Source organism: Lagenorhynchus albirostris, chromosome 9 (genome assembly GCF_949774975.1).
Source record: "Lagenorhynchus albirostris chromosome 9, mLagAlb1.1, whole genome shotgun sequence".
NCBI classification, from domain to species: Eukaryota; Metazoa; Chordata; class Mammalia; order Artiodactyla; family Delphinidae; genus Lagenorhynchus; species Lagenorhynchus albirostris.
The window spans coordinates 6,298,298-6,578,889 of NC_083103.1; the positions used below are offsets into that span (position 1 = coordinate 6,298,298).

At 49.6% G+C, this 280,592-nt stretch overlaps 13 protein-coding genes and 1 long non-coding RNA gene across 33 annotated transcripts in view; 6 read left to right on the forward strand and 8 right to left on the reverse strand.

The window, feature by feature from the left end:
* The first annotated feature begins 3,793 nt into the window (after positions 1-3,793).
* On the forward strand, positions 3,794-6,364 carry CD248 (CD248 molecule). The gene has a single exon (XM_060157593.1). It carries the CDS (start codon positions 3,794-3,796, stop codon positions 6,086-6,088), a length of 2,295 nt encoding a protein of 764 aa, XP_060013576.1. The 3' UTR covers positions 6,089-6,364.
* Positions 6,365-22,955: 16,591 nt separating this feature from the next.
* Positions 22,956-26,826, reverse strand: TMEM151A (transmembrane protein 151A). The gene is made up of 2 exons (XM_060157594.1): positions 26,749-26,826; positions 22,956-24,525 (listed from the first exon to the last, which is right to left on the reverse strand). Exons 1-2 carry the CDS (start codon positions 26,824-26,826, stop codon positions 23,194-23,196), a joined length of 1,410 nt encoding a protein of 469 aa, XP_060013577.1. The 3' UTR covers positions 22,956-23,193.
* A 2,531-nt stretch (positions 26,827-29,357) lies between these two features.
* Positions 29,358-33,491, forward strand: YIF1A (Yip1 interacting factor homolog A, membrane trafficking protein). Of its 4 annotated transcripts, XM_060158553.1 has the most exons (8): positions 29,362-29,562; positions 30,255-30,466; positions 30,631-30,735; positions 30,872-30,950; positions 32,273-32,330; positions 32,501-32,656; positions 33,102-33,195; positions 33,289-33,491. In XM_060158553.1, the coding sequence occupies exons 1-8, from the start codon at positions 29,532-29,534 to the stop codon at positions 33,433-33,435; spliced, it is 882 nt and encodes a 293-aa protein (XP_060014536.1). In that variant the 5' UTR covers positions 29,362-29,531; the 3' UTR covers positions 33,436-33,491. The 4 variants fall into 4 exon arrangements, with proteins under 4 accessions (XP_060014538.1, XP_060014536.1, XP_060014537.1 ...); XM_060158555.1 differs by lacking the exon at positions 32,501-32,656 and having other exon boundaries at positions 29,358-29,562; XM_060158552.1 differs by lacking the exon at positions 29,362-29,562 and having other exon boundaries at positions 29,582-30,466.
* Positions 33,492-33,966: 475 nt separating this feature from the next.
* CNIH2 (cornichon family AMPA receptor auxiliary protein 2) lies at positions 33,967-39,105 on the reverse strand. The gene is made up of 5 exons (XM_060157595.1): positions 35,781-39,105; positions 35,307-35,354; positions 34,959-35,071; positions 34,714-34,857; positions 33,967-34,519 (listed from the first exon to the last, which is right to left on the reverse strand). Exons 1-5 carry the CDS (start codon positions 35,919-35,921, stop codon positions 34,492-34,494), a joined length of 474 nt encoding a protein of 157 aa, XP_060013578.1. The 5' UTR covers positions 35,922-39,105; the 3' UTR covers positions 33,967-34,491.
* Positions 39,106-40,700: 1,595 nt separating this feature from the next.
* RAB1B (RAB1B, member RAS oncogene family) lies at positions 40,701-48,019 on the reverse strand. Its single transcript, XM_060158556.1, has 6 exons — positions 47,890-48,019; positions 46,176-46,248; positions 45,788-45,883; positions 45,579-45,674; positions 42,267-42,398; positions 40,701-42,174 (listed from the first exon to the last, which is right to left on the reverse strand). The coding sequence occupies exons 1-6, from the start codon at positions 47,901-47,903 to the stop codon at positions 41,980-41,982; spliced, it is 606 nt and encodes a 201-aa protein (XP_060014539.1). The 5' UTR covers positions 47,904-48,019; the 3' UTR covers positions 40,701-41,979.
* Positions 48,020-48,704: 685 nt separating this feature from the next.
* Positions 48,705-58,354, reverse strand: KLC2 (kinesin light chain 2). 7 transcript variants are annotated; one of them, XM_060158560.1, is made up of 16 exons: positions 58,283-58,354; positions 57,178-57,452; positions 54,613-54,843; positions 54,402-54,471; positions 53,525-53,747; positions 52,785-52,872; positions 52,593-52,694; positions 52,322-52,495; positions 52,132-52,231; positions 51,438-51,487; positions 51,263-51,330; positions 50,719-50,827; positions 50,457-50,615; positions 50,258-50,382; positions 49,982-50,039; positions 48,705-49,678 (listed from the first exon to the last, which is right to left on the reverse strand). In XM_060158560.1, the coding sequence occupies exons 2-16, from the start codon at positions 57,403-57,405 to the stop codon at positions 49,595-49,597; spliced, it is 1,869 nt and encodes a 622-aa protein (XP_060014543.1). In that variant the 5' UTR covers positions 57,406-57,452; positions 58,283-58,354; the 3' UTR covers positions 48,705-49,594. The 7 variants fall into 7 exon arrangements, with proteins under 7 accessions (XP_060014543.1, XP_060014542.1, XP_060014544.1 ...); XM_060158559.1 differs by lacking the exon at positions 58,283-58,354 and adding an exon at positions 58,135-58,239; XM_060158561.1 differs by lacking the exon at positions 58,283-58,354 and adding an exon at positions 58,139-58,233.
* An 11,821-nt stretch (positions 58,355-70,175) lies between these two features.
* On the reverse strand, positions 70,176-211,653 carry PACS1 (phosphofurin acidic cluster sorting protein 1). Of its 7 annotated transcripts, none has more exons than XM_060158566.1 (24): positions 211,099-211,653; positions 108,673-108,760; positions 97,504-97,593; positions 96,241-96,366; positions 93,697-93,841; positions 93,368-93,459; positions 93,193-93,273; positions 90,602-90,661; positions 89,648-89,808; positions 89,193-89,286; positions 84,620-84,700; positions 82,878-82,993; positions 82,604-82,739; positions 81,199-81,303; positions 80,390-80,496; positions 79,564-79,718; positions 79,318-79,428; positions 78,586-78,688; positions 78,131-78,173; positions 75,910-75,952; positions 75,523-75,658; positions 73,092-73,318; positions 71,781-71,900; positions 70,176-71,668 (listed from the first exon to the last, which is right to left on the reverse strand). In XM_060158566.1, the coding sequence occupies exons 1-24, from the start codon at positions 211,443-211,445 to the stop codon at positions 71,553-71,555; spliced, it is 2,883 nt and encodes a 960-aa protein (XP_060014549.1). In that variant the 5' UTR covers positions 211,446-211,653; the 3' UTR covers positions 70,176-71,552. The 7 variants fall into 7 exon arrangements, 6 of the variants coding, with proteins under 6 accessions (XP_060014549.1, XP_060014550.1, XP_060014555.1 ...); XM_060158567.1 differs by lacking the exon at positions 211,099-211,653 and adding an exon at positions 108,851-108,879; XM_060158572.1 differs by lacking the exons at positions 108,673-108,760; positions 211,099-211,653 and adding an exon at positions 97,693-97,875.
* A 1,467-nt stretch (positions 211,654-213,120) lies between these two features.
* On the reverse strand, positions 213,121-226,836 carry SF3B2 (splicing factor 3b subunit 2). 4 transcript variants are annotated; one of them, XM_060158574.1, is made up of 22 exons: positions 226,674-226,836; positions 226,465-226,511; positions 226,112-226,189; positions 225,077-225,325; positions 224,814-224,864; positions 223,579-223,696; positions 222,773-222,873; positions 222,315-222,411; positions 222,058-222,149; positions 221,456-221,671; positions 221,166-221,303; positions 220,766-220,846; positions 220,327-220,554; positions 219,355-219,504; positions 218,636-218,725; positions 218,416-218,523; positions 217,352-217,459; positions 216,922-217,064; positions 216,729-216,830; positions 214,000-214,099; positions 213,709-213,894; positions 213,121-213,370 (listed from the first exon to the last, which is right to left on the reverse strand). In XM_060158574.1, the coding sequence occupies exons 1-22, from the start codon at positions 226,804-226,806 to the stop codon at positions 213,299-213,301; spliced, it is 2,688 nt and encodes an 895-aa protein (XP_060014557.1). In that variant the 5' UTR covers positions 226,807-226,836; the 3' UTR covers positions 213,121-213,298. The 4 variants fall into 4 exon arrangements, with proteins under 4 accessions (XP_060014557.1, XP_060014556.1, XP_060014558.1 ...); XM_060158573.1 differs by having other exon boundaries at positions 226,465-226,514; XM_060158575.1 differs by lacking the exon at positions 225,077-225,325 and having other exon boundaries at positions 226,465-226,514; positions 226,674-226,835.
* A 3,167-nt stretch (positions 226,837-230,003) lies between these two features.
* On the forward strand, positions 230,004-237,557 carry GAL3ST3 (galactose-3-O-sulfotransferase 3). The gene is made up of 3 exons (XM_060157596.1): positions 230,004-230,046; positions 233,461-233,694; positions 236,017-237,557. Exons 2-3 carry the CDS (start codon positions 233,573-233,575, stop codon positions 237,176-237,178), a joined length of 1,284 nt encoding a protein of 427 aa, XP_060013579.1. The 5' UTR covers positions 230,004-230,046; positions 233,461-233,572; the 3' UTR covers positions 237,179-237,557.
* A 17,236-nt stretch (positions 237,558-254,793) lies between these two features.
* On the forward strand, positions 254,794-263,574 carry CATSPER1 (cation channel sperm associated 1). The gene is made up of 14 exons (XM_060159852.1): positions 254,794-255,220; positions 255,315-255,488; positions 255,581-255,754; positions 256,665-256,877; positions 257,834-257,947; positions 258,098-258,254; positions 258,498-258,589; positions 258,737-258,880; positions 259,045-259,108; positions 259,262-259,334; positions 259,472-259,532; positions 260,942-261,017; positions 263,127-263,241; positions 263,397-263,574. Exons 1-14 carry the CDS (start codon positions 254,794-254,796, stop codon positions 263,421-263,423), a joined length of 1,911 nt encoding a protein of 636 aa, XP_060015835.1. The 3' UTR covers positions 263,424-263,574.
* Positions 263,575-266,037: 2,463 nt separating this feature from the next.
* CST6 (cystatin E/M) lies at positions 266,038-267,638 on the reverse strand. The gene is made up of 3 exons (XM_060158580.1): positions 267,179-267,638; positions 266,522-266,647; positions 266,038-266,193 (listed from the first exon to the last, which is right to left on the reverse strand). Exons 1-3 carry the CDS (start codon positions 267,419-267,421, stop codon positions 266,110-266,112), a joined length of 453 nt encoding a protein of 150 aa, XP_060014563.1. The 5' UTR covers positions 267,422-267,638; the 3' UTR covers positions 266,038-266,109.
* On the forward strand, positions 267,202-268,380 carry LOC132525616 (uncharacterized). Its single transcript, XR_009542309.1, has 2 exons — positions 267,202-267,874; positions 267,966-268,380. It is a non-coding gene; the product is annotated as an uncharacterized LOC132525616 (long non-coding RNA).
* Positions 268,381-273,198: 4,818 nt separating this feature from the next.
* On the reverse strand, positions 273,199-275,046 carry BANF1 (BAF nuclear assembly factor 1). Its single transcript, XM_060158581.1, has 3 exons — positions 274,802-275,046; positions 273,975-274,122; positions 273,199-273,726 (listed from the first exon to the last, which is right to left on the reverse strand). Exons 2-3 carry the CDS (start codon positions 274,095-274,097, stop codon positions 273,580-273,582), a joined length of 270 nt encoding a protein of 89 aa, XP_060014564.1. The 5' UTR covers positions 274,098-274,122; positions 274,802-275,046; the 3' UTR covers positions 273,199-273,579.
* The window catches only part of EIF1AD (eukaryotic translation initiation factor 1A domain containing), an 8,069-nt gene continuing 2,482 nt past the window's right edge, over positions 275,006-280,592 (forward strand). The window contains exons 1-6 of one of the 2 annotated variants that reach the window (XM_060158579.1): positions 275,006-275,483; positions 276,109-276,312; positions 276,456-276,564; positions 276,667-276,775; positions 276,948-276,995; positions 277,553-280,592. The exon at positions 277,553-280,592 is cut by the window's right edge and continues 2,482 nt beyond it. In XM_060158579.1, the coding sequence (XP_060014562.1) occupies positions 276,226-276,312; positions 276,456-276,564; positions 276,667-276,775; positions 276,948-276,995; positions 277,553-277,697 (498 nt within the window). In that variant the 5' untranslated portion in view covers positions 275,006-275,483; positions 276,109-276,225 and the 3' untranslated portion in view covers positions 277,698-280,592. The remainder of the gene's footprint in view (positions 275,484-276,108; positions 276,313-276,455; positions 276,565-276,666; positions 276,776-276,947; positions 276,996-277,552) is intronic. The other variant, XM_060158577.1, reaches the window with a different exon arrangement.

The window sequence follows — 280,592 nt, forward strand, 5'->3', positions numbered from 1 at the left end:
CCACTTGCCCAGCCAGGCCATCTGGAATTTGGCCTTTGACCCTCCTCCTCCTGCCTGCCCCCCAATGCCTCACCCCCACTGAGGCTGTAGTCCTGACCTCTGATCTGACCCACCCACTCGCCAGACGGCCTGCAGCCTCCCCTCAGACGCCCCAGCACTGGCCATTGCCCGAATCATGACTGGGACCGCCACACCCTTGGACCAGGCTCCGGCCAGCCCCCGCCCGCCCCTGAAGAGCCTCTAGCGGCTGCCTTCCCCAGCCTGCCCCGCCTTGCTACCCAGATCTACAGCCAGCTCCCTCCCCTCTCCCAGACTATTGCAGCAACCTCCTGACTGGTCCCTGGCCTCCAGTCCCCCCTCCACCCACCGCATACCAGCCACAGGGATCTCTCATCACGCCTCTTCCCCGTGACCCCCATGATGGAGGCCAGCCTTCCAGGGGCAGCTCCATCGCTTTCCAGGCCAGGCCTCTACCCCGTTTCTGATACTTTCTCTCCAGTCTTCACTGTCCCTCTAACCCTAAACCTCCCTCCGGGCCCGGCAGAGTCCTTTGTATTCTCCAAACACATCTTGAGCTCTCCCAGCTCAGTAACTTTGTCTAGGCTGTGCCTTCTTCCCATCATGCCTTCCTTCCATCCTCATTTCTTGACATCATACCCAACTCTCAGACTGCTCCAACGACTCCTCAGGGCACTGCAGCAAAAAGAACTGGAAGAAGGGTCCGAGGCCTCCCACACAAACTCTCTGAGACTCCCTGGGCCTCAGTGTACCCACCCACAAAAAAGCTTGCTGATTTCCAGGGATCTCCCAGGCCTGGGATGGTGTGACTTCTGGGGAAGGCTGGGTGAATGTGGGGAGCAGGTGGGCTTTGGCTCCAGGCAGAATCGCATCACCCCCCCTGCGTTGCCCTGAGCCAGATTCTTCACTTAGCTGAGTCTCATTCACTCATTCATGCGTGCGTTCATTCATTCTTTCGTTCAGCAAAACCCATTGAGCAGCATCTGTGGGCCAGGAGCTTTCCAGGCTCAGGAGATACAGTAGGGAATAAGACAATGACCCTGCCCAAATGGAGCTCGCAGTCTCCTAGGGCTGGAGTTCTCCACTAGGGGCAATGCTGCCCCCAGGGGACATGACATTTGGCAATGTCTGGAGTCTTTTTTTTTTTTTTGGCCGCACCGTGAGTCCTGCGGGATCTTAGTTCCCCAGGATGGAACCTGCGCCCCCTGCAGTGGACGCGTGGAGTCTTAACCACTGGAACACCAGGGAAGTCCCAAGGAGTCATTTTTTATTGTCCCAACTGGAGGGATGCTACTGGCATCTAGACAGAAGCCAGGGATGCTGCTAAACATCTTACAATGCACAACACAGTCTCTAGAAAGTATCATTACCCAGCCCTGAATCTCAATAATACCGAAGGCGAGAAACCCTGGCTATTGGGGAATTCAGGCCAGCAAGCAAATATATACCACGTCAGATAGGGGTAAGTGCAAAGGAGAAAAATGGAACAAGACCAGGGGGCCAGGGAGCCCCAGCGTATGGCGGAGGAGGGTGGTGGTCTGGGATGTTGATGCCTGAGCTGAGACCTGAAGAAAGTGAAGAAGCAGAGACTTTGCATCTTTCAGGAAGAGTGTTCTAAGCAGAGGAACAGCCAATACAAAGGCCCTGAGGTAGACATGTGCCTGGTGAGTTTAAGGAACATCCACAGGCCAGAGTGGCTGGAGCAGAGGGAATGAGGGGAAGGGAGAGGGATGAGAGAGGGAGTTTGTGGGGAGATCACAAGAGCCTGGAGGCCGAGCGTGGTAAAGACTGGCCTTTCTTCTGAGTTGAGACGGAGGCCTCGAGGGTTCTGAGCAGGAGGGTGACTGGATCTGACTTGGGGTTTAAAAAGATCCCTCTGGCAGGATGGAGAAGGCAAGAGAGAGACCAGAGGAGAGAGTGTTGCACAAATCTAAATGGACAAGCGTAGTGGCTTGGGCCAGACATGGGTGGCAAAGGTGGTGAGATGCAGTCAGATTCTGGATCTGTTCTGAAGGTGAAGACAACAGGATTTTCTGAGAGATTGGATGTGGGGTGTGGGAGAAAGAGGAGTCAAGGATGACCTCAAGGCTTTGGGTCTGAGCCAGGGGAAGGATGAACTGCCCCGCATTGACTTTCCTCTCATGAGAAGGGGGATAATTCTCTGTGCTTCACAGATGTAAACCTTGAAAGAATGACCTTCCTGGCATATAGCAAGCCCTTCCAAAGTCCTGGTTCTCAAGGGGATTGGCTGCGTCTGCAAGGCCAGCCCTGCCACTGTAAGAAGGTTAGCAAAGCCGCCCTGGTTCCATCCCCCACCCCACTCCCCCAGATTTGCTCAGAAGACTAAGGAACATTTGTCTCATGCTTTGCAGCTGACAAAGCACGTTTGCACACCCTGAGTGCCGTGATACAATAGCCCTGCTGAGCTGAAGGGCCCTGACACGTTAGCCCCGTTTTGTAGGTAAGAAAAATGGAGACCCAGAGAAGGTCAGCGACTTCCTGCAGTCACACAGCCGATTGTGGCAGAGTGGGAAGCCGGATCAGGACAGCACGCTGAGGGGCAGAACCTCTTCTCAGCATCCCCGCCCCGGCTCAAATTTCTGCTAAGAGTGCAGTGGGTGTGCACGGGTTAATCTGACAACCAGCTCCCCAGGGACCATCCTGAATAATGGGCTCAGTACACATGCCTCCAGAGGCTTCCAGGAGGGGCGGGAAGAGGACCCCAGCCAGGCCTGCGCAGCAGGCCCTGTCTGGGGGCAAGGAGGGCTCCACACATGTGACGGCTGTGTCACACACACGTGTGTACCATTGTGCGCCCCATGTCCATACGTGGCCTCTCACCAGTCCCCTCCCAGCCAGCCCTGTTCACCCTGCCCACCCCCTCCCCCATGCACCCTGCCCTCCTGCAGTAGGGAGCCCAGAGAAGCATTTCCTGTTTGGGGGCCGCCTCCTCCCCCTCTAAGTCCAGGTTCCCAGGGCCCCAGGCTGAGCAGAGGTGAAGGGAGGGCAGCCCCCTGCCCCTCCTCCTTCCCCGGCCACCCCCAACACCCGGTCCAGCTGGAGCCAGGAGGCTTGAGGGCAGAGGTAGGAGCTCAGTATATAAATGAGGGCTGCGGATGCCCACGCCTGTGTGATCGAGGTGCTTCCCACGTCCAGGGCCTGCATGCGAAGGTGGGTGACTTCCTGTGTTAGGGCCTGCAGAACGCCACACCACTTTCGCATGTACACCTAAAGGGTTTAGCATGTCAGAGTATGTGCAACCTGGGACGAAGGGACAGAGTATCGAGAGAGTGCTCTTGTGTGTGGAGAGGAGCATACACACGTGTGTGATGTGAGAGCGTGAGTCAGAGCATGTTTCCACACACATGACAAGCAGTTGTTCACGGGTGTGATGAGGTCAGTGTGTCCCGATTGGGGTCTCTGTGAGTCTCTGGGAAGCGACCTCAACCCTCCGCCAAGAGCCCCAGACGGCGCTGGAGTTTTCTGAGGGTCGTCCAGCCTCCTCTCCTCGACTCCCAGCCCGTTAGCAGCGCCTCCTCCCCTCCCCTGCCCCCACTCCCAGCACCCCCCCCCACCCCTGCCCCCCGCCCGACTGCTTCCTGCTCTGGCGGCCCCCGGGGAGCGAGAGAAGGGAGCTGGCAGCGGCCCCAGCCCACTCCTTACAAGGCCTGAGCCCGGCCCGGGCCCGCCCCCGGCCCGCCCGCCGGAGGCCCCAGTCCCTCCCCCTGTCAAGAGCGGCTGCCGGCCGGGCCCGGGCCAGTCAGGGGGCGTCGCGATGCTGCTGCGCCTGCTGCTGGCCTGGGCGGCCGCCGTGCCTACGCTGGGCCAGGCCCCCTGGGCCGCCGAGCCCCGCGCTGCCTGCGGCCCCGGCAGCTGTTACGCGCTCTTCCCGCGGCGCCGCACCTTCCTGGAGGCCTGGCGGGCCTGCCGTGAGCTGGGGGGCGACCTGGCCACGCCGCGGACCCCCGAGGAGGCCCGGAGCGTGGACAGCCTGGTGGGCCCCGGCCCGGCCAGCCGGCTGCTGTGGATCGGGCTGCAGCGGCAGGCCCGGCACTGCCAGCCTCAGCGCCCACTGCGGGGCTTCACGTGGACCACAGGGGACCAGGACACGGCCTTCACCAACTGGGCCCAGCCCGCCACGGGTGGGCCCTGCCCGGCCCAGCGCTGTGCGGCCCTTGAGGCGAGTGGCGAGCATCGCTGGCTCGAGGGCTCGTGCACGCTGGCCGTCGACGGCTACCTGTGCCAGTTTGGCTTCGAGGGCTCCTGCCCAGCGCTGCCCGATGAGGCAGGCCAGGCCGGCCCCGCCGTCTACACCACGCCCTTCCACCTGGTCTCTGCAGAGTTTCAGTGGCTGCCCTTCGGCTCTGTGGCTGCCGTGCCGTGCCAGGCTGGCAGAGAAGCCTCTCTGCTCTGCGTGAAGCAGCCTGACGGTGGCGTGGGCTGGTCGCGGACTGGGCCCTTGTGCCCCGGTACTGGCTGCGGCCCGGACAACGGGGGCTGTGAACACGAGTGCGTGGAGGAGGCGGACGGTCGGGTGTCCTGTCGCTGCACCGAGGGCTTCCGGCTGGCAGTGGACGGGCGCAGCTGCGAGGACCCCTGTGCCCATGCCCTGTGTGAGCAGCAGTGTGAGCCTGGAGGGCCACAGGGCTACAGCTGCCACTGTCGCCTGGGTTTCCGGCCAGCCGAGGATGAGCCGCACCGCTGCGTGGACACAGATGAATGCCAGATTGCCGGCGTGTGCCAGCAGATGTGCGTCAACTACGTTGGTGGCTTTGAGTGCTACTGCAGCGAGGGCCACGAGCTGGAGGCTGATGGCATCAGCTGCAGCCCCGCTGGGGCCGTGGGCGCCCGGGCTTCCCAGGACCTTGGGGACGAGTTGCTGGATGATGGGGAGGATGAAGAGGATGAAGATGAAGCCTGGGAGGTCTTCGATGGTGGCTGGACAGAGATGCCTGGGATCCCGTGGATGGAGGCCACGCAGTCACCTGACTTTGGCCTGGCCTATAGACCTAGCTTCCCAGAGGACAGAGAGTCACGGATGCCCTACCTGGACCCCACCTGGCCACCCCCGCTTAGTGCCCCTAGGGTCCCCTACCACTCCTCAGTGCTCTCTGTCACCCGGCCTGTGGTGGTCTCTGCCACACGCCCCCCACTGCCTTCTGCCCACCAACCCCCTATTGTCTCTGCCACGCGTCCACCCCTGATCCCTGCCCCTCAGCCCCCCGTGATCCCTGCAGTACAGCCAGCTTTGCCCTCTGACCACCAGTTCCCCAAGATCTCAGCCAACTCTCCAGATGTGCCTTCTGCCCACCGACCCCCCGTTATCTCTGCCACACACCCAGGACCGACCCCTGCCCACCGGCCCCCAAGTATCTCAGCCAAATATCCTGAACTGTTCCCCGCTCACCAGTCCCCCATGTTTCCAGATACCCAGAACGCCACTCATTTGCCTCGAATCCCAGCTAACCACGCCCCTCTGGTCACCACCTCCAGCGCCCGTCAAACCCCTGTGACCCCAGATATCCCGGTCCTCAAAGCCCAGGCCACCCACCATCCCATTACTTCCACTGTCCAATCTTCTCTAATCACTACCTCCAGGCCCCCTGTGTCGCCTGCCCATCAAGTCCCCGTGCCTGCTGCCACCCAACCCCCAGCCTTCCACACTCCCCTGCCCCCAGAGAGCCCCACTAAACAGACCTTACTCGCTGGCCCGACACACTCCCATTCCAAAGCCCAACAAGTCCCAAGGGAAGGTACCCCTGACCCCAACCTGGCCCCGTGGCTGCCCTCGGCAGTCCCCACAGCCCTGGGGGAGGCCAGTCCAGCAGGCCGCAGCCGCAGGGATGATCGGTGGCTGCTGGTGGCACTCCTAGTGCCAACATGCGTCTTCTTGGTGGTCCTACTTGCACTGGGCATCGTGTACTGTACCCGCTGTGGCCCCCACGCGCCCAATAAGCGCGTGACCGACTGCTATCGCTGGGTCACCCACGCCGGGAGCAAGGGCTCAACGGAACCCGTGCCCCACCGGGGCAGCCTCACAGGGGTGCAGACCTGCAGAACCAGCGTGTGATGGGGCGCAGCCCCCGCTCTGTGGGGTGGGGGAAGGGCCATGCGTTGGACACATGGGCCAGGCTGCACCAGGGACCCACGGGGGCTGCCCCGCTGGACAGAAGGCATCCTGGTCCCCCGGGCCCAGCCGGGCTCCTCTCTCAGTCAACCGCTAGACCTGACTCTTGGGAGCTCTGTTTCCTGGCCCAGTACTCACGACGGAGGAGATGCCGAGGCCCCCCAGGACCTCAGGGGGTGGGTTCTGGGGTCTTCTCCAATAAACGGGGTGCCAACCTCATCCAAAGCTCCTGACCCCCATTGGTGCCTGAGGGGAGGGTCTGGGAGGACTCAGAAAAAAAGAGGGGATCTTCCTTCAGCTTTTTTGGGCTCCCCAGGAAATAAGGTAAGACTCCTCAAGGCAGGGTATGCTTTAGAGATTCTCAGGGAAACAGGAGCCCAGAGAGGGCAGAACTTTGCCCAAGGTCACACAGAGAGCCTAGGAGTGGGAGGTTCGGCATGAAGAGAATTTCATATTGGTTCCTCTTTTTACCATAACTCTTAGAAGGTGGGACTGAATCTGGAATGAGGGCTTCTGCTGAACTGGAGCCAAACTGGGGTTTAGGGGGGTCAAAGGCAAGCTCTAGGCCTGGTGATTCTGGGGAGTGAAGGCGGTCTAGAGAGTCAGCTCTGGTACTTCCCTTCCCCTCCTCAAAGGCCGCCCAGAAGTTGGTGTCTGGGGCTCAGGCGGCTTGAGTCAAGGGTGCTGTCACCCCCCTGGGGTGTAGGCGATGGGAGGCACTCCTCTCTGCTCTGGGGAGGCGGTGGGAGTAAGAGCCTAGAAGCTGGGCTGCGGAGAGCCAGGAGCCCAGGAGCGAGATCCCACACGCAGCTCCCTGGGCAGCCTCCTGAGCAAGGCCTTCCCATCCTGGACCACACTGTGCCCTTCTCTGTGTGGATGGTGCTGGGAGAGGGAGAACAGCAGACCGAGCAAAGCTCAGGCTGCTCCAGGCTGAGATGTGCCATGAACGGGAGGAGGAGATAGTAAAAAAAAATCACAGCCTGTGGGGACCCAGCAACCTCCCTCATCCTGGGCTCATTGCCTTGGGGGGACCAAGGAGGGGGAGGCGTGGCAGGGGGAGGGGGAGGGGGAGGCGTGGGTTCCCACCACCTCTGTGATTTTTCAGTTGCAGCTTCTAAGGGACCTCTAATTAGGACGGAGCAGAACCACCACGACCACCCGGGCAGGCGAGGAGGGGTGACCCAGAGCCCCCTTTCCTATGCAGTGCCCTTTGCCACCCTCTGACCCCAGGGGCTGGGCCTGGGCTAGAAGGCTGAGCTGGGCCCCAAGGGACCAGGAGAGGAGGGGCGGGAGTTGGGGACGAATAGAGGCGCGGGGTGGGGGGCGGCACGGAGGGGGCGGAGGGAACGCTACGCACCGCCCCCCCCCTCCGCTCTCACGTTCCCCTAACTCAAACCAGACGCCCCCGACAGATCTAGCCCAAGCTTTTAACGTTGGAGGCGCCGCCGGAGAGGTTCACTGGATGGGAGTGGGGGTCGCGAGGTGGTCCAAAGGCCTAGGTCTGAGAAGAAGGTGGGGGGCGCAGTCTGGGGGTTGACAAAGCCTGCCAGGACGGGAAGAACTAGAGCTCCCTCCTGTGACCCTGGGCAGGAGATCCACAGCGCCCCGAGGGCAGGAAGGAGTTAAAAGCACTGCTGTCAGAGGGCGGGGATGGGAGTGGGGAAGGGGGCCCAGAGCCGGCTCTTTGTCATCCTGTAATGAGCACCAGATGCGGAGCTGCGTGCGGCCCTAAACAGACAGCCTCCCAGGGCAGAGCCCCCACTAGCGCCGAAATGGGGCTCCGCCCAGACCCAGCGCTGCGTTTGAGGCTCCGCCCACTGATTCAGGCCCCGCCTCCTCCAGGCGCGACCCGGGCCTGTACTATCAGCTTGGCTTCTCGGAGCTACGAGCCACGCCCACCCGCTGCTGTCTGGCGTCCCCTCGGGAACTCTCCAGAGGCAACGCCCACCAAGGCCACAAGCCTCGCCCCCTGCCAGCTCAGAGGTTCTCGCCGAGCGATTGCCCCGCCCCTCTGCTCTATCAGCTCCGCCCCGGCCAAGGCAGTACCTAGGCCCCGCCCACCAGGGCCATAGCCCCGCCTCCTAAGCGCAGCTTGCGCTAGGAGACTGGAGGTTATTAGTTGCAGCTTCCAGGAGGTATGAACTCCGCCCAGAGTTTGCACATTCTCCTCACGCAGCTCCGCCCTTTGCAGAGCTGGGGACTAGGTCCACGAGTGTAGGGAATCCCGCAGAGACATGAACTCTGTCCGGTAGAGATGCAAACTCCGCCCTCCAGGGGTTCACCGCGTTCCATTCTAGCGTCTCTTCAGGCTACACACCCAGCTACAAGCCACGCCCCCCCCAGCATCCAACATCGTAGGGTCGGGACCCCAGACCGGCCTCACCAAGGGAAGAGCTCCGCCCACGTATGGCTAACACACTTTCGCTTCTTACTGAGGTAATGGCCCACCTACACAGAGCCCCAGGGCCCTCCCACTAAGAATGTCCAGAAGCCCCGCCCTTGATGGTCCCTTAAGTCCCGCCCACCCAGAGCGCTGCTCTCTGGGGCTTTGAGCACAGGCATCAACCACGCAGAGAAAGTAACCCAACCTCTCCTCTCAGGCTCCGCCTCCTGTTAATGTATAGCCCCACCCACCCTAGGCCCCACCTTCTCAGGACGGAAGCCACGCCCGCTCCGGACCTGGGACCCTCGAAGTCCTCACTGCCTCCGGGTATGCTCAGACTACTGGGTCCGAACCCTATTGACCAGGATGCCCCTTGGACCCGACCCGGGCGCCCACTCTCCTTCCCTGCCCCCGGTTTCCGTTCGTCTAGATCGCGGGTTCTTTGGAGGGAGCTCCAAGACGGTATCAAGAGTCCGGCGGACGGTGTCCATGAATGGGCCTTTGGCGCCACCTACCTTCGGTGGCTTGAAGCCACCAGAAAGCCTCAATCGGGCCTCTCCCAGAGCACACTAGTGTTCAATGAATAGTTGCTTAATTTATTAAATGTTTATTACGTAATATCTGCCGAGTTCCCCCGGCAAAACGGCAGATCTGCTCGCAGGTGCCCTCCGTCGTATTTGGAAGACCCCAAGACGGCTTCACATTGGTCCTCAAGCTGAGGCTGTCCCTGCCAGTCTTCATAGCAGCTGGTGGGACTCTTGCTATTCTTCCTCTTGAATCCTGTTTCCCGGGGGCGAAAGAACAGCGTCTCACCTGGGGTCAAGAACTGTTAGTGCTGGGCCCTCCCTTCCCCCAACTAGCGCTCGGATGTGTGGACACCTTTCATAGGGGTGTGTGTTTAGCGGGAGGGAGTGGGTTTGGGCTCAGAGGTCCTCAGCTGGGATCTGACAGTCACAGTTTTTGGAGCGGAATTGATCTCAAGGCCGACCTCTATATCAGTGCTCATCCCTACATTTGAAAATATTAGTCTGCTGACTCCTACACTAGACGGGGTTTGGGGGGAGTTCTCCAGGGAGCCCTGGAGGTTCTGGAGTTCAGCGCTAGGAACTCAATAAAACATTCTTCAAACAATATTGGAACAGGCCGGGGAGCTATAATTGAGGGGGGTTGGAACTAACACCTACTGAGCTCAACTAGGTGCCAGCACTCCCTGCTTCAGAACCACCCCCGGCAAACTCAGGCCTGGGGAGTAGGATGCCTTCCAGAGGGGATTCCACCTCTGGTGTCCTGGCCTCTACAAATGCGAGTGGGGTTTGGTGCCAAATACTAATTAAAAGAATACTAGATGCTTGCAGCCTTATTATATGCCTAGCCCAATTCTAAGGGCTTTACATTTAAGAATCTTTTAAGAACATAGCATTTAAAGAACATTTAAAAGGGCTTCCCTGGTGGTGCAGTGGTTAAGAATCCACCTGCCAATGCAGGGGACACGGCTTCGAGCCCTGGTCCAGGAAGATCCCACATGCCGTGGAGCAACTAAGCCCGTGCGCCACAACTACTGAGCCTGCGCTCTAGAGCCCGTGAGCCACAACTACCGGACCCGCGTGCCACAGCTACTGAAGCCCACGCACCTAGAGCCCATCTCCGCAACAAGAGAAGCCACCGCAGTGAGAAGCCTGCGCACCTCAACAAAGAGTAGCCCCTGCTCGCCGCAACTAGAGAAAGCCCGCATGCAGCAACAAAGACCCAACACAGCCAAAAATAAATAAATAAAATAAGTAAATTTTTAAGAAAAGAACATTTAAGAACCATAACAATCCCCAAGAATTGCCATTTTTACCACAATTTATGAATGAGGAAGCTGAAGGCACTTGCCTGAGTGCCTTGTGTTAAGCCACCTGCCCTACTTGACCAAGTTAGCAAGTAGAGGTTTGAATCCAGGTAGATTCTGTGATCCTCACCCCTAGAGCAGAGCCAGTGCATAATGACCGCCATGTCTCTGATCAGAAAATGCCCACTTCCCAGGGAACTTGCTTTTAGGGGTGAGGCTGCAAGATGTGGGCTCCCAGGCTGATCATGATGTGATTGGGTGTGGGGAGGCAGGTGAAGCCTTCCTCACAGTCAGTTGTTATGGTTTTGGTGAATGATGATGCTAAGTGAGGCATGGCCTGTGACCTCGTGGGATCCAGACAAGGGGCCCAGACCAGATGCAGCTTTAGGGCCCCTGAGAGTGGCCATGCTTTAGCGTGATTTTGGTGAGTTTGGGGATTTCTTTCCAGGAGACCAACTGGCAGTGGTTAAGACCAGGCACCCTAGGGACTTCCCTGGTGGCACACTGCCAATGCAGGGGACACGGGTTCGAGCCCTGGCCCGGGAAGATCCCACATGCTGCGGAGCAACTGGGCCCGTGCGCCACAACTACTAAAGCCCGCGCGCCTAGAGCCAGAGCTCCACAACAAGAGAAGCCACCGCAATGAGAAGCCCGAGCACCGCAACAAAGAGTAGCCCCAGCTCGCTGTGACTAGAGAAAGCCCACAAGGCAATGAAGACCCAACGCAGCCAAAAAACAGAAGACCAGGCACCCTGCACCAAACAGCCTTGCTTTGATTCCAGCTCCACTACCTGAGGGTTGGGGACATTAGGCAGGTTCCCTAATCGTTCCTCATTTGAACAATGTGTATACTATAATACCCATGATAGCCACAATAATCTGCTGGAGACAAGAAAGGTCTCTCTATGAGGAGAGGCAGGTTTCTTGATGGAAGCCTATGACATTCAGGGTGGCTGCAAGAACCTCCTGTAGGAAGTGCTGTCTGCTTTAGCTGCCAGTGCGGAGCCCTGAAGACAGAGTCCAGAAACTGATCATGGGAGAGCTGTATCCACAGAAACTGACATCCTACACCCACCAAGTCCCTACGGCAGAGGTTCCCAAACACTGTCGGTTCACCACGTCCTGAGTGTCTCAGTTGATTTTTTCATGGTGTCCCTTGGTCACCCAACAGTTCCATTTAATAGTTAGGTTCAAATGATGTAAGAAGTACTTGTGTTTTAATACCTAAGTGGTCATTTGAGAAAATAATACACATACATTGAAAGATACAAAAATATTTTATTCTTAAATAACCACAATCACTTGCTGATGGGTGTGTGCACCACTTCTCAAAACTTGGAGTGAGACAGGACATCGTCACCTTCATTTCCTGTTCTGCACTGACTTTCCCTGTGGTACTTGCTTTTTATCATGGCAGCTGCCAAAAATCCAGCTGTGCAAAGATATTATGTCATCGAAAGGAACGTACTGCAATCCGATGTTGAAGCTGTGAACTGCCTCGAGCTAGCAGCTTGCCAGTTGTCTGACAGATATCCAGTATCTCTGTGTTTCCCTCAAAGTTTTATAATATTTCATGGCATCCCCATGAGTTTGCTGCAGTGCATGGGCCCTGCATCAAAGGAAGGATCTTGTTAGACGCCAGGATTCTGAAGGAGGATGCCTGTGAGGAGTGGGAAGAAGGTGCGAGGTTGCGGGTGCCTGGAACCCTTCCCCTCCCCCTTGCTCTACTCCATTGCCAGGTTTGTCCCATGATAGCTAATGAGAAGGAGGAAAACGAAAACAAAACGGTTGGGGGTGGTGGGGGTGGGGGTGTGATGAATTGGGAGATTGGGATTGACATGTATACACTGATGTGTATAAAATGGATGACTTATAAGAAAATAAATAAATAAATAAACATTTAAAAAAAAAAAAAACCAAAACGGGCCTGTGGGTGGGCAAAATCAGATTAGAAAGATGATATCACTCCCAAGATGAATGACGGAAGCCTGTGGAGAAGAGGCAAACCTGGCTTTGGGGGTACACTACCAGTTAGCAGAAAGTAAAGATTTAGGTCTTAACACATGGATTGCCTTACGGGAAGCTGGATTTTCTCACTCTAATGCAGGCATCTGACAGCAGCTTTTTCAGACGGCTCACTCCAGCCCCAACCTAGCACTGGTCACACTGGGAAGAGTCAGACTTCCTTGGAATAATACAGAGGAAAAAATTCCGAGGCTTTGGAGAACAGAATGGTAAAATCAGTCTATCCCACCTGTTAGCTGACCAACCTCACAGACTGATGTGTCACCGGGTCCCAGAGATTCTCTGCTCTCAGTGGCCATTGAAAATAGGCTGATTAGGACTTCCTGGGTGGTCCAGTGGTTAAGATTCTGTGCTTCCACTGCAGGGGGCATGAGTTCGATCCCTAAATGGGGAAGTTCTGCATGCTGTGCGGTGTGGCCCCAATAAATAAATAAATAACTTTTTACATTAAAAAAAAAAAGACAGGCTGATTAAAGAAGCCCTCGAAGGACTGATTAAAATGGGTGCTCTACCTGGATATTTCAGGATAATAATCTCCCTCTTTCAAGGTTCTTAACCTTAATCATATCTGCAAAATCCCCTTTTCCATGTAAGACAATATACTCACAGGTTCCAGGGGATTAAGATGTGGGCATATTTGGGGCCATCATTCTGACAGCCACACTTAGGGACCAGGAAAACAGTGCTGGGTTGGTGTGAGATCCCTCTAGCCACAGCGAGCAGGTCCTGCAGTGGAGCGCCCAGTAGGACAGATGATAAAATCTTTTTATTGTCGGCTTGTTTACTAGTGAGAGGTTGCCAGCCACTTTCTGCTGCAGCCAGACTGCTGGGAGAGGTGCTGTTATCTGCCGATTTTCACCCAACAGTCATTCCTGGTCATGTGGCCATGGCACTGGAGGGGACAGTGTGCTGCCACAGCTGTCACAGCCTTGGGAGTGAGGGGCTGTGTCAGGAGATGTTTCCAGCTTTGGCCTGGATCCAGACCCTCGTACTGAACTTATGTCTAGCCACCCCCTCTTGGGGGCCCTTGGGGTTCTTTCCTGCCATCTGATCTCAGTTCAAGTCCATCACCGGCATCTGGGGCTGTGTAATCATTTTATGTGTTGTTGTTGTTTCTTATTTATTTATTTATGTATTTATTGGCTGCGTTGGGTCTTCGTTGCTGCGTGGGCTTTCTCTTGCTGTGGCGAGTAGGGGCTACTCTTCGTTGTGGTGCGCGGGCTTCTCATTGCAGTGGCTTCTCTCGTTGCGGAGCACGGGCTCTAGGCACGCGGGCTTCAGTAGCTGTGACACACGGACTCAGTAGTTGTAGCTCGCGGGCTCTAGAGCACAGGCTCAGTCGCTGTGGCTCACGGGCTTAGTTGCTCCGCGGCACGGGGGATCTTCCCGGACCAAGGCTCAAACCTGTGTCCCCTGCATTGGCAGGCGGATTCTTAACCACTGCGCCACCAGGGAAGTCTCTATGTAATCACTTTAAACCTCAGAAGGAAAGGAGGTCTCAAATGCTCTCCTCCCAGGGGTACCTTGGCCCCCAGGCAGTCAGCAAACTTCGATGTCAAGCAAAATAGAAGGGAATCTTTGGTAGGACATTGGGAGCCGTGGGGTTAAGGGTTAATGTGGGCTGAAAGTCAGACCTGGAAACAAGCAGAAGCTGGGGTAGCTTGGGAGGCTGGAGCGGGGACGCAGGAGCAGCGTGATCAGGCCACTGCCGGATGCTCGTCCCCAGCCAGGCTCAGAATATGTGAGACTTTGCCTAAAATTTACATTCCAAGCATCCATTTGGCCTCTCTTGGATCATGGACCTGCAATTGTGTTGGTTGAAGAGGAGGGGAAGTCTTTCAGAAGGGGAAGATTACAGAACCACCAGCTGGTTTAAAGTGGCAGGCAACCTCTAAGTGGCAGTTTCTCTCACTAATAAGGAAATAATTAAAGAGGAGATTTTAATTTTCTTCCCTAGTAGAGGCTCCGCCACAGAGCTTGCTCACAGAGGACCCACCTCGGACTATTTTCCTCGTTCCTGTGTGTAATTTAGGACATTTTGACACATGCAGAGCCCCATATCCCCATGGGAACAAGGGCTTTTACAAACAAACTCATAAAAAAAGAGATCAGATTTGTGGTTACCAGAGGTGGGGGCTAGGAGGATGGGGAATTGGATGAATGTAGTCAAAGGTACAAAGTTCCAGTTATAAGATAAATAAGTACTAGGGATGTAATGTACAACATGACAAGATAATTAACAGTGCTGTATGTATTATATGAAAGTTGTTAAGTAAATAAGTTTAAGAGTTTTCATCACAAGGAAAAATTTTTTTCTATTACTTTAATGTAAGTCAAATCATTATGTTGTACACCTTAAATGTATACAGTGCTATATGCCAATTATATCTCAATAATACTGGGAAAAAGAGGAATACGTAAGGTGAGACCACCCAGGGCCCTGCTCAGGCAGGAGAGGGTGGTGATCTGAACCAAGGCAGAAGCAGAGTTGGGATGGGAGGAGAGAGTAAAGTTGAGAGGTGGTTGGCAAGTGGATTTGGACCAGATCCAGTGACCGGCTGAATGTGAAGGAGGACTGTGGCCGCCGGGTTTTGGCTCCCCCTGGTGGTGACATTCATGGAGGCGGAGACATGGAAGAAGCAGCCACTTTGGAGAGATGGGTGCTATTCAGTGTGGGCTCTACTGCGTTTGCCGTATTTGGAAGTCACCCAAGTGGGCTACTCAAGAAGGTACCTGTATGCCTGAATCCAGAGCTCAAGGAAGAGGGCCAGGTTGAAGATGGAGATTGGAGCTTCCTTTCTACCCCACAGTTGGCGGTCCCTGAAACCACCGGAGCTGCCACCTTCACTGGTGAGTCCTTCACGTTCCACCCCTTGCTTTCCCAGCAAACAAACGAGCGATGCGCTTTTTCTGTTTTTGTTTTGTTTTTGTTTTGTTTCGTTTGGCTGCACCGCGTGGCTTGCGCGATCTTAGTTCCCCAACCAGGGATTGATCCCGGGCCCCAGGCGGTGAGAGCAACGAGTCCTAACCACTGGACCACGGGGGAATTCCCCTCCAACTCCTAACTTCATAACTGTCCACAGAGTCTGAAATTTTCAAGGATCTTATGTTTGTTTTATAAGTGTTTTTTAGAGTTTTGAACTTGATTTTTATTAAAATATTAGTCTAATATTAAAATATTAGTTATAACACACTGTGGTTTTTTACAATATTTATTTATTTAGCTGCGTTGGGTCTTCTTTTTTTAAATTAATTAATTTATTTATTTTTGGCTGCATTGAGTCTTCGTTGCTGCACACGGGCTTTCTCTAGTTGCAGCCAGCGGGGGCTACTCTTTGTTGCGGTGTGCGGGCTTCCCACTGCGGTGGCTTCTCTTGTTGCAGAGAACGGCCTCTAGGTGCGTGGGCTTCAGTAGTTGTAGCATGTGGGCTCAGTAGTTGTGGCTCGCGGGCTCTAGAGCACAGGCTCAGTGGTTGTGGCACACGGGCTTACTTGCTCTGTGGCATGTGGGATCTTCCCTGACCAGGACTCGAACCCGTGTCCCCTGCATTGGCAGGCGGATTCTTAACCACTGCGCCACCAGGGAAGTCCACCCACATTGTGTTTTATAACACAAAAATTAAAACTCTTCTACTGAAAAAAAATCAGTATTTTTATTTTGGTCAGTTTTATTTTGTAAGTTTTACAAACAGCAGCCAAAAAGAAGAAAAATACAACTGCCTTTTCCTGGGCAACCACAGGTTACTGAAAATTAGCTGATTTTGGTCTCAGCTGACATACCGACAGAAACTCCTCCTTGGAGCAGAGCCAGCACAGCCTCTGGCACTTGGTGTGCAGTTGTCAATTTGGCCGCTCTGCTTTTTTTCATTGCTGTTGATCTGACTCCCAGGGGCTTTTTGCCTTCACCCAGAGGGGCAGCAGCTCGCCTTTCCACCCTGACTCAGGGACGTGTCCTTGTCCTTTCCAGCCACTTCAGTGATAAATTCATACTCAGGGGCTCTGGAGGACAGAGGGCAGTGGGTGTGACCTGGGAAGGAAGATGAAACTCACAAAAAGTGCACAGGCCTGCCACCTGGGGGTGCTCTAGGGGTCCGGTAGTTCTGGGTCTGCATCCACAGAGGGGACACAAAACCTCATGGGCTGCTCTGGGTTGGGGAGGCAGCACACACTTCCCTGGCTGCCCTTCTCGGGCCCATGGGCCCACTTCCAGTGAGACTGAGTGATGCAAATCTCCTTTGGCAGGTCTGGGCCACAGGATAAGGTGAAGCGGGCCACCAGCCAATCCTCAGGACCTTGTAGCCCCAGTAACCCCAGAGGTGTTGGTAGAAGCTGTGGAATCATTCACTTAACACATGTTCACTGGACATTGACTGTATGCCAGGCACTGTGCTGGCTGCTGGTGAGTGTGTGTGCACATGCGCAATATGGACCTATTTATCTATTTATTTATTTATTTATTATTTTATTTATTTTGGCTGCATTGGGTGTTCGTTGCTGCGTGCGGGCTTTCTCTAGCTGCGGCGAGCGGGAGCTACTCTTCGTTGTGGTGTGCAGGCTGCTCATCGCGGTGGCTTCTCTTTTTGCGGAGCATGGGCCCTAGGCACGCGGGCTTCAGTAGTTGTGGCATGTGGACTCAGTAGTTGTGGCTCGCGGGCTTAGTTGCTCCGAGGCATGTGGGATCTTCCCCGACCAGGGCTCAAACCCGTGTCCCCTGCATTGGCAGGCGGATTCTTAACCACTGCGCCACCAGGGAAGCCCTGGAGTACCTATTTACAATTAATAACAGTAATAGTACAAATGATGATGATAGCTAAATTTATTGAGCACTTGCTATGCTGTAAACCCTGTTTTTAGCATGGTGGCATATTATCTTTTTTTTTTTTTAGTACTGTTGTGATTTTATTTACTTATTTATTTTTTATAGTTGATTTACAATCTTGTGATGGTGGCATATTATCTTATTTAATCTTTATGACAACCCGTGGAAGTCAGAAGATTCTATTATTATCTCCCATTTTGCAGCTGAGAGAGAGGATAAGTAACTTGCCCAGGGCCACTCAGGTGGTAGTGGCAGAATTGGAACTCCGTCAGACTGAAAGTTCTGCACCTGTTACCATTTGCCTCCCATAGCTTAGTTCTAAGAGAAGAAACAAATAATAACCTCATGCATACATAAATAAAAATAATTGCCACTTATGGTGAGTGGCAGAAAAGAAATGCAAAGGGAGCTGAGGTAGAACAGTGGATGGCTTCAGACAGAGCAGTCAGGGCGTCTCGGGAAGAGCTGGGGATGCGGAAGGCTCCTGGAGCTAGCACAGCATGTGCCGAGACCTCGAGGCGGGAAGGAGCCTGGTTTGTTGTAGGATCAGGCATGAGGCCACAGTGGCTGGAGCTCCAAAAGGAGAGGGGAGCTTGGGGTTGTCCGCCAGACCTCACAGGGGTCTGAGGGCCAGGGCAGGAGTCTGGGTTTTCCTTGAGGCACTGATATATATATATATATATATTTTTTTTTTTTTTTTCGCACCACGAGGCATGCGGGATCTTCCTTCCCTGACCAGGGATGGAATCCGTGCCCCCTGCAGTGGAAGCACGGAGTCTTAGCTGCTGGGCCGCCAGGGAAGTCCTGAGGCACTGGTATATTTTGAGTGAGGTGAAGATGTGATTTGGTTTATATTTTAAGGTGATTCTGCATGGGCTGGAGGGGATGCGAGGAAGGGGAGGCTTGTTGGAGTCCAAGGTTGTCACTGGAAGAGGACCCCCTAGGGGGACCTGGAGCAAGGTGGTGGCTTGGAGAGGACTGGGGGTGTTTAGAGAGATGTGTTGTAGGCAGAATCCTGGGTGTAGATGTCACGTCAGGGGTGAGGGAGGTGTTCATGGATCAAATGTTACAACTTCCAGATCTTCGAGATAGTCCAATTGGAGCGGGGAGAAGTGGGGCAGGGGGTGTGGGTGAAATAAGACTGGTCCTGGTGGGCGATGGCTGCGGCGCTGGGTGCTGGAGACAAAGGGCCTTGTTGCACCAATCTCTCTACTTTTGTGGTCTTTGAAATTTTACGTAATACAAAGTTTTTTAAAAAAGCTATGAAGAAGAAGATTGCTATACAAGCGCCTGGCTTAAGCAACAGTGGTGACACTATTTCCTGAGATGGAAAAGATCGAGAGAAGCAGGGTTGGGGGTGTGGAGATCGGGCACCTTGTTTCAGCTGTGCTGTGTGGAGCTGAGTCAGGCCTCGATCAGAGAGCAGAGGCAGAGGTCTCTGGGATCTGGGGACAAAGCTCTGCCCCCTTCCTCAGCCATTAATCTCCTTTGAGAATGGTTTAGAATGGGGTATCCTGGTTCACTGTTGGCTCAAATAGAGACCAAACATGAACAAGAGACAGCAGACCACCAGATGGGAGCTGTCCAGCAGACACTGGGGTTTCCAGTTTCACCAGGCTTTGCAGGCCCAGTGACCCTTCATTGAGAGGTGGAAATGGGTTCAGAGCCTGTATCAGCTATCCATTGCATGTAACAAACCACTCCAAAACTTAGTGGCTTGAAACGGCAAGGATTTCTTATTTCTCACCATTCTGTAGGTCAGCAATTTGGGCTGGGATCAGCTCGGTGGTTCGTCTGCTAGTCTGCTACTCTTACCTGGGGGTCATTCCTGTGGCTACAGTCATGTGCGGCTCCATTTGGGCTGGCACGTCCAGGCTCTTGGCTGGGGCATGTGACCTCTCATCTGTCAGGAGACTAGGCTGGGCATCTTCACAGCCTGGTGGTCTCGGGGCTCCAAGAGAGCACAGGTGGAAGCTGCAAGTTCTCTTGAGGCCTAGCCTCCAAAGCTGTGCAGCCTCACTTCTGCCACATTCTACTGGACAAAGCAAGTCATAAGGCCAGCCCAGATTTAGAGAGCAAGGAAATAGATTCCACCTCTTGAGGGGATGAGCTACAAAGAGTTTGTGGCCATATTTAATCTACTGTAGGCTAGAGGGCCCAAATAAATGACCTAAGCATGTCATTCTGCCCCTAGTAGGCCCACATCTGATATACCACCACCTTCTCCCTCAAACAAACATTATAAGATGGCTGGTGTTCGGGAATTCCCTGGCGGTCTACCGCCGAGGCCTGGGTTCAACCCCTGGTCAATCCCACAAGCTACACGGTGCAGCCAAAAAAAAACCTCCAAAAAACAAACAAAACAAAACAAAACACAAAAAAGCGGTTGGTGCTAATTTTTCAGACCAGCCTATAGATGTTGGTTTGTTAGGAATGGCATTTGGCTCATTGGCCAATTGCATTTTTGAAGATGGCCACTAACATATCTGCCATCCCACGTGCTAATCTTACAATGCGATGCTGACAAGCCTCCAGTGAGAGGCGGGGTCTTATGTTCCCTCACCTTGAAACTGGGTGGACCTTTGTGATGGCTTTAACCAATAGAAAGGGGCAGAAGTGATGCATGTGACTTCTGAGGCTAGATTGCAAAGGGCAATACAGCCTCCACTCTCTTGGTACACTTGTCCTTGGAACCTAGACACCAAGTTAAAAGGAAGCCCAAGCCACATGGAGAGGCCCTCTTTTGGTGCTCCAGCCAATAGCCCTAGTGAGGCCCTCAGCCATCAGCCAGCGTCAACTGCCGGCCATATGAATGAACAAGCCTCATGGATGATTCCCGGCTTTTGATTCTTCCAGCAGAGGCCCTAGACATCATGGAACAGAGATAAGCCACTCGCACTGTGCCATGTCTGAATTCTTGACCCACAGAAACCAGGAGAGATAATAATGATTATTGACGTTGTAAGCCACTAAGTTTGGGGGTAATTTGTGATGCAGCAGTAAATAGGTAATAATATGGGCTGCTGGTAATAGAGACAAGAAAAACCTGTGGCTTAAACAAACTAATGGTTTATTTCTCTTTTTCACTGAGAGGGTTTGAAAGCAGGCAACCCAGGGATGATGTGGACACACCTATGGTGTCATCAGAAGCCTAGGGTCTTTTTTTTTTTTTTTTGGCCACGCCGCATGGCATGCAGGATCCTAGTTCCCTGACCAGGGATCGAATCTGTGCTCCCCGGTAGTGGAAGCTCAGAGTCCTAACCACTGGACCATCAGGGAATTCCCAGCCCCAGGTCTTTTATCTTGCTTCTCTGCTATCCTCAGCACATGGCTACAATTCTCAAGGTCATCTCCAGGTCCCAAATAGCTACTGGAGTTCCAACTATCACATCTGCACTCCAGGCGAAATGCAGGATGAAGCAGAGAGGACAGAACTAGCCTTCACCAATATTGTTTCTATTTCAAGGAGCATTTTTAGAAATCCCTTCCAAGACCTTCTCCTTATATCTCATACCCTAAAATTAGGTCACACAGCCACACCATATGTGCAAGGGAGGCTGGAAATATTGCCTTTTAGCTGGGCTCATCGCCATCTAAAGCAAAACTGGGGTTCTGGTATTGAGGAGGGGAGAATGGATAGTGGTTGGTGGGCCATTAGTGGCTGAGGTGTTAGAGCAGGATGATGGAAGAGGGAAATCCTCCCCATGGGGACGAGCCAGAGCCACACATTGCCCCCCTGCCTGCTGCAGCCTCCTTGAATGTTTGGGCACCATGGAGTTTTCCACCTAAGTTACTTCTGAACAAAGGTTTGACTTCACCCACTGTGAGGCAGTGGGCTGATGCACAGGGAAAGCTCTGGTCTCTAACTCCACCCTCCCCATGTGGCCAGCAGGCAGCTGGAATTCTGCTAAAAATCCTAATATGCAGTCCTGAGCTTGTCACTTCCCTGCTCAACCACCTTCCAGGGCTCCAGTTTGCCCCAGTTCAAGGGCAATGCCCCAGTTAAGGGATTGGTGTTGAAGGCCTCAGCCACCTCTTCCACAGCTCTGCTTCCACCCTTGCTTCATGCCCTGCACCCAAGCCTTTGTGCAGGCAGCTCCCACTTCCCACTGCCCAGAGCACCCTTCGCCTTGTCTCTGCCTGGGGGAATCCCATCCATTCTCTGCGCTCTTCTAGGGCCACCACTGGCCATTATGGTGCCTTTGCATGGATTAGAAAAGGGTGCCCTTCATCCAAGCGGATGCAGCTTCGTGCCAGGGCTTGAGGAGTGGCCCACAGGTGGGATTCCACCCACACTTGCCTCTTGCACAGTGAACACCCTGCACAGCTGTACAGGAAGATGTCACTTCCAAGGGCCGCTCGAGCTCCACCACTGAGGGAGGCCCTTCCTTTGCCCTCTTCCGTCTTCAGACCCCATGCCCTGATTTGGGGCTGGCTGTTTCCAGCTTTGCGTCCTCTGACCTGCTCAGTGCCCATTCCCCCAGATCCATGACACCAGCAGCCATCGGGGGAACTGAATTTGCGCCACAGGCCGTACCTCTTCCTTCCCACTTTGGGGACCAGCCACACTCCCTTAGTCCTCAGCACACCCAGCAGCAGAATGGAAACCGCTGCTGGGCTGGAAGAGGGGCCATTTGGACAGTCTCTTAGAAGCGACCCAGACACCGGTCGGGTGGAGTCAGCTGCTCAGAGCAACCTAAATCTGAGTGTCAGAGACCCCAGGCCAGGCAGGGAGCTCACCCTCTCCTGGGGGTGCTGCAGCCCCACCCTGCATCCCCTCCCGGACCCAACATGGCCCATTGTGTTTGTTGTAGTGGCCTTGAACCCACCACCCAGGAATGCACGTGAGAAGACCTTCCATTTCATACCTTTTATTTTATCTGCATTTTCTCTGCCTCCTCCCTCCCCCACCGGCCCATGAGAGCGGGTGGAAGCCCCAGTTGGAAGGGAAGGGACTACTCTCTCCTCCCTGGGGGAGGGCTGGTGTCCCCTGGGCCAAGCCCCAGGGACGGGGGAAGCAGGGGCCTCCATGGCAGAGCAAGGGCATCGTCCAAGAGGCTGTGGCCGGGGCCAAGGCCCCTCGGATGCCCGATAGCCCTGAGCCCCGTGGGTCATCAGGAAGGTAAAGAGCAGAGAAGTCAGGGGGCGATGAGAGGACACAGCCTGGAAGGCGTGTGCGCGGCTGACAGAGGCGGACATGGACTTCTGGGGCCAGGAGCAGAGACCAGGGAATATGGAATTGAGATGGGGCCCTGGGAAAGAACCCCGGGTTACAGGGGTGACTAGATGTGCAGGGGAGGGTGGACCAGGGAAGACAGGGGGGTGGGGTGGGACAGGGCTGTGCTCCAAGAACCAGGCTCCTGGTAGAGGGGCCGCACCACAGGGTCTGATCAGGGACTGGCCCTGAGCAGAGGCCAGAGGGCAGGCAGGGACGGGCCTGTCAGGGAAGGAGGACGGGGACTTTGGGAGGGTAGTGGGGCCGAGGCCGTGGTGCTGCCGTAGCCGGCTCTTCAGGTTCATGGATGCCAGCCCAGCTGGGCGGCCCCAAACCACCGATTTGTGCTTCTGGGTTGCTCGAGGGCCCCCGACGTGGCTTCAGCCATGCAGGGAAGAGTCCATAGGCAGCCCTCTGCTGCAGGCAACAGCTGTCCCTGGGACTCCTCCCCCAGCCCAGGCTTTCCGGAAACTTCCTTCCCTGCGCAGCCTGAGAGGCCCCCAGGCTAGATCGTCCGCCATCGCAGGGGGTGGGACGTGGTGGTGGTTGGAGGGGAGCCATGCTGGGATGGTACCTAGACCCAACCGCGGTGGTGTCCCTCCGCCCCCAAAATGACCGTGGGTCCCTGCATGTTAGCCTGTCTAAGGGCTCCAACCCCACCCCATCCCTTGTGTGCTGGTCTGTCTTCCCTCCTGTTCTGGATAACAATTACTCAGGCATGGAAGCCCCGTGGTGGGATGGTGGGGGGAGGGCCAGTGTGGGGGCCGCGTGGGTCTCAGAGCGCACCCTGCCCGTCCCCCTGGCAGCCGCTGTCACCGTGGACGATGAGCACGGGGAAGTAAAGGGCGTCCTCGTAGCACGGTGGGCTTTCCAGGGGCTCCGTGTCCTCTCCACGGCGCCCCAGCGGCCCCCCGCTTAGGCTTCGGAAGACCCCCGGCGTGGCGCGGCCCCCAGCTCCCAGCGAGAGGCGGCTGCGGCTAAAAGGCAGGCGGGGCCCGCTGGGCCGGGCGGGGGGCAGCGAGTTGCTGCTGACGGAGCGGCGGCAGCGCTGGCAGCCACGGAGGTAGGCGCCCGAGCTGGCGTCCATGACCACGGCCTCTGAGTAGCTGGGCACCAGCTGCCGGTTGGAGCAGATGTGCCACTCGAGCTCGGTGAAGTCCACCGTGGCCACACGGGAGAGCGGGGGCCCGCTGGGCCCGGCCCCGGGTGCGGGCGAGCTGGCGCCGAAGAGCTTCTCCACCTGGTAGTGCACGTGGGCCGTGCCGTAGGCCGCCACAACGCGCAGCGGCCAGGACAGCGTGGCCGCCGACACCAGCCAGAAGACCCAGGCGCGCGCGTACCACGGCGGGCTGCGAGGGTCGGCGAAGACCATGAGGGACTCGCGGAAGTCCACGTCCTTCAGGTGCATGCCCTCCCGGGCCTCCAGGTAGTCATCCAGGCCCTCGTTGGCGCTGAAGAAGCGGGCCCGCTGCGTGAGGTACGAGGCCTCGGCCTCGGCGCTGCCGAAGCTGAAGCACTTGGTGAAGCGCAGCCGTGTGGCCGCGTGGTCGGCCAGGCCCACGAGCTCCTTGGAGACGTCGCGGACGCCGTGGGCCGAGTAGTCGAACTCGCCCCGAGCCGAGCGGCTGTCGGCCCTCTCGTGGTAGACCTGCGTGGTGGTGTAGGCGTCGCCGTTGCGGTAGCGGGTGATCTGGCGGGTGCGCCGCACGTAGTGGTAGCTGGTGGCCTTCCACCAGACGCAGGGCGGCGCCTGCTGCAGCCGGCGGATCAGGGCGAGCACCGTGTTGGCGTCGGTGCGCGGCGCCTGGCAGGAGCGCACGTGACAGTGCCAGCACTCGGCCAGGTAGAGGAGGTAGAGGAGGGAGACAAAGGCCAGTGGGATGTACAGGTAGCCATCCGAGCAGGGGCTGGCTGGGTAGGTGGGCGGCGGGCCCCCAGCCCCCTGGGCCAGGGCCGCCTCGGGCCCCAGGATCAGCCGTGGCACCGTGGCCAGGCGACACCAGGCTACCACGGCGCCGCAGGCGTGGATGAGCAGCGTGAGAAGCAGGCACTTCCAGTGCGACTCGCGGCACAGGGAGCTCCCCAGGGACTGTTTCAGGGGCCGCTGCTGCAGAGTGGGCAGAGAGAGGAGAGGCGTGGGTCAGCACGCGGCCATCAGCTGTGCCTGCTGCTCCGCGGCAGCCACTGAACGAGGTGGTGCTGCGCCCCCACTTTACAGAGGAGGAAACTGAGGCTCTGAGGGACGGGGCAACTTGCTCCAGGCCTCACCCTTCTAGCCAACTGACAGTCGAGCTGCAGGACTCAAACCCAGGCCTGTCTGCCCCAAGCCTATCCTCCACCGTGCCCTGTCATCTCTCGGTCAGGGGCATGTAGGACAAAATAGACCCATCTCTGCCAAAAGAGGAGAGGACCCCCCTCTCCCCCATGACTGGCCACTGAGAAAACTGAGCTCTGGTCCTGACTTTGCTCCCGATTTGCTGTGTGATTGTGGCCATATCCCTGCCCTCTCTGGGCACTGATTCCTGGACCTGGTGGTGTGGGAAGCCAGGGTGGCAGGGGTCCTAGGGGTGAAGAGCATGGGCTTAGGAGCCCAGGATTGGGTGCTGGCTCCACCACTCACTGTATGACTTGGGCAGTTCCCTCATCCTCTCTGGACCTCAACTTCCTCCTCTGTAAACTGGGGTTGTTGTGAGGATTCATCGAGATCATAATGTGTGAAGATCTTGGCACAGGGTCTGGCCATGGGAATAAATATTATTACCGTTACCCTGCAACTCCCTCTGGTCCCTTGGTCTCGCTAGGGACAGCAGGAGACTTGGGCGAGGCTTTCAAGTAAACAAGAAAGAGGAAGAGAGGGAGAGGTGTGAGTCTGGGTGGTGGGGTGGGGAGCAGATGGAGTGCCGTCCTCCACTCCCCGTCTGTGCTGGGGGTGGAGCGGCACACAGCTGCTGGGCAGCAGGGACCACTCCCTGGCCCGGGCTGCCAGCCTGGCTCCCGCCTCATCCCCAGGTGCCTAAGGAGAGAGAAGGGGTGAAAAGGGGGAGAAGGAAGACGTGATCTGGAGGAAGCAGCAGGGGTGGGGGTTTAAGGGGCCACCTTTTGCCCCACAGTCCCACCCCCACCAGGCTGTGAGAAACCCAGGAGGAGAGGAACTGTCCCCACCCCAGCCCAGAGCAGCCGCCCACCACAGAGGCATACCACTACCCTGACCTGCGGGGCCAGAGGGATGCACCTGCCCTCATCCGCGACCCCCACCCCACCCCACCCTAAGTTCACGGAAGAACCTCCCACCGGGAATGTGACCACTGCCTGTCTATCCAGCACGCAGCAGACCCTCACCAGAGCCCAGGGCGCAACCCCCCTCCCCCACTGTAACTTGGCGCACAGGTGCACACGCATCCCCTCCCCCAACCCACCCACCACAGGACACAGATGCACATAAATGTTACACATTCACTGAAGCGCAGGGACACGGTAGCCCCTTACCTACCACGGTGCACATGCCCCCACCCCTACTGCGACTTGACACCCACACCCTACAGACTACCGGGAGAGACCCACACACCGCAGGACGATACACTCACATGCACTCACACGTGAGCATTTCACCCAAGCCACCAGACCTTCACCTGCCTATAGGGCACGTATATTCCATTCGAGGTGTGCGGAGCACGCACTGACATTCACACACCCACAAGCAACCTCTCTCCACCGAAACACACACAGAGATCTACTCACCACCCACCACCCCCAACACCCCACACTGGGCCCTACAGCCCTGCAGACCCTCTTCGTGGCTAGGACTGAGGAGGGGCCATTCTGAGGGTCCCAACCAGCATGATGGGCCCTGGGGCCTCACCTCAGGGAGAGGGAGAAGGGGTACCAAAGGCCACCTCCCTCCCTCTTTCCCCTCCTCCTTCCGCTCCCCGCCCCCCGAGTCCCCGCTACCGCTGCTGCATTGCAGGCGCCGCCCCGGCACCTCGTGAGTGCCTGGGGGCCTGACCCCGGGGCTCTGGGGGTGAGGGGCAGCGCTGCAGAATGGGGCCGCGCAGGGGCCAGGTGCTGACGTCACAGGAAGGCGAGGCGGGATGAGGGGGCGTCGGGGGCGGGAGTTGCCCCCATATCCCTTCCCAGCCAACCCCACCCCTACCCCCACGTGGGCCCCTAGGTCCCAGGACCTCTTGCAGGACGCAGGCTACCCCAGTGACGTCATTGGCCACAGGGTCTCCGGACTTCCCTCCTCAGCCCCCGCCTCGGGGGTCGCCCCTTCCCTTGTCCCCCTCTTCCCGCTCCAGCCCCGGCTCCGGCCCCCACCACACAGAGCCGGTACCTCCTCCCGCAGCGGCTCGCCGTCCGGGATGAGCGCGGGCACCTCCCCGCCGTCGCCGCCACCGCCGCCCTCGGGCATGGTGTCCTGGCTGCTTGGGCGGCCCCCGCCTGGGCCCGGGGCATGATAGGGGGGAGCGCGGAGGGCTGCGGCGCGGCCCCGGAGGGCGTCCGCTCGGCTCAGCGGCCGCGGAGGGAGTGCGCGGAGCTAGAGCCTTAGCGCGGCGGAGGCGTTGGCAGCCGCGGTGGCGTTGGCAGCCGCGGTGCCCGGCGCCCCGCCCTCCACTGACCCCGCCCCCGCGGCACCCTCTGCGCCGCCGGCAGCGCCTGGCACCGCGGGTGCTGCCCCCACCCCTGAGAAGCCCAGGCTGGGCGGACGGACGCCTGGGTTCCCTTCCTGCCGCGATCGAGCTTGCGACCTTGGACGAGTCCTTGCTCTCTGGGGCCTGAGACTCCCTTGCTGTAAAATGAATCTCGAAGAGGGTGGGTACCCACGGGGTCCTATCTCTGAGTAGGCCCAGGCCTGAGCTCACCCAGACCCCACCCCTGAAGCCTTGCTTGTGGTGGTGGAGGGGGCAGTTACAGCCTTGAAAGCTGTGGTGAACCTCGTTAGCTGGGCAGAGGAGCTGGGCTCCACTTAGAGCAGGCAAGCAGGAGGCCAGGACACCCGGGGCCCTAGGCTTTGTGATCTTGACTCGGCACCCTTCACCCCCAACCTCAGTTTTCCCACCGGAGAAATGGGGATGGAAAGGTGCTGGATTCAATGCACATTCATCATGCTGTCCAGGCGAGTGGGATTTGTCCTGCATGAGAGGACCCCCTCCCAGGTACTGGTGGCCCCAGTGCAGCTCTCTGACCCTCAGGGGCCTCAGACCTTCACATCTGCCCCGGGCCAGGGCCTAGCCCCCAAGGTAGGCAATCAGTGGGTGGGACATAGGGAGCTGCAATGCTAGGTGGGGTTTGTTTTGTGATTTTTTTTTTTCCCAAAGAGCAACTCGAAGACCATTCTGTTCAACACCCCTACCCATTTAAAGATGAAGTAACCGAAACGGTAGAGAGAAAAAAGGACTGAACCAGAGTTTCATCCATTAAAAAAAAAAAAATCATTAGGCGCAGATGTTTATTAGGTGTCTTCTATATGCAAGTACTGTGAAGCATTCACGAGCATCGCGAAGACAAGTGTAGAAGTGGAGAATGACATAGTCCCTGTCCTCATGGAATTTACATCCAGGGCAAACTACTGCACCCAGAGGGAGCCTAGAGCCTGGCCTCCGGCCTCCGTTCCAAGCCAGGACTCTTCCCTCTGTCTGAGAGGCACAAGTTGAACTGACTCTTAAAGGATAATTAGGTTTTGGACAAGTGGATATGAGGGGGAAGGGCATCCCAGGTGGAGGGGACTTCTGGGCAAAGGCACTGCAATTGGACCACGTGGACTGAGTTCGGAGAGCAGGAAGGTCACCTGGTGTAACTGGACGCTGGGTAGCTAACTAGAGGCAGATCGAAGAGGACCTGATCTTGCTCTGTAGAAAGTGGTGGCTGGAGGTCTGTGTGAAGGGAGGCCCCGAAGACTGTCTCCGGGGAAGGTGGGAATGAGAGAAAGGTGGAGAGAAAGGAGCCCCTGAGATCATGAGTGAGGCTTGGGGGTCTCACTTCGAGATGACTGAAGGGCTGGCAATGACCCAGGAGTTGCAACCACAGCTTCAGGAGGCGAATCGGCACACCTCCACCCACAAATCACCTGGACCACGGGAGAGTCGACGGGACAAGCCTGGTGCAGGATCCTATCCCAACTATTACCACCCACTTTATTACCACCCAATTTCTGGGACTTCAGACCCGGACCTCGGTTTTTCAATACATGTAATGTGTGTGTGTGTGTGTGTGTGTGTGTGTGTGTGTGTGTGTGTGTGTGTGTGTGTGTGTGTGTAGAGAGCCCAGGTGTGTGTTTGTGTGTGTGCGTGTGTGTGTGTCGAGAGCCCAGGCCCTCGGAGTCTGCAGGATGGCGGCAGTGGCGGTAGGGAATTTCAGCACCAGACAGCGGACAGCACCCGCGCGGAAAGGAGTGGTGGGAGGCGGGAGGAGGAGTCAGCATCCCGGAGCTCGCTGGGCCGCGCAGTCACTGCTCGGCCCGGGCTCCTACCAGCATCCCGCCCCGGCTGCCCGGGCTCCGCGCCAGTACTGGGGGAAGTATGGAGGACGGGGAAGGAAAGCTAGCATTGAGAAGGAGGGGAAAGAGCCCCGAGGGACAGGGCTTGGTCATAGCCCCACCGTCCCACTCCCTCTTGGAGTACGTCCCGCGAGCGAAACTTCATTCCGGAGTCCAGCCGCCGCCAGCCTCCGCCGGGTCTCTCCCCGCTGTAGTCGTGGCAGGTAGAGCGTCAAGTGCTCCAGTGCGCAGGCGCGGAAATACTTCTCAACCTCCTCCTACTTTAACCGTTCTATTGGCTGCTCCGCCGCGAACTAACAACGGCACTATCCAATCCGAGAGCGCCTCAAGTTGCTCCGCCTATTCCCCCGACCGGAAGTTGGTTATTGCCGAATCCACTTCGGCGAGGGCACGCCAGTAACCAATTGGGAGAGGGGATGGGCGAGCCGGCGCCGCCGAGGAGCCAATGGCAGGCGGCAGAGGATGACGCTGCGGACATGCTGCTATCGTCGGACAGGACGGGGACGTGTCTGGCTGCTCGGTAACCTCGGTCGGTGCTCAGGAAACGAAGCAGCTGCCTCACTAGTATTCGTACCACGAGGCGACGCAGCGGGCCCTCGGAAAGAGCGAGCGTCGGGGCCATGGCTTATCACTCGGGCTACGTAGCCCACGGTGCGTGGGGCGCGGGGTGGGCGGGGGCGCGGGCCGACCGGCCCGAGGAGTGTCGGCTGCGCGGCCCGCTCACCCTGAGGGAGAGGGGCGGCCGTGACCGCTGCCCAGGGCGGCGGATGTCATTCGGACTCCTGCCCCGTAAGACTGTGCAACGCGTCCTGGACTTCGCCCTCTCGGCCCAAACCTGAGATCAGATCGGGCGGTGACAGCACTGCTGGGATCCCCGTGCTCTATTCGGGCATAAATGGGGTTTGCTTCCCAAACTTCCTTTCCCTGTCATGACCCTGGTAGGGTTTCTCACCACTGCCCAGGGCCTCCGCGTACCCAGCCGTCGCCTTTCCCACCCTTGTACATGCGGGGATGCCCTGCCGATTGTCTTCACCTAGCAAACTCTGTCTCCAAGGCTCAGTTCAGAGATCAGTTCCCTTGAGGAGGCCCCCAGGAACCCTCAGACGGGCAACCACTTCCAGGGGCTGCCTCAGCTCTTTCTTTGCCCACATTTAGCACCTCTCCAAAAGGATCCCTCATCAAAGTTCTTTCTGGGTCAGCTACTCCTCATCCAGCTAGTTTCCCGCACTGATTGCTTGGCGCTCCCAGGACCCATACAGGGCTTCCCAGCCTGGGGAAGGGGCAGTGGTTTGGGCTCATGCTTGGTATTCCTGTCACCTACTCTGGTACCTACAAACCCACAGGCTCCAAGCACAGGGCCCGGGCAGCTCCGGATCCCCCTCCCCTCTTCGATGACACAAGCGGTGTTTACTCCAGCCAGCCGGGGGGATACCCAGCCCCAGGAGCCGACGTGGCCTTCAATGTCAACCACTTGATTGGGGACCCAGTGGCCAACATGGCTATGGCCTATGGCGGCTCCATCGCATCCCATGGGAAGGACATGGTGCACAAGGAGGTGTGGCCCACCCCCAGGGCAAGGGTGGCAGGATTTCTGGCCAGGGCTGGGGCATCACGGGATCCCACCTAATCCTCACAGCAGCCCTCAGGGAAGGAGCGCATAGAGGAGCACCCTGAGGTTTGGGGTGCAGCTTGCCCACAGCCTCCTCTCTCCCCTCCCAGCTGCACCGTTTTGTGTCTGTGAACAAACTCAAGTATTTTTTCGCTGTGGACACAGCCTATGTGGCCAAGAAGCTAGGGCTACTGGTCTTCCCCTACACACACCAGGTGAGCTGCCTACCAGGTGAGCTGGTGGACCCCCTTGCCTCCCTCATCCTGCCCCAGAGTCTGGCCCCCAGATCTCAACCCCCTTCTTTCCTCTCTTGTCTTTTCCTCCTAACCTGGCTGCTGCTGCCACCACCAGAACTGGGAAGTGCAGTACAGTCGTGATGTGCCTTTGCCTCCGCGGCAAGACCTCAACGCCCCCGACCTCTATATCCCCAGTGAGTCTTTGACCTGGGCTAGGGGTTACGGGGGGACTTGTGCCTTGAGGCGCCAACAAGAAGAGAGAGGCTCATGTGTTGGTTCAGCATCTGCTCTTGGTGCTTTTGTGTGTGGCTTTTGTGGTGTCCCTAGATGCCAGGTAGACCAGGTAGACAGAGTGGGGTGACCAGTAAGCAGCTTCCTGGGTGTGCTCTCAGGGTACTCCCTTTTGAGACCTTCCTGCCACTTGACTTAGACCATGTCCCTCCCCAGCCTGGAGCCTTGGGTTTAGACCTGGCCCTGCAACTTCCAGCTATGGGACCTCAGGTGGCTACTTTCATGCTCCTGAAAAACTGGAATAACAACAGCTCCTACCACAGAGGACTGTTTTGGAAATTCAGCGAAGGGATGTGTGTGCTCAGCCAGCACGTGGCACACAGGAAGCACGCAGTAAATATTAGCCATTATCACTGTTATTACGTGTCCTCCAAGGCCTGCTTCAGTATCCCCTTCTTTGAGGAGGTGGTCACTCCCTTCTGGGTTCCCACAACTGCCTGTCTACATGGCATGGGTCAGGCCGCCCACACTGTGCAGTGGCTGGCAGACTCTGCATCTGACTTCTCTCTGTCCCGGGGCCTGCACAAGGCGAGGCCCCTGGTGGACACGCTGGAGGAGGGGTGAGTATGCTCGGGCCAGCCCTCAGAAGGGCTACCAGGAGGGCAGCCAAACAGCCCAGTTGCCCTGGGAGAGACAGTTTCTTCTTCCCTCCTTCATTTTGTTTCCCTCTCATAGTCACTGTGTAAGGCAGGAACTGCCATCCGTGTTTTACACGTTGAAGCCAAGGCTCAGAGAGAGTTGAGTATCTTTGAGGATACACAGCTTATAGGTGGTAGAGTTGGTTTGCTGTCTCCAGACACTGTGCCCTCTTGTGGGCACATCAGTTCTGGTGCTTAAAGGGGGCAGAGGACAGGACTGAGGAGTTGAAATTGCTGTGAAAACCCAGCTGCCGTCTGAGCTTTTGTGAAAATAGCAGAGGTGACTCTGGCCTGTGATGTAGTTTCTGAGACACAGCAGGAAACTTTGGTGAGTTTCCTAGTACAGGGACGGGGAAGGAGGTGGCTTGGTGGTCCTGAGAGAAGGGTCAGGTAGCACTTACACAGTGGGAGAGGGCTGAGCAGGAAAAGGCATCCCAGGCAGGGCACTGCAGAGCTGAGTGTGGAGGTCGAGCATGTTGGGATATGCAGGGAAGGAAGTACGGGGGTGTCAGTGGCTCTGAATACCTAGTGGGGGGTGGCTCTGGTTGAGGAAACCAGGCTGATGGCATCTCTCTGGCTCTTGGCAGCAATGGCCTTCATCACCTACGTGCTGCTGGCTGGGATGGCGCTGGGCATTCAGAAAAGGTCAGTGCCAACCCCTTCCCCATTCCCACCACTTCCCCACTCCTGACTCCTCTCGTCGCCTCCCTAGGGGATTTGTGCCAGCTCCCAAGTCCACTCGTGCCCCCAGTCTTGCACCTGCCACGGGATGGCTGGTTTGGGGCTCCCCTCACCTCACCCCCACACGGCCACAGGTTCTCCCCAGAGGTGCTGGGCCTGTGTGCGAGCACGGCACTGGTGTGGGTTGTGATGGAGGTGCTAGCTCTGCTCCTGGGCGTCTACCTGGCCACCGTGCGCAGCGACCTGAGCACCTTCCACCTGCTGGCCTACAGCGGCTACAAATATGTGGGGTGAGCACCTGTGGGCCGAGAGGGAGGCTCGCCTGGGTCGGGGGTGCCTACCGCTCTGGGTTCCCGGCCTGCATAACTACAGCCTCGAACTGTGACCCTGGACCCCCTCTAGCTCCTCTCTACTAGAGGGAGCGCGTTTTCAGCAGCCTCCTCAGGGACTGCGCAGTGTTGCTCAGGAGGTCAGGAATGTGTTGAGTCACCCCGGGAGCACAGGGGAGAGGGGTGAGCTGGGGTAGTGAAGGGGGTCTCAGATCCAGGTCCTAGGGCTGAGTCCTGGCCCTCCCAATTCATTTTGAGTCTAGGTCCCTGGGGGGACAGGTTGAGGGGAAAGGGCCCTGGTGATAGTAGGCGGGGTCTAGGCTGGGCTCTGGGGCAGTCTCAGGCCTGGACCCTTGCGAGGTCTCCAGCCTTCTCTTCCTCCCTCCCCCACCCCTGCCCGCTGCAGGATGATCCTCAGTGTTCTCACGGGCCTGCTCTTCGGCAGCGATGGCTACTATGTGGCGCTGGCCTGGACTTCATCCGCGCTCATGTACTTCATCGTGAGTCTGGGGCTGGCTCCTCTTCTCCTGGGGTCGGAGCTGGGGACAAGCTTCCCCTTCCCGGCCCAGCTTCAGCTCTCTCCTTTATTCCAGGTGCGCTCTTTGCGAACAGCAGCCCTGGGCCCCGACAGCATGGGGGGCCCGGCCCCCCGGCAACGTCTCCAGCTCTACCTGACTCTGGGAGCTGCAGCCTTTCAGCCCCTCATGATATACTGGCTGACCTTCCACCTGGTCCGGTGACCCCCGGTCCCCACTGGCACTGATTTTTCCATACATTGAAGATTTGGTTTCCTTGATTTCGTTTGAGCCTTGTTTCTGGGGCTTATGGGGGGATTTGCCAACACTTGTGGGCCTTTGCATTGCCCAGGGGACCAGGCTCGGGCTTTCTCCAAGGAGAGGGATCCAGGGAGGGCTCCCTGGAGTTGGTGGCCTTGATACTGCCTCGGAAGGCAGATGGAAGTGTTTCAGCAGAAATAGTTGTTTATCTGTGGCTGAGAAAGTGAGAATGGAAGTGGGCAGCTGCTAAGGAGACCTCAAAGGCCTCTGATCCATCTGAGGAGGTCCCTAGTGGGGTCTGTAGGCTAGTGGCGTGAGGCCAGCTGTGCTAAGGATTTAGCTCAGGACTGCCCCCTATGCAGTCCCTTTCCCCCCATCACCTCTTTAAGCCTTTTAGGAGCAGACGTGTTTGCAGTAGTTTATTCATATTTTGTCACAAACGGCCGGGGAGGGGGTGCCGGACTCCTCCAGGCAACATAGAAAATAGGTCCAAGAGACAGGGTGGCTGGGGTTGGGGCAAGGGGGGACAGGGAGGGGTCTGGAGAGAAAGCCTGGGGGAGGGAGGAGGGCAGACTAGGGGTGGGGCTGCCCCCCTGCTGAGCCTGCTCATTCCCGGTGTGGGTACCGCCCCACCTGCAGGGGGAGCCCCAGGGTGGGGGTGGTGGTGGAGGGGGCGGCCCAGAACTTCCAGGGTCAAGCCCTGCCCCGTGGCAGGGCCTAAATGCCCTCTGAAGTGGACAAGGCCGGAGGTCCCGCCCCTTCCAGGACTGACTGCCATGCCCACAGGCTGGCAGAGGAGCTCCTGCCCCTATTTAGAGCTCTGCCCAGCCCTAGTCCAAGGGGAGGGGGCTCTGAAGGCGGGAAGTCCCCGCAGCAGCAGTTTGGGGGTGGGGGAGAGGAGGCTGGGGGCACCAGTGCCCCCTCCCTCCCCAGGGCTGAGGCCTCTGCGGCCCAGGGGCAGGGCTGGGGGTGCACAGGCGTCCGGTCCGTTCTGGGCTCGCTCCCTGGCCGGCTTCCCCCTTAGAAACTCACCAACGTATAAACCATACTGTGGGAAGACGAGGCAGTGAGCCAAGTCGCGAGCATGCCCACTACTGGCCACCCACCCTGTCGCGCCCTAGGTTGCCCTCAGTCATCAAGGGCAAAGGGCAGGAACTTGGGGCCCAGCCATTCCTGGGATTGGAGGGATGGTGCCTGGAGCATCCCTTCCCTGACTTCTGACCGCCATGGGCAGGACCTCACCTGTACAGGTAATAGAAGAAGGAGAGCAGGTAGAAGGCGAGTTTGCACCAGGACTCCTTCTGGCAGTAGTTGAGGATGTCAGCATTCATGATGGAGACCGCGTCATACATGACCTCAGAGCCATCCGCAGGACGGTGGAAGTACCTGGGGGGAGAGAGGGGCCTGAGTGCCCACCCTCAAGGCTCCCACCCACATCCTGCCCCGCTCTCCCATCTCACCCTCCCGAAGGCAGCTGCTACCCTCACCTCCAGAGGTGGTAGAAGAGGAGGGGGATGTTGAGGCCCAGGGTCACCCACTCTGCTGCGCACAGAAACATCAGACAGAAGAGGCCGTGGATGGAGTATTCTGGGACCACCAGCTGGGGAGTGAGGGTGGAGGTCAGCGGCCAGGTGCTAGGACAGATCCAAGCTGCAAGGGCACTTGGGAGGTGCCCATCCACCATCACCTCTGGGGACTGAAAGGGCTTCTAGCCTCCCACTCCCTCCCACGTGGCAGAGCAGATCAAACAGGCCGCAGAGGGGGAAGGCCCGGCTCTGGGTTACAGTGGCGCTGAGCTCGGCTAGGAGCCTCCTGCCCCTAGCCCTGACACTGACCTTCCTCAGGAGGCAGCAGATGCGTTCGATGTTTTTTAAACGCTCGCGCTGTAGGGAGAGGAAAAGACCGCAATGGTGGAGGTGAAGGAGCGGGCACTGGGGGCGCCCCGCCCCCCTCCCACGCCCCCCCACTCCCTGCACGTGGCCGCCAGGGGGCGCCAGAGCAGGCTCTGCGGCGTTTCCGGCGGCGCGGCAGGAAAGCAGCCGCGCCGTCCCCATAGCGACCGTCACCATGGAGGGATCTTCACCCGCGTCTCCATGGCAACGGCCCAGAGCCTGGCAACGGCTGCCCCGCCAGGAGGAACCCGAGCCCTGAGCCCGAGCCAGGTGTTTGCTGGGGGCTGGGACAAGGCAGAGGAAGGGGCACGGCCACCGTCCCCTCTACCTCCGTCTTCCTGTCCTCCCGCCGTCCTCCACCCGCGGCATATGGCAAGACGGACGGACACACCTCGGCACAACACATGTATCACTTACTGCCCGCGCTGGGTTCCCCTGGTCGATGGGGTTCTTGAAGTCGGTCCGCAGCTCGTCAAAGGCTATGATCTGGGGGAGGGGCGTGTGCCCGTCAGGGTTGGGGCAGCAGCTTATGGCCCCCCACGCATTCTTCTGTGGCATAAGATTCACACATGGGGATCGGACGAGATGGGACGTGCTGCAAAGGTGGAGAAACTGAGGCCCAGAGAGGGGTGGAGCCTGGCCCAAGGTCACACAACAATTTGGAATGGAACTCTAGTGTGCTGATGCCCAGTTCAGGACATGTCCACTACACCTCCATCCAAAACATCCCAAGGGATAGTGTGTTCTCCGCTGGGCCCCGTGCTGAACACTAGGGTCCCAGAAGCCTGGGACACAGCCCCTGCCCGGGAGGAACCCCAGACTTGGGAGAAAAACTGTGAACTACATCCAGGGTGATCAGGCCTGTGGAGTGCAGGAAGAACCTGGGGTGGGTGCCTGATTCAGCGTGGCGTGGGGATGGGGAGTTCAGGCTGGACTCTTGAGTAGGAGTTTGATGAACAAATGCGGGAAAGGCAGTCTGAACAGCAGGAACAGCAGGTACCAAGGCAGAGGGTTGAAAGAACAAGGAACATTCAGGAAGCTTGCAGGTTCTATATGGCTAAAGTGAAAGTGTGAGGCGAGCGGGAAGAAAGACGGGAATGGTGAAAGATGGGCTGGAGAGGTCAGCAGCGCCAGACGTGGGGGCCTTGTGAGGCCGGACCAGATGTTTGGACTTCAACACAGAAGTAAAGGGGAGCCATCGAGGGGTATAAAGCAGCAAAGCAGGGTGGTTAGGTTGATGTTTTAGGATTGACCGAACAGGAAGTACAAACTGGCTAACGGTCCCAGCCAAGACATACATGATGCTTCCTCCATGCCAACAGGCTTTATGTTTGTTAACTCATTTGATGCTTACAACAACCTGATGACGTAGGTGCTGGTATTATCACTTCCATTTTGCAGATGAGGAAACTGAGATAGATTAAATGACTTGTCCAAGGCCACATAGCCAGTTAGTGGCAAGCCAGGTTTCTAAACCCGTTAGATTCCAGAGTTAAAATTTTAACCACTTTACTACACTCAGGCCAGACCAGTCAGGGGACTATTGGGAGTGTTGCGGCTGGGGCTTGCGGTGGGGAGGTGTGGTGATCTGAGTGAAGAGAGGGACAGTGGGGATGGAGAGGTGGGGATGGATTCCAGAGCTATTTAGAAGCCAGAATCCAGAGGGCTTGAATGGCAGTGAAGTGGAGGCAAAGGGACCCAAGGTGACTTTGGGTGTTGGGGCATCTGGTGGACGGCACTGTCCTCACTGGGATGGGAAACTCTTGGGGGGAGCAGGTGTTTGACAGGATGATGGGACAGACCTGGGGGGAGCTGGCATGGGAGAAAGGCTGGCAGAGGAGCCTTCTGGAGTCCCCTCCCCTGAGCACCAGCCCTAGGATGAAGCAGCGGGCCCACCCCCCAAGCATCCCGGACCCCTTAAGGCTCGAAAGGAGAGAACACGGGCTTCCTGGAGGGAGCTGGGGCCATCTGGAGCAGCCCCACCAACTCCCCATTGACTCTGTCAGGCACAGCAACAGGGTCCAGCAGGGAGCGGAAGGGTGCCGTCTGTCTGCCCCAGAGCTGGCACCACCAGCAGGCGGCGAGTGTTGCACCTCCCACCCCCCAGGCTGCCTGGCGCTGACTCAGCCCCCTGGAACAAACAATCCCCCACGGTGACAGCAGACACGCGTCACTCCCCACCAGGGTTGCCTAGCGACCAGTGGGGCCTGGTGGGATCTGGGGTCCTGCCCTGTAAGGTTCTATCTAATTCTTACCAATTTGGATTGAGGACCACACCTCCTCTCCCCACCTGCACACCCCTTGGCAAGCCTTGCTCTGGGCTTATATACACTCTGCTGTATATACAAGCCCACTTTACCGATGAGGAAACAGACTCAGGACAAGAGACTTGCTATGATCGCCCAGCTAAACAGCTGAGCGAACACAGTGCCTGACACGTAGTCGGTACTCAATGAGTATTTTTGGGGAGCACTTGGGCCCTCTCTCCCAGCCTGGGAGCCCCAGAAGGGCGAAGCCTGAGTCTTATTCATCCTTGTCACTCCCAAAGCCGACCAGAGCCTGGTTCTCAGGAGCATCGACAAGTGTGCTGGATGGAGGTCTGCTCTGAGCATCCCCTGAGGACAGGGACCCCCCATAGAGGCTGTTGGAGGCCTCTGGGTGGGGAGGAGCCCAAAAAGGGGCTTCTTGAATTCCAGGAGCCTTCCTCCCAGGAGCTGGTTAGCTCTGTGTGCCCAGCCTGTGACTCTCAATTCCTTCCAGTCCTCAGGACTCCAGCCCTCCTGCCACCACCCCACAGGATTTTCCAAGGCCCTGGGATGAGATAGAAGGCTCAGAGAGACGAAGATGGACCTAGGGGAGATGGAGGAAGGGAAATAGAAATAGAGAAGGGGGCAGAGAAAAGAAAAAGCAACTGAGAGACCCAAAGAGAGAGAGGGCTGCGGATGGGGTGTGTGTGTCTGAAGGTGTCTATGGGGGCTCACTCCTCACACAGAAGGGGCGCAGTCAGAGTCCATGGAATCCTGATGTAAAAGAGACAGACAGCAAGGGGACAGCAGGGGAGGATGAAGGGAGAGACTGATCAAGGGCCAGGGAGGACCACGGAGCAGGCAGGCAGCAGGTCCCAGGAAAAGAAAGGAGTGATGAAGTGGGGAGACCAAGAAAGAAGCAGGTGAGGCAATGGGGAGGAAGAGGAAGGAAGCGGGTACAAAGAGACCGATGGGGAATAACGCGATGATCAGGGAGGTGTGTGCTGGACGTACAAGCAGAGGATGCTGAGCTGAGCGGGCCAGGGCCAAGATGCACAGGCCGTGTGGAGGGGATAGGGTGGTGGCTGAAACCTCAGGGTACATAGGAGAAGAGAGGGCAGTAAAGGGGGTGGGGAGCAAGGGTCCCAAAAAATAAGCTGGAGGCTGATTGATAGTTCTGTAGTGAGTGGAAGGGAGACAGGCAGGGGACCACTGAGAAGGCCCCAGACAGTGGGGGAGAGGGACCCTCTCTAAAGGGAGGCAATCAGGATAAGGGATGAGAAATGGACGTTTTGAAGAACCAGGTGTGAGGCAAGGCTGGAGAGAGAGACAGACCAAAGGAAACAGGAGACAAAGAGGAAAGTGGGGGCAGGAAGAGGAGGAAAGCTGGAAAGTGGGGAGGAAACCTAGTAGGGGGAAGCCCGAACAGGAGGGGGTAGGGAAACCCAAGGTGAGCTGGTGGTCGGGGTTAGGTCTCTGGGGCTGCTTAGAGCCAATCACTGCTGGGTCAGGAAGTGGGGGTGGGGGGCGGGAATGGAAAGGGTTAATGGGCTCTGCGATCTGTGGGTCCTGTAAACAGATGCAGTTGCCATAGCAACTGGCTCCATCACTCTGGCTGGAAAAACCCACAAAGGGGGTGGGGAGAGTAGACAGACAAACTGCCCGACGGACAAACGGGGGCGACTAGATGGCGGGGGTTGGGGGGTGGGGAAATAGGAGGGAAAGGAACAAGAATCCCAGAATTCCGCCCCACACCCCAAGGCTGCCATGGGGCAGGGGAGGGGGGTCAGAGACCGACTGACATACCCACAGATAGTCGGGGGCGGCGGAGAAAGGGGGGGGCCCGGGAAGGAAGCCGATGATGGGGGTGTTTATGGGGCGAACAGTAGCCGACTGATGGAGGATAGCGGAGAGAAGGCTCCAAGTTTCTCCGGGCCGTGAGACCATCCGTCCGTCCCCCTCCTGCTCCCAGCGGCCCCTGCCCCCACTCCGACCCCAGCCCCAGCCCCAGCCCGGCCTTACGTGCCAGATGACAAAGAAGATGAGAGAGGCGCACAGCACCAGGGTGAGCATGTAGCAGAACGCGGCGAAGGTGAACGCCATGGCCCCCGCGCCGGGCGGCGGCCCGGGGGGCGCCAGCGCGGGTCCCGGGCGCAAGGGGACGCCCCCCCGGCCCGCGCTTAGGGCCGGCCGGGCATGGCCCGCGGGGCTCGGGCGCGGGCTCGGGGGACGCGGGCGGCGCGGCCGGGATCGGGGCCGCGGGGCCGTGGGGCGCGGGCCGGTGGGCTCGGGGGGCGCGTCCGCTGCCGGCTGCCCGGGCCCCAATCGCTCATCCTGCGATCCCTCGCCCGCGGCTCCCTCGCTCTCCAGCCCGCGAAGCCGGCGGGGCGGAGCCGGGGGCGGGGCCGCCGTGCGAGCAGCCTCGGGCGGGCGGGGCTGGGTCTCTGTGCGCCCCTCCGCCAGCGCGGCCCGGGCGCCACCCCCGCCCCAACCTCAGGGACACGTAAGCATGGACGCACATCCCTGGCATAACCCCCCCCCCCCCGTCACACAACGAGCCCACCACTCACTACCACACTCGGCCCACTCGGACGGGTGCCCGCACCTCTGCCCTCATTCGCCGGCCACGGAGGTCGGACCGAGGTCTTAAGTGCAAAGCACTTGTCACCGTCCGAGGGGTCAGAGACACCTGGCTTGAACCCAGAGAAAGTCGGGAGAGGGGGCTGAGCCAGGGGGCTGAAGGGGACGCGGGCCAGACACAGCGGGGCACAAGGTCTGCGGCCCAACTCCCCATCCCGGACCCGCCTGTGTGGGTGTTGGCGGCGGCGGCGGCTCACCAGGTGCTCACTGACGGCCGCCAGCCGCCCTCCCGGCCGGCCGGAACCGTGCTGGGCCCGTGGGGACAGACTATAGAAGCACAAGCAGGCAGCTCTCCTGGCTTCAGGAAATGGGTCAAGGCCTTTCAACAGTAACCCTAGGACACACAGCCCAAGCCAGGACCCCCTGTGCAGCCCACCAAGACCAGGGCTCCAGTTCCTTCCCTGCCACCCAAAGGCAGCTCCCACCACAGACCACACTCAGCCACCACAACTTCCTTGCAAAAACCCTCGGCTCACCCGAGGGCCAGTGGAAATTTATTTATTTATTTTTTGTCCTTTCCGTCTTTCCCCAAGTGGCTTTTCCTTGCAAAATGCCTGACATGACACCAGAGGGGAACCTGGGAGTGGGGAGGGCACCCCAAGGGGCAGCCCAGGGACTTAAATACAAGCTGGAGGGGAGGGCACAGGTGGGACAGGCAAGAGACAGCACAAGGGACATGGCTTCTCAGGTAGAGATCAAAGGTTTGTTTTTCTGCAGGAAGAAGCTGTGTCAGAGGCAGGGGGCTAGCATCCTGGGTGGGAGGGAGTTAAGTGGAGAGGCCCCCCCCACCCTGGGTTGCACCCACATTCCCAGAGAAGTAGCGACAGGGGATGAGGATCCGCCCTCATAGGCTCCAAGGGACGGAAGGGGGAGAATAAGCCAGATGTGCTGCCTCAGGGAAAGGGAGGAGGTGCTGGCAGAGTGAGGGTTAAGGCTGGTGCCCAGCCTCTGGCACGGTGGGCCTTCCGCCTCCGCCTGCCTTGGGGACAAAGGGGCACGGTGGGCAGGCAGCACACGGGCCTGGCTCTGGCAGGGCAGGGAGTGGCAGGAGCAGGCTCCCTCTGGGCTCAAGACACAGGCCCAGCGCGGCTGCCCACCCACCTGCCCTAGATGTGCTCAGACCCCACCGCAGCTGGACGGCTCGAGCTGTGAGTGTGTGTGTCGGGGGGGAGGCAGGGAGGAGAGGAAAGTGGGCTGCTGGGCCCCTGTGGCCCCATGCCCGTCCTGAGGTCCAGCCCAGGGCCCTGCATTCCAGGGCCCTGGATCCCCTGGTCCCATTCCTGGCCCCAGGTGCTGACTACAGCCAGGGGCAGTAGAGGCCAGGGAGGCCCTCGGCTCCTGGGGAAGGGGGGTGGCGCAGGGGAGGGGAGGAAGAAGAGTAAGGAGAGAAACCCACTGCAGCATACACGGGGGGCAGGGGGAGGGAGACAGACAGAGGAGAGCCCTCATCCCAAAGGTGTGTGGTGGGGTATCTTTTAAAGTCACCCAGAGGCAGCAGCAGAGCAAGCCCGCACCCTCACCCCAGCCAAAGGTCCTGGGTGTCCTCTCTTGGGGGCCCTGACAGAACCGGGGCGCAGGGCGGCAGGCAGACAGGCCAGAGGGAGATGGGGAGCCCAGGACACCCCAAAGCCACAGATTCAAATGCCCCGGGAGAGGGAAGTACCTCCTGCCCCCTCCAGGGGCATCATCTGGAGAAGGTGCCACCTCCGGTCCCACCCCACGAGCCCCTCCTAGCAACAGCCGCCACCAGCCTGCTTCACAGGGGTGCTGTCAATCTTGAGGTTGGGCCGCTCACCCCCTGACGCTGCCCCAGGCCCCATCCGCTTTTTGATCTCAGCAGCCATGGTCATGAACGCCTGCTCGACATTGGTAGCGTTCTTGGCACTCGTCTCCAGGAAGGGGATGCCCAGAGAATCTGCAAACTCCTGATAAGGGGAGAGGAGAAAAGAGAAGGGGAGAGGAGGTGAGGGGCAGCAGGCCCCAGCCCACCCGGGTGGCCTGGCCCAGGCCTGCTCACCTTGGCTGTGGTGTTATCCACCACCTTCTTGGTGGTGAGGTCGCTCTTGTTGCCCACCAGGAGCTTATTGACATTCTCGCTGGCATAGCGGTCGATCTCCTGTAGCCACTGCTTCACGTTGGCATAGGATTCCTAGAGGGACCAGATCAAAAGTTACTTTGCTCCCACCTCCCGCCCCTACACCAGGCCTGGAGAACAGGGGTTTTCAGGGGAAGATGGCTGTCCTGGGCTCCTGAGAAAGGCAGGCGCCCTGGGCTCAGGGACCCAGAGGAAGCTCCTCCAGGCTTAGCGCTCCTTCCTGCGCTCCTCTGTCTGAGACCCCAAGAGCCAGGCCCAGCAGAGCCCCGGCTGTCTACCAACAGCCCCGACACCTCAGCAGCTTAGACCAAGGGCCAGCCAGCTCTGCTTCCTGCAGCTGCTCGTGTTTACCCGAGACACAGAAAAGGCCTAACCACGTGGAGGGAGCAAATGGCATCAGGAGAGAGGCCAGAGGAAAGACAGAAACAAAGGATATCAGGTTAGCAAGAATTACAAAGTCCCCACAGTGGCCTTAAAATCCCTTTAAGGTTTGAAACCTTGGAGCCCAGTGGTAGGTGGAGGATCCTCACAGAGGAGACCCTGGCCTACGGGGGAGACAGGTATCCTGGGAACAGGGCCTGACATTTGTCCTACTTCTGGCACTGACAGCCTCCGTGCTCGGCCTGGCTCTCCCGGCAGCCTGCTGCACCCCACCCCCTGACGCCTGGCACGCCGACAAAGGACAGAACTTTTAGGAATATGCTTGAGCTAGAGCCGCTTTCCCTTCTTAGGAGCCAGAGGTCTGCTGATATCACACTGGGTTCAAACGTACACCTCCTGCCATGTCCCAGGCGGGGCCCTGTGCTGGGCACTGGGTTCAAATAATGGAATCATGCCTGGGCCCTGCCCTAAAGCACTCAGGGGACAATGGAGGACTAGACTAGGGCACACACAACGGCAAGACAGGGCGACCAAGCGCTGCAGGGATAGAAGGCAGGAGCAGGTGGAGCTCCAGGATCATCTCTGCCTGGGGAGATGACAGCCGACCTACACCTGCAGGGACGAACTACCCCCGTGTGGGTGCCAGTGGAGGGACGGGGCAAGGTGCAAGGGGAGAAGCAGACATATGCCGGGTCACGGGATGGGATGGGATGGGCGTGCTGTCTTTGGTGAGGGGGAAAAGCTAAAAGCGGCTGGGACACAATCCCTGAGCAGGGAAGGAAAGGAAGAGGAAGCAGGCCCAAGCAGGGAGGGTCTTAGCCTGGCCAAATCTTAGACAACCAGGAGCCAGTAGAGGTTTTCTTAGGAAGGAAGCAGCAAGAGCACACCTGTGTTCTGGGAAGATAGTCCTGGCAGGAGTGCAGAGGCCAGATCAGACCGGCAAGGAGACGGAGACCAACTGGGAGATGGTTGGCATAATCCAGGGAAGAGAAGATGTGCCCTGAGCCAGGGAATGAGGCAGGCAAGAGCACAGGATTTAGAGTCAGACCACCCTGGGTTAAGCCCCACCTCTGCCACTTATTGTATGATCCTAGGTATGTCACTTGGCTTCTCTGAACCTCAGTTTCCTCACTTCTATAAAACAGTACCTCCTGGTGGGGCTGTTGTGAGCATGGGATAATGAATGCAGGCTTGTCTCATAACAAGTGCTTAATTAGCAAGAGCTGCCATTATCCTCATCACTGCTATTATTACAAGGGAACGGATCTGGGAGAGATGATGGGGGAGAACAGAGGGGCCCAGGGACTGACAGGATGGGGGAGGGAAGAGTTTTCTGGTCAGGCCAACAGGGACTCTGTTATAAAGATGAGGATGCAGAAGCCAGTTCAAGAAGAGACGGGGAGACCAGCACCAGACAAGCTGAGTTCTGCAGATGGTCCGGAGCTCTGCAGATGGCCTGAAGGCGGTCTAGAGGCAGGAAAGGAGGTGCTGGGAAGCAAAGAACCCTGGGTTCAAAACACAGGCTTTGCCTTTCCTGACTGTGAAGCCAAGTGCAGGTAACTCAACATACATCTAAGTGTGTTTCCTCATCTAGAAAAGAGGGATGCCACCACTGAGTTCACTGGGTTCTACTGTGAACACGGGAATTAACACAGACATAAAGCGCCAGCAGAACGCAGGACTCAAGAGGAGATCCACAGTGACAGCTCTTTACTTGTAGAAATCACAGAACAAGAAGCCAAACCACAAGGTGGCCAGAACTGTGCAGGGAGTCAGGAAGCGGCTTGGGGCAATCAAGAGGCACTGAATCTGGGGCCGTAGCGGGGCAGGATACGACGGACCAGTGAGAAGGCACTGAAAAGAGAATCTGCTGCAGCAGGAGGCGGCAGAGCTTGACACAGTAACTTTTTTAAAGAGAGGGAAGAGAACAGAGTTAAAAGCCATGAGAGATCAATCATGGCAAAAACTGAAATGAAGTCACAAGTTTTGGCAGTTAGAGGTCCTTGGTGACCTCTGAGTGGAGCAAAGTTCACCCACAGCTTGTTGTCCAGGAGGCAGCATGAGTCCCTGGTGAGCTGAAGAGCCCAGCTGCCCCTCAGAGCAGGGACTCCTCCTGGCCTGGGGCTGATACAAGTATCTCCATGTCTCCAGGGCCTGACCCCCATGAAGCAGCAAAGTTTAAAAAAAAAACAAAGCGGGTAGAATCAGTAGGCCTGGGCTTTCTGTCTCTGCCACTTAACTAGCTGCAGGGCCTAAGAAAGTCCTACCACCCCGACCCATTTCTTCATCTGTAAAATGAGAATATAACACACACCTCTTTGGAGTGTTACAAGCATCAAAGGGCTGTGACAGAACCTGTGAACTCTAATGCGTGACAGGACTGTTTCCCGCTGTTAACATCACCACTGATGCCAATGACACAAGACTAACGCTGCCACAGCAGACACAGGGCTCCCAGAACTCTGCTCACACTGGGCCCAGAGTGCAGGGCTCCCTCACTTCCTTGTGTAAGGCCCTCCAATCGCTTCTCCACAGTGTCTTTACCCAGGAGGCCACGGGCCCAGCACAGCCACCAATCAGCTGACTAACCCCCCCACAAAAGACAGGTGCCTGGAAGGTCTAGAATAAGGTGGCAAGTCCGACAGGGAGGTGAGGCCTGGTTCTGCCAACGCCCTGCAGCGGGGCCTGGGGAGCATCCAGGTCTGCAGCTATTTCCGTCCTTGTGAAATGAGTCCGAGAACAGTCTCCTTTCCGGACAGCATAAGAAAGAGAGGACGGGAACAGTAAAAAGCAGCAAAAGCCAAAGACCTGAGGCTGAGGAGGCCAAGTGGGGGATGGTGAGCCCAGGAGTACCTGGTCGGTGACGTCGTACACCACGATGATGCCGTGAGCCCCCCGGTAGTAGCTGGAAGTGATGGTCCGGAACCGTTCCTGACCAGCTGTGTCCCACTACAAGACAGCAGGAGAGAGGGGCAGGTCAGCCCTGGGCTCCATGCCCAGGGCCCCTCCCCTCCCAAGGGAGATGTCTCTGCACCAGAGATTCTGGGAGGAGCAACACTCACGATCTGAAGTTTGATGGTTTTGCCATCCAGCTCAATGGTTCGGATCTTGAAGTCCACCCCGATGGTGCTGATGTAGCTCTCTGTGTATGTGTCATCCTGAAAGATCAGGGACCAGTGAAATGGCCTGAGTGAACAGGTCTGAGGCCCATCTGGAAAACCTCCCTCCAGTGTCCTGCCCCAGCTGAGCTCCTAACTGCTGAGCCCCAGTTCTCAGCACCCCAACTTGCCAGCCCTATGCCCGTGTTCAGTCAGATATGTTGCTGGCAAGTCCTGCAACTTCATCCTTGGTCTCCCAGGTCTTGCAACCACTATTCTCTGGGTTGCCCCCCTCTCCCTCCGGCCACCAGCCAGGACCCCAGATGGATGGTAGGGGAAGCTTCTTACTTACAGCAAACCGCAGGAGCAGGCAGGACTTGCCCACGCCCGAGTCACCAATCAAAAGCAGCTTAAATAGGTAGTCACTGGAGAGAAAGGATGGGAAGGTGTGAAGGAAGGCAGGGAGCCCACCCGCCATTATCCTGGAGTCAAAACTATAGCATTCTCCCACACTGTGAGGTGTGCCTTGGATTAGAGTATTAAAGCACTCACAAGATCCTCCCACAAGTCCTGGGATGGGGAGGGTTGACCACTCCCCATAACACAGCTGGCCCAAAGGGGTGCATCTGAATTCCCACTTTACAGAGAAGGAAACGGAGACACAGAGAGGGACGTGACTTGCCAAGGATCACATCAATTAGGTGACAGAGCTGGGTATCCTACCCTGATTCCTGATAGACTCCATGGTTTCGGGTCCAGTAGGGGCTATTTAGGGAAACCCTCCTACACTGCCCTGTGCCACACCTGACTTGGCAGGGGAGGCCCCAGAGGTGGAAGCCAGGGCCCAGCCTAGAACTTAACTGAATACCTATGTAAAGAGCCCGGTATGAAACCTCCAGAAAGACATGCTCAACAAGCTGCAATGATAATAGCAGTTAAAACGTATCCACTTCCTACTTGTGCCTGGCCTTGTGCTAAGTACTTCAAATGTATCATCTCATTTAAGCCTCACAACAGTCCAATGAAGTGAGTGCCGGTTATTCCCAATTAATGAAGAAACCAGAGGCCAGAGAAGGGAAGCGACTGGCCCTAAGTTACACAGCTGTTAACTTTAATACTGGAAACCAGGTTCAGACTCCAAAGTCTCTGTGAAAGCATGTTGGTTCCCTTCTCTGTTACCCCTTATAATCCAGCTCAGAGCTTCACCCTTCCCCAAGGAAATCTGAGGCCAGGATCTGGAGGAGAAAAAGCAAGTAGCAAAAGAGGAAGAAGATAACTGACACTAAGGGAAAACTGTCGATGAGAAGTCGGGGCAGAGATGTGGGCCACCTACCCGTAGGGGGAGTGACCAAGAAGTGAGGAAAGTTTGAGGAACAAAGAATCCCACTGGAAGGTAAAAAGCAAATGTCACATTCACCTAAACTTCTCCGGCAGGGTGACGGCGAAGGGAAGTGGGGTGACGGCGGCGCCAGGGGCTTGCGCAAAGGTGAGGGGAGGGCGGGAGGGGACCAGCCTCTGGAAGCGGCAGGGCATTTTGATCCAGGTAAAGGGCAAAGCGGCAGCCCCGGAGGGGAGAACCTGCGGAAAAGCTACCCAGCGGATTCCGGGAGGGCTGGAGAGCAGAATATACGACCCGACCTAAAGGGCCCGAAACTGGACCGAGACCAGAAACTCTGGGGATGGGCTCCACAATGCCAGGACCGTCGTCAGCACCCAGACCGCTACTCTCAGGCAGCAGGTGGGGAAACTGAGGCCTGGAAAGACCGGGGCTGCGGGGTCACCTGACCGACAAGGCCTGCTAGTGCCGGTGCCTCGGGATCCAAGTGGTGCCCCTCGGGGTCGCAGTCTCCGGGCCCGGGTGCAAGAACTCGGGGCGTCGAGCCGGGGTTCTGGGGCCCCCGGGGGAGGGGCAGAACCCGGATGTGAGGGGGGGGAGGTCAGCGGAAGAGAGACCCGGATGTGGGGGCGCCGCGCTGTCCTGACCCGGGCCGGACAACCCTGGTAAGCGTACAGCCCCGTACTCGGTATCGAGGCTGCGCTGCACGGCGCGGGCGGGGCGCACTCACTATTCGGGGTTCATGGCGGCAGCGGCTGCCCGCTCGGTCGCTCCCAGTCGGCTCTGCTCCGCCTCCCGTTTCAAGATGGTGGCCGCTCCGCCCCAGAGACCCCGCCCGCGACGCGCAGGCGCAAACACTCGGGACTGGGACCTCGCCGCGTGGCTCCTCGGAACTTGTAGTCTCCTTACATTGTGCAACTCACCCCGCCCCCCGCTGCGCAGGCGTAATCCTAGCCCACGCCCCACCATCGCCGCGCGTTGCCTTCTGGAGCTTGTAGTTCTCTCCCTAGAAGTACCTGGGCTTGAGGACCGCGCTCGGGAGCCTGACAGCGTCCCGGCATTACATCCTCAATTTAGTGCTGGCGTTGACACGTTTCACGTCTGTCTGACAGAGGCATTCATCCTTACACTCCCCGCAGCGTTGGTAAAAGTTCATTTATCCAGGGTTCTTCGTGTGCTGGCGCTCCTAACTCCCAGCAGAAACCCCAGGAAGGTGTCACCCACATTTTATAGATGAAATCGAGACTCGGTAACTCGCTCAAGGTCAAACAGCTTGGTAAAGGGGCAAAGCTCGATCAAAGCCCGTGGTCTCCAGAATCTCAGAGATGAAGGTTGTTAGAAAAAAATCCTGAATCTGTGGGGCTCCCGAACAATTCCGGGATAGGAGAAGCCTATCTGGGTTGCAGCTGCGCAGGACCAGACGTGAGCGAGACACACACACAAACACACACACACACACACTCGCAGCCTCTCCTGTACCCACCCCCAATGTAGAGACGTAGAGACGCCAGGAGCCCTCGGGCTCCGCCCCAAAACAAGCCCAGCTCAGAGTCAAACCGTCTTTATTTCTACAGCAACATTTGAAAATAGAGAGCGACCGCCTCACCTCCCAACTGGGGCAGCCCCTCCTGCCACAGGGGTCCATCACTGCCCCTAGCAAGAAGCTGCAGGTGTGGGAGGAGGCGTGGCAGGATGGCTCTACGGGCGGTGCCCGGGGCGGGGTCAGGCCGAGCCTGGGCAGGCCGGGCGGGAGGAGCAGTGCATAAGACCGGGCTGCAGGGCAGAGCCCGGCGGTGAGAGGACGGACAGGGGGTGGGCTCTCCGTCCTGGGGCACGGGGCAGGGCGCACCATTTAGAGGCCGGGAGGAAAGCGAGAATGCCTAGGGAACCCTTTGGGGAGGCACCGCCCCTGAGATGTGGAGCCTGGGAGATACCACCGCGCGGAATGGGGGTGATTAAGGCCTGGGCGGTACCACTAGAGAAGGGTGGGGTGAGGGGAGGCCGGATAGTACCAAGGACTGAGGGGAGGAGTGCGGCCAATAACTTATTTCTCTATATACAGAAGCAACGGCCGGGGGAGGGCAGGGTGCTGAAGGGACGGCAGGTGCTTAGTGTTCTTGGATTTGGGGTCTGCGGAGGGGGGGCCACTGAGCCTCTCTCTACCTTTGGAGACCCCGGCCAGCCCCTCCGCTGGCCCTGAACCTAGGGAAGAGGGGGCCCTGCTGGAAGGAATAAATAAGGGGTAGAACTGGAGTGGGCAGGCCCAGCCTCCAGGGCTCAGGCTGAGATGACAAAGGAGGAGGTTACCCTGAGATTGAACAGAAAAGACAGGGGTCCTTGGGAGAGACAGGAGGGGCAAGCAGCAGGCCCATGCGCAGGGCTGGGGTGGGGATGGTGCCGGGTGGAGGCTCTGGGGACCAGCTGCCCCTTCAGGATTAGCCCACAAGGGAGCTTCGTCGGGAGAGGTCCATGGAGCTGGAGCTGAGGGTGCGGCTATCAGAGAGACCTGTGCCTCCAGGCTGTGGGCAGACGGGCAGGTGGCTCAGCCTTGGGCTGCCGCCAGTGTGCGCTTCCCTGGCCCGAAGGGTCCTGACACTCCCACCCACCTCCACAGTTACTGTGCTGCCACTGGCTGCTCACAGGCAGGAGCTGAGTTTCCCTCATTTGTCTCCCCAGGGTCCAGCCCAAAGCCAGGCCTGGGATGGAGACAGGAAGTGTGGCTGGATGAACAGACATGCTTGAGAAGCTCGGCAAGTACACAGGACATGCAGGCCTGGGGCCGGGGCCTCAGCTGCCCAGTGCCGACAACTATCCACCCGTACCTGGACTGGCTCTTCCACACTTTTGTTGAGGAAGTTGAGGGAACTGGCCCGCTTCATCCTGAGGGGAAAGGGCGGTCAGGATTTGCCCACGGTGGAACTGGGGGAGGATGGGGGAAGGGGTCAGCTTGGGGCAGGGGAGGGAGGCTGATGGGAAGGGAGATTGGTGGTGGGTGGAGCTTGAGCGAGACAGGGAGTTCACCCTGGGTCTGAAGTTCAGCTGGGGTTGGTAGGTTGTGGGGTGGGTTCTCGAGAGGCTCACCTGGGTGGACGGCTCACCTGGGGTTTGGGGGCTCCTGGGGGCCACCACCCTGCAGCTTCTTCACCAGCATCTCACTGCTGCGCCTCAGGGCATCTCGGAGCTTCCCGAAGGAGCCACTGCGCCGCAAGGAGCCGCTGCCGTCCTGTGGGGTGGACAGGTTCGTCTCTGTGCCATGCCGGCTACACAGCCTCCTGGCCCAGTCCAGCCCCTACTCACCCCGCTCCACTCGGCTGCAGGGCCTGCCTCCTCGAGGTCAGCCTCAGACCGAGCCCCGGCACCCGCGGGCATGTCTCGGCTGCCACGGCGGTCTCCGCGCCCACCGCTGCCGTCTTTCAGCAGCTCCACCACCTTGGTCTGGCTTGCAGGGTCCAGGCCCTGAGGGGGGGGCGGGCGCATCAGGTGGAGCAACGGGCCCTGACTGGATCACACGCAGGGCCACGCAGGTCCCTGCCCACACCCCTGCTGCCTGTCGCCCTACCTGCTTGCGGCTGCGGCTGGCGCAGTCCTCCAGCGTGTGCGCGGCTTCTAGCTTGCCCTGGCGCCGGTACAGGGCCCCCAAGCTGCGCAACGTGGTGTTGACCGTGGGGCTGCGGACAGGAGAGCGGGACGGGCTCCAACTCCGTGTTCCCCAGGAGCCAGGGCCCATCCTGACACCCAGCCCACGCTGGCCCTGAGGAACCGTCCAGCCGCCCAATATCGAGCCTTTACTGCGTGTCAAGCCCTGTGCTAGGTCCGCCTGGATTCCCCTGTTTTGGGGAATCACCTGAGGGCCCTAGGTGGGATGTTGCCACCAGGACTAAAGGCTGGGAAGCCCAGGAGTGAGATAATCAGGCTGTCCTGGGACAGAAAACCTTCTTAGGACAGGTGGCCTGTGACCTGGGCCTTGAAAGATGAGCTGACAGAGAAGAGGTGTGTGTCCTGGGGCTGAGCAGTATGGAGTGTGGAGCCTGGCCGCGGCCCCCACCCAGGACGCCGCTTCCCAGCTCTCTGCTGTCCCAGCAGTCCCGCCCCACCGTCCTCACCTGTCTACTTTACAGGCCTTGTACCAGCTGCCATATTCCCCATAGGGGGTGCTGTCCCGGCGCTTATCCTGGGGGAGAGATAAGCGGAAGGTAGGAGAAGGCCCTCTTCTCTACACACCCCCAGCCTCATCCTCCTTCCACAGACATCTGCCACGGCCCTGCCCCACAGAGCTACCTTGCTCTCCTCCCGTTCCTCTGCGTGCATCCAGATGGGCTTGTTGTTCCCTGTAGGGAGAGGGGGGGCTGTCACCAGCCTCTCATGTGGGCCTCTGCTGGTTGGGCTGGACACATGACTGGGGTCTGGGGGGAGGTCAGGGGTACTCAAGAAGGACCAGGGTTGGGCTTCACTGAATGAATGAATCGACAAGAAACAGACCCAAAACATGACTGACGCTCCTCTGGAACAGAGATGCCTGTGGCACAGGCCTGTGCTTGAGGGGCCTGTGACTGGGGGGTGGGGGGAGCACACCCTTACAAACCTCAGGCCCACGGTGCGAGACGATGCGAGGCCTGAATGATGGGCCGGGCCGAGGGGTCCCTGAGCAGGAAGTGACTGACCGTGAAGGACCAGAAGGTGGCTTCCCAGAGTGGGAGACATCTGGGCTGGGCCCTCACGGTGAGCGTGAGTTGCCCAGTGGAGAAAGGGGAAGAGGCTCTGGGCCGAGGGCATGGGTATGCAAAAGGAGGGCATTGCACGGGTACAACCTCCCAGGGGGCTGTGTGAGTTGGGTGTGTGTGCTCACGTGTGCACACGAGTGGCTGCGGACCAGCCAGACCCTAGGCGTGAGGCCTGCCCGGCTGAGGTATTCGTCCTAGATGCTGACGGCTGAGCGGGCCTGCGAGCTGGGGCACACAGCAGCCATGCTCACCGCTGACAGAGCCGAACTCCTTCTCATGAGCGCGGGTGAGGATCTCCTTGTACAGGGTCTCTGCATCCTGGTACTTGCCCTGTTTCAGGTAGCAGGAGGCCTGGAGGGGCAGCGCCCAGAGGGTGAGCAGGATGCAAGGAGTCAAGCCTTTCCCCCCCCGCTTCCTCCAGCCCCCGCTAGCCCAGGACACCAGGTTGTTCTTGGTCTTGGCCACGTTGGGGTCATCGGGCCCAAGGCGTGTGGCGTAGATCTCCAGGGCCCGCCGGTAGTAGTGCTCCACCTCCTCGGCTTTGCCCTGGTTCTGGCACAGCAGGGCCAGGTTGCTCAGCTGCTTGGCCACGTCTGGATGAAACTTGCCCAGAACCTGGGACAGGAGGGGGAGCCGGTGGCTGGGCTCGGGGCCGGCCTACGTCCCCCGTCTGCCCAGCCCACCTGGCCTGCCCAGCCCTGCCTGCTCCCACCTTCTCCCGGATCTCCAGTGCCCGCTTGCAGAGGGGCTCAGCCTCCTTGTACTTGCCCCGCTTGCCATACAGGACCGCCAGGTTGTTCAGTGTCGCAGCCACCTAGGGGGTAGGAGAATGGAGGCTCCATGACCCGGGACCTGGGAGCTGCAGGGGGAGGGGAAGCCCCACCTCCCACCCAGCCTCACTCACAGCTGGGTGGTCCTTGCCCAGCGTCTTCTCGCGGATGGCCAGGGCATCATTGAGCAGGTGTGCAGCCTCCTTGTACTTGTTTTGGTCCCTGGGGGCAGGTGGGAGATGATGAGGGGTATCCTCCAGCCCAAGGCCCTCCTCCTAGTGGCCCAAGATCCCTGTGGTCACTCTTCCTATACTTACTAATGAGCGAGCATGATGGGGCATGACCCAGAGCATGGGGAGACGTGGTCAGCCCCTGCTCTCTGGCTTGGGGGGCTTTGTGCAGGAAGGGCGTGCAGTGCTGGGGTACAAGCCAGACTCCCCCAGATCCCACCCTCACTGCCACATGCCCAGTGCACCTTGTCCTCTGTTCCCCAGGGCCTCTGCTCATGGTGTCCTTTCTGCCAAGGAGACCTTCTCCGACCCTCTTGTGCTCTGGGCAAACTCAACTTTCACCAAAGGCCCTCCTCAAGCCTTGGTGCCTGGAGAAGGTGTGCCCCCCGCGTCCTCGTGTGCCTTCCCCTCCCTGGTTATGTCCAAGCCTTTGTCCACCACTAGACTGAGGCATATTCATGTCTGTAGCTCAGGCACCCTGTGGGCTTGGCCCTCTCCAGGGACAAGATCCTTCTTTCTCTGTCACCCAACTGCCTGGTAGAACCCAAGTCCTGGCCCACTGCAGGCACTGAGGATTTGTGACCAGGGCTGGAGCCTTCAGGAAGAATGCTCCCATGGGTGACCGAAGCCGGAGGAGCCCTCACCGATAGACCAGCGCCAGGATGTTCAGCATGGTGGCCACGTCAGGGTGGTCATGGCCTGACGTCTTCTCCAGGTCCTCGAGGGCCTGCTTGCAGAGTGGCACGGCCACCTCATAGCGGCCCTGAGAGGCGTACTGGATCACCAGATTGTGCAGGGTGCGGAGCCGTGCTGGGATTTCATAGCCCCCGTGCTGGGCAGCCACGTCTCCTCCTCCAGGGCTGGGGGCTGCAAAGCCAAGGGCGGGAGGTCAGATGTGCCAAGTGCCTCCTGAGCTGGGCCGGCACATGCCAGCCATACCTTTGACCGACCTCACACGTGGCCCTGGGCAAGTCACCGTTAGCTCTCGGTTTCCCCATCTGTAGAGTGGGTCTAGTCACCCCACAAGAAGAGTGGGTAGAGTCCCAGCTCCGGTGCTTCAAGCTGTGTGTCCCAGGGCAAGTCGCCTAACCCCCGAGCCTCAGCCTCGTCACGTGCAGAAGAGAGGCTCTGATACACAGGCCACACGATCAGCAAGGCCAGTACTGGCCCGCGGATCAGCACTGTGCAGGCATCCTTTAACCCTCAGAGGAGGCTCAGAGGGGAAAGAAACTCTACCAGTGGCCACCGCGCAAACGCAGGCAGAGCAGGGCTCGCACCCAGGCCGGACGGCTCCAAAGCTCTGAACTGTGATGCCTGCTCCTCACAGAACTTGGGAGATGAGAAAAGCAACATGTAAAACCTGCCTTTTAAGCTCTAATGCTGGGATGTTATAATCAGAAACGAGGCAGGAGAGAACACAGCAGCCACTCAGACCTTGTTTTCTGTGACCTCTGGGTCCCAAGGACCAGGAGTTCACACAGCCTTCCTTTCCCGCCCCCAGAGCCAGCTGCCCCTCCGCACCTGGGCTCTGCTCCTCCTCACTGGGGAACAGATCATCCAGAGAGTCTTTGGGGACGTCCCCCTTCTCCTCCTGGGGAGGAAGACGGGATGGGCGTCAGGGAAGCAGGCGGCCCAGGGGTTGGCGGGCTGGGTCGGAGCAGCGTCTGCTCCCTGCCGCCCCTCCCTGCTCCCAGGTGCCCCCGCCCCGCCCAGTGGCCATGGTAGGGCTTACGCTGGCGGACGTGTCCTCGTCCAGCTTGCGGATCTGGCTCATGAACAGCAAGTGCTGCTTTTCCTCCTCGAGCTGGGCCACGGCCTGCTCGCTGCGCTGCAGCTTCTGCTGCGTCCCTGCCAGCTCCTCCCGCAGCCACTGGTTCTCCTGCACCAGGCGCCGTACCTGAGCCCGCAGCTTCTGCTTCTCCGACTCTACGGCCCCCAGGTGGCTCGACAGCGCCAAGATCACCTGCGCAGCCAGCCGGAACAGAGGTCAGAGCCCTGCTGACCCCCCAGCCTGGACCCCAGAGAAGAGCCAGGCCCGAAGGAGCTGCAGGGCTGAGGGCCCTGAAGTTCTCCCCTCGTCAAGGGAGTTTTGCCCCAGGGCCCCAAACAGACCAACATAGCCTGAGACCTGAAACCAGGAGGCTTGGGGATTCCTAAGTCCTTCCTTCTGCGGTCAGGACGCAGGCGGGCTGTGCTGGACTCTGAAATAGCCCATCCCCTTTCCTGGGCCTCCAGCTAGTCCTCCACATCGATGGTCCAGTTCCCACCTTGTTGGGGTGCTCGGATCATTAAGAGCGCTAGCTGGGGTGCTGCCCTTTCCCCGAGCTCTCCACTCGTTCCCCGTCTCTCCTAGGAGTTGTACTCAAGCCCTGTAGCCAGAGCCACTATACCGCTGCCCCTGGCCCAGGGCTAGCGCTTTCCCAAAGACCTTGATAAGACGACTGAAGGGCTACCGAAAGACCCCATCCTGACTTCTACCAGAGAGCCAGGGCAGCCCCTGTCCTCCTGCAGCTCCCAGGGAGGGAAGGGGTGTGTGTGTCCTAAACCTCCAGTGTCTGGAAAACCACAGGGGCAGGTAAGGGGATCCAGAGGCCTCAGCCTCAGCCCCCATCCCTCTCTCCAAACTCCATGACTCCTTTCCTGAGCTTCCAGGCTCTTCCCGCCTTGGGGCCTTGCCTAGACTCTACCCTTTCTCCGTCCTTCATGGTCAGGGTCATTTCTGCAGTGAAGCCTCTTATGCCCTCAGCCCCCGGAAAGCATGGCACCTCCCCCACCTCCATGCCATCCTGTTGTCCATCTGTGCCTGTATACACTGGGAGGGAGCCCTGGTGTGTTCACCTCCGCACCTGGAAGTCAGCCGGCCGAGGAGTGAATGCCTGACACATTGCCCTCCCAGAGAGCCAGGCAGTCTGGGACTTTGTACTTTCTAGTTGATTAGCAAACGCCTAAGTGACAGGTGTTTTCACAACCACTAGCTATTTTTAAAAATATCCTAAACAGCCTGTCAGTATTTACGGCAGATGGCACGACCCCTATTCTAAAAACAAGGAAACCAAGGGGATACCACCTGCCCAGGACTCACAGAGCCAGGCAGTGTCTCAGCCAAGATCTGAGTGGGCCAAGACTCTCTGCCCGAGAGTCTAACTCCTTGTACACCCCAGCACCTCCTGGATAGCTCTGTCTGCATGTCATCCTGGCAGCCTCAACTTAAGAGGGCCCAAACAGAACTCCTGACCCATCCAGGCTCTCTCCTCAATTTCCTCAAACCACAAACCTGGGACTTTCCCTGCCCCTCTCTGTCTCCTTTAGTCCATCCCCAGGCTCTACTGGACCTACTTCCAGAACGTCTAGGACTGACCCCCTTCTTACTACCCTCATGGCCCAACCCACCATTTCTCATTGGAATTCTAGCAGCGACTTCCTAACACCTGCTACCTCCTTCCACCCTGATCCACAATCATTCATTCTCCACCCCTCAGCCAGAGAGAGTTTTAAAACCTAAGCCAGACTGTGTCCCTTTACTGCTTAAACCCTCCAAAGGCTTCTGATTTCCTGAGAATAAAACCCAAACTAATAAGGCACAGCATGATCTGGTCCCTGCCTTCTCCACAGGCCTTTTCTGTCCCTCTCTTTCCTCACGAAGCTCCAGTTAGACAGGTCTCTCAGTTCTCCCTCCACAACAAGATCTTTTCCACTTCAGGACCTTTATACATGCAACCTCTCACTTTCCTCCCTTCTCTGGAGGCTGGTTCATTCCTTTCCTCAGGTCTTGATTTAAATGTCATTTCCTCAGAAGTCTTGCTTGACCAATAGCTAAGGTTGTCACAAGATCTTGTTTTTTTCTTTGGAGAACTTACCATAATATTGAATAAATATATGTGTATTTCTGACTCTCTTCCTATTGGACTAGGGCAGGGATCTCATGTCTTGTTGGACCTGTAGCCCTGGCACCTAACACATTGCCAGGCATATAGTAGGCACTTGATAACTTACCTGTTAACAAATTAATAGAAGAATGAGTGGGGGGATCTTTAAGGATTTCCTCTGGTTTTTTAGGCCATGCAGTCTCTGCTACCTAGCAGAGAAGCCAGATGATCAGGCTCTCCTGGGGCCAGGCAATGCCGGGGTCTCCAGAGCCCATTCATTTCTTCAACAGATATTTACTGGGATCCTACCATGAGGCTCCAGGGGACAGATTCTTCCTTCCCTTCTGATTCTGTTACTACATTGCCAGGATTCCTCTGGAAGGCTTCACCCCTCCCATGACCTCCCTCCTCAGCACCCCAGACCAGCCTACCTGGGCCTCCCCCAGCCCCAGTTCGATGGCCTCCAGGGAGCGGCGCAGGAGGACACAGCGCTCCTGTGAGCCGGGCTCTGCCTCACCAGCTTCATGAGCGACGAGGGGAGCGAGAAGGGCACGATGCTCCCCGCGCAGGGTCTCTAGCCCTTGGATAACGGCCTTGGTGCCCAGCACGATCTCATCCTGGCTCAGCTTCTCCTCCCGAGGAAGCACCATCGTGGCCATGGCCGTGCCGCCTGTGAAGGCGAGAGGGCGGGCAGGGGCTGCCGGGCCTGGGGCCACGCCGCCGTCCGCCCCGGATTAGGTAAACACCTAGGGTCCCCGGACGCCTGGGTCCCCGGGGTGCCCCGTCCCCCAGGCAGCAGCCCGCACCGTGCCCGCGCTCGGCCTACAGGGGGCGCGCCCGGCTCGTCTTGGCCCGGGAGACGCAATGCGGTGCGACCGGCGAGGCTGGACCCGGATTCGGCCCAGACCACTGGCTCAGGCCGGCTTAGGCGACCCAGTCTCGGGGCTTCCCTGGAGACTCCCTTAGCCAGAGCAGGGCGCGCCAGAGGATGGACCTACGGGGATCTTGGGGGGTACACTCCCGTGCGGAGACACCGTCCCTCTGGGAGTTCCGGCCCCAGCCCCCCTCGGGCAGCCCCCTTCCCAGCAGGCTGGCCGAGCCACAGAGCCCCTCCTCTTGGGCAGCTCGACCCTGGGGAGACCCTTCCCCTAAGGAGCTGAGATCTCGGGTTCTTCGTCCCCCCCTCCCCCCAGGACGCGCCCCATAGGCCAGCACGACATCCTGCGGACCCCTCCCCTGAAAAGGCCGAGCTCCCGCCCCCGGCCACCCAGGACCGCGCCCCCTCCCCACGGGCTGGCCGGGCCCTCTCACAGGCCGCGCCCAAGACGACCCCTCCCCTAGGCCGACCCAGAGCCCCCCCTCTCCCGGCCCGATCGGCCCGCGTGGACCTGCGTCTCCCGCTCGGGCCCGCCTCCCGCTCCAGCTCCGGCTCCCGCCCCGCTTCACCCCGACCAGCAGCCGTGAGCAGGTCCCACCGCCTCCATCCCGCCGGCCTTCCCAGCAGTCCTTGCGCCGCCTTAAAGGTGAAGCCTGTACCTTGGCGGCGTCGGAGGGGGCTAAACACTCCTCGGCCCGCTGTCTGCCTTAAAGGAGCACGGCGGCTGGGCCCACTCCAGGCAAAAGGAAGGGATCCGGGGGCGTGGCTCTCGGGGATGGGGCGTGGTCATTGAGGCGCCGGGCGTAGGCTTGCCAGAAGCTTAGGTTCATAGCGGCCACCTCCCACTCTCCTGAGGCCTCGGATTCCTCCGCTGTAACCCGCCCCGAGGCCACAGCGGTGTGGACAGCCTGGGGAGGATGTGCACAGCCTGGGAGGATGTGCACCTGAACTTGCCCTGTACCGCTGCCAGAGAGGGCGGCGGAAGAAACTGGGGCCCAGGGAGAAGGCCCGGCCTCCTCAGAGTCCAGAAAGAGACAGTTGACATTTATTGACATTTATTGAGGTAGTTGCCACTTTCAGAGCGCTTACTGTGTGCGGGGCGCTTGGATGCCTTAAGTGCGATGACACATTTAATGCTTGCAAAGACCGGATAAAGCGGGCACTGCTATTATCCCAACCTCGCGGATCTGACCCCAGGCTCATTTGTCTCTAGAGAGTGGTTATGCCCCACCCAAATCCTTCGGAGCTGTCCTTGTTCCAGTAGGGGATTCTCGGCATCTTAGGGCTGCTTCTTGGGAGGAAGGGACGGAGGCTTCCGGGCGTGAGGGAGAAAAGGATGGCAAGGGGCAGGTGGGCATCGGCCGAAACAGACTCGTGACCCTGTGGGTGAGCACCACCACAGATTCTGTGGGCTGGATGATCAGGACAAGGTGATGATGACGTCATCTCCTCCCAGAGCCCTTCCCTGATTCCCCACCCCCTATGTAGAGCAGCCCTCCAGCCCATTTCAAGCACACATTTAATTCTCTCTGTAGCATTTACTCCTTCTAACATTTTCCTTGTCAGTTTCTGTCTCCTCCCTAGAATGCAGGCCAAGATCTGCCTGTCTTGTTCACTCTCAGAGTAGCTCTTGGCTACTACATAGCAGCACTCAGTAAATGCTGTTTTTTTTTTAAAAGGCAGAAGGGCACACCTGTTGGCCCAGGTTTGGGGCTGGTGCTCTGCAGCCCTGGGTTTCTGGCTACCCTAGCTCTACCTGCACTGCTTCTAGGTCGACATCCCAGTGGATAACAGCAAGTTAACCACCCTGAGAGACAAAACGTGCCAAGCAAGGCCTGGCACTGGTATCCAGGGGCCTGGGGCGTTCCTCATGAGTCAGGGTGGGTTCAGATTCAGACTGTACCTGGTTCAGTGTCCTTGTGGATGTGAGAATCCCCTCGGCATGATCTCTGACAGAGAGATGGTCCGGCACCCCGCCAGCTCAAGTATGTCCTATGACAGGGAGCCCACTACATTCTGCTGTGAGATGGCTCTAAAAGTTAGCAAGCTTTTCCTTAGCCCCCAAAGGACCTGCCCACAGTGCCTGCCCACACCAAACTGAAGCTCTGTCCTCAGGAAGGACAGTCTGCTCCCTTTTGCCAATGAAGATATTTGGAGACAGTGATGGTGCCCCATACAGTGTTCCCCCGCCTGGGCTGACAATCTGGGTCCCTTTACCCACTCCTGTGCAGTTTCTGACCCTTCCCCCTCCCGATTTCTCTTTTCTGGGTGTGGCTTAGCATGTCAGTCCAGACACTACTCCGAATGTGGTGCTCAGTCCAGAGCGCAGGGGTACAGACAGGGAGTGAACTGCACAGATCACAGAGAGAGTGATCCCCTAAGGAGCACACCACCTGTCCACCGTGAAGCTGAAAGTCAGGTTGACTTTGACAGCCACGGTACGGTGTCTGCTCAGGGTAAGCTTGTCAGCTAAAACCCTACATTGCATGCATCCCACTTATATCCAGCCAGGTTCTTCTGCCGATTCTGTGCTTCTGCCAGTGATATTTTCCCAGGGATTTTTTTTTTTTTTGGCTGCACCACACAGCATGTGGACTCTTAGTTCCCCTGCCAGGGATCAAACTGCACCCCCTGCATTGGAAGCTCGGAGTCTTAACCACAGGAAGGCTAGGGAAGTCCCTCCCAGTGATTTTTAAAGACAGTTGATACATTCACATGATGCAACATTCAAAAGGCATTTACAAGTTACAGTGAGATGCAGCTCCTTCTCGCTGACCACTGTCCTCAGTCATGCAGCTGCCTTCCTCCGAAGCACCTGCTGTTACCAGTTTCTTGTGTCTGCCGATTACTTTGTTTGCCTCAGTCCAGAGCTTGTGTTTATCTTTGTTAGTTTCATCGAGTCAGTTTTCATCCAGGACCCTAAAGGTTGGAGTCTTTTGCATTCGAGGTCTTTAGCCTACACAGCGGCCCTATTTCCCACAGTTGCACTGGCTGCGGTGTGATAAGCCTGCCTTTGTGCAAACAGACTCCATCATACCATGAATGCACGCCCAGCTCGCTGTCAAGTTCATGGGGAGGAGATGGAATCTGGAGCCCAGGGCACCTTTGCTGTGCTTACCAAGGCTAGGTTTCAGAACCTCTTGGGAAGGAACTTTGTTAGAAGGCTCTCCTAGAGATCGGGATTCAGTAGTGCCAGAGTGGGTCCTGGGCATCTCTTATTATTTTGAAACTTCAGTGGTGCCCATGATGTGCTCCCTGGGTTGAAAGCCAATGCGTCAATGTCCTTGTTTTACAAGTACGGAAAGTGAGGCCCAAAGAGGGGAAGGCAGCTGCACGAGGTGACCACTGTGTCCTTCTCCAATCCAGAGTCCACATCATTTTGTCCCAGTGTGTAAGGGAGACTGACCCCATAGAGTAGAGGTCAAGAGGACCGAGGTCATGTTGCTTGTTCACAGCCACACGAAGCACAGACGCACGCACCCTCAACACACAGCCTCAGGCAGGTTCACCCAGGGGCACTGAACACCCATGTGCCACACTCACACCTCCACGTGCATGGGTTTACAGGCCCACGTACATGCATGCACACCACACATACTCGGGCTCAAACACAAAGCCTGGGCTTTCTAACCTTGTGCTCTCTCTCCATCTAATAAAGGAGCACATTCCTTTTATCACCTTTTTCCAGGTAAACGGAGAGAAGATTTTTCAATCTCCTTTTATGATTTTTGCTGGGTTCCTGTTCCAGCTTTTCTGCTAGCCTTAGGCTTCCGTGGTTTCTTTGTGGTTCTCTTTAGGCATCTGGCCCTGCTTCTCCCTGTGTGCCACGCAGAGGGAAGGCTGGGCCTTCCCTGCCGGGTTCTCAGGCTCTTATCTTGCTTTCAGTTCGTAACCTTGCATGTGTTCAATCTTTTTAGCCACTCGGCTTTTTATCTTGTCTCTGAGGATTACGCTGTGCTCTCCCAAGGGAAGGGACTGTTACTTCACCCTGCTCTGTTCCCCACTCCCTGACCCCCCACCCCGCAGCTGCTGGTCTGGTGCCAGGCTGCTGATGGGTGCTCAGTTAATGGAGAAGAAAGGAAGGAGTCCATGCCCAATGGTGATTCTTACGCCATTTTCCACGGAGCTCATCAGCTTGCCTCCGCCTGTCCCATGTCTGCAGAAGTTGTTCTCGTTACTTTCAACATTGTTTTCTCCCTGAAAATCACTCCCACTGCTCCCACCCCTTCCCCTTGGATCCTTGGAAGCACTGAAATCTGCTTTCTTAAGTCAATCTTTTCCCTTTGGCTAGCTTCCTGCCTTTTCTTTGAAGTGGGGGTGGGGGTGGGTGCTTTTCCCAAGCATATCATCCCCCTTGAAACATCAGCAGGTCGGGACGTCCCTGGCGGTCCAGTGGTTAAGACTCCACGCTTCCACTGCAGGGGCCACGGGTTCGTCCCCTGGTCGGGGAACTAAGATCCTGCATGCTGCATGGCACAGCCAAGAAAAAGAGAAACATGAGCAGGTTCACCCATAAGTGCTCAAGATTGGAGGTTCCTTAAAGACCATGTCTCATGCAACCCCTCCTCCGTGGCCGTGACGGGCAGCTCACCACTTCCTGAGGAGCTGTTTCACCTTGAACACAAGGTACCAGTTTTGGTTGTGGTTGCCAGTTTTTCTGCCACTGAGCTAAGAATCCGGTCTGCTCAGAGCTCCCCTGAGAGGCTTTTGATGCCTGTCCTGGCAGCCACGGGGCAAATCTGCACCCTCTCTTCCTTGTGGGCTCCCAGCCAGACTGGGAAGGTCCGTGTCCTGCTTAGCGGGAGGGCACACAGGCTTTGGGGGCGGACTCAGCTGCGTCCAGAGCTGCGTTTCTCCGTTTGCTGGCCAGGGAGCTTTAGGCATGCGCTGCAACTTCATCTGTTTCCTCATCTGTAAAATGAGCTTCCTGATACCTACCTTGTTGGGTCCTCAAGAGAAAAGAATAAAGTAGCAGAGTTAAGACCTTAACATCATGCCCTCTACATAACAGACACTATTACTAGTAGTTATTATCATTAGTATCATCAAGTTTACTATTTGACAGACCCTGTGCTAGTGTATGGAGAGCCCTATATTTCATGTAGTGTATACATGAAATATAGGGCAGTCTCTGCTTAGGGTGTCATTGGAGGGAAAACACATTCAGATTGAAAGTGAGGAACAAATAAGGCAGCAAATAGGCGAGTCTGAAGATAACGGGTGCTGAGATGTTTGGTGCTGCCAGGAGGTGCCCTGTGTGGTCAGGACAGAGGGAGCTCAGCCCGGCCAGGACCCATCTCACCGTCTCCCTGAGATCGGCTTTTCCCCATGCTAAGGGTACTCAAATCTCCATCCAGCCCGGAGAACTTCCCTGCACTCCATCCAGACCTACATGTTCAACTCCACCTCTGAATAGCACACGCCCACCTTGCCCTAAACCCACCATCTCCCACCAAACTCTCCTCCAGGGATGTTACACCATTGGCCGGTTCACCCAGCAGACGGCCAGTCCCCATCCTCGACTCTTTCTCCTTCGACCCAGTTTTCTAACCAGCCACCTACACCTCGATTCTGCCTCTTAAATAGGACTCAAGTCTCCATTTTCCTCCACCTCCTCTTCTACCCTTATCTTAGTCTATGTCTTCATCACATCTTTTCTAAATTGCTGCCACACCCTTCGAACTCCTCCGGTTTTCATTTTTCATTCTTATTTCCTCCAACATGTTGTAGCAAGGTGATCTTTCTAAATTCTCTCATCTCAGGGACTTCCCTGATGGCACAGTGGTTAGGACTCTGCGCTCCCAATGCAGGGGGCCCGGGTTTGAACCCTGGTCAGGGAACTAGATCCCACAAGCATGCCGCAACTAAGAGTTTGCATGCCACAACTAAGGAGCCCGCCTGCCGCAACTAAGGAGCTGGCAAGCTATAACTAAGGAGCCCTCGAGCCACAGCTAAAGGAGCTGCCTGCTGCAACTAAGACCCGGCACAACCTAAATAAATAAAAAATAAACAAATTCTGTCATCTCATTTTTCTGCCTAAAATCCTTTATTGGCTCCCACTGATCTCACGATAAATTACACAGTCCTTGCTCTGGCTCAGCGTAGTAACAATAATATCTACAAGGCTCCTCAGTGCTCTGGCCACTTCCTTTCTCTTCTGCCCCATCACTCACCATTGCTTTCAGCCCCACTAAAGCACGTGTGAGTCTCAGAATAGGCCAGACTCTGTCTAATCTCTAGTTTTGCTATTTCCCACACCAGAACACCTGTCATGTCGGTCATCGTTTCCTTTGAGACATCTTCTTGTACACCCCTTCCCAGGCTGGCTTAGCTGCCCCTCCTGTGTGCTCCCAAGCAAACTTTCATGCTCTGTGGCAATTGTCTATTTGTCTGTCTCCCCTGCGAGGCTCAGAGTTTCCTTATAGGTATAGGTAAAGACACAGCCCTAGATTCATCCGTGTGTCATCATACCTAGGACAGGAACTGGCCCACGGTAGGAACTTAATACATGTAGGACAGATGGAGGGTTGGCAAGTTGGGATCTGAGCAGGGCCTTGAGAGATGGCCTGGAGTCCGATGACCTGGGTTAGAAATCTGGCTCCTTCTTGGCCACTCTGAGTGTGTCAGACAAGTGACTTTCCCCCTTGCTCATTCCTTTATCTGGCCTTTGAGCGTTTGCCTTGGACCAGAGTGATGGGGGCTGGGGACACAGCAATGAGGCAGCCTGAGTCCCTGCCCTCCCTGAAGCTCTCCTTCTAACATGGTACAGACATTTATTGCAGGTGACAGTGGATGTCCCGACTGAAGAAAGGACCGAGGTAGAGACTAACAGTGGGGTTTGGGGCAGAGCAGTTGGGAAGACCTCTCTGAGGAGGTGATGTGCAGGCTACATCCTAAAGGAAAAGGGGACACTCAGCAGGCCAGGGAGAGCGTATAAGGTGGAGAGAGGAGGAGGGATCTGATTACTGTAAGTTCAGGTGTGGCCCGAGGGTGGTGAGCACTGGGGGGGCGGGGGGGGGCGAAGCTACTCAAAGTGAAATTAGAGAGGTGGGGTGGGGAGACCGTGCTGGCTGAAGGACCGTGGGGTTGGGCAGCTGTATTCAAAGGCATTAGGAAGCCACTCACTGAAGGCCTCTAGCAAGGGAGTGAGGCGCTTGCGAGGCAGAATGGACAGGAGTTGCCAAGATGACAGAGGCTGGCTCATTGGTTTCTGGCTTGAGTAATAGGAGGGATGCTGGTGCTACTTACTAAGACTGGGGAGGAGCAAGGGACATGGAGAGTTCTGTATTGGCCATATGAGGTTTGAGATGGCTGGGTGTATTCAAGTCAAGTAAATGGTTAGAAATGAGAGTTGAGAATTGGGAGGCGAGGCTCTCTGACCTTTGGCATCCTCCTTGGTAAAAAGGAAATATCAGGGCTTCCCTGGTGGCGCAGTGGTTGGGAGTCCGCCTGCCGATGCAGGGGACGCGGGTTCGTTCCCCGGTCCGGGAGGATCCCACGTGCCGCGGAGCAGCTGGGCCCGTGAGCCACGGCCGCTGAGCCTGTGTGTCTGGAACCTGTGCTCCACAGCGGGAGAGGCCACAGCAGTGAGAGTCCTGCGTACCGCAAAAAAAAAAAAAAAAAAAAGGAAATATCAGCTGAATCAATTTCCTAGGGCTGCTCTAAGAATTCAGTGAAGTAAACCACGGGAAGCACTCAGCAGCAGCCTGGCTAAAAGAAAATGTCCGTAGTGACCGTGACAGGGCGATTTCTGCCCTTAGTCCTTGGACACAGCAGTGGGTGATGAAAGTACAGTAGCTGAACACATTGATCTGAAATCTGTGGTACAGAATTCCAAGTAATGAAGGGAAAACTCCTCTCTCCCTAAGTGTGGGCTGTGCTTGGCAACTTCCTTCTGAAGAGCACAGTTTGGAAAGAGGGTGACACCTGACTAGTCAAATGATCAAGGTTAACATCATCGGGGATATCGCGCCAATGGCATGTACCCTTGGTATGGCATGCTGAAAAATCCCAGTCGAGGGGCATCCTACAAAATGCCTGACCAGGACTCCTCCAAACTGTCAAGGTCACCCCAAATAGGGAAAGTCTGAGAGAATGTCATAGCCCCAAGTACTAGACGTAGTGTGGCATCCTGGATGGGATTCTGGAATTGAGAAAAGACATTAGGGAAAAACTAAGGAATCTGAGTCAAATGTGGACTTTAGTTAATCATCATCATTAGTTATGATAGATGTACATGCCAATGGAACACATACACAATAGAGGAAACTGGGTGAGGGGTACACAGCAACTCTTGGTTCTATCTTTGCAACTTTTCTGTAAGTCTAAAACTATTCTAAAATAAAAGGTTATTTATGTATCTATTTATATGGGCCACGCCAGGCGGCTCGTGGGATCCTAGTTCCCCGACCAGGGATTGAACCCAGGCCCTCAGCAGTGAAACCGCGGAGTCCTAACCAGTGGACCTCCCGGGAGTTCTCCAAGAGTTTATTTAAATAAAAAATAAAACCTGGGGGCTTCCCTGGCAGCGCAGTGGTTAAGTATCCGCCTGCCAATGCAGGGGACACGGGTTCGAGCCCTGGTCTGGGAAGATCCCACATGCCACGGAGCAACTAAGCCCGTGTGCACCACAACTACTGAAGCCCGCGCTCTACAGCCCATGAACCACAACTACTGAGCCCGCGTGCCACAAGTACTGAAGCCCGCGCGCTCTAGAGCCTGTGCTCCGCAACAAGACAAGCCACCGCAATGAGAAGCCCGTGCACCGCAACGAAGAGTAGCCCCCGCTCGCAGCAACTAGAGAAAGCCCACGCGCAGCAACGAAGACCTAACACAGCCAAAAATAAATAAATAAATAAACAAATAGATAGATGAATTTATTTAAAAAATAAAACCAGTCCGGAGTTGGTGTGCAGATCAGATAGTGGCTCCTCTACCTTCTGCACCAAAATGCCACCCCTTTGCCTTTAAAGAACGTTTCTGTTCTGGCGGCCCCGTGGGCGGCTGTGCTCTGGCCTGGCCCCTGGGAGTCGTCTTGGGGCGCATCTTCCACCAGAGCTGCCTCGCCTTTGGAATCCTGGAAACCATTCCTGAACAACTCTCTACCTCCTCTTTGCTCAGAGTAAGAGTCTATGTTGCTGCTCCACGCCTAAGAGAAAACTCAGGTGTCCTTTGGGGCTGAGGCCTTGAAGGGTCTGAGTAGCAACTGTGGATGAGGAGTCCCATCTGTTCCAGCAGCGCAAAGGCTTTTCATTCATTCTGTCAGCAAGTATGTATTTGTTCACCTATGATGAGCCAGGTGGTATCCTGGGTGCCAAGGATAGAGCAGGAAAAAAATATAAAGTTCCTGTTTTCTTGGAGCTTACATTCTGGTGGGGAGAGACAAGTAATTAAATGCCAAGGAGTGAGAAGTGCTAATAAGAAAAACGAAAGGGTGAGAGAAAAGGGAGGTGCTGTTCTAGAGAGGCTGAACAGGGTAGGCCTCTCTGAGGTGGCATTTAAGCGGAGACCAGAGTGAGGGAGCAAGTCATACGGATCCAGGGGCAGGAGCAGGATGGGCAGGGGCAGGATGGCTCGTGCAAAGGCCCTGAGGCAGTATGTGCACCGTGTGTCTGAGGAATGCAGAGGAGGCCAGTGGGTGAGGGGTAGAGTGAGAAGAGATCAGATAAGCAGCCCCAGGCAGGTCAGATCAGGTAGGCCCTGGAGGTTGTGAGGAGGTCTTTGGATTATATTCCTAGTGGGGTGGGAAGCCATTGGACAGTTTGGATCAGTAATTTAACGCGATCTAATTAACATTTTAAAAGGCTTTCTCTGGCCATTGTGTGGAGAATAGGCTACGGGAAGAGTAGATGGAAGCAGAGGTAATTAGGAGGCTATTATGACATCCAGACAAGAGAGGAGAGCAGCAGTGAAAGAGGCCAGGAGCTGCAGGGCTCTGGGTCTGTCTTCAAGGGAAGGCCTATAGGATTTGCCGGGGGAGGGGGGGGGACTGGATGCTGGGTGTAAGAGAGGGGAGTCGAGGACGATTTTAAAGATTCCGGCCTCAGCAACTACAGAGTCGGGAAGTCTGAACACAGGGAGTGTCTCCCACCCTGGGGCTGGGTGAGGGGAGAGGGGAGGCCAGAGGTCGGGAAGATGAGGAGGACACAAGGGAGGCCCAGAAAGAGCAGCCAGAGAAGAGGCGGGGAGGGGTAGGGGCCGGGGGTGGGGCGGGGAGAGCAGAGCGCCGTCTACAGGCAGAGCGAGGAGTGATCACGTGCATCAGATGCTCCTAGTCAGTCAGACAAGAAAACTGAGCCTTGGACCTGGCAACCCACGTCATCAGTGACCTTGGCAAAGGAACTCCTAACTCCTGATGGGGAAGTGAGGAACGAGCCCGAGGAGTGGGAGGACCGGAGACAGGGAACCCGAACAGCCCCTGTTGCCGAAATATCGGCTTCCCTGTGCACCAAGGCTGAACAGAAGTACGGAGACAGGGATTTTGGAGGAAGAGAAAGATGGCTTTATTTTCTGCCAGGCAGAAGGGAAGACACAGCAGGCTAGTGCCTCAAGAATTGTGCCCTCCCTCCTTGGGAATCAGGGAAGATTTTATATGTGGGGCTTGCAGTCCGGGGTATAAGATAAGGATCAAAGTAGTGAAGGTCTTGCATTCTTCTTTTCCTTTGCATTATTTCAAAGCAGTCACAGATGGCATCAGGCCGCCTGGTAACTGGGGTCTGGCAGTCTGGTAACTGTGTCCGTTTGCCTCTGGTTTATCAGCCAGTGATCCTGTTTCTGAAATGCAGAAACGATAGGGGGCGATTTGTTACCAGGGGCGTACAGAATGTGAGTGCTGGGGTGGTAATAAGGTTAGGGAGTGAGAGGCACGGGATGTAAGTCACGGAAGAGTTAGGGGTGATAGGTGCCGAATGTAAATTACGTAGTGTCAGGGAGGTTAGCTTTATAAAGTACAAATCTATTTAACTACCAATTAGTGACAGTTAAAGTAAACCAAGGAGTGATTAACTCTTTCAGGCCAGGTTTTGTTTCTTCTCTAGCCTGTTTGCTGTTCCCTTTGTTTTCCCTGCTCTCAGAAGAAAGAAAACTCTCACTTCTATTTACATTGCAACACCCCCTTTTGAAGACTTTCGCTGTAAGGGGAGCAGAGACGTGGTGTGGCAGCCAGAGGGGATTTAGAACCAGGGAGCTATCACTGCACGTCTGCACGTGGACGTGAACCACCTGGTGGAGTGGGGGAACCGATGATGCAGGAGAGGGGGCGCAGCAGGAGGAAGCCCTGGAGAAGGTGGGAGGGACCCTGGGCCAGGGCAGGGGCAGGGGAGGGTGCTGGTCTCCACGGGCAGGAGGCCGAGGCTGGAGTCAGGTCGGCAGGGAGTTCACGCCGCCTCCTCACGCCTCCTCACGCTCGTCTCTCCGTCGTCTGCTTCCCCTCTCGGTTCTGAGCTGGGACCTGAGTCCACCTGTCCCACGCCCGTCCCGCTCGGGCCCCCCACCAGCGCCCAGGTCCCCAGGCCCCTGCCCTGCCGGAGCCTCCGTGGGCGCCTTGGCTCTGTACCCCGTCTAGCCCACCTCAGCCTCGCTCTCTCCTGGCATTTCCTCTCACTGGCCGGCTTGTACCCCTCATCCGGGAAGTAACGCGTGCAGACTGCGTTTCTGGGACAACTTCCGGTATCTGACTAGACTCTGACCCTTGGAAGATGGGCACTGGTTCCATTTTCCAGGCCCAGAGAGCCTGGGTGGCCGCACTGCTGGGTCCCAGAGCCTCCCTCTGTTAGGTGACCTGGCCACAGGACTTGGGGAGCCAGTGACAGCCTGCCCCACCTGGCCGTCCGCTCCTCTGGGGCTGTGTCCTGCAGGCGGTGGCGGTGGCGGAGGGGGGGATACGCAAGCTCCCACTTCTGGGCACTGGCGTGCAGGCCTCTGTCCCGGGAGCGCGTGAAGAGCTAGGCTTCCAGGAAGCAGGAGCTCTGACCGTCACCTCTCAGGTTAAGGGCGGACAGGAAGGCGAGCCTGATGATGGACCCCAGCTCACTCCCTCCACCTGGGCCTCAGACTTCACCAACTTTCTGAAACCGTGGCAGGACGTCAGCCTAGCAGCGGGAGAGAAGCGGAGTTCTAATCTCCAGTCGCAAGAGTGGAAGCTGCCGACGATGTGTCATTGCCTTGGGAGGTGGGATCTGGGGACGGCAGGTGCCAGAGAAAAATGGGGTTTCGGAGTGGGAACGGTGTTGACGTCTGTTCCTGACCTCCGCTTGCCTCATACTGGGCAACACACCTTCACACCTCTGTTTCTATCACCAAGCAAACAGGAAACTGCTTCTTTCCAGCCAGTTCCCAGTTGATTTTTTTTCCTTTTTGGCTGCACCGCGCGGCTTGCGGGATCCCAGTTCCCTGACCAGGGATCGAACCCAGGGCCCCCGTGTGGGAGTGCGGAGTCCTAACCACTGGACCTCCAGGGAAGTCCCCCCCAGTTGATTTTGAGTGAAGTGGCCGCGGCGTGAAGTGGGGACGAGGACAGATCTTGTGTCACAATGAGAGGCGCAGAAGCCTAAGGCTTGCTCGTTGGTAAGAAATCACCAGTTTATTGAATGAAAAATCCAACATCCTCTTAGTCCCTCCCACCCCGCCCCTCCCTCCGGCTGAGTGAGCAGCACAGCCCCAGGGACGCTCTGGACAGCAGGGCTGAGCCGGGGGAAGGGCTGGAGGAGTTTGGGGGAGGTATGGAGAATGAGAAAAACGCTTTTCAAAATGAAGTTCTGTGCAAAAACTTCTAGAAGGGGTGAGAGGGCCACGGCAAAGCTCCGGAGGCGCTGACGGGCTGGGAGGGCTGCAGCTGGAGCTCCACCCACGCGCTCCGCGTCTCCCCGAGAAGGCCAAGGCCGATGGTGCGGGCTGAGGGGCTCAGGCCCCCTGAGGCCGTGGAGAGAGGGAGGCTTGGCTAGGAGGACGGGGCCTGTCCAGGCCAGGGCTCCAGGTGAGGAGGGGAAGACAGACCGGCGAAAGGAAACGGATGGACACGGGGAGCAGGGAGCCGCAGGGACCGGGGCCACAGACGACACGTTGGATGGGGCTGCCTCCCATCTCTCCGGGTGCAGAGTTGCAGGCAGAGGCGGAGGTGTGCTGGGGGTGTGGGGGAGGAGGCTGGGGAGGAGAGCCATCAACAGGGGGAGACCCAAGGACAGGGACCAGCGCCCAGGTGAGTCACACGGAACCACCGAGAGACTGGCTGGGCGGACAACCAAAGAACCGCTCAGGGACACGCGCGGCCCCTACAGGGGACCTGGGCGCGGTGAACCCTTGCACGGGCGAGACCACGGAGCCCTCTCCACCCCAGAAACCCACGCGTGGCCCCAGAAATGCTGTCCTGGGATGAGGGGGTGGGAGGGTTCGTGCCCCGTCAGCCCACAGCAGTGGGAAGTGGCCTTGGCTCTGGGCCCCACTAGAGGGGGACCGGCTGAGTGGCATCTGGCAGCTGAGCTTTAGAAAACGAGATCCTGGGGGAGATGGGGGAGGCTGGAGCCCCTGCTGTGGGCCAGGACCCTGGGTTTCCTGTTTCCGGGAAGGGAACCGGTGCCACGTGGAGAAAGAGGTTGGAAGTCAGGCGAAGGAAGGCCTGGAGGACTCAGTTCCAGGGACCAGGGTTGGCCGCCAAAAGGCAAAATCAACATGCCTTGGGCCTGGAACGGAGGGAGAGGAGGAAAAGGAGAGAGGGAGGGCGGGGGCTGCCCACGGATGGGACCCAGCATGGCGGGGGGTGGGGGTGGGGAGCAGCGTCCCTGGTGGCAGTGGCCTTCAGGACCGGGCCAGGGAGATGCAGGCCCCGGGGCCAGGAAAGGGGACGCTGGGCCTGGGCCTGCTGGCCTCCCCCTGCCTGCAGGCGGTGAGGCTGGTGGCAGTGCCAGGAGGGAGAGTAGCCAGGAGACGGTGCCCTCAGGTGGCCTTGCTGCCACTGAACAGTCCCACTGGAAAGTGCTTGACGTGGGTGGGCCACTGGGCTGCCAGCTGGAAGAACTTGATGTCACTCCACTCGACTCCATCGATAGACACTGGGGGTGACAGGGGAGGCGAGGGGGTGACCGGGGCTGCTAAGGCCGTCTTCCCAGGGTCGCTGGGGAGGGCCGCGGCCCCCCTGCCCCCTCCCCCCTCCCCCGCCCACACCTCTCAGCATCGTCTGCTGCTGCTTGGCAGAGCAGATGAGGCGGCTGATGCCTTCGATGACCTGGCTCTTAGAATCCACCTCCTTTTCTCGAGGCTTCTTGCTCAGGAAGATGGTGGGAACTGGAAAGCAAGCAGGAACCGCCTTGTCACAGCCCCTGAAAAGCGGCCACCACTCTCCCCCGTCCGCTGCCCTCTCCCCCCAAGGGAAGGGAGGTGAACGGCAGACAGCCGACTCCTCTCCCCTGCTCCCTGGCTCCGGGCTACGTATCAGGGTCTGCGAGCTCCTGCTCTCCCTGGGCCTCGATATATTCACTGAATAACGAGGACCCAGGGCCAGACGGTCTCCGAGTCCCTTCCAGCTCGAACGTTCCGGCAGCCTGTGGGGCAGGGGCTCTGCTGCCCTGTCGGGTGCCTCCTTCCCACCAGCTCATGCGCCTGCGCGGGGAGGCCCTGCGGCAGGGTTTGCGTGAGCTCCGCCCCGGGACGCCCTAGGCAGGTCTCTGGGTGCCCGGACGGCTCCTGGCTGTGGGTCTGGCATGGCCCTGGCCGCCCTCCGGGGGAGCTCTTCCAGAGAGGCATGAACGGAAAAGCCCAGCCGCTTTGGATGCGCCCAGAGGAGGAAGGCGGGGCCCGGCAGTGAAGGAAGCCCCTTCCTGACGGCTGGGGGGCTGCGAGCGCCCCAGAGTCACCCTGCCGGCTTCTGCAGACACAGAGCCAGCTGTGTGGCTTCCCGACGGGGACCGACAGCAGCGAGTGACGTCCCCACGGTGGCCTGGCCGTGGCGGTTCTTGCCTCACTTTCCCAGTGCACGGGACCCGCTCCCCCGCCACTGCTGGCGCTGAAGCCACCCTCTCCTCTGGGCTGGGCTCCGTTCCCCCGGATTCTTAACAACAGCCATGCCCTTTGCAGAAGGCTTGGGTGGCCTCCAGGGTTGGGTGCAAGTGCTCCGCTCCGTGGGGCTGTGGCAGGGGGACATGTCCTCCCCTGTCACACCGTCCATCCCGGAGGGCGGTGGCCAGAAAGCCTCCCTTCTTTATGGCAGCAAAAACTGCCTCAGCCCCTCAGGTGCCGATGCTCTGCAGGCAGGGACCAGTGACCCCCTGGGGAGCGAGGTCTCCTCTGTGACAGAAGGAACGGCCTCGTCCCACAAGGTGAGGCGGGACCCCCGCGGGACCCCAGGCTGGATCACATGATACGTGTGCTGCCTTTGTCCTCGTCCACAGTCTCCCAGAAGCACGTCCTGTCCCAGCCCCCGAGACAGACGGGGAGGCCTGGTGGCCCTGATGGCCTGTGGCCTCACATGTCACTTACCTTTCTTGTTCTTCTCTTTGGTGACCACGGTCATTGCCATGGTGCCGGAAAGCTGGGCCTCCCCACCGTGGGGCAGGCGGGAAACCTGCACCGAGCGGAAGACGCTCTTGAGGGTGTTCTTGGAGCTGGCGTCCCTCTTGTCACCTTCCCTCCTCCGCTCCCCAGGGTGGCCCAGCCAGTAGTCCACCTGGAGGCCAATCACGTCCCCATATGGGCTGCTGGGGCTCCTGGAGAAGGGGCGACGCCGGAGAGCGGGCTCAGTTCCTGACCACAGGGCAGACGGGGTGGAGAGGGCCCCGCCAGGCTCTGGGAGGGGCCGGGGGAGGCGCCCGCTAAGTGGCTCCGGGTTCCCTCCAGCCTCACAGCACTGGCTGGTGTGGGAGTGGAGAATCAGGCTGATCTGAGGACACAGCCATGAGAGGGTGAAGACCCGAGTCCGCACGAGGGAACCGAATAAAAAGTCACACGGGAACGAGGCAACGAAGGGAGAAAGTGTGTGCATGCACACGTGCGCACACATACACAAGGACACACACACACATGCACACCCCTCATGAGCAGAGCCGGGGCAGAACCCCACCAAGCGTGGGGGAGATTAAGTGGGGCAGAGGAGGGAGCACCGCGGCGGCTCCGGAGCGGCCCCGGGGGCAGTTGGCGGAGGCCGGCCTGTGGCTTCCTCCCGTCTCTGGCGCTTCTAGCTCAGGGATAATTTTAGCTCCAAGGGGAAAAAAAGCTGATGTTTTCTTGAAAGGAGGCGCCAGACACAATAGGCTACAAAAGTCATCTGACGTCTTTCTTTCTGCCTGGATTCAGTGGTTCCATTAAAAACCCAGCTTAAACTGGATGGGAAAGGAGGTCGGGGTAAGGCTGGCCCCCAGGCACCCAGGAAGCCTGGACCGTGAGGTCACAATGTGACCTGTGGTGGGATTTCCTCCTTTTCATGCACTTCGGCAAGTCAGCGGCAGACCCTCGATGGGAAGCGAAGGGGGAAGACAGGGCAAGGGAGGGTGAGGGCTGGGGTCTGGGCTCCGCCCTGAGAACACTTCGTATTCTGTCACTGGGGGTTCTGGAAAAGCCACTGGCCAGGGCCTACCCTCTCTGCTCCATAGGGACCATCACCAGAAGACCAGGAAGGTGAGGGTAGAAGAAAGGGAACGGGGAGGAAGAAGGAGCAGGGGCTCCTTTCAGCCCTTTCCCACCTCGAAGGCTGTTCCCTGAGCCCCGCTGTGGGACTGCCCTCCCGCCCACCCCCGCTCTGCTCAGCTCCTGGAGGCCTCCCTGCCCGCCTGGTCTAAACTTTGGATATTTGACATCCTAAAGAAATTCCCGTCCCCCTCACAGCCACCCCTCCCTGACTGTTCACAGCACTCTCTCTGTGGCTTTGGTGCTGCTGGGGCCCAGGAGCCTGGGCTCTGGAACAGGGTCCTGCCTGTGTCATTGGCCGCGGCAGCCTTTCAGTGATGGACGGACTGAGTGCCTGGAAGGAGCCGCACCCCCACGGGCCGGGCACTAATGCGCGCTCTCGCTTCCGCCTCACAGCAAGACCGACGGGGCTATTTCACCTTTACTTTCACGGAGTTGAAATGAGGCTTAGTAACTCGCCCAAGCGACAAAGATTCTTTGCTTGACCAAACTTTAGTCAGGCTCCTGCACCTCTTCCCGGGCCCACCTGTGCACTTCCTTGGAAAATCCAGTTCTTGCAAGAAGCCCCCGGCCCGCATTTCTGGTCACCCTGGATCTCTGATTAGGCTCCGCACCCTCCACCTTCCCTCAGGAGTGTCGCCAGCAAGGCTCCTGTCAGGTCCGTTTAGCCGGAATCACACCCCTCCTCACTCCCGACGTTCCTCCTGGTGATTTTCCATCCGCTGCCCCCACGCTGCTCCTGGACTGCAAACCCAGCTGCTCAAGGGTTTGGAGTCAGGTCCCGTCCCTCTCTCACTGCAAAATCCCATCGAGGTGGTCCCGACACCTACGGCGACTGTTCCCAACGTGGAGAAAGTCTCTCTTGCTTTAACAGGTGTCACTGAGTGATCTGTTCTTTAACACAAGCTAACACGGTGGACGTAACACAAACCGTGACTCAAATCCGGGTGTGTGTGACGCCCACGCCCACACTCCCTCTACCACACTGGGCAGTCCTACAACAAGACACATGCACAGCACTTTACAGGCTGCCAAGGGCCTCTCTGCCCTTTGTCTCACTCGACCTTATACCTGTGAGGCAGACAGGACAGACGGGAGCCTGCATTTGCAGAGCTGTGTGATGACCTGCTTGGCCAGCGACCTAGCTCCACTGCTCTCGTTCCCTCCCCCCGCCACCTTCCAAGCTCAGTGTCACCGTCCTACACGCTGTGGCAGCAGGGAAATCAGTCGGGCTGCTGCCCCGATGGAAGGACGTGGCAGGAAAGACAGGAACCAGCGACAGGCTTACCCCACGACGGCCAGGGCGCTGCTCATGGACGGGGAGGAAGGAGGGGTGGCCATGGCGTCTCGGCTCAGGCCTGAGCTGGAGGGCGGCGACGTGGAGGGCACAGTAAGGCTGACCACGGGTGAGTCATCACCATCGCCTGCCAGCGGGACAGACAGACACAGTTGGGCAGGGGAAGCCGTCCCGACCCTCTGGTGCCAGGGAGTCGAGGCGCCCCCGTCTCGGCTGCAGCCTGCTCCCCACTCCGCCCCGGCCACTGCCTCGCTCCGAGGCTCGAGCTCTGCCTTGGCCTGGGATCCCCTGAGTCTTCGCCTTCTGGCCTGTTTGAATAGGAAGGAGACGGCAAGGCACCACCCTCACCCTGTAGAGGCCAAGGGGCCCCAGGCTCACCTGTAGTGGAAGGAGAGTCTTCGACCAGACCCACCTTCACCACCTGGGAGGGAGAAGAGATGCCGCATTAGATCCTCCTACCAGAGCTGGACGCGCTCTGATCAGCTGGAACCAGCGGCCGCCACCGCACACTGTTGGCTCGTAGGCTTTAAGACTCTGCCGATCCCGAGCAGACCGGATAGTTAAAGAGATGTGAAAAAGCCCAGCTGCAAACAATGAGTCAGGGGCACAGGAGACCTGCAGCTCTTCTCTGGGGATGCAGGCAAGGCCACCTGGAGGGTGGGAAGCACTTTTGTGTCCTGATTTCATTTCTTCTAAGACCACTTGGGCAGGAGGCTGTCGTCTCATGTCAGAGAGAGGGGAGGACCGGGAGAAAGCCTCGGCAGACAGGAGCGGGGTGTGGCGGGGGCTTGGGGGGGCGCGTGTGCTGCACCAGGCCCAGCGAACAGCTGGAACACGCTGACATGCTGGGAGCAGGCCCCTCCTTTCCAGACTTCCTGGAATCTGGAGGAACACCAATGAGGAGGGAGTCCCCAGTACCGCCGCTCCCTCCCCGCAAGGCAGTGGTGTCCATTTCAGCTCCCCAGAGAATTTTAGATTCCTCTGAGAGAATTCTGGGAAGGACAGAAGGGGGCCCTCCCGTGGCCAGCAAAGGGCACATCTAGAGACAGACCATGAAGGTCAGGGCTGGGGCCTGAGGTGACAGGTGAATCCCAGCACCCTGCAGAGGCACAGCAGGGCGGGGAGGTCATGGAAGCTGGGCCCCGGGGACGGTAGGGAGCAGGGGTCACACACGGATCAGAGCACAATGCTGCCCTTTGCTGAAATTTGTTCCCGATCCTCTACACATCCTGATTTTAATTCCCAGAAAGTAACACATCGATACCCTGAACTTCTGGACACGACTCCTCTCCCCTCACTCCTCTGGCATTGCACAAGGCTGCCAGCTCCTTTGTTTGTTTGAATTTTTAATTTTTTCTATCCCTCTGTCTTGCTGCGAGGCTGGAGTAGGCAGTGACCCCCAGCTCCATGAAGACCCCACAGCGCCACAAAGATGTGGGTCAGACTGCCAGCCTCGGCTACGGGCCACGGTCCCGGGCCTGCGGCGGGGCTGTGGGAGCAGCCCCAGTGGCTAATGGGGACTGACTGGACCAGGCAGACAGGAGGCTTTACGGAGGATCTCCCCAGGATCAGGCCTCTCCCAAGATCTCTCGAGATGCCCAGGGTCTGGGACGAACAGAGAACAGGGACAGTGGGAGCTGGGCCCCTCCCCCGCACATGCCCCATCTCCCCTAGAAGCTGGGAGGATCCTCGGGGAGACTGTAGGAAAAGATACCAGCTGGTCTGGAAGAGAAACTCAATCGTCTTGCAAATGGAAATCAGAGTTCCCAGCCACGCGTCTGTGTCGTGCTTTGGCCCTGGCAGGGCGTTGGCTCTGTCCCCTCTGCGCTCCCTCTCTCGGTCGGTCTCTGCCTTGTGGCCTAGGCCTTTGTGCAGCAAAGGCCGGTACCACCTGACACCAAAGACACCCAAGAGGTTTTCCTTTTATGTTCAAGATCCGCTCGTGTAGAGACTCTGCCTTGACTAAGCAGGAGGAGGAAAGAGCCTCTTCCGCTTGGTGTCCACACGACTCTGAAGGCTACTGACTCCTCGGACTTCTACGAGTATCATCTATCGTTATCCGCGAGGCAGCTTTCTGTTCCCTGGAGCCTGTAGAACCAATGCCCTGGACATCACTCCCTAGGCCACGGCGCCAAGTTCAGCGCCTGGTGTAATAAACATGAGATAGCCGTGGTGAGCTGGGGACGGCCCCTGATCGGGAAAGGACACTGCAAGGAACAGCTCGGTGCCTGTCCCAGCCTGGGGCTCCCTCACCTCGGCACTGCTGACGCTCGGGGCTGGATCACTCTCTGTCGGGGGCCTGTCCTGTGCCCTGCAGGATGGTTAGCATGTCCCTGGGCTCCACCCATGAGATGCCGGTACCACCCCCATCCCCAGCTGTGACAGCCAAACTTGTCTCCAGACCAGACACTGCCAGATGTCCCCTGGGGGCAAAATCGCCTCCGGATGGGAACCGCTGTCTAGATGAGTCGTGTGTGTGTGTGTGTGTGTGTGTGTGTGTGTGTGTGTGCGCGCGTGCACACGCACGTGTGCACGCGCAGAACAGGAAGGCCAGGAGAATGGGTGGGTGGGGTACGTAGAACAGGGGAGTTGTACTCACGCCAATGAAGGGGATAAACTTCTGATACGAGTCTTCATCAGGGCTGTTGGGAGAGACAGGAAAGCTTTACAGTTGGGGGGTGAGACTTCGTGGAGAGATGGGGACACAAGCTTTCCATGTTTTACTGTGGCTTTAAGGGAGTCCAGACACTACACAGCATCTTCCCACGGCGCCTCAGGATGGCGCGAGGAGCCACCAAATGGAGGCAGAAGCTCCGATTCTGCACACTCTACCACTGCTCCCGGGTCTGTACTGAGGGGCGCCCACACGGGTGGGGAGGCCCAGGCAAGGAAGGGAACGCCTTGGGGGGAGGCAGCAAAAAACACTCTCATATCCTCTTGAGTTCTTACCAAGGGAAATGGGGTGGGGAGAAGGAAAGTATGAAAAAGCAAAGGAGGCCTAAGATTTATCTAGCCCACCCAACCTGTTTTTAAGAAACCCCTCGGTCAACTTACAACTTGTGCCTGCAGGTCAGCATGGCTTCCGCCACAGGCAGCTGGTGCGTCACGCCCGCGCCGCTGACGTACTGCATCACCCGCCCAACCACGTCCAGGTGCTCTGCAGAGAAGTCAAGAGACAAACGCCGACATTTCAGCAAGTGAGCCCGAAAACCCTCTCCGAGAGCCCCCTTCCTGCGTCCCACCAGAAGACCCCAGGAGTTGAGGCAGAGAAAGGGCTCTGAAGACCCACTGGCTTGAATCTAACGAATCATGGAGCAAAGAGCCGTCCTCCCATCCGATCTGCGTGCTGTCCTCCCCAGCCTGCCCCTCCCAGGCTTGGCTCGCCCCCGCCTCTGTCTCTGCTTGCAGCAACCTTGGAACCACTGCAGCAGCCTGCCCTCCCCATCCAACGTCTGCCCGGCACTCCCTGCAAGGCCTGTGGGAGCACTGACCACCTCCCGGCCCCGCAGAGCCCAAGCTTGCGCGCCCATTCCTGCCACCTCTCCTCTGTCTTTCAGGAGCGTTATTCGTATTCCCTGCCACCCTCACAGCCCTCGTTTCCAGCTGTGCAGAGCAAATAGCAGAGACTAAACACATCCAGAGTGGAAGGGCTGCGCTTAATGGGCCTCCTTTTAATAAGTACTGAAAAAAACGAACACGCCACAGGGAGAAGCGGCACGCCCCTCGCCCCTGGCTCTCCAGAAATCAGGCCACATTCTATCTTGGTCCCTTATGAGGGGCCGTTACCTGACACCGGGGGCTCTGAGCGGTTGAACAGATCTCTCCAGCCAGAATCAAGGAAGATACTGCTATACCTACTGTCGACGGAGCCCAGGTACTTGGCCACCGGGTGAGAACCTGGTAGGTGGAAACCAGACAAGGAGAGCTGGTGAGGGGGTGAATGATGGCCCAGCCTTCGGTCTCCCTGCCCGTCACTTCCTGGGACCCAGCGCCACCACCCCGCTTCAGGAGTGGGCCCTGCTGAGCCTTTACCGAGGGGAATGATGAGAAAGCGCATGTAGCCCAGCCAGTCGGAGGTCTTGCTGGCCAGCGACTTGACGAAGAAGCGGAGGATGGAGCTCAGGTAGCTCTGGCCGCCCACCGCTGCCACCTTCACCGGCCTCGGCATGGAGGAGTTGCAGTTGCAGCTGGGAAGCAAGGGGAAAGGCACGGCTAGGTCAGGTGGGCCTGCGACCGGCTCAGAGGAAGGCCCCAAGCTCAGACTTCACTTGATCTCAACAGCCCACGGGGAAAAGCAAACCAATAAACAAAATAATACAGGGAGAGGCAGTAAACCACAGCGCTTTGCAAACAGAGAGAAACCCAGGATCAGAGAGGACAGGGAATTGTCTAGAAGGAAGGCAGAACTGGCTGAGGCTCAGGGGGAGACAACTCAGCAGCACCCTGGGGTTGGCGGTGGGCATGAGCCCAGACACCCGGGAAAGCCCGCAGCTCCTTCCCACGGAGCGAAGGCCCCGACTCTGGGTAGTCGGAGGGACGGGAGTAAAAGGTCTTGTAAAACCCTGGGCTCTCTCTGCCCGGCCTTCTTCGTCATGGGCTTAAGAAGAGGACGAGGCAACTCAAGGTGTGGCAGGAGACCAGGTGGGGAGGCAGGTGGGCAGGAAGGTGACATTTTTACCCCAACCCTCTGGGGCCAGCAGGGGCATCAGAACACCACGGTCTGACGCTGCCCAACCAGGTACCAATTACGAATTCGTGGTCTGATAAGGCCAGGAGGTCCTCTCACTGCTTAGAAATCAGGGTGGGAGGATGAGGTCAGAGGGAACCCCAAAGGGCAGGAGAAGAGCTGAGCCCTTACTAGCGCTGGATACGGGTGAGCAGGGCGGACAGCACGGCCTGGACCTCCACCGTGGAGCACGTGCACACGACGGGCTTCCGCTGGTCCTGGAGCAGCTCTGCCACGTACTGCGTGGGGTGGGGGAGGGAAAGGAGCAGGGACACAGGTGAGGCCACGCAGCAGGGGCACTGCCTCCCCACAGGCCAAGAGGGCAGCAAGGCCCAGACCGAGCTGCAGGGCCCCATCCTCTGTCGTTCAGATCACAGCCGGGCAAAGGTCAGGCTTCCGGCAGCCAGCGAGGAGAAGGTGGGGCCGGACCCCACGTAGATGGGCTCATACGGAAATGTGGGAAGACCTAGGGCACATTAGATTCTAACGCGGCCTCTGTCGCCCACACGCTAGGTGGCCCCGGGATCTAACCGGGTGGACGACGGGAGCGGGAGGGACAGGGGCTGCTGTTGCCCTGCCCCTGCTGAGCGGACTTTGTGGAAACCGGGGCGCCTCTGGCATCTCACAGCACTTGGTGCTCCTCGAGGCACCTCCCTTCCGGTATGCTGCCTGAGACGCAGGGCCAGGAAGGTGGGCATGACAGGTGATACTGCCGTGTTTTTAAAGCTGAGGAAACCGAGGTACGGAAAATTGGTGATTTAAGCCCCACAGGTGGGAAGACGACGGGACTGGGACTAGAGTCCAGAACTGTGGGCTAAGTTCGGGGCAGGGGGGCCTGAGAAAGGGGGGTGATTTCCTATTTCCCCACACCTCGCCTTTCAAATCTGTCTCTCGCTCCCCAGAATCTCTCCTCCACAGCCCTGCGACCTTCGACACTTTACCTGGCCCTGCCAATCAGCGGTGCTCACAAGGATGACGTTTTCTGGGAGGGCTGCATCCGACACCAGGATCTGATTCAGTTGGTCATATACCACCTTTCTTGGAATCTACAAGGACAAAAGCGTCTGTTGGGCAGTCCCCAGGGAGCTTGAGGGGAGGGCTGAGAATTCCTGGGGCAGGGGTGTTCAGAGAACAGCTACCAGGGACTTGTGCGGGAGACCCGGTATCCCACCGGCCAGAGCATAAGGGGAAGGAAGGAGGGGGATCAGGAACAAGCAAAGCGAGGCCTCAGAACACAGGCTGGTGCGCCAGGGGCACAGCTGGCCGTCCTGCCAGAGCAGGAAGGGCCCCGAAGGGTAATGAAGCAGGGCAGCAGGAGAGGAGGAGGAAGACGACAGCAAGCAGGCGCTCACAGGATGGAAAACGAGGGCAACGCCGGGGAGAGAACTAATGAGAGCAGCAAGGAGGCTGTGTGGGGAGCTCCCCCGGCACAGCGAACAAAGGTATTTCAGGAACAGTGATTAACAAGAAGGACAATACCTCGCCCCAGGCACCAGGCTATTCTAGTCCCGGGTTCATTTTCAGGGTTCCTTTTCAGCTATAAGAGCGTCAGCTCAGAAAGCCACATGGACACAAACTTCCCTTCCAATGATAGGTAGCAGGGAAACGAACAGGCCTGCTGTTGACCTCAGGAGAGCAGGAGGTCTGTCGGGGGAGAATCCTTCCCCCGGAGACTGACCTTCAGAGGGAACAGGGCTCCCGAGGGCCAGTTCCTTCTGTGCCTGCCCCAGCCACTCTTAGGTCTTTCAATCAAAACTTTTTTTTTTTTTTTTTGGCGGTACGCGGGCCTCTCACCGCTGTGGCCTCTCCCGCTGCGGAGCACAGGCTCCAGACGCGCAGGCTCAGCGGCCATAGCTCACGGGCCCAGCCGCTCCGCGGCATGTGGGATCTTCCCGGACCGGGGCACGAACCCGTGTCCCCTGCATCGGCAGGCGGACTCTCAACCACTGCGCCACCAGGGAAGCCCTCAATCAAAACATTTTAATACGGTTGACGTGCCAGCTTGAAACCACTCTAATTGGCCCACAGCAGCACTAAGGGTATCAGAGCTCAGAGCAGACGTCCCGTGAGAGCCGATGGCTGCTGTCCCTAGAACCACTGTCCCCGCACAGTCTCCACTAAGGTCTGATGGGGGCAGAACGAGCCAGAGTCTCCTGCTCCGTCCCCGGCTCCCCACCAATTCCTCAGCAGTAGCAATAACAAGCATGCTAGACTTCCCCCTTTAGGTCTGCCTTCAAGACTTTATTCAGAGCCGTTCAAAGTACTCCCCGCTCCTCTTCACCCAACCGCCCAAGGAGACAACGGAACAGAGACCAAGGTCCAGGGGCGCCCGACAGGCCGGGGTACCTGCGTGCTGTGGCCCAGGTCTGGGGACCGCTCGCTGTCGGAGCTGTTGGTTCTCTCGCTCAGGGGCTTGGAGAGCTGCCGCTCCTTCAGGGGAGTGCCCCTCTTCTGCCGGGGAGTGTGAACCCCGTCCATTTTGCTGCCACAGACGTGGAAGGAGGCGGTTAAACAGCCCCCTGGCCCAGAGCCATGGCCTGCCCCCTCTTCCTGAGGCCCCTCCTGCTGGGCTTCCCTCGCTCTACCCGACGCTTTAGGAGCTTCTTCCAACCCTGAGTACCTGGGAGAGGCAGAGCCCTGGAGGTCCGTTTTACTGGACTTCATCGGAGTTTTGACTTTCTCTGGCACAACCAGACTTGCGCTCACGTCTCCAAACATGTCCTGGTCAGTGATTTCCTGCCACGGAGGAAAGGAAGCAGTGAGGGTTACTTCCCCTTGGTGACCACGGGAGCCTCGTGGTTCCTGCCAGGGCCCATGACCGTCACAAGAAAGTCAGTCCCTTGCTCTCTTTTCCGGGAAGCACAGGGTTCTACAACTCCTTCCCCACCCGACGAGGACACCGTGACTGTTTAATTTAGCTGAGTGCACCCGCTGTACCAGGCACCATCTCCTGCTATTCAATCTGTACCCTACATTTATGAACTGACAGCCCACAAACCTGGGCTGATGATCTAGCTTCTCTAGGTGGGAAGGAGAGTGTTTCACTCAGGAAGTGACATGACTGGAACTTCATTTAAAAAATAAAAATTTATTTATTTATTTTTGGCTGCGTTGGGTCTTCGCTGCTGCGCGCGGGCTTTCTCTAGTTGCAGCGAGCGGGGGCTACTCTTCATTGCGGTGCGCGGGCTTCTCATTGCGGTGGCTTCTCTTGTTGCGGAGCACGGGCTCTAGGCGCGCGGGCTTCAGTAGTTGTGGCTCGCGGGCTCTAGAGCGCAGGCGCAGTAGTTGTGGCACACGGGGCTTAGTTGCTCCGCGGCGTGTGGGATCTTCCCGGACCAGGGCTCGAACCTGTGTCCCTTGCATTGGCAGGAGGATTCTCAACCACTGTGCCACCAGGGAAGCCCCTGGAACTTCATTTTGAAACGACCGCTGTGCAGTATGGGCCAAAGTGGAAGATGGGTTACTCGGATTATGGGTGAACTACAGCAATGTTGAATCCAACCTAAGGTTTTGTCAGACACCAGATCCTTAATGCAGCATTATTTACTGTAGGAAACATAAGCCTGAAACAATTCCTCCTCGGCCTCCATTCAGCTAGCAGCTCCCCCCGTAAGGCGGATGTGCAGCACACCCCCAGATGGTATTCGGTCAAGTTCTCTGTTCCCTCCCATCTGCTGGGCCCGGCCTCCAGCCCCACCGGCTGAACTGTGGCAGAACCTGCGGGCCCAGCTCAGACGCCCTACCCCCAGGTGAATGGCTCTGTCCTTCCCGGGCCCCACAGAGCCTCTGCGCCAGGTGTGCCCCGGCTGGCTTTCCTCCCGGAGGTGGATCCACGGTGTTCTCATTTTTGCACCTTCAGTGCTCAACACGTGTATGTGTGTGGAATTTCAACCTGTGTGTAATTAAATTGGGCAGCCCAGCCGATCCACCCCACGCGCCCCTGAGCAGCTCCAGCATCTCTTGGCGGAAGGAGCTGACTAGTAATCACTTGGAGACTTAATGCTGTGGGCTGTCTGGCCATTGTAAAAGCAACCTGGAGGCAGGGATGGTTTTTCGGGGGAAGATACTGGTCATCGTATCTGAGCAGTAAACGAGGGTGACAGATAGTGAGAAATTATCTAAATTAGCACTTGATCAGATCTAACTAAAGGGCAGAATGGGGACACTTCTAGTTTGCTAGTTTGGGGAACAGCGTTATATTCCACGGGTAAGGATGCTGGGAGGAAGGGCACGCAGGACATTCACAAGTCCACAGAGTTAAGCCAAAGTTTCAGGGTGGTCGTCAGGATCTTTCTGCCTTTGTTTCTAAAGGTACCAAAGACTATTTTAAACAGCTGAAACAGGAGCCCAAACCATACATACCAGAGTGTCTGTTTCAGTCAAGCTGTCATCTTGATTTTTAATCCAAGCAGATTTGACTTTTTCTAAAGCAGCCAATTCCATCTGCAAAAATTATAATAATTAGTCATCATCAATCCAAATAACCACCACTCTAACCTGTTTTCTAGGTCCCTTGGAAGCTTAAAATACTCTCACTTAATCTGAAGACCTCATAAAATCTTTGGGACTTTCATCTTACTAGGAGCATATTTTTGTGAAAACTGAGCTTCGGAAAGGTCAGTTATTTTGCGATCATTAAATTAATAACAGCGAGATGCGGAACCCAGAAATTCTGACTCTCACAAGATGTCACCAGGAAAGAGAAGCTCAACGTTCAGATGGCATGGCTGTGGGATCTGTCAGTCTTAACCCTGGATTCGGTAAACACCCTTGCCCAGGAGGGGCACACAGGGCCTCTTCTGCTGTCAGAGTTGCTCAGAAGAAAGGGGAATCTCAGAGTTCACGTCTTTGATTTCGAGACTAAAGACATCCATGGTAGCCAAATGCTTTTTGCTTGGTAGAAACATCTGGAAAACCCTCAAACAGAATATACTAAGCCATTTAGGTGTGAAATAATTCTCCCTTTGTCCCCAACTTCTATTGGCATTTCTCATAAATATTAAAAAAGGACTTTGCAAATACAGATACATAACCAGATTTTTCACACTTGCTAATGCTGCTTCTGGCTGTGCAGACACCAATGTCAAAATCATAAGCAGTTGCGGGTTGTGGATCTTAGCTATGGGGAAGGTCCTGGCCTCAGTGGGTCTCTGGTTCTTGTGGGGAACCAGGGAATCAGAAAGAATCAAGGATATCCCACCTCCTCCCAATGACCCAAAGCCTTTTCTCTGAGTAAATAACAAGAGTACAGAGAAATGGCCTAATAAGCTCAAGGGGCCACTCAGCAAACCAATGAACAAGGACCACAAAAGTAGGCCCACACCATACGCTAAGACAGGGTTTCTCCACGTGGGCACCGCCGACATCTGGGGCGGGTCTTTCTTTGCTCAGGGGCACCTTGTGCAGGATTTGAGCTGCATCCCTGCCTCCACCCACTAGATGCCAGGAACAGCCCCTTATCCCCTATCACCCCCGCTATGAGAACCCAAAATGTCTCTAGTCCTCGCCAAGTGTCCCTTGGGAGGCAAAATCACCCTTGGTTGAGGACCACTGCTCTGAGCCGTCTGCAAAACTAACCTAACACACTTTATCCAGACCCTGTGACCCCTGAGGGGGAGACGGTTTGCTCAGAGCCGCGCACAGCAGGTTGCCTCCAGATTGCACCGCTAGCTCATTTACACATTGTCTGTATGAATAACCGATGATAACAGAGTCCACGCTCCCAGAGAACTCTTCATCAGACTTAAGACTGAAGATGGTTTCACTCAATTTGGGACCTCAGCATGACAAGTGAATTAAACACGTTTTAAAGAGAAGGAATCGGGGCGATAACACCATCCTGCTGGAAGGCTCTCAGGCAGCAGCCCTGTGGTCAGCCCTCCGACAGTAGAGCAGTGTTTCATGGCACAGCGCTGTGCTGAGATGTGCCAAGCGCTCTAAGGTGGACTCGGGGTGGGGCACCTGCGGGCTGTGCACTGACTCTTCTGCATGTTTCAGTCAGCCCCACCGGGAGCAAACTCCCGATTCTCCCAGTTCTTCTTCCTGCTTCTATAAATATTTTAGGCTTTTCTCACCCCAGCAGCGCAGTAGCTGTGTTGCCTAACTGAGTGGCTCTGAGGCAGATGTGGCGGTGCAAGGCGCTGTGCCTGGGGGCGACGCTGGCTGCTGCTGCAGGGGGTGCACGCGCTTGTGTGTGTGTGCGTGCGCACGCGCGTGTGAGCGCACGTGGAGGGGGCAGAGTGCGGTGGCACTTTAGGCTCTCAATTTTACGAAGTACTGGTCTCTAGCACCACTAGTTACAGTGCTGTGGAATTAGCAACTTTTAGCAGCAGGCAGTCCTGGCAGAAAGTCTCCATCTCTTGGCCGCCCCAACTGAAGCGCTGTCGGGGCCCACTGTTATCAGCTCCAAGAACAAAATTATGTTGCTACTGTGTGCTCAAGTCTTGGGAGAACTCAACAGCTGTAATAATTTGTATCAGCAGAAATTCCTTCTGGTTCTAGTGATAAAACTGAATCCTCTGAAATTTGGGGAACAAAAAGGAAGGTTAAGAAAAATAAATGAATAACAAGGCTGGGAAATCAGGGAAGAGAGGACAAGAGCTGGGCAGCATGTGCACGCCTGCCTATGGATACACCATCCCCGTACGTTTTCCCTAATACGTTTAGAAGTTCTCTGTGTAAGAGCACAGCCTCGCTCTGTAGTTTCCAAAGTGTCTTTCATACTAAAGGATTCCAAAGTTCCACACCCACATCAAGACATATGGGGCTCTTCAAAATAGAAATATCACAGAGAACCAGCTAAGTCTGAAATCTGGCCCAGGGAACCAGAATTTGAAGAACTCACTAAAAAGACATCTAGATTCTATCAATCTCAGGAGTCCAGAACTGGCACGGCTCTCAGGGTCTGTAATAACAATGGCAAAGCAGCTTCCATTTACTGATGCTCCTCCCCATGCCGTAAATCAATCCAACCATCAATCAAGCACCACGCTGGAGGCTTTAGCTGCATTTTCGCACTGGATCTTCACACTGCCCTGTGAGCCATGTCCTTCTTACATGCAATTTGTAGATGAGGACACAAAGTCTGGGTAACTGCCCAGATCACACAGTCAGTGGAGTGATGGAGTCAAGATTCAAACCCAGAAGTCTGACTCCAGAGCGTGTGCTCTCAAACCAGCCCTACCCTGCCCCAAAGAAATGTCTGGCCTGAACAGGGATCCTTAAGCCATCACACTGTAAAGACTGACACTCCATTGACTTTTGAGCTAACTGGGCTCCTGGGCCAACTCCTTTACTTCACAAATAAGGCACCCGAGGCCCAGAGCACCAAGGTGATTTTTCTCTTTAAGTTTTGTAAGCCATGCAGCTGAGACTAAATGTAGAACCTACAAATTCTATCAACCCAGAAACAGCTTCATCAGTAGAGAGTAGTTTCTCTTACTGATTTAGTAACGACGATTCCTAAAATTTATTGAGCGGTCACCACATATTAGGTGTCACGCTTAGCATTTCCGGGGTATTAATCTCATTTAAAATTTGATTGCATTGTGTTACAGTAGGGCCCTTGTTCTGCATTCCTAGGACACCGTAAGACAGTCCTCCCCTGGCCAGGTCCCAGGTTTCTCTCTAGAAGAGTCATCCCTTATATTTATACTTGCTATGGAATCTGGCTCCAGGGGCCAATGATCTGTCCACGTGGACAGTGATGCTTCAGCAGGGCCATCCAGCAGCCCCCTGTGAGAACAAGCAGCCCCAAGCCACATCCTGAGCAGAACTAGTCAGGTAAGGCCTCCTCAGCCCCAGATCATATGAACCTGGGCTGGAAAGGCTGAGAGTGCCCGGTCTGCAAGTGGCGGGCCTGAGGTTTCTCGGTGGAGGGATTCTCGGTGGGGGCTGCCATTTCCCATCCCACATTTACTCGCTAAGGCCACGTGGTGCCGCTGTTCTAGGGCTGGATCACCCTGCTGCGCCTTCAGCAGGGAGAGGGATTACGTGGACGACAGCGCCACCTGGTGGCAGCAGGCAGTCCATGAGCTGACGGTCCGCGGACACCTGGGACCGGCGGCAGGCAGCCCTTCCATAGACAGAGCTTTTCAGGGGATGGAGAGCCTCACAGGCCTCAGGTCAGTTTCCTCACAACTAATACCTACGCGCAGGTGAGTTTTATATTCCCTCTGTTAAAGCGGAAAGAGCAGAAGGACTTAAAGGATTCAGTTTTTTTGATCTACAGAGAAGACACTGGGCTTTCAAAGCAAACCAAAAACCACTAAAATCAGACACGTCATCCTGCCTTTGGTCATAAACAAGGGAGAGGGCAGCTTCCTAGGGCCCGAGGCGGGTACAGCATCCACCCGGGCCTCTGCCCCTGATCCACTGCTGGGGAGAGCCTTCCCAAATAGGGACAGAGCGTGGTCCTGGGGTGATGCGGGGCTCTGGGGTGCTGCAGTAGACAGCTCCTTTTCCCTCTGGCTCGCCAGGCAAAATGGAAACCAGCCCACCGAGTTCTAAATTCTTCGAGGGCACTGCTCACTTTCTGAATAAAGCCCATGTAATTTCTCCTGAACAGACCCTGGGGCCTTCCTGCCCCTTTGCATCCACCCTCTCCCCAGCCTGGATGCAGAATCGCCATCACTGGCCGGGTGCCACACTTCCAGCTACCGCATGACGGGCGTTAAGGGAGAGGTCTTGAGGCACTGCGTGTTCCGGGAGGGAAGGCGCCAGGTCATGGCGGGAACAGACCATAAAGAACACCTGCCTGGCCACAGCAATATCGTCAGAGCACTAAGAGCCCAGCAGGACTGAGATGACAACTGAGGCTGAAACAAGATGAGATGGCCCGTAGGTCCCAAATGAGCCAGGAGCACAGGGCCCAGTGTTAAGCCCTGCCTCTCCCCTGGTCCCACTCCCACACCCCACAGCCATTGGTCTTGCTCACAGGGCTGGTGGTGTCTTTGCCGAGGCTGCCCTTGCTGTTGAGGCTGCCAATCTCCGTCTGTGAGCTGGACTGCGACATCCCCTCAAAGAAGGGCCTGTGGCAAAGAAGCACAGCCAGGGTCAGCGGCCGCCAGGGCCCAGAGCAGCAGCTCACGGACAGCCGGGCAGGGCTGGTGTTCAAGAAAGATCGACAACACGGGCTTCGAGGATGCCGGCGAGGAAGGACACAGCAGAGGCTGGACCAGTAGGGACCTGGACCGAAGGACTTCAGGAGAGTCCTATCGGGGCTTTTGTCGGTTAGAGGCTAAAGCAGCGAGCTTTATCCAGACGGCAGGCGGTTCAGAAGGGGTGAGGAACCGAGATTCCCGGGTAATGGTTGGCGGGGGGTGAGGGAGGGAGTCTAGGAGATTGCCACGGCCTAGAGAGACAGTGTGACAGAGGGGGTGCGGGCCTCACTTGAGCTTGGGCTTTGGCGTGCTAAGGATGCTCTCTGTCTCCTCCATCTCGGGACCACTGTCGCTGGGATTGTACATCTCCAGACTGTCATACAGCTCGTCCAAGTCTTCTTCCACTTCTCGTATCTGTTCTCGGGATACGTGTTCCAGCCCAAAGCCCACCTGTGGGAGAAAACAAAACCTTGGAGTCTGGGGCTACCCCTATTAACAACACGGCAGACGGGAAACTCCTTCCTCCTGGGCAGGCCCCACTGGCTTCCCTACCCAGTCCCCTTAAGGGACGTGCCATAGTTTCACGCTCATCAGGGTGGTCTTGGTGTGCTGTGATTTGATCCTGAGAGCAGGGACGTGGTGAGGCCACCGGCCCCGCCCAGAGCCTCCCTAGTGCTCCCCACTAGTGCCCGGCGTCAGGAAGAAGAGTGGGGTTCAGACGGTACTTCTCCTGAGGAACTGGCGCAGGGAAACCCAGACGCCTGGGGCCCTGGCGGGCTCACGCTGGCCTCCTCTAGAGCCCGCAGGGGACAAATCTCCATCCCTGACAGTCCACTGAGAAGAGAGCCCATGAAAACTGGCTCTAGGCCTGCGAGCCCAGGGAAGGCACTGCTTCTCTTAGCGGCCAGTCCCTGACGCCATGGAGGAGGCCCCCACTTCACAGGCTGCTACTCACGAGGTTCCCCTCGGGGCAGCAGGGAAAACTGAACGATAGCAATTGGATCTGTGCTGGACACCCCACACCCGAAAGCTGGGCAGAAGCATGTGCCCCTGCTTCGAATACCATGGAACCTTGGGTGCTACATGTAAATCTTTCCTTCTCTTTTCAAGTAGCGGAAAGCCCTCCTCTAGCGACCCCCTCACGTGGGGTTCCTGGAATCTTGACTCCAGATTGTGCCCGAGGAATGAGGGTGAAACTCTGGGAATTCTACTCACCATCCAGCTTGGGAGTAAGGGGTCGTACCTCGTCTGAAACTTTAAACCGCTTCAGGAGGGCCACAAACTTCTGTTTGATGTTAGGTTGCTGTAGGGACAAAGCCACAGGAGTCCTCAGCCAGCAGCCCAGTCGGCAGAGTGACCGAGGGCCGGCTTTGGTGAAGAACCGGGGCCACGGCCGCAGCCCAGTAACTGCCCATGGTCGCCTCCCGCCCATCCCTTTCTCTAGAACTTCAGAACCACGGCGAGAGCCACCTGTATACACACAGGTTCCTCAGACTCGAGGTTTCCAAAACAGAGCTCACCCCCTGCGCCGTGCATTCCCCCTCCTGGTCACCCAGGCACCGAGGAGTCCCCGAATCCGAACCCGGAGTCTCCCCCGACCCCCAGCCCAGGGGTGCTGCCTCCTACCCTCTTGTCCACCCGAAACTGCACCGCTTCCATCCGGCCTCCTTCCCCGTCCCTCTCTGGGGCCACCAACCGCCCTCAACTAGCTCCTCCCACCCCACTTCCAGTCTCATTCCCTCCAGAGTCCACTGCGACTGTTCCACATGCAGATCTCACCTCGTCACTCCCCAGATGAAAGGCCTTCACTGGCCCCAGAGCCTCAAGAACTTCGGTGTCACCCTGTCTGCTGAGGGCTGGCTCTGCCTGACCCTGGCCTCACCCACCACCCAACTCCTCACACCCCACTTAGGTGGGAACTAACTGCTTACGACTTGGCACCCCTCTGGGCCATTTACATGGTAACTTCTGCCTTGACTAAACATGTCCCCAGATCTACTTGGTGAAGTTCTATTTACTCTTAGAAAACCCATCTCCTGGCATCTTGCCCGCGAAGCTGTCCTGCTCAGAGCCGGTCACTTTCCCCTCAGGGCCATCGCTGCCCCTGATGCAGAGCTCGTCTGGCGCCTGCCCTACGGGGTTACGGTCACTTGTGTAGATGTGTCTGTGTCACTGGACACTGTGAGCTCCCTGACGGCATGGACCGGGCCTTCCTTATCTCTACGTGTCCAACCCCAGGCACGGCGACTAGCTTGTGGCCCTCAGCACCTCCTGACTGGATGACAGACTCACCGCCTGGGGATGGGGGAGACTAACTTGTGGGTGAGACTGAGCTGGGCCTTCAAGAAAGGGCGGGGCTCCCCAAGGTGGAAGGGCACCCACAGCAGAGGAGGAACAAGAGCCACAGCGACCGAGACGCAGAAGACGCTTCAGAGAATGCCGAGTCAATTAACACGTCTAGAACAAAGTGCTCTTGGTAGGGAGAGAAGGATTCCTGTGCACGGGAGGCAGGAGTGAAAGGACAATCACTCTGGAAATCTGATTGGAAAGTGCCTGCAGTTAACACAAAAAATAAAAACACCTTTCGGGGAGTGAGTGGGTGTCAAAGGAACACTGAGCTCTGGTCGTATAACCAGTGAAGCGACGGAGGCGACCACAGGAAGAGGCGATTTATATAGCTCCAGGGGGCACCTTTGGGAAGAAAACAGGGCCTCTTTGTGGTTACAGCACAGGAAAAAGAAAAACTTAGCAGGAGGAGCCCCAACAGAGAGCGACCTCCAGCCTCTGCCATCATCAGAGCACAGGGTGGGCTGGAGGCCAGGATGGGCCTTACCCGGCCTAGGAGCGCCTATCGAGGATTAGAAGGCTGAGGACGATGAAACAGTTCAAACGCGCTCTAGTCATCATCCGGTGGGGGAACCAAGGCCTCAGCCTTGAGGATTTATTATACGTTGAAGCCCAGGGATACCCAAGGATGCCTGGAGAGAGGACAGTGTGTTTCACGGTGGACCAGGCTCAGATACGACATGTTCGGAAGGTCTGGCCTCCACTTATTTCACTCCTGAAGGTGACAGGAATCTCTGCTCTTGGGGTCCCTGGGCTGCTCTGCGCTAGAGAGAATCAGGATGCCTCTGGGGACAAATGAAACTGTGAACTTCTCTTCCAGAAAGTTCCTGGCACTTTTGACTCCCCCGAACTCCGGCACGGGAACCCGAGAAGAGGTCAAAGTTAACCTAGAAATTCGGGTATTAAGCGTCTCAGTCCAGGGCTCTAATTTCACCAGAAGTAGTGACTCCTGAGGAGATGGCGTGCAGGAGACACAAGCTAAAGGCCTCTGGTCTCTAAGGTTCTGGATCTATTAAGGCAGGCACTGTGTCGAGCCCACAGTTCCAAGCACTAGCCCACTATTTCCGGGTAAGTTCAACAAATGATTCCAAATGGAGATGCTCCTAGAGAGGACTGGACTTATCTGTGCGGTGGACAGTACGAAACCTGAAGTAATCACCTGGAGAAGGGAGGGAGGGTGTCTGAGGGGTTCTGCTCCCCAAGGAAGCATCTGTTCCAAAGTCTACAACAAGGTTTCTCAACCTTTCTTCTATCCTAAGATAACCTGAAGAATATAACACGCTCCTATCAGGAACGCTGGTTCTCTGCAACAGTGATGCTTAATTAGCTGGTGGTGGAGGTGGAGGTACCAAGGGGTGTATCACAGCCTTGAGGGCATGGCCCTGTGCAGATGTTAAAAAGCCCCCAGGAAGTCTGAATACACCACTCCCATCCTACCCCCAGATTGCAAATCTCTGCTAAAACATTCCCCGGGCCTTGGAGGCTCACCCTTGTGATGGCAGACGTTGAGGTTAGTTTCCTCCGGGTCTTCTTTACTTTCCGAAGATCCTCATCTTCATAGAACAGGTCCTAAGTGGGTAGGGGGATGGAATGAGCTTGGGAAACCCTAGGAAGGTCTGTAACTGCTTCTCGGCTGCTTTATTGAGGGGCTGTGGAAAGTTACCTGCCCGTGTAGTGGGTCATCACTGCCTTCCTGTTCTGATGAGAAACTCTCCTCCTCCTCCTCAGAATAATTGTCAATATCAGGAGAACGGTCTGGAAACAGACACCTTAATAAGATGACCTCGCAGGGCGAAGATCTGGTCTAAGAGGCTTTGGCTGGCTGGAATCATGCTCTCCTCAAGTGGAAACACGGCTGGGGTGGAGGAGAGGGCCCCGACCCCCTTTCATTTCCAGGGAGCTCTAAGCTCCTCTTTCCTAGGAACGTGTTAGGCTTTCCTGGGATGGAGATCAGGTGACGGGGAGGGCTTCCCAACACCGCACATGTCCTACCAGACAGCTTGGATTTGATTCCTTCATGGTCAATGGGCTGGCTGGACAGGGAGTAGATCTTTATTTCTGCCACAGGCACGGAGACATCCTTCACGTTGCTGTGCAGGCCGAGTACCAGGGCGCCTTCGTTCGGGTGCTGCATCACCTACGAGCACGGGGTGGCCACGGACACACCTCACTACGGACAGTGCCGCAGAGCAGCCCATTTTCACAAATCCCAACGGACAGGCGAGCCACTGGGAACGGTGTTCTGCTAACACATTTTCTTTTTCACTATCTTCCAGATTCACGCCTACCGTTCTCCTATTGCCTGTCTCACTTTACCTTTTTTTTTTTTTTCCTTTTTGGCTGTGCCACGCGGCTTGTGAGATCTTAGTTCCCCCACCAGGGATTGAACCAGGGCCCACGCAGTGAAAGCACGGAGTCCCAACCACTGGACCGCCAGGGAAGTTCCCGGTCTCACTTTAAAACTACCTCCTGAAGTGTCAGCCACGGGTCAGGCCACGTGCTTAGAGATAAAAATCAAGGCCTGAGATTGAAAATGACTGCTAATCTCTAGGACTGCATTTTAGTTTAAGTCTTTCACAGTGAAACTAGCTCTCAAGGCTGCGTGAGGCTGGCCTGCAGACCGTGGCCACCTGTACCAGGCCACCTGTGCCAGGCAATAAGGGCTTGACACAGCTGGCAAAACGTGCCATCCACATACTTCACTCCCCCCAGGCCCTCTTTCTGACACAAAACATGAAGAGGACAGAAAGATGGGCTGGGACTAGCTCACCTTTTACTGTGGACACAAAATGTTTCTTACTTAATGTTCTAAAATACAGAAATAGGTTTTAAAATTGACTTGTGGCCCCTTTCCTCTTCCCCTTGGTCAGGGCTGAGAAGATTCACCAGGCATACAGGGAAGCCGCACAAATGAGCAAACGTACTGAGAAGGGAATTAAAAACGTGAAAAGGAGAAAGGCTAGAGGAACCCCAAAGGTGCGGATTGGAACTGACTGGAATGTGAGCTCATGATCAGATACATACAGAAGTGGAAACAGATACGATGTGTATGTACATACACGTGCATATGCATGTGTACACATGTACTTCCTAGCTGCATCTGCTGAGAGGGAGGAGAAGCAATGATACCCCAGTTGGGAAAACGAGCACCTCTAGCATCCAGATCTTGGTTTCTAAATACCATTCTCCACTACAAGGAACCAGGGCCCTTTGGAGGATCAGTTCATTCTGAGGCTGGGTCAGGGAAAGTACATGATGAGCCTGTAATATTTTGTACCAGAAAGTAAAGAAGCACGTAAAGAACGATGAGGCATATAAAAAAGGATATAGGAATCAGCTTGAAGGGGCTCTTACTGGCCAAATTCGAGAAAATTTGAGCATCAGAATAAATAATGATAGTAGCAGACTAAACCCCACTGAACTAAACAGGAAACCACAGATCCATAACTGATACAAAGAAATGAATCAATCAGTAAGTGGGGAAGAAGGGAAAGCTGTATCTTACAGCAGACGGCCAACTAATAAATAGAGAAGGAATGGTGGGATTGGAAATTCACTGTCTGGCAAACGTCCAAGTAATGACTGATTCCGGTAAGAATCATTAATAGAGGCTAAAACTACTCGGTGAAGATATGAGGGGATAAGAAACTGTTATATAGTCTCAAAGTATCTCCTCCCTATAAAATGTTTTTCTTTCATTGGTAAGAACAAAATATGTATTACTTAACTTTATACTGGAAATCCTGGCACACACCATCTTAAATTAACCAAGCGATAAGAGTTAGCCTCACCAGTAACGGAACAAATCAACACGGAGTGCTGCCTGCATTACTGCTTGCAGTAATTCTGCCAAAAACGCAGAAGCTGAATGTAAATCTTCAGAAAACATCAGACAAATCTGAACTGAGGCACATTCAATAAAGAGCCTGTACTCTTAAAAATTGTCAAGGGCATGAAAGACAAAGAAAATCCAAGGGACTGCAGGTCGAGGGAGACTAAGGAGACAAGAGCTAAGTGCAGCCCTTAATCCCAGATGAAACCCTGGGCCTGCAGAGGACATCCCTGAGTCGCTTGGCATGACCTGGGTGGGGACTGAGGGTTAGATGGCAACCCTGTGTCGGTGCTACTGTCCTGATCTTCATGGTAGACACAGTACGTATTAACTATGTGTGATGGGGCACCAGCTTACTTTCGGTGGTTCAGAAAAGAAAACAACATGCATAACGCGTATGTAGGAGAGAATAATAAGGCAGATGTGTTAACACTGAAGAATCTGGGTGAAGGGTAGATGGGAATTCTTTATACTATTCTTACAACTTTTCTCTAAGTTTGACATTTTTTTAAAGGTTCAAGAAAAAACTTTTCAGGAGGGAGAAAGTTCTCGATAAAAAGAAGTGCATCCTGAATTTCCAATAAAAGAATTAATTTGTAACACAGAATAAAACACCCAAACAGCAGGCTGGGAAAATCACTGGCTGGGCCGGTGTCTCTCGTAGGCTCCGAAAGGCTGACTGTCCAGAGGTCGCCCTCTCTCACCTCTGCCATGTTGATGAGCCCCACGGCCAGAGTCTTATAGCCCAGGATGGTCCGGTTCTTATAACGCTTTCTCCTCTGCAGCATGATCTGCAGCTTGTTGGCATCTCGCTTCAGGAAATGAGGGTACTGCCGAGCACAAAACAGAGCCGAGCACAGTTAATCAGCAACTGGGTCCTCGGTGGGTCTTGGTGCTGCGAGAGGACGTGCCACCTTCCTGTGCTTCACTGGCTCCCAGCTGCACAAGGGGGTGATAGGGGCGAGGGGAGCGCCTGGTTTCCACTCTGCAGCGGGGTGGTCCACACATGCTCAGAAAACAGCCTCCTCCCTTGCCAGATAATCAGCTGTCCGTGCACTGCAACCTGGGGTACTGGCGTTAGGCGGAGAGACAGACATACTGGGACAGATAAGGAGGAGAAGGGAAGGGATGGAGGTTGCAGTATGCAGGCAAAACAAGACTGAAGCATCTGCCTCTGCTGGGGGGCATGGCGTGGATTACTAAGGAGAGACGGGGCCGAGTGTGGTGGGATGGTGGGGTTAACAGCTCTGTCTGAGGAAAAGGGGAAGAAGAATGAGAGGCAAAGCATTACATACAGGATGGATAAACAAGGTCCCACCTTGTTTATAGCACAGGGGACTATATTCAACAGCCTGTGATAAACCATGATGGAAAAGAATATGAAAAAGAATGTATACACACACACACATATATATATGTATAACTGAATCACTTTGCTGTACAGGAGAAATTAACATATTTTATTTTATTTTTTAGTGCTTTTCATTCATTTATTTACTTCACATCTTTATTGGAGTATAAATGCTTTACAATGTTGTGTTGGTTTCTGCTGTACAACAAAGTGAATCAGCTATACGTATACATATATCCCCATATCCCCTCCCTCTTGAGCCTCCCTCCCACCCTCCCTATCCCACCCCTCTAGGTCATCACAAAGCACTGAGCTGATCTCCTTGTGCTGTGCAGCAGCTTAACACAACATTTTAAATCAACTATACTGCAATTAAAAAAAAAAAAAAAAGAACGATTTGTGGTGTACTTTTCAGCAGCCCATCTGGGTCTCGGCGCCCTTGCTGTGGCCGTCTGGGTGATTGCTCTGGTCCTCCAGGCCGGCCACAGAAGCTCTAGGTGACTTTAAATCATTGGGCTATGGCTGTTTTCGGATAAAACAGTCTCCAGATTAGAGGACTGTTCGGGATTGGGCTGGACATGGCATATTAATGACCTAAGACTGAGCAGGCTCTCACCTGGAGGGAGAAGGTTAACTGGAGCTCTGTTTCCACCAATCCACTGGCTGGAAGGATGATCTCGTTGGAGCGAAGAATCCTTTTTGAACCCTGAAACCAAGAAAAAATAGGTCAAAGCTGTATCACCAAAAATCAGACCAAAAGAAATACTGTTTGCAAACAACATCTAAACTCTACAAAGATTCTTACCAGTTCAAGTATTCCACCCGTCTTTTTGTTGTACTTGATCACAATCAAGCCACTACCATAGATGTGGTTTTACGTGTATTATGCTGTCCGTTTGCAAAGGGTTTTCACATGAAAATGGTTTGTTATTGCATCTGAGTTCTCCTCTCCCGCCGCTCCTGAGGGAGGCAGTGGTGTCGCACCCCAAGGCGTGGCAGTTCTCCCCATGGCACCTCAGCCGCCCTCCTCCCGTCTAACTGACACTTCGGCCACACTGTCCTGTCTCTGGGCATTTCCACATGCTGTTTTCTCATCTTGGATATTCCTTCATGCTTCTGTACACAGCTAACCAACTCACCTTCCCAGTCTCAGCTTTGATATAATTTTTTTCCAGGAACTCTTCCTTTTAGTGCGGCTCCCCCCGCCCCCGCTTCCCCTGCCGTGCCCCCCAGCACCCCCGCTCCACCACACCTAACGCTGGGTTAAACACCATAGTGTTTTTAGCTCTTAAAAATAAAGTTGGGCTAAACTGTTCCTCAATGTAAAAAGAGATCAGCAGGAGAGCCTGAGGAATGCCAGTATATTTATAAAAATTACTTTAGGGCTTCCCCAGTGGCGCAGTGGTTGAGAGTCCGCCTGCCGATGCAGGGCACACGGGTTCGTGCCCCAGTCCGGGAGGATCCCACATGCCGTGGAGCGGCTGGGCCCGTGAGCCATGGCCGCTGGGCCTGCGCGTCCGGAGCCTGTGCTCCGCAACGGGAGGGGCCACAACAGTGAGAGGCCCGCGTACCGCAAAAAAAAAAAAAAAAAAAAATTACTTAAAAAACAATTGAGTTTAATTTAACACAGTGAAGTGCCCCGATCTCCAGTATACAGATCGATGAGTTAGTAAATGTATATACCCGTGTAACCCACATCTCTATCAAGATGTAGAGCATTGTTACTACTCTGGAAAAATCCCTTGTGATGCCTCCCAGTCAATCCTGCGCTCCTGTCTCAGAGGAAAGCACTGTTCTGAGTTCTTTCACCATAGGTCAGTTTTTCCTGCTCTAAACTTCCATATAAATGGAATCATACAGTGTGTACTATTCTAGTCGGGCTTCTTTTGCCCAACATTTATAATGTGTCTGAGGTTCATACAGGCTGTTGAGTGTATCGAAAGCTTGTTCCTTTTTACTGCTGAGCAGAATTCTGTCCCATGAACGTAAACATGTGATTTCCGTTCTCCTGTCGCTGAACACTTCACATTTGGGGTGTTTCTAGTTTGGGACCATTATGGTTAAAGCTGCCATTCTTGTACAAGTCATCCACACAAGTGGATGTGTCTTCTTTTTCTTGGGCCGACACCTAGGAGAGAAATGGCTGGGTCTTAGGGTAGACACATATGTAGCTTCGTGAGAAACCGCCAGACTGATTTCCAAAGTGTTAGTACCACGTTCCACCTGCAGCTGCATCCGGCGTGGTCTGTCCTGGACCCATGGATTCTACTGGCCACGTGGATTCTACTGGCCACGTGCAGAGAGGTCCATCACTGTGGTTGCAATTTGCATCTCCCTGAGGACTCAGCCCACGCAGCACCTTCTCAGCTGTTTATTGGTCCGCTGTAAATCTCCATTTATGACGTGACTGATCAAACTTCTTTGTTTCGTTTATCTTGTTATTCGGGCGTAAGTTTTTTATTTATATAAGAAATTGTCAGGTATATGCACCATAAATATTTTCTTGCCTATTCATTTTCTTAATAGTATCTTTTGATGAAGTATTTAATTTTGATCTGGTCAACTTTATTATTATTTTTTTCCTTTATGGTTAATGCATTCTGGGTCCTAGCTAAGAAACCTTTGCCTACTCCAAGTAATGAAGTTATTCTGCTGTATTAGAGTAGATATTCCACTCTGTTTTCCTTTAGGAATGAAAAAAATTTAGTTTTAACCTTTAGGTTTCTTATCCATTTCTAATTTTTGCTTTTATAAAATACAGATTTTGTATAATGCAGGAAGGAAAATCTCCTAAATGTAGTATTTCACAATGCTTTTAAAATTAGAATAGCATTATATTATGCCAATTAAAAATAATAAAGGACGCTCTGCCTCATGCGTTAGATAATGCTTTCTGTAACCTCTATGACAAACAAGAGTCTTGGCAAAGTTTTCACCTGAATTTATATAGGTAGGCTCTTAGGATTTAAGAAGTCTCTGGACAATGAATCTCAGAAATGCTGAGAATCCAAAATGTGGTTGATATATAGCAGTGGTTTTCAACCAGGGGTAGGAGACATTTGGCAAAATTTAGAGACATTTTTGATTGTTACAGCTGGGGTATGTGCGTGCGTGCGTGCGTGCGTGATATTTCTAGAGCGTAGAGGCCAGGGCTGCTGCCGACCGGTCTACGAGGTACAGCACAGCCCCACAACACTGCTGAGAAACACTGCACAGCTGAAACCTGCTCCGTCCTGAAGACACTGCTTCCTGGGCTGACTGCTGGGCTTGGGGGTGGGGCAGGGTCCTCCTTGTTCCTTGTCAGCAGCTCCAGAACATCCTCCCTTCCACCTCCCCAAACTCCTGCTTTGAGTGGATGCCCCTACTCTAGCCTCTCTTCCTGGCTGTGGCTCTTGTCTGTACCTGCCAGCATCCCTGCTCATTTCTTGACTTTAGCTCCTCACGCACTGTTCTTTTCCCAGCACTACTCCCGCCGTAACTCTTCATGATTTCTTTTTTTTTTTAACGATAATATAACTTACTGATGAAAGCATCCTTGTCTAAATGTCTTTATTTTTTGGCTGCATTGGGTCTTTGTTGCTGCGCACGGGCTTTCTCTAGTTGTGGTGAGCGGGGCTACTCTTCGTTGCGGTGCGCGGGCTTCTCATTGCGGTGGCTTCTCTTGTTGCAAAGCACAGGCTCTAGGCACGTGGGCTTCAGTAGTTGTGGTACGTGGGCTCAGCAGTTGTGGCTCGCGGGCTCTAGAGTGCAGGCTCAGTAGTTGTGGCGCACGGGCTTAGTTGCTCCATGGCATGGGGGCTCTTCCCGGACCAGGGCTCGAACCCGTGTCCCCTGCATTGGCAGGTGGATTCTTAACCACTGTGCCACCAGGGAAGTCCCTCTTCGTGATTTCGACATGTGCGCTTTCCAATGTCCTGGCCCCTAAACCCCGTGGTTTCCCTCTCCCAGTGGTCTCGTCCTCACCCTTGTCTGAGCCCCTCCACCCACATGGTCACACTCTGGGCCTTATGGTTACCGATAATGACGGCCAAAGCCTCATCTCAGTGTCATGCACCCCACTCTCTGATCTCCACTTCCCAACTTTCCAGCTCACTCTCGCTTGTTTGTCAACAACAATAATCCCTTGAACCCCCCAGGCCTACGATCCACTGATCCCCCCACCATGTTTCACTCCTCCTCATGCCCGCTGTCCCCTCTTTCCTCCTCACTCAGCTTAAATGCCCCCGTCAGTCTGGACGAGCGGTCCCTGCACACACCCTAGCGCCTCTGCCCGCTGCTGTTCTCTGCGCTCACTTGGTACATTACAACCCTGTACAAATCCAGCTGCCCCAGCTGAACATGCCTGGAGAGAATCATACAATCAGCTAACTGTTCTGACTTTGTTTTTTTTTTTTGCGGTACGCGGGCCTCTCACTGTTGTGGCTTCTCCCGTTGCGGAGCACAGGCTCCGGACGCGCAGGCTCAGGGGCCATGGCTCACGGGCCCAGCCGCTCCGCAGCATGTGGGATCTTCCTGGACTGGGGCACGAACCCGTGTCGCCTGCATCGGCAGGCGGACTCTCAACCACTGCGCCACCAGGGAAGCCCTAACTGTTCTGACTTTGACTTCATGACCCCAAACGTGACGTGGGCCTGCAGAGCTGCCTGGCGATCACTGCATTTTCCCCAGTCCGGGCACTTGCCCCTTCACTCCACGAGATGACCTCCCATTCTTCTTCACACCCCAACGCCTCCTCACCCCTTCCCTCATTCTAAGCGAATAACCTTGATTCCTACCTTGCCGAGAAAATGGAAGCAATAGGAAAAGAACGCCCACCACACTTAGCTCCTTGCCCAGTCCGTATGCCCACAGGTTCCTCCCCTCCGGTTACACGGACGGGCTCCCGGCCCCCACCCGATGTCAGCCGCTCCATCCCTCCATCCCTGCTCACGGACTCAGGGAGGCTCTTCTAACCATTCTCCCCTCTCCTATACAATCAACTTCCGTCTCTTTTCTGGATCATTTCCATTAGCAAACAGGCTAATGTTTTTTCTCTCATTAAAAAAAATATCCGCTCTTGTCTCCCTACGTGCCCTGCAGGCTGCCACCCCACATCTTACCTCCCCTTTATAGCAAACTCCTCAAGAGCTGTCTACATTTTTTTTTTTTTTTTGTGGTACGTGGGCCTCTCACTGTTGTGGCCTCTCCCGTTGCGGAGCACCAGCTCCGGACGCGCAGGCTCAGCGGCCATGGCTCACGGGCCCAGCCGCTCTGTGGCATGTGGGATCTTCCCGGACCGGGGCAAGAACCCGCGTCCCCTGCATCGGCAGGAGACTCTCAACCACTGCGCCACCAGGGAAGCCCGAGCTGTCTACTTTGCTCTTGAAGACTTCTCTCATTGTCTCGTAACTCCGCCACGACTGCCATTGGCAGGGTCTCCGATAACCTCCATGAGGAGGACTCCTCTTCATTCGCCTCCAGCAACTCTCCCTTCATGTGGCCTCCTGGACACTCACTCTCCTGGATTTCCTCTCACCCTCAGCTGCTCTTTCCTGGTCTCCGTGTCAGGTCCTTCCTCTCCTCCCTGACATCCTAGTCTTGGGGAGCCTGTGGCCTCAATCCTTAGACCTGTTCTCTTCTCTGTAACGGCTTCCTCCACTCCTGGGCAGCTCATCCACCTTATGGTGTCAGATACGCTGATGATTCCCCAAACCGTTTCCCTCCCCCAGACCTGTCTCCTGAACTCTGAACTCACATATTCAGCTGTCTATTCACCGCCTCCCCTCGCATGTGTAACAGCCACCTCAAACACCATGTGATAGGCTGAATTTTGGATCCTTCCCTCCAAACCTGCCTTCCCCAGTCTTCCCCATCTCACTTAATGGCGTTTCCGCCCTTCTAGTCCCTGAGGCCGAAGCTCTGGTGCCGCCCTCATCTCCTGCCAGAATCACTGTCAGAGCCCTTTGGCTGGTCTTCTTGATTCCTCTTTCCCACCTACAGTCTGTCTTCCATACCCAGAACGACCCCATCACCTCCCTGTTCAAAACCCTCCACTTCACACAGAACGAAAGCCAGAGACCTTGCCATAACTGCGCACACCCTTCCCCCTACCTCTCTGACCTCATCTCCTCCTCTCACTCCCCTCCAGCCTCACTGCCGCCCCACCCCGTCTCCGCCCTGCCAGATGTAAGCCTGCCAGCACGGTCCTGCCTCAGGGCCTTGCCTTGGCTTCTCCCTCAGCCTGCAGAGTTCTTCCTCCCGATATTTGCACAGCTTCCTCCCTCACCTCCTTCAAAGTCTTTGCATGAAAGTCATCTTCTCAGTGAAGCCACCCCTGACCACCACATACGATTTGTAACTTCCTCCACCCCAGGGCATGGCATGCTCCATCCTCTTCACCGTATTTTATTTATTTGACATCCCCCGCCCCCCCCGCCCCCTCCCCCCCCCACCCCGGGACATATCACCTTCCAACAGCAGCGGCCCTCACTATTTGAACTTTCACTATCCAAATATATGCTATAAATACCTGTAAACATTTCTATCCCAAACGCATTATCTGAATTGCAAACTTGTGAACATGAACTTGCGCATGCGGGGAACAGGATGTAGCTGCGGTGCAGCCACAGGACCATGGCCAGCTCACGCGCTTCCGAAGCATGGCACAGTACTGTTCTCATCTTTGCCAACCTTCTCCAAAGATTTAGCCCTTCACGGGTCCCAGTATTTGCTTCTTCCAGGTGCCAGGCACTACCAACTTGAGTCCAATTTCAAAACTGTTTTTAAAATAATTAATTAATTAATGTTTATTGTCTCTTTCCTTCCACTACAATGATTAATCTTAAACTTTTCAGTCTCAGGATCTTTTTACACTCTTAAAAATTACTGAGGACCCCAAATAGCTTTTGTTTATGTACATGTATCTTTCAATGTTTACCACACTAGGAATTAAAACTGAGATATTGGGCTTCCCTGGTGGCGCAGTGGTTGAGAGTCTGCCTGCCGATGCAGGGGACACGGGTTCGTGCCCCGGTCCAGCAGGATACCACATGCTGCGGGGCGGCTGGGCCCGTGAGCCATGGCTGCTGAGCCTGCGCGTCCGGAGCCTGTGCTCCGCAACGGGGGGGGGGCCACAACAGTGAGAGGCCCGCATAACGCAAAAAAACCAAAAAACTGAGATATTAAAAATATGTATTAATTCATTTAAAAATAACTGTAATGAACCTATTATGTGTTTACATAAAAATATTTTTAGGAAAAATATCTTCTCTAAAGCAAAAACAATTTATTAAGAAGAGGGCATCGTTTTTTTATGTATATAACAGCTTTATTAGAATATAATTCAAATACTACACAATCTGCCCATTTAAAATGTGCAATTCAATGGCTTTTAGTATATTCAGAGTTGTGCAACCAGAAACACAATCAATTTTACAACATTTTCACCACCCAAAAAAGGAACCCCATACTCATTAGCTGTCTGTCACTCTGCCAACCTTCCCCTCCCTCTACCCCTAGGCAGCCACTAATTTAACTTTCTGACTCTATGGATTTGTCTATACTGGACATTTCATAAAACGGAATCATATAACATGTGGTCTTTTGTGACTGGCTTCTTTCATTTAGTATGTTTTCAAGGTTCATCAATATTGTAGCATGAATGTACTTTATTCTTTCTTTAAAAATAATTAATTAATTAGGTTGCATTGGGTCTTAGTTGCAGCATGTGAGCTCCTTAGTTGTGGCAGGCAGGCTTCTTAGTTGCGGCTCACGGCCTCCTTAGCTGTGGCATGAGAACTCTTAGTTGCTGCATGTGGGACCTAGTTCCCGGACCAGGGATCGAACCCAGGTCCCCTGCACTGGGAGTGAGGAGTCTTAACCACTGCGCCCTCAGGGAAGTCCCTGTACTTTATTCTTTTTTATTGCCAAGTAATACTCCATTGTATGGATATATCACATTTTATTTATTCATTCATCAATTAATGGACTTGGGTTGCTTCCACTTTTCAGCCATTATGCTGCCATGAACATTTGTGTGCAAAGTTTTGTGTGGACATGTTTTCATCTCACTTGGGTAATATTTATAGGAGTGGAACTGCTAGGTCATATGGTAACTCTGTGTTTAACCTTTTGAGGAACTGCCAGACTGTTTTCCACAGTGTCTGCACCACTGTACACACCTAACAGCTGTGTATGAGGCAGATGGTATACTTTTACACTTCTGTGAATCTCTTTGACATCTGGCTTAATAAAAGACAACCAGGTTCTCATACCTGTTTCTGTAACCAATCTGTTACAAAATATTGTTTTGGTTGAGTATATTAAAAAAAATCCAGACTCAGAGAGATACGAAGTTAGAAAAAGGAAGAACATTTTAACAGCCTTTTCAAATAATGGTGGACTATTTTTCTTTGATAGTATACCAAAACTCTACAAGTGGTAGTCTCTTAAAGGTCAGTCGCAAAGTAGAGCCTGAAACCGTATCAATAAGGTTTTATAGTCTGTTATATATTAACATCCAGTCAATTAACAGAAAAAGGATATCACTGGAAAAACTGGGAAATTTGAATAAAGTCTGTAATTTAGTTAATAGTGTTGTACCAATGATAATTTCTTAGTTTTGATAAATACCATGGTTAAGAAAGATGTTAACACTGGGAGAAGCTGCGTGAGGGGTATATGGGAACTCTATGTACTACTCCTGCACCTCTTCTGTAAATTTAAAATTATTTTTAAACAAAAAGTAAAAAATAAAATCCAATCCATTGACCTGTTTTGTTCTTTGAATGGATCTTTACGCAGCACAATTTTGTGACCTCATGCATTGGTCATTTGGAAAATACTGGTTCACTGAGTTACGCGAATCTTTCAAATGTTACTCATTACACAATATAAAAAAATCACGACAGTTACTATCACTACAGACCTTTTTAGGAAAGTCTTCAAGAACTGGGAAGCTGGGACTTCCTGCTGGCGCAGTGGTTAAGAATCCGCCTGCCAGTGCAGGGGACATGGGTTCGAGCCCTGGTCCCGGGAGATCCCACATGCCTCCAAGTAACTAAGCCCGTGCGCCACAACTACTGAGCCTGTGCTCTAGAGCCCATGAGCCACAACTATTGAGCCTGCGCTCTAGAGCCCATGAGCCACAACTACTGAGCCTGCGCTCTAGAGCCCGTGAGCCACAGCTCCTGAGCCCACGTGCCACAACTACTGAAGCCCATGTGCCTAAAGCCTGTGCTCTGCAACAAGAGAAGCCACCGCAATGAGAAGCCTGTGCACCGTAACGAAGAGTAGCCCCTGCTCGCTGCAACTAGAGAAAGCCCGCACAGCCACGAAGACCCAATGCCGCCATAAATAAACAAACAAATAAATAAATAAATAAATAAATAAATAAATAAATAAAAAGAACTGGGAAGCTGTTAAGCTTACAATGACAAAGACAAGTTTTCCAAAATTCTGGTTTTCACTTGAAAGCTCAAATGTCATTTATTATTGGCCCAAAATATTCTCAGTTGTTTCCCTCAAAGTGGGAAACTGTTCATTTTCTGAACAGGCTTACTCTGTTCATTTTCAAGAAAGTATCTTCCAAATACCTGAGTCTGAATAACCAGTTTGTCTGTAAGCCCCTCTTTCAAGTACAAATGGTGTTCCATGATAAAGCAGCTACTTCAATGCACAGCTCAGTTGTATGAGGACTTGTCCTCGAGACAACGGTAGCCTCCTCTGTGAAGCAGGAGCGCTGTATGCGCATTTCCGTTTCATCACACAGACTATTAAAAAGACGTGTATTCCAAGGTTGAGACAAAATAAATTAACAGTTTTTACTGCTTCTCCAAGGATATTCTTAAGCAAAACTGGCTTTTCCTCTCTTCCTTCTAGTTTGCGATGGTAGGCAATACAATGACTACTGACATCCTGATTTGCACTAAGGGCCAGCCAGCCATTTTACCAGTCATTACTCTTGTAACTTCAATGCAAATGTCAACGTGGTGGAAAGGGCAAGTAAAGCCACAGTATTATCATGAAAACAGTTTGGATCTTACGTATCCCCTGAGACGGTCTTAGGGAGCCCAGGCTCTGCAGACCTCATTTTGAGAACTGCTGCTCTATCAGCACGTAAAGGGCCTTAAAGGCAGGGGTTTGGGTGTGTTTTGTTCACTGCTGAATCCCCTGTGCCTAGAACAATACTTGGCCTATAACAGGTGCTCAATAAATATTTATTAGATAAATGTGTAAATGAATAAATAAGTGACTGGATAAAGGAATGTGATAACATCTGTAATTACTTTCAGCTGCTTGGAAGTCAAGCAATAAAAAATTTAGGATATTTGTAGCTTTGGGGTATAATTTAAAATTTTACGGAATGCTAAATATTTAATCAGGAAATAAAAGGCATTATTTCTTTTGGCAAAGGCATTTAACTGCGGGGATGCAAAAGCAGCAAGGAACTTTCAAAACTGTACCAACAGTGTTTGCATTGGAAGGCAACTGCTTTTAGCTATGCAAATAACTCCTGAAAACTGGAACACTGCCCGTGACCTAGAAACAGGTGCGAAATCGGGAAAGGAGGAAAAGAACCGCAAGTTTCCACTCGCCCATCATGGTCCCACACTTGTTTTTTCGACCCACAGTGTCTGGAAACGTTTCACAGAATCGAGAGGAATTATGCACGAAGATGAACAGGGAGTCTGAATATAAGGGACACACAGGAAATCATAAGGAGTAATTAAAGTGTTTCAAGTTTTGAGGACTAAATTAACATAATGTATTTATCTCAGAAAGAGAACTGAGGACCTCGGCGTATGGTTCACATACTGCGAAAATGCTACAGACGTGGGTTTTAGTGAAGCCAAGAAACCGCTGCACAACAAACAGGTGAGCCAGTAATCAAATGTTCTGGTTAGTAGTGAGTTTCCTTACAGCCCACTATTTTTCCATGAAATAGAACTCAGTAAATACACCATTCTTAAGCTGAAGGATTCCATCGTTTAGTGGTTCCAGAGGCACTTCAGACTCTCAGTAAGCTTTAGGGATCGTCATTAAAAGGGACTGATCGGTTAAGGAAGCCCTGGTGTCGGAGTTTAACGTCTACATACGTTACTGGCTCTCTGGTTTCTAGTCCCACTTCTGCCACCTGGTATCACCTGGCAACAGGTAAATTCCTTGACCTTTCTGGAGTTCAGTTTCTCCTGAAACTGAAATTCCAAATGCTTAGAATATGAATGTTTGTGAAATACTTTGGGTCCCCTGGAGTTACTGAGGTAATTTCAAGGAATTAAATGTGGGGATGACTCAGAAGACAAAACACCCCAGTAAATTTTAAACTGTCAAGTCTGAAATAATAACCTACAAGTTTCTTCCACCCTATAGAAAACTGCCAAAGCTGCTTCCCCAACCCATACATCTCCTTATACCCAGAAATCCCAGGAATAAGACCGAAACCTACACAAGCCACCCTAGTAACTTCTGAATTTCTAGCCACCCTAGTAACTTCTGAATTTCTAGATCCAGAAGCATGAACTTCTGGATCTTCATGCTAATCCTGTTAGACAGGCAGGGCAGGGAGAGCCACTTTTATCCTTCAGACAAAGAAACTAAGGTTTAAAGTGACTGAGTGCTTTAACTAAGATGCAGAACTGGGACCCAGTAGGTCGCAGGAGCTCAATCGTCTTCCCACTATTGCACCTGCTTTGCTGAGTGAAGGACGAGAGAGCTGGTCCCCTACCAGCATCTCTGAAGCCCCGACAGTGGGCACAAGGTTATCTAGCTTCCTTGGGTCCTGAACAAACAATCCTGTTCAACTCACCTGTAGCTTCACAGCGATGACCACTGAGTTAAGGTCTTTGTCCATTTCTTTTAGCATGACAAGTTTCTTCAGGGTCAAGCTGAACAGCCTAGAAAAATTTTGAGAAAGAAGATCGAGTCAAATGTAAGGAACTTATGAGAAAAGTGACAGACAGTCTGTTGAGGAAATGCTGCTTTACCTAAAGGAAGAATGTTAGAATGCTGTTTACTGTGTCTACCATCAGTAAAACAGCATCCCTCTTATTTAACCTTTGTACTTGGTAAGTGTCAAAAAGGTACATTATTCCATGAATGTCTGTGGATGCCCCTTTATCTCCAGCCAAAACCAAGATGCCTTTTCACTCCTAATATGTGGAAGCAGTTTCTGGGAGCGGGGAGTAGACCAGGGAGGGGCATCAGTATTTATTTTGCTTGCCCAGTTCCAGTTCCACCTTATGTCTAATCACACCTGAAACATTTACCGATGTAAATCTGTAGCAACAAAGGGAAAATCCACGCAAACAAAACAGAAACCATTTGGCAGGAAATGCTTTAAATGACCACAAATTCGATTTCAGCCAAACTTTGCTTCAAACATGCAGAAAATCTTCAGTGCCACAATGAGGAAGTTCCCCTTAATTAAAAGCAATGGGACTGTCCCTCACTCTGGAGTCTTGGCATCTCTAATGTGACTCGACCTTGGCCTCCCAAGGCAGGGCTACCCTGGGCTTCTAGCAGGAGCTGGGAGGGAAACTGCAGATGCTGCCCTTCTGCTTCTGGTTTGAGTGGTTCAAGTCCTTAAAACATCCTTCTCCCCGGTGAGGTTCTGGAGGATGGTTATAGGTGGGACGCTGCCGACCCGAGTCAGGTCCTGAGACCCCGACTTGGCCTGGGGCTCATTTTCCCTGTTTCCCGTCGGTCTCACCTCTGGGCCTCCTCCTTACTCTCTAAGCTCCAGTCGCCCCGAATTCATTTCTGCTCCTCGCGTGTCCACTCTCTCACCTCTGGGCCTTCTTCCAAAGGGCAGGGCCCAGTACAGCTGCTCCGCAAATATTTGTTAATGAAGTTTAACACTTTCTTAAAACGGCCTCTAGCTAAAACCAGGTGAACAAGAATACATGTTGAAGAAATTCATGTAATTCATGAAAAAAGGGGGACAAATCCAGATCCACAGAACTGAATTCTAATTTTGAATTCACCCTCACCCCAAACACTTGCTAAAGATCTGCTGACACGAAGCAAATAAAACTCTTTCTTTCCTTTTGCTTTAAGTCACAATCAAAATCAACTAAAAGAGAGCCTATCAAGTCTTTTCATATACATTATTTCATCCAGAGCTCAAAAACATGACTGTGTGTGTGTGTGTGTGTGTGTGTGTGTGTGAGTGTGTGTGTAGGGGGTGGGGTGGGGTGGGGCAGGGGTCACTGCTCTACCCGTATAACAGAAGAGGAAACAGATTCTTTTTTTTAAAATTTTATTTATTTTTGCCTGCGTTGGGTTTTCGTTGCTGCACGTGGACTTTTCTCTAGTTGTGGTGAGCGGGGGGCTACTCTTCGTTGTGGTGCGTGGGCTTCTCATTGCGGTGGCTTCTCTAGTTGCGGAGCATGGGCTCTAGGCGCACGGGCTTCAGTAGTTGCCGCACACGGGCTCAGTAGTTGTGGCACATGGGCTTAGTTGCTCCACGGCATGTAGGAGCTTCCCAGACCATGGATCGAACCCGTGTCCCCTGCACTGGCAGGCGGACTCTTAACCACTGCGCCACCAGGTTAGTCCTGGGAAACAGATTCTAAACAGAGTAGTGACTCAGCTAAATTCCCACAGCTAGTAAGTGACAGAGCTAGATTCTAACTCCAATCTCCTTGTGGTAGGCAAATAATATCTCCTAATCCTCAGAACCTGTAAACTTTTTACAGGGCAAAAGGGACTCCACAGATGTGATTAAATTAAGGTGGAGAGATGATCCTGGATTATCTGGATGGGTCCACTACAATCACAAGTCTTTATAAGAGGGAGGCAGGAGGGCCCAAGTCAGAGAGTGAGATGTGACCACGGAAGCAGAAGTCGGAGTGATGTGTGGCTGGCTCTGAAGATGGAAGAACCCCAGGGTCAGGGGCCAAGGAATACAAGCAGCCTCTAGAAGCTGGAAAAGGCAAGAAAACCGACGTTCCCTGGAGCCTCCAGAAGAAATGCAGCCTTGCCACCGCCTTGATTTTGGCCCAGTGAAACCCATTTTGGACTTCTGATCTCCAGAATTGTGAAAATAAACGTGTGTTTTGTTTTCAGCCACTAAGTCCGTGGTCATTTGTTACAGCAGCTGTAGGAGCTAATACGCTTCTCCTCTTAAGACCTGAGGCCTCCACTACACAGCTGCCTCCTCAGCCAATGACTGGAGCTCCCGCACCTGTGCTCCTAAAACACGCTCAGGTCTGTTAAACTGGAGTCACCATGGTTCATGCTCGCCGCCCCCTCTCCCCTGCCCATCAACAGCTACCCACAGCATCACTTGTTTCTCCTTTCCCTTCAGAGTAGAAACGTGCTGGCCCAAAAGGAACTCTGGTTCTGCCAACACCCAAGGGATTATTACATTTCACATAGTTGACTACTAAGAAATGTTACTAACTACACTGTTCAGCTGATTTTCAAGGCTTGTTGGAGAGGAAAGGGAAGGAACACAACTGGGATGAGCAAATGGAAAAGACTGGATATGCCCAATTTTGTTCCTCATCTAAGGCTGCCGATTACAAATGCTTCTGATAAGTTGGGTTTTCGTTTGTTTCCAAAGCACCTACAGACGGATGCGCTGGTGCTGAATAAACTCACTGCAAGAAAAAAAGAGTCACAGGAATAAACTGGGAACACGCGTGTTTCTTCCCCTCTGCTTGTGATCCTTCACCCTCTCACACATTCCACACGTTGAGAGAGCATCTCCTGTACGCCAGGCACTGGGTTAGCGGGAGTTTAGAGGACATGGTCCACAGCCTCATGGAGATTACACAGTCTGGTGGGGAAGACAAGCAACGACTTACACGACACTTCTTGTCCTCAGCTCTTCTATGCCCCATGAGGCTCTGGACCATCTTTCCTCTTACATAACATATAAAATATTGTAATAGGTAATATGGTGGAATTTTGTTAGGAGGGAAAAACACATCATATACCAATAAATATTTGGTGAATAAATAAACAAACCTTTAGGCCACAGCACCTTATGTCAAGAAGAAAGCCAACAATGATCTAGTACCTTAGGTAACAAAATAATAACAAGACTGGATGTGTTTAGTGTTTGCTCAGAAACTAGACATGCCACATTGATTTCCATACTATTGGCAATCAGTTCAACAGGTCTTTTTGTTTGTTTTTAATGGTATCACTCAAGGGGATGTGGGGACTTAAATGTATTCTGGTTCTTCAAAGCATAAGAAAATGTGAGTCATTAAGCATCTACCATGTACCAGTTGCTTGAGATACATTTCACTACTTCATGTAAGTCTTACAATAATTCTAAGAGGTGGGGTACTCTACCTAGCTTACAGATAAGGATGTTGAGAAGGATTAAGAAACTTGCCCAAGGTCACACAAGAAAGTGGTTGAGCCAAGATGCAAACTTAGGTTTATCTTAGGTCAGAACCCAATTAAAATTAGTACAGGGCACTTATTTGAAGGTAAGAAGAAATTATTTTAATTACAAGTAAATATTTCCGACAGATATCTTAATACAATAGAAAAACTCTGAGTAAATAAGACACATTTCTCCTTAAACCCACACTCACACAATACTGATTGAAACAGTCCCAGATATAGTTCTGAGGATGACTGAGTCTGGCAAGATGTTCCGACGGAGGTGTCTCAACAAGTAAGAGGCTGATTAGATGCTGATCCTAGGGTTTTTTGTTACTATATGTTTTATCGGTTGGGCACTTCATATGCAGTAAAAATACAGTACCCAAGGCCTGAAAGAAGAGTCCTTCCCTGACCATACTCCAGCTTTAATCAGTTTTTCTACAGCAGAAAATAACTTTACACTAAAATCATAAAGACTGGTAATTCTAAGTGCTAGTGAAGATGTGGACTAACCAGAAGCCCCATACGTGGCTGGTAAGAGTGCAACGTCAGACAGGTATCTGAGAAACCACCTGGTAGCTTATTAGTAGATATTAAATACATGCCTATTCCTCTGCCCAGGTCCCAAGAGAAGCCGAGAAAAACGAGGGCACAGGCCACACAAAGACAGAATGTTCAGAGCAGCCCTAAACTGGGAACAGCCTAAGTGTCCACTAACAGGATGGACCAACGAATTGTGGCATACAAAGACGACAAGCTACTGATGCATGGGACAACATGGACAAACTTCAGAAACACTGTGCTAAGCTAAGAAAGGCAGACACAAAAGACTATATGATTCCACTCATACGAAGTTCAAGGATAGGTAAGACCAATGCATGGCGATAGGAGCCAGTTCAGTAACTGAGGCAGGTGGAGACATTGACTGGGAAGGGTCATAAGGGAACCCTTTGGGGGTGACTGAGACACCCACGACGGTGGCCACGTGGATATTCACACCTGCAAAAATCCACAGAGCTGCTTTATGTTCAAGGCCCAGGCACCACACTGTACACAAACTACACATCAAAAAAAAAATTTTTAAGACCAGAATGAAGGCTTTAGAGTCAGACATAACCTGGTCTGAATTACAGTTCTGTCATATTACTCTGTCAGTCATCCATCAGCCTATGCTGAGCCAGCCACTGTTCCAGTCACTTGCGATGCATCAGGAAACAAAACAGACAAAATTCTTGTCATGGAATTTATATTCTAGAGAAAAAACTGTCAATAACAATAAACATAATTATTAAATAAATTACACAGTATGTTAGATTGTGTTAAAATAGAGCTAGGTGAGGGGGATTGGGAGTGTGAGGCAGAGGAGGGCAGGGAGCGTTGTAATTCTAAGTAAGGTGGTCAGGGTAGGCCTCACTGAGAAGTTCTAGATTAAGGGAAAGAAGTGCAAAGGAGCACACCTGGTCTGTTTGAGAAATATTAAGGCCAGTGGAGCTGAAGCAGAGGGAGCAAGGGTGACAGTGGTATGGGACAAGGTGAAACACATGCATTGTGGGTAGCGGAGCCATACCAGCTATGCAAAGCTTTGTAAACCACAGTAAGGATCTGGTTCTTACTCTGCAAGAAATGGGGAGCCACTGGCTTTAAGTGAGAGAGACATGACCTGTTTTACATTTTAATAGGATTCTTTTAGCTGTTCTATTAGGACAGAATGGAGGGAAGCCAAGGGAAAAGGGGAAAAGGTTGAGAGTTAGAAAGCCACTGCAGTAGTGCAAGCAACAGACGGCAGAGGTTTGGAGGGTAGGGGCAGTGGAGGTGGTGAAAAGTGGTTTGAATTCTGGATATATTGTTGAAAATACAGGCTTTGGGGCCTGAACATCTGGAAAGATGGGGTTATCATTAACTGAGATGGGGAAAGCTCTGGGCAAGGCTGGTTTTGGGAGTTTAAGATTGAGAGTTCAATTCTGGACGTTTTAAATTTGAGATGTCTAGTAGAGATGTTGAGCAGAGAGTTAAGGTACACAAGTCTGCCTGTGGGCTGGGAACATCAAGACGGAAGTGCAGCATAAAGATGGAATTTAAAATCATGAGGATGAGTGAGTATACAGAGAAGAGGACCAGGACTGAGCCCAAGAATATTTCAACATTAAGACAGAGAGATGAAGAGGATGAACTAGCAAAGGATATGAAGAAGAATTAACCAGTGAAGCAGGGGGAATATCAAATGAACGCGATATTCTAGAAGCCAAGAGGGAATGGTCAGCTGTATCACTTGCTGCTGATGGGTCAAGAGGGGCACTGAAAACTGATCACTGAATTTAGCGATATGGAAGCCACTGAGGACCTCAACAAGGGCGGTTTCACTGGAAGAGTGAAAATGAAAGCCAAACTGGAATAAATTTAAGAGAGAATGGGAGGAAAGGAACTGGGAGATAGCAAATCTGTTTCAATCTTAGCTCTATCCCCGTATCCTGACTGTAAACTTCCTGTCCAACAGAAATATAGTGCAAGCCACATTTGTAATTTAAACTTCTCCTGATAGCCATATTTTTTAAAAAGTAAAAACAAAGGTGAAATTAACTTTAGTAATATATTTTATTTAACTCAATATATCCAAAATAGTATAAACAATATACTAAAATATCAATATATGTAAAAAGAATAATATACCTCGACCAAGTAGGTTTTATCTCAGGAATGCAGGACTTCCCTGGTGGCGCAGTGGTTAAGACTCCATGCTCCCAATGCAGGGGGCCTGGGTTTGATCCCTGGTCAGGGAACTAGATCCCACGTGCATGCCGCAACTAAGAGTTTGCATGCCGTAACTAAGGAGCCCACCTGCTGCAACTAAGACTCAGTGCAACCAAATAAATTAAGAAAAAAAGGTATCTAAGATTGGAATTTATTTTCAGATGATGTGATTATCTATATAGAAAATTTGATGTAATCTTCAAAAAATATTAGAATAATAAGTGAGTTTAGAAAAGTTTCAGGAAACAAGATCAATATAATCAATATACAAAAATCAATGGTATTTCTATATACTGGCAACAAATAATTAGAAATTGAAACTTGAAAAAATACAATTTACGACTGCATCCAAAAAAATGACATATACAGGGATAAATCTAACAAATAACATACAAGACCTACACACACTGAAAATTATAAAACATTGCTGAGAGAAATTAAAGAAGACCTAAATAGAGAGACATACATTGTTTGAGTTGGATACCCAATTAAAAAAATGGAATTTCAATTCATACCTTAAGTTGTCTACAGAAATTAATTCAAAATGGACTACAAATCTAAATGTAAACATAAAATTATAAGACTTCTAAGGGAAAAACACAGGAGAAAATATTTGGAACCTTGGGTTAGGCAAAGATTCCTTAGACATGACACCAAAGAACAATCCCTAAAAGAAAAAAATGAGAAAACTGGACTTTGTCAAAATGAATTTGAAAGATGCTATTAAGAGAATGAAAAGACAAGCCATAGAGTGGGATAAAATACTTGCAAATCACCTATTTGATAACAGATTGGTCCAGAATATATAGAGAATTCTCAGATGTTGATGTTAGGAAAACAAACATCCCAGTGAAAAAAATGGGCAAATGTTTTGATCAAACACTTCACCAAAGAAGGTATACAGAAGGCAAGACATATGAAGAGATGCTCAACCTTACCAGTCAGTAGGAAAATGCAAATTACAATCACAATGAGAGACCACTACCTTCCTGCTTGAAAATCGAAATTTAAAAGACTGGTCATTACTCACTGTTGGTGAGGACGTGGAGCAACTGAAACTCACACTGTGGACGGGAATGTAAAATGTACAGTCACTCTGGAAAACAGTTCAGCAGTTTCTTTTTTTTTTTTTTTTTTGCAGTACGCGGGCCTCGGCAGGCGGACTCTCAACCACTGCGCCACCAGGGAAGCCCTAGCAGTTTCTTAAAAAGTTCTACTGACACCTACCATATGATCCAGTCATTCCACTCCTGTGTATTTACCCAAGAGAAAAGGAAATATATATTCCCATACAAAGAACTGTACCTGAATGTTCACAGCAGCTTTATTTGAAATAGCCCCAAACTAGAAACCACCTAAATGTCCATCAACAGACGAATGGATAAACAAACTGGTATATCCACACAATGGAATATTACTTAACAATAAAAATCGATGAACTACTGATGCACATGACATGAATGAACTCAAAATAATTCTGAGTGAAAGAAGCCAAAAAAGAGGTACAAAGTGTTCTAGAAAATGCAAACCTTTAGTGACAGAAGGCAGACCTGTGGTTACCTTTAGGATGGGGACGGGGGTGGCGGTGTACAGAAAAGCATTAACTAGCAGGCCCGAGAAAAGGCCTGCTTACAGGATGGGCCCTTGCCTGACATCTTGGATCTTGGGAGGGCTTCCAGAACTGGTCAGAGTGGCTCTCTGTGCCTAAACTGTTTTTTACAAATGATGTGGTTTATGCTGAATACATGTTGCCCTCCGTGCTAGGAAGAGGGTACCCAACTGGCCAGCCCCCAGCAAGAACCTGGGCAGTACGTCTCTAAGGAGCTTCCCTGGTAAGAACATTTCATATGCGTTGTCACAATCCAGTGCTGGAGGAATTAGGTCCTGTGTGGCTCCAATGGGGAAGGACTCTTGGAATCTTGCACCTGGTTTCCTCTAGACTTTATCCATGCACTTTCCCCCCTGACTTGGCTTTTGTATCCTATAACTGAAATAAATCATAGCTGTGACTACAACTATATACTGAGCCCTGTGAGTTCTCCTAAGAATCATCAAACCTGGACTTCACTGGTGGCGCAGTGCTTAAGAATCCGCCTGCCAATGCAGGGATACAGGTTCAAGCCCTGGGCCGGGAAGATCTCACATGCCACGGAGCAACTAAGCTCGTGTGCCACAACTACTGAGCCTGCACTCTAGAGTCCGTGAGCCACACTACTGAAGCCCCTGTGCCTAGAGCCCATGCTCCGCAACAACAGAAGCCACCACAATTGAGAAGCCCGTGCACCGCAACGAAGAGTAGCCCCCACTTGCCGCAACTAGAGAAAGCCTGTGCACAGCAACAAAGACCCAATGCAGCCAAAAAAATTAATTGATTAAAAAAAAAAGAAAAGAATCAGTGGTCTTGGGGACCCCCAACATAGAGGGGGCGGGAAGAAGCAATTACAAAGGGTACATTGGAGTGATGGATATATTCATGATCTTCATTGTGGTGGTTTCAGTGTATTTGTGTCAAAAGTTGTCAAATTATACACTTTAAATATGTGCAGTTTACTGTATATCAATTATACTTCAATAAAGCTGTTTTTAAATTTTATTTATTTATTTTTGCCTGCATTGGGCCTTCGTTGCTGCGCATGGGCTTTCCCTAGTTGCGGCGAGCGGGGGCTACTCTTCATTGTGGTGCGCGGGCTTCTCCTTGCAGTGGCTTCTCTTGTTGCAGAACACGGGCACTAGGTACGGAGGCTCAGTAGTTGTGGCACACGGGCTTAGTTGCTCCGCGGCATGTGGGATCTTCCCGGACCGGGGCACGAACCCGTGTCCCCTGCATCGGCTGGTGGACTCTCAACCACTGCGCCACCAGGGAAGCCCGGCAGGAGGATTCTTAACCACTGCACCACCAGGGAAGTCCAAAGCTGTTTTGTTTTAAAAGGAAGGTTCTACCCAGTGTGCTGGAGTCTGCTAATTGCCTATCCAACATCTATCTTCCCCTTCCTACTTAATAAAAGAGCACCAGTTTTTAGCTGAGCATGTTTCTTCCTGAAATAAAAGACCACGCTTTCCGGCTTCCTTTGCAGCTAGGTTGAGAACACGTGACTGAAATCTGGCCAATGTGTAAGTGGACGTATTAGGTAGGACACGTGGGAAGACTTTTTTTTAAGGGAGCTCACTCACGTGACAGGACCCTCTTTTGTCCTTTCTCCTTCTTCTGGTCTGTGATGCAGGCTGATGGCCTGAGCTCCGGCAGCTAACTTGGACCATGAGGAAACTGTGATAATTCAATCCATGTGTCAGGAACGTCAATTAGAAAGAGAGGAGCCAGGATCCCTGACGACACCATGGGAGCTACTCTATCAGCTCTGGACTGTTCACCTCTGGATTTTTTATTTTTTATGTGAGAAAGCAATAAGCCGCTATCTTATATAAATCTTTTCTTATTTTTTGTTATATGCAGGTAAAGCTATTCTTTTTTTTTAATTAATTAATTTATTTTGGCTGCATTGGGTCTTTGCTGCTGCGCGCAGGCTTTCTCTAGTTGTGGCAAGTGGGCTTCTCTTGCTGCGGAGCGCGGGCTCTAGGCACACGGGCTTCAGTAGTTGTGGCACGCAGGCTCAGTAGTTGTGGCTCATAGGCTCTAGAGTGAAGGCTCAGTAGTTGTGGCACACGGGCTTAGCTGCTCCGTGGCATGTGGGATCTTCCTGGACCAGGGCTCGAACACGTGTCCCCTGCATTGGCAGGCAGATTCTTAACCACTGCGCCACCAGGGAAGTCCTGGTAAACCTATTATTAATATACGGGAATAGATTCCCAAGATATTAGGACTTTAGTCACCAGCTCCCAGATACTTTTAAGAAAACCAGCTGAATTATTCCTAGAGTCCATTTTAATGGGTGATGCCCTATGAGGAAATCCCAACTCCCATCCTTATAGAAGGAAAGGAAGTTTTCTCAAAAGTTGAAGGAAAAAAAGATTCTTTCCATGATCCCTAAAAGAACCAAATCCCTAGTCTTCTGCACTTCAGAGAGCTAACTAGGAATCTCCACGGTACAGAGGGTTGGAAGCAGGTCCCACAGCACCACTTAGAAATATGGGAGCTGAATGAAGACCCCTCTGTACCCCACCCTCCTACCCACCTCCTCATCTGGGGATGAGGTGGGAGGGCAGTTCTAGTTAAAAGTCCTTAATCAAAGGGGGTTTCAAATGGAAGGTATGGCTGGGGTTCCCCAGCTAGTCCACCTCCGGAACGTCAGTGAAAAGCCAGACAGAGAAAGGCACGCCTCTAGGTAATAGAACTCAAAGAAATCAATGGTTTAAAGTAAAACAATGTCACAAAGATGGCTGGAATCCAAAGGACTTATAAAGGAGGATCCCAGGTTATTCAGCTCAGAGATAATCTTGCTCTCTGCAAAGGAATTTTGAAAATATATTGATAACAGGACTTGTTTACTGTCATTTTTAAAGACTCCACTTGGAAATCTTAGTTAAGTCCCTTATTAACAAAATAATAAAACAACAAATCATGGTCCCCTGATTACTCAAAGTCCTTCCTTCTGCATCTTGATCTTTTCCTGATCCCACCCCTTATTTCCTTGTTAGGTAACCCTGGTGACCCCTTTGCCTCAGTTTTCTCACATAAAATGAAGATAACCCTTTCTACTTAATAACACTGTGATCCGGATTAATTGAGAGACTGAAAGGCAGCACAGGGCCTGGTATATGGTGAGATGCAGTAAACGCTACACTTGGACCCATCAGCATTACCATCGTCATCATCATCATCACTCTTACTTGTTTACTGTTTAAGCCTGTGTTTGCTTAGCTCTTCTATGGGATCAACTTCTATGGGATCAACTTCCTTCCAATAAGAGCAGTGAGGCAACTGCCCTTGTAAAGAGGAGGGAGCTCCTGGTCTCTCCCCGCATTCCCTGCACTGAGCCATTTCTCTCCCACTTCACGGGCACTCGAGCCCTTGCGGAGAACATCCTCACTGCGATCATCCACAGGAAGGATGAAGTCAGAGGAACACTGATGGCATCTAGAATTGGGTTAAAGACCTTCTCTTTGCCCAGCAAGATCTCCATCAACCATTTACTGTACATCTTCTCTGAACTTCAGCTCTATGCTAGAAGATGTGAGGTACATAGAAACAGGAGGCATAATCGCTGCTTCTGAGCAGTTTTTGAGAGACGGGAATTAAGTATATTGAACAATTTGTCAACAAATGTAACACTGCATACATAATACAAGTACTAAATTACATAAAAGAAGATCACAAGTAATTGAGCTGCGGCTTCAGTGAGGACATATTATTTGAGCCCAAGTAAATTCTCTCAAGAAATTGTTTTCTTTAGATCTTATTAGACTAAATCTGAAAGAATAAAAATAAAGCTTGATAACTAGGTATAAAATGGAACGAAAATATAATAAGAATCTTTTGAAACCTTCTAAATTATTCTAGTTTGTGCTTTGCTGTAAGATAAAAGAGAAACAGCCTTAAGTGCTATCTACAAATGATCTCCAATCTGCATTTAACAACTGTTTCAAACTTATCCCCAAGCAAACCAGAACTAGAGGGGCTCACCAGGAGAGAAACAGTCTCATATTCCATCCCCAGCCCCCAGCCCCATTCTGATAGGGTATCAGTGAACAATGAAGTGGCCATATTTTAGACAGAAAAGGGGGAAGAAAGGAGAAACAAAGATCTGGATGAAATAAAAAACTGAAGAGCTAGTCTCTGAACCAAACCGACAGTCCTCTTGGGACCAGAGCAGATAAATGCTGGACCAGAAGCCAAGTGACCTGGATCATTCTTTTGTCCCAACAAGAAATGGCTGTGTCACGTGAGCAAGTCTCGCTTTTCTCCCCTGCAGTTCTTTAATCCTAAAATGGGAAGAGTGAGCTCTGCCTTCCCTCTACAACAGCATTTATCAGGATAAAGTGCAAATCAATAGAAAAAAATTATGGGAAAGGTTTTTCTTTGTGAGAGTAACTCCATTTCTAAAACGGTCTCCATTTTAACAGGGCGCCTGTAGAGGTCTGCACGAGCTTCAGTAACAATAACGTGAAAGGTAAATTTCTGAGCAGTGTATTTTACTGCTTACGAAGTTACGTGACTATGTAGATATTGAAATTATTACTTCACGTGAAATAGCGTAATTTTCACTGTGAAACAATTAACTAAGGCATTATTATTTTAAAATGAGTAGTCCTAAAGCAGATTTTTAAAAAGTAAAGTGACTAAATTATCATCCGGAAAGGCACAACTTGGAAGAGATGGGCTGAATGAGATGCAGAGGAGAGTGGATTTTCCAGTGAATGCATAAGAGGAAAAAAGATTTCCTGTCTCTAACTGTCGCAAGAAATCAGATGGCACTAGGCATTGTTCAAATGGAGAAACACCAGAGAATGAGAAAAACTCAGACCCAAACAAGAAACAGAACCCAGGAAGATGCTTAGACACGTTTTATTCCCCAGCCATCTGATATGACTCTACGAAGCACAGGAATGTAAGGTTATGAATAAATCCCTAATTTTCAGCTACTGAGCATATGTTTATCTTTGGAGTATAAATGCCAACCACTTGCACATACTAACAAGATTTATAACATTTTCCCCTCTTTTACAAAGTTCTTGATGATAGTCTTCTGGATAGGAAAACAGGCCTCGAATGTGTGGGGAGGTGTGGAGGGGGCTTACCTATTAAAATCAGACAGGACAATTTTCAGGTCTGCAGCCCCTTAGTGAGATAGAAGAGACTGAAGTGTACGTTCTCTCATCTATAAAATAGAACTGCCGTGTGAACTAGCAAATGGGAAAGCACCTAGCACAGAGCCTGGCACATCAGAAGTGCTCAAAAAGGGTACATGCCGTCAGCATCGGACAAGTCCCAGTCACTTAAATTACTGTCCCTCATTGTGACAACCCCTTAATCCATGTGTTTCAGTGATAGAGGTAGAGGGCATGTGTGGGAAGGACAAAAACAAACAAATAAAAACCCTCTAGGGTGCAGCCAAAAATAACAGGGGCAAGAACCAATAAAATATATGAAAACAAAAATATATCATATCCAAGGAGACTCCCAAGGCACGCATGGTTGAATATTAGGAACTTAGTAATACATGTTATCACATTAATAAGCTCAAAAAATACAATTATTTTATTAGATGCTGAAAAGGGATTTGATCAAATTCAACATGCATTCCTAATTTAAAAAGACCCTTGGGAAAAGAACAATAGAAAAATACCTCCTTAACATAAACTTTAAACATATATATTTTCCATATAGTCAGCATCAGGATTGAAGGTGAGAGACCAGAGCATTCCTTCTGAAGACAGTAACAATATATAGGCCTATCTCTGCTACTTATATAAAACTGGTCTTAAAAGCTGGCTGAAGTAATTAGAAATAAATGATATAGAAGCAAGGAGGAGACAAAACTATCCCATCTACAGGTGTGTGACTGTGCACTAGAACTCAAGAGAATCAACCAAAAAGCTAGTGGAGTCATTAAGAAAATATCAAAATAAATATATAAAAATCAAAAGTCTGCTTAATGCGGATGCTAACCAATAATTAAATATAATTGGAGGGACTTCCCTGGTGGCATAGTAGTTAAGAGCCCGCCTGCCAGTGCAGGGGACACGGGTTCCATCCCTGATCCGGGAAGATCCCACATGCCGTGGAGCAACTGGGCCCGTGTGCCACAACTACTGAGCCCATATGCCTAGACCCCGTGCTCCGCAACGAGAAGCCACCGCAATGAGAAGTCTGCGCACTGCAACAAAGAGTAGCCCCCGCTAGCTGCAACTAGAGAAAGCCTGGGGCAGCAACGAAGACCCAATGCAGCCAAAAATAAGTTAATTAATCAAAAATAATAATAAATATAATTGGAAAGTAGGTAGAGATGCTTGCTGCAGTATTCAAGGAGGAAATGATTTTCTAATTAACTTCAAAATGCTTCAGAAAAAAATAAATAGGACAAAATTTTAAAAATTGCTCACGGTAGGAGATTAATATATATGGGGCTGCACTAAATGCCTCTCTCTTCTTTTCTGTAGGTTTTAAAAATTTCATAGTAACAAAAAAGAAAAAAAAAGAAAGAAAGGAAAGAAAAATGCCAAGAAACTTCTAGGGACAAAGAGTAACGAAGAGAGCTTGACCCAATAGGACATTAACATGTATTCTAAAGCCAAAGTAATTAAAATACCTTGGTATTGAGAAAAGAATAAACAAACAGATAAATGGAAGAGAACAGAGTCCAAAATTAGACCCAAGTATAAATAGGAATTTACTGTATGTAAAAAATAGATGAATTACTCAATTAATAAATAGCACTGGAAAACTGGCTAGCTATTTGAACAAAAACAATGATGGATCCCTATCTTATTCCTTACACCAAAGTAAATTTCAGCTGGATTAAAGATTTAAATAGAAAAAAGAAAGAAAGCCATAAAAGTAGCAGAAGAAAATATGGACAATTAAAAAACTAATCTGTTGGGGAAAGGCTTTCTAAGCATCACACCAAATCAGAACCCATAAAGGAACTGACTGATACACATAAAAATAAAAAACTTCTATATAGCAAAATCAATAATAAAAAAGAAATCTGAACATACTCAAAAAGATTTAAAGATTTTAATAACTACAATGAAAAATATTTGTGATATGATAAAATGTCAAATCCTTAATATGCAAAGAGTTATTACAAATCAACAGAAAAAACAAATACCTCAAAATAAAAATTGGCAAAGAATATTAACAGGCAATTCACAAAGGAAGAAAAAGGAGTGGTGAAAAACACATAAATAGATATTTAATTTTACTACTAAGCAGATAAACACAAATATCAACCATACTGAAAAAATGAGAAAGAGTGACAAGACCCAGAGTTGTGAGAATATGGGAAAAAGGCACTCTAATGTACCGCTGGCAGGAATGAAACCTACTAGCAATTTTCAGTTTTTAGAGAGCAGTTTCATAATAAGTATTAAAATTTTAATATGCATACCTTTTGAAAGTATAATCCCATTTTTAGAAATTTATATAAGAAGATAGAGCAGTACACACAGGGAACTGATTAATAAATATTATATTTATATAAAAAGCAATGTATAGTTACTATAAGGGACGATGTAGATCTAAATATATTAAATTGAGAAAACATAATAATTATGGTATAATTTCATTTTTGTTAAATCACATTTAGTTTTCACACAAATGGAAGATCATTCAAACAAATTCTGACAGTGGTCATTGCTGGGCAGTGGGATTCTACCTTATTCTTATTTTCTTCTTTAAGTTTTTTGGTATTGTTTACATTTTAAAAATATCTATTTTTCGTACCAAAAAATATATTTACATTTTAGGAGAAAGATTTTTTAATAGTGATAATTATTAAAACTAGGTGACAGGTACATGGGGGATCACCATACTATTTTTCCTAGTTTTGAAAATCCATAAATTAAAAAATAAACAATTTGAGTAAAAGAAACAGGCTGAACAGAAATCAGAGGGCCATACAACAGGCACATGAAAAGATGCTCAACATCGCTAATCAGGGAAATGCAAATCAAAACCACCATGAGATATCACCTCACACCTGTCAGAATGACCATCATCAAAAAGAACACAAATAAAAATGGTGAGGATGTGGAGGGAAGTGAACCCTCGTGCACTGCTGGTGGGGATGTAAATTGGTGCAGCCACTGTGGAAAACAGAACGGAAGTTTCTCAAAAAACTAAAAATAGAACTACCATATGACCCAGCAATTCCACTCCTGGGTATATATCCAAAAAACCCCCAAAATACTAATTTGAAAAGATACATGCACCCCAATGTTCATAGCAGCATTATTTACAATTGCCAAGATATGGAAGCAACCTAAGTGTCCATCAACAGATGAATGGATAAAGATATGGTACACACACACACACACACACACACACACACACACACACACACACACACACAATGGAATACTACTCAGCCATAAAAAAGAGTGAAACTTTTGCCATCTGCAGCAACATGGATGGACTTGGAGTGTACTATGCTAAGTGAAATAAGCCAGACAGAGAAAGACAAATACTATATGATATCACTTATATGTGGCATCTAAAATATACGACAAACTAGTGAATATAACAAAAAAGAAGCAGACTCACAGATACAGAGAACAAACTAGTGGTTACCAGTGGGGAGAGGAGAGGGGTGGGGCCAATATAGGGGTAGGGGATTAAGAGGTACAAACAATTAGGTATGAAATAAGCTACAAGCACATATTGTACAACATGGGGAATATAGCCAGTATTTTACAACAACTATACATGGAGTATAACCTTTAAAAATTGTGAATCACCATATTGTACACCCGTAACTTATATAACATTGTACATTAACTATACTTCAATAAAAACGAAATCAGAGGGCTATAATCAATCACTAAAACGTACTTATTTAAAAAGTATCAGGACTTCCCTGGTGGCACAGTGGTTAAGAATCCGCCTGCCAATGCAGGGGACACAGGTTCGAGCCCTGGTCAGGGAAGATCCCACATGCCGCGGAGCAGCTAAGCCCGTGTGCCACAACTACTGAGCCTGTGCTCTAGAGCCCGCGAGCCACAACTACTGAGTCCGCGTGCTGCAACTACTGAAGCCCGCACACCTAGAGCCCGTGCTCCGCAACAAGAGAAGCCACCGCAATAAGAAGCCCATGCACCACAACGAAGAGTAGCCCCTGCTCGCCACAACTAGAGAAAGCCCACATGCAGCAACAGACCCAAAGCAGCCAAAAATAAATAAAATAAAATAAAAAATTTTAAAGATAAAAAACTAAAAAGTATCAAAAAATAAATTAAAAAAAATAAATAGAAAGTATCTATGGCTTAAATGAGGGAAAAAAATCCATAAAACTAATTCTAAGCCCACTCATACAAGGGTAAAGATTAAACAAAGTAGATTAGAATCCCAGAATACTGGAACTGAATACACTATTTCCATTTTACAGGTTCAAAGAGATGAGACATAAAAAATAGAAACCGGGCTTCCCTGGTGGCGCAGTGGTTGAGAGTCCGCCTGCCGATGCAGGGGACGCGGGTTCGTGCCCCGGTCCGGGAGGATCCCACGTGCCGCGGAGCGGTCTGGGCCCGTGGGCCGTGGCCACTGGGCCTGCGCGTCCGGAGCCTGTGCTCCGCAGCGGGAGAGGCCACAACGGTGAGAAGCCCGCGTACCGCAAAAAAAAAAACAAACAAACAAAAAAAAATAGAAACCTCTTCAGCCAAACACATTCCCTCCAATTAGAATGGGTATAGATGCTAAATGCTGAATATTATATCAAACCAAAACAGACACATGTTCTCCCCTGCAAAAGTGCAACTTAACGGCTACTTAAAGAAATCAAGGAGAAGCCTAAACCATGTTTTAAATCTCAAATATTTCCCTCACATGTTAAAACTATTGCTCAAATAAAAATATGTAATGAGAATGGTCAATTTGACTCTGTAATGAGTATTTTAACAAAAAACATTTTATCTCACTTTACAAGGAAGAATGAAACTTGAATTACAGTTGAATCTGAAAAATACTAGATACGCACTTAACAGGAAAGGAAAGCAGATAGCTAATAAACATATAAAAAGATGCCCAAACCAATCAGTAATAAGGAAAATGCAGATCAAACCACAGGGAGATACTATTTCACTTCCACTGGAGGAGAAAAAATAAATCTGACAACATCAGGTGATGTGATTATGGTGATCAGAACAATTAAACACTGCTGGTGGGAGGGCAACTCGGTCTATCTACTTTTGCAAAGAGTTTGGCTTTACAAAGCAAAGGCAGAGAACACACACACCCTGGGGCTTAGTCTGTGAACAGACCCTAGGGCAGTAGTTCTCTAAGTATGGTCTGAAACCCTCTGGAATCCTTTCAGGAGGTATGCAAGGTCAAAACTATTTTCAAAATGATTCCAAGGTGTTATTTCCTCTTTCACTCTCATTCTCTCCCAAATATGCAGTGTTTTCCACTCATGTGTGACACTGTAACAAATCGAATGCAGAAGCATACAGGAGAAATCAGTGGTTTTCTATTAAGACAGTAAAGAGATTTGAAAAAATGTAAAACCATGCCATATTTCTCATTAGTTTGTTTTGGAAACCACAGTTTTTCTTTCAGAAAAATGTTAATTTTTATTTTATTATTTTAATTTTAAAATCATTGTTTTTTAAATAAGTTAATAAGTAAACATTTTAAACATTTCTATTCTAATTTGTAGTACAGTGAATATTAATAGATATAACCCACCAGGAGACATGCACAAAAATACCTTTAGCATGACTATTTGCGACTCCCCCGCCACCCCGCAAAACCCCCAAACAAACAAAGATCAAACAAAAAACTCATTAACACCACAAATGTCTATCAACATACATGCATACACAGTAATACAATGGAATACTACTTATACATCCGTGGAAATGAATGAATTACAGATATACACAACAGTAAGAAAACAGAAAACACCCAACATGAATCTATGTACATAAAGCTCAAAACACAACACTAAATAATACACTGTTTAGGAAGACAAATATTCAAGCGAATGATAAAAACAGTTATGTATTGAGGATAGCAGTTACCTCTGAGGGGGAGGGAAAAGGATGAGGAAAAAGAGGGATATATAAGGAACTCAATGACTAAATTCTTTTTCTTAAATTGGGTAGTAGGTTCTTGGGTGTTTGTTGTAAAATGATTCCTTATATATTTATATAGTATACCTCTTCTAAATATTCTCAAATATCTACTCAATATTTAGTAAAATACTCAATATCTAATAAGAACAACTAGAGATCACAGTGGTTCAAGACTCTGGAAAAGATGAGGCAGATCTAAAGACTAAAAATGGGGAGTAAATTCACTAAATTTTTGTTACGCATCCGCCATATACTACTATGATAATTTTTGAGGGAATACAAAATACACAAAACCCCCACCCTTAAGAAGTTCACAGGAAGAGAGGCTGGACTTCCACTTCATAGAAGAATGGGGAAGCTGCAGCAGATCAGCACTCCTGCCAAGAACAATGGAAAAAGCTGGCTAAAATACAGGAACCGTCTGTTTTAAAGTAGTAGAGGGCTCCCCTGGTGGCAGAGTGGTTAAGAATCCGCCTGCCAATGCAGGGGACACAGGTTCCAGCCCTGGTCCGGGAAGATCCCACATGCCACGGAGCAACTAAGCCCGTGTGCCACAACTACTGAGCCTGCATGCCACAACTACTGAAGCCCGCGTGCCTAGAGCCTGTGCTCTGCAACAAGATAAGCCACCACAATGAGAAGCCCGTGCATCGCAACGAAGAGTAGCCCCCACTCGCCACAACTAGAGAAAGCCCGAACAAAGACCCAATGCAGCCAAAAATAAATAAATAAAATAAACAAATTTATTTTTTTAAAAAAGTAGGGCTTCCCTGGTGGCGCAGTGGTTGAGAGTCCGCCTGCCGATGCAGGGGACACGGGTTCGTGCCCCGATCCGGGAGGATCCCACATGCCACGGAGCGGCTGGGCCCGTGAGCCATGGCCGCTGAGCCTGTGCGTCCGGAGCCTGTGCTCCGCAACGGGAGAGGCCACAATGGTGAGAGGCCCGTGTACCGCAAAAAAAAAAAAAAAAAAAAAAAAAAAGTAATAGGGAGAAAACCTTTAACAAATTAAAAAATATAGTAGTAGAGAGTTTCTGGAGGGGCCAAGAGAAGAGAATCTTGAGAAAAGAGCTGACTTTTGCAGTAAATTACAGATTCTGAATATGGGCAGGAGGCAGAGAATCTGGGCTTTCTGTCAGATATGAGCAAAATGGTGGCTTCAAGCACACTGCCAGTTTTTCTCTGAGGATGTTTGCTGAATACTGATGGTGTACGAGGCAGTAAAAACCTAAGCAAAAATCTCCTGAAAAGCAGTTTTGTTAGACTAAGAATGTGGTCTCTATCAGGGAAGAGGGTCCTGAGAACACATGAGGTCTCAGTGGGAAACCCCGGAGGGCTGGGGGGAACCAGAGGTTAGAAAGTCTGAGCCTCACCAGAACTGCAAATTCAACTTCCATCTAGCGCAGCCTCTGATTGGATTAAGGTGATCAGCCAAGCAGAGGGAAAAGTGAGCCCTGACTGGAGGAAAATCTCATCATCTGAAGCTCCTACAATTATTTTTGTATACAATGCCTGGCATTACTAAACATGGCAAAAGACAGGACCATACAATTGGAAACTAAGGGGGAAAAAAAAAAGACTGATAGAGACCTAAAGATGACCCAGATGTTAGGAGTTAGCTGGAAAGCACCTAAAAGTAACAATAATTAATCTGGTTTAAAAAACAAACAGGAACAACAAAAAAAGAAAACACAACCAGGAGAAAAGATGAAAAAAGGAGACGAAAAGATGGAGAATTTTACCAGAGAACTGGAGACCTATACATAAGGACCTATACAGAGACAACTTATCAGTTACATATTTCCTCCAATCATCAGACTTGTATATTCAACTGCTTTCTGCCTGGCAGTTAGCTCTACTTGGAAGTATCAATGGCATCTCAAATTCAACATGTTCAAAACCCAACTTTCCTTAGTAAACTTCGTCCTTTTCACTGTTCACAATCCATTCTATTAAGCAAACAAGAAACCTAGGAGTAACCTACGACAGCTCTCTCTCCCTTGCCTTCATATCCAAACCATTATCAAGTGTTGTCAACGATACCTCCGAAAGGGCTTTCAAATCCATTTCTTTCTATTATCACCAATCCCAACCTAGTCTAAGACACCATAACCTACTTCTGCAACAGCCTCCTAACCAATCTACCTACACTCTTGTTTCCCTTCAATTTGTTCTTTACCTTGTGGTTAGAGATCTTTTTGAACCAGCAGTCTGATCATGTCTGGTACCCCTCAGCCTCAATTAATATGTCCCCAAGCTAGGCTCAGTGAGGACAGTGAGAACATCTATTTTAGCTATTTTATCTGACCACAGCAATCCAAGCACCTAACAGAGTGCCCGGCACACAGTAGGCACTCAGTGAAAATACTGTTGAACAAGTAAACATACTTTCTACAATTTTGCCCTTGAAAAATGAGTGGGAATTTCTATACAGAAATACATGATTATTCATGAACCCATTTCACCAAGCAGTGTCAATTCCAGGCAAACAAGAAAATAGGATAAGTAAAGTCTCTTAGTGGCTGACTTTAGAATAAAGAACACATTAATTGGTCTTAGGTTAAAGGTGTCACAGTAAGACATAAGTATCGGGTTCTTTTATTCTAGATGAGTTGGTACCAGTGCAAAAAGGGTTAAAAACATTTTTTAGAAAACTGTCAGGTGGAAACTATTTTTTTTCCACTCCACTTTATAAATTCAGGGAGATTAGGCACTAAATGGGAGCTGACATTTGCCTCTGTTTAGTAATATTCTCTAACAAGCACACACCATGGCCTCTGGCCATTAGAATTGATGGAGAGTTTGTAACATGGAAGACAGATCTGACGAAATTATACAAAATGTTATCAGTGTGACAATGAAATGGTAAATATGAAATAAAAGAAAACAGAAAAGCTAGATCTGAAATATAATGAACACCTAGGAGAAATAGAGAAATTAGGGGAGGGACATTATTCAAAGAGATAATAGCAAAGAATTCTCCAGAATTTTCCAAAGCCACCCATCCTCAGATTTGGAAAGTCCAACAAATCTGAAGGAGAGTAAATAAAAATGAATCCACACTCAGACATATTACTGTAAATCTGCAGAACACACCAAAGACAAGAAGACTTAAAAGCTCCTGTAGAAAAAAAGACAAATAAGAAACAATCAGACTGACAACTGACTTAAAAAAAATCAATTTTATTGAGGTTTAATTTACATGTTACATAGTTCACCTATTTTAAGCGCATAACTCAATGATTTTTAGTAAATTTACCAGATGGTGCAGCCACAATACAGTTTTAGAATGTTTCCATCAACAAAATGATCCCTTGCTGCCCATTTACATTCAATCCCTGTTCCCCACCACCCCAAGACACCAGTCCATTCTCGGTCTCTACAGATTTGTCTTTTCTGGACATTTCATATAAATGGAAATACACAATATGTGTCTGGCTTCTATAAAGCTGTACATAAAGGATATATACCTAGCATAATGATTTTGAGGTTTATCCATTTGTTGCATGTATCAGTATTTTATTTATTCATTTTTTATTACCGAATAGTCATGTTACGAACATCCACACACCAGTCTTTGTGTGGACCCATGCTTTCATTTCTCTTGGGTATACACTGCCAGTGGAATTGCTGGGTCATATGGTACATTTAGGTTTAGCTTTTTAAGAAACTGCCAAACTATTTTCCAAAGTGGCTGTGCCATTATCCATTCCCACCAGCAACGTATGGAGTTCCTGTTTCTCCACATCCTCACGAACATTCATGTTAATTAAGTGTTAATTAAAACATTTTCAGATAACAAAACCTGAGAGTTTACTACCAAGAGTTTATGAGAGTTTATGTGTATTACTTTTATCTACTGCTAAATAACAATACAAATGGCTATAAATAACACACATTTATTATCTCTCACTCTCTGTGTGTTAGAAATTCAGAAGCAGCTGAGCTGAGTGGTCCTGGCTCAAGGTCTCTCAGGAGGTTTCAGTCAGGATGTTGGCCAAGGCTGCAATCATCCTGACCAGGACGGCAGGGTCTGCTTTCTTTCCAGGTGGTTCACTCACAAGTACTGGCTGTCGGTTGACAAGTGGCCTCAGTTCCTCTCCCAGGGCTGACTGATATCCTCTGGACATGGGAGCTGGCTTCCTCGCAGAGTGAGTGGTCCAAGAAAGAGCAAGGCAAAGGTGCAACGTATTTTATGTCCTAGCCTCAGAGGTCACACTCCATCATTTCCACAATATCCTAATGGTTACACAGGTCAGCCTCGTTCAGTGTGGGAGGGATACTAAGTGTGAATCCCAGAGAGGGTGAATCACTGGGGCGCCTTAGAGGCTGGCTTGAGCATTAATATGCCTTCTTAAGGCTATACTATAAAAATAAGAAAATGGTCCTAGAAGATCAAGGTCAAGGATAGAAAAAGAAATGATGGACAAAGAAAATCATAAAAATGTGGGTAAATTTAAACAAACTGCTAATATGAAACAAGAATGACTGTCTAATTTACCCACAGTAAATGTTATAGCACACATGGTAAGAGGAACTGCCTGAAGTCAGAGAATGTTTTTAAGGTCCCTGAATTGTTTCAGAGGAAAATGGAAACTAACTAACGTTAAACTCTTAGGTACTCACTTTCAAACTTTGAGAGCAATCATCAAGAAACTGAAAATTGAATGCCTATCTTTCAAATTGGTAGTTTAAATGGAATGTGAGAGAAAAAAAAAAACAACTTAACCAATTCAAAGGAAACAGAGGAAAAGGGTTAAAAAAAGGAAACACAGGAAGAAGAATCATAATAGAAATCAGAAGTATTCAGAAAATATTCAGAACTAAAAATTAACTAAAACATTGTATATCAAAACTTTGTTATGCCACTAAAGAGGTTCTTAGAGGAAATTTTATCTTATTGTTGTTTTTTAGAGGAAACAACAGTCTTAAGTGGTTATATTAGAAAAGAAGAAATGTTGAAATAAATGAATTAAGCAGCCAATAAGAAGGAAAAAAAACAAAAGCAAAAACAAAGCAAACCAACCAACCAAACAAACAAAAAAACCCAGCCAAATAAACCAAAAAAATCTCAAGGTAAGAAAATGATGAGGATAAAGCAAATTTCATAAAATAGAAAATAAATATATATGACTTAGTAGACTAATAAAATTTAGAAACCTGGAACCGTTTTTTAAACGGACATACTCCAGACAAAGCAGAGATTTATTAGAGCATGCCACAAAACACTTTTATTTAAATAAAGTTGAAAACTTAGATGAAAAAGGCAGATTCCTAAAAAATACAATGTAACAGAAATGACTAAGGAAGCTGCAGAAAAGCTGAATGGCTGTAAAACCATTAAAGACATTGAGCAGTAATTTAAACTCTTCTGAAAATGAAAACACCAGGTCCAGATAATTTTTAGAGGCAAATTCTATCAAATATTCAAGGAAGAGATAATATTAAGCTTACACACGTTTTTCCAGAGGATCAAAAAGAGGGAACACTTTGCAATCCATTTCATAATATTTACATATCCTTAGTACCCAAGAAAGTAAAATTAAAGGCCAATCTCATTTACGATCATAGATGCAAAATTTCAAAACAAAATATTAGCAAACTAAACCTAACAATGTATTAAAAAATGCATCATGACCCATTTGTACAGGAATACAAGGATGCCTTAACATTAGAAAACCTAATGCAACTTTCCATTAACGGATTCAAGGACAAGATATATGATCATAAAGGACAAAATATATGATTATATCAATATGATCATATCATATTAAGCATCTGGGGAAAGTAAACGTCCATTCGTGATAAATGCTCTTAGCAACCTTGGAATAGAAAAACCTTCCTTGACATAAAGGGTATGTACCAAAAATCTACAGCAAAAATCTTAATGGTGAAGCATTAGAACCTTCTCTTTAAAACCAAGAATAACACACAGTGTCCACCATTCCCACTTCCATTCAAGGCTATACTGTTGTCATGACCCTAGCCAGCCCAGGGAGAAAACCAAAAAACATAAAAATACAAGGATTAAAATGGAAGAAACAGGGGCTCCCCTGGTGGCACAGTGGTTAAGAATCCACCTGCCAATGCAGGGGACATGGGTTCGAGCCCTGGTCCGGGAAGATCCCACATTCCGTGGAGCAGCTAAGTCCGTGCGCCACAACTACTGAAGCCTGCGTGCCTAGAGCCTGTGCTCTGCAACAAGAGAAGCTACTGCAAAGAGAAGCCCATGTACCGCAATGAAGAGTAGCCCCCGCTCGCTGCAACTAGAGAAGGCCCACGTGCAGCAATGAAGACCCAATGCAGCCAAAGATAAATAAATAAATAAATAAATATATTTTTTTAATGGAAGAAACAAAACTCATTATTTGCAGGTTGATATGATTTGGGAAATCCAGAAGATTTCTCATTATTAGGATTGATGAGAGTTTAACCAGGTTGCTAGATTTCTGAAAATCAATTGCATTTCTAAACACCAGCAACAAAGAAATAAAACGTAATTTTTAAAAAAGATACTATTTGCAAAACAACAAAAATTAGACACCTGAGATAAAACAGAGTAAGAGCAAAAGCTAACAACTGAGCTAATAGCTGAGCATTGTGTCTCCCTATGAAATAGAAACTCTTATTAGCCCTGTTTTACAGATGAGGAAACTGAGGCACAGAGAGGTTGATTTATCTAAGATCACACAATTAGTAAGCAGCCACGTTAAGGGTTAAACCCAGGCAGTATAGTCCTGGAGCCTTTGCTCTTAGCACCCCTCCAAGCTGCCTCCCTCTCTGCAAGATGGGCAAGGCCTTTACGTAGTTGTAGGCTACGTTGACCATGCACAAATATTGTTGTGAGAAATTAAACAAGTAAAAGAGATGCCATGTTCATGTACAAGGGAAACCCCACTATCAAGCTCTCAATTCACCCTCCAAACTGATATACAAAATTAATACGACACTGATCAAAATTCCAATAGGATTTTCCATAGACGCTAATTCTAAAATTTAAAAGGAAGAGGACCAAGAAAAACAACAACACTCTTGAAGAAGAGAAATGAGGTGGGTAAATTAGCCTATCAGATATCCAGGTTTATTGTAAAGCAGTATTAGTTGAGGTAGTATGGTATTAGTAAAGGAACAGAAAGGTAGACCAATGGAACAGACCAGTGCGCCCAGAAACAATTTCACAATTGTACAGAAATTCGATAGAAGAAAAAGGCAGTATTTCAATAATTGGGAAAAGAAAAAACTATGAAATGGAAAAAAAAATCAGATCCACACCTCACACCATATATAAAAATAATCTCCAAGTGGATTAAATACTTAAATGTGAAACACGAAATTGTAGCAGAAATATGGGACAATATCTTTCATACTCTGAAGGGCGGATTTCTCAAACAAGACAATGAAAACACTGAGAAATTCAATTATAGTAAAATTAGGAATTTCTGTTCATCAGGAGATACCATAAAGAGAGTTAAAACACAAATCATGAACTTGGAGAAGATATCTGAGACTCATAACACTGAAAAATGGTCTAGAATATAAAGAACTCCTATAGTTCAAAATGAAAAAGCCTGACAAATCAACAGGAAAGTGGGCAAAAGATATGAACAGACATTTGACGTTTCCAGAAGAGGAAACACTAATGGCTAATAAATACACAAAAATATGCTCACCCTCATTATGAATCAGGGAAATGCAAACTGAAATCAAAATATCATTTTACACTCACAAAATAGGCAAAACTCAATGTGGCTGAAGATGTGGGGCGACGGGAATTCATATGCTGCTAGTGGGAGTTTCAACTGGTACAATCACTCAGGAAACTATCGGGTATCATCTTATGAAGCCAAACATGAGTGAAACCCATGATCTAGCACTTTCACTCCTGGAGAAACTCCTGCCCTGTGTATCAGGAGCCACATCACTGGCTATGTGACCTTGGGTGAGCCACTTCATCTTCCTATGCCCCTGTTTCCTCATCTGTAAAATGAGGATTGTACTACCAACTCACAGAGTTGTTGTCAGGATTCATATACATAAAAGCACTGAGAAGAGTGCCTGGCCCATCGTAAGTTCGCTATAAGCTAGCTGGGCTTTGGGTGGATGGATTGTGGTACTGTTTACTGAGATGAGGGAGTTGGGGGGAAGTTTTAGGGTGAATAGGGCAGAAAAGTCAGGACATTGTTAAGTTTGAGATAGCTTGAATATCCAAGTGGAAACAATAACTAGACAGCTGGCTATATGAGTCTTGAGCTCAAGGGAAAAATTAGGCTAGAGATACAGATTTAGGAGTCCTGGCATAAAGATGATATATAAAGCAATGGGAATGGTTGAGATCTTCCAGAGGAAAGTTCAAATAAGAAAGAAGGCCAAGGATGGAATCCTTGGCATTCCGACGCATTAAAGTCTGGCAAGGAGAAAGGTCCAGTAAAGGGGACGGAGAAGCTGCCAGTGAAGTAGGAAAACGATGTGCCTGCATGAACCTAGGGAAGAAAGTGCCTAAGATGTGTCAAACGCTGCTGAGAAGCAGAGTAAGCTGAGGAGAGAAAACTAATCACTGGATTTAGCAAAATGGAGAATACTGGTGACCATATTAGTCATTTCAGTGGAGCAGTAAAAACAAAAGCTTGAAGTATCCTTTCTCCTGAGAAATATAAGCAGTTGTAGATGGAGCTGAGGATGGAGGAGAAAATTTTGAGCTGGAGAAAGAGCAACATGGTACAGAAGGAGGAACTTGGTCTCCATACTGACCAGTGTTAGTCTAACAATTCACATTTTCTAGCATTCAGCTGCTTGGGAAAATGTTGGGACCAAGTGGTCTCATCTAAGGTCCCCTGTGGTGCTCAGAGTTCCCCTGGAAAAAGGGAAAATAAGTTTTATCTGAGAATGTGGGGAAGAGAGGTGACTGGAGACCTGAAATGGAATAAGTCAACCAAATAGAAAAGATTTATTTTAAAGTAGCTCTGGTGTCACTCTAGAATTATATACAGGAAAAATGATATAGCACACAAGTGCCCAGAAAGTTTCAGTTGTGTCGTGCCATATCATTACTATTTTTGAAATCACACAGATGAGGAGCTGATCTGAATTTCCTCTGTAATAAGCCTTGACCGAGAAAGTGAATAACACACAAGAAAGAAATCTTTAACTCTGTAAAGTTCAAAAGAAGCACAGTTAACAGCAGGAGGCTGAAACCAGAGATCGCTGCTCTTATCCCTAGTTATGGAGGTGTCACAGCCATCCAGATGCTGCAGCTTCACACGATCTGAAAAGCCAGGAAGGAAACACCCAACTGCTAGCGCGGCTCCTTCCCTTTCTCATGTGCCTTCTCTTGCCTTTATTCCCCTCTCCCAACATTCAGCCTCTGACAGATTCTTACAATGTTTAAACAAACAAAATAAGAAAACTGTGTAATCTGGATTCAAGGTGGCTTTCTCTACAGAGATAATTAACATTTTAAAAAGTAGGTCATGTTGGGGGCTGAAACAGCTTGCCATTTTACCTTCAAATATATATACATATATTTTAAATACTGCATAACCAGCTGGCTTCTTTTTTTCCAGAGATAATTCCATCTTTCTCTAATCTCTCTATCTATCCCACCTCAAGGCAGGACCCACATTTGGCTCCAGAAACAAACAGCTGCTCTTAGAGGTGAGGTAACAGGATAATCCTTAGGCATTCTTGATAAAGGACTTCACAGAGAGGAACTACCATTATCTTAGAGTTTGAAACCATAGAGCTTCAAATAAGAATATTCTGCACGTCACAGTTTTCTATTCACAGAGCTACCACCTTGAAAAGAAGAATGCTGGGATTTGAATGAGCATAATACCTGAAGCACACATTTTAGACCTAAGATCAGAATTTAGCTTTGGATCAGAAATGTTAGAAGCAATAAACTAAAAAATAAAATCAAATAAGCCTGGTCTCAAAGCAATTACAAATGTTGAGTGGGACTGGGATATTGGGATATGAAGACAATCAGGTCAGACTTTACCAACAACTATTTTCAAAGGAAGAACTGTAATCAATTATCTGTATTAATAAGAAATAAAATTAAGTTGTGAGTATCTTTTTTAGTACAGTTTTTTAGTTATTCTCTAATGGCAAATTTAATGGCTATGCTTATGTTTACCTGATTCAATCTCTCCTTCTCTCTCTCTCCAATTCTACAAATAAAAAGGGTCATTTTACATAGAGAACAGATTTGTGGTTGCCAAGGTGTGCAGGGGGGGATGGATTGGGAGTTTGGGATTAGCAGATGCAAACTGTTATATAGAGAATGGATAAACAACATGGCCCTACTGTACAGCAGAGGGAACTATAATCGATATCCTGTGATAAACCATAATGGAAAAGAACATGAAAAAGAATGTGTATGCATATAACAATCACTTTGCTGTACAGTAGAAATTAACACAACATTGTAAATCAACTATACTTCAATAAAGTAAATTTTTTTTTTTTTAAAAGGGTCATTTTGGGACTTCCCTGGTGGTACAGTGGTTAAGACTCTGCGCTAATAATGCAGGGGGCCTGGGTTCAATCGCTGGTCAGGGAACTAGATCCCACATGCATGCCACAACTAAGGAGCTGGTGAGCTGCAACTAAGGAGTCTGTGAGCTGCAACTAAGGAGCCTGGCTGCCGCAACTAAGACCGGCACAACCAAATAAATAAATAATTAATTAAATAAAAATGGGTCGGGCTTCCCTGGTGGCGCAGTGGTTGAGAGTTCGTCTGCTGATGCAGGCGACATGGGTTCGCGCCCTGGTCCAGGAAGATCCCACATGCCGCGGAGCGGCTAGGCCCGTGAGCCATGGCCGCTGAGCCTGTGCGTCCGGAGACTGTGCTCTGCAACGGGAGAGGCCACAACAGTGAGAGGCCTGCGTACCACAAAAAAAAAAAAAAAAAAAAGGTCATTTTATAATGCCTTTCAGAATTTTTTACATCTAAAATGATATATTTGACTCCTCCCATCCCAAATTTACTGCCTGTAAAATTTTAAGATACAACAGATGCACAAGTCTTAGAAAATGTACTTTTGTGTGTTTGCATAAAATAATTTTCCCTGACAACTTCAAATATGTCTTATTTTCATTTGTGACTGTATTACTTTCCTAGGGTTGACATAAATTACCACAAACTTGGTGACTTAAAACAACAGAAATCTATTCTCTCGTAGTTCTAACATCCAGAAATCCAAAATCAAGGTGTCAGTGGAGCTGCATTGCCTCTGAAGTCTAGGGGAGAATCCTTCCTTACCTCTTACAGCTCCTGGTGGCCGCTGGCAGTCTCTGGCATGCCTTGGCTTGTAGACACATCACTCCAATCTCTGCCTCTTGTCTTCATATAACCTTCTCCCTTGTGTCTGTCTCTCCTGTTTCCGTGTCTGAAATCTCCCTCTCCTTTCTAAGGAGTTATCAGACTGAGAGTCTACCCTAAATTTAGGATGATTTCATCTTTAGATCCTTAACTTAATTACAGCTGCAAGACCCTCTCTCCAAATAAGGCCACATTCACGGGTACCGGGGGTTAGCACACTGATGTATCTTTTCCGGGGGCCACCATTCAACGCACGACATAGACCACTATCCATCTGGCTGAGCTCCAAAAATAAAGCATGTTTGCCTCTCATGCTACTCGTCATATTCTGCCAAGAATCCAACCTGACTTGGGAAAAGCTATTATTGATAGGAAGTCAAGAGCGAATCCCTTGATACTGTGAATACTCACTTCCTAAGTTATCTATTTTTTTTTTAAAAGAATCTTCTTTTTTTTTTTAAATTTATTTATTTATGGCTGCGTTGGGTCTTCATTGCTGCACCCGGACTTCCTCTAGTTGCAGGGAGTGGGGGCCACTCTTCGCTGCGGTGCACGGGCCCCCCACTGTGGTGGCTTCTCCCGCTGCGGAGCACGGGCTCTAGGCACGCGGGCCTCAGTAGTTGCGGCACACAGGCTCAGTAGTTGTGGCTCGCGGGCTCCAGAGGGCAGGCTCAGCAGCTGCGGCGCACGGGCTCAGCTGCTCCACGGCACGTAGGATCCTCCCAGACCAGGGCTCGAACCCATGTCCCCCACATTGGCAGGCGGACTCCCAACCACTGTGCCACCAGGGAAGTCCCAGTTATCTATTTTTAAATTCAAATAAGTGTTCTCCTGTGGGAAGAAAATGTAGCCTATTGAATCTCCACTTTCTTATCTGGCTGAGCTTTCAAGTGGGAATTTATTCATTGGCCTAGTGAAATTAGATTAATAGGATCATTTTATTATCACTACCACCCACAGTATAGACATTCCTATTTTTCTTTTTTTTTTAACTTTTTATTTTTGAAAATTAGGTCACATAGCTTTTTTTTTGGAATTTTTGAATTTTATTTTTTTATACAGCAAGTTCTTATTAGTCATCCATTTTATACACATTAGTGTATACATGTCAATCCCAATCTCCCAATTCAACACACCACCACCACCACCACCACCCGCCGCTGCTTTCCGGCCCTGGTGTCCATACGTTTGTTCTCTACATCTGTGTCTCAATTTCTGCCCTGCAAACTGGTTCATCTGTACCATTTTTCTAGGTTCCACATATATGTGTTAATATACAATATTTTTCTCTTTCTGACCTACTTCACTCTGTATGGCAGTCTCTAGATTCATCCATGCCTCTACAAATGACCCAATTTTGTTCCTTTTTATGGCTGAGTAATCCTCCATCGTACATATGTACCACATCTTCATTATCCATTCGTCTGTCGATGGGCATTTAGGTTGCTTCCATGACCTGGCTATTTTAGTGCTGCAATGAACACTGGGGTGCATGTGTCTTTATTTATTTATTTATTTTTGGCTGTGTTGGGTCTTCGTTTCTGTGTGTGGGCTTTCTCTAGTTGTGGCAAGCGGGGGCCACTCTTCATCGCGGTGCGCGGCCCTCTCACTGTCGCGGGCTCTCTTGTTGCGGAGCACAAGCTCCAGATGTGCAGGCTCAGTACTTGTGGCTCACGGGCTTAGCTGCTCTGCGGCATGTGGGATCTTCCCAGACCAGGGCTCGAACCCGTGTCCCCCGCATTGGCAGGCACATTCTCAACCACAGCACCACCAGGGAAGCCCACACGTGTCTTTCTGAATTATGGTTTTCTCTGGGTATATGTCCAGTAGTGGGATAGCTGGGTCATATGGTAATTCTGTTTAGTTTTTTAAGAAACCTCCATACTGTTCTCCACAGCGGTTGTTATCAATTTACATTCCCACCAACAGTGCAAGAGGGTTCCCTTTTCTCCACACCCTCTCCAGCATTTGTTGTTTGTAGATTTTCTGATGATGCCCATTCTAACTGCTGTGAGGTGATACCTCATTGTAGTTTTGATTTGCATTTCTCTAATGATTAGTGATGTTGAGCAGCTTTTCATGCACTTCTTGGCCATCTGTATGTCCTCTTTGGAGAAATGTCTGTTTAGGTCTTCTGCCCATTTTTGGATTGGGTTGTTTGTTTTTTTAATATTGAGCTGCATGAGCTGTTTATATATTTTGGAGATTAATCCTTTGTCCATTCATTCGTTTGCAAATATTTTCTCCCATTCTGAGGGTTGTCTTTTCGTCTTGTTTATAGTTTCCTTTGCTTTGCAAAAGCTTTTAAGTTTCACTAGGTCCCATTTGTTTATTTGTGTTTTTATTTCCATTACTCTAGGAGGTGGATCAAAAAAGATCTTGCTGTGATTTATGTCAAAAAGTGTTCTTCCTATGTTTTCCTCTAAGAGTTTTATAGTGTCTGGTCTTATATTTAGGTCTCTAATCCATTTTGAGTTTATTTTTGTGTGTGGTGTTAGGGAGTGTTCTAATTTCATTCTTTTACATGTAGTTGTCCAGTTTTCCCAGCACCACTTATTGAAGAGACTATCTTTTCTCCATTGTATATAGCCTTGCCTCCTTTGTCATAGATTAGTTGACCATAGGTGTGTGGGTTTATCTCTGGGCTTTCTGTTCTGTTCCATTGATCTATATTTCTGTTTTTGTGCCAGTACCATATTGTCTTGATTACTGTAGCTTTGTACTATAGTCTGAAGTCAGGGAGTCTGATTCCTCCAGTTCCGTTTTTTTCCCTCAAGACTGCTTTGGCTATTCGGGGTCTTTTGTGTCTCCATACAAATTTTAAGATTTTTTTGTCCTAGTTCTGTAAAAAATGCCACTGGTAATTTGATAGGGATTGCATTGAATCTGTAGATTGCTTTGGGTAGTATAGTCATTTTCACAATATTGATTCTTCCAATCCAAGAACATGTATATCTCTCCATCTGTTTGTGGCATCTTTGATTTCTTTCATCAGTGTCTTATAGTTTTCTGAGTACAGGTCTTTTACCTCCTTAGGTAGGTTTATTCCTAGGTATTTTATTCTTTTTGTTGCAATGGTGAATGGGATTATTTCCTTAATTTCTCTTTCTGATCTTTTGTTGTTAGTGTATAGGAATGCAAGAGATTTCTGTACATTAATTTTGTATCCTGCAACTTTACCAAATTCATTGATTAGCTCTAGTAGTTTTCTGGTGGCATCTTTAGGATTCTCTATGTATAGTATCATGTCATCTGCAAACAGTGACAGTTTTACTTCTTCTTTTCCAATTTGAATTCCTTTTCTTTTTCTTCTCTGATTGCCGTAGCTAGGACTTCCAAAACTATGCTGAATAACAGTGGTGAGAGTGGACATCCTTGTCCTGTTCCTGATCTTAGAGGAAACGCTTTCAGTTTTTCACCATTGAGAATGATGTTTGCTGTGGGTTTGTCATATATGGCCTTTATTATGTTGAGGTAGGTTCCCTCTATGCCCACTTTCTGGAGAGCTTTTATCATAAATGGGTGTTGAATTTTGTCAAAAGCTTTTTCTGCATCTATTGAGATGATCATATGGTTTTTATTCTTCAATTTGTTAATATGGTGTATCACACTGATTGATTTGCATATACTGAAGCATCCTTGCATCCCTGGGATAAATCCCACTTGATCATGGTGTATGATCCTTTTAATGTGTTGGATTCTGTTTGCTAGTATTTTGTTGAGGATTTTTGCATCTATATTCATCGGTGATATTGGTCTGCAATTTTCTTTTTCTGTAGTATCTTTGTCTGGTTTTGGTATCAGGGTGATGGTGGTCTCATAGAATGAGTTTGGGAGTGTTCCTTCCTCCACAGTTTTTTGGAAGAGTTTGAGAAGGATGGGTGTTAGCTCTTCTCTAAATGGTTGATAGAATTCACCTGTGAAGCCATCTGGTCCTGGACTCGTTTGTTGAAAGATTTTTTTTTTTTTTTGCGGTACGCGGGCCTCTCACTGCTGTGGCCTCTCCCATTGCGGAGCACAAGCTCCAGACGTGCAGGCTCAGCGGCCATGGCTCACAGGCCCAGTCACTCCGCGACATGTGGGATCTTCCCAGACTGGGGCACGAACCCGTGTCCCCTGCATCGGCAGGCAGACTCTCAACCACTGTGCCACCAGGGAAGCCTCTGTTGGAAGATTTTTAATCACAGTTTCAATTTCATTACTTGTGATTGGTCTGTTCATATTTTCTATTTCTTCCTGGTTCAGTCTTGGAAAGTTATACCTTTCTAAGAATTTGTCCATTTCTTCCAGGTTGTCCATTTTATTGGCATAGAGTTGCCTGTAGTAAGTAGTTTCTTAGGATGCTTTGTATTTCTGTGGTGTCTGTTGTAACTTCTCCTTTTTCATTTCTAATTTTAGAAATTTTTGATTTGAGTCCTCTCCCTCCTTTTCTTGATGAGTCTGGCCAATGGTTTATCAATTTCGTTTATCTTCTCAAAGACCCAGCTTTTACTTTTATTGATGTTTGCTATTGTTTTCTTTCTTTCTATTTATTTCTGCTCTGATCTTTATGATTTCTTTCCTTCTGGTAACTTTGGGTTTTGTTTGTTCTTCTTTCTCTAGTTCCTTTAGGTGTAAGGTTAGATTGTTTATTTGAGATTTTTCTTGTTTCTTGAGGTAGGCTTGTATAGCCATAAACTTCCCTCTTAGAACTGCTTTTGCTGCATCCCATAGGTTTTGGATAGTCATGTTTTCATTATCATTTGTCTCTAGGTATTTTTTTTATTTCCTCTTCGATTTCTTCAGTGATCTCTTGGTTATTTAATAACGTATTGTTTAGCCTCCAGGTGTTTGTGTTTTTTACGTTTTTTTCCCCTGTAATTGATTTCTAATCTGATAGCGTTGTGGTCAGCAAAGATGCTTGATATGATTTCTATTTTCTTAAATTTACCAAGGCTTGATTTGTGACCCAAGATGTGATCTACCCTGGAGAATGTTCCGTGCACTTAAGAAGAAAGTGTAATCTGCTGTTTTTGGATGGAATGTCCTATAAATATCAATTAAATCTATGTGGTCTATTGTGTCATTTAAAGCTTGTGTTTCCTTATTAATATTCTGTTTGGATGATCTGTCCATTGGTGTAAGTGAGGTGTTAAAGTCCCCCACTATTATTGTGTTACTGTCAATTTCCTCTTTTATAGCTGTTAGCAGTTGCCTTATGTATTGAGGTGCTCCTATGTTGGGTGCATATATGTTTATAATTGTTATATCTTCTTGGATTGATCCCTTGATCATTATGTAGTGTCCTTCCTTGTCTCTTGTAACATTCTTTATTTTAAAGTCTATTTTATCTGATATGAGTATTGCTACTCCAGCTTTCTTTTGATTTTCATTTGCATGGAATATCTTTTTCCATCCCCTCACTTTCAGTCTGTATGTGTCCCTAGGTCTGAAGTGGGTGTCTTGTAGACAGCATATAGATGGGTCTTGTTTTTGTATCCATTCAGCGAGCCTGTGTCTTTTGGTTGGAGCATTTAATCCATTCACGTTTAAGGTAATTATCGATATGTTTGTTCCTATTACCATTTTCTTAATTGTTTCGGGTTTGTTTTTGTAGGTCCTTTTCTTCTCTTGTGTTTCCCACTTAGAGAAGTTCCTTTAGCATTTGTTGTAGAGCTGGTTTGGTGGTGCTGAATTCTCTTAGCTTTTGCTTGTCTGTAAAGCTTTTGATTTCTCCATCGAATCTGAATGAGATCCTTGCCAGTAGATTAATCTTGGTTGCAGGTTCTTCCCTTTCATCACTTTAAGTATATCATGCCACTCCCTTCTGGCTTGTGGAGTTTCTGCTGAGAAATCAGCTGTTAACCTTACAGGAGTTCCCTTGTATGTTATTTGTTGTTTTTCCCTTGCTGCTTTGAATAATTTTTCTTTAATTTTTGTCAATTTGATTACTATGTGTCTCGGCGTGTTTCTCCTTGGGTTTATCCTGCATGGGACTCTGCACTTCCTGGACTTGCGTGGCTACTTCCTTTTCCATGTTAGGGAAGTTTTCGAGTATAATCTCTTCAAATATTTTCTCGGGTCCTTTCTCTCTCTTCTCCTTCTGGGACCCCTATAATGCGAATGTTGTTGCATTTAATGTTGTCCCAGAGGTCTCTTAGGCTGTCTTCATTTCATTCTTTTTTCTTTATTCTGTTCTGCAGCAGTGAATTCCACCATTCTGTCTTCCAGGTCACTTATCCGTTCTTCTGCCTCAGTTATTATTCTGCTATTGATTCCTTCTAGTGTATTTTTCATTTCAGTTATTGTGTTGTTCATCTCTGTTTGTTTGTTCTTTAATTCTTCTAGATCTTTGTTAAACATTTTTTGCATGTTCTCAATCTTTGCCTCCATTCTTTTTCCGAGGTCCTGGATCATCTTCACTATTGTTATTCTGAATTCTTTTTCTGGAAGGTTGCCTATCTCCACTTCATTTATTTGTTTTTCTGGGGTTTTATCTTGTTCCTTCATCTGGTACATAGCCCTCTGCCTTTTCATCTTGTCTATCTTTCTGTGAATGTGGTTTTTGTTCCACAGGCTGCAGGACTGTAGTTCTTCTTGCTTCTGCTGTCTGCCCTCTGGTGGATGAGGCTTGTGCAAGTTTCCTGATGGGAGGGACCGGTGGTGGGTAGAGCTGGCTGTTGCTTTGGTGGGCAGAGCTCAGTAAAACTTTAATCCGCTTGTCTGCTGATGGGGGGAGCTGGGTTCCCTCCCTGCTGGTTGTTTGGCCTAAAGCAACCCAACACTCGAGCCTACCCGGGCTCTTTGACAGGGCTAATGGCGGACTCTGGGAGGGCTCATGCCAAGGAGTACTTCCCAGAATTTCTGCTGTCAGTGTCCTTGTCCTCACAGTGAGACACAGCCACCCCCTGCCTCCGCCGGAGACCCTCCAACACTAGCAGGTAGGTCTGGTTCAGTCTCCTATGGGTTCACTGCTCCTTTCCCTGAGTCCCGATGCGCACATTACTTTGTGTGTGCCCTCCAAGAGTGGAGTCTCTGTTTCCCCCAGTCCTGTCGAAGTCCTGCAATCAAATCCCGCTAGCCTTCAAAGTCGATTCTCTAGGAATTCCTCCTCCCATTGCCAGACCCCCAGGTTGGGAAGCCTGACGTGGGGCACAGAACCTTCACTCCAGTGGGTGGACTTCTGTGGTATAAGTGTTCTCCAGTTTGTGAGTCACCCATCCAGCAGTTACGGGATTTGATTTTATTGTGATTGCACCCCTCCTACCATCTCATTGTGACTTCCCCTTTGTCTTTGAATGTGGGGTATCTTTTTTGGTGAGTTCCAGTGTCTTCCTGTCGATGATTGCTCAGCACTTAGTTGTGATTCTGGTGTTCTCACAAGAGGGAGTCGGTCACATAGCTTTTAAATTCAGAACTGCATCAAAGAGGGTGATACAGTTAAAGATCAAAATAGTCAAAGGAAACAAAATAGTTTGGTGAACAGCAAAGGATGGGACGTGTGGAAGGCTAAGATGGCCTATGATGCTTAAGAAATGCCATTCTCAAGGGCTTTGTTGATGGGTGAGCAAGAAAGTACATGTGGCTAATGCAATTTGGCACTAATATCCCAATTGATTATGCATTGGTTTTGTTTACACATGTATACATTTTTTTAAAATATTCTTTTCCACTGTGGCTTATCCCAGGAAATTGGATACAATTCCCTGTGCTATACAGTAGGACCTTGTTGTGTATCCATTCTAAATGTAATTGTTGGGCTTCCCTGGTGGCGCAGTGGTTAAGAATCCGCCTGCCAATGCAGGGGACACGGGTTCGAGCCCTGGTCCGGGAAGATCCCACACGCCTCAGAGTAACTAAGCCCATGCACCACTACTGAGCCTGCACTCTAGAGCCCGCAAGCCACAACTACTGAGCCCACGTGCCACAACTACTGAGTCCTGTGCACCTAGAGCCCACGCTCTGCAAAGAGAGCCACCGCAATGAGAAGCCCCTGCACCACAATGAAGAGGAGCCCCCGATCGCCGCAACTAGAGGAAGCCCGCGCGCAGCAACGAAGACACAACGCAGCCAAAAATAAAATAAATAAACTTATAAAAAATTAAAAAATAAAGTCATATGTCTTTTAGAGAAATTAGAGAAGAAAAAAGTACATAGTCTTTTACATTCACCATATTACTTCCCGTTTCTAGTGCTCTTCATCTCTTCCTGTAGATCTGAGTCACCATCTGCCAGTTCCCTTTGTTCCAAAAACTTCCTTTAGTGTAAGTCTCCTGGCAACAAATTTTGTTTTTGTTTTTCTGGAAATGTCTTTACCCCTCATTTTTGAAAGACAGTTTATCTGGATATTGGGGTTTTGGTTAATAGGTTTTCCTTCAGTATTTGAATATATTGTTCCAGTGTCTTCTGGCCTCCGCTGTTTCTGATAAGTTAGCCATATTTGTAACATTGATCCTTTGTATGTAATGTGTCATTTTTCTCTGTTTTCAAGATTTTCTTTTATCTTTGGTTTCAGCCGTTTGGCTATGATGTACCTACAAGTGCTTTTCTTTGTGTTTATCCTGCTTAAAGTTCATTGAATTTCTTGGATATGTAAATCAGTGTTTTCTATCAAATTTACAAAGTTTGGGGCTACTAATTTCTTCAGATTATATTTTCTGTCCATTTTTCCCCTCTCCTTCTGGGACTTCAATTACAGCTATATCAGACTACTTCATATTGTCCTACAAGCCTCTGAGGCTCTGTTCCCTTTTCTTAAATATTGTTTCCCCTCTTTTTTGACCTGGGTAATTTCTATTGCTCTGTTTCCAAGTGCAGATTATTTTGTCTGTAATTTCACATTAGGTGAAACTAGGTGAGCACATCTAGTGAATTTTGATTTCAGTTACTTTCATTTCAGCCCTAAAATTTCCTTTTTTTTCATAGTTTCCATTTCTTTGTGGCAATTCCTCTATCTGTTCACTTATTTTTCCTTTAATTCTCTGATATTTTCTTATAATTCTTTGATCATATGTATAATAACTGGTTTGAATGAAGTCTTTGCCTACAAAATCCAACATGTGTACCCACGAAGACACTCAGAAGCAGTTTCTATTGATTGCTTTTTTTCCTGAGTATGAGTTACATTTTCCTGTCTCTTTATATGTCTAGTAACTGTAGGTTGAAAGCTAGACAATGTATATAAGATGTTGTAGCAATTCTGGACTCTGCTGTGTCCTTAAGGATTGTTGGGTTTTTAAAATTCTAGTAGGCAGTTAATTTGCCCAGGTTCAGACCACATATTGGTCTTCCCCTGGTATGCAGCAGCTGATACACCTGCTCAGTTCTTACAGCTTCTAGCTACTACTTTTTAAGACTGGCTCCCTGGGGTCTCCCCTGTACCTGTGTAATTTGGCAGACAGCCAAAGACCTGGGCAGCTTATACTCAGATTTGAGGGCTCACACTCTGCAATTTTTGTGTTTTTGTAATTTCCCTCTAATTTTCTAGCTGCTCTGCCAGTCTCAGGGTCTGTCTTCTGACACTCCAAGCCAGTAAGGCTCCAGCTTTCTCCTTCCTGAGCTGTGTAGTTTAGGAATTAACTCATCTTAAAAAAAAAAAAAAAAGGCATCAAACTTACAGATCTCAGCTCGTACAGGTTTGCCTTTCAAGGACTGGTTCCTTCTTGCCTCTACTTGTTTGTTTGTTTTTTGTTTTGCTGGGTCCCTTGGTGTCTCTCCTGCACATTTGGAATTTAACAATTGTAATAGTTAATTTTATGTGTCCACTCGACTGGGTTAGGGGGTGTCCAGATAGGTGGTGAACCATTATTTCTGGGTGTGTCTGAGGGTATTTCTGGAACAGATTAGCACTTAAATTGGTGAACTGAGTAAAGCAGGTGGCCCTCCCCAGTGTGGGTGGGTATCATTCAATCCACTGAGGGCCTTAAATAGAACAAAAAGGTGGACGAAGGGCAAATTTGTTTTCTCTCTCTGCTTGAGCTGAAACATCCATCTTCTCCTGCCCCCGGACATCAGCACTCCTGGCTCTTGGGCTCTTAGACTCAATTCGGGACTTATACCATCAGCCCTCTGAACTCTGACTGAATTACACTGCCAGCTCTCCTGAGTCTCCAACTTGCGGACTGCAGATCGTGGGACTTCTCTGCCTCCATAACCACGTGAGTCAATTCCCATAATAAATCTCCTCCTATATATCTATATATCCTATAAGTTGTTTCTCTGGAGAATCCCGACTAATAGAGCAGTCAACAAGGGATTTGGGCAGCGTTTTTACTCAGATGTTGGGCCTCACCCTTTTTGCAGTTCTCTCTTGCTTCCAGGATTTCCCCGTATGTTTCCTCTGCCCTCCATCCCTGACCTCCCTTCTCTGTCACCTCTCACCTGTAAGGCTGCAGTTTTGCACTGTCACTTCATCCACTGTAGCCACCATGGGGACTGAAGCACACCTTTAGGCAAAATACCCCCACAAACTTGCAAGTCTTGCTCCTTCCAATTACAACTTTTTCTCCTCCAGCTTCTGTCTGCTTTTGGGTGCTTTTAGTAGTTTCTTTTATTTTGTCCAGATTTTCTAATTATTATCTGTGGGAGGGCTTGAGCAACCACTTCACTCTACCTCCTCTACTGGAAATGTCCTAATCCAACTGAGAATAATTTACAACTCAATATACTTTCTAGATTTTTTAAAATAACACCTCACCTTTAAAAAGCATAGTGCTATACAAAATATTTATAAGTAATAAAAGTTGTAAAATAATGAACAACAATCTCACTAGTAAAGACCTAATTGTCTTTAGAAAATTTAAGTCAAGCAGTCCATGTGTTGCATGTAATAAAGTCAATGGCAGAAAAGGCCTGGGGCAGTTCTTCCTAATTTAATGAAGAGGAAACATAAAGTGAAAAAACAAGAGAAAGAAACAAAGAAAAAGAAAAGCCCAGGGCCCAAATTAAAGAAGCTAGCAACTAGAATTCTGATTCTAGAAAATGAATCCTTTTCCTGCCTAGGATCACCACAACTCAGTCTGTTCTACACTTAGCAAATGAAGGACATGGGAAAAATAAAGCTCTTCTTTTGTTTTGGTTTTGTTTTGCTTTATTTTTGAGAGTCTCAATGGTTATTTTGGGGGGAGGAGAAAGAATGTGGGCTGAATAACTGTTCAACATTTACAGTACTGGACTCCCAACTGCTGTATGGAATAATGAGATGTTATATGTCTCAAAGTGTAAATATTTACAGATGGTCTGCTATAAGCAATGCATATATGTAACAGGAACAGAGAAATGGGATGGAAGAAAAGTGAATAATGTGAATAAGATCAGTTTTGCTCCCAAAGATTTTTATGATGTACTAAATAGACATGTAAAGAAAAAAAACAAAAACAGAAGAGGAGAGACACAGGAGGTGAAAGGGAGGTAGACAGTTAAGTGCTGCTTATAGACTAAGTACCTGATTTAGTAAATCTCACAACTCCAAATCACAGTTAGTGTTATGCTATGAGTTACTTCTGTCTGTGTGTGTATGTTTACGAAGTATTACCGATACACTGTAGAAAAAATATTTAGTTTATTTTGGAAATATATAGCAAAGTGAAAGAAACATCCCTATAAACCTCCAAGGAAGATCACTGTTAAAAATCCAAGGGAAAAAAAAATGTGTGTATGTGTGTCCACCACCCTTTGAGCATATACTTCTGTGCTTCCTTTGCTCTCTCTTTTTAAACAAATCCTGTTGTTCATATTTTACAGCTTACATTAAGTGGACACCCTTCCATGTGAGTAATTTTCCTGGAATAAATCTGCAGAATCTGTCTCCTCCGTGATGTGCAGCCATGATGTTTCTACTCAGGTGCTTTCTTTTCTTTCAATTCTTGTTTCTGTTATTAGACCTGACTTCCTAGGGGTTGCCCCTGTGTCTACAAGGTTTAGTGATCAGCCAATGATTGGTTAAAGGTCGTGCTCACACATCTGGAGTCAGCGAGACTTCCAACCTCTGCACATTGATTTGTGTAGGGTTAAGAACACACAGTTCAGGTCTGCCCCAACTGTGACTCTCTCCCGGGGCCTCCTGCATCTCCTCTGTACATCCATTCAGCTGCCCAGCCGACCAGGGCTGTGTGGTTAGCTTGGGACCCGTCTAGTCTTACATGTGCGCACGGCTTCCAGTCGGTCAGGAATGTGTGGAGAGTTTTTCAAGCCTGTCTGTGGCTGTCATTTCTAGGACCTCTACTAAGGTTCTGGCTAGTCCACAGTCCGTTGTTTGGCCCAAGTCGGGCAGCTAGTTAGGCTACCAGAGCTGCCTGTTGCTTGCCACCGAGATCATAACTTTTACTGACAATGCCAGTGGGCGTGGGCTTTTCACCTTCTGCTCCAAATCAAGTGCGTTTCCTCTGGCAGCCAGTTGCTAGCTTTTACGGTCTGCCCCAACCCCACCCCCCACGATGGAACTACTACATTAATGGGTTGGGGGTGGCAGGGAGTAGTCCCAGGCTAAGAACATCAAAAACTCCCACTGTCCTTATCTGAAGTTCAGCAGTTTCTTATGGACAAATGCTTCTCAATTTGCTGTTGGCATGTGTGCTCTTTCCTCAGACCTGAAATGGTTGTTTTTGACAACTTTGTCCAGTTTATCATTGTTTTTCGAGGAGAGATGTGCAGAATTCCTCACTCCACTTACTGACGTCCTGCCTCTGTCCTCAGCTACTTATAAATCTTCTTTCATTTCAGTGTACCACTCGGCCACATGACATAACACCACATTATAAGTCAAATACGGGATCATAAAGGAAAGTGAGCATCCTTCATGCCCAGCTGTCTTCCTAACGCTATTACAAAGAAGGAGCAAAATATAACGTTTTTAAAGATGGCTCTACAACTCTACCTGGTCTAAAAGTAAACCAAATGCCTGTGTTTCCCTCAAGTCTTATCTAGGTTCCAGGAGCAGGTTTCACCTTGACTCTTTTATGGAAGCAAGTTGCTTGGCTACTTTTTGTTTTCCTTCCCTGTAAGTCACACATTCTCTCTATTGGCTGGCATCTCAAGTCACCGGGCTCCTGAGAGCTGGTTACCAGATCTCTAGTGAAGGCAGACTGCCCTGATAGCCTTCTGTGTTTATTTGTACCAGTAACAAACCTGGGATTTATTTTCCCTCACTCTAATAAACCTTGTTTCCTTCCTCAATGTGATACAGTTTCTTTTTGTAATAGAAACGGCTCCTATTGCTGTATCTTACCCTACTGAAACTGCAAACTATCACATGGCTTGATCTGGTCATTTAGCAAACAGGTATTATTGTTACTGTTTGTTCTTTTTCTTAGAACCCAACTCAAGAAAAAACTAAATAGGCACTTCCCTGGAAGTCCAGTGGTTGACTCCCTGCTTCCAATGCAGGGGGTGCAGGTTCGAGCCCTGATCAGGGAACTAAGATCCCACATAACGCAGGGCGCAGCCAAATAAATAAATTACTTAATTAATAAAAAAGGAACAGTTGAATACATTAAAAAAAAAGAAAAAGCTAAATACAGTCAGTTATCAGTCAGAGGCAGACAGGAATCAAAGTTCAAGGATTTCTGATTCTTAGTTCTACAGTTACGCGCCTCCCAAAACTAAAGAATTCTTCCATATTGTTGCTACGTTGACACTGAGTTTGTGAAAGAGCATTTATTCCACACGACCCACCCTCAAGTAACTGCAAATGGCTTTTGAAACTTTCTTAAAATGCTTTTTCCTCACAGAAGTCTGCAGCAGTACATGGCTTCCCAGACTGAGCATTATACGTTAAATCAGGGCAAACACAATGGCAAAGGGAATTTCTCATTCATTGCTTCTCTTGGGTTGGTGGTACCACGTGACAGGCTGACGCAAGAGAGAAGAGCAGTCACTGGCCTGACCTGATCCAATCCAGCTGAGGACAGACAGTGAGGGCATCGGCGGTGAGATGACCACACACCCACTGCCCCTCACATTTAGCAGCTGCTCCAGGATGCTAGCCTCACCAGCGTGGGGGTGAGGAATACGCCACCCGAGGAAGGTGGAAATGCTGCAGATCCTGTCTCCTCCAGACAGCAAGAGGTTTTAAGTAATCCACACAGCGTCCCTGGAAGTCAGCAGTCCATTACAACTGGAGTTAACTGATAAGGTGGGGTGGATTACAAGAAGGTAATTCAATTGCAAGACTCTTGACAACACCATAATCTAATACTGCTCGGGAGGGAAATCACTCCTTTTGTTTGGCATTTTCATTAACAGAACCACCTGACTGCAGTTTAAAAAGCTGCATTAGGAAGAACAGCCTCTCATACGGTCTTAAAGAAAAAATTTATTTATTTGGTTGCGCCGGGTGTTAATTGCAGCAGGCGGGCTCCTTAATTGCGGCACGTGGGCTCCTTAGTTGCGGCTCGCAGGCTCCTTAGTTGTCGCATACTAACTCTTAGTTGCGGCATGCATGTGGGATCTAGGTCCCTGACCAGGGGTTGAACCCGGGCCCCCTGCATTGGGAGCGTGGAGTCTTATCCACTGCGCCACCAGGAAAGTCCCTCTCATACGGTCTTTACTGGATAGAATGACCTGACCCACCTATAAATAAGAGAATTTCTAGTCAAGCCACACAGCTGGAGTCAATGTAGGCTAAACGTTGGTTTGTGAGTCATTCTGTTTTCTCAGTGATGGCATTCCAGATACAAATACCATTTATGGATTTTGGGTTTTTCCAGTGAAGGTGGCTAACATGTAAGGGGACGGAATGTAAAAACCCTACCCTGGACATCACTCAGATCAACACAGTCTCAGGGCTGTTCTAACAGGAAAAGCAGTGTTAGATGGCAGCTGACTCGAAACTTCCCCTGCTCTTTCTCTTCATGAGTTCCATTCCCATCTGGTTTAAACTAACGGATCTGAATTACAGAAAGTGTCAGGTGTACATCTGACAGAAATTATCCACTGCCTCTTTTTTCATAAGATGCTGATTCGTAAGAGATGAGCACATTCTACCTGGGTTACAGAAAAACAATCCCCCTCTCTCTCTCTATATATATATGTGTATATATATATATACACACACATATGTATATATATACACACATATATATGCACACACACATATATACATGTATACACACACACACACACACATATATATATATACAGTGTTTTATATATACACACACACAGTGTTAATAACATTAGGGATGAGAAAATACTTTCCAAATCCACCAAAACAGAACTGAAAGGTATAAAAATAATAATATTGCATTAAATATATAAAAAGTTCAAGATAAATACATTTCAAGGCTTTCTAAAATGGAATAACATTGCTGCATAACAGACAACAATATGTATAATGTACATAAAATAATGAATGTGATGAACGTATTCTTTGCAGCATTGTTTGTAACAGCAAGAAAGGGGAAACAATTTAAGCTTCTTTCCTTGTTTCCTGAAGTAGAATCCATGAAGAACTTCTCCAGACATTCCTAACCAAAACCCTCTCATACTTTAAGAAAGAAGTTAAGAACTTAACTAGAGGCCAGTCAAAACTCTCCCTGTTTTTGTGTTCTGTAGCTGTAGCTTAGAAGCTTCAGCATCACTTCAGAGCCTGTTAAAATGCAGAATCCCAGGCCCTACCCCAGACCCACTAGATCAGAATCTGCATTTTAACAAGACACCCAGGAGATCTGTATACACATTAACATTTGAGATGCACCGGCCGATAGCACATTTTCAATTAGGCTTTTAATACCATATAAGAGCTTGATTTTGAGCTCATGTTACAAGAGTCATCAATACAGAGGTGAAGGTTGGTTTCATCAAATTCAAGGAGGCCTTTTTCGTCTGTGGTTTGGCACCACCTGAGCAACCACTGTCAGTATTTGGGGCTCAGCACGTCAGACATGCTAAGGGCAAATGGTTCCATGATGTTCTCAGGTTGTAAGCATCAGTGTCACAAGGGGATTTATTTAAGAAATTAATCCTAGAAGTCGGAACTTCTAAATGTCTGTTTCAGTGCTTCTCAAACGTTGGTGCACCTGGGAATCACCGGGGGAACTTGTTTGCAAAGCAAGATAGCAAGGTCTCACCTCTCAGGAGTCCTATTAGTTCATCAGTAGCGACTCTAACAACGCTAAGAAACATGGCCTCAGGGCTGGGATTAGAAGGCACCTAGGGCACAAAATTTAAGGAAGTACTTATTCTCAGGTTTACCCAAGTGCAAGATTGCCACCTGAGCAAACCTCAGAGTGCCTCCTTAAATGGGGCATCCAGGGCATCTCGCTGGACTCCCCCTGGCCTCCATCCTGTACAGGGTGAGTCTGTGGCCCAGCAGCACCAGCACGGTCTGGAGCCTTGTTAGAAATACAGAATCTTGGCCCAACTCCAGACCCACTGAATCAGAATCTGCAGATTGTCAAGATTCTCAGGTTATTCCTACGCATATTAAAGTTTGAGAAACAATGAAAATAAGGGATGCCCAAATAAAGTCTTGCAACAGATAGTAAAATCCTAAGCTCTTTCTAACACATCATGTTGCATCTCTGATACAGGAAAATGAGCAGTGGCTTTCCACCGATGTTCAAAGGACAGCCCTACACTGACCAATATTTTTGTCACTCTTTTCATCAGTGGCCTGGATAATGACAGAAAAGAGATGCTTATTAAGCTGCAGGGGGCACAAAGCAAGAGGCTGCTGGTGCAAGAAGTAAGAATCAGGCCATCCTGACAGGCCAGATGACAGGCTGAACACTGAACGATAATAAGGATAGAATAAGTTTGACATTTCAGCTAAAAATTTTACTAACGAAGGTATAAAATGTGTGACGGTTTGCCTGGCAGCAAAACATATGAAAAATCCTGGGAATAAGTCCAAAAGTATATTGTGAATTTAACACAATGGCATTTCAAATCAGTGGGAGAAAAATGAATCACTTAATAAATGGTACTGGAGTAGCTGGGTGGCTAACTGGAAAAATAAATAAATTTGAACCTCTAACTCACATCTTATATCAAAATAAATTCCAGAAGGATCAAAGATTTAAACATAAAAACAAATCCATTAAAGTATGAGAAGAAAATATGAGGAAAATATTTTTAAAATAACCTCAAAGTAGGTGAGGTCTTTCTAAGCATGAACAAAATCCGAAGGATATAAAATCCAGGGGCTGTTTTTAAAAAGTTGATACATTTTATTACATTAAGAAAAAAAATCTGCATGGTAAACACCACTGTAAACAAAACCTGAAGAAAAATGACAACAGGTAGGGGAAATTTTACAACTCATATCAAAGACATAGGGCTATTTTCTTTAATGTACAAAGACTCCCAAAATCATCAAGGAAAAAGCCCAATACACCAAAGGGAAAGCTCAGCCTGGAGAGACTAAGGAGGCTGAGAGCTGTCCTCCAATAGCAGAAGGGCATTCTTGTGGAAGAGTGAAAACATTGAGTCATGTGTTGCTATAAATGGCTGAATCGGGATTGATGGTGGAAATTCCCATGAGTTAAATGTCAGCTGAACATACAGAAGAACTTTCTAAGAATTAGGCCAAGGCTAACTGGCCAAATTTTAGGAAATTCTTGGAAGGGAGGACCAGGTAAGATGGGAAACTAAGCAACATGATCTCTGAGGTTCCGTCAAACTCTGAAATTATGCAATTCTATCAAAGATTACATCACCTCTGGAAAAGTTAACAGCACAAAATCAAATAACGTTAGGCTCTCACAACTCCAAAAAGATTGGAAACCATGGTGCTTATCACTCGTAACTCTTCATTATAAGTACAATGTTCTCTGGGGGCAGGGGGACAGCGGGGAGGGTATAAATGATTTGTTGACTCCTGACTCCGTACTCAGGAGTATTTTGAGGGTTTTATGGTGGGGGGTTGGGCAAGCCTTCTTCATTCATTGCTCCTGCTCCTTCATTACTAAAAGCAAAAGAAGGGTTTTAAAAGACAGTGAATTAGGGTTGGAGAGTTAAGTATGAGGTCTCACTAGTGTGGTTCTTTGTCGTATAAAAGCCGTAACCCACCACCCATGAGAGATACGTCGACGTCAAGGTCACTTTCACTATAGTCTGATTATGAGCTAAAAAGCACAAACAAATATGGTAGAAAAATTCAGCTTACAAACAGGATATAAACCAGCAGTGAGTTTTGCAAGTCAATTGGGTAGAATCTGAAACAGCACTAAAAATGTGGAGAGCCGGAGAGAAGGAAAGCTAAGAGGAGGCGGGTCCCTTGGCCAGCCTGTCAGTGCATGCACAGTGAACCCACAAAGTACCTGAGATATTGAGCATGGGCACCTTTTCCAAGTAGAAAATACCACTGGAATACTAGCAATTTATAAGGTAAAATAAAATGGAAGAACTGTTTTATTTACTTTAAATTCTAATACTTAAGACAAAGCAAATTTAGTTGAAGAAGGCTGAGACGGTGAACAAAAATGTGTTAAGGTTCTGAAGGCAGCTCCTAATGTATCTCTCAAGAGCTCCAGAAGTTGGCAACAGTGAGTCTCTATTTACTGTGGCATCTAATTTCACTTCAAAATCTGGTGCTGCTTTTTGCCTTAATAAGGACATGCCACTGAGTGCTTTTTAGCCGTGATGGGGGAAAGTTTTTAGTTCAAAAGTATAATGAAAAGATCCCCACAGCTCCCTCAGAAGCAGGCCCAGTAGTCCTGGCCCACCTGGCTCCCTCTGCTGATGGCTAGTCCTTCTGTCTAAGGCAGGATACAAGGGCCTCAAAGCCCTACCCCTTTCCACCTTTGACATGAGGGTTGAATGCTGTGTATCATGGCTTTTTGTTCATTTTGTTCTGAAATTAAAGTATGCAAAAAAAAAAAGTATAATGAAAAGAATGAGTGAGGACAAGAAATAAGATGCTTTTGAGGTAAGACAGCAGTAAATAAGAAGCCCAAAGAAGAGGCAAGAAGGCTTATCTCAAGCATAATTAAAATGCAAGGTAGAATAAAAGTGTGTATAGGGGTAGGGAGAGAATCCCCCGCGAAGGTGGGAAAAGAGGAAGATGACACCGTGGCCAAGTTTCTCTACAGGCCATCAGGGGGCACCATCAGCCAGGACAACTCAGCCGCTCCAGGTGGCCGAGAGACACCTCTAACAGGACTTCCGATAGTTGTAGCATATTCCCAAACTGGAAAGCTATACTAATCTATCAAGCTTTAGAAATGCTTTCATAGCCAGGTAATCGAGAAAAAAATTAAAACAAACAAAACCAGTTATCTGCCATCTGCTTCTGTATTTGCTTATCCAAATCACAAAGGGCAATGATAGTATCATTTGGTATCCAGAAGGAAGGAATGCCAGGGAAGGCTGGAGAAATTTCTTCAAGGAGCTCCTGATGCTCTGAACCCTGAACCATCCCGGAGCAGCACACAGCGTGCTGAGGCCCCTCAGACCCAGGCTGCGGTGCAGGGGCATTAAGCGAATAGGGATTTCAGCAGGGGGCAGGGGTGAGAGGCCTGGAGCAGTGACCTCAAGGATAGATATGTTTCACGGATATGTTAAACCTAGCTTTTCATATCTCTGAGAAACGCAAATAAACATGGGGTATATTTCACAGGCGGCTGAAAAAGTAGGAGGTTAAATGTCTCTCTCGGTATCACACTTAACCAGGACAAAGATTACTGGTATAACTGTTTGGTCCAGTTTTTTTTTTTTTCCATTAGATGCCAGAGATTCACAATTGTTTTTTTAAACAAGGCAGAAAGTTTTGCTTTAAGATACATTTAACAAAAAGGTCTACTAAATATCTGAGCCTGGATAACACATACAAGCAAATCTGTCCCTTCGGGAGCTACTTTGTGTCGTCCTCATCCCTCAAACCTGCTGCCAGGCAAAATCTTTCCAAGACGTCTGTTGACCTATATTACTTTATATTATAAACCATGAGACATACTGGCTGTTCCGATGATCTGTACTGGGGTTGACAGCATCCTTAACCCTAAGAGTCAGTCAACAGTGAGGCCTCCAGCAGCCATGAGAGAAGCCAAAGAGGAGGCTGAGAGGAAAGAAGGCTGAGGGTTCGTGCAGAGAGGAGAGAAGAGAGTATAAAAATGGAGAACACAGAAAACGGACAGAAAGGGCAAAAGCTGGTTTAGTAGTTTAGACTACACAGAGTGCCCCCAAATTGTCTTTAGGTGATGTCCCTGGGTACTGACTGCTTTGCCCTGCTCCCGCAGTGGAATAGGAATAATTATTAATCTGTGCAATTTTAATAATATTGGCTTAAAACTTATATAACAAAACTACATGTTAGAAATATCTTTTTCTTTTTTTTTTCCTTTTAGTTCCCTGACCAGGGATTGAACCTGGGCCCTCGGCAGTGAAAGCCCAGAATCTTAACCACTGGACTGCCAGGGAATTCCTTAGAAATATCGTTTTTACATCAGATGCTTGGTGTTTAGGAGCTGGCCCACGGAAGGGAATGAGCTTTCAGAATTCAGGGAGGCAGCTTTACTTTGAGACAGAGGGTAGGGGGCACACACTGCCAGGTGGCTGCTAGGTGTTCTCATGTAATTTCATTTATTCCTCATCAAACACCAATAAGGTACGTGTTATCTCCATTCTATAAATGACAGAACACACCTAGGGAAGACAAGTGACTCACCCAAGGCCTCAAAACCAGTAAGGGGTAGAGCCAGATCCTCATCGAAGGCTCTAAAATGACAGCTGCCTTCCTCTCACTGAGAAGCAAAGAGCAGCTCCTCCAGCCGGAAGCACATGGGCCATTTACAACTCTGCAAGAGACACTGCCTCGAAAGCCTATTCATTCATTCAAAACAGATGTCCTAACTGCCACCATATCTAGAGCACAGCTGCAAATACCAATACAACCATGAAGGAGAGACTCGGTGCCCTACTCTTGTAAAGCTAGCTGAAAAGCAGGGTGAGGTAGTGATGCAATGAATATATACAACAGACAAATAACACGACATGGGAGAGTAACAATGACTACCAAAAACATGACACAGACAGGAGAATGGGGCAAGGGTCCTAATTCAGACTGAGTGGTTAAGAAAGGCTACACTGAGGGGGTAACATAAAGCTGAGAACTGAAAGACAAGAACCAGCCATGCAAATAGCTAGCGGCAGAACATTCCAGGTCACATGCAAACGCCCCGAGGAAGAAACAGGCTCGGTATGCAACAAAAAATAGACCTGTTTGGCTGGAGCAGAACAAGAGATGGGGTTAGATGGATGCACAAGGATAGGTCGTGTCGGTCCTAAGGCTAAGGTAAACAGAGTTTGCATTTTATTCTGTGATTGGAAATGATCAGAGGTTTTTCTAAGCAGGGAAGTGACACCCTCTGACTGGTGTTTGTGAAAGGTTCCTCTGGCTGTTGATGAACTGGGGGGAGGCTACACTGAAAGCAGGGAGGCCGGCAGGAAGGCCACCGCTGGCCTCCAGAGGACAGATGATGGCGATGTGGTTTAGGGCAGCAGCAGTGGGTGGAGCTGAAAAGACAGCAACAGATTTGTGCTCTATTCTGGAGTTAGAATGTTTAGGACTTGCTGATGGATTGGCTGTGGGTGAACATGAAAAAGGAAACAAGCAAAGAGGCCTCCTAGGTTGCTGGCTTAAGCAAAAGGGTGGATGGTGGTGCCCTTTTACTTAGATGAATAAAGACTGGGAGAGATTTTTTTTTTTTAATGGGAAAGGGATAAAATAAAGAGATCTGTTTTAGCAATGTTAAGTCTGAGATATCTATTAGATATTCAGATGGATCTATGAGGTAGGCAGCGGGTACACAAATTTAGAGATGCAACCATCAAACTGAAGATGCAAATTTAAGAGACACATGTAAACCTAATGTGTTTCTTCTAATTAGAAGAAAATATAGGGTAATTTCTTAGTGACCTGAGGATGGGAAAAGATTTCTTAAGATATCAAAAAGCACAAATCTTTATACTTGGAAAAACCAAAGAAAATGACATACTAAAACATAGGATTTCTCAGGAATTCCCTGGCGGTCCAGTGGTTAGGACTCGGCGCTTCCACTGCAGGGGGCCCGGGTTCAGTCCCTGGTCAGGGAACGAAGATCCCGTAAGCCGCGAGGCACGGCCAAAAATAATAAAATAAAATAAAACATAAAATGTAAGATTTCTGCTGAATAAAGGACACTATGAACAAAGTTAACAGATGGGCAAGGCCAGGAGATGACAGCTGCAACACTTATAACTGATTTAGGATTAATATCTAGACCATATAAGGAACTTCACTGGAAAAATGGGAAAAGGATATGACCAGGTCATCCATAAAAGGAAAATCCAAAGACTAGTATACACAGAGATTCTCGTTCTCACTAGCAATCAGGGAAAGAGGAATTCAAACAAAATAACACGCTATGTTCGCCAAACTGACAAAAGTCTGAAAGTCAGATACCGCGTGCTGCACTATGTGGTGGGAATATAATGAGAGCAGTCATGCCACACTTAGTGAAATTAAATGTGAGTATACTCTGGGACCTAACAATTAGACCTGTTGGTATTTAGCTGGAGAAATTCTTGCTCAAGTCCCTAAGAAGATACACGTGAGGATTTCCATCAGAACACTTGTTTGTGGTGCAGGGAGCTGGAGAACAAACTAGGCGTCCATCACTAGGGGAAATAGATAAATAATATGCGGTAGATGCTAGTGATAAAATACAATAAAGGAGCTAAACACAATATAGAAACGCAACAACATGGACAGAACTTAAAAATGTAGTTTTAAATGAAAAAAGGATCAAAATGAGAAGTATGACATAATATTATTTAATATAAATTTACAAAACAAATCATACAAGGATACAAACATATCCAAGGATAAATACTGAACACATTATAGAAGAAGTTAACGGGAATGGGAGAAGAGATGGAAAATGACAATAATGAGAAATAATAACATGAGAGGGGTCTTGCAATGTCAGTACAATGTTGTATGATAAATTCAGCTCTGCACTTGAGATCTAAAAGGAAAAACAACAAATTTTACAGGGCAAAAGGAATGTTCATCTGTTCCAACTGTCTTTCCCAAACTGCATGACATTCTGTCAGTTGACTCATCTGACTTAACAGGTGATTAAGGGACCTGGGAGGGAGGAGGGCAGGCACCAGGGCACAGTGCAAATGGAGCCCCGCTGTATCCTGCACCCACCTTTATCACCATGGCATTCATTACACCACTGCAACTACATGCATCCACGACGAGCTTCCCACCCTGAGCGTTAGATCGCATTCACCCTCATAAACCCAGGACTCAGCACAGTGGCTGTTGCAAAGAATAGATTCAGTCACTGCTGACTGGCTGACCTCTTTGTTGCTTGGTAGACTGGATGAAAAATAAACCAAAATTAGAACTCAACTGAACCTTCTTGACTGTTATAATGTAGCTAAATGAATGTTCAATGAATGCTGACTGGCTATGGCTAGATGTCCCTCCCTGCATCATTTATTCTAGCATCAAAAGGCATGTCCATTTGGATGACAGACACATGAACAAACATATCACAGAATTCAAGTCGACTTTATGGCTGCAAGGAAACTCAGAGATGCTACAGCAAAATCAGAAATGCAAATGATAAAAGTTCATTTTAAGTGGGGGAAAAAAAGAGATGCAGCGCAAGTCGGATGATTCCTGTTCCTGGCAGTGCTAGGTAGCATTAACCTCTGAAATGACCATTTGACCCTATATGTACAAAACGGAAAAACCCTTCTTATTCATTTTTAAGTCAGCTTGATTACAGTATAATTTATATATAATAAAATGCACCCACTTTATTTATTTATTTATTTTTGGCCACACTTGTGAAATCTTAGTTCCCCAACCAGGGATCAAACCCAGGCCCCCTGTAGTGGAAGTGCTGAGTCCTAACCACTGGACCACCAGGGAATTCCCGAAACGCACCCATTTTTTTTTTCAGCGCATCTTTTTATGTTTAAAAAAAATTTTTTTAACATCTTTATTGGAGTATAATTGTTTTACAATGGTGTGTTAGTTTCTGCTTTATAAGAAAGTGAATCAGCTATACATATACATATATCCCCATATCTCCTCCCTCTTGGGTCTCCCTCCCACCCTCCCTTATCCCACCCCTCTAGGTGGTCACAAAGCACCAAGCTGATCTCCCTGTGCTATGTGGCTGCTTCCCACTAGCTATCTATTTTACATTTGGTAGCGTATATAAGTCCATGCCACTCTCTCACTTCATCCCAGCTTACCCTTCCCCCTCCGCGTGTCCTCAAGTCCATTCTCTACGTCTGCATCTTTATTCCTGTCCCGCCCCTAGGTTCTTCATAACTTTTTTTTTTAAGATTCCATGTATATGTGTTAGCATATGGTATTTGTTTTTCTCTTTCTGACTTACTTCACTCTGTATGACAGACTCTAGGTTCATCCACCTCACTACATGGCTGAGTAATATTCCATTGTATATATGTGCCACATCTTTATTGATTCATCTGTCGATGGACACTTAGGTTGCTTCCATGTCCTGGCTATTGTAAACAATGCTGCAATGAACACTGTGGTACATGTCGCTTTTTGAATTATGGTTTCCTCAGGGTATATGTCTGGTAGTAGGATTGCTGGGTCAAATGGTAGTTCTATTTTTAGTTTTTTAAGGAACCTCCATACTGTTCTCCATAGTGGCTGTATCAATTTACATTCCCATCAACAGTGCAAGAGGGTTCCCTTTTCTCCACACCCTCTCCAGCATTTATTGTTTGTAGATTTTTTGATGATGGCCATTCTGACCGGTGTGAGGTGATATCTCATTGTAGTTTTGATTTGCATTTCTCTAATGACTAGTGATGCTGAGCATCTTTTCATGTGTCTGTTGGCAATCTGTGTATCTTTGGAGAAATGTCTGTTTAGGTCTTCTGCCCATTTTTGGATTAGGTCGTTTGTTTTTCTGATATTGAGCTGCATGAGCTCCTTGTATATCTTGGAGATTAATCCTTTGTCTGTTGCTTCATTTGCAAATATTTTCTCCCATTCTGAGGGTTGCCTTTTCATCTTGTTTATGGTTTCCTTTGCTGTGCAAAAGCTTTTGAGTTTCATTAGGTCCCATTTGTTTATTTGTGTTTTTATTTCCATTTCTCTAGGAGGTGGGTCAAAAAGGATCTTGCTGTGATTTATGTCATAGAGAGTTCTGCCTGTGTTTTCCTTTAAGAGTTTTATAGTGTCTGGCCTTACATTTAGGTCTTTAATCCATTTTGAGTTTATTTTTGCGTATGGTGTTAGGAAGTGTTCTAATTTCATTCTTTTACATGTAGCTGTCCAGTTTTCCCATCACCACTTACCGAAGAGGCTGTCATTTCTCCATTGTACACGCTTGCCTCCTTTATCAAAGATAAGGTGACCATATGTGCATGGGTTTATCTCTGGGCTTTCCATCCATATTTTAATATAGATCAACATAGTTTTTGTGCCAGTACCATACTGTCTTGATTACTGTAGCTTTTTAGTATAGTCTGAAGTCAGGGAGCCTGATTCCTCTAGCTCCATTTTTCTTTCTCAAGGTTGCTTTGGCTATTTGGGGTCCTTAGTGTTTCCACACAAATTGTACAATTTTTTGTTCAAGTTCTGTGAAAAATGCCATTGGTAGTATGATACAGATTGCACTGAATCTGTAGATTGCTTTGGGTAGTATAGTCATTTTCACAATGTTGATTCTTCCAATCCAAGAACATAGTATATCTGTCCATCTGTTTGTATCACCTTTAATTTCTTTCATCAGTGTCTTATAGTTTTCTGCATAGAGGTCTTTTGTCTCCTTAGGTAGGTTTATTCCTAGGTATTTTATTCTTTTTGTTGGAATGGTAAATGGGAGTGTTTCCTTAATTTCTCTTTCAGATTTTTCATCATTCGTGTACAGGAATGCAAGAGATTTCTGTGCATTAATTTTGTATCCTGCTACTCTACCAAATTCATTGATTAGCTCTAGTAGCATCTTTAGGATTCTCTATGTATAGTATCATGTCTGCAAACAATGACAGTTTTACTTCTTTTCCAATTTGGATTCCTTTTATTTCTGTTTCTTCTCTGATTGCTGTGGCTAAAACTTCCAAAACTATGTTGAATAATAGTGGTGAGAGTGGGCAACTTTGTCTTGTTCCTGATCTTAGAGGAAATGGTTTCAGTTTTTCCCCATTGAGAACGATGTTGGCTGTGGGTTTGTCGTATATGGCCTTTATTATGTTGAGGTAGGTTCCCTCTATTCCTACTTTCTGGAGAGTTTTTATTATAAATAGGTGTTGAATTTTGTCAAAAGCTTTTTCTGCATCTACTGAGGTTATCACATGGTTTTTATCCTTCAATTTGTTAATATGGTGTGTCACATTGACTGATTTGCATATATTGAAGAATCCTTGCATCCCTGGGATGAACCCCACTTGATCATGGTGTATGACCCTTTTAATGTGCTGTTGGATTCTGTTTGTTAGTATTCTGCTGAGGATTTTTGCATCTATATTCATCAGAGATATTGGCCTGTAGTTTTCTTTTTTTGTGACATCTTCATCTGGTTTTGGTATCAGGGTGATGGTGGCCTCATAGAATGAGTTTGGGAGTGTTCCCCCCTCTGCTAGATTTTGGAAGAGTTTGAGAAGGATAGGTGTTAGCTCTTCTCTAAATGTTTGACAGAATTCACCTGTGAAGCCGTCTGGTCCTGGGCTTTTGTTTGTTGGAAGACTTTTAATCTCAGTTTCAATTTCAGTGCTTGTGATGGGTCTGTTTTTATTTTCTATCTCTTCCTGGTTCAGTCTCAGAAGGTTGTGCTTTTCTAAGAATTTGTCCATGTCTTCCAGGTTGTCCATTTTATTGGCATATAGTTGCTTGTAGTAATCTCTCATGATCCTTTGTATTTCTGCAGTGTCAGTTGTTACTTCTCCTTTTTCATTTCTAATTCTGTTGATTTGAGTTTTCTCCCTGTTTTTCTTGATGAGTCTAATGGTTTATCAGTTTTGTTTATCTTCTCAAAGAACCAGCTCTTAGTTTTATTGATCTTTGCTACTGCTTCCTTCATTTCTTTTTCATTTATTTCTGATTTGATCTTTATGATTTCTTTCCTTCTGCTAACTTTGGGGTTTTTTTGTTCTTCTTTCTCTAACTGCTTTAGGTGTAAGGTTAGGTTGTTGAGATTTTTCTTGTTTCTTGAGGTAGGATTGTATTGCTACAGACTTCCCTCTTAGAACTGCTTTTGCTGCATCCCATAGGTTTTGGGTCATCGTGTTTTCATTGTCATTTGTTTCTAGGTATTTTTTGCCTTCCTCTTTGATTTCTTCAGTGGTCTCTTGGTTATTTAGTAGCATATTGTTTAGCCTCCATGTGTTTGTATTTCTTACAGTTTTTTTCCTGTAATTGATATCTAGTCTCATAGCGTTGTGGTCGGAAAAGATACTTGATACGATTTCAATTTTCTTAAATTTACCAAGGCTTGATTGTGACCCAAGATATGGTCTATCTTGGAGAATGTTCCATGAGCACTTGAGAAGAAAGTGTATTCTGTTGTTTTCAGATGGAATGTGCTATAAATACCAATTAAGTCCATCTTGTTTAATGTGTCATTTAAAGCTTGTGTTTCCTTATTTATTTTCATTTTGGATGATCTGTCCATTGGAGAAAGTGGGGCGTTAAAGTCCCCTACTATGATTGTGTTACTGTTAGTTTCCCCTTTTATAGCTGTTAGCATTTGCCTTATGTACTGAGGTGCTCCTGTGTTGGGTGCATATATGTTTATAATTGTTTTATCTTCTTCTTGGATTGATCCCTTGATCATTATGTAGTGTCCTTCTTTGTCTCCTGTAATAGTCTTTATTTTAAAGTCTATTTTGTCTGATATGAGAATTGCTACTCCAGCCTTCTTTTGATTTCCATTTGCATGGAATATCTTTTTCCATCCCCTCACTTTCCGTCTGTATGTGTCCTTAGGTCTGAATGAAGTGGGTCTCTTGTAGGCAGTGTATATACGGGTCTTGTTTTTGTATCCATTCCGCCAGCCTGTGTCTTTTGGTTGGAGCATTTAATCCATTTACATTTAAGGTAATTATCGATATGTATGTTCCTATTACCATTTTCTCAATTGTTTTGGGTTTGTTATTGTAGGCCTTTTCCTTCTCTTGTGTTTCCTGCCTAGAGAAGTTCCTTTAGCATTTGTTGTAAAGCTGGTTTGGTGGTGCTGAATTCTCTTAACTTTTGCTTACCTGTAAAGGTTTTAATTTCTCCATAGAATCTGAATGAGATCTTGCTGGGTAGAGTAATCTTGGTTGCAGGTTTTTCCCTTTCATCACTTTAAGTATGTCCTGCCTGCACCCATTTTTAAATGAACATTTTGATGAGTTTAAATGAATGCAGCTACCACTACAATCGAGACGTAGAACATTTCCATCACCTCAAAAGTTCCCTCATGCTCCTATGCAATCAGTCCACATCTCCACCCTGGCTCCAGGCAACCACTGATTGCCCTCTGTCAAGATACCCATCTTTATATTTTTTCTAGTATAAAAAAAGGTTCACTTAATATTTGGAAAATTTAAAACACACACACACACACGCACACACACACACACACACACAGTAGAAGAGTATAATGAAAGTGATTTACCCAACACTCAGCTTCAACGATTTTTAATGCATGACCAATCCTGTCTCATCTATACTCCTGCCCACGCCCCTGCATGGATTATTTTGAAGAAAATCCCAGACATTATTTCTCTTCACATGTAAATACTTCAGTATATATCTCTGAAGGATATTCTTTTAAAACATATCCATAATACCATTTTCACGCTTAAAATAATTAAAAATAAGCTTCTCAATACCATGAAATAATCAATCAGTACCTGCATTTCCCAGATTGCCTCACATTTTTTCCTTCATTATGTTTGTCTGAATCAGATCCATATATTACTATTGGTTCATTCATCTCTTAAGTCCCTTTTTATCTATAGGTGTCCCCTCCATCTTTTCTCCCCCACCCCCTTATAATTTATTTGTTGAAGAAACTAGTTTGTCCTATAAAGCACCTGCAGTTTGGAATTTGCTGACTGCTTCCCTAAAAAACATTTACCAAGTTTCTGTCCCTTGTATTCCCTACAAATTTGTAATAAGATCTAGAAGTTGTAAAAAATTCAGGTTCTGTTATAGCTGGCAAGGCTACATTATGGGCGGTATCGTGGACCTCTATCAGGAGACACATATCATGTCCCATATTCTCTTTGTCTCACGTTTTGAAAACCATAGGCTTTTCCTCAACTAATTGAAAAGAAAAGCATTTATGATAGTTTATAAGATTCATATAATCTAGAAAAGTGTAAAAGTATAGGACATCGACCCCCATTTTAACAGACTGATTCTGGACAGTGGTGTTCCTACAAAGGAAAAATAGGCTTTGAGTCACTGTCTCAGATGGTTCCATCCATCATATCCACCTATCACTTACTTGAAGTCACACACTGAACACACGCTGCCACGTCCGTCTTCTGCGCATGTCTTATCTCCGAGAGGAGAGGTGCAGAGGTGGCCTCTCCTCCACCCTCATCACTGGCTCTGCACACAGGTATCACCCAGGCAAGAGTGACCACCATATGCTTCTCCGCTGAGGAAAGGCCCTTCTCTATCCCTGATGAGGTCCGCCTCCTTCATCAGCTCTTTACAACCTTCCTCCAGAGCCAGCAACATCCAGATTTTACCAATCAGAAAACAGAGGTGCAGAGAAGAAATATGAAGAGTGAATCGGTGGAAGTTTACCATGAGAAATCACAGATCACTGGTTGTTCCGAGAAACTTGCTGAGTTGCATGTGTTTCTACTTTAATGCCTCCTCCTTCCCTTCAGGGAGATGCGTGAGTCTAAACAATCTGAGTCTCTGAGGGAAAGGGCTGTGGATGCTGTTTACACAAGGAACCAGAGGGCCCGGTAAAGTGACCTTCCTGCTCTCTTTGGCAGGGCAAGTCCCTGCTTGACAAGAACTAAGTTATCACAAAAGAGAGTAAGAATCAGTTAAATTAAAGAGATAACCTGGGACATTTGGGATGGGGAAGAGGAAAGCAAGTTTACATTCCAACCTCACCCAAGTCCAGGGGAGAGGCCCACTGTTACTGAGCCATGCGGAGGAAGTTAGAGTCACTGGCAGGACAACTGGGGCCTCTCTCTTTTTCCCACTCTGATAAACCCTCAGCCACCTGCAGCACGATGTTGCACTAATAGCTGCAGGGCCCTCCACTGCCAGCCACCTCCTACTCATCTCCGTGCTGGGCTGGTTCTTACTGCCTCCAGAAGTAAGAGTTAGAATATGATAATTATTGTGCCAGTAACTACTGCCTGGTAACGTAAGTTCCAGAAGCACAGGCCTCTGCTTACAAACAGCATAACCTTCAGTACAAAAGGATCGAGTTCTCCCTCATCCTGGCCCCCACCTCTGGACAAGCACAGATTAAATTAAGAATTCTCAAAATTCCCAACGGTGTCAAGCACATTTAAAGCTGCCGGGTCAAAGATCCATTTTTGCAGCAGACAACCACAAAGGATTTCAGCGTTACATACAGTGGAAATGATTGCAAGAAATTCTAAATATGGACAGACCAGTAATTTAAATTCTTTTTCTAATGGCTAATACTTCCTTTCCAGTTCAATATCTGATTCTAAGTCAGGCTCCAATTAAGGAAAGCAAGACCCAGTTTTCTGGTTCCACTGGGATTTACTTGTTCAGGGATTACCTGGCTGCATGTCCTGAGTCTGTTTCCAGTCAGTGCTCTGCTGGGAACCCTGTGGTGACTAACAAACGTGTTTCAGGAGAAGGAAACACCCTGATTACTAGCAGTCCAGGGCAAAGTAAATCCCAAACAAGGAACTCTCACTCCTGGTCTGGTGCTTTCCCCTGCAGGCCACTACTGCTGCGTCAAACCAGCCGGCTGTGTGAAGCTGGTAAATCAACCTACCTAGGTTTTGATTTCCTTTCTTCTAGCATCTTCACTCATAATAGCCAAAACCACCCAGAAGTCCACCGATAAAGAGACAGACAAGGAAAAACAACGGCCCCTCTTCCTCAACTGGATATTCTGGTGTCTATCTGTGACACCTGGAATGGCGACAGACCACCTGAGACCACGGGAGCAGCCAGGACAAGCCAGTGTTCTGGGGATGGCAGGGCAGGAAGAAAAAAAATGAACGTGGCTCCCCAGCTGCTGAATTAACCAGCTTTGGAGTCACCCTACCTCCAGACTTCCTGTTGTCTGAAATACTGCCTGTGTGTTTAAGTCACTGAGTTGGCTCTTCTGTTTTTCTTGAAGGTAAAAGCATTCCAACCGATGACACTTATTGACCTAAAAGGTTGCACACCACTAGCTACGTGCAGCAATGAAAGGCAGAACTGGATCTCTATAATTAAAACAAAAAAACAAGAAAGCAAAACGAAATACCCCATTCTTGTCATTAAAACATGAGAAAGGCTTTGGGACAGGTAAAGAGCAAGGTTACGAGGAAAAATACAGTAAGTGAATCCACACGTTTAACAATTCAATAAATAAACTTGGACCCGGAAACTGGCCTGTATGAACTGATTGTGCTTCATTTCAGAAATATTCATTAGAAGACGATGACTTTACATACGGTACTTATGTGTGCAATAATCCTCTGAGAATAGTCACACTATTCCTATTTTACAAATGAGAAAACTGAAGCACAGAGAAGCTAAGTAACTGGCCAAAGTCACTCCATCCATGCACTTTTCTCCACCTGGAACTCTCCCCTTTCTGCCCTTCGCTAACTCCTACACATCTTCCAGGTTCCAACTTGAATAAACATCACTTCCGAGACTTCCCTGGTAGCGCAGTGGTTGAGAATCCGTCTGCCAATGCAGACAACATGGGTTCAATCCCTGGTCCAGGAAGATCCCACATGCCACGGAGCAACTAAGCCCGTGCGCCACAACTACTGAGCCCACATGCCACAACTACTGAAGCCTGCGAGCCTAGAGCCCACACTCCGCAACAAAGAGAAGCCACCACAATGAGAAGCCCACGCACCGCAACGAAGAGTAGCCCCTGCTCACCGCAACTAGAGAAAGCCCGCGTGTAGCAACGGAGACCCAATGTGGCCATAAATAAATAAATTTATTAAAAAAACAAAACAAAACAGAAACATCACTTCCTTAGAAGAAGGCTTCTTTGATGTGTCCAGACAAGGTCCAAAGCTCCTTGTACACTCCACTACATGCAATGCTCTACTGAAGCACTGTGTGTACTCGCGATTATGTAAATATTTGTCTTCCCCAAATGTACAGGATGTACATGCCCTGAGAACAGGTCTTTCTTGTCCACCACCACACGGCATTTCCAAAGCTGATCAGAACACCTTGCCCTTAAGAGGCTCACAGTCTGAGAGACTGCAAATGAACAGTCCCTTCCAACACAATGCGGGAGGCGGACAGAGGTGTGCACAGGGCTCTATGGAAGCAAAAGACAGTGGGTCGGGGGGAGGCTTCATGGAGGAGAATCCCCCAAGCAGAGCCCTGAAGGACAAGGAAGTTGGGAGGAAAAGAACTGAGGACAAGGGTGTCCTAGGCGGACAGAGCATTAGGTATATCTTTAGAGAAGAAAGCGGCCATGGAATTTTAGGGGAACTACGAGCTCACTACGGCTGGAGTCTGAGATCAGACAGAGATAAATGAAGCTTGAGAGACAGCAAGATTCAGTTCGATATTCAGAGATAGCAATACGTTGTAAAGATCCCTAAAATAATCCAATAACAATGGATATGATGGAAGCGCTCACTGTACATCAGGCACCACGCTAAGTACCTCATATGTATAATTTCATCTTCACAACCACCCTGAGCATTATTACTCCCACGAGGAGGTAAGATCGCACACAGCTAGCAAATGGCAAAGCCAGGCTCTGAACCGCAGCTGTATTACATGACTCCAAAGCCTGTGCTCTTAACCACAGTCTAATCCTTGTCTAGCTCACTGTGCACTGACATGATCTTATATAGTTGTATGTAATTCAAATAATTACCTTGATCCTACTAGAAGAGCTGGCTATTTAAGGAATCCCATGTCTTTTTCATTAAGCGAATCATAAACACAAATATTTCATACATTGAGATTGTTTAAAATAAAGTATATAATTAGTGTTCAATAGACATTTTTTTTTTTCGGCTGTGTTGGGTCTTCGCTGCTGCACACGGGCTTTTCTCTAGTTGTGGCGAGCAGGGGTTACTCTTTGCTGCAGTGCGCGGGCTTCTCGTTGCGGTGGCTTCTCTGGTTGCAGAGCACAGTCTCTAGGCATGCGGGTTTCAGTAGTGTGGTGCGCGGGCTCCAGAGCGCAGGCTCAGTAGCTGTGGCACACGGGCCCAAATGCTCCGCGGCACATGGGATCACCCTGGACCAGGGCTCGAACCTGTGTCCCCTGCATCGGCAGGCAGATTCTTAACCACAGTGCCACCAGGGAAGCCCTTTTCAATAGACTTTTTAAAATGAAGACCAAATGAAAATTATTCAGAGACAGAAAATGCAGTGTCTTGACTGATATTCCAATACTGTCTCTAGAATTACGTTACCTCTAAACCATCAAAAATTATGCTAAGCAAACACTAGAACTTCTAAGTCGCCTCATCAAAACTAACCTTCCTAAGGAGAATTAAACTTATTAATTAAACAACTCAATCAATTATTGAGAATGGGTGGAAAGAAAAGAAAGTAGCTAAGACAGAGGAAAGATGCTATGACACACGAAATCTCTTTTCCCCACTATCATTTGCTTTAAGCATAGAAATTGTCACTGAATGTGTTTACAAGGCAAGGTAAACAGTCTATGTGCCAATTCCAGTTAAAACATGAGCAGAAATTTTATCAGTTACGGAAAGTCTTGGTTCAAAGAACTCAGTTTTTTCGGAAGCCGTTCAGCAAAAATGCAAATGTACTAAGTCACAGTTGATGGGCTATTAATAAATCATTAAAGCAAACTGCTGGGAGATCTTTGCTTTTTTAAATGTCTCATAATGTACAGTAAGAGTTCACAGACTGACAATAATTATCATAGTTATACCAGATTAAACATTTATTAGTGCCAGGAGTTTTAAGAACAAGTGCTCACTTCATTCTTACAGCCTCGCTTTCGTATGAGCTAACTAAGGCACAGAGAGTTTAGATCAATTGCTCAAGGTCACCTGGGTAGGAAGTGACAGAGCCAGGATGTACACACAGGTCTGTCTGATGCCGAAGTGCATGCTCCTTCCACCAAGCAGCATCATCTCTACTGGGCTGAAAGGTGCCTAGAGATTATCTGATTTATTCACCAATCAACCCTATCATTTAAAGAGACCTGTAGGGAGGGTAAAGGACTTTCCTTACTTAGGTCCTTTGGCTAGTTTACAGCACAACTGGGAGTGAACCCCAGATTTCCTACTCTGAGGCAAGCACAGTCTGTAATCATTTTGACTCATACCAGATACTTTCTTTTTGAGAAATATTAAAAATTTCCCCATAAAACAGACAAAACAAGAATGATATATGTAAATGCCTGTCACTGTGCCTCGAGCTATGGATGCATCATGTTTTCGTGGGAGACAGGACAAGAGACGCCTCAAACATTTCCTGTGCATTACTTGCAACCAGCTAACAGAAGATAACAGGATTTCATGCATTCCTTTCCACCACCATCATTTTTGCCGCCTCCTGCCTTTCAGTAGGGCATTAAAAGCACGTCAGTGAGGAAAAAAAGCAGCCAATGAGCCTGGTGATGTTCCAATAAAGTTTAATATTTGGACTCAAAAATTTGAATTTCATATAATTTTCACAGGCCGTGAAATATTATTCTTGATTTTTCCCAACTACTTAAGAAGCTACAGCTTTCAGGCTATAGAAAAACAGGTAGTGGGCCAGAGGGCATATGCTGACCCTGCATTAAAACAAAGAAGTAAAAGGCAGAAGTGATCAAAGGAAAAGCAGGTTGCAGCAAAGCAAGGCTACGGCCTTCTTCTTGACTCAGTCCTGGAGTCACTGATTCAGGAGGCCGTCTTGGGCCATCCCTCACTCCCACTTGGGGCAGGTGTCCCACTTTTGTGTTCTTACTGAAACTTGGGTCTATCTCTATCCTAACACTTACCATAATATGTTCAATCAATCATTTGTATGTGCTTTTGTTTGTTTTCAAATCTGTATTCCTAGCCGATGTGGATGCTCAAAAATAGCGGGGGTAAGGGCGATAAGGAAAATAAAAAGGAATAAGCTCAGAAATTCTTATCTTTATACAGACACTAGATATCAGCACAGAGTCTTGACAGTGGTTCCATGACATACACCTAAGGAGTTAAATCAGTGGTTCAGCTACTTTCTGTATCTGTTAACAATCTATGTTGTTTATGCCCTATACATATGCACCAACCCCTCCATCTATTCTCTATACTTATACCTCCCTCAAGCCAGGCATCGGACTAACTTGTTTAGACTAATCTGCATGAAAAAGATCCAAGCATAAATTTAAAATGACCATTGAGTCTCCAGAAAGGCTCGGGGTACCCTGGGGGTCTGCAGAACACAAATGGAAAAGCTACTGTCCTATAACACTAGCCTCAAAAATGAATGATGAAAAAAATAAAAATAAATAAAATAAATGAATGATGGCTTCAAATCGTTTGAAGAAAACCTGAAAAGCCACAATTACCAGATATAACGTGAAAATCAACATGGAAAAGTCTACTTCATCATTATCACATAAAGCATAAAAGAGAAACAAATATATTTCAACCACACATGGTCGGGTGGATGACCCTGTACAGTGGGATCATTAACCTCCTCTGTGCCGGGGGGCCCTCTGGCAGTCCGGAGAAGCCAGCAGATCCCTGCTCAGAACAATGTTTTCGAATACATAAGACAGTATGCGTAGTTTAAAAAAGGAAACCAGTTATAATAATTAGCCCACACTACCTCCCCCGACACTTCCTGTCTCCTTTCCCTGCTTTATTTTTTCTGCTTAGTGTTTGTCACTATCTAACACGCTATGCGTATTTTACTTCTGTTCTCTTATTTAGTAGATGTCTTCCCAACTAGAACCTTGTTCCCATGAGGGCAGGCAAGTTTATCTATTTTGTTTACCACTCTATTTCCAAAACCTACAAAATGCCTGGTAGCTAACAGATGCCCAATAAATATACTCTGAATTAGTAAATAAACGTCTTGTCTCCTAAGAGCTATTACTCTCAGAGGAACCACAGGCAGTTCTACTAGGATCTGTCATCCTTAAGCAAGATAATACACAAGACTTCATGTTTACTAACTTCTTAATAGCGCTGGAAACGTTTTATAAAGGCAACTTCATGCCTCCACAATAAACGTAATATCTACTGACTGAGGGCGAAGAAGGGAGGTGAGGCAGAGAAGTCAAATGCCTCCAGGTTAGTCAGTGAACAAAATCCATGGGCCAGGTCTCCTGCTTATTAACTCTCCCTTCACTTTACCCTTTGTCCTCTGAAGCTTTTGTTGCGCTGCCTTCCGTCTCTTCCCACTGAAGGTATCTAGCTGCACGCTAACGATAAGAGACAACCCATTCACAACGAACAGCCACACTCTCCTTGGCAGCAAGGTTCTAGGGTTTCCAGCTTCTTGCCAAGGCAACTCTTAAATAGAGGGAAAAAATTTTTAATTCATCTTATTCACAGTAAATTAAAAGGTTAACAAGAATGTAAACCCTCAGACACAACAGGCTACCTATGCTGTTTGTCTCACAAAGTCCTAAGGGGAAGGAAGCTCAGAGCCAAGACAACTCGAAGCTCCAGAGAAATGTAATAATTTCTACCAACTGCAACGCCTTCACGCTGTAGTGTGATAACAGATTGGAAAGGCAAACCAGAAACCAGACAAAGAAAGGTGGGGAGGGAAGATGAGGTTAACAACAAGGTCAGTTAATACGACAGAAACAGTGTCCTGAGACTGTTTCATAACTAGGCAGCAGTCAAAACCTCACCGGAAGGCAGTCTGGGCCCCTCTTGGGTGGTCACGCAAACGTCAGCCTGTTCCCCAACCCCAGCGCTGGCCGAAAAGCAGAGCGGAGGAAATGCGCTTGTATCATGAGGGTTTTGAGACACTCAAACCCATCTGCTTAAAATATAACCTCCTAAATCTCCTTAAACATCAGAATTATCCATATATGTGTATCTTCTTACATACAGGGCAAGAAAACGGGAAGAGACAGGGGTTTTTGTGGGTTTGTTTTTAATATTTCAAGTGCTAATAAATCAGCAACAGCTGGTCAATGACAGAAAGTTCCACGGCAATGATGTGTATTAACAGGATTTCAAGTTGGAAGAAAAAGGGAGACAAAAACATTTTTCACGTAGGCTTGACTCCAGCTCAATGGGAAAATATTAACCTAGAGCAACCATTATAACCAACTGCTGACTTCCTGTATTGTCCTAGATCTGATCCTTAGAGATGTATGCTTCTTTTGAACTAGCCAGATAAAAACTGTAATACAATTTTGTAACTACTGTTGCTTTATAAACACACCTTAAAAGAAAGCGCTGAAGACACAATGATAAATAAAACCCACAAGCACAGAGAACTTATATTCAACCTTTTCTTTCAAGGTAAAGGTCTTCAAACAGTGTTGTTCCAACTTTACAACATCAGTGAGGTATTTCTCACCCCAATAAGCTTAGAAAATGTAGTATGGATAATTACATAACTGAATAAGAAAGAAATGAAAAACCTTAAAAACACAGATTATTTACATTAGTCTAAATTCAACTGACTGTTAAAGTGAAAATCAGAAACAAACTAAATATCCACCTGGTGGGATTAGTTAAATAAACTGTGTTTTGTCAATTCTATGGAATAGTACACAGCCATGAAAAAGAATGAGAGAGACCTCCAAGTACGAAATGGAAAAATCTCCAAGACACCTTTGTTACAGGAAAAGAGCAAACTGAACAACTCATAGTGATTCTGCTTATGTAAACCATTTACGTGAACCTGTACACATATTGTACTTAAATACTTGGGGAAAAGATCTAGAATACATGCCAAATTCTTAATAATTATTTCAACTGGGGGGGGGTGAGAGAAGAGTCCCGGGGAGTTTGGAGAAATTTTTCACATCATTCACATATCGCTTGTATATTAAAAAAAACTTAATAACAGAAAAGGGACTAGATGATTCTATGAATTAAAGGGAAGACAGGGAATTCCCTGGCAGTCCAGTGGTTAGGACTCCATGCTTTCACTGCCAAGGGCCTGGGTTCAATCCCTGGTCAGGGAACTAAGATCCCACAAGCCAAGGGGTGTGCCCCCCAAAAAGAAAAAAGAAATCCAACTAGCCTTGATGGCAAATTCCAACAGCATATCTGAAAATAACCAACAGCACTACCATTAAAAAGATACTTTGCCAACTAGAGATAGAGGACAAGAGACCCAAAGGATGCTGGTACTGATTCATGAACTGGAATGCCAGTATGTCTAGGATGAGTCGGCGGGTGACTAGGGGATCTTGAAATTTAAAAGTCATCTGCCCAAGAAACAGGTAAACAAGACAAGAGAAATCCAAAGTACTCTTAAATGCAGGCACCACAAGTTTTTTCATCAACTTTATTGAGATATAGTCTACGTATAATAAAATGGACCCATTTAAATTTTATGTTTCAATACATTTTGACAAATCTATACACCTGTGTGACTGCCACCATACTGAAGATATAAAACATTTCCAAAACCCTAAAGGTTTTCTTGCGTCCCATTCCAGTCAATCCACTCCCACCCTGGGTTAACTACTTTTCTGTCACTCCAGATTAGATCTGTCTTTTCTAGAATTTCGTAGAAATGAAAGGATAAGTAGTGCTCTTTTGTGTCTGGCTTCCTTTCACTCAGCATAATGTTTTCAAGGTTCACTCATGTTGTACCACATATCAGTACTTCACTCCTTTTTATGGCCAAATGATATTCTACTGTACGGACCACAATTTGTTTATCCACTCATTTGTTGATGGACATTTGGGTTGTTTCCAGTTTTGAATTATTATGACTAAATCTGTGATGAACATGCAAGGCACCAGAAGCTTTTCATTCCTTTCACTTTCTACTACCTCAGCACTGTCCATATACTCTCAGCTCACCACAAGTCCCATTCTTACATTGGCCCTATGTGCAATGGGAAAAGCAATCGCTTATTCAACATATATTAAGGATCTACTGTTTGCCAGGGACTGTTCGGGCACCAGGGACACAGTAATGAACAAGACAGTATAATCCCTCTTCTGTAAAACTTAGAATCTTTTTTGAGGGGAGGGACTGCAGAAGGGGAGATATACAAAAATAAAAGAAAATTTCACACAAAATAGAAAAAGTTAAAAGTAACATATTCAGAAAGTGGCTAGAAGCATGGGTGTCTAATTCAGATCCGGCAGCCAGGGAAGGCCTATCTGAGCTGAGATCTGAATGACACCAAGGAGCCGGCCATGTGACTATCTAAGATCAAAGCATCCCAGGCAAAGAGAACTGCAAGTGCAAAGGCCCTAAGGACAGACTGAACTTCTCCTCATCTAGGAGCAGCAGAAAGGCCAGTGTGATAGAAACGTAGTGAACGAGGGACTGACTTCCCTGGCAGTCCAGTGGTAAAAAATCCACTTTCCAATGGATGCGGGTTCAATCCCTGGTTGGGGAACTAAGATCCCACATGCCTCGGGGCAACTAAGCCCGCGCGCCACAACTACTGAGCCCGTGTGCCGCAAACTACAGAGCCCACACGTCCTGGAGCCTGCGTGCCACAACTAGAGAGAAAAAAACCCACATGCCACAACTAGAGAGAAGCCCATGTGCCGCCACGAAAGATCCCGTGTGCTGCAACCAAGACCTGATGCAGCCAAATAAATAAATAAATAAATTTAAAAAATAACCATAACAATTAAAAAAAAGAAAGAAAGAAATGTAGTGAATGAGGGTAAAAGATGAGGCTGGAGAGGCGGGCAGAGGCCAAGCCAAATAATCTTATGGGCCAAGAAGTCTGGGTTTTACTGGAGGCTATTAAGCAGGGGAGTAAAATAATCAGATTTGCATTTTAAAAACATCACCCTGGCTGTGTAGAGAAGAATTGTAAAGGGAAAGAGGAGAAGCAGATTAGTTAGGTAGCTACTGCATGATGCAGGTGGTGATGGCTTGGACAACAGGGAAAGCAAAGAAAAGAGAAGAGCTGGGGATGATTTCAAGATATCTTAAAAGTAGAATCAATAGCTCTTGCTAATGGATTAGATGTAGTGGGAATAAAAAAGAAGAATCTAGGATAATTTCTAGGTGTTTGGCTTGGGCAGCTAGGTGGATGGTAGTACCATTTACTGAGATGGGGAAAATTGGAGGAAAAAGAGGTTTGGACTTGGAGTCTAGTGTATTCTGCACATCTTTCTTTGCTCTCCCTGTAGTCCAGGCCATCGCCACCAGAATGAAGCTGTGATGCTGATTAAACGTCCAAATGCAGATGTCAAATAGGCACTTGGATACATGAGTTTGAAGTTAAGACGAGAAGTCAGTGCTGGATGTATATTGATAGTATTAGAGAATAGTATCTGAAGCTGAGAAACAGATTCTACAATTGTGCTTCTGAAAATATTCTGACATATACCTCAGTGCACCTGGATCACACCAGATGAACAGGACTCCAAGAACAATTTTACTGTGATTTGGGGGTGAGGGGGTAGGGAGGGATGAATTTTATATTTGAATGCACACATGTAAAGACTAAAATGCTGGATTTACACAACTGTTCATGATTAAACATAAGATTTCAAAGCCATTTTGTGTTTGTGGCTGGCAGCCTTCGGACTATACCACAAGACACCTAGTGATACATCTTCATGTATCTCTTGGAGTATTTCAGGAAAAAAGTTGGACAAGTATCAGAATACACAACAATCAATTAGCAAAAATGTAACATATGGACTAGAGCCCAGGGCCTGAGGCTGTGGGGCTCACAAGAAGGCAGAGCAGCACAGCTGTTAGGACGTGGACTTCAGAGCCCACGGGCCGCGGTTCACATGCCACCTGTGCTGCTCATTAACTGTGGAGGCACAGGGTCACTGCAGGGGTTAAATGACAGAATACAGGCAAGGCTCTTAAGCATAGCCCCTGGTTAAACACATGCCCCAATATTTTTTCTCTACAGGGTCTCACTGTATAATAAGATCTACAAGACATAAGTATCAAAAGAAAATAATATAAGTTACATATGAAAAACGCTAAATGTGATTGGTCGGGAAAGCACTGAAATCTGGGCTGAAGAAGATTGCTACAGGAACCCCACACACTGTTGGTGGGAATGTAAAATGGTGCAGCCAGTATGGAAAACAGTATGGGGATTCCTAAAAAAGTTAAAACTAGAACTACCATATTATCCAGCAATTCTACTTCTGTGTATTTATCCAAAGAATATGAAAACATTAATTCAAAAAGCTACATGTACCCCAATGTCCACTGCAGCATTATTTATAACAGCCAAGATATGGAAACAACCTAAGTGCCCATCAATAGATGAATGGATAAAGAAGTTGTGGTATATGTATATACAATTCCATATTTGCAATGGAATATTATTCAGCCATAAGAAAAGATGAGGGCTTCCCTGGTGGTGCAGTGGTTAGGAATCCGCCTGCCAATGCAGGGGACGTGGGTTCGAGCCCTGGTCCGGGAAGATCCCACATGCCGCGGAGCAGCTGAGCCTGTGTGCCACAACTACTGAGCCTGCGCTCTGGAGCCTGTGCTCTGCAACGGCGGGGGCCACTGCGGTGGGAAGCCCGCGCACCGCGACAAAGAGTGGCTCCCACTCTCCGCAACTGGAGGGGGCCCGCGCACAGCAGTGAGGACCCAATGCAGCCAAAAATAAAATAAATTAAATTAATTAATTAAAAAAAAAGAAGAAAAGAAAAGATGAAATCTTGCCATTTGCAACAGCATAGATGGACCTTGAGGGAATTATGCTAAGTGAAATAAGTCAGATGGAAAAAGACAAATACCATATGATTTCACTCATATGTGGAATATGCAAAACAAACAAAATAAATGAACAAACCACATCAAACAAAAACAAATACGCAGATACAGAGAACAAAGTGGTGGTCACCACTGGGGAAGGGGTGGGGGTGGGGGAAGGGTGAAATGGGTAAAGGGGGTCAACTGTACAGCGACAGATGGAAACCAAAGTTTTGGTGGTGAGCATGCTGTAGTGTATACAGAAGTAGAAATATGACGCTGTACACATGAAACTTATATAAAGTTATACACCAATGTTACCTTAATTAAAAAAAAATTTTTAAGATACAGGAAGACCAGAAGGCTTTCAGCTTTTATTTCTTTTTATTTTTATCTCAGGGGGAATAAATAAAGGAAAGAAGGTAAAACCAATGTGGAGAGGACAGGAACTACCATTTACTGAGAACTTGCTGAGAACTCTTGCCTGTCAGCACTTTTTTAAACAAACTTCGAGATGCAACTCACATGTGCTATATAATTCATCCACTTAGGTGTACGATTCAGTTGTTGTCACTGCATTCACAGAACTGTGCAACTATCACCACAATCCGTTTTAGTACCTTTTCATCATCCCCAAAAAGAAACCGCATACCCATTAGGAGTCACTCCCCATTTTCTTTCAACCCCACAAGCCCTAGGCAATCACTAATCTGCCTTCTGTCTCTATGGATTTTCCTGTTCTGGACATTTCATATAAATACAATCATACAGCATGTGATAGGCTTCTTTCCCTTAGCACAATGTCTTCAAAGTTCACCCATGCTGTAGAATGAATCAGTACTTCATACTTTTACTGCCAAAAAATATTCTACTGTAAGGATATACCCCATTTTATTCATCCACCCATCACTGATGGACAGTGGGTTGTTTCTACTTTTTAGCTATTATGAGTAACGCTGCTATGAACCTTCATGTACAAGTTTTTGTACGGACATGTGTTTTCACTTCTTTTAGGTATCTATCCAGGAGTAGAATTGCTGGGTCTTATGGTTAAACTGTTTAATCTTTTGAGCAACTGCCAGACTTTTCCAGTCAATACAGTTAGCTCCAAGTATTCAAATGACAGTAACTAACTACCTGACTAACATCTTGGAGCACTTGAAGTTACTAACACTTCTCATACTTTAAAATTGTTTAATGATTTTTAAGTTGGTGGTAAAGAGTCTGTAGGAAAAAGTAAACATGTAGGAGATAGCAGATTAAAAGGCTAGAAAAAGAGAACACTATACCTTTGTTTGCTCCTTGAAAACACTGAAAAGCTTCATGGGACAAACTAGATACAAAAGCCAAAATTACAGTTCTTTATGAGAAATGAGAAAGAGGTGCTTAATATCAACTAAGTGCATCCGTGTATGAGGATGAGTGTGTACGAATGGGAAAGCTATAGCCCAAGTGAAATCTTTTGCCAACTCTTGCCTCCTCTTGGAGTCACGTTGGCAAGACTTTCTTCTGCAACTTACCTCCTCTCTCACTGTCCAACAGCAAATAAACACACTGTCTCTCAACCATGTCAGTCAAATAAATTTGATTCATGCTCCAAAACAGGCTCATTACCAAACAGTCAGAAAATTTACATTTTCAATAAATATTACAGTTGCCTGAGGCAGTATCATCTTGCAACAAGATTGTCCTTCTAGAGCTCCATGGTCCAATACGGTTATAACCACTGACCACGTGTGGTTGCTGAGCACTTAAAAGGAAGCTAGTTTGACTAAGAAATGACATTTAAATTTTTTATTTAACTTAAATGAATTTAAATTTAAAAACGGAAGCAGTGGAAATTCTTTTACATTGATCACACTTGCTTTAGATACAGTGGGTTAAATAAAATACATAATTAATTTCACCTGTTTCTTTTCCCATTTTTCATGTGGCTATTAGAAAATTTTAAAGTACAGTCTCTATGAATATACTAAAAACCAGTGGATTGCACACTTTAAATAAGTGAATTGTATGGTATGTGCATCCCATCTCAATAAAGCTGTTTTTTAAAAAAACACATGTGCAGCTCACACTGCATTTCTACTTGAGAGTGACAGTTTCTCCATTTATGAAGGTACCATAAGTCAGTTATAGTAATATTGAGAAAGAAAAAAAAAGAGAAAAATCACATTTATTTCCTGTTTGTATAATAGCCTTTGTGATAGACCTATTTACAAAACAAGGCCAGTAAAATTCTAAAGCTAATAAAAGAGAAAAGAGAATCATCTACTGAAGAAATTAACTTCACTAATTACAACCGACAGCTATCAGAGTATCGGAAAATATTCCATGTGAGGATGGAAAAGGAAAATGGTTTACAGAGAACAAAAGAAGTATGTGAAGCCCAGGGCTATGGTCAAGAGGACCAAGAAAGTTCCACAACAACTATCACCTAGTAAATGTTCAACAAATGTCAGGTAGAGGGACAGAAGAACAGATGGATGAATGAACAAGCAAAATTGGAATAGAAAGACAAAAGGAAAGGATAATAGGAAAGAAAAAAGATTTTTTAAAAAACCTTTTTTAAAAGCCTCTACTACACAATTATAAAAGCTACTGAAAATAAGTTCAACCTAAGTATCAGCATGTCACCTGTCTGGGGAAGTTTACAACCCAAAGACTAGAAACATTATATACAAAGACTTGGGAACAGAACCAACAGAAAAGAGAAGGACCACAAATAATATCTATTAGACTGAGTACTTTATGGAGTGTGCTATGAGGTAAAGCCATGCCATCAAAATCAGGAGGTGTCTGGTAGGAGCTTAGGTAGTTTATCACAGGGTCATAAAGCACTAAGGCAAGTAGTAAGTGCTTTTTGATATTTCAAGACCATGAAGCATTAATGAGACTGAGGCAGGAGAAGGCTGCTCCCTCGATGTCCATGCTGTGAGAGAAATCAGTTACACTCTCATAAACACGCCTGGGCACAGGCAGGAGAGCCAGCTCAGTTTAAAATGTATGGCAAGCAAAACAAACTTAATTTAATGTTATGTGTATCCCCCTGAGAAGGAAAAAGAAATGTTGGCTTACTATGTGTGGAATTCTCAGAAGTCGTAACTGATCAAATCACTTGCACCATTTATATAGTAAGAACTTCACAAAATGCTGCATCAGTAATTGCAATTTTATGAACAGAGCATTAATGCTGGCTGACAATTTCCTTTAGCATTTATTAATGGCAAACAGTAGACTCTGATGGGAACAGTTTTCACTTAGCATCAGGAACTGCCTCTGCAGAAAGCTAAGAGATGAGAACAGAGAACTAAATGTTCAACTCAACTTGTTAAGGAAAAGTACTGAGAAAAAAAAAATCAGTAACTTTCTATAGCGAATGAAAAGAAAAGTCATGGATTGTTAAAATAAAAGGGAAAAATGTTGAGCAGGGGTCAAGGTTGGGGAGAGGGGCTGGAGGACTAAAGCCAGGGGAAGACAAGGAAGAGGGTTTAGGCTAGAGGTGGAAGGAACTGCCTTCCTGTTGCTGTATATGTGTGTTATTACCGTATTAGTACACTATATGCTATGGTGCTGTAACTATGGATATATTTATTGACAGATCTGCAAGAATATTACACAATCTTCTCAAGTATGCTTTCCCTGACACATAGATGCACCCTCACAGTACTTGTCACCCTTGTCTGTCTCCTCTGCTGAGCCGTGGGCTTCATGATGGCAGGGTACAGGATGTCCCCTGCATCCAGCACGCATTTTGGGACATGGTTAGCTCTCAGTAAATGCCAGCTAAAATGCTAATGAAGGCCATGCCACCTGTGTGCTATCTCAGCTGAAGCATAATGTTATTCGTTCCAGTAAAAGAGATGACGCTTACGGACTGAACTGTGTCTCCTCTCCCCAACTCCCACCCACAATTCATATGGTGAAGCCCTAACCTCCAATGTGACTGTGTTTTGAGACAGGGCCTTTAGGGAAATAATTAAGGTTAAATGAGGTCATAAGGGTGGGGCTCTAATCCAATAGGACTGGTGTCCTTATAAGAAGAGTAAGAGATACCGGAGATCTCTCTCTCTAAGTGTACACAGAAGAAAGGCCATGTGAAGGTGGCTATCTACAAGTCAGGAAGACAGGTCTTACCAGAAACCAACTCTGACGGCACCTTGATCTTGGACTTCCAGTCTCCAGAACTGCGAGAAAACAAATGTCTGTTGTTTAAGCTACTCGGTCTGTGGTATTTTGTTATGGCAGCCCAAGCTGACTGATACTCAAACTAGAAAATGAATGTTCCATTGGTCTCATTGATAGTTGTGAAGATGTACGGGGGGAAGCTCCTCAGTAGCAGATTATGAGATGGAGCCACATGCAAGGACATCAAGGCAAGGTCAGTACGAGTCCTTCAAAGCTAAGATTAGGTTTCTCATAAATGGGTAGACGAGGATAGGGCATGCAAGATACCAGAGCCAGCTAGCTAAGACAGATTCAAGCGTCATACACTATAAGCTAGACCATTACACTTCTTGCATTTTCTGTACTCATTTCTCCATTATTCTTAACACTCAAAACGTTTCCTTGGGGACATCCCTGGTGGTCCAGTGGGTAAGACTCTGTGCTCCCAGTGCAGGGGGCCCGGGTTCGATCCCTGGTCAGGGAACTAGATCCCGCATGCATGCCGCAACTAAGACCCGGCACAGCCAAAAATAAAAATAGATAAATAAATAAATAAAATGAACACCCCCTAATGAAAACAAAAACAAAAACATTTTCTTGAACTCTCCAGCCTATCTCAATTACGCCAAAGCAGAACCAAGAGATGTTTTCACCTTTGCTCATTAAAGGGGAACAGAGTACCCCTGGGGTCAAGAGGGTATGGTAGTAACAATCACATAAGTAAGATTCCAAGTGGAAAGTGAAAGTCAGTGTCCCAATCACTGTAAATATTCAACAAATATTTACCTAGCGCTTACTATACAGCTGACCCGAATCTAACCACTAGGGATGCAACAGTGAACCAAACCAGCAAAAATCCTTGTCCTCACAGAGCGTCCATTCTAGCTAAGAGCAGGGAGGAGACAGCAAACAACAAACATAATATATAAGAAAATTATATAGTGTGTTAGAGGTTGACAACTGCTATGGACAAAAAGAAGCAGGAACGACATGGGGGAAGGAGGGCTTGGGGCACACTTCACTGGGAAGGTGACTCTTGAGTAAACACTTAGAAGAAGAACGAGAATGAACCATGTATCTACCAGCAGAGGCAGTGCAAAGAGGCAGGTCACATGACATTTTCAAGGAAGCGCAAGAGGCCCACTGAGAATGGAGTGACCTACGGGGAAGTGGCAGGCGGTCAGATTAGTAAGAGGGGCAGACAGCCATATCACATAGGCTCTTGTAGACCACTGGAAGGACTCTGGGTTTTACCTTGAATTAACTAAGATACTTTATCATCTTCCCATTTGCTAAACCTGAGAGGTAATATTCCCTTAAAGAGCAGGCTGAAATCGTGGGATCTTTCTGTATTTTGTTTTGCAGTGCAGAATTCCAGCCCCTGACAAGACACTCAGACGAAGCCTACAGGCAACGGCTGGAACACCAACTATATATAACCTAGAAACGTAGTTAGGTAGAACAAACACAAACACCTATTTAAATAAAACGGCTATAAACTCACCACATCCTTGGAAGATGTATAGCGAACAACAATTTTGCACATAGAGAAAGTGAGGTACAAAGAAAAGATTTATCCATGTTTTTAAAGGCAGCCTAAACGTGAAATGGGAAGAAAACCACATGACTGCTCCAAATGACTGCATCCCCGAGAAAATGCTGCCTTTCTATGGAAAAAAGAAAAGCCAGGCAGAACGTGCATCTCAGAATAAAAGGAAGGCGGAAGTACTGCTTTGAGAAAACGCAAACATAAGACATTCTCACCCAGACCACTCCTTCCCACCATGCCTGTTCATGTTCCATTTCAAATAAAAGGGCTTTTGTCTAAATGTAAGCTTACATATAAACCCAAATCAGGCTCTAACCAAGAATGCTTACAGGCATGTCCTGCTGGGAAGTATACTGTAGCAGTTTACCATGGGATAAAGTGGACCATTCACCCATAATGCCCACCAACCTTTCCAATACTAACTCTAATTTCTGATTATTGCATTATTTGTGACCCAAGCTAAAGGTTATATTTCTGGACATGGTGCAGACGTACATGTATGGGGCGGGCGGAGAGGCACAGAAAAATTATATATTTTTAAAATCATTATTGAAAATATGAGAAAACAACAGTATTAAAGAAAAATCTGGAGAGAAAAACCACCCCAAAAATCCACTGTCTTAAAACAATGATTTCGTTTTCGCATTATCTTCTAGCCTTTGCCCATATTCATATATATTTTACAGAGGCAGTGTGCATAAGATTTTGACCCATTATAAACGTGTTCCCACATTTCTACAATCTTCATAATTACTAGTTTTAGTTGCTGCTTATCACTCCATTGTATTGATGAACACTTTTCTAAACTTTGTTGGGGGAAAATTATAATGGATTTACATAATAGCATCATTGTCACCTAAAAATACATCACTCTTATCCCCCAAGAAGCTCCAAATGTGTCTAATGCAGAAGAGGAGCAGAAACACTAATGCACTGACTTGTTTATTCAATAATTGTTTACTGAGTGCCTGCTAAGTGTCTGGCGCTAATCCAGGCCCTGGGGATAGAGTAGTGAACAAAATATGCAAGAATCCCTGACTAGTGGGAGAGAAAGACAATAAACAAGATAACAGGCAAACAGGCAGAGAAATTCTTAGAGAAACTTGCTTTCTCAGGCTACAGAGAGAATGATCAAGACAGAACAAAGCAAACTCCCAGGCTTCTCACTCCTATACATCACAAACACGGCTGCTCCTTACCAGTACATTCAACACAGCCTTCCGACAGCACTAAACCCAGGACCCAGTTTCCTCTGGATCAGGGGTCAGCAATCTTTTTCTATAAAGGGCTAGACAGTAAATATCTGGGGCTTCACAGGTCATGGGGTATCTGCTGCAATCACTCAACTCTGCCTCTGCAGGGCGAGAGCAGCTGTAGACAATGTGTGCACAAACGGATGTGGCTGGGTACCCGAAAAACTTTACTTACAAACACTGGCTGACAGTAGGACTCGGTCTGCTGACCCTGTTCTATACGGCTCAAAACAACCACTCAAACACTGTTAACCAGAAACAGAGGGAAGAGACACCTGCTGTCTGCAATGCGACAATTCCATTGACTTTTCCTCCACAATGACTCATATCTGCCATTTACTTTCCACTTCCATTGCCGCAGCCCTAAACCAGACTTGTAACCCCTGTCACTTACCCACATTTCCCTCAACCTGAATTCTCTTCCTCCCACTATTAAATCTTCTGTGAAGTCCAGCTCAACTGGCTGTAAGTAGTTAATATTAAGGACTCAATTATTTTAGGCAGGATAAAGGTATCACTGTTATATACTCTTAAAACGTAAATTATTTTAGGAGGGATAAAGGTATTGCGTTATATACTCTTAAAACGTGTCCTTACCTCTTAGAGGTATATGTTGAAATTGTTATAGAAGAAATCCTACGACATCTGGGATTTGCTTCAATTATCTGGGAGTGAAAGTCGGGGTAGGAGGTAGGAATACAGATGAAACAACCAGCTGATAATGAAGCTGGGTGATGAGGTCACGGGGATTCATTACACATTTTCTCTACTTTGGTATATTTTTGAAATTGGAAAAGGTACTAACAAACATGGAAAAGGGTAGGGCTGGAGAGAACCTTGAGGTATTATACTGGAAATGAAGGTGTTAGTTTGAACTCCTGGGTCTTTTACAGTTTTAAAAAAAAAACATATGGTTTCTCTACAGAAATAGAGAGTGTGTGTGTGTTTTTGGGGGGGGGCGGGTATGTGCTATAGATACTCACTTACATTTCCAGGCTCTGTTCTCTTTTTTCTTTTTTAATAAAATTATTTATTTTATTTATTTATTTTTGGCTGCATTGGGTCTTTGTTGCTGCACGCGGGCTTTCTCTAGTTGTGACGAGCGGGGGCTACTCTTTGTTGCGGTGCACGGGCTTCTCGTTGCAGTGGTATCTCTTGTTGCGGAGCACAGGCTCTAGGTGCGCAGGCTTCAGTAGTGTAGCACGTGGGCTCAGTAGTTGTGGCTCACGGGCTCTAGAGTGCAGGCTCAGTAGTTGCGGCACATGGGCTTAGTTGCTCCACGGCATGTAGGATCTTCCCAGACCAGGGCTCTAACCCATGTCCCCTGCATTGGCAGGCGGATTCTTAACCACTGTGTCACCAGGGAAGCCCCAGGCTCTGTTTTCTGAGAGCACCTAGAAGTAATGACATCCTGTAACAATGAGCACAACAAACCTCCAATCTTGGCTTCTAAATACCATCCTCCACTAAAAGAACCAGGACTCTTTAGAGAAATGGCTGATTCCAGGGCCAGGGCAGAGAAAACACAAGATAAGCCTGGAACATCTTGTTCTAGAAAATTACAAGTGTTCAAAGAATGCAAAGAACATATAAAAGGGAAACAGCTTGGAAGAGCTCTCACTGACCAAATGTGGAGTACTTTGAGCATCAAAATAAATAATAACACTAGTAAATTACAACACAATGAATAAATCACAAATCCGTAAGTCCATACTGAAAGGAAGAAAAGGAGCGAGGGAGGAAGGGAGGAAGGAGATGATAAAGGCTCATCTTTACAATAGAACAATTTATAAATGTAGAAGGAATAATGGAAACAAAAAAAAATCACCATTTGGCAAACACATAGTGCTTGCTGATTTAGGGAAGACACTAATGCTGTAAGTTCGAAGTGTGATGAGGAACAGAATATTGGCATAATCTCAAACTGTCTCCACACAAAATACTCATCAGTTACAAAAAGAAAAGTCTGCAGAAAAGTAGAGATACGTCACAGACACCAACATGACCAGATGATCAAGGTTAACATCACCGGTAATGGGACTTGGTTAACACCATGTGTTCCTTGATGTGATGTACTGAGAATATCCACAGCATCATTTCTGTGATATTTTTGGCAAGAAATCACAACCTGGTCACAAGGAAATACTAATAGATTCAGCTTGCAGATCATCCTACTGAACATACAACGAGCTGAGGACATGAGTGACAGGAAAAGACTAAGAGGTTATCCCAGGTTGGAGGACACGAAAAGACATGACAGGGGACTTCCCTGGTGGCACAGTGGGTAAGACTCCGCGCTCCTAATGCAGGGGGCCTGGGTTCAATCACTGGTCAGGGAACTAGATCCCACATGCATGCCGCAACTAAGAGTTCGCATGCCACAACTAAGGAGCCAGCGAGCTGCAACTAAGGAGCCCGCCTGCCACAACTAAGACCCGGAGCAACCAAATAAATAAATGAAATGAAATATTAAAAAAGAAAAAAGAAAAGACGTGACAACTAAATCCAATGCATGTTCCTTGGTGGGATCCTGGAGCAAAATCAAAAGGAGGTATTGCTGGGCAGCTGGCAAAATGTGATTGGGGTCTATGGATTGGAGAAAAGGGTTTTATCAATGCTAATTACCTGACTTAGAGGGCGTGTACTAGTTATTTAGGAGTGCACTTGATTCGAGGGAATATTTGGGGGTGGTAGGGCATCATGTACATAACTTGGTCTCAAATGGCTCAGAAAAACTAATTTAGAGAAAGCTAGCATAGTAGAGTAAATGTGGAAAAATGTAAAAAGTTTGGGAACATGGGTGAGGTGAGAGGGATGTGGGAGTTCCTCCCAGTCACAGACTGGAAGAAAGTAATATCTATCAGAGACACACACACACACACACACACACACACACACACACACACACACACACACACACACAGAGTCACATGCACAGACCTACATCTGAAAGGACTTATCTGTAATATATAAAGAACTGCTACAAATAAATTATTAAAAGACAAACATACCAATTTATAAAACAGGCAAGACTTGAATAGATACTTCACAAAGGAAGATATCCAAATGGCCAATCAGCAGATATTCAATGTCATTATTAATTAGGGAAATGCAAATTAAAACCACAAGGAGTGAACGTTTCATACCCATTCACATGGCTAAAATTAAAAAGACTGACAAAATTAAATGTTGGTGGAAATGTGGAGCAACAGGACCTTTTGTATACTGCTGGTATTAGTTATCTACTGCTGCACAACAATATTACCACAAACTTAGCAGCTTACAATAACACATGTTAATCATCTCCCAGTTTAAGTGGGTTAGAAGCCCAGGCGTGGCTGGGCTGGGTCCTCCACAAGGTTCCAATTAAGGTGTCAGCTGGGGCTGTGGTCTCACGTGCGGCTTGCGTTGGGTAGGATCTGTGTCCAAGCTCACCTCCTTGTTGACAGCATTCAGTTCTTCGTGGGCTACTGGACCGAGGGCCACGTTTCCTTCTGGCTGTGGACTTGAAGCCGCCCCCAGCTCCCTGCCACATGGCCCTCTCCATAGGCAGCTCACAGCATGGTAACTTGTTTCTCCAAAGCCAGCAAAGGAGTCTCCCCACAGGGTGGGCACTACAGTCTGATGCAACATAATCACGTACATCCCATCACCTCTGACATCTTCTGTTAGGAAGGAGCAAGTCACAGGTCCCGCCCACACTCAAAGGGAGGGGATTACACTAAAGCATAAATATGAGGGGACAGGGATCATGGGGGCCACCTTAGAATCTGCCACAGGAAGTGAGAATGTAAACTGACACAATCACCTTATAAAGTTAAGCATAGAGACATCCTGGTGGTCCAGTGGTAAAGAATCCGCCTCGCAATGCGGGGACGCGGGTTTGATTCCCGGTCAGGGAAATAAGATCCCACCTGCCCGCAGGGCGACTAAGCCCTCGTGCCACAAACTACAGAGCCCACGCGCCCTGGAGCCTGCACGCCACAACTAGAGAAGAGAAAACCCGCATGCCACAACTAGAGAAGCCCACATGCCGCAACGAGAAAAGATCCCACATGCCTCAACGAAGATCCCGCATGCTGCAACTAAGAACTGACGCAGCCAAAAATAAAAATAAATTAAATAAATACTATAAAAAATAAAGTTAAGCATAAACCTATACTAAGTCCTACCATTCCAATCCTACATAGTTATCCCCAAAGAAATGAAAATGTAAGTCCACAAAAGGCTTGTCACAAGAGCATTCATAGCAGCCTTATAAAGAAAAGCCCAAAACTGTACACAACCCATATGTCCATCAGCAGAATAGATGAAAAAATTGTAGTATTTGTTGGCAATAAAAAATAATGAACCACTAACACACAACATGGATGAATCTGGCAAAAGAAGGTCAACACAAGAATATACATGATTCCACTTATATGAGGCTCAAGAACAGACAAACATAATCTATGACCATATAACCCAGAACAGTAACTGCCTATGACAGGTGGGGAATGACTGGAAGTGACAAAAACATTCTTGATTAAGGTGTTGGTTACATGAATGTGTATGTTTTTCAAAACTCATCCAACTATAACCCCAAGATCTGTGCGTTTCACTGCATTCAAATTTTACCTCAATTAAAAAAATGTTTAAGTGCATATTAATAGACAGTGAAAAAAGTGTAGCACAGTAGTTAAGAGCATAGATCCTGAGGCCAGACTGCCAGGGTCCGAACTCTGGCAATGCAGCTTTCTTCAGCAAGTTACCTAACCCCTTTGCACACCTCTACCTATCTGATAATTAAATGAATTAACACATGGACGGCAATTAGAGCAGCACCTAGTACATATTATGTATTCAGTTAACATTAGCTATTAATCAAACAAAACTAAAAAGATGATTATGGATGCTTGGAAAAACTAAAAATTGGCCAGGAAAGGAAAATCATAGTTGGCTATATGGCTCAACAGTGACTTGCCCTTCTACGGTCATAATAATAAACATCCTGAATAATAATATAACCAAAATTACAATTTTATTGGGAGAATGAGGTGATGATGAAAAAGCCAAACAATCTTCCACATTTGGAATTCACCAGATACTATCCAAAGATTGTTTTTAAAAGGAGCCTTGTAGAACTACTTGACTCTTTAAAATATTATGTACAACTTTGACTAGAAATAAATACAACAACAAGGGGAAGAAAACTATTAAGGGGAAGTAGACTAGTAAAAAAAATAAAACCAGGATGGAAAATAATCAAATGTTGAAACTTCAAATGAAACCAAAATGGGGCTTCCCTGGTGGCACAGTGGTTGAGAGTCCGCCTGCCGATGTAGGGGACACGGGTTCGTGCCCCGGTCCGGGAAGATCCCACATGCCACGGAGTGGCTGGGCCCGTGAGCCTGCGCATCCGGAGCCTGTGCTCCGCAACGGGAGAGGCCACAACAGTGAGAGGCCCATGAACCGCAAAAAAAACAAAAACAAAAACAAACAAACAAAAAAAACAAATGAAACCAAAATGCAGTTCAAACGAGCATCAGTCTGTATGAGAAGGTGCATTCCAGAGGTACTACGGAGACTTAGTTATGGGAGGGGGTGAGGAGTTCACATTGTAATTCAGTTTCATATGAGTATTAAGTATATTCCATGTTAAAACTGCAGAGACAGTATCCTTCCTCTCTCACAACTTACATTCCAAAATCTTATCACCTTTTCATCCAGTAAGAGGCCAGGGATTTCTCAATCCACTGGCTGGAAGGCCAGGGTTATAGTGAATTAATATGAATGAGAATTTAATTATAATAATGTAACACCTATATTCACATGGAAACTTTCACTGAGGAACATAAAATTTGCTTAAATTTTACCAGAATCCTCAAAGCACTTCTAAGCAGTAAGATGATGAAGGAAATGGAAAGTGAGTGGTTTGCCTACTTTCATGTTGAAAACCAGAATTTGAATTAAGACACAGGAATCCCAACAGAGTAGTGCTCTTGTTGCCTTCCTATAAACACACAGCTTTTAAAAACCAGACACCACTTTCCATGAATAAGTTATCTCTAAAGTGACCAAACTCAAAGAACCCCGGACCGGGCAGATCCATACCGTTTAGGAGACTTCGTCTTGGTAATTCTGCCTACAGCTCCAGCAAAAACTGAAGTTAGCAAACTCATAGACCGACTCAATGGCTTTTCTATAGTACTCTAAGACTTAAGACGGCATCTATAAATTATTTCATCTGTTCTTCCCAACAACCCTGGGTAGTCAGCTGGACAGTCTTTTTTCTTTCTTTCCATTCTGATGAGATGGAGGCTCAAAAGGTAACCAACCCCAAATCACAGTTTTTGTTCAAGGAAGGATTTAACTCTTCTGGCTCCAAGTCCAGTGTTCAATCCACTCTACCAGTCTCTCTGTGCAAACAGAAGTCTGTGAAGATTAATCATTTGCTAGTTTTTAAGGTCTAGATTAGGGATGACAACATTTGAAATTGCTGGTTTACTTCAGGTCTCTTCCTAAAACAAATAAAAAGCCACACACACTGGAAGATACTCAAGCACACTTATATCATCTGGATGTAACTATCATAACTGGAATATAATGGTGGTGCTAACGCCTCCAGGGGGCTTTCTGGATTGTCACAGTGACTAGAGACTTCACTGACATTCAGTGGTGGAAAAAACAAGAAAGCCAGACCTCCTACAACCCACAATTCCTCTGAGCCCCTCACAATTAAGAAATGACTAGCTTCCTGCACAATTTCCAACATTCACGTAAGTGGAATGTTCTGACCGGGGCAGAACCAGGTCTTGTAGGGCCTAAAGCTTTTACAAGCTGGAGGGTCCTCTACAGGAGAAGCATGCAAATACAGTTACAAAATTAGGTCTAGGATTTTAAAGTATCAAATATATAAGAATACATCTAAAGAAAGATTTACAATACTTCTATGCTAAAAGTGCAAAATCAGTGAAAGAAGATCTAAATAAATGGAGGGACATAACACATCCATGGACTGAAAGAACCGATACTTTAAACATTTCAGTTCTCTCCATATTAATCCACAAGAGTCAATGCAATCCTAATAAAATTCTCAAAAAACTTTTAAGGAAATTGAAAATTTGATTCTAAAATTTTTAAGGAAATGAAAGAGCAGGGCTCCCTGGTGGCACAGTGGTTGAGAGTCCGCCTGCCGATGCAGGGGACACGGCTTCGTGCCCCAGTCCGGGAAGATCGCACATGCCGCCGAGCGGCTAGACCCGTGAGCCATGGCCGCTGAGCCTGCGCGTCCGGAGCCTGTGCTCCGCAACGGGAGAGGCCACAACAGTGAGAGGCCCGCGTACCGCAAAAAAAAGAAATGAAAGAGCAAAGACAAGTCAAGGCAATCATGAAAGCACAAAGTTGAAGACTTACACCACCAGGTAATAGGACTATTATAAAGATAAAGGAAAGATAAAGGAGTAGAGCAGGGGGAACACTGGTACAAGCATGGACAACCTGACCAACGGTACAGACAGAAAGTCTAAAAATAGACCCACATGTAAAATGTCATGTGATTTACAATCAAGGTGACGTGCAGAGCAGTGGAAAAAGATGATCTTTTTTTTTTTTTTAGTTTTGTTCTGTTTTATTTTCAATTTTAGTCTAATGTATATACAATAAAATTCACCTATTTTGAGAGTACAGTTTTATGAGTTTTGACAAATGGCGTAAGCACCATCACAATCAAAACACAGAACATTTATTTCCATCAAAAAAGATGATCTTTTAAGTAAATGGTACAGGGGTAATGGAAGATCCATGTGGGGGGAATGTATCTTAACCCTCCATTCCACACACAAATATCAATTCCAGATGGACTATAGATCTAAATGTGAAAGAAAAATAATACAGCTTGAGAAGAAAGTATTAGAGAACCTCTTCATGATCTTGAATGGACTAAGATTTCTTAAACAGGACATAAAAGACACTAAATATAAAGGGGAAAATGGATAAACTGGACAGATTTAAGCATTTGTGTTCAACAAACACCATTGAAAGAGTAAAAAGGAAGCCCACAGAGTATGAGAAGATATTTGGAAGAAAAAGAACTACAATTCAATGAAAACAGACAACCCAATAGAAAAACTACCTGAACAGACAATTCATAAAAGAGGATATCGGATGGCTGCTAAACTTATGAAAAGGTTCCCAACATCATGAGGGAAATGCAGATTAACACCACTGGAGCAGCCATTTCACCTCCACTCAGAATAACTGAAACGCAAAAGACAATCCCAACTGATGGTAGCGATCTGACCCAAGAGGAACTCTCACACAACCCAGCAATTGCACTCCTGGCTGTCCTCTCAAGAGAAACGAAATGAACTGTACGAGAGTGCTTATGACCTCCGACAGACAGGTGAGAATGTCCATGGCAGCCCTATTCACAATATGGGAAATCTCCTATATGACCACCGCCAGCCCAGTGATTAAATAACTTGTGATACATGTGCACATGGAATACTGTACAGCAACAAGAATATATGAGCTGCAACCATATGCAACAACATGGCTGATTCACACAAACATCATGTTGAGCAAAAGAAGTCAGATACAAGAGTATACACGGTATGAAGTACCAAAGCAGGCAGAGCTAACTTACGCTCTTACACGTTAGGATGCTAGTCATCTTTGGTGGGGGCAGAGGTAGTGATTAGAAGCAGACAAGGTAATGTTTTGGGGTGTTGGTAATGTGTTGTTTCCTGATATGGGTGCTAGTTTTGTTCAGTTTGTAAAAAGTCATCAATTGTACTTATTATATTTGTCCTTTTCTAAGTACTATATATTATACTTTTTGAATAAAAAGTTTTTTAAAAAATTAGGTATAGGGCCACAGAAGTAGCCTGAAACTTAAGTTTCATTAGCTTCATAATAAATTGGCTTTGAATTTAAGGCAAATAAAGGACCTTGAAACTTAAGTTTCATTAGCTTCCCAATAAATTTGCCTTGGTCTTGCCAGACACAAACATATGTAAATAAAAAGCAGCTTATAATGTTCTAAGCCTAGATTTAAATAGATTTTACATAGAAACTTAATTGATTTTTTCACCAATCAATATACACTGGATTTTCCAGGAATGTAACTACAGTAAACAGAGAAAAGACTATATTTTGTTTTGTGTAGAATTTGATGAAGATTTATCCACCATTTTAGAAAACTGTATCACCGATGGCACTGCCTCATATCATGAGGCACCCATGCAGTACACCTGTATCAGTCTCTATTTATGGGAGCCATATCCACAGAGATAAGGCGATGTGTACCTGCAAGCACCTGACAGCTATGGTTTCTAATGTGCTGTGAACACTTACACATTTCTTCTGAGAATTTACATATAGAAACACATACTGTATTACAAACAGCTTTCCTTTTATTTTTCCTTTATAGTGCAGTTAAGACATTGTAGAAGGCTTCCCTGGTGGCGCAGTGGTTGAGAGTCCACCTGCCGATGCAGGGGACACGGGTTCATGCCCCGGTCCGGGAAGATCCCACATGGCGCGGAGCAGCTGGGCCCGTGAGCCATGGCCGCTGAGCCTGCGCGTCTGGAGCCTGTGCTCCACAATGGGAGAGGCCACAACAGTGAGAGGCCCGTGTACCGCAAAAAAAAAAAAAAAAAAGACATTGCAGACATGCTGGTAAATCTGATTATCTGGGAATTTCATTTCAGGATAGAAAAGGGGCCATAAAGTCTGATAGTTTTGAGAACCAGTTACAAACCATCAGTCTATCAAATAACTGTAAAAAGAATTCTAATTCTTGAATTTGGTAACTGCTCTTTTATGCTACTCACATTATCCAAATCACAAGTAATATATTTATCTAAAATGTTTTTAAAAAAAAGAAAAGAAAAACCCAGCTACCGTTTTCAAGAGCAATTACCTAAATATATCTATTATAAATTTTGCCTAGACCTGGTGAGCAGGACAAGAGGGAAACTAGAGTTCAAACTACAAGATCTAACTGAGCCCTTTTCCTTTTAAGTCAGTAAGATCCAGCTTGGCATTCACAAGCAAAGGGTTCCATTATTTTTCTGTTCTCTTTCAAAAATAGCTCCACCTTCAAGATTACACAAATTAGATCATTCTGCAGCAGGATTCCTCCTTATAGAGCAGCTCCTAGGAAGCACAGACAGGCTGTCGGCTGTAGCAAACCAGTCATTTAAAAAAAAAAAAAAAAAAAAACAGATGTTTTTTATTTTTCAGTTCCACCGGGTCAGTGACAAAGGGTAGGTGCTATGGCTGTTAATGGCCTCTGCAATAGAGCTCCCTCACGAAAAGCCATCAAATAGGTAAAGATCACAGAGGAGATATCAGACCAAGCAAATGTGACAGCAGAATAATTAGGGACGTTGGGACTCTGCTGCTCCAACACCTTCACCATGGCCTACAGCATAAAAAGAATTTATCTAGATTTTTAACACAATCAGTTGCCAACCTATGGATTATTCCATCACCCAGTAAATCCCCAAGGAAATTTATTCCCAGTTAATCACAAATGGCAAAAATAGAAACAAACAACCTTCCTCAAGAGCTTTGAATAGCTCTGTTACACAGATCTCATTCTCAGATAATGTCACTTATGATAAACAGATGACAATCACTATCATTTTTTTAGTGAAAAACTGACACAAGGAGGTTAAATGAAATCTTGAAGTTGTCCTTGAATCCTTTTCTTTTGTCATATCCCAAATGTAATCCATAAGCAAATCCTTTAGGCTTGAAAAGACTATACCCGACTCTGATGACTTCTCATCTTCTCTACCACCCTGGCTGAAGGCAACATCAGCTCCCGGTACATCATCTTCATACTCCTAACTGGACTCCCTGCTTTCACCCTTGCCCTTCCCTATGGGCTATGCTACACACAAGGGCCAGTGGTTATTTTAATATGTAAGTCATTACCATGCCTCTTCTCTGGCTCGAAATCCCCAATGGCTTCCTCATCTCACTCAAGGTCAAAGCCAGAGTCCTACATTGGCCTACGAGATCTGGTCCCTTCACTTCTCTGAATTTCTCTCCCACTACTCTCCACCTTGTTCACTTGGCTCCAGTCCACTGGCCTCCTGGATATTCCTGGAACCTACTGGTACTTACTGTTCCCTCTAATGACTTGCCTAAGTGTGTGCTCCACATGATGACTCACCTTCTCTGGGGTCTTCTAAACTACCTTATTTAAAAAAGTAACACTCTCTGCCTCACGTATACCCCTTTCCTGCTTTAATTTTCCCCATCTGACATACCCTACCATTTGCTCACTCATTTGTTTATTGCCTGCTGCCCCCTCTGCCCCTAGAAGGTAACCTCCAGGAGAGCTTTGATTTTGCCTGTTTTATTAGGCACTCTCTCCTCGGTGTCTAAAATGGTGACTAGGCATATGGTTTCTGCACGGTGAGTACCTGCCAACTAAATGAAGTTACTATTAGGGAGAGGACTCACAGAGACTTATGCAAACCCACATGGTGAGGTAAAGCCAAATAAGAAACCAGATTCTAGAGCCAAAGCATTTTTGGCACGTGGTTTTAAAGAGATGATAGCAACTTGCTGACTTTTTTCCTCCAGATATATTATAAGAATAGGAGGAAATACCTGAATGAGCATCAAACAAAACAAAGCAAAACAAAACAAAACCCAAACCCAAACAAAGCCATCACCACAAACGTTCTATAAAATGTTCTCTTAAATGGACTCCAATCAGACGACGCCTCAGCACACGGAGACATGGCACTCATTTATCAGTGAGGCTGCCTGAGAATGAGGCCCTCCTGGAACATAAGCAAACACATCGCTGGCCTAAGTCCAAAGCACACCAAACTAATCCTATGCCAAATCTTAGTTCAGGTCATGTCCCATTTCCAACCCAAGCATTTGTTTTCCCAGTGAGATGACACTTTCCTTTTCCTCCACGGAGAGAAAAGTCAACCAAAAAGATTAATGGGCAATGTTTAATAACATTTTAGCTGCTCCTTTTCATAAGTTTTTTTTTTAAAAGAAAGGAAAGATAGAGGGGATTATCCACAAGTAATAAAAACAAAGGGATAATGATATCATATACAGTTAATGAACAATTCTCCCCATTAAAGATAAGGGCATAAACAATTTATTGCACATCTTGGTGGCAGAGTGGAAATACAATTAAATCCATTAATAGCTACTGAGCTTTTATGTTCCCAGAGGACGCTGGTTTCCAGAGTTGCTTATTCATTTTCATCCACAGCAAAAACAGTACATGGCATGGATGACTGAATGCTGTTGTCTACTTTCCACATATTTTAATTTTGAGGAGACAATTTTATTAAACAACAGACTTAGGGTAGATTACGCTGCCACATTCTATTGGATACGACCTGAAAGTGCGAAACAAAAACCTACTTGCAGAGACAATGTAAATGATGACTAATGTAAATCAGGCCTACAAATACTATACCATCATATTCATAGTTTCACTGCCATTACCCAAAGATGTTAAGGTAATGATTTCTATGAATATAGATGCTCAAACATTTTACAAATATTTTGTTTCTCTGCATAACAAATCAACAAGGCCAAAAAGGGTATCCCCACTTGTAAAAAAAAATCAGGAGAAAAAGTGACTTGCCCAGAGGTAATCAAAATAGATTTAACTAAGCACTAGATATAGGGTTTTACTGACTAATCCATAATAGTAATAGAAGATTAAATAGTTAAATAGAAGATTAAACCCTCACCCTCAACTCACCAGCAAGCCTACCTCTAGAGCACAAACTGGACCGAGAGGTGAGCAAAACAGCCCCGCTGTGGATCTCACGCTCTCAGATTACACTGCCCATTACTCTCAGCCTCACATTGAGAGCCCGTTCCTTCTTAACATATTTGACTATATGATTCTTCAGCTCATGGAATATTAGAAGCAACAAAGCAGAAAGAAGGCATATTGATAGCAACAGGGAGAAGAGAAGACAAAAACAAAACTAAAAAAGCAAACATATGACTTTAAAAACAGTTACGCACCACGTACCGGTCCACACTCTTCATTTCAAGCCCTGATGTTCGCCATGAGGGTCCCATTCATCATGACCATCCGCACTTGAGAAGCGGTAAATCTGTGTTTTATATATTCTCAAGGAAGAACCAGAAACACATAAATATACTTGTGGGTTTCTAACCAAAATGGGAAGATAAAAAGTCTTGGTGCTTATTAAAGGAGAAAACTGACATGTATACCAAGATCCAAATGTTTCACAATAGGCCTTAAATGTATTATCAGGTTCTCCTACAAAAGTAGAATACAGTTTTTCTATAGTTTGAGACATAAAAAGGAAAGCTTAAGGAGAAAAGAGAAAAAGATCAACTCCGTTTAAATCCTGATTTTCCTAGGAGTCGCTCAGCTTTTACTGGTGATAAATGGCTAGCTGTAAACCGGTTTAGTTGCTCTTCTGGCTGCCAAAGCGGAGCTAAAGAAGTCAGCAGGTAGAATAGGGAAGCTGTCAAGTCAAGTTGGCTCAAAACAAAGTTGTGGTTTGCAGGCCGGGCCTGAACCATCTCTTCCGTTCATATAAGCTGGCAGGATGTAGAAACAGGATCCCGACCCAGCCACTGCTTCAGAGAACCAAAATATTTTCCTTTGACTTTCTAGTCTATTAAGCTTGGGGTTTGGCAGGATCTGTGGCCAAAGTGAACCCAAGACCTTGTAATGGTCCCCCTGAGGAAATCAGAATATAAACAAGGTTGCCCTGATTCTAGACAGAAAGCAGTTTTTCGAGGGGTGTGGGGGAGAGACAGAGAAGCTAGGCTGGCAATAAAGACAGCAAGAGTAATAGTAACATTTTTAAGTGTTTTCTATGTGCCACATAAGCACTTAAAGTGTATTAATCTCATTTAATCCTCGTAATAAATGAACAGTAGGGGCAATTACTATGCCCATTTTACAAGATGAGACAAATGAAGCATTAGAGAAGTTAAGTAATTTGCCCAAGTCACTCAAACAGTAAACAACAGAGTCAGGATTAAAATCCTGGCTAACTGGCTCCAGAAATGACACCTGTAGCCACTGTGCTACGAAGCCTCTCACTGTCAACAGTCTGGTAATAAAGCAGCATTCTGTAATCCCAACATTAGAAAGTATAAAGCATTAAATATTATTTGTCAACCATGAGAACCAGACAGAGCTCAGGGGACACCAAGTTTTGTGTTTTTTTTAAATTAATTAATTTATTTTATTTTTGGCTGTGTTGGGTATTCATTGCTGTGCATGGGCTTTCTCTAGTTGCAGCGAGCAGGGGGCTTGTTGTGGAGCACGGGCTCTAGGCGCGCGGGCTTCAGTAGTTGTGGCTCACGGGCTCTAGAGCGCATGCTCAGTAGTTGTGGCGCACGGGCTTAGTTGCTCCACGGCACGTGGGATCTTCCCAGACCAGGGCTCAAACCTGTGTCCCCCGCATTGGCAAGCGGATTCTTAACCACTTCACCACCAGGGAAGTCCTCCACCTAATTCTAAACTGGGGAGCCCTGCAGAACTGCCTTCACCTCCCTGGGCCTCGACTTCCCTTCCTGCGGAGGTGCTGTGCACATAGCAAACGCTCAGCAGTCTGGTTCACCTCACCCAGGCATCAGCCCAAACAGCACCTCACCAGAGGCCTTCTCTGACCACACTACCCAACCCTCTCAAGTCCACACTCCGCTTTGTTTTCCATCATGGCACTACTCACCACCTGACTCTTCACTATAGACCTAATTACGTGTTTATTATCTGTCTCCCTCCACAAGAATGTTCACTCTAGGAGAGAATGGACTTTGTCAACCAGTTTGCTGCTGGTTCCCCAGCACCTGGAGCAGTATTTGGCATATAGAAATACTCAAAAAATATTTGTTGAATGAAAGAATTGTGTAGGATAGATTTTCATTCAATAAACTTTACAAATAAACAGGCACTGTTCATTGACAAATGTATCCATCAAGCACCTATAAAGTAACTACTATGTGAAGTAATGAACAGGATTATTTCAGATGATGGTAACTGGTGTGAAGAAGATTTATAAACTCCCAGAATGGAATGGGCAGGTGAGAGAAGCTTTCCAAGGTAGCAGGTCAGCTGAGACCTGAATGATACCCAGGAGCCAGCCACACGATGACCTGGGGACACAGCATTCCGGGTAGAGGGAACAGCAAGTGCAAAAGCCCAAAGGCAGGGTGACTGTGCCCGGGCCCAACTTGCCCAGAGCTAGGTGTGCATGGGGAGAATGGTAGCAATGAGGTGGAAGCCACAGGAAGAGTCCCACCACGAAGTATCTCCTAGGTCATAAAAAGGGTTTTACTCTAAGTGTGATGAAAAGTTATCTGATAGGGTCTCTCATCTTCACCCAACAGAATGTATACTTCATGAGATCAAGGATTTTGTTTGTGGCACATGACGGCTGGTCTACAAGCATTTGCTAAATGAGTTAATTGGGAAGATTATGAACAGGGGAGTGACATGATCTGATTTTCATTTTAACATATCACTCTGAACTGCTACTAGTGGTTACCTTCTGGGAGGAGATCAGGGTCACAGAGGATGGGGAGAATTACACATGAGGGAGTGCGATGTGCTTTCCAGGCACCGTAAATCACAGACATGGGAGGAAAAAGCTACTATCTAACCCCTGAAGCCATTTGGTGTTTCTAAACAACAGACAGGAAAAGGTCTGGGAGGAGGGACCAAATAAATGACAACTGATGTCCTAAGCCTTTGTGTTCTCCTAAACTGTTATAAAAACAAAAACAAAAAAAACACTACAAAGAATCTCTGTCTCGCTTATAAAAAAAGGAACAAAAGGAAGCTCAAAGCCAGACACACACACACACACACACACACACACACACACACACACACACAGAGTTTTGGAGAAAAACTGTAAAGAAAAAACACCTTCCTGCATCTAAGCACAATAACCAGGCTAAATTTCCTCAGGGACAATTAACATTCCACTTACCACATCCAAACTGTTACCTGGGGGGAGTCTTGCTCAGAATACTGCTCTGAGAGGCAGACTGCCATTCGGAGGAGTCTGCAGACTAAGAAGACAGGAGCAGGTGCTGTAATAGGAACCAAGTTTTAAAACATCACTCCTTTCACACCTACCTATACCTGCACCAGGTCACTAAAAAAACATACAGGGTAAACCACTCAGGGTGTAACTGCTAAGAGGTCTGTCACAGTTCTAAAAAAATTTTTGCCAAAATAGGCTCTGGATATTACCTAGTGCCTCTGTTTACAGAACGAACTGCAAGTGCTGAAAGGATGAATGAAACACAGGTTCATCTGAGAGTCGTGGAGGATCATTACTTCCAAGGAGAAAAGAGGAAGAACAGTACTCGGGGTCAGAAAAATTGGTGAAGCTAGAACTAAACTCAGATATTCTGACCTTTAATGTATTTAAAAACTTTACAATCTGAAAGAAGCTACATGGGACTTTCCTGGAGGTCCACTGGTTAAGACTAAGCGCACCCAATGCAGGGGGCGCAGGTTCGATCCCTGGTCAGGGAACTAAGATCCTGCATACAGCACGGTGTGGCCAAAAATAAAAAATAAAAATAAAATAAAAGAAGCTACACGAACATCAAATAACTAATGTGCCTCTATCAATGCCCCCCTCCTCACCTGTGCCCCACCATCCACACACCATGAGGTGGGCAGCAGGCTAGAGCATTCTCCAGTCACCATTTTTGCTGTCAATAAAGATGAACAAGCAACTCTAGAACCAAGAAAGGAAGGTGAGTGGAGTGAAACCTCAGCTCCCCCCAATGTCTTCATCCATTTAATAAATCCTATATTTTACATCTTTATAGCGATATAAAATTTGTAAGGTTCCCTCCTTTGAGGTACGTATACAACCGAGAAGAGTTGATATGCATCTTTAAATATATATATATATATATATATATATATAAAAATATTTACTCATTTATTTGGTTGCACTGGGTCTTAGTTGCAGCAGGTGGGATGCATGTGAGATCTAGTTCCCTGACCAGGGATCGAACCCAGGCTCCCTGCATTGGGAGGGTAGAGTCTTAACAACTGCGCCACCAGGGAAGTCCCTAAATATATATTTTTAAAACAACATTTACTGGTTTTTTCTGTAATACATGTCTGTTATAGAAAGTCTGGAAATCACCAAAAAATACACAAGGACAAAAATTAGTATCACACATAATCCTACCATCCAAAACCATTTTGGAGTTAATGCCTCCAGACAGTTTTCTCTGTAGATATTGACTAAGACCTAAAATTGTGAGAAAAAAATGACAGGGAAGCACCAGGAAGCTAATTCCCTCCAGGAAGAAGTGAACAGACTAGAAGGTAACAACACTTAAAGGTGGAAAACTAACAAAAGAAAACTAATGGGCCCTTGGAATAGCGAAGAAAGGGGACATTTTAAAATAACTTGGAAGAGGACAGACTGAGTACTCAGTCTAATTAAACAAATAAGGAGAAGCCATAAATATTAATACCAGAAATGCCCATACTTAGGCAGTTTTCTCTCTAAAACAGTGTTATCTAACAGAACTTTCTGTGGTCCTGGAAATGTTCTAGATCTGCCCTGTCCAATATGGCAGCCACCAGTCACACGTGACTGGTGTGAAATGAAATGTGGCCAGTGCAACTAAGGAAGAGAATTTTAAGTTTCATTCAATTTTAATTAATATTTAAACAGCCACGTGTGGCTAGTGGCTACTGTATTGAACAGCACAGCTTTAAAGATGAAATAGCCTATGATCTTAAGACATAATTGAATGTCAAAGAAAATGTTTTAAGTAACTGTTTTCTAGAAGTTATAAAAGCTCAGCAACAATACATCATCATTTACTGGCCTTCTCTACTGCGCTACCCAAGGTAGAGGCCAGGCACGTGTCTGCCTAAGCAGCTCCCTAAGCTGTGACTACAGCTATTCTCTGGTTTGTAATAACATAAAAGGGAAAGCAGGTCCAGCAGGCTTTCTAATCAGATAACTGCCCTGTGAATGACTCCAGAGTTGGTGCCCAGGCACACACATTGGTTCCCTAAAGTCCTCTGAAGTTATGCTGGTTATTCCTTTAATTAGGCCTGGAGAAGGGAGGACTGCGTCAGGGCTCGCCAATCTAGAACCAAACCACCTTGCTCAATTCCAGCCCAGTGGGCTCTGAAAGACATTTTAAGGCCAACTTCAAATTCTGTCTTTTCTCAAGAGCCCTTAATACCGCTCCGAACTCACACTGGAAAAAGACCAACTCTTGCAATCATTCCCACAGCTTCCCTGGATTCCCAAAGTACTCCCAGAATGTGACACCACAGGTCCAAGCCAAGCCGACTCCAAATTTCGGAGGACCCACTGAGTCTGCAAGTCCGGGCCAAAACAGGACAACCTCCTAGGGTGAAGCAGTGAAAAGACACAGCCCAAACACTTTCTGGCTTGCACCTCCCTGGTGCACACAGAGACGGCACCAACCTTAATAACAGTGGCAGCTTATTGGCTCAGCTAAGAAATTGGAAATCTAGCTTAAAAGGAAATCACATAACCACTAATGTGTCCAAAAGATCTGTAAATCAATACATGTAAGACAGACTCTGTGAAAGTCATTCTCTTTCTGACTTAAGGAATCTGAGCTTCCACAGGGACGGTGGATTATATTACTCCGATAGAGAGCATATTCTATTACAACACTCACAATGTGAAATTCAAATCTTCTAAGATACAAATATGCTTCCAAGACTTTTTTTTTTTTTTTTTGGTGGTACGCGGGCCTCTCACTGTTGTGGCCTCTCCCGTTGCGGAGCACAGGCTCCGGACGCGCAGGCTCAGCGGCCATGGCTCACGGGCCCAGCTGCTCCGCGGCACGTGGGATCTTCCCGGACCGGGGCACGAACCCATGTCCCCTGCATCGGCAGGCGGACTCTCAACCACTGCGCCACCAGGGAAGCCCTGCTTCCAAGACTTTTAACGCTAGGGAAATAAAAGAAAGTTTAACAGCTCTCTCTTATTTGATCAATTACATTTACTTTATATCTATCATTTAAGAAGTACTTTCTCCTGTGGATCTATAGGTCCTATTTTATATTTATTTCACCCACATCTTGGAATGGATAGTAAGTAAAAGTATTCCCAATCAATGGATGAAAATGCTAAGGTGTGGGAGAGTTTGCCCTAGCACACAGGAAGCACATACAGCAATACATCCTGGCTTGCCCAGTGCTTTCATGGTTAGAGGGGTAACTGGCCTCAAATATCTTCATGAAATTAACACTTCTATTGCAGGACAGTCACACAAACTTGGCCATGGCCACCTCCCCTTTTCTTTTTTTTTTTTTTTCCAAATGTGGTCTAAAGGAGAAATGTGACTGATAACCACTGAACTCCTTCCCTAAGCACACAGATAAGGATACGCAAATGTGCTCTGTACTCAAAGGCAAATGTGATACAGTTAGTGGGTGATAGAGCAGAGCACATTTTGTCTCCTGACAGTCAGTTTTACACCCCTGAGGAAATTTTGTACACTTAGGAAATTGAATAATTTTTCAGTCTCTCCTGCTTAAGCAACTCAAAAAGAGAAAAGAACATCAGGGGAAATGTCACCATACAAAGACCAAAGAGAAAGGGTCAGTGAGACTCTAAAGCCCTGTCTTCAATGTCAAGCATCTTGCCACCTGGTACCTACGACAGCGCCACACCACTGTCCATACTCTGGACCACAGACCAGGGAGCACTCCTTAGTGTGGAGGGAAAACAGCGTCCACTTCCAAAGCTGTGAATTTCATAATGGAACTGTAACAGACCTACCTGCTGGTGACAGAATCTCAACAGTCAACTGTATTTCACAATGATTACCTCTGGGGAGTGAGAAGAGACACAGGGCTGGGGCTTTCCTTTACCATTTCCATCTTTCTGTACCGCTTGAATTTCTAATCATGGACGTGTATTGATCTTTTTATTTTAAGCCATTGGGATGTAATGTACAGCATAAGGAATATGGTCAATAGTACTGCAATAACTTTGTGTGGGGACAGATGGTTACTAGACTTATCGTGGTGATCATTTCATAATGTATGCAAATGTCAAATCAAATGCAAATTAAACCAACATAATATTGTATGTCAACTATATTTCAGTTAAAATTTTGAAATTCCTTGTGAGAATAAAAATCTACTATCAGGAAAAAAACCATCTTTTTATTTTAAAAAATGCTGGTAAAAATGGCAATGAAAAGAACAATTTAGTTATTTTAAAGCCAACTATAGGTATGCTCTTCATTCATAAAAAGTAAAAAAAAAAAAAACTATGGATTCTGAGAGAATTTAGTAGCTGTTAAGTCAGAGCAGAGTACATATCTGAGAAACAACAACTTTATTTAAACATCTAATAAAGGAAAGTTTTTTTTTTTTCCAAAAGTAAATTATATTCCTACAGGGATCAACAAAAGGAGCATGACCTTCCTAACACTCGACTTTTCAACTCGCTTCTCTGCACTAGGAAGAGGATGACAATTTCACAAGACTGAATCCCAGGACATTTTATACACATCCAACCTTAGATCATACAATCATGCGTGCATTTCTCAAGTGCATATAAATCATACATTTGTGTCTCATTTGAGTTACACAAGACAAGAATGTTAATCCTAGACGATATTCAGCGTGCTGTATACAGAGTGCTCGCTGCCAATACATTCCAAACAATGTGAACAAGCATACCAAGGAGACTTCAAATTAACTGGATGACTCTAATCACTGGAAGGGCCAATAGCAGGCCATTTTCTCCCCACAGGGTGTTATTTTCCATCCTGCAGATAAAACAGCCTGCTCCAAAGAGCACAAGTGTTTCACAAAGGGCTGGGAGGCACAAGGGTGCCGGTTAAAAAATAAGTCAGAGCAGGACAGCTGACAATCCCAAAGATTGGTTGGTAGACATGACAGAACTGCATGCTCCCTGCAGGTGAAAACAACAAGACAGTCTAAGGCTCTCACACCAAGTCAACATAACAATTACTGATTTGATCAGGATGCCTGGCTGTTTCTTTGGCTAATAATTTATTGTGTGGACCTTTCAGTGACCAATAGGGACAGATTGGAAATCAACAGCAATCAGTGTTTTTATTTATCCCCCTCGGTTGCACAGCAGCTTCTTGCCAGTAGGCTCACGCCTTTCTGATCTAACAAGCTAGAGAAGGCAGCTGTCCAAATGTCACCAGTCAAACAGTGATAGATGTGACGGAAGAACAGGCAAGCATGCTAACACTGGACCCATGGAGGAAAGGACCCAGTGCTTTTATGTTTGAAAGAAGTAGATGAGGATACTTCAACTATAGATGGGCCTGTACAGAAAGAGAAAGGCAGGCCTGCTTAGGACCAAGAGAGGAAAACCACCACATACTAAACTCCCAGTTGCGTCTGGTGTGTGTTAGGGTACTGGCCAAACCTAACTAAACTAATGTGGCTCCTGACTACCCTGAAGAAAGGACAGAGAAAAAGGAAAGTATAAATCAGTGAAGTGAACGCTGAAACACAAGGGACACGAAGAGTAGAGAGGGGCTAATGGAAAACAATTCAGCATTATCTAAAAATGTTCCAGACGTATATCTCTCAAATAGCAATTCCACCCCTACGTATAAAGATATCCTAAAGAAACTTTTCCAAGAAGCACCAAGAGTCCTGGACAAAAATATTTACAGCATTACTGTTTGTATTAACAAACAGGAAACAACCCAAATGTTCATCAAAAGGAGCTTTATGATACATTCACACAATGAAATTCTACCCATTAGTGAAAATACTTAGAGCCACCATACAACACTGATGATTCTCACGAACTTAATGTTGAGTTTAAACACACACACACACACACACACACACACACACAAACAGGCCACAGAACACATACAGTATGATAGCATTTATATAAACTTCCAAAAACATCCACAACTAAAAAACATAGCTTGGAGATGCACATATGTCAGTAAAACTAATTTTATAAGACAGGGAAATGATAGACACACAATTCAGAATGTTTACCTTTGTAGGGGGAAGAAGGGGATGTGATCAGGAAGTGGCACCCCGAGGGCTTCAACACAATTGTAATGCTCTTCTCAAGCTGAGTCAAGTACAGAGATGTACTTCTTGTCATTTTTATTTACAATCCTTTCTAGGACATATATAATTTTGCATGCATGAAACAATTCAGAATAAAGAGGGAGGCATGGAGAAAAATAAAGAGTTGAAGATGTAACCAGACAATGCTCCCCAACCCCACTTACACGTCCATCTGCCCAAGACAGGGCTGACAACAGAGTAAGGAGCCAGCCAGACTCCAAGCCAACAGAATCAACTCAGTTTACAGGTGACAAAAAAGACCACCTCCAGGCACTTCTCTGGGCTTCCTGGGTGAAACCAGCTTCACAGTGTCTATTCAAGGGGTAAACTGTAGGATGTTGCACACTGTCCCCAAAGAGTTTGAGAAAGACTGCCTTGCCAATACAGAAACAGAAAATATCCCAAACTCAGATATATTTTACCAATGGAAGGAAAGTCCCCAGATGGTTCCAACAGACAGAGGAATGGATTGAATTTAGGAACAGGCAGTAATTTTATGTAGCCGTGCAGGGCTAGAAGTTGTGACCAGTTACTGGGGGGTGAGGAGGGAGGAGAGGATGAAAAATACACTTTAAGACACATTTAATAGGACTTTTACAAGACGTAGAGGCCGGGACACAATGTGTGTCTTTGGAGTACAAATGAACATGTGTGTTGAAGACAAACTAGAAGCGCCAAGGGTTACTATACCAACTCTACCTGGCAGAAGGTGACAACCGAGTTTGACACGTGCCAAGTATATTGGGAAATAATATCTAAAGAGATCCATACCACATCTATGTAACATATGTACAGCCCACGGGAGCTGGCAAGGCCGGGAAAAGAGTCTGTGACTTTTACAGGGAAACTGACAGGAAGGCCGGATTCGATCAGATCAACAAGAGAAGGCCCAGGGCTGAGAGTCCAGAAGGCCCAGCTCAGAGAGGGGAAGACGGTGGCCCCGGCCCCAGACAGAAGGTGGGGATGCCAGGAGAGGGCGGGGTCCATTCGGGAGGAGTCCCGGGAGGCCGGGCTGGAGCCAGGCCGGGCGGCAAAGCAGCCAGAGGGAATCTAGGGTCGGGGTGCCCCCTTGGGCGATGGGACGGGGAGGAATGGGAAGGCGGGGGCCTGCCACAGACCCGGCTGGGCGACCCCCGAGGGCCCGGTCCCCCCCACCCGCCGCTCACCTGGGCACGCAGCTGGACGAGCTCCGGTCCACCTCCCAGGTGGCGTACAGGTTCATCTGCACGGGGGCGGGGGTGCGGCCTGGTCCCGGGCCGCCGGGAGTCGCAGAGCCCGAGGCCACCGCGACGGCCATGGAGGTGGAGGTGGACGAGGACGAGGAGGAGGCGGCCGCCGCCGAGGTGGACGAGGACGACGAGGTGGCCTGGGCTAGCTTGGGGGGCGTCGGCTGCTGCGGCAGCTGCTGCGGCGGTGGCTGCTGCGGCGGAGACTGGGCGACCCCAGAGCCCCGCTGGCCACTGCCGCCCCCGGCGCCTCCGGGACCACCGCCCGCCCCTCCACGTTCCGCCATGGCCCGGCCGGGGATACGGAGGCACAGGGGTTACGGGAATCAGGCGACGCCGAGCGGACGCCGAGGCTTCTCCGGCGGCGGCGGCGGCGGCGGGGGCTCGACTCGTCTGCTCAGCCCGCCCGCCAGAGCGCGCGAGCGAGAGACTGCACGCACGCGCGGGGCCTCGCGGCGCGCGGTCCTCGCGCTCGCCCGCCGCTGCCAGTTGCGGCTCGCGCCGCCAAAGCACTGGGTGGGCGTGTCCGGGGAGGGGGCGGGGAGGCCTGGCCCGCGCCCGCCCCACCCAGCGCCGAGGGGCGGGGCCGGGGCCGCGCTCGCGCTCGCGCCCCGGGCGGGCCTGTGGGCGTGCGCGCCCCTCGCTCTTCAGGAGAGGGGTCGGCGGTTCGCGCCTCTGCCGGATCCTCTCCTTAAGTTCGCGGCCCGGCGGCAGCCAGCTGACCCCCGTCTTCTCTCGCGTCGTCTTTTCCACGGGGGCGGCGGCAGCCGAGCCAGCGGAAACGTCGCTTTTCCGGGGCGCGGCCCCGGACCGGAGGGGGCTACCGCGGCAGCGCGCCTCGGCCCTCTCGGGTCTGTGGACCAGAGGCCCAACCCGCTGCCCACCCAAGCCCGCTTTCCGACCGCCGCCCTGGCCCCCACCCTGCGGCTCCGGGGCTTCTTCGCCGTCACGACCAGCGAAGGGAGCGATGGAGACCCAGCGGCCGGCTGGGCGCCTGTGGGCCGGGCAGTTTCCGCCCCGCTTTTCCCCAGTGTGGGCAAGGGCTCAAGGACCTAGAGTTCAGAAGGCCTTTGGCACGGGTGAATCTGAAGTTAAGCCCTGACCCATCTGGAGCCAACCACCTATTTTCTGCCCTAATGTCCCCCTCCCACAAAGAACCATCACAGTCCCAAGCCATCTCTACCCTCAATTTCTTCTACTTGGGATGTTTTTCTGCTTCGTCACTTACTAAATTTCTAAAATCCTATTCTTCCCGAGGCCTTACTCAACTGCCTCATCCTCCCTGGAGTCACCCACACTCCCGGCTCCAGAAACCATCTCGAAGCCTCCTGCATGCCGGCACCCCAGATGGTGCACTTGGACCAGCATCAGTGGTACAGCGGCAGTATGCGACTTCCCTCCCCAGTGCTTGGCAAATGCCTGTTGGAACCATTGGTCCAACGTAGTCTAGCCTGTCAGAAAGACCTCCCAGGACAGGGGGACTAGAACCTGGGAAAGCAGCCCCCGCCCACCAAAACCTGGAGACTTGTTGATGAAACCACCCAGGGGCTCACATGGACTCAGGACAACCTATACAGACTTTGAGCTGTGCTCTCTCCCACGTAAGGACTTGGACGCTTGGCCACAAGGTCTATTAGGAAGGCCTGACCTGGCCTACTTCCCAAGCCCACTGTACTTCCTCAGCCCAGCCAGGGCGCTAAGCTGGCTATTTTTAGTCCCCAAGGACACACCAGTAAGGTCAAACCAGACCTGGAGGTCCCTCCCCCAGAGCCTTCCTACAAAAGCAGGCAGTGGTAAAACACACAATCTCAGTGTGGCTTTAGCTTCATCACCAGTCTCAACTGCAACATCTGATCCAAGTGCCTGCCCCCAGCCACTGGAGCAACTTCAGGTTGTAGAAAATGGCTGTTTCCGTTCTTTTGCAGGAGGGGACTAAAACAAGATGAAGGAGGATGAGCAGTGTTACATATTCATCTCTTTCCTTGGGAAACAGCTTTATTTACAAAACAGGTCTAAAATAAGAACATGAAATAACAAGCCCCTGGGAAGAGCAGGAGAGCTGGCTTTTGGGGACCCACATGTGAAGAAGCCCAGGTGTCCAGGCAAAGGGCCGAAAGGAGGGCCAGGTGTGTGAGGGGACCTAAAATTTGAACTCCTTGTATTTCTTGCTGCCCCCACGGCTGTCCTGGGGCTGAGCTTTCCGTTTCTTTTGCTGTAGGAGAGAACGAAACAGGTTACAACAGGTTAAACAACCGGCTGATCCCCAAAGCAAAGAGTGGGCAGCCTGACAGAGCCACACACGTCTGTGGAAAAAGTACTGAAACTGGAATTCTCAGAGTTGGATGAGTTCTCTCCCCTCCCTGTGCCTGTTTCATCATCCTTAAAGAGGGCAGCCCACTGGAGGATTCCTAGGTTCCCAACCCCAAGGAAGCTCAGGGCAGCAGGCACTGCGTCCTCGCTCCCTCTCACCACTAGAGGACACCAGCCCACTGAGAAAGGCGGCCCTGGTCCCTGGCGCTCACGAAGCCAGGCTCCTGTGTGCGCGCCCACCTTCTGCTTGGCCGCGTGCTCAGCCACCATGTCACTGAAGTCTTCTTTCTCCACTTGTGCCTGCTGCTCCCGCACGTGCTCCTCATACTTCTGGGTCATGGCCATGGGATCCAGCTCCAGCTCTTCGGGTGCCAGGGCCACTTCCACACCTTGTAGCTCGGGGGCCGGGCCCTTCCGGCTCATAACCTGGAAGAGGAATCAGAGCCTTGTCATCTCCAAAGGGGAAGCTCAGAAGCCCTAGCTCCTGACCCACTTCCCAGCCCCCAAAAGCGGTATCCTCCAAGTGCTCACCGTGGACATGTCATAGATGTGGGTTGATCCCATCATGGCGCCCCCAACAGTGGCCGTTCTCTTCTCTGGCAACACAGTGAACAGCTGAGGCGTCTCACTTCTGCAAAGGACGAGGGGGTCAAGCCCAAAAAGGAAAGGATAAAAGGGTCTCCAGGAGGGACAGCAAAAGGAGTAAGGGCAGCATCCCCACAGAGCTCCCCAGCGAGGTTCCAAGATACCCAGGGGAAAAATTCTGCCCAAGCTGCCTCTGCAAGTCATGGAGACCCATGGGAGGAAGAAGTGCCACCTGTTTCAAGAATGCTACTCGAAATACAACAGCAAATCTACCAATACCAACCCAGACCATGACTTCATCCCCACCCCTCCCCCTGAAGAGGTGAAAATCTATTCTCACAAAGCAGCCAGAAGGAAAAACGGAATTCACATCCTGTCACTCCTTTGCTCAAAACCCTTTGAGGCTTCTGATCATTGTTTGAATAAACCCAAACTCTTTACCATGACCTATAGGGTTCATCATCTGGTCCCGTACTTAATCCCTGCTCACTACAGTCTAGCCCCAATACCCTTCTTTCTTTTTCTTCCTCAAAACTTGAGACTTCTGCTTCTGGATAAGGAGTAACAGGGACCAGATTTACCCTCCCACCTGAAACTATCAAAAAAGGGGCAAAATATATGGAACAGTGGTTTTCAAGTCACTGGACACGAAGCAACGAAGGACAGTGACTCCTGAGAGACAGGAAACAAATGAGGTGATTCCTTCAATTGTCCATCCTACTGCACTGAGAGTTTCCAGGCTACAGAATAAAGAGGGGAACTCCTGTAGAGCCCAGAGGACTCTAGGAGTTGAAAGGATGAAGCTGAAAGTGCAGAGAGACTACGGTGACTAGAGATCACAGGACAGAGAACTGGAGGAGAGAAAGCAGCACAGAGACTCGAGAACTCAAGAGACCTACAGAGAATCCCCTCAAGTTCTCAGGTGAGTACTGTCTGGATGGAGACTACCAAGGCCAGGGAAAGAACCACCCGTTAGCATTAGTGGTATCATACATGCCTGCTCTTCACACGGGACTGGGAATAGTGCCTAGTCCCACTAGCCAGACTGAAAAACCTCCTGATTAACAGGATATTGGATAGAGTATAGGGTCTTGTGCCTCAATAGTGAAGAGGACTGAGCACTGCTTCAGTCCTGCCTAATGAACCTGAAAAGCAAGACCTGAAAGAATCGAACTGTTTCCAAGTACCTTAACTGTAACCTTGAACAAAACTAAAGAAGATTTATAGGACTATGAAAGTATTCTGGACCTGACAAGGTACATTTCACAAAGTCTGGCATCCAATCAAAAATTACCAGACATGCAAAGAAGCATGAAAATACAATCGTCAATGAGGAAAACAATCAATCCACTTAAATCAACCCAGAACTGGCACAGATGTTAGCATTAGCAGGCAAGTACATTAAAATGTTATTATAATTGGATTCCGTATGTTCAAAAGTCAAATAAGAGACACAGGAGATATAAAAAGACCCAAATCGCACTTCTAGAGATGAAAACTACACTGGATGGGATTAATGTCAGATTAGAAATAGTGGAAAAAAATATTAGCAAACTTGAAGACATAGGAATAGAAAACTTCTAAAATGAAATAAAAAGAGAAATGAGAAATTTTTTAAATGAACAGAGCATCGGTGAGCTGTAGGTCAACTTCAAGAAATCTAATAGATGTATAATTGGAGTTCCCAAAGGAGAGGAGAAAGAGAAGGGAACAGGAAAAAATATTTGGAGAAATAATGGCCAGAATTTTTCCAAAATTAATAAAAACTATAAAGGCACAGATTCCAGATGCTTAACAAACCCCAAGTAAAGAAACAAAAGATGGGACTTCCCTGGCAGTCCAGTGGTTAGGACTCGCCACTTTCACTGCTTTCACTCCTGGCTTTCACCAGGTTGGGGAACTAAGATCCTGCAAGCCATGCAGCATGGCCAGAAAAAGAAGGGAAAAAACACCCCACCAAACCATTTTAACAAAAGAAAGAAATACGAAGAAAACTACACTACTATGCTGCACTACACTGCATGTCATAATCTGTTCAAAACAGTGATAAAAAGAAAATCTTAAAAGCAGCCAGAGAAAAATGGCACAAATGCACAGAGGAACAAAGGAAGGATGACAGATTCAGATTTCCTGTCAGAAATGATGCAAGAAAGAAGACACTGAATCAACATCTTTAAAGTAATGAAAGAAAAAAAATCACTGTTAACCTAGAATCCTGTATCTTTCAAAAAGGAAGGCTACTACATGGTTATTATTTTTGTTTAAATGGTCAATTATCTTTTAGAGAGATTTAAATAATAAGAATTGTCTATTATCATTTCCAGTGTTCTTTTACTTGCTCTTACAGTTCTTTCTGCCCCAGCTCTCAGCCCAAATACCTCTTCCTCCATAAGCCTTCCCAAAGGCCTCCCCACCACCCAAATCCCTCTACATCCTATTACTCAGTTTCCTTTGCTACACGTCTTATCCACATCTGAAATTATCTTGTTCTCTGATCACTTGTTTACCTCGCCTGACTTTTTCACTGCAGATGTCCCAGTGCCTAGAGCAGTGCCTGGCACAGAGCTAGTGTTCAATAATTGTTTAAAAAGAAAAAGGGGGGGCCGGAGAAAAAGTCAGCCAGTCCACCTAGAGGCTGAAAATCCTCCCCTCTCAGCCCTCCCTGGTTCCCTCACCCATCCATCGCCTCCTCAATCTTCTTCTTCCTCAGTTCAATGAGTTCAGGGGTCTCCATTCCAGCTGGCACTGATGAGAACCCTCCAGGAGTGATGAGGCCACTGTGAAGAGAGGAACAAGCTCTGGAGTAAAGACAAGGCCCCCAAAGACAGACACACCACTTCAGAGAGGCACACTCTCTGCTTCCCCCACCTGTCTGCAGGGGTAATGAAGCCCGTCTCATCTGGCTTATCTTCATCACTTTCTTCCTCTTCCTCTTCTTCTGAAGACTCTTCATCAGATGGCTCCAGCTCCCCCCAAGGGGTCCGATCAATCTCTTCTTCCTCAGTCTTGGTCTGAAAGACATCACTCATTCATTCAACAAATGTTTACTATATACCTATTATGTGTCAAGCGGTTGTAAACAGAGGGATATAAGAGTAAACAAATAGACAATAATCACTACCGACAAAGAGCTCATATGCTAGTGGGGAGCTTGCATTACATCTCAGGAAAACATATGTCCCTTTTTCAGACTTTGAAACTTCAGAACACACAGCTCTCTGCTAATGAAGCTATAAACCAACTATCTCTGAACTTCATAACCTTAACTAAGACCAAGCTTGCCAGCCGTGGCCCATACCTGAAATTCAGCAGCATTGGTTCCAAACACATCCCCATAGAGGGGTTTCCCGGTCTCATCTACTGGGGGTTTGCCCCAGCCACCAGCATGGTACCCAAAGGAACAGCTCTGCAAGACAGGAAAAGCAAGTCAGTTCCACTCCTATGCTTCAAAAGAAACACTGAAGCCCTAAAGAAAAGTCATGCTCCAAAGTACAGAACTAACACCTGGGAACTCTGGAGATTATGATTTCAGAGAAGAATTTAACCTTATAAAGCATTACAAAGCGAAAGCAGTAAACAATAAAAATCTGGAGGTAATAGGATGGGGAGATGGGAGCAGAAAGCATGCTAATAATTTCAGCCTTTGTGGCAGAGTCTATGCTATCTGAAACTGAAACATACACTTTAAAAAACATTACTCCAACTTCTTACTGATTTTTCCTAACTTTGGTAAGCTTTTAGAATCTATTACTCTTAAGGGACAGAAATTTTTATCTGAAGTTTAACAATTACTTCTTTTTCACTTTAATAAATCTTTCCTTAAAAAAATTTTAAAAATAAAAATAAGTTCAATGCCATTCCTGAGATAAAATTATATGTCTATCTCTCTGATAATATCAGAGAGATTATCTGGAAACACATTCACCAGATATTAAATTTGGTTATTTAAGTGGTGAAATGTGGATGATGTGTTTTCATCTTTGTACTTGTCAATTCTGATTGACCACTTTATGACAAGCATCTCAGATTCTTTTTTAAAACAAAAACCATTACTCCTTTAAAAAAAAAAGGACACATGGTAGAATGAGAAAAGGGAAAAGAAAATCATCCTCTAGTTCAAAAGTAGAGCCAGGGCTTCCCTGGTGGCGCAGTGGTTGAGAGTCCGCCTGCCGATGCAGGGGACACGGGTTCGTGCCCCAGTCCGGGAAGATCCCACATGCCGCGGAGTGGCTGGGCCCGTGAGCCATGGCCGCTGAGCCTGCGCGTCCGGAGCCTGTGCTCCGCAACGGGAGAGGCCTGCATACCGCAAAAAAAAAAAAAAATGTAGAGCCAGCTAAGAATGAAAGAAAGGACAGTACTCACCTCGGGGATAGGCGAGTTCAGCCCAGGGATTTTCAGGTTGGGGTACGACGGGGGTGGTCCATATCGCTGCATGGCAATCAGCCACGGGGGAGGGACCTTGTGGGCATTCTGCAGGAAAAAGAGGACAGGATACCATCTGCCCAACCCTATCCCCTTGTCTCTCTCCTGCCCCAATTCCCAACCCCTTCTCTACTTTCCCAGTCAGATAACTGGCACTCACTGGTCCTACTGGCATCCCCAAGGAAATCCTCAGCTCATCAGACAGATCTCCTGGCTTCTTCTCCTTCAGTCGTGTCTCAAACTCCTTCCCCTGAGGAAAAAGCCAAGCATGCTGTATTGTGGACACCAGACACACGCTGGGAGGTCAATTGCAAGAGGACGTGAGAACAAAGACGAGATGTCCCAATCCACATCAGACACAAAGTCCCACTGAGGGCTACCCAGTTCCCACTCTGATTCTCATCACTTCTTTCCCTGGCTAGAGTAGGGAAAGGAATAAAGGCCAGGAAGTAGGGAGAAAGGCAAGACTCCCAGTGCAGTCACTAACCCACTATGAGAACGTGGCCAAATCTAAGGACAGGCTTTCTCATCTGCTAAATGAGGACGTTCGAGAAGATGATCTCCAAGGTCCTTCCACTTCAAAAACTGCACGGTGATTATTTCAAGCATCAGAAAAAAAATACTTTTCTCCTACCCTCAATACTAAACGTTTCCTAAAAGCATCTGCCCTTGGCCCCTCTGTTCCTGAACCACCCACAATAAACAATGATCACCTCAAAGACATAGTCTGCATTTCTCTTTCAGAAAACTACCTCATTCCAAACTCTAAGGCTGAGGGGAGGGGCCCCGTACCCGCTTCCAGCTTCCAAACCCCTTTTGACCAAGAGTTACACAGCCATGCCCAAAGGCCCAGCCTTGCCTCCCCGCCCCCTCCCGGACCTCGTAGTACAGGTCCCCGTGGATGGTCAGCTTTGGCTTGGTCTGCCACTTGAAGAAGGCGTCATGCAGTTTCTGGTAGTCAATGTCGATCTTCCCCATCTTGGGCCGAACCTTCTCGCGCATCTTTGACTTCATGGTTTTCTGTTCTTCCTGTGGGGCACGGCAGAAGACACACCATAAAAGGTATTCACCAAGTTCAACTCTTGGTAGGTCTAAATCCCCACTCCCAAAAGAGACAGAGGGAAACCTCATTTGGCTCATTCCGAAAGTCACCAAAATCCTTCCTGCTCAAGCCCCTCAAAATTACATGATCCACGCTGAACAAAATAGATGTAACATATGAAATCAGCCTCAGCTATCTAGGTCAAATATTTTTTAAGCCATCTGATCAAGAGACTGAGCTCATCAGTTGCCTCTGCAGAGAGCTAGGTGACTAGAATCTAACTGGGAGGCAGTTTTCACCATGTGCTTTGGTACCTCCTTAATTTCTGCACTACACGCAACTATTACCTAATGAGAGTATTTAATTAAAAATTTTAAATTCAAGAAGTTACACAACCACCATACATTTCTAGCCACAAGTGCATCGGGTTCACACAGGGGGCAGAGAACTACAGACACAGCAACCTGCAGAGGGAGGAGTCACCGTGTGCAAATGAGAGAGTTGGCAAAGTGCAGGCAGGGGGACAAGGAGACAAAGGGGCAAACCGAACCGCACAGAACCGGAAGTCTCAGCGGGGGCAAGAGAGCGAGCTCTGAGCATACAGGTGAGGGCTGCCTTTTGTGAGATGTCCTTCCCCTCCTGCCCTCCCTGCCATGTGTGACATGCAGTGCTGACTTCTAAACTGAAGAATAAATAATCAGACAATTAATGTGTAGGTGGGTTTTGGGAGCCAGCTGCAATTTTGAAGCCGGTTGCTGCTAAGGACGTGGATCCCCCAGGGCAGATCTGAACCCCAGCCAGGCCCTCACCTTCTCCTGCAGGGCCTCCCGCATCTCCTGGATGCCTGTGCGTTTGATGAAGTCGGGTAGCTCGAAGGGGGGCTTCTCAATGCCTCGTTTGCCCTGCAGGTACTTGCGCTTAAAACACCAGTGGCGAGGCACGGGCACAGAATTCCGAGTGGCCTTGAGGTGAACCAAGAGCTTGGGGTCTTGCGCAGTCACGTCATGCATCTCCACAACGTCGGGCCGAGCCACAAGCTGGAAAACACAGCAGCATCCCTCTGGAAAGCCTGAACTTCTCAGATCTAAAGCTTGCTTGCTTGCTCGCTCTTCCTCAAAGGGCCCGTCCCGGGCCTCCTTCAAAGCCCTCCTCCCCACCCCGAGAGCAAACCCCCTGAGAGGTTCCGGGAGCTCCTCGTGTGCTCTCCCAGCTGGGCTCCAGGCCCTGATGGAGCGTCTCAGCTCTCACCTGCTTGAGTTCAGCCACAGTGAAGCGATTCATTCGGCGCAGCTTCTTCTTGGACAGCTTGGGGGCTTCTGGCTTCTTTTCCTAGAACAGGACATTTTTTCTTTTTCTTGGCCTCACTGCACGGCTTGCGGGATCTTACTTCCCCAAGCTGGGATTGAACCCGTGCCCCCTGCAGTGCAAGTGTGGAGTCCTAACCACTGGACCACCAGGGAAGTCCCAGAACAATCATCTCTTGTGAGCAGGATTCTTAGGTGTGAATCAGACCGCCCAGCTTACCCTGAAACTAAAGCCACCAAAGGACTTCTCCCCTGCAAGAGTTCCCCATGGTCCCTCGCTGGATGCATCTCAGCTACTCGTCCCCAGAGTCCTTGTTTCCCCAACAGGAGAGCGTGGGCCTCACCTGCTCGTCATCACTGCTATCATCATCGCTGTCCTTGTGTTCCTCCTCAAAGCCCTTCTTCTTGGGGGCCGCAGAGTTCTCCAGTTTGTCAAGTTTCTCTGGCTCCTTCTCCTTCTCCTTCTTCACGTCATCAGTGAGCTGAGGAGGCAGACAGCATGGAAACCCCAGCCCTGGGCCCCTCCCCGGTTCCTGAACCTGGCACTGAAAAGGTGCCCTCCTCCCCTCGTCCTGCCCCATCCCTGCCCCTACTCTGCTAGCTCTGCCCCTTCCGAGGGCGCTCCTCCTTGTACCTTGAAAGCCTCAAAAATCCTCTTGAAGAAGATGAAGTTGGGCTCATAAATTTCAGGCTCTTCAGTCACGTACTCAATTTCCACATCAGCCGCTGGGGAGTCAGAGCCACGAGAGCGGCTTGACTCTTTGTCTCGGTCCCCAGAGCTCTCAGATGATGCCCCCCGCACCCGCTGGGGCTTTTTCTTCTTCTTTCGGTTCCGACGCTTCCGGTTTTTCTGCCAAAACATGGAAAGCCAACTGGGTCAGGGAATCCAAGCACCATGCTTGCCTCCCAACCGCCAATCTCACCCAATTTCCCCAAGTGACTGAGAAAAGAGGCCTTGAAGTCAGACCACAAAGTTCTACCCCTCCCAAGCTGTGTGCCTCTGAGTACATTACTGCATCTCTCAGAACCTCAGTTATTTCAGCTCTAAAATGGAGGCAGGCATCACACTCAGAACTCAAAGGATTTAGCCAATTGAATAAAAAATACCTGTAAGACGCTTTGGACAAAGAACTGGCAAGAGACAGCAGCTACCGCTTATTGAACACTTAGAATAGGGTTATTTTAGGGCCCAAACCCTCTCTCTGACATCCCTTCCAGATCCAGCTCCATCCATACCTCTTTTTTAGATATGGACACTGTGTCCTCCTCAGTCTCTGACGCCGAGTGGCCCAGGGATGAGCGAGTATCTGTCTCCATTTCCTCTTCGTCTGTAAGGGAGGAAGGAGGCCATCAGTCTCTTCACGGTAACCCCTCTTTACCAAGAGCCAGTTTCTCTCTCAAATCCTCCTCGGGGGAGGGAGGAGGGAAGCAAACTTGGCTGCAGCTCTGCAGGCTCTGTCCCTGCAGCCCTTGGGACACGGTGACACACTCACCCTGCTGAGAGTTCATCTCTTCCTGGCGGCTCTCCTTTAGCTGCAGGATCTTTTCCAAAGCCTGGGGGATCTTGGGGCCCACAGAGGGATCATCCATCTGCCAGAGACAACCCAGGCAGAGGGGGTGATCACAGTGCCCTTTTTCCTCCGACTCCTACCTCTTGTACTCGAAAGCCTGCTGGCCAGGTGTTGGGAACAGCAGATAGGGGACACCACCAACTGAATTCAACCATCCCTCAGCATCCCTCAAAGCGAAGCCCAGAACCCTACCCCAGAAACGTCTCCCAGACCCTACTTCCTGCCCTACCTAAGTATGTTTTAAGTAAATATGGCTCCCCGCACCCAATCCCACCCCCAGAAGTTCTCCCATCTTCTCTGGAATCCTTCTCAAAAAATCTAGAAACAGTCCCCTTCTAAAACACACTCTCCTGTCCCTAGGAGGAAATCAGCAATCTCACCTCTCTGTTCTCATCTCCAGGAGGTGGTGGGGGACCACGAGGCCGAGGAACAGGGGCCCCCATAGGCAGGACAGTGGGAGTGGGACCCACTGGAGCAGCCACTGAGAGGAGAAAAAACAAAATCTCAAGTCAGAAAAGACAAATCACACATTTTAAAAATTACCTTCCTTGGGGCTTCCCTGGTGGCTCAGTGGTTGGGAATCCGCCTGCCAATGCAGGGGACATGGGTTCGAGTCCTGGTCCAGGAAGATCCCACGTGCCACAGAGCAAGTAAGCCTGTGTGCCACAACTACTGAGCCTGTGCCCTAGAGCCCGCAAACCACAACTACTAAGCCCACGTGCCACAACTACTGAAGCCCACATGCCTAGAGCCCATGCTCCACAACAAAGAGAAGCCAACGTAATGAGAAGCCTGCACACCGCAAAGAAGAGTAGCCCCCGCTCGCCGCAACTAGAGAAAGCCCGTGCACAGCAATGAAGGCCCAATGCAGCCAAAAATAAAATAACTAAATTTTTTTAAAAAGAATGATTTGAAAAAAAAATCAAAACATAAAAATTACCTTCCTTGCTTCAAAGTCAGGGTAATGGTTACCCTTGGGAGAGGGGGTGGCTAGAAGGGTGCAGGGCTTCTAGGGTGCTGGTAGTTTTGGTTCTTGGTCCAAGTGCTAGTTGTATGGATGTATTCAGTTTGTGAAAATTCACTGAACTGTACGCTTACAATATGTGCACCTTTTTATGTGATATATACTTAAGTTAAAAATTGTCATCATCTTCCTTGCCCTTCCCTTCCATTTCCACGGTCTTACCTCGAGGGCCCAGAGGAGTGCGAACACCAATTTGGCCCATGTCTTGTGGGGGCCGAGGGACTGGCGTGCCCATCTTGGCAATCTCCTGCTGCCGTTCCTGCTCCAGTAACACAGCTGCCTATGAGAGGGAAGTAGGAGTTGGAGACACCGCTTTGGAAATCCATTGGGCAGGCAGCACCTGGCAAACGCAGCCTTTCAGCCAGGTAACTGGCCCAAGGAGAACTGATTAATCAGGTACCACCCGTGTTCTGACATCCTCGCCACACCCACACTTCCAGGCTATTGATCCAAGTGAAGGAGCCCTCTCACCACAAAAGAAAACCCCTGGAAATTACACCAATAAAAACCCTGAGAAACTTCTGGTTCCTAACAGAGAATTTAATACTTAATAAACACTACCTTCTGTTTTTTAACAAGATTTTTCTTCCCCAAGAGATTATTTCTAAGGAACACTGAATTCTTTTCTTGCACCTACCCCTCAAGATCTAGCACAACCTGGGCAAAGACAGTACTCTGTAAATATTTCCGTATTTGTTGCTGTTAATGCTTATTTTCTAATACTCCTGAGTAACGTATGGGGTAACAACTGATATAATGCGTCTCTGTGGCTGAATGTCTTATGTATCATTTCCTAACTCAGAGCCATCACGTTTAAACTAAATCTGATACAAATAACTAAATTAGCCCAGAGTTCTCTCCAATGTACCTCAAATGATATCATGTAAGACTAGTAGGGGTCAGGAAACCTTTTCTGTAATGGGCCAGTCAGTAAATATTTTAGCCTTTTCAGACTGTCTGTACAGACTCTGTTGTGTATTCTCCGTTTGTTTTTTGTTGTTTTTTTTTAAACGATCCTTCAAAAATATAAAGACCATTCTTACATCACAGGCCATACAAAAACAGGCTGTACTCCACAGTTTACCAACCCTTGGGCTACATGAAAGAGAGAATTATTCAGGAGATACTGGAACTTAGATGAGGATGAGGCAACCTCCACGGAAAACTTTTTTTTTTTTTGTGGCCATACCATGCAGCTTGCAGGATCTTAGTTCCCTCACCAGGGATCGAACCCAGGCCCCCAGCAGTGGAAGCGCAGAGTCCTAACCACTGGACCGCCAGGGAATTCCCTCCATGGAGAACTTGAATGGTACTTCTCATTTTAGACACTAAGCACTAGAAGTGACAGACAACGAATTGGACCCTGAGGTCAAAGGTTAGGATGAGGGAGGCATTACCCGCTTCTGCTGCTCCAAAAGTTCATGTTCCTTCAGTGAATGATCTCCCTGCTTAAAAAAGAAAACAAGCTCATACCGGCACCAATACCCCACAGGCCAGTCTGCCACAACTCTGCTTCCTGGCGTCCTCTTCCAGCCTAGGGCCCAAGTCTTTGGTTCAGACCTTCCCAGAAGCCTTGGCCCCAGGATCCGGCTCTCTCTGAGGCTCCACTCCCCTTTCGGGACCCTGATGAGATCCAGGCTCAGGCCGCCACCTGCCCTACCTGCTTGGCACGCTCCTCCTGCTGCATCAGCAACGCCGCCTGCTGCTGCGCCAGCTTTAGCCGCTCTTCCTCTGACAGCGCCACGGGATCGCCCACCCGGAGAGGAGGAGGGGGCCCCAGGTTTGGTGGGCGGGGTCCAACTGCCATAGGAAAGCCAAGGCCAAGGCCGGGTGGGGGTGGTGGGGGTGGCGGAGGAGGTTGCAGAGGAGGGAGTCCCATTGGGGGGGGTGGCATGGGAATCCCAGAGAGCTGTGGGGAAAATAAGACCGTTAACTAGGCAGCATTTATCTAACTGCAGACATTTGCTGGGGAACTGCTATAAGCCAGGTGCTGGGATGTGAAGTCAAATGATGCATAATTCTTGCACTCAAGAAAAGAATACTCTACAGCAATATCAAGGATATCGAGAATACTCTATAGCAATGTTAACTCTGGGGCACCAACTAATGGAAGCTATCAACTCGCTCTCCAGAAAAATATCACGAACACAGACTTTGCATACAATTTCAGGAGATTCAGGGACACCTCAAAAGGCCATCTAAGAACTTCTCATCCCACACATAGAAGTCCCTGGACCCCAAGTCAGAGCCACCGCTCTAAAGAAAGAGAGTCAAATTCTGGATCAGAAAAGACATGGAAGTTGAGAGGAGCTGGAGCCACTGTGCCCCCAAGGACTCACTAAATATAGAGAATATGAAGTCAAATCAGGGAGTAAGCCCTAGTTTCTCACTGAATAATATGGCAACTGTGTGCTGGGAGGGCAGAGAAGAGGGTGATTACGTTCCACTGGGGGAGGAGTAAATCAGGCTTCCGGATACTTAAGCTGAATCTTAAATGACATGTAATATTTGGAGGAGCTGACACCGAGGAAAGAGGCAAGGATCAGGACCAAGGGAGAATTGAAGAGTTCCCAATACTGTCATCACAGTACCTCCCTGCCCAATCGGCTAGTTGCATCCCTCCCGTACATTCCATGTGAGAGGATGGGCTACTGTGAGTAGAAACGGATCTTATCAAGCCGGACAATCTCCTTACCTGAGCTGACATAGGAGGGGGAGCAGCTTTGTCCCCATCTTCACCTCTCAGAACGGGCCGATTCAGGACGATGCCAGTCTGAGAAAGAGAAGGGCTCTGAGTCAGCCCAAAAGGAGTTCTTCCACTGAACAACATTCGCTCTGTTCAACAAAATTTACCCAGAGCCTGTCTGCCAGAGCTCGGACTGGACTCTCAGGAAGACCGATATATCTGAGCAGGCAAGAAGAGGCAAAAAGAGCAAGACCCCACTTGCTGTACGGAGATACGTTAAGAACGAAGACCGAGTTGTGAGGGATCATTAATGCCTCCTCGAAAAGCTCGGCCTACCCTGATGTCCCGCCACCAACACTTACCTGGCGGGTGTAGGTCTGCAGCCGCTCCACCAGCTCCTCGCGAGTCCCTGCTGGGCAAAGCACAGGATCAATGGGGTAGGTCAGGCGGAGCAGGCCCAAGTCAGGCCCCCACGGCCAGCCTCCACCTCCGCCCCCGAGTCTCCGGGGTAACCAGCTCCGCTTCCCTGCAGGCCTGCACTTTCCCGCTCTTGACCTCCCGTGCTCCTCACCCTGGATCGGAGCTCCGATCTCTGCTAATTTGGCCTGAAGCTCCTGGGCAGCCCAGGCACCATAGTGCCCAGGGGGCGGCGGCGGCGGCAGCTGCAACTCCCCTTTAGGGGGTTCGGGATGCTCGGCCGCCATCTTAGCCGCAGGAAGGCGCGCGACCAACCCGGAAGCTCGGGCCAGCCTCCCAGCCCACTTCCCGGAACTTCCGGCAGCGCTCAAGGGTTGTTAGGCCTTTCCGATTAGGGCCCACCCCCTGCCGTTCTCCAATGGTGCTAAGCGGCCTGGTCGCGAAGCCTTCTGGGAGTTGTAGTGCGCAGGTCACGGTCTCTGAGGGTCAAAAGCCGGGAGGGGAGAACAGTGGCCGGCCACGGCACCGGGAACACTGGGGGCCGGAGCTGGGGCGGGGCTGCGGGGAAAGATGGACCTGCTCGGAGGGCGTGCTTTCATCGTCTCACGGGTCGCAGCACTGACCTCCCGCCTTCCGGCCCGACTCCCTGGTCGGGCGTGAGAGGCCCGGACGCTTACGTTCCGGGAGGACTCGTTCCCCCGGCGGCCGCGCGCTGTGGGCGCCAAGCGGGAGGTTGCAGCCGATGCCTGTGATAAAACAGTGTCTGATTGTCTGCCCGCCCACCCCCGGCCCAGGCATGGATGAATGGGCTGAAGGGGGATCGGAGCCGGGAGCGAAGTGGGCCCTCCCGGCTGAGCTCCAGCTGCCGACCTGGGGGAAGGGCCACACTAAAGCCCCTTTTTCCACCTTCCTGGCCGGCTCAAATGTCATCTCCTCTAAGCTGTCTCCCGCCTTTCCTACCCTGGAGTGCCCGTAACACGTCGAAACCTCCACCATTTGTTCTGAATTCTTTCTTGCCCTTTCTCCGCACTTCCAACTCCAAGACAGGAGTTTTTACTGGCTCGCAGTACCTGGCGTTAAGGAGGCGATCAATAAATGATTACTGAAAAAAACAAAACAAAACAAATGTAACAGTCTTTCTGGCTACAGGATTTGGGTATTTTTTAGTCTTGAAAATAACTCAGTGGATTCCCTGGCTGTCCAGTGGCTAGGACTCAGTGCTTTCACTGTGGAGCCGGGGTTCCATCCCTGGTCAGGGAACTAAGACCCCACAGGCCTCACGGCGCAGCCAAAAAAAATAAAGAAAATAAACTCAGGACCTTTTCTTCCCTCATCCCCACCAGCCTACCATTGCAGCTGACCCTGTCTGCTGCTCCCCTACCTCACCAGTGGCCTGTGCCCCTGAGGGAGGGATGGGCGGGTGCCCCATGCTTGCCCACCTTCTACTTCTCCCTGTCCTGACCAGTCAATTCAGTTAACCTTCCCCCCTCTGCCACTAGCTGTGAGGTCCCTCTCCCATTCTAGCTCTGCTCTCTCACTGACAGCCAGGCTCCCGTCCTGTGTGAGTGTGTGTGTGTTGGGTGAGAGAGCTGGGAACCTCAGAATGGTCTCCTTTCCCCCTGACACCCACATCTTTCAGATCTTCTCTCTAGCATGCTCTATTTCACCAACCACCCCCAACAGAGGAGTAGCTGGGAGCAGGGAAAAAAGAATGGGATGTCAGGTCCAGGGAAGGTGAGATTTAGGAGAGACAAAGAAAAGGACTGGACCAGGAAGGTTGCTCACATCCTAACCCAGGCTAGGAAATTCTCTTTGCTCCCACCCAAACCTGGACCTTCCCCTTTTCATCACTACCACCATCCCAGTCTCCTGACACTCCCAGAGGAGAAGCCAAACCCAGAAAGGACAGAAGAAAGAACAGCAGTGCCCTCCCCTCCAGCTTGTCAGCCCACTCAGGCAGCACCATTCCTGACCCAGAGGAAGTGTCTTTCTGCTCTCTGTAACTGGAGAGCCACTGCAGGTCATCTGAGGCCAAAGGCCCCAAAGCATGTGTATGTGCTAGGGAAGAGTTTGGGGGTCTCTGAGGCAGGATAAACTAAGGGCCGATGGGTGAAGATGCAATGTAGCCAGGGCCAGAAAAGGACAGGCCAATTGGGGCCTCATTTTCTCCCAACAGCCCTGGGACCCAGGCAGGATATGACCCTCCTCCAGTTGTGCGGAAGGGAAGACTGAGGGGCAGAGAGACACTGATGTCCCCAAGGGGTCAAACTGGGACCATAAGCAGTTCTCTTGACTCTGAGAGTCCCCATTCCCTTCTCCTTAACAAGGACCCTCACACGATACCTATCTGTGTGGGTCTAGCACGGAATCCAGTTCCCTCCTTCCCATACCAGACAAGGTCCCAGTTTGGGGTGGCTACCCCAGCTCCAGGATCCTTGCCATACCAGGCCAGGAAGGCAGGAGAAAGCAGGGGTTCCTGAGAACCACATAACTAAATGTGCGGCTGGGGCTCTTGGTGTCTGGTACGACTTTGGGAGCTGCTGCTGCTTGGCTCCCAGGTGGCTGGAGCTAAGGACAAAGAAGGCAGTAGAAAATTCAGGATCCTCACACAGAGTTCACACAGAGCCTTCACATGTATCATCTCTGCAGCCTGAGAACAGCTCCAAGAACAGCTCCCTATTGTAGAGCTGGAAGCATCCAGGCCCAGGAAGTTGCCTCTTGACTCCGGAACTTAAGTTCAACCCGGGTTGAACTTGGGTTCTCTGATTCCCAGCACACAAGTGCCTAGGCAGGGGTCCCGGGCCCACTACAGTTCTGGCCAAGAGTGAGTGGATCTGGACTCCCGGTGCAGAGTAGGAGTGAGTCAGCAGCAGGGGCTGGAAAGGAAAGGGTCCCTAGGGGTGTGAGGACAGATGGGACCAGACCCCAGGCTAGAGGGTATTTCTCTTCTGGAGGTGGAAAGAGGAGAAGGGGGTGGGGGGAAACCATGTAGGTACTTGTACATGTACCTGTGTCTCTAACTCTCCCAGGGCCTACCCCGCCCAAGGGTGACCAGTGGGGCCCAGCAAAGCCGGAGTATCCAGATACCGTCCAGGCCTCAGTTTCCCCTCCTGTAGAGTGAGGGCAAGCAGCTGGCCACCTTGGTGTCCAGACTCTGCAAAGGCTGCCCAGGGAAGATGCCCGCATGCGAAGACGCCACTCGGAGAGTGTTCTCGGGGAGCCTGCGAGTCAGGGCTGCCCCCTCCCCTTCCCACTCCTCTTCCCCTCCCCCTCCCCTGCTCGCCGGCCCCCGCCCCCGCCCCGCCTCCGCCTCCGGTGTGCGATGGGGGGCGGGCGGCGGGCAGAGCCAAGAGCAGCGGAGCTGAGCTGACGCTGCCACCTGATCCCATCCAGGCGCGGAGAGGCGAGCGACCAGCACTCTGCTCGCAGGGCCCCCAGCGCCCTCGGACCCTCAGCGGATTTCGCGGCCAAGGTTGGGAGGTAGCGGCGACCACCCTCAACCCGGGTCAAAGCAGAGCTCGCTCAGCGTAAGTACTGCAGCGGGACGGCCTGGGGCTGGAGGCGCGGGGGTGGACCGGACCAGGATGGGGGATGCCGGCTGGGCGGGAGGGTGCCGTGGGGGCCAGTCCCCGAAGAGCATGAGGAGGCGGGCTCTTGGCCCCCTGCAGAGCAGGAGAGGACGCGGGTGAGAGAGAGAATCTGGCCTATCCCTTATGGGGACCAGATCCCAGTGACCGATCCCTGGGGGAGGCTGGGATGCAATTGAGGGAATGGGGGCTGGGAGGGTGGGCAGTAGTGATGAAGAGAGGAGGATGAAGGGAATTCAGAGGCAGGGATGACGTGGGGGTGGATGACAGGGAGAGGGGACTGGAGGAGGGGGGGCTGACCTGGCGCAGGCCGGGGGTTGGGGGGGAAGAAAGAAAGGAAAAGAAGAAGGTTGAAAAATATTTGATCTCCTGGGCCACTAATTTGCAGCCCGCTCAGCCCTTGGCCCTTTCCTCTTTAGTGTACTGGGCAGTTGCCCTACACAGTGGGCTGTGCCATCCTCAGGTAAGGATAGAGTCTCCAGGTCATCCGACGGTCAGATGCGGGTGGTCCAGGCCAGGGTGCCCCCCCCCTCCTCCAAAGGCACCAATATCAGCCCTAGAGCTTACAGGGAGAGAGCAAAGGGCTTATGTGGGAGTGGGTGGGCATCCAGGCCGGTTTGCAAAGCTTTGGCTAGCTAAACCATTTCTTCTTTGGTTCCCTGGAGAAAGGAAAGCAATTTGCAAAACCAGGCAGCAGCCTGAGGTTGATTGTTCTGACTAAAATTAGCACTGATTTTCTGATGAGGCTGGGCACCCTGACTTGTCTCGGACGACTGAGGGAAACTCTGTCTCCACAGAGAAGGCACCGGGGATGCCAGGGAGTAGTCTGAAACATGTGAGGGGCAGGAGCCAGGGCTGTTGCTCTAAATTCTGGCCCCAGCAGACTGCCGCCCACCCCACACCGCCCCGGAGGTTACAAAGAGAAACCCAGCCCCAGGTGGCCCCCTTCTTGGGTGCCAGTGACCTGACTCCATCTCCAGAATAGGCATCGCGGAGTGAACTTGCCAAGGGAAGGGAGGCCTCCTCCAGTGTCCAAGCAGCACCCTCTCTCGGGACCTGGAATGTTTAGCCTGGCCGAGTGCCCACCCAGAGGAGACAGGGTTACTGCTTTGAAATACCTGAAGGTCTGTCATGGAGAAAAAACGGTTCGTGTGGTGTAGCAGGGCAGTACTAGCAACCATGAGAGTGGGAGGTGGAAGGGGACAAGGGGAGGAGGGCGCCGCCAGTGGCAGGCTGATCCCAGCTGTCCCAGAGAGAACTTCTGAACAGCCAAGGCTGCTCAGAAACGGACCAGGCTGTATGTGAAGGCGGTGAGCATCCAGTCATTGACCGGGAACACACAGAAGCTGGTGCCCACCTTGGAGGGCTGGTGTCCAGGGGATTCTCGTGGTGATGATACCCTGTACCCAGTGGGCCTCAGACTGGGGTCTGGCTGGCTGCCCAGGGCTAAGCCATGGAGGGGAGTGGGATGGAGGGGGCTACCAAGCACCCCATCACCCTTCTCTATATGGCCTGGCTGAAGCGTCTCCCAGGGAAAGTCCCACTGCAGCTCTCTCCAGGCTTGACCTCTCCTTGGCTGACCCAGAGGCCACTGAAAAATAGGGTGGTTTCAGTGAGTTGAGCAAAGATGGGAGTAGGCTGGCCCTCCACTTGGCCCCCTTGGGAAACTCCTGCCTGGTCACCAAGTCCTCTAGGCAGGATAAGTGACAGGGAAAGAAGGTGTGCATCTCGAGAGGGCCTTGGCTGTGGCTCCCTCCTGCCGGCAGCCTCACGTGGGCAGCGCCAGCCCTCCTCTGCCCTAGCCATCCTTGAAGACAGAGGGACCTTAGCTTGGTTGCCCTCTGTGGCTGGACCTTTCATACCCCTTGGCTCCGGGAGGATTAAGGCTATCTGCAGGGGTGGAGGAAATCAGGTGATGGGAACTGGAGAGAAGGGAAAGGCGTAACCAGTACACCTTTCCACCCAAACAGGTTTAAATGTAATCCAGGATTAATTGGGGGAAGGGGGGGCTAAAGGAGAAGGATTGGAAGCCAAGTGCAGGGGCCTAGGGGAAGGTCATGGTCAAAAGAGTTTTACCATTACCTCAACCCTCCTGGGACTGAGGTGTCCTAGTTCCACACACATGCACATGCCCATAACGTTCCAGGCTCCCCCTCCCCTTTGGAGACGGGTGTGTGCGAGGATGAAGCCAAACCTGAACCTGGAGACTGAGGCTGCTGAGACAGAGAGCCCACCCTAACTGGGGGGCAGTCATTGCTACTGAAGCTGACTTTCCCCTGGAGCTGCCCTTGACCCAAGACAATCATGTGGGGATGGGTAACTGACCAGAAACCAGGCCCTTCTCCTGCCTCTCACTGCTGCCGCTCAGCTGGGATAGAGGCCCACCTCTCCTGGAGAGTCTCAGCAGAGCAAGCTCTGTATTCCCCTCCCCCCTCCCTTGGCCAGGCACCTCTCACTGCAATCGTCTGATGAGGTGGCCAGGGTTTCAGGTGTCTGGGGATGGAATCCAGATAGGGTTCCAGGATTTCAAGTCCTCCTTTCTTTCCCTCGTGGATTTATTGGTCTTGGGCCCTCGGGGCTCAGAAGCATGCAGGATTGCCAGAGTCCAGGGCAGGGATGGGGAAATCAGTTCTCTGTAGAAGCAGCACACATACTGTCTGAGGGCATGGACTTTGGAGCCGGAAGGAACAGATCTGAATCCAGACTCTGCTAATACCACCTGCATGACCATGGACAAGTGACATCATCTCTTAGAGCCTCAGTTTCCTTGTTTGTGAAATGGGAATACCTATGTTAGGCTTGCAGCGAGGATTAAATGGGATTAAGTGTGTGGTAGTATAATATGTAGAGAAAGCCTCTTCCTCATGTCAGAGACTCAAGAAAGTGAACACCTGGTCAGTGTTTCTGAGGAGCTCAGCGTCTGGGGAGTCAAGACCAACTCGTTGGCTGAGGCAATGAGGCAAGGAGTCCTAGAGGAGAGGAAACCCCGAATTGAGACTTCTGTGCCCTGAGCCAAGTGCTGGTGCTAAGGCACATCTACAGGGGAGACAGACACAAATGGCCATGAGACAAAGACAATTAGGGGCAGGCAGAAAAGCAGAGACAGGGCTCAAGGAAGGGAGTGGCTACAGCCTGAAGGGCTGGCCAGACCCCAGAGCGTGTAATTCCACCCACGACTAAGTTATCTGGAGCAGTGTGGAGATAGGGTCATGGTAACAGGAGGTAGGAATCTGATCTTCCCTGGCCTCTCTGCTCACCCCACCCTTTGCAGCTCTCCTTTGCAGCAGTCCTGTTAGGGCTCGGAGCCCATCTTCTCTGCCTGCTACAAACCTGTTTGCCTCCTTCTCCTGCCAGGCCTCACAGGAACACTGGCCCTGCTACCAGAGCCCCAGGAGCCCCCATGAGTGCCGGCGAAGGCAGTCCTGGATAGTGAGGCCCTGGCTGGTCCAGGGGTGGGTACCCCATCATGCCACCCATCCTCCAGCGCCTGCAGCAGGCCACCAAGATGAGCCGCAGGAAAATCCTGCTGCTGGTGCTAGGATGCAGCACCTTAAGCCTCCTCATCCACCAGGGGGCGCAGCTCAGCTGGTAAGGGGGCGGGGCCTCGGTGAGGGGGCGGGGCTCGGCAGTTGGGGTCCTCTAGAAGTCAGCTGCCTGGTTAGCGTTAGCAGACGGGAGCTCTCCTCGTTACTTAAAGCTGCCAGAAGAGTCCATCTTCTGATGGGCTTTGCTCCTTCCCTCTGTTCTGAAAGCGCTTTCCATACATTCTCTTTAGATTCACACAACCTCCCTGGGCAGGGACTTCACTGAAAGGGTAGAGTGAGTAATCTGGGATTCTATTCCAGCTCGAGTCTTCCCTCGGCATCTCCTTCTGAGTGCCTCCCTGTCAGAAGGCAGAGATGTTGAATATTCTCCAAAGTGAGAAGGAACTTTAAGACCAAAAAATGAAGTGGGCGACTCCATAAACTGCAACTATGAAGTTTATTGTGGGTAACTTACATACAGGCAGGAAAGAACGATCGGACAGTCAATCCAGAGGCCTCCGCCGCATTCGCCGCGGCACCGAAAGGGGTACAGGGGGGTTTAAAGGGGCCAGAGCTAAAAACAGAATCTGACTATTAGGGAGAAGCACATCCGCGTGGATGGGAAGGACGAGGTTCCTCCCCGCCCCCGGGGGGGTGGGTCTCATGGCCATTAACCATCTGCATCAGCAAAAGACACTCTTGCAGTTTTCACATGGGATGAAGGCAAGCGTAAAGGTTGGCAGGGAACTTATTGGGCTTGGACGCACCCCTTGTTCGTAGGCTAAAGCTCAGTTTTGCAGAAAGGAGAGGGGGTAGGACTGTGGCCCTACGATGGAGCTGACAAGATGGAGACAGTGTGTTTCAGCCACACACTCCCAGAGAAGTGCAAACAACTTCTCACTACTGTTGTGCTGGCCAAGCCTCCTCACTTCTCTGAGCCCATTTGCTCATCTATGAAATGGGAATGATGTATGTATGACCCAGCCAGTCACCCTGATACAGGATACCATGTGATGACTAGTAGCAACCCTGACCCTGCTCCTGGCTCACTGTGAACCCAGTGAATCCTTGCACCCCCTCAGGGCCTCAATTTCACCATGTGCTACATGGTCTGCCCATGAGAACAGTGTGAATGGGCCCCGTCCCTCTTGCCAGATGATTTGCTGGTCTTCAGGAGCATCCATGCAGACGTTATCCTGAACCCAAACCAGCCACTGATAGGAAGTCTCAATGGTATTCTCAAAGCTGCGTAGAGTTGTCCTTGTTACATGACGCTGAGGATGGCAGAAAAGAAACAGGAGAGTGACTCAAAGTCTGAAGGGAACTCACAGGTCACCTGTAATCCCGAAGGCCCTTGTTTCAGGAATGAGGAAACAGAAATGAAAGCTTCATGAACGCTAGGATTATTATGTTTTTTATACTATCATATTTCTTGAGCCTAGAACGGTACCTGGCACATAGTAGATGCTTTAAAAAAATACTACTTGAATAAATGAATAAGGTTCCAGAGGACTTAACAGAATCACATAACAACAGGTTCCTTCAAAGCCCATGCCACTCACCTACAATGTGAGTAGCCAGTGGAAAGAAGACAGAGAGCAAGAGGATTTGGTGACTTAATCTGAGTTGCCAAACTTATAGAAATGATTTTTCTCCTTCTGTTCCTCAGTTTGTACATCTGTGAAGTGGAATTCCTCAAGGATCTCCAAGGGCCTTTGTCCTTGTGTTATCTTTTATGTGTAACGAAGTTACCTCAAAACTTAGCAGCTGAAAACATTAAACATTTATTATGTCACTCCTGTGGGTCAGGAACCCAGGTGTGCCCTAGCTGCATACCTCTGGCTCAAGGTCTTTCACGGAGTTGCAATCAAGTTGGCTGCTGGGGATGCAGTCTCATCTGAAGCCTTGATTGGAAGGGCTCCACTTAAAAGCCCATTCAAGTGGTTGGTGGTGGAGCCTTCAGCTCTTCAAGCAGGCTGATGGACTGAGGGCCTCGTTCCTTGGGGACTGTTCCCACCTGGTACCTCCTTGTCCCCTGCATGAGCTGCCCTAGAGAGAGTGAAAGATACCAAGACAGAAAACATAATTTTTTTATAATGTAATCTCACAAGTGACATCCCACTATTTCCGCCCTGTTCTACTCCCTAAGAGGCATCAATAAGTCCCACTCATATTCAAGAGAAGGGAAATACACAAGAGCGTGAATGCCAGGAGGTCAGCAGGGATCACGGGGGTCATCTTAGAGGCTGCCCACCATACGCCTCTACTGTTCTGTGGGTAAAGCCCAGGATGAGCCCTGGCCCATCCCCACCATCCTTGGGGAGAAGCAGGGTCAAGCCGCACCCTTCTCACTTCCTCCTCCCTGCACACCCCCTGAACCCTGCAGGTACCCCAAGCTGTTCCCTCAGAGCTGCCCGCCTCTGCAGGACTCTCCGCCGCGCCCCAAGCACATGACCGTAGCCTTTCTGAAGACGCACAAGACTGCGGGCACGACAGTGCAGAACATCCTGTTCCGCTTCGCCGAGCGCCACAACCTGACCGTGGCCCTGCCACACCCGAGCTGCGAGCACCAGTTCTGCTACCCGCGCAACTTCTCTGCGCACTTCGTGCACCCGGCCACGCGGCCACCGCACATGCTGGCCAGCCACCTGCGCTTCGACCGCGCGGAGCTGCAGCGCCTCATGCCCCCGGGCACCGTCTACGTCACCATCCTGCGCGAGCCGGCCGCCATGTTCGAGTCGCTCTTCAGCTACTACAACCAGTACTGCCCCGCCTTCCGGCGCGTGCCCAACGCGTCGCTCGAGGCCTTCCTGAGCGCGCCCGAGGCCTACTACCGCGCGGGCGAGCACTTCGCCATGTTCGCGCACAACACGCTGGCCTACGACCTGGGCGGCGACAACGAGCGCAGCCCGCGCGACGACGCCGCCTACCTGGCGGGCCTCATCCGCCAGGTGGAGGAGGTCTTCTCGCTCGTCATGATCGCCGAGTACTTCGACGAGTCGCTCGTGCTGCTGCGGCGCCTGCTGGCTTGGGACCTAGACGACGTGCTCTACGCCAGGCTCAACGCGCGCGCCGCCAGCTCGCGCCTCGCCGCCATCCCCGCGGCTCTCGCGCGGGCCGCGCGCGCCTGGAACGCGCTCGACGCCGGCCTCTACGACCACTTCAACGCCACCTTCTGGCGCCGCGTGGCGCTCGCCGGCCGCGCCTGCGTGGAGCGCGAGGCGCGCGAGTTGCGAGAGGCCCGAGAGCGCCTGCTGCGGCGCTGCTTTGGTGAGGAACCTGTGCTGCGGCCTGCGGCGCAGATCCGCACCAAGCAGCTGCAACCCTGGCAGCCTAGCCGCAAGGTGGACATCATGGGCTACGACCTGCCCAGCGGCCGCGCCGGCCCGGCCACCGAGGCCTGCCTGAAGCTGGCCATGCCCGAGGTGCAGTACTCGAGCTACCTGCTGCGCAAGCAGAAGCGCCGAGGTGGCGTGCGCCCCCGGCCCGAACCGGTCCTGGACAATCCCCCTCCTCGGCCCATCCGGGCGCTGCCCCGGGGCCACTGAGCTCCGGATGGGAGTCTGGACCCTGCCCTGCCCACCAGGATCTTGCCTAGGGCTGCCTCCAGGTCCCACCCCATCGGGGCCCTTTCTCCTGAGAGGGGCTGCAGCAGTACTTGGGGGCACAGCTCCCTGTCTGAGCCCATCTCCCGAGGGGGAGCTGAACCCCGCCTTCGGGGAGGGTGCTGTTAGGCCCGATCGAGCCCCGGGCCACCCTCTCCTCCGTCCTAACTGGTTGGTGGCTTTGCCAAGAGGTCTGAGACCCGTGCAGAACCGCCCACCCTGCCTTTTTATGGGGATTGAGGACCCCCACCTGTCTTCCCCAAGTGGATGAGCCCATGCCACAGAAAGGGGCTGAGCCCTGGAGAAGGTTGTGCTGCCTGTCAGCCTCCCCGGCTCTTGCTCTTCCTGCCAGGGGTCAGAGGCCCCCCACACTGTCCGTCTTCCAGGTTCCACCCTTCCCGCAGACCTAAGCTGCTCCCAGACCCCCAGAACCCAGAGTTCTTGGGTTGAGCTTTTTGGTTGGTTGGTTTTCCTTGTTTTTAATAAAATATTTTAAAATGTACAGATTGCATGTCACTCATTAAGAGCCAGATTCCCCACGTTTGAGGATGAGGCAGATGCCCAAGAATAGGTGTGGCTGTTACCATGAGGATGGGGCCCCAGTGAAACCAAGCAGGACCCTGTAGGGCTCCTGGCACAGAAGCCTTTTCATGTCCCCCATTTCTTGTTTGTAGGGGATGCAGACTCCCACCTCCATGACCTTCCCTGAGTTCCAAAGGGCAGATTCTAACGGTTGCTAATCAGGGAAAGGAGGGGATGCGGAGACAAGGGAGGAGAGCCAAGAACAATAGTGCAGCCTTGGGGCAGGTCCTGGTTCACCTCAAGGGACACACATAACAATATCTTTTGAGCTTTATAGAACTAAAACCCCCAATAAATGGAAGATGTCAGCATTCTTCATTCCAGAGAAGACTGCCTGAGGCTAGAAAGAACAAGAGAAGCTCATCAAGAGATTACCTGAGACCAGATTAAAGGAGTGCAGGCCCTGCACACACACTTATCAGCAACCCCGCCCTTGAATCATTGCTATAAAACTCCTTACCAAATCCTCCCAGGTGGGACACAGTTTTCGAGGGCAGGAGCCTGCTGTGTCCCCCCTTTGCCTGGCAAAGCAATAAAGTTATTCTTTTCTACGTCCCCCAAAACTCTGTCTCCAAGATTCGATTAGGCACCGGTGCACGGAGGCTGAGTTTTCGGCGTCACCAGGCTCAATCACTGCCCTTCCCAGAGGCTCACGGCACTCATCAAGCCCTTGATTGACTGGGTTCACCAGACTGGCCACCCCAGCCCCACTCACTTCTCTTTGAGAAGATCTAAATCATGCCTTTTCATTCATTTCAGCACAATGTATTGCGCGTCATCCCCCTAACTTAGGGACACAGGGGAACAAGGCAGATAGGACCTTTATCCTCATGGGAAAACACTGACAACCCCTCCTTGGGCAGAGCAGAGGCTGGAAGGAGGATCGTTTCAGGTCAGGAGAGGCTTAACTCAGGACTTTATCTCCATTTTGAGTCACTGACTTCACCACTGGTCTTCCTTCCCCACGAGAAGACAGCACTGACTCATGAGGACCACTCCCTGCCTCCAATGTCCTTTAGCACAGTAATACACCCAGCACTTTCAAATGAAACCTCTGTTAAGACCAGCAGAGAATCAGGACTTTTCCTGTTACTTTCTTCAGTGCTATATTGACACATCTGGACAAGCAATAAAAACAATAGCTTGGGCTTCCCTGGTGGCGCAGTAGTTGAGAGTCCGCCTGCCGATGCAGGGGACACGGGTTCGTGCCCTGGTCCGGGAAGATCCCACATGCCGCAGAGCAGCTGGGCCTGTGAGCCATGGCCGCTGAGCCTGCGCGTCCGGAGCCAGTGCTCCACAACGGGAGAGGCCACAACAGTGAGAGGCCTGCGCACCACAAAAAAAACAAACAAACAAAAAAAAGAAACAATAGCTAACATGGTATACTATGTGCCAACTGCTGTTGAAGGGCTTCACGTGTATTAATTAATGAGATAGGTACCATTTTATGGATGAGGGAATTGAAACTGGGAGAGGTTAAGTGATGCTCAGGGTCACACAGCTAGAGTTTGAACCCAGACTGATAGTTCCTAAGTGCTCTCACACTGCCACTAGAATAAAGGAGCTCCCACTCCCCAGGCTAGGCTGATGCCCAGGATCTTCCCCAAAAGAATGATAAGTGAAGAAACCAAGACATTGCTGTCAGCTCCTCTTCCTTTTATCTTTCACAGAGACAATCGTTGGCCTGGTTGGGCAATGGAGATTGCAAGGTTTAGTTGGCAGGTTATATGACTCTCCCTGGGCTTGAAAACACAGCACTTTTTACTGTGGCACTCTGGAAAAGGCAAAAGACAATAATTAGAGACCTGCAAAGACATAATTAGGTTTCTGGTGTTAAGCAGCTTTAAAGAATTGTACTAGACTCGGGCTTCCCTGGTGGCGCAGTGGTTGAGAGTCTGCCTGCAGATGCAGGGGACATGGGTTCATGCCCCAGTCCAGGAAGATCCAACATGCCGCAGAGCGGCTGGGCCCGTGAGCCATGGCCGCTGGGCCTGCGCGTCCGGAGCCTGTGCTCCGCAACGGGAGAGGCCACAGCAATGAGAAGCCCGTGTACCGCAAAAAAAAAAAAAAAAAAAAAAAAAGCATTGTACTAGACTCAAAGTCATCTATCCAAAAACAAGCAGTCAGACATGCTGTGGCCCTCAGGCCAAGAAGATGTCTGTCCACTACTGTCCCCCACCCCTGCTCCCCCCAGCCCTAGCCTCTGGTCATACATTTGCCAGGAACATCCTTCACCGTGCCCTGTATCCTCCTGGAAAACTCATACATACCTTTAGATTTGCCTTCATAGGCCTCTCCTGCCTTCCTTCATCCTCAGGCAGGTGGGCCTCTTTTATAGACCTTGCCCCACTTCAGCAAAGAGCACAACTCTGGACTCAGAAAAATCTGGATTCAGGGACTAACTGGAATCATCTGGAATTATCAGGCCACAGGAGAGGGTTTCTCTGTTTGCGGTAGGAGAAAGGGCAGATCCTAAGCAGACACTGAATCAAAGATTAGCCTTCAGTGGCTGAGACTCTGGTCTGAACATCTCCAGCTTCAGCCACAACCCAGAGGAACAGGCCCCGGCCCCTGGGACCCCAGTGCCCTGCAGAGAGACTCCTTCCATCTGTGCCCTTTGTACATGTCTCCTCCTTGAGAAGCTCACGCTCAGGTCTGGGACAGATGTGTAAGCAGCAACCTGGGTGACAGTGACTTGACGGAAGCAACTACCTCCATCAGTGCTTTGGAATTCAAACCCTGGCTCTGCCACCTACTGGTTACACGACCTTGGTCTTAGCATTTGAGCCTCACTTTCCTCGTCTGTGAAATGAACACTCCAGAGCTTTGTGAACAGTAGTTGAGATAAGGCACTTAGCACGGTGCCCGACACATGGAAATGTCCCCAAAGTGGCCGCTCTGGCATCATCAGGGCTCCTTCGAGACAGACACCCTTCACGCTGTAGATGTTATAGGTTGGCACATCTATTCCAAGAGTTTTCCAGCAGATGGGAGAACGCACTTTGAGGTAAGGGTGACTTTTTGCTCAAAGGCACTGTATGGACGAGCAGCAGCTTTGACTTTTATGATTATAGAAGGATGTGCAAAGCATGTGGGTGATGCCAAAAAGTCGGCCTCTGTGCATCTGTGCCTAATAAAATCTTGGAGACAGAGTTTTGGGTGAAGTAGAAAAGAATAGCTTTATTGCTTTACCAGGCAAAGGGGACACAGCGGTCTCCTGCCTCGAAAAATGTGTGTCCCTTGGGCTTCCCTGGTGGTGCAGTGGTTAACAATCTGCCTGCCAATGCAGGGGACATGGGCTTGAGCCCTGGTCTGGGAAGATCCCACATGCCTTGGAGCAACAAAGTCCGTGTGGCACAGCTACTGAGCCTGTGCTCTAGAACCCGCAAGCCACAGCTACTGAGCCTGCGTGCCACAACTACTGAAGCCCACGTGCCTAGAGCCTGTGCTCCGCAGCAAGAGGAGACACTGCAATGAGAAGCCCGAGCACCGCAATGAAGAGTAGCCCGCGCTCGCCACAACTAAAAACAAAGAATAGCCCCCGCTTGCCACAACTAGAGAAAGCCCACGCACAGCAACGAAGACCCAACACAGCCAAAAATAAATAAATAAAATTTATATATATAAAAAAAAGAAAACTGTGTGTCCCAACCCCGGAGGATTTGGAAGGAGTTTTATAGCAACAGTTGAAGGGTGGGGTTGCTGATAAGATTAGTGTGTGTGCAGGCCCTGCCCTCCTTTAATCTGATCTCAAGTAATCTCTCTCTCTGTCTTTTTTTTTTAATATATTTATTTATTGGCTGTGTTGGGTCTTCCTTGCTGTGCGTGGGCTTTCTCTAGTTGCGGTGAGTGGGGCTACTCTTTGTTGCTGTGCGTGGGCTTCTCATTGCGGTGGCTTCTCTTGTTGCGGAGCACGGACTCTAGGCGCACAGGCTTCAGTAGTTGCAGCACGCAGGCTCAGTAGTTGTGGCTCAAGGGCTTAGTTGCTCCGCGGCATGTTGCTCCGGACCAGGGCTTGAGCTCGTGTTCCCTGCATTGGCAGGCGGATTCTTAACCACTGTGCCACAAGGGAAGCCCTCAGGTAATCTCTCTTTTTTTTTTTTTTTTTTGCGGTAAGCGGGCCTCTCACCGCTGCGGCCTCTCCCGTTGCGGCGCACAGACTCCGGACGCGCAGGCCCAGTGGCCATGGCTCACGGACCCAGCCGCTCCGCGGCACGTAGGATCCTCCCGGGCCACGGCACGAACCCGTGTCCTCTGCATCGGCAGGCAGACTCTCAACCACTGCGCCACCAGGGAAGCCCCTCAGGTAATCTCTTGATGAGCTTCTCCGGTTCCTTGAATCCGGTCTCAGGTGGTCTTCTCTGGAATGAAGAATGCTGACTGCCCTTGTTGGGGGTTTTAGTTCTGTAAAGAGCTCAAATAAATTGTTCTGTGTGTCCCTTGAGGCGGAACCAAGATCCTGCCCCAAGGCTCCACTATTGTTCTTGGTTCCTCGTCCCTTGTCTCCGCATCCCCTCCCTTCCCTGATTAGCAACTGTTTGAATCTGCGCTTTGGAACTCAGGGAAGGTCATGGAGGCTGGAGTCTGTTCCCTACAACAAGAAATGGGGGACACGGAAAGGCTTCTGTGCCAGGAGACCCACAGGGTCCTGCTCAGTTTCATGGGGAGCAGAGGAGGACAGGAGTGTCTGCTTGAGCCGTCTGGAGAGGCGCCCTGGAGAAGGTGATAGGGATAGAGTAGGATAATCAAATAGTTAGTTTAGAAATCCCACTAGGGGACTGTAGATAGACAGGGAACTTTAGGGGGCTTTGGGAGACCGCAGTAAGTTAATGATCACTGAGGAAAGCAATGGGAAAATCCTGAAACAATGTGGGCTTGCTTGACTCACGAAGCAGAGCAAGGTGCTTAGCAACAACACTAAGCAATGGAGGCACAAATCATGCCTCAAGACAATAAAACAATAGTAGAAAAATAATGCCTACATCCTGCCCAGTGATGTCAACAAGATAATGACCTCTAGGGCATACTCTCTGCACTCATAAAAAACAATAATTTAGGGAAAGGTGACATTTCAAAGTGAAAGACCCTCATTATACTGAGACCTGAAATAATTTTTCCATAGTGCCATGACAGTCCCAGATGGGCCATATAGGGTCAGAAAAATACCCCACCTGACATGTCGGAGGAGTTAATGATGGAAGACTCAAAGGAGAACGAGGAAGAAGGTGGTCTTCTCCCCCACCCCTCTTTTCCTTTGATTATAAAGATGTAACCCACTAAGTACTTGGGGCAGTGCAGCGAGATGCTCACCTGCCCGCTTGTAAGCCTCACAAACATCCTATCCTAATTAATCACTTCTTATCTATCACTTTGCCTCTCACTGAATTCTTTCTGTGCTGAGACATAAAGAACCGGAGCCCCTTGGAGTTCCCTGAGGCATCACCTGGCAGTTTCAAAGCTGAGAACAGGGACAGGGAAGGGTGCTCCAGGTAGAGAATGCTGGGCTACCAGTGTGGGGAGAAGCATGCCAGTGTCCGGTTAGGAAAGGCCTTGAATCTCACGCTTAGAAGTCCAGCTTGTTCTGCACCGGACACTGGAATAAATGGAATGGCCAGAGATGACCAGCAGGGGGTGCTGGGCTGTCCCCAGAGGGGAGGGAGTCACCGTCTCAGCCCGTCTGTAGCCCATTCCTGGCAGAGCAGTGCACCAGGTAGGGAGCTCTGTTATAGATGATGGAGCCACTGAGGGAAGCAGGAGAAAGGCCTTTAATAAACTGCAGATGCTGCAGGGAGAAGGCACGGTAAGGAGGGACGTGGCACCAGCTAACATTTATTGAGCACTTGCTACGTGCTGGGCGCTTTTCTCCATGCTTTCTGCATTTTAACTTATGTGCTTCTTAACAACAACCCCGTAAGGTAGATGCTATTCTTATCTTCTTTTCACAGAAGGGGAAACTGAGGTACAAAAAGGTGATGTGCCCAGGCTCACCCACACACTCAGGGAGAGCCTGAGCAAGGACCGAAACCAGAATGCAGGCTCCTTGTTAAAGAGCCTCTTTATAAAAGCCCCTGAGAGTGGTTCGAGTGGGAGGGAGGGGCAGGGAGACACTTTGGGTGTCGGAGGTGAGGAAAGCAGGGATCTGCCAGCGCAATTGGCTGGCGGCGTCTGGGGCTGTGCGAGAGGAGTGGAGAGGGGCTGCAGGGCAAGAGAACCTGAGGAGAGGGGACAGCCCCCCAGGCCATCCAGAGAGGGGGATATAGGGCAGAAGGGGAGGTGATGGGGGGGGGACCTGAGCTGGGCTCTTCTGACCCAGCCAGGCCTCAGGAATCTGGCTGGCCATCGTCTCCTTCCCAGGAGTCCCCCAGCACCCTCCAGCAGGCCGAGGACAGGACAGGAACAGCGTCCTCCACCGCCCTCTCAACCCGCACCCCGATCTCGTGGGATTTTCACAAAAGCCAGGCAATAGGAGTGCAGGAGTCAGACCCTAACCCCCCACTACGAATGGGGAGACTGAGTCCCCGAGAGGGAATGTGGCTCAGAGGTGGCCTGGAGCCAGGGCAGAGTCAGGAGTGGGGACACTCCCATGAGTGTCCTGCCACCGGAGCCCCAGGAGGCAAGGTCCTGGGCCCTCTTTCCCAACTTGGCCTCCAGCCCAGGGCTCCCCTCCTGGGTGTTCCCGGGATCGTCAAACCCACTATGTGCAAACCGAACACTCATCTTCTGCCAAACCAGCTCCTTCTCCAGCACTCTCAGTTTCAGGGACCTGCGCCCCAGTTCCTGAGGATGTTCAAGCCCCAATCCTTGATGTCCCCTTCATGTGTCCCTCACCCTTTCCCCAGCACCACCTATCCGTCGTTGCATCCTGTAGATCCAGGCGCCTGAATAACTGGCATCAACCCACCTCTCTTTCCCAACATCTTCTGTAGTCCCAGCCATCAGAGTTTCTCTGCTGGTTATGCCAACAGCTTCCTAACTGACCCACCGGCCTCAGGATCCCCACAGCAAACAGACTCCTCTCTGTGTGCAAGCATCCTTCTTAGAGCCATCTGATCTGATCTCATCACTGTTTGAAATGCCACCCCCTTTACCAGCCCACAAGGCCCAACCTAGTCTGACCTTCCAAAAACCTTTCACCTGCATCTCCCATTACTCCTCTATCTCCACCCCCCATCTTGCTCACTCTGGATAACACATCATTTCCTGAATGCAATGGTATGCCAGGTCTGGCTCTTACTGGCTCTAGAATGCTGAATTTTGCCAGCTGGTTGTTGAACACAATTAAATTGTATTAAAAATTAAATTAAAAATTTAACTAGATTACATAAACTTACTATTAAATAAAGTATATTAAGAACAAAGGTAATAAATACTCACAACTCATTACTTCCTAATTCGTTTACTAGATTTTACTATTATTTCTGCTCTTAAGGTTATGTAGGTCTATTATATCTGCCTGGTGGAAATCCTAGAGAATAGGATGCTCCTTATTGTCCATTTCTTCCAGACAGTGTTCAGTGACATTACACTGGTAGCATGAAATCAGCCATGGTGCAAGTAGTTACACTGCAAATCAACAAACACTATAAATCAGATCGATTTATTGTTTTGTTAATCGTCTAGACCAGGGATAAGCAAACTACAAGCCAAATCTGGCCCACCACCTGTTTGTGTAAATAAAGTTTTATTGGAACCCAGCCACACCTATTCTTTTCCTTATTGTTCTGTGGCTGTTTCTGCACTACAATAGCAGAGTTGAGTCATTGCAATAGAGACTGTGTGGCCCTGAAAGCCTAAAACATTTACCTCTTGGTCCTTCATGGAAAAAGTCTGTTACTCATTAACAAAACCAAAAAATAGCAACCAAAATTCACATCAGAACTACACATGGAGAGATAGGTGTCAAACGCTTCCCAGCACACCACTGCCTGAAGGTGTCAGGACAATTCACACCTCTGTTCTTGGCACATGATCTTCTCTTTGCCCTTAGTGCCTTTTCTTTTCTGATCCACCTGTAAAGTTCCTCACCATTCTTCAAAACATCCATTTTCCCATGCTCCTGTATTAGTTAGCAATGTGCTGTGTAACAAACCACCCCAAAATCCAATGGCTTTTAAAAATGCATTCTATGGACTTCCCTGGTGGTACAGTGGTTAAGAATCCACCTGCCAATGCAGGGAACACGGGCTCGAGCCCTGGTCCGGGAAGATCCCACATGCCGTGGAGCAACCATGCCTGTGCACCACAACTACTGAGCCTGAGCTCTAGAGCCTGTGAGGCACAACTACTGAAGCCTGCATGCCACAACTACTGAAGCCTGTGTGCCTAGAGCCCATGCTCTGCAACAAGAGAAGCCAACACAGTAAAAAGCCCACGCAGCGCAAAGGAGAGTAGCCCCCACTCAATGCAATTAGAGAAAGCCCGCGCGCAGCAACAAAGACCCAATGCAGCCATTAATTAATTAATTAATCATAAAAAAAATAAAAATGCATTGTTTCTCATTAGAGTATGGGTCGTCTGGGTGGTTCTGCTGATCTGGGCTGGGCTTGACTGATCTCAGTTGTGCTCACTCGTGGTGCAGGATCAACTGCAAGGCGGGGAGGGGTTAGCTAGTCTGTGATGGCCTCAGCCCATATGACTCAGCTATGCTCCATATGGTCTCTCTTATCTTCAGCAGAGGAGACTGGGCTTGTTCTCATCGCCCAAGTGTGGGTCCAAGAGAACAACGAAAAACGGGCAAGCTCTTTTGAGGCTTTCAAGAGACACTCCATCACTTCTGCCCCATTTCATTAGCCAAACCTGTTCAGATTTAAGGGGTGGGAAAGTCGATGTTTCAAAGTCACATTTCATGGGGCATTATGGATAGAAGCAGGAGAGAACTGGGGTTATTTTTATGTTCAGTCTATCATACTACCTTCCCCTCTTTCTTCAAGCGAAGGAGCTTACTCCTGATTCTGTTTTCATCCAGCACTCCTAAGAAGCAAAACAAAACCCAACCCGTCATAAGCACTTTGTTACAATAAGGAAGATACCGGAAACATTGATTTATTTACCTTTGTGCACAAAGGGACAAGAGACGAGCTGTAAGTTTCTTTAGACACAGAAAATGGCAATTTGTGTATTTTTTAAGTTACTGGGGAATTCCCTGGTGGTCCAGTGGTTATGACTCTGTGCTTTCACTGCTGAGGATGTTCAATCCCTGGTGGGGGGAACTAAGATCCCACAAGCCACATGGCACAGCCACAAAAACCAGAAAAAGCCCACCACCACCACCAACAAACAAAAAAAACACTCAAAAAATAAAGTTACTGTATCAGCCAGGATTTAATCAGAGAAACAAAATTACTGGGAGCGATTATAGGCAGTAAAGTTGTATCATATGGATAAGACCCTACATAATTGTGAGGGCTGATCATATAAGACTGCCATCTTTGTTTCTGGTGCTGGAGCTAAAAGATGGCAGGCAGACAGCTGGAATGAATGTGATGTGAGGTGAGGGAGGCAAGAATGAACTTGCACCAGTGAGAATAAGCTAGTACCCACAGGATGGACCAGAACCTGTATCAGTCTCTCACTGCGTCTAAGCTTCCAACTTTAATGAAGCAGATGACCCACAGGAGAAGCTGGCACTCCACCAGGGAGCTAAACATGCACCTGAAACAAGAGTAGCAGAAGCTGGAGAAGCTGTGGACCCAGGTACTGCTCGATGCTAAAAAGGTGAGCTAGCAAATGAGGGTCATTGTGAGGGAGATGCAGCTGCTTCTGGTGCCCCTGCACCAACCTTCCTAGTGGAAAAAGGATACAACTCCTGTTTCACTTCTACTTCCCAAATCTTACACAAAATGCCACTCGTGGCCCACACTAAAGAGAACTATGCAGAGAAGGGAATTCTGGGAAGCAGTTCCAGCTTAGCTAAAATGACACGACAAATTCATTGCAGCTTCAGATGTTAATTTGAATATTATTATCCATGGAGACCAGTTAGCACTAAAGGCCTTTAGAGATGAAAGGTCACATTCCTGAGGCCCTCAGATTCACGCTGTGGTTAGTTCCACCATTCCAGAATTGATTGTGAGATTAGTACTCAGTAGCTGGCAGACTCTCACGTTGCTTCCCTTCCCCTGTAGTGTGGACGATTATGGTAAAAGGACCAAGTGGAAACCTCTGGAATTGTCCCCCCACCCCTGCGAAGTTATACATCAAGTGATACAACAACCTGAAGAAACTGCAGAGATTAGTGCCACCTTTAGGGGTTTGAGAGATGCAAAAGTGGTGATTCCAGGCATATCCCCTTCTTACTTGCCGGTGGAAAAGCAAGCTTAGTGATGTGGCAATGCCAATCACAGCTGCAATTCTAGATTTGAGATCTTTATTGGAGAAACTCAGTATAAACCCCAGCAACTGTTATGTGGCTATTGAACTAGTAATTCCCATGAATATGGGAATTTACACTGTTTGCATTTACATAGCAAGGATAACAGTATACCTTTAGCGTCTTGTCCCTGGATTATGCCATCTTCCAGCAAACTGCATGGTCCAAAGGGACGTTGATAGTCTTCTTTTTTTCTTTTTTTAACATCTTTATTGGGGTACAATTGCTTTACAATGGTGTATTAGTTCTGCTTTATAACAAAGTGAATCAGTTATACATATACATATGTTCCCATATCTCTTCCCTCTTGCGTCTCCCTCCCTCCCACCCTCCCTACGTTGATAGTCTTGACAACACAGAGAATACCATCTTGACACACTCAACTGAAGCTATTATGCTAACTGGACACTATGATCAGGAAACAGCAAGCGTTAAACATATGTGTGCCAGAGAGCTGGAGATGAACCCCATGGAAGTTCAAATTGCCTGCCAGCCACATCGGGAAAGTTTCCAGGGGTCCAGAGGTCTGGGGAATGTTGCACGTCTCTTCTAAAGTGAGAGACAGGGACTTCACTGGCAGTCCAGTGCTTAAGAATCCTTGCTTCCCCTGCAGGGGGCGTGTGTTCGATCCCTGGTCAGGGAACTAGGATCCCACATGCCATGTGGCGCGACCAAAATAAATAAATAAATAAAATGTAAAAAATAAATAAAGTGAGAGACACGTTGCTGCCGCTTAACACTATATGTCACGAAGAAAGGGGAGCAATGTACGGTGTGCCTTTTGGATTTTGGAGCCAACGTAGGTCCCATTGGGGCAAACTGCTTTGACTCATTTTCTGGGTAACCTGTAAATCTGACAATGTTCGATCTGGATCTAAAATAAGCTCTGCAAAAGTCCAGCCTGTGGTGCAAGCTGCCCTACCACTTGGGCAGGTGTCAGCCAAAGATGCCATGTGGCATATCTAGCAAGCCCCAATAGGAGGATCACAGCTAAGACCCATGGAATTTTTGTCATGCTGTCCTCTGCCAACGACTATTCTATCCTCTCAAAAGCAGCCTCTGGCTTGCCTCTGGGCCCTGGTGAACACTGAATGACTGATTTATGGAACACCTAGTGATTATCAGACCCAAATGTTCATCATAAACTGGGTGTTATCTGGCCCACAGAATCATGAAATTGGATTTTCACAGTTGTATCCCATTAGAAATTGAAGTGGTATATATGATACTGGGGAGAAGGTATAAATTAGCAGTTTGGGATTAACAAATACATGCTAGTACATATAAAAGAGGTAATCAACATGGACCTCCTGTATAGCAAGGGAGGTCTGATCCAGAAGACACAAATGAATTACATGAGCAGGTGCTTCAGCCTACCGTGATGTCTGTTTCTAATGCTTCATCTCCTTTCCCTCTGTTTACACTCAAAGGCTTCAAGGGGAAGAGGAAAAAGGACAGACCTGATTTATGGAAGACTTTGCACAGTAAGCCAGCGACAGCCAGAAGTGGACAGTTGCTGCACGACAGCCCCATTCAGAGTTGGCCCTGAAAGACGGTGGTGAAGAAAAATCCTCCCAGTAGGCAGAACTTCGGGCAATACATATATTATCCACTTTGTGTGGAAGGAAAGAGGGGCTAAGGTGCAGATTCATATGGGCTCTTGAGCAATATCTGATGGGCTGGTCATTTACAGAGACTTGGAAAGAACACAACTGGGAACTTGATTATATGATGGTCTAGGGAAGAGGTCTGTGGATGGCTTCTTAAAATGCTCACAAAATGGAAAGTTACTCATGTCCCATGTAAATGCAATGTAAGGTAGTCAGCGCAGGAGTCCTCACTAATTGGATGAGATGACCCATTCTATAGATTCAGCCAGCCTCTTTCCTCAACTAAATTGGTGCTTTCTCAATGGACCTATCACAAAGTGGGAAGCCACCAGATTTCTATATGTCTGTATAGGAGATGTCTATGTTCTTCGTTCAGGTTTTCACACAGTTTTTTTTTTTTTTTTTTTTGCGGACACAGTTTTTTTTTTAATTAAGAAAACATTTATTGTGGTAAAATATTCATTAACATAAAATTGGCCATTTTAACCATTTTCAATGTACAATTCAGGGGCACTGAGTACACTCACACTGTTGTGTAACACTCACCACGGTCCATCTCCAGAACTTTTCATCATGCCAAACTGAGACTCTGCACCCATTAAAAAATAACTTTCCATCATCCCCTTCCCACAGCCTCTGGTAACCGTTATGTAACCTTCTGTGTCTATAAATGTGCCTATTCTGGGTACCTCATTTAAGTGGAACCATATGATATTTGTTCTTTTGTGCCTGGCTTATTTCACTTAGCATAGCGTCTTCAGGGTTCATCCATGTTGTGGTATGTTATCAGTAGTTCCTTCCTTTTAAGGCTCAGTAATATTCCATTTTATCTATGGACCACATTTGGCTTATCTCTCCACCTGTCCATGGACATTTGGGTTGTTTCCACCTCTTGGCTGTTGTGGATAATGCTGTTACAAACAGGGGTGTATGAATACCTGTTTGAACCCCTGCTTTCAATTCTTTTGGCACATACCCAGAAGTGGACTTGTTGGATCATAATCACAGGGGTTTTTTTGGTTTGGGGGAGTGGTTTGGCCACGCATGCCATACCACGTGGCTTGCAGGCTCTTAGTTCCTTGACCAGGGATGGAACCCACTCCCTCAGCAGTGAGAGTGTGGAGTCTTAACCACTGGACTGCCAGGGAATTCCCCATAATCACAGTTTTTTGTGTTTTTTTTATTAAAAAAAATTTTTTTTGGCTGCATTGGGTCTTTGTTGCTGTGCGCGGGCTTTCTCTAGTTGCAGAGAGTGGGGGCTACGCTTCATTGTGGTGCGCGGGCTTCCCATTGCGGTGGTTTCTCTTGTTGCAGAGCATGGACTCTAGGTGCGTGGCCTTCAGTAGTCGTGGCACGCAGGCTCAGTAGTTGTGGCTCGCGGGCTGTGGAGTGCAGGCTCAGTAGTTGTGGCGCACGGGCTTAGTTGCTCCATGGTATGTGGGATCTTCCCAGACCAGGGCTTGAGCTCGTGTTCCCTGTATTGGCAGGTGGATTCTTAACCACTGCACCACCAGGGAAGCCCACAGTTTTTTAAACATGCTCAAGTTAAGTCTTTGTTTCATCAAGTTAACCATTTTGCAGCATCATTCTTTTTTTCATCTCCAAGAGTTTGTGACGCCTGTTCCTCCCTGTAAGGAAAGTAGTGTACGTGGCAACAACAGGTTTTTGTTTGTTGGGTTTTGATTGGTTTTGTTTTTTTTCTTTTTCTTTTTTTTGGTCACACCACGGGGCATTCAAGATCTTCCCCAACCAGGGATCGAACCTGAACCCCCGCCTGTAGTGGAAGCGTGAAGTCTTAACCACTGGACCGCTGGGGAAGTCCTGGTTTTGTTTTTTTATAACAGCAGTGAAAACTCTTATGGAGCCAACTTTTGATGGAAACACCATCAGTTCAAATGCCAAGACAGTTCTTCCAAGACAGACCTTTTGATTCTAGATATGAAGAAAACATTGATCATATCTTGGCTGTTTCTATGTAAAAGCTGTTTTCCGCAGAAAAAAAAAAGTCTTGATTACCAGCATCATTTACAAATCTTAGAAGTGGCATTTATCAGTGCCACTTCTAAAAACATGGCATTTATCGGTGAAATCTGTTGACTCATCAGCCTGGATAAAGAATCTGTTATTTTTCAGCTAATTACCAAGAAAAAAAGAAAAGTTCTTCAGCATCACGTGACATCAACACGTTGTGTTGTCACTCTCTCTGAGAGTAGAACACTTACACTCTTTTGTTGAGCATCTTGCGCTAACACGTCACTCATATAATTTTACATGCCAGCATTATTGGGTTCTTTTTCTGGACAATTGGTCTGTTACAAATAACTTGCTCTTTGAGCCTTTGTACTAAATGTAGCCTATAAAAGCCTTACCCTGTTTGTTTTGAGATACGATAGGTTAAAAATTAGCACATTTATTTGTCAATTGGCTGTAATTTGTAATTTAGTTCTCTTCGATTTTCCTGAAGCCATTGCTACACTTGTAAATTGTAATTCTTCATCGCTAACCCTACCAGATTTGTCCACAGTCCTAAGCTCCTCCTCTTTCACTTCACACCTGATGATAAAACAGCATCACATGGAATCGCTAGACACATTTGTAAAACACAAACACTAATAAGACATACAATAGAAGGGCATCATATATAACTAAACAGGAAACTTGCAACAAGATATGAAATCATGCTGAAATTCACTTCTAACCTGCATAATTCATGTTTTACAGTGTTCGCATCAACAGCAAAGTGGCAGGGAGGCCGCTACGTCGAGGCAAAAATGATTTCCTTAGAAGAAAAATTTCCTCTGATTTTCTATCACACCAGAGTGTTTGCGCCCCTAAGTCAGTCATCTGTGCCTAAGGGGAGGTGGAGGGAGGTAACCAGGAGGGCGAGGCTGAGGTCACCTTCTTTACCACCTCCTATCCGGGCAATACCATGTTCACACATGATCGACAGACATCCTCATCTCACGCTGGAAACTGAGCAAGGCCCCACCCAATGAGCACTGCAGATGGGGTTGAACAACGTTTCACAACTGGTTTCCGAGGCTGCTCGATTACTGTCCATCACTGAAAGCGCTGGCATCACACAGCACATGAGTTTCAAAAATAATGCTGAGGTTTTTTTTTCTCATCACAAGACAGAATCCGTAAACTAGAAAGATCTCAAGGCTAATTCCGTGGTTTTGCAGAACGCAGAAATCTCTGCCCTAGAATATCGATCCTGTCTGCTTGTTGATCCATGCTCTAGCCTATAGGAATGGTGGGAAACAGAGGTTCCTGGCCCAGTGCTTTAAATCCAAGACCCGGAAGTTCTCACATTACTTCTGCTCTCACCCTTTGGCCAAGCCTAGGTGCAAGGCACCCTGGGAAATGTCATCTCTAGCTGGGAGGCCACATGCCAGGAAGAGGAGAATGGATTTGTGGAACAATTAGTAGTCCTATCACAAACTTTTGCCTTGTCTGCTACTGGTGACAGACACTGAGCCCTTTGAGGGCTTTCATCACTGGGAACCTGATACCCAACGCTGCTATGGACTTGGCTGTGACCAAGCACTCAGGAAGCAGCTGTAGTCAAACGAGGGACCTGAAAGCTTCCAGAAGATTGAGCAGCTCATTTATACTCTTTGAGCCACAGTACCTTCCTCTGTAAACTGGGGGTAAATAATATCCATCCTGTGAGGTTATTGTGAGGATTATATTAAAAGTGCATACAAACCCATAGAATATACACCACTAAGAGTGAATCCTAATGTAAACTATGGAATCTGGAGGATGCTGCTGTGTCATTGTAGGTTCATCAATTGTAGTAAACGTACCACTTTGGTTGGAATGTTAATAATGTGGGAGACTATGCATGTGGTCGGGGCAAAGGCATATGGGAAATCGCTGTACCTTCCCCTCAATTTTCCTGTGAACCTTACATTGCTTTAAATGAAGTCTTGTGGGCTTCCCTGGTGGCGCAGTGGTTAGGAATCTGCCTGCCAATGCAGGAGACACGGGTTCGAGCCCTGGTCCGGGAAGATTCCACATGCCGTGGAGCAACTAAGCCCGTGCGCCACAACTACTGAGCCTGCTCTCTAGAGCCCACGTGCCACAACTACTGAATCCCGTGTGCCTAGAGCCCGTGCTCCTCAACAAGAGAAGCCACCGCAATGAGAAGCCCGCGCACCACAACGAAGAGTAGCCCCTGCTCGCCGCAACTAGAGAAAAGCCCGCGCACAGCAACAAAGACTCAACACAGCCATAAATAAATAGATTTAAAAAGAAAAAAAAGTTCTTAATGTAGGTCCTCAGTAAATAATGGCTGACGGTTTTATTTTAGTAATAACCCAAGAGAGGTATTTCCTCTTCATCCCTGTCAATGATGAAGGAGAGAATAACGATACTAATTAACATTTATTGTGCTGCAAGTATAAGTTTTACATATCTTAACTTTTTTGATCCTTTGAGGTAGGTGTTATTATCCCCATTTTACAGAGGAAGAAACTGAGGCATAGGAAGATTAAGCAGCTAGCCCACGGCCACACACCTACTTACAGTGGAGTTGGGCAGTTTGAACCTTAGAGCCAGTTGGTATCTAGGTACAACTGGGGACTAGACCATTTGGCTTCTTGAAGTTTTTTCCAGTAACAGAGCTAAACTTGCTAAAGCAACTGCTGGGGCCTATGGTGTCACCCCAGAATTCTCTGTCCAGCTTTCCCATTGACCTGCTGGGTCACCTTGGGCCAGTCCCTTCTCCTTTCTTGACCTCAGTTTCATCCTTTTACATTGAGGAGGTTAGACACACCGATTCTTGATTCTGGACTGTAGCCCAGGAGGAGGCATTTGGGAATTAGGTCTACTAAGGGGCCTGTTTGTGACATCATAGAGGGGAGAATTCCATGAGAAGTCAGGTTTTCCTAGAAGCCCCAGTGCCACGGCTTAGGTGAGAAAGGCAATCCAGGAAGGGCTCTTAGGCCCACATCTTGAGCTTTCCTCAATCCGGGGTTCACAGCATAGTCATGGATCAACCCTCGATGGCTGAAAAGGCTCAAAGTGAGGCAGACACTGATGACTCGGATGTGTTCTCTCACCCCAGTTCACCAACCACACACCACAGTCCAGGCCATGGTGGAGTCCACCGCCATCACCAAAGGGTGTCCCGTCCCCATGGTGAGTCCCACCATCATGGCATATCCCCTCATCGTGATGGATCTCAAGACTTCCAGGACAATGCCTTCTCCCGCCATTCCCACCGCTTCCACCGCTCCTCATCCCTCTTCCCGGATACTTCCTGTGGCGCTTTCATCTCCCACCATTCCTATGGTGAGGACCACTGTGATGACGAGCACCACCACAGTAGCAGGAGACATCACGGGAGGCCCCACCAACAGAGGGAGTCCTACCACCATGGGAGACTCCAGCAGCACAGGGAGTCCCACCACCATGGTGGGTTTCACCACCACAGTGAGGTTTCCCACCATAGTGGGCTTTATCACCAAGGTGTGCCTTACAACCATAGAGACTTCTCCCACTCTGGTAGCCCTGCCCAGCACAGTGAGGCCCATCACCATGGCGGGCACCACCATCATGAAGCCCATCACCACAGAAGGCCTGCCTCCATGGGGTCCTACCACCATGACGAGCACCAGCACAGAGAGCAACAGCACGGTGCACATCCTCGTGACTACCTCCACCGAGAGCACCACTATGGGGAGTACCGTCGTGATAGCTCCCAACTCTTTGGCCCACACACGTCCCACAGTGCGGCCTCAGCCTCCCTCGGCTCTGCCTGTTCTCGTCAAGTAGCCCCCCAACCTAGCAAGCCAGATAGACAGAGCTCAGCCTTCAGCTTGGCTCGTTCCCTGAACACAGCGCACTCACACCCTGCCCAGACATCCAGCAAAGTCCATCCTCAGGGCTCCTCCTCTAAAACCTCGGAAAGCTGGCCCGAAGAAGACGAGCAGATTCAGAAGCACAAAAGTGAGTCTTGGCTTGCCCCCCACCCCCCAACTCCAGCTGCCTGGCCCAGATTCCAGACCTGAGTCAGGTCCTGAACGTCCTTCCGCAGATCACGAGGCTTGCTCTCACCTGCAGGTGTATCCCATTGGCTATTCACTCGCCTGACTGTTCACCATCCAATCTTTTATTCCTGGGATTAGGCACTTCTCCAGACTGTCGGTTGTTGGTTCATGCAGTCACTGCTTTATTCATTCGCATGTTCACTTCTCGAACATTTCCTCTTCTCTAGTATGAAAGCTGGGGGTGATCACTTATACAGCCAATCCCAGACTACCCAGTGAGAGGGGTCTAGCATCCGTATCAGAACATTTACCACCGTGGATTCTGTTTGTCCATGTTTCCCCCACTGAACTGTGAGCTTCTTGAGGCCAGAGGCTGGAACCAGTGCCTGAATGAGGGCCTGGTTAGAGGGCAGGGAGGGACTTTGGCTGTTAACATATGATCCCCCAAACTTGGCCCCTGGTAGTTCCGTAAACACGGCATCAGCTTCACAAACAAGCAGTGAGGGATGAGTGTCTAATTGTTTGTGGGCAGAAAAGTCAGCCAACAGGGGTGATGTTTCAGCAGAATCTTGGAGGGAGAGGGAGAGTTTACCAAGAGGATGGGGTGGCGAGGAGGATGGGGTCTTCCGTGTGTAAGTTGCCATGTGACTTAAAGAAAAGCATGGAGGTGTAGGAGCGTGAGCTCAAGCAGACCTCAAATCCCAAGCAAGCTGGCACCTGTCGGGGAAGGGGTCAAGCCTGCGGCTCCTATACCAGCGCAGGACTAGCACGGAGGCACCTGAGTGAGCTCATGGCAGGCAGGTCTGGGAGGGAAACAGGATCGCCGTGTCCCTTTCCCCCATGGACTTGGCTTTCTGGCCCTTTCACAGCTGGCCGAGCCCCACGAACCCACAAGAAGCTGCACACTGTGGACCTCTTCTATTTGTTGTGGGAAAAATTAAGCCACCTCATGTGGGGCCTTTCGAGAATGCTCAGGAAACTGACTGACTCCTTGGCCTTTGAAGCCTTCATCGTCTTCATCGTCTGCCTTAACACCATCATGCTCGTGGCCCAGACCTTCGCTGAAGTCGAGGTCCGGGGTGGTAAGAGCCAGGGAGCCCTGTTCACATGGAGAAGGCCACTGATGTTGTCCCAAGCCTCCCGTGGGCCGGATCAAGTGCCGGGGGATTTATATCGCTTATCCCATTTGATCCTCACCCTGGGAAGTAAGCGGCATTGCCCAGCAGTAGAGTGAGGCTCAGAGAGTTTTGCTGAAGTCAACCAGCCCGCCAGAGGCAGAAAAGCCCAATAAATTTGAGGTTTGCTGTTTTGGACTATAGCCACCAGGTGGCGCATCAGCTCTAAGTACGCTGCTTTGCGGGAAGGATGCCCAGAACCCAGGTCAGCTGGAAGGGCCAGGAGACTGTGCAAGCAGGAGGCCCTGGAGGGATGAGGGTGGGAAACCTGGGAGGATGGTCCCTAAAACCCTGGGGAGCAAAGTAAAGGTAAGGACCTGCCACAGGGCCCATAAACTAAGGAGAGAAGAAGAGTGATGTTTCTTGCAAGCTGTTTCAGGCTCCATTCTAAGCCCTTTACTATGTGAAAAGCATTTTTTTTTTTTTTTTTTTTTTTTTTTTTTTGCCGTACGCGGGCCTCTCACTGTTGTGGCCTCTCCCGTTGCGGAGCACAGGCTCCAGACGCGCAGGCTCAGCGGCCATGGCTCACGGGCCCAGCCGCTTCGCGGCACGTGGGATCTTCCCGGACCGGGGCAGGAACCCGTGTCCCCTGCATCGGCAGGCGGACTCTCAACCACTGCGCCACCAGGGAAGCCCGTGAAAAGCATTTAATGCTTGTGAAAATTCTATCAGGCAGACTGTTATTATCACCATTTTATAGGCAAGAAGAGTGAGTCACAGAGCAGTTAAAACACACAGCCATTGGGCAGAGTCAGCTTCTCCCTAAATGGCTGAGTGTGAGGTTCCAGTGGGGAGGAGGAAGGAGAGGCTGGGTTGCTGGGGAGACCCCTGAGTGAGACCCTCCTCCCCCGTGTCCCCCACAGAGTGGTACTTCATGGCCTTGGACTCCATCTTCCTCTGCATCTACGTGGTGGAAGCTGTGCTCAAAATCATTGCTCTGGGCCTCAAGTATTTTTTGGACCCCTGGAACAACCTGGGTGGGTAGGGATGGGGCGTGTGTGTGTGTGTGTGCGTGTAGTGGGAGCCCCTGAACTGCCCAGGGGCGACAGGAGCAGGGGGTGTTGGCACTGGGAGGTCTGTGAGCCTGGGCAGGAGCCCATTACACCCAGGTGCCCCTGTTTCTGTAGATTTCTTCATCATGATCATGGCTGTGCTGGAGTTCATGCTCATGCAGATCAACTCTTCCTCCATGCGCGTGGTCTACAACCAAAGCATCTTCCGCATCTTCAAGGTCTTCAAGAGCCTGCGAGCCTTGCGAGCTATCCGGGTCCTGCGGAGGCTCAGGTCAGCGGACCCACAGCTGCCCACAAGGAGGCTGCAGACTCCAGCCTGCTTTTCCTGCCATCCACTAGGATCAATCTCTTTATTTTCCAGAGAGGGTCTGGGACACCCCCTGCCCCAAGTCACTAGCAAATCAGGGACCTCCCACCCCTGTAATCAGCAGTCTGAAAGCTGTAATCAGCTCCGACTGCTAGACACTGATCCCCACCCCACTGACTCAGCCTCTCTCTCAACCTCTGTCCACAGCTTCCTGACCAGCCTCCAGGAAGTGACCGGGACCCTGGCCCAGTCCTTGCCGTCCATCACCGCCATCCTCATCCTCATGTTCACCTGTCTCTGTATCCTGTGCCACGGGGGCTGGGGTGGGAGAGTGAGATGTTGCAATGGACGGAGTTGGGGGGAGAGACCAGGAACTGGGGGGGGCAGGGAGAGAGGAAGAAGGGGAGAGAGGACCCTGTGAGCCTGGTTTGGTCCTCAACAGCCAGTCCTGTTCTCTGTGGTGTTCCGGGCACTGTTCCGCTACTCTGACCCCAAGCGCTTCCAGAACATCTTCACCACCATCTTCACCCTCTTCACCTTGCTCACCCTGGACGACTGGTCCCTCATCTACCTGGACAGCCGAGCCCAGGGTAGGGCAGGCCTCAGGCTGGGTGGAGGGCAGGGGCTGGCTGAGTGGGCAGACCCTGAGGGCTCAGTTACCCCATCTGCAAAGTGGGGCCTCTGAGGCTTGCTGGCAGGGGTGTGGTGAGGACCGGCAAGGAACTCACAGCTCGAACGACCCCCTCTCTCCCAGGCGCCTGGTACATCATCCCCATTCTCATGATATATATCATCATCCAGTACTTCATCTTCCTCAAGTGAGGCCCCCACACCTGTGCTCCCCAGCTTTACTTCCCCCAGCCTAACCCCGGGGCATCCCCTCCCCTCCCCTCTCACCATGGCTGTGCCACGATGAACCCAGAGGAGGGTTCAGGGCCTCCCCTCCAGCCTCCTCCTGTCTCCCGCCCCAGCCTGGTGATTGCCGTCCTGGTGGATAACTTCCAGATGGCCCTGCTCAAAGGCCTGGAGAAAGTGAAGCAGGAGGTAGTGAGGGAGTGGGGCAGGGGGACGAATCAGGAAGACACGGGGAGGGGGACACATAAGCTGGAGGGAAGGAAGGAAGGTGCTCCAGGGATGGGCAGACATGGGACGCTGGCAGAACTGAGGCCTCTTCTTCGCAGAAGGCCTCCCAGATCCATGAGAAGCTACTGGATGACTCACTGACAGAGCTCATGGAAGCAGGTACCAGCAGCCTGCTTCTTCCCAGGCAGGCACAGAGCTCCAGGCTCAGCCTTATTTATTTATCTACCTATCTACCTATTTATTTATTTATTTTTGGCCATGCTGCGCGGCTAGAGGGATCTTAGTTCCCCAACCAGGGGTCAAACTCAGGTCCCGGCAGTGAAAGCGCCAAGTCCTAACCACTGGACCTACTGCCAGGGAATTCCCGACGCCCAGGTTTAGAGTCTTAGAACCTGACACTCAGGAGAACTTTCAGAGCTTAGAACTTCGGTCCAAAAAGCTCCACTACTAACCGTCAACAACCAATTAAACTGATAGTCAATTCTTGAAAGACCCATTTGCAAAACAGCTAATTAGCCAAATTATGATTCACCAAACGTTCGTTTCTGTTAATAACTTACAAAGTTTGTAGCAGTTGGTCTTATATGAGGTGGCTTCAACTGTTTTTGAGGCTTTTGTCAAGGTGTTATATCCACTTGTCCAGAGTCACTCAAAGTGTCTATAAAAATTGAGTCTATAAAAATGAAGTTTTCTGTACATGTTCATCTTTACACACCTGACTTTCTGGGTAAATAGATTTTGAGCCAATTGCTTTGCCTCCTGCTTAAAGACCTTCAGAACTTTAGAATCTGAGCTCCAGAATCCCAGGATCATCAACACCAGAGGACTAAGGGCCCTCAGGGGTCACCTGGACCCCCACCTGCCCTCTCCATCATGAACACTCAGTGCAGAAAAGCTTAAGCAAAAAGACGAATTAACTGTCTTAAATTATTAGCAACTTGAGAGTTCATGGGCTTTCAGGAACGGCTGGATCCAGGACCCAATGATGGTTGAGATTTGGTCTCCTTCCAGTTCTCTGCTCTGTGGCTCTCTGTGTGGTTTTGTGCTTAGGGTGCTCTTCCTTTGCGGTGGGAAAGTGACCACCTGCAACTCTAGTCCCAAATCCTCACAGTTTAAGTATCCCAAGCTCTCCCAGCAGGGGTCCCCTTCTCCCACCGGTTCGAACAACATCCCAGAAATGAATCTCCTTGGCTCAGGTTGGTCACCTGCCTATTTCTGAACCAATCGCTATGGCTGAAAGGATAGGCTATTCTGCTTGGCCAGGCTTGAGTCATATGTCCTTAGAGCTGGGGGGTGGGGTCAACCCCAGCTAGGCAACGTGCACCGAAAGGGGTGGGAGTGGTTCCCCAGGAAAATTGGGAAACTTTTACCAGAAGAAGAGGGAACGCATGCTGGATGGGCAAACAAACAAAACACACTCCATGCCCGGAGAAACAATCTCTTTGGGGTCATCCTGGACAAAAACCCCTTTAGCTCCTGTTTGACTATCTCCATGACACACGGGGTTTCCTCCACCTTCTCTCAATCCAGGCAGCATCTTGACCTCCCCCTTCTTTCCCTACATGCAGAGCCTGAAGAGGTGATAAGTGGATACACTATACAGAAGCAGCTCATTGAGAAAAAATTTGGAGGCATGACTGAGAAGTAAGGAGATGCAAAGGGAGGGGAGGCCTCAGGTCTAAGGGGAGAGGTCTGGGGGCCAGACCGGTGGACTGCCGTGGGAAAGGGGCATCTCTGGAAGGGCGGTAGAGCCCTAAGGCTTATGTAGAGGCTGTGGGTGGGATGTGGAGGCCTTGAGTGGCTTCTGCTCACTCAGAGTCACCTGGTACCACCAAGAGAATCCCACCAGCAGCACCTGAAGGGCCACGAGAGCCCCTCTGAGGCTGAGGGCCCAGGGCAGGGGCAGCGGACAGAGGCTGCAGGAGCAGGGGTTCTGCTCATCTTTTTGCTCCAGAAGCATCCCTGATCCTTGCTCTGGGCCAGGTTCTGCGAGGACTCCAGAGGCCCAAAGCGGACACAGACTAGCACCTGCCCGTGAGGGCCCCCTCTAAAGACCTTGGCGGGGCCACGTAGGGTGGCTGGACTTCAGCTGGCTTCAGGGATGGGGAGGGTGGGTCGGGAAACAGCTTGGTAAAGGCCTGGGAGGCAGATGTCAAGCCGAGTGGCCGGCTGGGCCAGGACAGCTGGGGACTAGTGGCTGTGCTCATGGCCAGGGGTCCTTGGCACAGACTCCTGCGCCCTGGCTCTCAGGCCTGGCTCCCCAGAGAACCAGCCTGACTGCTGGCACCTTCCAGGCTCTTCTTGGCCACCGACAGAGCTTGAGCGCCAGGCCCTCCATGATCACGGCCCCACCCCACACCTCCAGCACATCCTGGCTTTACGTACAGCACAGCACATGCTTCTCCACCTTCAGGCCTTTGCCCACACTGTTCTCTCTGCCTGCAATGTTCTCTGGCTGCCAACACCAGGCTCAGGTGATCAAGAGCCGGAAAAGCTGAGATCCAATCCTGCTCGTTTCATCTCCCGGCCGCCCTCCCGGCCGCCCTCCCGGCTGCCCTCCACGTTCCAGATCCTGGTACCTTTGCCTGGGCTCCTCTGTGATGCTTTCCCTGGGGGTTTCTCGGCCTCCAAACTCTTCTCCACTGGCCCACCTCCACCTCCACTGAGAGTGGTCTTGTTTTTGTTGTTTAGTTTGTTTGTTTGAATCTTTTTTTTCTTCCTTCCTTTTTCTTTTTAATGATTTAGAGACTGATCTTTGTTAAAAGTAGTTTTGGCTTTCCCTGCCTTCCCCGAGTTTACAGCCCTACAAGGCCTCCTGTCTCCCTTAGCTTAAGGTCCGGGCGCCCTGCTTTGACCTCCCCTGGATGTCTCCACCTTGAATTCATCCGTCCCGAGGCGCACTCCGGCCCCCAGTACACTCCCTGCTGCTCACAGACCTTGGCGCACCAGAAACCGGGTCTGAGCTCAGCGAACCCTCAGGTGTCTTTCAAGCTCAGCTCAGTGACACTTCCTCCAGAAGCCTTTCCTGATCCCCAGTACTTGGGTGAGGTTTTCCTCCTCTGGGCCCCTCGATGCCCTCTGTTTATACTTATCACAAGTGTAAACACCCTTGGTTTGCTTTCCTGGCTCTGCCACAGACTGAGCTTCTTAAGGGCAGCGGCTGTTTCTTATTTGTTTCTATGTCCTTGGAGCACCGTGCAGTGTTCATTGATTTCAGGGTTATATGATGGCTGGATTGATAAGACAGGCTGGCAGTGAAGGAGTTAATGAATGGGTAGTGGGTGGGGCTGGGGGTTTAGGTGGATGGCTGACTGTAAAGGGGTGGGGGGCGGGGCCGGGGAAAAGCAGGTGGATGGAGGGATAGGTGAGTGAGGGAAAGGGCGGGGCGGCCCCATGGGTGAGGAATGGCTAGATAGACGGGCGGGGATGCGGGTAGGTGGTTGAGCGGGTGCAGGAGTCAGCATGGGGTAGCTTGGACACATGGAGGCATGGGCGGTTTGGAGGTGAACAGTTTAATCGTCAGAACCCTCTGTGGTACCGGCAGCTGGTGGCAGCAGGGGCGCGGATATGTGGAAAAGGAAATATACCGTGGAGGGCCACACACAGAGAAGTGGCGCCCGTGGCTGGAAATGGAGGCATGGGGTGCTGTGAGTGGGGGGAGAAGGGGGCTCTGGGGGCTGAGATGGCCCAGCCTTGCCTCCCCCCTGCCCCCTCCCACTTCCCCCCTCGCCCCCCCCCCCCCCGTGCCCTCAGGCAGCGGGAGCTCCTGTTCCACTTCCTGCAGCTGGTGTCCGGGGTGGAGCATTACCAGCAGAAATTCCGCTCCCAGGCAGCTGTCATCGATGAGATTGTGGACACCACGTTTGAGGTGAACCAGGCAGGACCTGGGAGGAGCCAGATGGAGGGGGAGGGCACTGGAAGGCCGGGCCTCGGGGGCTTTGCCTGGAAGCCGCCCTGAGTAACAGTGGTGTGGGCCTCTGGGAGGCAGAGGGCTGGCGCCATCACCTGTCACCCACCCCGCAGGCTGGAGAGGAGGACTTCAGGAAGTGATCCCCAGAGCGGCAGCCCGAGTCCAGGCTTCAGCCTCTGGCAGGCTCTCCCCCGGGTCGGGCCAAGTCCCCATCTCTGCTGGAAAGATCACTGGGCCTGCAGGGCTGGGCCCCAACAGAGCTTTAAAACCCCAGGTGGCTCCGTGTCCTCCCTGGCTGGGCCCGAGCCGCAAGGGAACCTGTGGGCCTGCACGCACGTGCATCCTCGAGCATGTGTGTGCGAGTGTTTCAGGTGAAAGGCTCTGTCCTTGGATCCCTCCCTGCCCCACTGGGGCCTGGCATCCTGGCCTGGCAGGGCCTTAACAGCAGCCAGCGGGGTGACGTGGCATGTGGGCCAGGCTCAGTGCTGGAGGGAGAGGGAGCGGTCACCCTGCTTTGGGGAGGGAGGCCCGTCTGGCCCAGGAGACAGGAGAACAAGAACAGGACGGTTGTCAGGGCCCGAGGGACCAGGATGCTCCAGAAACGAGGTCTCAGAGCCCAGGGCTACCGGCACCGTCAGCATCCAGCAGAAGGGCGCCAGCTCGATGCGGGCAGCCTGAGCTCGGAAGGCAGAGGCCATCGCCATGCCCTGCCCTGCCTGGGGTCAGGCTAAAGAGCCTCAGTGAGGGGAGGGAGGGTGGAGGCTGCTCAAGTCCTTGTGGCCTCGGGGTGGGGGGCCGGGTGTGTGTGGAGTGGACAAGCCTCTGTTAGAGGGAAGCAAGGGATGAGTTCCCCTGCTTTTAGCCTGAGCCTGGGCAGGATGCCCAAGACGGCGGCGGGGCACTGAGCACTAAGTCAAGCCCAGCCAGAGGGAGGGAGGCCTCCCGCCAGATGGGGAGTGAAGCTGGCAGAGTGAAGCTGGAGGGGATCGGGACGGAACGCAGGAGTGGGAGCTGAGAGGTGACAGACAGTTTTGCCAGCCACCCCCCTACCTCCAGTGCGGACCAGACAGTGGTGACGTCTACGGGCCCCCGGACAGAAGCAGCGCGTCTCCTCCCTGGCCCGGCCGAGGGTGCGGGCTGGCCCGGGGCCCGGGCGTTGACTGTGCGGAGGAAATGCCATCTGGGATTTGGGCACAGATTCCGGGGGTGGAGAGGCCACCTGGCCTCACCTCACACACTGATTCAACAAGCATTTCCTGCCACTTCTCACCCCGTGGCAGCCACTCAGGAGGCTCCTGCTGGGTGGCACATGGGAGCTCTGCCAGCGGCTGCCCCACCGCAGGCCCCCGGGCTGTCTGCGAGGCCATATCCGACAGGCTTGAGCCGCTGGGAGGCTGGAAGTTTTCCCTCCATCCCTCATTCCTGTCACACTCAGCCCCTCAAGCTTCCAGGTGGGAATCAGTTCATTTGCCATCTCCCCATCGCCACCCCATATGGCCTCCCAGGGCTCTAGAGGGCAGGGCCTGGGAGCTGGGGCTGTGCCTCAGTAAGTGCCAGCATTGGCAGGGAGCCAGGCAGGCACGAGGCCGGCCGGGCCCTAGGGTGCTCTCCACAGCCACCCTGTCCAGCCGCCTGGGCCTAGGGGTACCCACACCTCGTGCTCCCACGGGATCTGCTTCCTGCCCATCCTGTCTCAGGCGTGGGTGTGTGTCTGTGCAGCTGAGGAACAGCTCCGGCTGGGGCAGGTGTGTACCTGGGGCTGTGTGTTTTGGGGTGTATTCTCCAGGTTATCCTCGGGATGGGGGTATTGCTTCTGTGTGTGTGTGTTTCCGGTTTGCTAGGTTATGTGTGTCTTTTTCTGGGTATATGTGTGGTGTCTGGGAGCAATCTGAGGGTGCATGGTGGGTTTATGTGTCTGTCTGGTGTCTTGCGAAGTTCTGGATGTGTGTGTGTGCATGTGTAGTGAGCATTAATTCCAGCCACAAATTCAGGTGCGCAAAAAATGTTCCATCTCTTCTTTAAATGACATTGAATTGCATCTGTCCCCTTATCCCTCCTACGGACAGTGGATTTGACCTCGGTCCCCTTCGCGCTCCCTGCCAGCCCCTTGCAGGCGTCTTGCTCAGGACAAAGCACTGGGGAGTCCTTCCGGCATGTGGTCCACAGGGTCCAGCCTTCGTGGTCTCTTGCCCTGCAGGGGCTCTGCCATGTCTGGGCCACATGCTGGTATAAGAATCTCACAGGCTGAGAGCTCAGTGCACTGGGGCCAGGCTGGCTAAAACTCTCACGCGCCACTCTGAGTCGTCCTGGCAACTGAGAGGAAGCAGAACTCAGGTGCGGCTCAGAGCCTTCACTGGCTCCCGTCCCTTTCCAGTCTTGGGGCATCATCCCTCTCCTGTGACTTTGTCTCCGAACCCATAACTCTGCCAATATTGGGAGTCTCTAGAGGTTCGTTCCTCTACGTCTGTGATGCTGGGGTGTTCGGGGGACCCCAAATTTGGGAGCTGAACTTTGCACCCTTAGCACCGTCTGGGCTGAGACAGCAGAAGCTCAGCTGTGGGTGGTGTGGGCACCCTGTCAGGGGGGTGTTGGGAGCTGGAGGGGGGTGTTGGGAGCTGAAGGGGGGTGTTGGGAGCTGCCGAGAGTGGGACTGGGGAACAGGAGAGGGAGGAAGAGTGAGGCACTCAGAAGAGACCAATGCAAGAAGCAGTGCTAGCGATTTATTGCTACATATATGGTCCAGGAACCTGACATGCCCTCCACCGACGCGCTCACTCCTGCCCAGACCCGCCTGCTCCCTCCCTCACCCAAGCCCACAGGGGTCTACTACAGGGTCACACAGTCGTGCTTTAGAAGTTGGAAGGAGTTCTGCCAGGGAACCGTAAGGATCTCAAAGTCACAGAGCAGCTTCTGCAAATAGATCATGAGGAAAGGAGGAGGGGTGAGCCCAGGCCCCAGGCCGCCTGCTGCCCACAGTCAGCCCTGTGCCTGCGGTGCTCCAGGATGCAAGGAGGAACATCAAGTTAGATGCCAGGACCAGAGCCCAGATCTTTCCAGCCCAGCCCCTCACTCCAGGGGGAGCCCAGTCTGCTCCTCTCTGCACCTCACACTGCTCTCAAGGCTGAGTCATCCAGGAGGCAGGGACAGGGCCAGCCAGACTGATTCGAGCTGTACAACCTGAGGGCCCGGCCGCTGGCCACTGGGTGAGCTGATGCCTGGCTGGGGGCAGGGCTGTTACCTCCTGCTGCACCCCTGTGGCCAGGGGGCAGGTGGTGAGGTCTATGTGGTCTCCAGCCATGGCATTCTTCCGACAGGCCGTGCTCCCCATCTCCACGGTCAGGTAGTACTTGATGCTCGCCACCAACTGAGGCAGAGGTGGGGGCAGGTCAGGGGTGCCGGGGGACAACCTTTGACCTGGACCTCTCACCTCCCTCCATTTGCTCCCATCTCCCATTACCTTCCCTAGGACATATCCGGCACACTGCCTTTGGGATTCAGGTCTGGGAGGAGGGGAGAGGAAGGATGGGGAGGGGGCGGCAGGCAGTTCTGGTGGGGAGCCCTGGGGAGAGGGGCAGAGACTGGGCCACGCAGGAGGCTGAGACCCAAGTCCACACAACTGCCCCATCTCCCTCTCCCCCCCTCCCCAACTCGCCCATCCCGGCAGGGACTAGTGTGAGGCTAGTGAGGTAGCCATGCAAATTCAGGGTTGGATCTTATTCGAAATTTAGATATTCTGTTCCGCAAGAAGTTTTGGCATTAATTGGATTTTGAAAAATATGTTGTATTAAAATGCCATGCTGATCACTCTTGTGTCGCCCCCTCCATCTGCTGCCCGGCTGGGCTCGCGCTCGCCTCCCACGGCCCGGCCCCGCCCCGCCCCGCCGGCCGGGCGCACCTGGCTCTGCGCCCGGAGGATGGTGGTGTCGCGGAAGTAGTAGACGCTGTTGCTGCCCATGTTGTAGCTGGCCATGGCCGCCTGCGTCGCCTTCCGCACCTGCGGGTCGTTGGGCGACAGGTCCTGCCGCTCTCCGACCTCGCGATCCCCCGGCCGGGCCCGGGCGTCGCGGGGCAGCGCCAGGAGGCAGAGCGCGAGCAGGGCCGCCAGGCCCAGCGGCAGCAGAAGGCTCGGACGCGCCATGGTTGCCGGCGTCGGTGTCCAGCCGCGGGCCCGCGCCGCTTTTACGGGCTGCGCGGCCCCGCCCGGCCCCGCCCGCCGCGTGCCTCCACCGGCGGGGAGGGATCGCCGGGCCTGGGCAAGGCCGCCTTCCGGGCGCCGAGGGGGACAGCGGACAGCCCCGAGCACACCTGTGTATCACGACGCTGCGTGCCCTCCAGGCACACCTAGTCCGGTGAGGGAAAGGGCAAGGACAGCCCCCAGCAACAAGTGCCACCAGTGGGACAGTTCACAGAGGCCCATCACGTGTGAAATACCAACAACAGCTACCAGCAAGCTCTTAACTGTCTCCACTGTGTAGCCTTGGAGAAGTTACTTAACTCTCACGGCCTCAATTTCCGCCTCTGTGAAACGGGTTGCTGTGAGGATTCAATAAGTAAAGGGCTTAGGGGAGGCCAGGAGCTGTATAAACAGCAGGTAAGTAGGAGATGTTACTGCGCCGAGCGGGGCACTGTTTAACCCTCACAACCAGCATGACGTGGGGATCAGTAATGTTTCCACTTTACAGAGGAGTGAACAGGAGAAAGAGGGAACAACTGATTTTGCCCAAGGACACCGACTGGTAAAGAGTAAACGGTGACACTGGCTTTTGAGCCCCAGCAGTCTAACCCAAATCTGTGCTCTCAAGCCAGACTGAACCCAAAGAATGAGAACTGGCCAGAAGGAGGTGTGTGGGTGGTCCCAGCTCTGCCGTTTACTGCCGGGGGGACTTCCAGCAAGTCCCTGGACCTCTGGGAGCCTCAGTGTCCTCATCTGAAGAAATGTGACAACTCTTGTCTTCTAAGGTTGTGCTGACAATAATGGCCTGAGACTGGGTCACCCATAGGTAAACTGGGCCTGTGCTGGAGGTACCAGCAATATAGGGCTATGATGTTTTTTGGAATAATCTGACAATCTATAAAAAACAGCATTGAAGTAGTCAACACGGGAAAAGTGTGGCTTTTGTTGGGATGTTTTAGAATTAGTATTTTAGAGTTCAGGGTCGTTTGTACTTTTAATCACTTGTTGCCAGGGGGAGGTGGGGCTTTTTGCTCCTGGGACACAAAGATCTTATTAGTGCTTAGGGCCTCCAAGGATCTTACCTGGGGTTTGGGACAGGCTGTGGTCTTCAGTACCCAACAAAGTGTTGGTGCTTAATAAGTGGTAGCTATGATTGTGATGAATATTATGAGAAAGCATCCAGCATGCCCCCCGGCACCCCCACCAATTCTCGGCCTCTCAGAATCCCAGGGCCAGGAAAGGCACTGATTTCTCCCAGGGAGACCAGGACCAGTGTGGTCACTGCCCAGTCCAGCTACTACCCCACCCCCTCAGCCCAGCTGTGAAAAACAATCTTTGGATGCCAAGGGACAGTCTCAAGTTTGTTGTGGGCTCAGGTGTCTGCCTTAAAGGGACAGACCCATTTGTGTGAGAGCTGGCAAGAGCTTGGCTTGATGAGGAGGCCAAGGTCAGGCAGGAGCCCAACCCGAGAGAAGCTGGGAGTGGGGGAGTAAGAGGCCCAAGCCCACAGCCCAGGGGAGAGGTGGAGAGGTGGCCCCAGGGGGCTAGCAGTCTCCTTGGGTTCTCCCGGATCTGCTCTCCTGTTACTTGGAACTCAGCTGTGGCCCACACTTAAACTCCAACAGCTCCCTGGGAAATAAGCCAAGGCCCAGTCTCTGACTCACCAAGGGCCAGTGGGTCCCCAGCTCACTTGCCCCTACTCTACCTGTTATTCCTTTGTGCTGACACCAGCAAATCTTTTGCATGCCAACCTAACAATTTTCAAAGACTTTTCACCCACTGGTCTGTTCTCGTAAGCACCCTGAGTAAGCATCATCCTCATTTTGCAGATGAAGAAAGTTAATCAGAGAGGTCAGGACACTTGTCTAAGGTCACTCACTCAACTAGATGTGGTGTCCTGGTGAGAAAAGAGGGATGGGGAAGGGAAATTAACAATTATCAGGCTCCTGATATGAGCCGGGCCTTGCACCAGGGACTCAACGTATGTTCTCTCATCCTCATAAGAGCTCTGCAGAAGCAGTGATTATTACTTTTTACAAGGAGGAAATGCAGGGTCAAAGGGGAAGGGTCAGGGGTGGGCGCTGGGGGGCAACCATGTGCCAGCATCCTAGTGTGTGAGTTCTGGACCACTCCACAGGGATATGAGGTCTGCTGTGCAGAGGGAGGCTCCCTGGGGGTGCGGGTGCCCCGGGAAGGGTTTTCCCAGGGCTGGGTCTCATCTGGAAAAGAGTCTTAGCCTGGACTCCATTCATGCTTAGTCTGGACCACTCTGGCTTCCAGAAGGAGGCCTGGGCCAGGTTTGAGCTCGGATGGGCCATCCCCACTGGCCACAGGACACGGCTTTCAGTTTTGCTGTGACCCAGACATCCCAACCCGGGTTGCCCACGGCACCCCTCTCTTGTCCCTGGCTGATGGGTCTTGCTGACCAGGGTGGGCCCTCGATATCCCCTTCACCCCAGGATCATGTTACCCTGGGCCTTCACGCTGCTCCCAGAACCCTCTTCCTTGAACCTTGAGCTGGGCCGCAGTTATTCCCTGCCCAGGGCTCGTCTCCCCTTTCCTGATGGATCATGTCCTGGAAAAGGGGCTGTGTGGCAAGGAAAGCTGCGATCCGACCGTGATTAAAGCTGCCCTCTGGGGAGAAGCTCTCCCACGTGCCCTGGGTTTTGCGTTCATTAGCTGGTTGAATCTTCACAAACCTGCACCAGCTGACAGAGGAGGAGACTGAGGCTCAAAGCAGTGAAGCAACTTGTTCCAGGTCGCACGGAAGGAACTGAGCACAGAGCCAGGCCTGGCGGGCTCTTTCAAGCTACCATCCTTCAAGGCCAGAAGTGACAGTAGAGAGAGCCCTGGGTCCCTGCAGGGAGGAGGCAACATGGGAGGGAGGTGCACGTACTTCACACGTACGCGTGTGACGGTCACGAGCACGTACTTCACACCTTCTGGGCTGCTACTGGGGCAGGTGGCAAGGTGAGTCTTGGGCTTGGGTTTGCCCTGTAGCCTCTCCCTACTTCCTCCCCAGGGGCAGCAGGACCCCTTCAGGACCCCGGAGTTCATGGGTTGGGTCCACCTCAAGCTTTGGGGCAGATCTGAGAACTCGTGATAGACTGGTTCAGGGCGTCAAGCTCTGGCTCGGGTGCAGCAGGGAGAAGGAAAACCGGGTCAATATTTGCTGATTTCCAGGCCCACCCATGTCTCCGGCCAGGCACATCCTGTCAGGCAGTGTGGGCTGACATCTAGATAACCCACCTCCTACCCATCCCCACCCAGGTCTGCTTTCTCCAACGTTCCAGGCCTCGTTCCCTTTGTCCTGCTGGCCGAGGTGGGGCTGGGTCTCTGAGAGGCTGCTGTCACAGGAACATTCCAGATGCCATTGGTCTCCTACAGCTCCAGGACTGATGCGGGAAGTTGGGTGCGACGCACGAAGACGACCGGATTGAGACCCACCAACCTGTCACAGATACTGCCTGGGCCCGAGGGTGAGGTGAGAAGGCAGGCTTCAGCCCCTTCAGACAAAGCCTGTGCATGAGGCAGGGAAGCCTGTCCCACAGGGCTCCGCTGGGCGGCCCCCAGCAACCAGCAGGGACAGGAGCCGCAGGAAGGGTGTCGTGGAAGAGGAGGGAGTCTCCATTACCTCAGAGTGCCAGTGACCATGTGGCAGTACCAAGGCTGAGCAGGGAGAGGCCGTGGCCCTGCCCAGCCCCTGCCTAAGCACACCAGGCCTGTGTGACAGCATCACAGCACATGGGTCAAGGCTGAGGGGACTCCAAGGCGACCCTGGACCCAACGAGAGTAACATCAGAAACACAGTATGGCCTGAAACTCCAGGGACGGCCCACATTACCACCTCAGTCTGGTCTTCAGACTGGCACCCTCCCAGGCAGCAGCCTGTTAACACAAGCTGGGCCCAGGTCTGGCCACCTGGTGACCTTCCAGGGGGGCTTCTCACACTTCCCAGACCCAAACTTGCACTGAACCTTCATCTGTACTAATAACCATCATACTTTCTGAGTAATCACCTACTTGCTCTATCCTCAGGTCTTTTTGGTTTCCCTTTTATCTTTCTTCTACTGTTCTGAGACGTAGCTAATGTGCAGAGAAGTACACAGAACGTATCTGATCACCACCACACAGGTCAAAAAGTGGAAACTGCCACTCCCGGCCCCAAGTGCTCCCAGGCATTACACCCGCCTCCCTCCCCCAAAGGCAATCACTCCCAACTTCTTTTTCTTTACCAACGACTTTTGCAATAAGCATTTTTTTTTCCCTCTAGTTTTACCACCCACGGAGATCCCTACATAGGGATCCAGCTGGGGGCCCTTATATACAAAGCTGCTGTGAACAGTCGCTCAAGTGCCGGTGCAGGCGTGCGTGTCCTCAGTCACAACCCTGGGAGCGGAATTGCTGGCTCACAGGGTGGGTCTTCAGTTTTACTGGCAAACACCCTTTTCCCCAACTGTTCATACCAATTTACGCTCCCACCAGCTGGGTATCTGATCCTGTTGCTCCACTTCCTCATCGGCACTTGGTATCGTCTGACTTACAACTATACGTGAGCGTATAATGGCATCGTGTTTGCATTTCTGACTACAAATGTCATTGAACACCTTCTAAAAGGCTTATTTACCACTTGGGGATTCCTCTGTGGCTGCCTTCCACGTCTTTTACCCATTATCCTGTTGTGTTGTCTGCTTTTTCTTGACTGCAGCTCTGAACTTGCTCTAGAGAGTCCTTTGTTGTCGATGTGTGTTGCAAATATTTCCAACCATGGGTTAGGCTCCTCACTCGCTTTATGGTATCTTTAGATGATGGAAGTTTCTATAATGGAGTTGAACTTATCAACTTTTTCTTAATCTTTCCCTGCCCTGAGATCATGAAAATCTTCTCATATTATCGCAATGTTTGTATTTATTATCTGTCATTTCTCTCCTCACCAGACTGTAAACCCTCTGAGGATAAACAAAGCTGCTGTGAACACTCGCTGAGGTGCCAGTGCAGGTGTGCCGGTGTCCTGAACAATTCCAGCACTGCATCTGATCCTTACAGCATCACTTTCCGGGAGGGGAAACTGAGTCTCAGAGAGGCCAAGCGCCATGACCAAGGAACACAGGGCTCTCAGGTTTCCATATTATGTTTTGAGGACCAGTCTTCCTCACCCGTAGAAGAGGAAACAGTCACTTGTTACTGTGAAAGAAACAAGTGTTTGCAAAGATCTTAGCTCTGGACCTAGTTCATACCAAATCTTCAACGAAATAAAGATGAAAATATACCAGGTAAAAGTGTATCTCACTCAAGCCCCTACCCCAGTTGTGATGCTCACATTCTTTCTGCCTCCCTAAGAGAACAGGGCAGACTGCAAGAGCCCTGCCCACTCCTCCCAGAGGCCAGGAGAGCACAGGACAGTTGGCAGGTAAACCTTCACCCACATCCCAGCCACCCTTTTCCTAGTAGCTCTGACTGCCACTGACTTTTCCACCAGGTGCTACCTAGCCCAGCTGTTGACCACATGGACATCTGGATCCCAGGAAGGGATCAACCCACACTCTCTCCCACATTACTAAAGGACTGAGACATGCCAAGCCACCTGCCCAAGGCCCGTGTGGCCAGGATGGCTGCCCTCCAGAGTGGGAAGGAAGCTGCCAGTTTTGATGTGCACTGATAAGAAGGGCAGCAAACCTGGTCACTCCCGGAGGAATAGGCCACTCCCAGCCCGCCTGCTTCTCATATACAAAGCCCAGTCATGAAGGCCACTGACTTTATTGATTTAAAAAACTTTACAAGGACAGTGACTGTTCTGCCAGAAATAGGGCCAAATGGCATAAAACAGACCAGAGGTGGGAGCAGGGGGGCGGGGACAGGGCCAGGAATCACTCAGAAAAGCTGGTAACTGCTGTCACGAAACTGGCAGGGAAAGGAAAAGGGGGATGCATGCAAGGATAAGAATTCCAAAAAAGTTGAAATGGTGAGGGGAGAGAACTCCCAAAAGACCCTGGAGTCCATGGGACGTGCGCACGACAACAGCAATCTTTTCCTTTGTAGAGGACGGGGAAGGAGTCCTCACTTGGCTGCAAACTCTGGAGACGCAGTGCTGGGGCTCGGGGTCGGGGGCTCCCCAGAGAGCATCACAAGAACGCGTCGCACCACTCTCGAAGGCACCCGAAGCAGTCCCGGGACTGCTTGGCGTTCGCACCGCACGTGTCCTTCAGCCATTCCCGGAAAAGATCTTCATCTTTCTTTAGCACCAGAAACTGACCAAGGACCACATAGGCCTGCAAGATGGGCAAAGCAAAGGCGGGCTGCTGAGCGCTCTGTGGGACTAAGACAAGAAGGCCACTTCCGTGCCGCTCCCAGCACAGGAGCCCAGGAGACGGGGCAGGCTCCAGCCTGCGGGCTCTGCAGATCTCACACCACCGCCCATCCCCAACAGGTACACGCACTCTCCTCACTCCCCAGCTGCGGGGATGCACTGTAGTCGGCCACCCCCAGCCCTCCCCGGCTGCACGCAGCCGCCCCACACCTTGTCAAAGCCCCTTTCCTCCAGCTTCTTGCCCAGGACTTCGCCAATGCCGGCCAGGCTTCCCACTGGCTTTTCCCCCATGGGCTCTGCCACGAAGTCTCGGTGCTTTTGGGAGGTTGTCATCTTGATCAAGCTTAATCTGGGAATCCTAAGAAAAGGGAAGTTACGGCTAAAAACCCGGGAACTCTCGAAGGCCCACTGGCAATCTCACAGTAAGAGAGAGCTAGAGCATCCGTTAAGAAGGCTTTCTCGATTTCCCCCAGTTTACGGATGAGAAAACAGAATCAAGAAAAGTCTTTTCCTCACTGTTCAAGAGAAAGGTCTCTGCCACTCCCTGCGGGAGCTGCGTTTTGGTACCGCCCCACAGGAGAAACTATCCTGCCCTAACAGGTGGCGCACGCAGGACAAAGAGTGTCGCTCAGTACCCAGGGCCCATCCTAAAGCTGTCACTGCTCTGTGACCTTGGCTGGGCAAAGGCGGCACTGACCCAGAATGGAACGACCACCTGGTCCGAAAAGCAAATGAAAGGCTCTCCCACCCGCCCCACAGGCTGTTCACAGAGCGAAGGCGCAGCGGGAGCGCACACACCCGCTCAGCCAGCCCCTCAAGCTCCACGCCACCAGCCCCCTCCGCGTCCCACGCCGCCGGGCCCGCCCCAAACGCGCCGCGCCCCGCCCCCTCCCCGTGCCGCGGCCGAGCCCTCCCACAGGGCACGTCCGAAAGCGCATCCTCTGGCCCGTCGCAGCACTTGCGGCCCCTCCTCTCTCCCTCCTCCCTACGCCTCCTCCGACCTCCAGCCCGGGCCTTGCTCCGCGGCTCGCACTCACCCACAGCTCCGGTTCCGTAACGGGTTCTCCCGCCACCCGGCTGCTCCCGCCGATCCCTCAACCCACTAGAACTTTCTTCCACTTCCGCTTCCGGGTCGCTTCAAGGGCCGCCTTAAAAAAAAAAAATCTACATTGGGCACTTCTAGCCGCTTAGAATCACCGAGTTGAGGCACCCCCGGACCTCGAGGGCGCCCTTAGTAGGCGCTCCTTTCCGGTTCCTTCGCGGGAGGCCGGGCTGCCTTCTGTGGTCTTGCTTCTCGGGAAGCATTTCCGGTCTCAGGGAGCAGAGGTCTGTGATAAGAAAACTTTATTTCTCTCCTGCACGGCATCCGGAACCTAAAGGACTTACCCTTGGCCAACCTGATGGTGGGAAGAGTTAGAGGGACGGACAAGGAGAGAGGCGTGGCCGGGAGACTTCCGGGAGAGCGCCGGAAGTACGGTGTGCGACTCAGGCTGACACGCGCCGTTCTCCTCGCCGTCGGACTTGCGAAAGTCTGACGGGAACCGGAGGCGTAGGAGACCCGAGTCCAAGACGACTCCACTGTCGTGACCGCCGACAAGTCCTTTTTCTGGGCTTTCATTGGCTCAGCTGCGAAGTGAGTCGTGGACGAGTCGATCTCAGCGTCCAGCCTGGAGAGCGGGGTCTTTTCAGGCAGCGCCCGTGGGATTCGAGGGCCAGAGAGTAAGTATGGGGCTTTCTCTCTGAGCGTTTTTCCTCCGTAATAGGGAGGCAGGAGGGCAGGGGGCGGCAGCTAGGGATGACACGTCGGAGTTTCCTTTGGAAGCCATCAGTCTCCTGAGTACGCATTAGTCCTTGTTTTTTCAGTACCCAAGTCAGAAACAGTAGATGTCGAAGACCAAGCCAGCCTACCCTGACCTTTAATTAACTCGTTCCTGACTTGGATTCTCCTAACTTGTCTGTGTCTGTACTGTGTTGAGAGATTGAGCATCTGTGTTGTGTGGTTGTGCTGCACCTGGGATGTACAAGCATGTTGAGGAAGAAATGGTTTATCTTACTCCTTCCCCAAGTGGTTGCCAGAATGATTGATTTTTCTAGAACACGTATTTAGTTTTTGTGGTTATGTCAGTACTTAAGAATAATACGAGTTTTTTTACGTGCCTCACACTGTGCTAAGTGTTTTGCTTACGATTATTTTGTTTTAATAACCGTGTTCTGAGTTAGCTACTGCTTTTCTCTGAGGTCTAGAGAAATTGAACAGCCAGGAAATAACCAAGGTAGGGTTTGAATCCAAGCAATTGGATTTCGGAGCTCATGTTCTTAACCAGGACACTGTGTCACTCCTCAGTAAAAGGCCTCTCCCCATCTTCAAAACAGTCGTGCACTCTGAGCCTGCCATCCAAGAAACTCAGGAGGAGGAGTTGATAGTCTCTGCATCCCTCACCGCCCTGGAACAGGACCCAACATGTCTCAGGCCACCAAGAGGAAGCATGTGGTGAAGGAGTTGCTGGGGGAGCACATGGTGCCCTCCGACCAGCAGCAGATCGTGAGGGTAAGTGACATTGGGGACCAGCTGCTCTGCCCCCGCTCTCCACTCCTGTTGGGCCCCTGGGGTGGGGGCAGGGTGCACCGCAGCTCAGTGGGTGTTGGAACCGGCTGATGAGGCTGACTGGTAATTGGTCTCTCCTGGACCAGGTACTCAGGACCCCAGGGAACAATCTGCATGAGGTGGAGACAGCCGAGGGGCAGCGCTTCCTGGTGAGCATGCCCTCCAAATACCGCAAGAACATCTGGATCAAGAGAGGTGAGAGAGGCAGCCCTTTTGGAGACAGAACCGTTTCCTATGGCCTCAGCTTCCACCACTGCAAGCAGGACTGACTGTGCTTTTTCTCCTCTCTACCTGCAGGGGACTTTCTCATTGTTGACCCTATTGAAGAGGGAGAGAAGGTGAAGGCCGAGATCTCCTTTGTGCTCTGCAAAGACCACGTGCGCTCTTTGCAGAAGGAGGGGCTCTGGTAGGATGGTCCCCTTGGTCACTGGCTGCCCTACTTCTCTGGAGGATTTACTTCCTAGTTGTGGATTTGGGGGAGGGAAGATCATGGCATCTCAGGCAGGAACAGCTGGAAACAGCTTTTTTGCTGAGGAGTTTCTCTGTCCTTTCTGACTTCGGCTCTTCTCTTGGCACAGGCCTGAGGCCTTCTCCGAAGTGGCTGAGAAACACAACAACCAGAACAGGTGAGGCACAAGTCCTGGGGTAGGGAAGACAGAAAATGGGGCTTCAGGCCTTGGTACCTTGAGGGGAAATAGAACCTTCCTTCATTCCTACATAGGGTCCCTGGTGAGAGCTTCTAAATTTGTGGTTGAAAGTATGATTTAAAAGTCAGATCCCCTGGGTTAAAGTTTCGGCCTTGTGAGTTATAACTGAGTGACCTTAAGCAGGTTAACCTATAAAATGGGAACTTTGTAAGGGTTAAAGAGAATAACGCTTGTAAAATTGCTGAGCATAGTACCTGGTGAGCAGTGTGGGTTTATTGAGTGTTGGTTGTAGTAGAATCATTATTATTAAAGTCAGTAGCTCTAGCAAATTTTTTTTTTTTCTAGCAAATTTTTGAGGTGGGGGTGAGGAGGAGGTAGTTTCTTGCCGCTTTTTCTTGGCCAAGTTTCCTGCGATCTCTCTGTGTCTGACTCGCTGAGCCCTGACTGCTTGGCCATATGGTCCTCCTTTTTGTGGGGCTTCTTGGTTTTCCCAGAAGGCCTTGGGCTAATTGTCCTTTCCCCCCACCCCGATGCAGACAGGCTCAGCCAGAACTCCCAGCTGAGCCACAGTCATCGGGAGAAGAGTCCAGCTCTGAAGGTGATGCTGACCTTTTTGTTAACACCAACCGCAGACAGTGTCATGAGAGTGAGGAGGAGAGTGAAGAAGAGGAGACAGCCTGAGACCCCGGGACCCTCTTCTCCTCCTGCTCAGGGAATAGTCCTTGGCTGCTCTGAGCTTGGACATGCCCAGGAGCCTCTGTGGATCTTTCCCCCTGGATGGGGACAAGGCAGGGCCCTTCTCTGAACTGACTTTCTGACATAGGAGAATTAAACCCCTGGTGGGTGGTGACTTACGCTGGTGTCGGAGTGGCTCTTTGGAGGAAGGAGGGACATGTGGTAAAGTTAAAAACTGCTCCTAGGTGGTGTCCTTATGGGCAGGTGGGCTGAATGGGCAGGAAATGGGAAATGGCTGGACTCTTTCCTAGTTTCTCCCTCTCTCGTCGGGCACTTAGTAAGTGCCAGGCCATGTGTGCTTCCTTGCATGTACTTAGTAACTGGGAGCATTTCCACCTCATTGCCTGCTTGCAGTTAGTACCGGTTCAGGCATTCAGGATCACAGTGGGGCTTAGTGCCCATCTGCCTTTACGAGACCCTCAGGATGAATTTCACAGTGCCTCGTAAGCTGTTCTCCCTGCCTTTCTAGTCACTTGTGACTGCAGGAGCGCCCACCTCCATGCTGCTATGTACATCCCCTGGTTGGTGGCCTCCTCATGGCTACTCAGACCATCACTCCTCAGCCCTCGTGCAAACCACATCATCCCATTTCTCCTTGGAAGCTTTTTACCTCTGACTGTACATTCTCCCTCTTCATTGCTGGCATTCACCTTTTAGTCACTGCTCAGACGTTGAAGTTTACCTCCTGGCTTAAAGTCTTCTACTCTTGCTTCCATCATTGTTTTTCTACATCCCATGGATGGGCCCGTTCAACGCTATGGCCACCTAGGTCCTTGATGTCCCCATCACTAATGCCCTTGTCTTCTATTTCAGGCCTGTTGCCTATATCTGTAGTCACTCTCTGGACCCCTGACGTCACTAGAAATTGCAACGCCATTTGAATTCAAAAACCTGTACAATCACCACCTCCAGGCCTCCTTGCTCAACTACCACCCCGCCCGCCCCCCATAGAAATTCTTTATCTTCATCTTCCAGCCCTGCCACATTCTCACCATCATTCTCCTATCTTCACTTCCTTCCCTGTGCAGCATCAATTCCGTGGTCTACACCCTGTACTCCCTTTCTTCCTCCATCGTGTTCATCTAGTAAAACCTAACCTTGGGTCAACCCAGTCATTCACCTCTGTGCCTGTACGCAAGTAACTGTTAGAGAAAATAGCCAACCTGGTTCATTAGTTTTACCTTAAATTCGTAATTACAAACCTCAGATGGCCATGCAGCACTGCCTGGCAGATCTACCCTGGGATGTCGTATTAGAAAACTTTTTTTTTTTTTTTACCAAATCCCTCTTAGCCTGATAGTTACAGACTGCAGCTCATTCTTCATTAAGAAATAGTAACCATTGGAGGGAACTTTTACCTCTCTGTTACCAACCCTACAACTGTGCTCATGGATCTTCCTGTCATTTTACTGCCCATTGTAATCCAGTGGGACTTAAGCCTTTCCTCTCGTGCTTTGGAGCCTGTCTCTCTTTACTTAAGGAGTTTTTGTGAGTTTTGGTTTTTGTCATCCTGTGTACTGGGTATGTTAGCATCAAAGGTGCTATACAATCTCCCATCTGAAAAACAACCAGAAAAAAAACCTGTCACTGATCCCACATCCTCTCCAGCTACCACTTCATTTACCTGCTCCTCATTCACTCTCTTACGCTTGCTTAGTGTAGTCTTAAATACGTATATACACGTGTGTGTATGCTTACATGTGTACAAACGCACGTATAGAAATGTGTGTATATACATTCGTGAGCAAAAAATTAACCAGGTAAGTTGAAGATGTGAGTGTATTTTTAACTCATCTGAAGTTTATTTTTGTATGGAAGATGGCTAATTTTTTTCCCTAAAGGGCTAGCCACTTGTCCCTGTACCATTTATTGAGTGGTTCGTTCTTTGCTCACTGGTTCAAAATACCTTTTTTAAAATAAATGAAATTCCTGCATATATATGGATCTCTTTGGAATCTGGCACACTGATTGTGTGTGCACGCGCCATATTTTATAGCATGATTGATAACTCATTCTCCCTCACCCTTGCCCCATCGTTCCTGGGAATTTTCCTGTTTTCTTTTACATAAAAACTTTAGGATGAACTGGTCATTGCATTTAAAAGTTCTGTTGCAATTTCCATTGGCGTGGTTTTAAATCTCATAGTTTGATTTGGAGAGGAGTGGTACTTAACGGTTGTTTTTGATCTTCCTATAGAGAAATTAGTTATGTGTGTTCTTTTATAAGATGTTATCTTCTGGGAATTCCCTGGATGTCCAGTGGTTAGGACTCCACACTCCCACTGCAGGGGGCACTGGTTTGATCCCTGGTTGGGGAACTAAGATCCTGCAAGCCATGCGGCCAAAAAAAAAAAAAAATGTTGTCTTCATATGGGTCTAGTTCAATGTAGTCTTAAGAATTTTAGAGCTATTTGTTGTTATCAATGTGTTCTTTTGAAATTACATTTCCAACTATCACTGGCAGGTAGGAAAGCTGTCCGTCTCTGTGTGCCCACCTATTTATCTAACTGAATTCTCATTAGTTCTAAGAGTTCTTCAGTTGATTCTCTTGGCTTTCTGGATAGAGTGTCAAATCATATTCTACCAGCGGCAGTTTCATCCTGTCCTTTACACTCATTTCTTTTCCTTGTGAATTGTGGAGGCCAGGACTTCCAGTATAATGTTGAATGGCACCCTTGTTTGTTCCTCTCTTAGTGAGAATTGTTCTCATGTTTCATCATGAAATATTATTCTTGCTTTGAGTTTCTGGTTGATAAACTTCATTAGGCTGAAGATGTTTCCTTCTGTACCCAACTTACTGAGTGTTTTTTTCCTGTATTCAACAGTGATGAATTTTGACATT

Excerpts from the sequence above, each read along its gene's own strand:
- CD248 (XM_060157593.1), top strand. The coding sequence starts at position 3,794 with ATGCTGCTGCGCCTGCTGCTGGCCTGGGCGGCCGCCGTGCCTACGCTG.
- TMEM151A (XM_060157594.1), bottom strand. The coding sequence starts at position 26,826 with ATGCCCGAGGGCGGCGGTGGCGGCGACGGCGGGGAGGTGCCCGCGCTC. Across the intron at positions 24,526-26,748 it reads GCGAGCCGCTGCGGGAGGAG|CAGCGGCCCCTGAAACAGTC; the intron begins GTACCGGCTCTG and ends CCCACTCTGCAG.
- YIF1A (XM_060158552.1), top strand. The coding sequence starts at position 30,209 with ATGCTTGGTATTCCTGTCACCTACTCTGGTACCTACAAACCCACAGGC. Across the intron at positions 30,467-30,630 it reads AGGACATGGTGCACAAGGAG|CTGCACCGTTTTGTGTCTGT; the intron begins GTGTGGCCCACC and ends CTCCCCTCCCAG. Across the intron at positions 30,736-30,871 it reads TCTTCCCCTACACACACCAG|AACTGGGAAGTGCAGTACAG; the intron begins GTGAGCTGCCTA and ends TGCCACCACCAG.
- CNIH2 (XM_060157595.1), bottom strand. The coding sequence starts at position 35,921 with ATGCCACAGAAGAATGCGTGGGGGGCCATAAGCTGCTGCCCCAACCCT. Across the intron at positions 35,072-35,306 it reads TCTGCTGCCTCCTGAGGAAG|CTGGTGGTCCCAGAATACTC; the intron begins GTCAGTGTCAGG and ends CTCACTCCCCAG. Across the intron at positions 34,520-34,713 it reads TTCTTCTATTACCTGTACAG|TATGGTTTATACGTTGGTGA; the intron begins GTGAGGTCCTGC and ends GTCTTCCCACAG.
- RAB1B (XM_060158556.1), bottom strand. Across the intron at positions 45,675-45,787 it reads AAACCATCAAACTTCAGATC|TGGGACACAGCTGGTCAGGA; the intron begins GTGAGTGTTGCT and ends GCTGTCTTGTAG. Across the intron at positions 42,175-42,266 it reads TGGATAACACCACAGCCAAG|GAGTTTGCAGATTCTCTGGG; the intron begins GTGAGCAGGCCT and ends TCCCCTTATCAG.
- KLC2 (XM_060158560.1), bottom strand. The coding sequence starts at position 57,405 with ATGGCCACGATGGTGCTTCCTCGGGAGGAGAAGCTGAGCCAGGATGAG. Across the intron at positions 53,748-54,401 it reads TGAGGAGGAGCAGAGCCCAG|CCCCCAGCCCTGGAGGAGGA; the intron begins GTGCGGAGGGGC and ends TTGGCTTTGCAG. Across the intron at positions 50,828-51,262 it reads AAGGCCTGTAAAGTAGACAG|CCCCACGGTCAACACCACGT; the intron begins GTGAGGACGGTG and ends TCCTGTCCGCAG.
- PACS1 (XM_060158566.1), bottom strand. The coding sequence starts at position 211,445 with ATGGCGGAACGTGGAGGGGCGGGCGGTGGTCCCGGAGGCGCCGGGGGC. Across the intron at positions 93,460-93,696 it reads AATCAAATCCAAGCTGTCTG|ACCGTTCTCCTGATATTGAC; the intron begins GTAGGACATGTG and ends GTCTGTTTCCAG. Across the intron at positions 82,994-84,619 it reads TGACTGAAACAGACACTCTG|GAAATCACTGACCAGGACAT; the intron begins GTATGTATGGTT and ends CCTCCGTGGCAG.
- SF3B2 (XM_060158573.1), bottom strand. The coding sequence starts at position 226,806 with ATGGCGGCCGAGCATCCCGAACCCCCTAAAGGGGAGTTGCAGCTGCCG. Across the intron at positions 222,412-222,772 it reads CTGGAGATGAGAACAGAGAG|ATGGATGATCCCTCTGTGGG; the intron begins GTGAGATTGCTG and ends TGTCTCTGGCAG. Across the intron at positions 218,726-219,354 it reads ACGGGGACCTGTACTACGAG|GGGAAGGAGTTTGAGACACG; the intron begins GTCCGGGAGGGG and ends CTTTTTCCTCAG.
- GAL3ST3 (XM_060157596.1), top strand. The coding sequence starts at position 233,573 with ATGCCACCCATCCTCCAGCGCCTGCAGCAGGCCACCAAGATGAGCCGC. Across the intron at positions 233,695-236,016 it reads CAGGGGGCGCAGCTCAGCTG|GTACCCCAAGCTGTTCCCTC; the intron begins GTAAGGGGGCGG and ends TGAACCCTGCAG.
- CATSPER1 (XM_060159852.1), top strand. The coding sequence starts at position 254,794 with ATGGATCAACCCTCGATGGCTGAAAAGGCTCAAAGTGAGGCAGACACT. Across the intron at positions 259,335-259,471 it reads TGGAGAAAGTGAAGCAGGAG|AAGGCCTCCCAGATCCATGA; the intron begins GTAGTGAGGGAG and ends TCTTCTTCGCAG. Across the intron at positions 261,018-263,126 it reads TTTGGAGGCATGACTGAGAA|GCAGCGGGAGCTCCTGTTCC; the intron begins GTAAGGAGATGC and ends CCGTGCCCTCAG.
- CST6 (XM_060158580.1), bottom strand. The coding sequence starts at position 267,421 with ATGGCGCGTCCGAGCCTTCTGCTGCCGCTGGGCCTGGCGGCCCTGCTC. Across the intron at positions 266,648-267,178 it reads TCCTCCGGGCGCAGAGCCAG|TTGGTGGCGAGCATCAAGTA; the intron begins GTGCGCCCGGCC and ends CCTCTGCCTCAG. Across the intron at positions 266,194-266,521 it reads CCACAGGGGTGCAGCAGGAG|AAGCTGCTCTGTGACTTTGA; the intron begins GTAACAGCCCTG and ends ATCTATTTGCAG.
- BANF1 (XM_060158581.1), bottom strand. The coding sequence starts at position 274,097 with ATGACAACCTCCCAAAAGCACCGAGACTTCGTGGCAGAGCCCATGGGG. Across the intron at positions 273,727-273,974 it reads AGGAAAGGGGCTTTGACAAG|GCCTATGTGGTCCTTGGTCA; the intron begins GTGTGGGGCGGC and ends CCCATCTTGCAG.